The 243892-nt window shown below is 39.2% G+C and overlaps 6 protein-coding genes across 13 annotated transcripts; 2 read left to right on the forward strand and 4 right to left on the reverse strand.

Moving 5' to 3' along the window:
• Positions 1–22659: 22659 nt before the first annotated feature.
• LOC119135698 (zinc finger protein 516-like) lies at positions 22660–58515 on the reverse strand. Of its 3 annotated transcripts, XM_037273474.1 has the most exons (6): positions 58242–58515; positions 37972–40159; positions 34348–35589; positions 31375–31479; positions 28835–28905; positions 25859–26057 (listed from the first exon to the last, which is right to left on the reverse strand). In XM_037273474.1, exons 2-6 carry the CDS (start codon positions 39686–39688, stop codon positions 25998–26000), a joined length of 3195 nt encoding a protein of 1064 aa, XP_037129369.1. In that variant the 5' UTR covers positions 39689–40159; positions 58242–58515; the 3' UTR covers positions 25859–25997. The 3 variants fall into 3 exon arrangements, with proteins under 3 accessions (XP_037129367.1, XP_037129368.1, XP_037129369.1); XM_037273472.1 differs by lacking the exon at positions 28835–28905 and having other exon boundaries at positions 22660–26057; XM_037273473.1 differs by lacking the exons at positions 28835–28905; positions 58242–58515 and adding an exon at positions 57999–58215 and having other exon boundaries at positions 22660–26057.
• Positions 58516–73994: 15479 nt separating this feature from the next.
• LOC119135906 (zinc finger protein 236-like) lies at positions 73995–97609 on the forward strand. 3 transcript variants are annotated; one of them, XM_037273908.1, is made up of 33 exons: positions 75839–75900; positions 76276–76410; positions 76491–76535; positions 76806–76970; positions 77049–77227; positions 77426–77556; positions 77632–77804; positions 79319–79441; positions 81126–81293; positions 81430–81610; positions 81737–82009; positions 82213–82416; positions 82568–82700; positions 82812–83072; positions 83214–83446; positions 84309–84410; positions 84715–84857; positions 85717–85820; positions 86089–86240; positions 86449–86625; positions 87147–87447; positions 87850–87953; positions 88653–89087; positions 89966–90105; positions 90975–91206; positions 91292–91477; positions 91677–91829; positions 92243–92400; positions 92515–92646; positions 92860–93054; positions 94378–94507; positions 95810–95983; positions 96668–97609. In XM_037273908.1, exons 3-33 carry the CDS (start codon positions 76515–76517, stop codon positions 96787–96789), a joined length of 5385 nt encoding a protein of 1794 aa, XP_037129803.1. In that variant the 5' UTR covers positions 75839–75900; positions 76276–76410; positions 76491–76514; the 3' UTR covers positions 96790–97609. The 3 variants fall into 3 exon arrangements, with proteins under 3 accessions (XP_037129802.1, XP_037129804.1, XP_037129803.1); XM_037273907.1 differs by lacking the exons at positions 76276–76410; positions 76491–76535 and adding an exon at positions 73995–74125 and having other exon boundaries at positions 75767–75900; XM_037273909.1 differs by lacking the exons at positions 75839–75900; positions 76276–76410; positions 76491–76535 and adding an exon at positions 74031–74125.
• A 4800-nt stretch (positions 97610–102409) lies between these two features.
• LOC119135492 (myelin basic protein-like) lies at positions 102410–114163 on the reverse strand. 4 transcript variants are annotated; one of them, XM_037273100.1, is made up of 7 exons: positions 114010–114163; positions 107597–107701; positions 107455–107481; positions 106962–106991; positions 105326–105403; positions 105222–105237; positions 102410–103569 (listed from the first exon to the last, which is right to left on the reverse strand). In XM_037273100.1, exons 1-6 carry the CDS (start codon positions 114127–114129, stop codon positions 105235–105237), a joined length of 363 nt encoding a protein of 120 aa, XP_037128995.1. In that variant the 5' UTR covers positions 114130–114163; the 3' UTR covers positions 102410–103569; positions 105222–105234. The 4 variants fall into 4 exon arrangements, with proteins under 4 accessions (XP_037128995.1, XP_037128997.1, XP_037128994.1 ...); XM_037273102.1 differs by lacking the exon at positions 106962–106991; XM_037273099.1 differs by lacking the exon at positions 105222–105237.
• Positions 114164–114191: 28 nt separating this feature from the next.
• LOC119135491 (myelin basic protein-like) lies at positions 114192–139307 on the reverse strand. Its single transcript, XM_037273098.1, has 4 exons — positions 139095–139307; positions 130157–130215; positions 124869–124968; positions 114192–114547 (listed from the first exon to the last, which is right to left on the reverse strand). The coding sequence occupies exons 2-4, from the start codon at positions 130199–130201 to the stop codon at positions 114249–114251; spliced, it is 444 nt and encodes a 147-aa protein (XP_037128993.1). The 5' UTR covers positions 130202–130215; positions 139095–139307; the 3' UTR covers positions 114192–114248.
• Positions 139308–146150: 6843 nt separating this feature from the next.
• On the forward strand, positions 146151–151936 carry galr1a (galanin receptor 1a). The gene is made up of 3 exons (XM_037273982.1): positions 146151–147125; positions 147199–147264; positions 150524–151936. Exons 1-3 carry the CDS (start codon positions 146469–146471, stop codon positions 150842–150844), a joined length of 1044 nt encoding a protein of 347 aa, XP_037129877.1. The 5' UTR covers positions 146151–146468; the 3' UTR covers positions 150845–151936.
• A 4287-nt stretch (positions 151937–156223) lies between these two features.
• On the reverse strand, positions 156224–163614 carry LOC119135952 (DEP domain-containing protein 1B-like). Its single transcript, XM_037273981.1, has 11 exons — positions 163434–163614; positions 161877–162142; positions 161202–161346; positions 160600–160727; positions 160389–160519; positions 160268–160315; positions 159292–159432; positions 159041–159207; positions 158364–158540; positions 157946–158128; positions 156224–157849 (listed from the first exon to the last, which is right to left on the reverse strand). The coding sequence occupies exons 1-11, from the start codon at positions 163479–163481 to the stop codon at positions 157694–157696; spliced, it is 1590 nt and encodes a 529-aa protein (XP_037129876.1). The 5' UTR covers positions 163482–163614; the 3' UTR covers positions 156224–157693.
• Between the last annotated feature and the right edge of the window lie 80278 nt (positions 163615–243892).

Consider the following 243892-nt stretch of genomic DNA (forward strand, 5'->3'; position numbering starts at 1 on the left):
TCATCTTTGTCATGATCTGGCAGTTGATTCAGGTTTGATTTAAGAAATACATTTCATTTTTTCCTAGTATTCCTTGTGTCTCGTTACGATATTGTGTTTAGTGTCCACCTGGGCTTGTGAACCCGGGCCCTTGTCTTACCATATGAGCTCCTTCCAAACCTTTGTGTCTTGTCTAGTTGTCCCATGAGTTTTTATTTTGGACCTTTCAGTCCTTGTTGGTTCATTGTCATTGTTGCGTTTTGTTTCAAATCAGATTGCTCTTCATATCCAATTATAGGGTTGATTGTTCGCACTGTTTTTAGTAAGTGTCTAAATTGGATTTGGCACTATTCAGAGTGGACCACATTATTGACCCATCTGACAGGTTGCTGTGGCAACAGGGTCAGAGCAGAGGAGTCATATGTGACATCATATAATTTCGACAGCGTAAACACACAAAATACTTTCATTAATAGACTTGTATACATGCTGTCACACTTTACTTGTATCTCCTCACGGACCAATAGGGCAATCTGTTTCCTCCTCTGTCTAGGGACTGCTGGTTTGAATATCTTCATTGTTTTTCTTTTCCTTACAGCTCTGTACTTTGATTGGCGCTCTCTGGATGGCGCTCTGGCGAATTGGATCTTGTGCCATGATGAGTGACATCACAGACATTCAAATTAGATTAATGTGTTTGGAGCTGTTCAGACTGACACGCATCCTGTCCGAATCACATATGAAACTAATATAGTTTCGATCCATCTTGCAAAAATAATTTCATGTGCTTTTTGACTATTCAGATTACAAAAGAGCTATCCAGTTTCATTTTGGATGGTCTAAAAATCATGTTTTGACTGGCAGTCTGAACAAGACCTCAGACAATCTTGACAAATTTCAGCTTCATGCACTACGCCCTCGAGCCTAAAGACAAAGCATAGTTGGAAATGTTTGGTAAGAACCTGAGAGCCTCAATCCCATCAAACACTTTTGGAATGAACTTCAGTATTTGACCAATGCCTTCACAAATGTTCTTGTAGAAAGAATGGAAGCTGCAAAGAGCTTGCGTAGTTCACATTTTCTCCAGGTTCTGTAGACATAATGAGCACACCTCATGACTTTTGTCCATATGGTGTTCAGCAAAGATATTCCGTTTCGCCAGAAAGCACCAAGAAACGTTTTATTTTTCTTGTGAGAGTTGACCCCTCATTCAACCACAAGCGAAACATTTGGATTCCTTGTGTTCTGATCAATGCGTCTTTATGTTGCACTGCCCTTTACGATATTGTACTACCAAGCTCTTTATTACATTAATGCCTTTCCAGTGATGTCATCCTGAGGTCATCCTCAGAAAGAGGCCCTGTCAAGTGGCGTTTTGATTGGCAGAGACCTCATTGAGGTTTGGCCAATGGCGACCCGGCGTGGCAGCTGGTTGTCAGGAGGAGCAGACAGGCAGGGAAGGGTCTTCGTTAGCACCTCGGTCTGAGCAACAAAATCGATAAGTATACCCCACAAGGCGTGTACCCTTGGCCAGTCCGGAGAGAGGAAGACAGCAGTGCTCACACTCACTCAACGGCTCCAATGCTACAGCTCACAGCCGATAAATGAGAGTGAGAGAGAGAAGGGGGACGAGGTGGTGGGGATCTGAGGAGAGAAGACAGAGCAGTCAAACATTTCAGGGCCCTCCATTCCAGCGTAATGAAGCATAGCAAGAGAATATACCCTTGCAACATTTGATAAAGATGGGCTGACACACGAGTCCAAATAGGTTCCTCTGTACGCCAGCACGTCTATCCATCAATGCTCAGTTTTACAGGAAGGAAAGGAAGGGAAGGTGAGGCCAGTGAAGGGGAAGGGTGCAAATATAAAGTAAAAAGAGAACAAATTGATTGACAGTGAGGAAGTGGATGGGGAGGCCAGGATAGAAAGAGAGATGGAGTGAGAGGGTACAGAGTGAAGTGAGTGTGCCTTGGCAGCTGGTTCTGGATCCTATCAAGGCCGATTGGTTGGTGAATGAGGCTCAGGAGGCCCGTGTCCTTGTAGCCACCCGTTTGTTTTCCACCCGCTCGCTCGCTCGCTCACTTCACTCCTGCAGTGAAAGACAATAAAGAAGCGAATGAGTAAACGTTGCACATTTTACGTTCTCATCATCCTCGTGCTCTGTCTCTCCATCTGTTACTCCCTCACCAACACCGTAAAAAGAAACGGTGTAAGGAAAAAAGAGCTAACTGCGTGTGCCTGCAGCCACCCACCTATTGGTCATGTTTGTCATGGACTCTATGACAAACATTCAAACACTTGTGCCTCGTCCGCTGCAGAACTGAAGCCAATAATTTTACAACTAAAACCACCAACCTGAAATCATTGCATAAGTGGTTATGAAATTCGAAGATAGTATTGTCCCCGATGATCTCAGTTGGTTGAATAGATAATATTTATAATCCTGCTCATCATTGATTTTGCAGGTAATAAATGTTTAAGCTTTGTGCACTCTGTCGTTATTCCTTACCACCACCACCACCATGCCATCTGTTTAACTAATTAAGTGAAAACAATAACACCGGGTCGCCACCATTACCTACTTTGGCACCAACATTTATGGAAGACTTGTCCCATGACCCACCTCTCCACAAAGTTTTACCTAAATTGGTTCAATTGTCATCTTTCTTCTATATATGCAAGCCCATCGCGACATTAATAATACTGAAATATTAACGAGAACTATTATTTTTGCTGCTTCAAGCAAATTCATAATCTTTAAGCTAAAGAGTAAAGAAAAGGGAAATCTGGAGAAGCAACACAACAAATAAGTCTTTGTCCATAAAACAACAAGGCTGCGAGTCATCCCCTGGAGGTTGTATGCTGGGCCTAGTGCCTGCTGGCCGACCAGGTACGCCACTTTCCTCTCAAGTTGTGGCTTGATTAATGAAATCTTAACGGCAGGCCAGACACAAATATTCATCACCTGGCTGCCCCTATTGTAATGCATGTGGAGAAGTCGGAGCGTGACAGAGGAGAGGGGAGACGAGAGACGGCCCACAGACAAAACACAACATGGGGCACGGGGATTATTACCAGGCCTACGGAAACAGCGCTTTTTGTTCTCCACAACAAAATGGAGGCATGTGATTTATGGACAGCCAGCATCTGTTTGGAGCTAAGGGAGACACAGATTCATGTCTGCTATTATGGGCTGTCCATGTTACCAGGGTGAGAATTTGAAAAGGGGTGGGGTGAGGGTGGGTGGGGGGCGCACTGTCGTAAAGAGCAAGACCTTTTGGGAAACTACACTGTGCCAATCCCTTGTCGTACTGTGAATCTGTGACACTGTGGAGTGTGGGTAAGTCTTGTATTACATTGTATATCACAAACAGATGTAGCCCTACAAGGCACCCGGGGGTGTACTGTTGGAGAGAGCGCGTGTGTGTGCGTGCGCGTGTGTGCGTCACTGAAAATGAGGCTTGCACATATTAAAGTTTTAATCCTCAACTGATAATGTGCTATCAGGCAGAGAGGATGAACTCTATTGTAACGTCACTCCTTGCAATAAATAAAACGCTGCAGTCGAGATTGATAAGATCATTTTGATTTATGATGTGCATAAATGCATGCAAGACTTTCAGGATTTTCCGAGATTGTTTTGAGGGGAAAAAGAGGGACAAAGAGACACATTACAGAGACGGCGAATGAAATCGGCAAGCGGCGGAAGTGAGACAGAGTGCAGTCGACAGTGAGGGAGATTGTGTGTCGCTGTGTGCAGTGTACCATTGACTCCTGCATGCTCTCAGTGATAAATAGTGTCAGGTTAGGCTGCTCTCAGTGGCAGGTTTCACACTGTCAATGCTATGGCTGTGCGGAGCGCAAGGCCCTGAAATGTTTTAACACCCATCACTGATCCCTGTCAACCTACATACACGAACACACATGACATTAGGCGCCACAACTGCTATGTGTTGCGCACATGTGTGTAGACGCACGTGTGCGCTTGTGAGTATGGTTGTGCTTCTGCACCAACGTGCCCTTACTTTCTTTTTGTGCAGAGCATCATCTTGCCGTATGCTGACTGCCGGAATTTTTTCTGACTATCTTTACCACAGCTTTAGCACACAATTATACCAATGTTCTCCTTTTCTTTTATTTCTTGCAAGCAAGCAGCAACAAAAGTAAAACGTGCTTCATTATTCACATTGTTGTTCTTTGTCTTAGAAGAATGTTGCACATTTAGAAACGGAACGGTGCTCACATAAAAATGAGCTCTTCCACTAAATGAGGACGACAGTAAGGCTTTGCAAATTTGCAATTCACGTTTTGCTGTTTACCAAGCCTACGAAACCAGCCACTTCGGCTAAGACAGAAACAATGGCAATCTAGAAATGTCATTACACCTACATTAATTCTATTGCGCAAGAAATTGATATATGTTTAATGATATTGAGTAATTTATTGTACAATATGCAGTATGATAAACGGCCCTTATTGTCAGCTCATGAAAATGCAGGTATGCGGCACAGAACAACATTTTAGAGGAATGTACGTGTCAAATGAACAATGGAAGTTCTGGCAAAAACACCACCTCAGCTGCTGTATATGTGGGGAAACACAACCTGATGCAAGAATAAGCCCATGTGATTTAGAGCTGGTAAATTCCTGGTTCTTTATTTTTAAAAAAAATCTGTGAATCATAAGTCTGAGATCTCTAACAATAATAATAATAATAATAAGAAGAAGAAGAATTGTAATCACTGTAATGAGAAACAGATCTTCATATTGCATATGGAATAAATATGGTTAAACAGGTGTTCGTCATGTAACATACATAACTATGTACATTCTATGATGATGATGATGACGATGATGATTATTATTATTAAGCAGTCACCAGTGAAATCAAATTCCTGCTCTCATCACCTACCTACAAAATCAGACAAGTTCAGCTGCTAATGACAAATTATGTTAATTATAACTCGGCCGCATGGTGGACAGGTGAGAACATCCGTCACACAGTTCAGAGATCATAAGTTTAAAGCCGCAGGACAGGCTTCCAAAGTGGCTTTTGAATGTTTTCCTGTGCCTTCGTTGGGTTTCTCTGGGTACTGTGGGTGCCTCCCACATGACCAAAAGATGCATGATAGGTTAATTGAAGACTCCATAGGTGTGTTAGTGGTTGTTTGTCAATGTGTGCGCTGCGATTGGCTGGAGACCACTCGATTAAAAGTTGGCTTGAATGCCAGCGACCCTGGTGAAGATATAGACAATTGACGGTTGGATGACTAGTTAAGCTGTACTATATTCAAATCTGTAAGACCAGACTGGTGTGTATTGAGTGTTGAATGTTTTATTAATTCTTTCTTGTGACCTTCTATTCTCAGGATTTTGATTTGTTGACAAGAACAAAACAATTTGGGTTTTGTGTCTTACGTGGTTAGGTGCGGAGACAGGATTTTAAGAGGTTTGTGATTTTCTTTTAAAGATTTGCTACAGCAATGTATTTGTGTTACCTGTGTTTGAAAAGATGACTGAATCAGGGTGTAGCACACATGGTTGAATGATAACAGAACCATTTATCCATTTTCAATTTAGTTTCGGCTTGATTGAGTTTGAGTTTTTTTCATGTCCATCCCTTCCGCAACAATAGTGGGAATCGGTTCAATAGCTTTTGCATAATCCTGCCTAACAATCGAATGGTGTTGAATAGAAAACAAACCTGCATGCATTTTAAAATAAATCTATGTTTTTATTCTCAATAAATGGTCGGATATCTTAATTTGCCGCTTTGTCATGAGACGTACGGTGGTCACCTGATATGCGACGAGGAGAAAAATTGTAAGTTGTCTGTCTGAATCGCCAAACAGTGTGAAGAAACTACTTTCTAGTGCCATACACAGTGTGGGACTATATATTGAATGAAGGGTTAGGGAAAATGGTTAGAGAAGGGTGGACATTCCGACACAGTTTGAGAATGAAGGGCTCTCTTGTGTCAGACAAAATCAATATGTCACTCGAGCAAATTTCCTTTCCCCGAGTTTTCCCCCTGTCCAGCTATTTGTTTTTAATGCTGGCATAGACGTATAGGTTGGGGAAGGCAGGTATGCCAAACAGTATAAACTACACCTCCTGACAAACATTCGAAATTGAACTTTCATTCATTTTTTGGTTGTCAGCCTCAACTTTCCTGGGCTTTGTTATGAAGAGGTAGTGCTGTGAAACCCTCCATTCTTCAAATATAGTGCACACCTTTTTGAATGTGCACACATCTATCTATGTCTTTCTAAGCTTACATTTATCACCAAGAGCTTTGTATTTGAATGATCCCCTAGATGAATTACCCAGACCAGTACATGCACAGCATTTAGAATAGATGGATGTTTTTTTTTATCCTTTGGGAAATTAGAGTCCCTGACTCAGAACCCAGTATCCCAGTAAAATCATAAATAATCCCACATTTACCAATGTACACTTAACCCAAAGTATTACCACAAGTGTTTTTACTGATGCTGGTCAGTCAGTAGCAGAATATGCATGCTGTATCAGCACCTATTTTACAACAGCAAAATGCTTATCATGTAACGTTAAAATTAATGTGTTTTGATGTATATTTCCACTCTTCCTACTTCAATTTGTGTTGTTATAGTTGTGACTGGCACATGACAAATCTATTTATGAGGTATGGATTTGAAATAGCGACAGTTTAAAGCGCTGCCAAAAGAAGGAGGCCATTGCACAAAGCACAAACCTCTTTTTGATGACATAAAAAAAATCCCTTGTGAGCAATCATCTTTGTGTGTTTGGCCAGAGTCGGTTTCACACGGTATTCGGCTCCTCCTCCTCTGCTCTCTCTGCATCGACCCGGGGTGATTTCCATGAGAATCAACGTGGTGATTAATCACAGTGTTCCTCCACTCCCAGATGTCATTCAGGACCTTTTAAAGACATCAGTGTTCTGTGATGTTTATGGGAGAAGAGAGATATGAGCTTGGAAGCCCAGCCCAAAGACCCTCGTGCAAGCTCCCTCCGGGACACTCATACAGTCAGTCAACGTACTACTGTCCTGGATCACCCTGGAAACAGTCGCACCCCATCCTCTCGGGACCGTGACTATCAAAGCTGGATCTGACTGACAGCCGCACTCAAGATTGACGATGTCTATAAAATATTTGAAAGACGAGTTCCACATACATCCTCTCTGGTGCTCTGGACTTTTCATTGTCTCTCAGGGAATGAGCTTGACCGCCTGCTGTGATTCTAAGCTTTTAAAAGATCATTTATACCACTTACAAAGTATGAAAGTACGCAAAAATGCACCCCCCCCCCTGAGATGTTATATGTCTTAAAACAAGATATCAGTTAAAAAGGGGACTCGAGGAGAGGCTGTGAGCAGCATGGTGGGTATTTTGGGTGGTCATTTACTTGCCATATCAATGGGGAATTAACACAACCCGGATACATGTTACAGATGTATCTACAGATTTCAAACACAAGGAAACGTCTCAGCTATTCCAAGACCAATGCCGATTAGCCAGAAGCTGGAGAACAATCCTGATTATTTGATTCAGGAGTGTTGCAGCAGGGAGAAAGCGTGCAAGACACTGGTCCCCGAGAACCAGGATTGAAGACCCCTGATGTAGAATATTGTTTTCTCACAGAAAATAGTGAAAGTGGAATTCATCAATTCCTATGTCAAACTTCCAAGCATGAAAGATTAAGTTAATGTTCTGGCAATGTTTCAAGTATTATTTAGTATAGAAGATAATTATTATTAAACATTGTATTGGATTCAGTTAATCATCTTGACATGCTTTTGGAATGTAACAAAATCTTTGGCACAGTCTCCAAGTAATTAGTCATTATGTAGGCATATTCAAACCTCATGGTTAGTATATGAGGTGTGTCACAAAAGTTGTAGGACTGGTATCAGCAAGGATATATTCCAAGTCTATGCATGTAATCATACAAGTAATTCCTTTGGACTTCATGACTGTGACGTCATCTCTCTGCCATTGTATGTTTATCAAACAATGTATTACCTTTTTTTTTGGAGGCTTGGTTGGGGAAAACCTTGGATTGGCTAGTAAAAACCTTCTTGGTTTTTGAAAGTTTTGAACATAGGCACAAATACACATAAGGGATATTGAAGATACACACAAGGGACTCAGAAATATCAAACACAAGCTAAACGCATGTGCAGTTAAAAGTTGAAAAACCCAAAGCTGTAAAGGGTCGCAGCTAATGAAAGGGAAAGCACAGGTTTCCAGCGACATCTGAGCGAAGGTGGTGGGTGGAGGGGTAAGCGCCATTTAAAGAGTTTAGTGAAGTCACAGACGTGTTAATAAACAGTTATTGCCATCCTGGGTGGTGAAGTTCATGAAGGATGGAATGAAACGAAAGGGCTGACGGGGGCTTCGGGTGGTGCAGAAGATGTTGCCGAATGCGGTGCATTGCGATGTGGGGGAAGGGGTCGGGATCATGGTAGTCAAACTGCTGTTTCCTTCTGGTTAGAAGAAAGGAGTTAATGACACCCTAGAGCTTCCAACCCCCACCCGCCGTTCCTCCCTCTCTTTTATAGAGGGGGAGCGACATGCACAGCCCTTTCAGAGGTGCTAAGGCCAGAGAGACAGCCATGCCATCCCACCACCCGGCGAGCGGCAGGTTCAGACAAAAAGGAAGGAGGATGAGGAGGTGTGATAACTGTGATTATTTTTACTAAATATAATATAAACCAGGCCTTCACGGAGAAAGTGATCCACCCATTCAACCATATGCTCATGAGAAAAAAACTGATGAAAGAGGGGAGGTTTGAAGACAGTGCCTTTTCAATGCCAGGAGGAAGAGGAGAGGTTAATGAAGGGCCGGATGAAGGAGCTCATGGTGGAGTGAAGGGTCGGGAGAGGGGTAGAGAGGAGGGGTGCCTGGCTGACACAACCTCAGTAGAGGGAAGGCAAGCAGGCCGAGAGAGCTTCGAGATGTAGCGGTGGCAAGGCGACAGTGAATGTGGCTTCGCTCACAAATAAGGTACAATCATATACAAACATGTCACCCTGTTATGAGCTGTAATTGTAGCTTGCTTTTTGGCCAGGAAGTATCATTTTGTTGAAATGGTGAGATGCATCATTTCTCTGGTTCTTGTCAAAACCAGAAGCAGCGGTGTCTGAGACGTCTTGTGATGGAAACACTAACAAAGTAGCTTTTTGTACCCGCTGTGCCATTTTGGAGACACCGTATTGCTGTCGATGTGGGATGATATGTTACAGTTGTTTTTTTGTTGTTTTGTTTTGTTTTGTTTTCAGTTTTGATATGTCATCAACTCATCATTTGAAAAAGGTTCTGGTAAATACAAAGAGTTTGTGATGCTGACAAACCAGAGGACACAGGGAACAATTTAACTCTACAGTCCAATAGTATTCGGACATAGTGATAATAATCGTATTATAAATGAGAGGGCATCCCAAAGGTATTTGAGAGTCAGGGCTCTTAACGTACCTCCCAACCAAGTTCATTCCAATACAATAATTTTATTGGTCTCGTTTGTGCACTGGAGCACTTTTTCACGTTTTTCTTTGCAAAAAAAAAAATATATATATGGTTACCCTAGGAAAGTCAAATGGAGAAACTATGTACCTCTGTCAAGGTCACAGGAAATCAGGATAAAAACAGTCACTAAGTGGTGATGTGCTGTGGCAGCAGCCTTGAGCAAAGGGGCACTAAGTATGGGACAGTCCGGGCTGGAGTCCCAGGATTATAAATCCCTTTTCTCACTGTCCAAAACTCATTAATGGCCACACAAAGTGGCTACTGAAACCAGATGGAAAGAGAAATGAGAAAGAAAAGTGTATGTGTGTGCATGTGTTGTATTCGAGGGGGGCGGGGGAGGGGGGCGGGCTAGTGGTTATTATAAGGATACTGCGAGTCGAGGGATAACTGGTTCCACACCAGTGCGATGTGAAATTATAAAGCGCTACCTGCTTTAATTTTCCAAATACAAATTAAATCCTCAGTAAACTGACTTTAAATCAATAGTTTCATTTAGGGGGCCGCATGATTTAACAAAAATGAAAACTAGCTGCTCTGGTCAATGGAGCCAGGTCATAAATCACAGAGCTTTGGGAGGCAAAAAGCCGATTTGACTTGTATATGGAGCAGCCAGGGCGGGGCGGAGCGGGGAAATGAACTCATGCTTTATTAGGAGTCATATTGACCAACATCTCCTGCATCAACTCCACTCACTGACATCATGGTGTCACGCTGCATTGCATTTCCACGGGAGGTTCACTTGTAAAGTTAGTTACACACTACCCCACATATAGTTTTATCTTTATTGCCTTATGTGAGGTCAATAAGTGTTGTTATGATCCCCGTTTGCTAGTTGTTGTTTTTTTAGCAGGATTACAAAAAAAAAGTCCACAAGCATTTTTTTATAAAACCTTAAAAAAGGTTCATCAATTTACCAAAGAAGAACCCATTGACTTTTAATTAGGGTCCCAAGAGTGGCGTAAATACAGGAATTATACCCCGTTTCCATTTTACCAGTTGTATTCCAGAACAGCCTGGTTCTGCTGTGTGTGGTCGCTTTTCCAATACACTTTTTCCAGGTCGGGCAGTGACAATGGCATTGTTTGTCCATCCTGGTTCTGGAATGCGAGCCAAAAAAGGCTGCCACGACCAACTGTAAAGGATGGTAACTTGGGGGAAAAAAAATCAACATTGGCAGATAGTAGAAACAAACATCCTGATCCTTATGGGATTATAGAGTGTCAGGAAGATGTTAGAAACCTCTGATCTTTATTGAGTGGAGAAACCTACACGAGGGAGAAAACCGCAGCCCTGCTTGGGCCATCGTCAAAAGAAAGGGGGCAGCAGCATGTGGAACTGCACCTGCTCGCCCAAGTGCAACAGATTTGCATTGATTGTTTTTTCGACCAAACCAGTAAACCAGACATGTTTCAGGATTGACATTGCACTTGATTGCAATGACTGGGTATCAAGCACTATCCAGATATTTTGGGTGGACTATGTAACAAGTACCAAAATCATTAATGGGGAACTGAAGAATTTTTATTTTTTTCCATTTTGGAGTGGATCTAGGAACTTTCACATTTGCCTTAATTTGCAATGGCAACATTCAAATATGTAAAAGTGAAGATCCCAATTAGGATAGTTTGACCTGAGTGGGTGCAAGTATACCTAAGTCATCCGGCTCATCCCCCTACAACTCCATAGTGGGGACTTTCTAGTTCAAAAACGTGGAAATCAACTCAAACTTTTAAAAGAAGGGGGAAAAGGTAAAGTTGAATAGAATGAGAAAAGAATAAAAAAACAACAATAGATTGTGAGATTACAGAAAAAACAAACCCCCATGTCTCACTGGTAAGGTTTTTATTTGTACATCAGTTGCGCATGCCAACATCAAACATTTAATGTCAGCATTCTTCAGAGACTCAGACAAAAGGAAGCGAGATGTGAGCCTCACATTGTCATCAAACAATCAAGGAGTCATCCGCTCCTCCAAGCAGCTCGCAACTCAGCTCAGCTGGCACCACATTACAATAAACATCTCTTGTAACGTTGTGCATACACCACGCCACGCGTACACAGCCACAATGCACACGGAACATAAAAAAATAATACACTCTTTAATAGGTCGGGCTGACAGCTGGAAAAAGAAGTGGAAACAAGCCACATACATGAAGCACAGAAGCCGTATGTGACAATTATACTGGCTGATGCTCAACATAAGCCATGCTTATGAATTGATGCTTCAGTGGACCACATTAAATCCATTATCAAGTTGTTATGTTCTACTTTCATTCATACCTGAAGTGTTCCCCTACATCTTGTCAATGGTTCATTAGCCTTTTGGGCAGGTGAAGCTGCTTGAGTTGGGCACACAGCTGACCCCACATTCTGCCTCTGTGCTTCACTTGAAAACATTCCCTGCCCGGCATCCATCAATCCAACACATGGGATTGCCGGGGAAATAGTTTAAAAGGTTAGGAATCACACTTACAACAGCTTTCTGACTGGAAATAGATTAGCCAGGCATTAGCAGTGTTTCATTAACCTTGCGTTTAGTGACATCCTTGCATGATTAATGGGCTTTATTAACAAAAGGGAGATTGTATTTGGGAAATGGACCTTTAGTGAAATGTCTGCTCCATCCTTAGTAGCTTTGTTTATTAATTATTCACGACGGGCCTTCATTTCTGAGGAAGATGGACAAGGACACAAACAGCAGTTATATCCAAGACTAAAATCGGGAGAGTCAAATATAATAGACCCCCGTATACTCATGGTTCGTCACCCACGGATTTTATTCATGGATTTCATGGTGTTTTTTTAAGGGGGGGATTGGCTTTTTGATTGTTTTTGGGAGCCAAACCCATTTTTTTCGTGGAAAATATTGCGCATTCTGTTAATCTAGCTGTTTGCATATCCAAGTTTTCCACTGAATGCTATGTACGCTACACATTGTTATACTATTATGTACTTTCTCAAAAGAGTCACATTTTTGCGACATTCTTTTGACGCTTCTGAGGAAGGCTACAGGAAATAGCCAAAACATGTCAAGTAGGTAAAAACCTTTCCCTGTCTGACTAAAAGAACTTTTTAAAATAGTAAATTAAAGAAGACAGTATGAACCGTCACAAATGATACACGTTGGTATTGTTCGGCCTTGGGTCATGAGTTGTCCCCTGAAAAGAGTTATACATTTCAAAATCAAATACAAGAACTGAGGGTTTGGATAGCCTAATCAACCAAGAAACTGGATTAGATTTCTTCAACAATATGCATTTAAAGGAACTACTAAGGATAAGAAATGACAACATTGTACACAGACAACAAATGAGTAGAACACAAAACGTTTTGACGACTGCCACTTCAACTGTTTTTCCTCCTCCTGTTGTGTTTATGTCATTGGGAGGTGTCTGTCCATACAGTTTGTGTGTCTCAAGCCTGAGAGGACGAGTTGCTTGTACCAAAGTCTGCCTTGTCCATCATCTCTCATTCTTCTGGCTCTTTCGGGGGTTGCTGTCCTCAAAGGTGTGAGGCAGTGAGTGAAGCTTGGAGGTGGGGATGAGGAGACGCTGGTGTTGCCGATGTCAGAGCGTCCCGTCCTGCTGTCTGGAAACTGTTTGTGCCACATGGGAGCTCACAGGGCTGACGGCTCTGTCGGATGTCCTGTGAAAAGCAGACCTCACATCTACATGTCATGGGCTGTATAAAATGTCCACTTTATTGGAGTGCCCACCTGTGTTTTTTTTTTGTATGTGTCCTTGACTGGAATCAATTCATTCTTCCATCTGTAGTCTTTATGCTCTAACATATTATAACCACCCATAGCATAAGCAAAAAATGCAGAAAATATAAATATATGAATGTTTATTCTGTTTCATGCTCCCTTTTTTTTCAATTATTGTCAATATTAGAGTGGGCCATTTTTTTTTCCTCAGCTTGTGTCTATTTCCTCCTCTGTGTCCTGTAGCATGCTGTTGGGGTAGAGGATGAGTGACACTGTCATAACGTCTGGCAGTCAAACAGACCCACTCCTGACGGGTGGCGGCAAACGCAATGTGACACAGCCGGCAGTATCTGGTTTCTCCTGCACTACATTTCATATAGCTCAAAGGGGCTTAGAGCGGCCATGGGGAGCGTTTCTCAATGTGTGTGTGCGTGTGTGCGTGTGTGTATGTGTGTGTGTGTGCAGGCGTCCGAGCGTGCGACTTGGGGGGTAATCGAGCAGATGTCAGCAGAGAGTCTGAAAGGGGATGTGGATACAGAGGGACGAGTGAAACCTGTCACACTGATTTTCAGTGGTCCTGTAGTGCGTGTGCGCGCCGCTATGTGTGTTATCAAATGGGAGCATGTTCAAGAATGATGTTAAGTACCAAACCAAATGTGATCACAGAAGGAACAGACTGTACAGACGGTTGTTCACACCTGAGAGTTTGTAGAAGTAAAATAAAATAGGTACGAATTATTTAAAAATGCCCATTTGTGAAAATGTGGGAATTTGTAAACAAAGTTTGGTTACATTTAATTTGGTTTGCATGATTTAATTTGGAATTTGTTGCCATTTTATGCATGTAGTTTTATTGACCAGCATTTCAAGTGGCTTTTTTTTTAGTCAATCAAAACGTGTAGTCCCCCTTTTTTTTTTTTTTTTTTACACCAGACAATGGTCTCTGAACATATGTGAGAATATGTGTGAATATCAACAGCTTCAAAAAATTTTTTAGGGTTTATTCAGCACGCTTAAGCATATTTCTTTAGAGTGTAGTATACAAATGCATTTAAAAAATAGACAATATATTATTCTTTAGAGCCCAAAGATGCCCCTGATTAAGCCAAGATTTTTTGTATAACGTAGCTAAGCAGAACATTAGACTCCGATTGCACTTAACTGAACTTGTCCTGCAGACAGTGCTCCCGGATGAAATGCTATATATCCTCAGGCTCATTTTAGTGTTAAAGCAGCCACATTCTGCCTTGTAGAGCAGCATTAGCAGAAGCATGACATCCGTATGATCCATGCACCTAGCTTCTTCTTCTCCCTCCTCCTCTTTGAATCCTGCAAGCAGAAGATTCCCAGCAGAGCAAACACAGACGCTCTCTGGGTTCCAGGTTAAATACAGACACCACTGAGTTGCTACAAGGCTCCCAAATATTCACAGCCCTCCTCCTGCCATACATAGTGTGCCATCTTTTGGATGCTGTGAGAACTACCTCGCCTTATTTGCTTCTTTCTCTCCTGCAAGATCATAAAATAAGTGAAATGAAGTCAATTGATGGTCTGGGGATGGATATGTCCTTGGTAACGTGAAGTGGAACTTAATAGCAGTATACTCTTGCATCTTTGTCAAGGAATATTGCTCCATTGCTGCCTCACCCCCCCTCAAACCTTTTAAATCAACACAGCCATAAAAACACACGTCTGACGAGAGAAGTGGCTGAATGCGAGAGTCAAGAGCTGCACGTAATTATGGCAGTTAAAACAAATTAGACATAAGTACAACTTTGCATAAAACCAGTTGTGCGCACACTCGAGAGGAAGGCTGGCATGCACATTTTGTTTGGGAACTGCAAAACAGAGCGATAGAGATATTCACCTTCCAAGGGTCACTCTCCTCTTCCTGCCTCATTAAAAACAGCCCCATTAGCAGTGTTCCTTCAGAGCCTGACTGCCGACAGACATGTGAGTGTGCGTGCGTGTGTGTGTCGGTGTGTGTGTGTGTATGTGAGTGAGTGTGATGCTAAAGACATACAGCGTTTTGGAGGCCTCTGGGCTGCCGAAGAATACATTAAACAGCTAAGAGCCTCTCTCCTCTTCCTGACTGACTCCTGCTGGGACTACTTAGCATTTCTGGGGTGAAAACTTCTTCAGCAAGGTTGTCAAACACTATATACTAATTACACTGGAGCTAAATTGCTCCTGTGTATGGCTATTTAACTTCTTTTGGGTGGCTCTTGAATTTTTTGTCTGTTTGTCTTCCCTTGATGAAGAGCACTCCGAGGGGAAGTGCGGCAAGATTTGTAAAATAGCGAAAGAACGTTCAAAGCTACAAATCATTCCAGATGTGAAAATTCAATTTCTTTTAATGTGTTTGTAGGTCACAGGAGGTAAAGGAAATGGATACAAGCCTCATAAATTTAGAGCTGAAGAAGACTGGTTACTAAAATGAAATGTTAACAAAATATAATTTATCTGTCAGCGTGTTAAAAAAATATTTAGGTCATAGAAGATAGACAGTATTAAAGACTTAACGCTGTAAATAATGGCAAAAGTGCCAAAAGGTGATAATGGAAGGGAGGTGCCCTACAAAATGACAGAAAGTTATGTTCACCCTAAACTGGTCACCAGCCAATCATTTAACTATGTATGGTTTTGGAATGGGGGAGGGAACCGGACCTGGAAAAACCCACACAGACATAATGAGTAAATTCAAACGCCACCCTCAAAACAATGTATTTGGTCAAAATGTCAAATTCGGAAAGATACACTATTTTCAGGATCATTGTTAAGTAAAGGGAGGAACAAATTTCACAAAAACATAAATTGCATATACTGTAGTATTCCATTATTTTGGGGAGGAAATCCTAAAGACACTTGTGGGAACAAACTCTTGAACTAGTATATGTAGCAGAAGGCACGTTATTTTCTTAAATCGGCCCTATCAATAGTTTATTCTTGGCTTACATCCAGTGCAAATATTTAATTACATTCAAATTTGAGCTTAAATTAATATTTTGAGTGAAAAGGGGAAAAAAAATCACAAATTGCTCTATAAGTGACTAAGTAATTCATACAGCATAAAAGCTTTAAGTGTAATGCAATTTTTTACATCATACATTAGGCAAGCACACTAAAATAAACAATGTTATTGTAAGTGATCCATAGTAATGGATAGACATTTGAAAATAAAAACTAAAATGCGAGAATCAATACGGTATAGATTTTCTACTAGAATTTGGACTTCCTCGTTGGAGATTTACATTGGTGAGCACTATGCACTGAGCAATGAATAGTCCGCAAAGGACAGCGTGTGCATGTAGACACGGTCTTGTACAAGTGATGAGATATCAGCCCACTGGTCATCTATTTAACCTGAACTAGGATTCAAATACTGCACTCATCACAGGTGCCAATAACAAGGAGTGCCACAGAAAATTACAAGGGGAATTCAGGTCTGCCGGCTAATAGCATTGGCACGACACTTTGCCAATACACATTTAGCACAGGGGTTGTGCAGCTGGCCCGAGGTACTGGTGGAGACAGACACGTCTCTCTTGAGTCTGTCTCGGCGCGAGATTGGCCTGTCCCTCAGAAGTGAGGGTCCTGCCATTATCCATGATCACCTTAGCGCTTCACAATGCCACTAAAATACCGCTACTCCCTTTGCCTACAACATTTGTTGCAATGGCTAGATAAAGTTTGGATTGGGGGCTGTTGCCCGACTGTTTTCCTTGCCGTGTGTTAATTGGTACTACTCCCTGGTTTTCAATTCTATTTTGGCTCCTTGCCATTTAGTTGCGTGTAAGTATTTCCCCCTTGTGTTTTTTGCCAGTGCCTTTTGTTAGTAGTCATCCTTGAGTGTATTATTATTCCGTGTAGTTTTTGGGGAATATTTTTTTGCCTTTTTTGTGGGTGACTTTTGTTTATTTTTCACTCCTTGCATTTTGGCAAGCACATTTTGTTGTACCGGTGTTTTTTTCTTTGTAGTATTAATAAACCCGGGTACAGATTTTATCTGTCTACATTTTCCACGATTTGCTTTTATGGTTTACCGTAACTAAACAAATTCATGTAAATGTAAGGTTGGTGGCCTCTTTCACATGCATGACAGGGACATGTGACCTCACAACAACTCTTAAAATAACACTAGGCCACGTGTCCTTGACCAAGGTTGGGGATTATTACAAAGAGCTAGAGTGTCCTCTGGTTGCAACACAATGCTCATTTTGTCTTCCATGCTCTGATCCAAGCATGGAAAGGATAATAGAAAGCAATTCTTCAGGTCGTGTTATCCCCAATGATATGCCTCTTCTGAGGAAAGGTTCTGTAGTTACTGGGGGAGAAGATGAGATGAAGCGTTCTGGACAGCATTTTTTCGAGCGAGAAATCTTGAAGGAAAAAAAAAAGTAATGTGCTTGCTCCCCCCCTTTTTTTTTTTTTTTGGGGATCTTCAGTGACATGTATTTCAATTGATAAACAGGATATGACCGATAGATTAAATTCTCAATTTAAAAGCTTTATGACGCCCCTAAAGCAGCCCCATTTTTTTTAATATATCTTCCTTGTTCCGTTCTTGAAAGGAGCAGAAAAAAAGTGTGGGGGCAAAGCCCAAGATTTAGGAAACAACATTAACTTCTCGCTAGCAGCAGTGAGAGCTAATGAATGAAAAAGGGGAGACATATGAAATGTCATTAATGTTAATTCTAATCACTTTTTGGCTATTAAGCACAAATTAGTGAAGGCGATGTTAAATGTCATGGTCTGTCCTGGGATTCATATAAAGAGAGGGCGGGGGCCAAGGAATAGGTTCTCATTTACATACTTAAGATCCAACTTAATTCTCACAAGGGCTGATGGGAAATGAAGCTGAGCCGTAACGCAATGACGATGACACGCAGGCTTGTGAAAACACAAACGTTTTCTGGCGGCTGATTCCTCATTGTTCTCGCTCAAGGTTATGTTCTTGAGCTTGTCGTCCAACGTCATTCCCTTGAATAATTCCACTGAGCCTTTTCCTCCCTCTGGCTTTGAGGTTTGTGCTATTTAAGACCAATCATGTCAATGTGAAGAAGAATTAATCCTGCTTAAAATATATTACATGACTAGAGTGTGCGCTAGCATCCTCTTGATTCTGTCTCCGGATATGAGCTTTTGTTTGGCAGATACTACTTGAAGTAAATAGATAGTAAGAGCAGTTCATTGTCAAGCTCACATATACTTGCAGGCACGAACATTTAACCATGGAACGATGCAGTGTTTAAAAAAAAGAGACTCGAGCTAAAAAAAAAAAAAGCCCCACAAACTATTGCATGTAATTCATTGCGATAGATACATTAACCTCAGTGCTCCAATGAGGCCTTTGCATTCTGGTACATATTGTTCTAATGGCAGCCCCACGGTCTTTGGGAATATCCTGCCTTTTGTGCCATCCTCGTTCTTTCCTCTGTGGCTACACTTGACTGTGGGAGAGTAAATAACATTTGATATGCATAAACAGCCCCTTCCTGTTCATTACTGTCAGAACGTTGGAGTGCAGGCGGCGGAGGTCAGCAAGTGAAGGTCCTCCTCAGGCAGGAGAAATGCCTGTGGTAGCTGTCACTCCTCTGCACCTCCCCACACAGCCCATCCTCCTCTTCCTCCAACCACCCACACTACAACAACTCAACCCGCCAGCCCTCCCTCCACATCTCATATCCTCTCCCCCTCCCTTGCTCCCCTATTAGCACAGGCTCCGGGTCATAACCTTTCTGTGGCATTTTGCGATACCGCAACCCTTTGATTAGTGCAATATTTACATATTCCACTGCAGAGAGGGCGTTTTTGTGTCGCGCATACTTGAAGTGTTGTAAATGTGTTTGGCCTTTTGCCTGGGAAATGTAGAGGAGCCCGTACATCTCTCGGTGAGAGCTGCATTGTCAAGGCTGTTGCGCCGATACACACTGTAGTGTTTTTAAATGTATTTGCCCCTCCGGAAGCAGTGGCGCTGTAGCAATTGTACATGTACAAGTGCCATTTGGTCTCTGATGTTACCCTTGTCTGCCGAGGAAAGCTATTCGGTCGGCACCAGAGAGACATAGTGCTCCCTGGTGGCAGATACAGATCAATGTTTGCTCATTCCTCCACTTTATATTAGGAGAGATTTTACAGGAATATTTTAAACGGATAAGGAAACACAATAAACTACTTGCTTCAAGAGATGTCTAGGATAAATAGTTTGAATTAGAAATAGATGATGGTGGGAGGAGAAACACATTCCATTTTGGAAACTTCAATTTGTTTCATATTATTTTCCTATTGGAAATACAGTGATCCCTTGTTTATCGCGGGAGATGCGTTCCAGAACCACCCACGAAAAGCGTAAATCTGAAAAGAATTTGAAATAATCCATTACAGGAGCAAACTGTTGCCATTACAAAAGTTTAATATTATGAACTACTAATACTACATACGTATTATATTAAAGGGGCAACACAGTGACGCACAGTGCAGAGGTTCGATTCCGAGTGCAGCCTTCCTGTGTGGAGTGTGCATGTTCTCCCCTTGCCTGCGTGGGTTTTCTTTGGGTACTACGGTTTCCTTCCACATTCCAAAAACATGCATGTTAGGCTGATTGAGCACTCCAAATTGCCCGTAGGTGTGAGTGGGGATGGTTGTCCGTCTATATTTGACCGACGAGACGATTGGCTGGCCCCTCCTCTACTGCCTGAAGTCAGCAGGCATAGGCTCCAGCATGCCCACAGCTCTCGTGAGGAGAAGCAGTTCAGAAAATGGATGAATGGATATTATGTTAATATATATGGGCATGATTCACTATGATCCCGAAAAATTCATTTGATCAGATTGTGTGCGGTTTGTCAGTGGGCATGCTGAGCGTGATCTACTGTTGAAAGATGATGAAACAAATGGTGTAAAAGTGGTGGAGTCATAATTTTGGCACTTTTGGTAGCTCTCACGGGTTTTAACCGTGAAAACTCTGATCTGGGTGATGGCGCAAGATGAATGAGCTACATGTGCCACCTATCACTGATTATTTCGGGGAAGCCGGAAACAGCATAAAAGTCATGTGTTGTGCTCAATTTTTGTTTCTGGCCTTTGAAGACTACTTTAGTGGCTGTCAGTATTTTGTTCGTATGTTGTAAGCTGCGGTCATTTAATGTGCCTTATTTGTTTGATGCCCGCTGATGCACTCTCATTTTTGTGTGACTGTTGTTGGTCGAATCTCAAATGTATACTCTAGGGGACTTTCGATTTTGGAGGTGCTTCTGCATATGTCAGTCCAAACGTCTAAAAATGAAATATAGCTTCAATAGATGTTTGTGGTGATCGCTTTATCAACATTTGAAGCATTGTTTTCTCCATCACATCTACCTGTCGCATTCATATCTGACTGACATTTTGCATATTTTCCATGTCACTCACTCTATTTGACTGTGCTGTGACAAAGAAAAGAGATGTCAGCCAACAGGTTTCAGGGAGCTCAGGGCCGTCACAGTGACTGATGAGCTTGGAAAGGGTGACGGGCAGCTGCAGTCTTTTCTCAGCCCGCGGGCCTGCCTGGCATTAGCGTTATGTGCCATGCTCTCAGAGGGAACCCGTCACTCTGCCGTCACTCAAGCTGACAGACAAACGGTGCACATTGACACAGCACATGAAAGAGACTGGCAAAGTAGCAACAAATCCCAACGTGGTCCTTCAAAGTTGAAGGATATGGGTTTCTCATCACTGCTGCATGGCAGATCCCCTTCAAGCGTATGGCCACACGTGGACATCAAGGTGCCAACAGCCCAGGCGGCCCCACCATCAAAGTCCACATCCATCAGATGTGTCATATGCTATGAAAGGGAACAGCTTGAAGTATAGCTTTAGTCTCATGTGTTTTCACCTCATCTACACTAGTCAGGACCGCATTTACTCAATTTTGCACGTAGACTTGACTCGTCCAAACATCATAATTTTATGGACTTCTATCAGACTGCTAACTTGTGAGATTTATTTTCTCATGAATATAGTCATACTATTGTCAACTCAAAACCTCTATGAACAAAGGTTTGCGGCGCCACATATTGTCATGGACCACAGAGCCCCCCTTCTCCTCCTCAAAATAAAAACACGATATCTGATTAGAGTCTGTAATGGGTTAAGGTAGATTACAGGTTCAGGATTTTGTCATATTGTTTTCCAGATACTCAGTATGGTTCACCAACCAGGTAGCCCCCAAGAGCTACATGAGTAGCCTGCAGGCCTGTTCTAACAATAGCTCACCAGTACATTGTGATTTTTTTTAGGAATGTGGTAAAAGTGAAACACTGGCAGAGATGAATAGAAATAAAGTATTGCATATTTATATGGATTTGTTTGCTAATTATCATAAAATGAATTAACATCCTCATATAAATGAACATCTAACATGATTCAGGGTAATTTGAGCAAATTTGTCATTTCAGAAGTGTGTATGAAACTGGTAACATTTTGCACTGATTAGCAGCAAGGAAGTAGTTCTCGGTTTCAAAAAGTTTGATGACCCCTGCAAAGATAGGAATTAAATTAAACTGTATGGAGTTGAACTATTCCTAATATTGGGTCATTTTCCATGAACAAGAAAGTAGCCTAATATAACAAACACAGGATGCACAACAAAACATTTCACTCCAAATCTAAAATGAATATATTAACGGGTGAACATTCACAGGACAGAGTGCAAGCTGCTAATTGCAGAAAGAAACTGATGGAAATTGACACATCTCACATTGGGATCAGATAACCACAAATACGTGGCTAGCCATGTTTCACCACACTTCTGTTAACAGTCTGCAGGGTTTTTACTGTTTAGCTCATCCATCATTTGCTCCCCAATTACAATACATATCTTGTGTCTAGTAATACATACATTATATTCCACCGACTATCCTTTTTGCTTGATAGATTCATGTCTGAGGATTCATTGTCACTTACTCATCTAGGTAGAGGAGCTGGGTATTCATTGAATGGTGAGCTTTTATAAAACTTAGTGCCCTCCACTCCGTGTTCTCCCGAGAGGCAATGTTTGATGTGGAGCATCTGTAAAACAGGAACTCCAAAGTGGCAAGACTGACTTTTTAAATGTCATAATAATGGGGTTGACTGCTCACTGGTTTAATCATTATGGTGGCAACAGATGAATCTAGTTGTCTATGAAATCTGTTGATGTGCGAAGAAATGTTTGATGATGTGTGCCCAGATCCTGACAGTGAGTTTTAATTGTACCAGTAGGTCCTGTGAGCAGCAAAGCAGTGTAGAATACATGCCAAGTCATTTATGATTTTTAGAGGCGATGCACTGACGGGTTCATGGTAAAGTTCAAATGAGAAAAGGTGAGTATGAATAAAAAATTAATTATGAACCTTGTCTCATCTAAATATGGATGTGTTCCATCACAAGTGGCTAAGGAACAATTAAATCAAGTGAGGACAACCAGATGAAAGGCTGGCAAAAGTTATCATTTTATGTGTCTTTATTTTGGACATGACATTATATGTTTTTGAAATTTACAAAAGTATAACAGAACTGAGAATGGCTCAGACGAGGTAGAGCTTTCACGTCGCTTTGCTGGCTTGAAAATGACAACACAAACAAACTAACTAAACACAAAATAATGACCTAGAAAATCAAATTTACCAAACACCTGTCCTGCTACTGCCCTCCTGTCCTTTTTGAAGTGATAATAAATACAATTTTCAACCAAACCACTTGGAATAACAAGGTCTTGATAGGTACATTAATCACGAGGTTCAATACAAATAAAAAGTTCAGACACAAAAACACAATTTAAAATATGTAATAAAGCCGCAACCAAAGGGGGGAAAAAACAACCCCCGTGGAAGGCCAGACAGGGCGAGCTAATGACAAAAGTCCTACGATTTAGCAGAGTGACTAAAAACAAGCTCTTACATCTTCATGAAAAATAAGCAATGCTGAACCTCGACTTGTCAAACTTTCCATCAGAAAAAAAAATAAGTAAACTGGTGTGACACAGAGTCATTACAAAAAAAGATCTGTCATTAAAATCTATGCAAAAAGCCCCTAAACCCCAATTTACAAGTGTATTAGCTATAATAACATTCTTAAAGTAACCTTGACTAGATTAGAACAGAATGAAAGGTTAAAGCTGTAAACTAGTCTAAGTGCACTAATAATGCCATTTGGTTTCTACTGCTGTATATAAAGAGTTTGGTAAGAGTGGATTACAGATAAAACAGTTTATATTACAGTCACTCCAGCTTCACACTTTCACTAAGTCACACTTCGGAGTACAAATTTCTAACTGAGGAGTTAATCTTAAAGGGAATTCTGTACAATGTGGGCATTATTAGTACTATTCTACATTACAAGGCTAGAATATTTGTTTTCAAGTATTTTCACTACCCACAGCTTCAAAACACACTTTTTAGGTGTATCATTAGACATATTAAGGTACACAACATAGTATGCATATCTCAGCTGGTATTACATCTATTTTTTTGTTGTTGTAAAAACTACTGAGGTTTTAAAATAGACTAATAGTTTCGTACTCGGTATGCGAACTCGTTTGAATAGTCTATGCGTGCAAAAATGTACCTCACAATTACATTCCCTGACAAGTGACAATCTGCTTATATCCAATATGTCAAGGCATGGCTTACTCAATTTGGGGGTTGCTGAAGACAAGCCCAAGTAGAGAATATGAAGAAAAAAAAAACTGTAAAGACCAACCCCTCCTTCATATTAACATGCAATTTGGAAGGAGGTAGGCACAACACAAGGATGGATGTTAATCATCCTTTTCAGTAGATTGGAAAATAATGCACAAAGACATGCAACCTCATCTGTGCTAAGGCTGCTCTACAATCCAGTAGAGTTCAACATCACAATTTGGTAGCATATGACGGAATGGCCTTTCGTCATGAGACAAGTTGGACGTAACCTCATGGAAGATACCAAAGCCCATTTGTGACTCTTCCCACTGTTGGACAAAGAAGGAATATTTTGTAACACTTCACTTTGGCCCACCAATATACCAGTTGACGAATCATACAAAATAAAACACTCTGGGCTGAGAATTTCACGTAGTTTCTATCAATAATAAAACCCAAATTGATCAATAGTTTTGTCCGGTGTCAAAAAGCAGTGCAAATAACGATTAACACAAAGCAGATGACCAAATTACGATATTGTAACTCAAAACAGATCACGACAGGTATCTTGACGTGGCCGTGTATTGCAGTGATTACATGTCATAAGATCAAACAGAACATTTTTTCAAGTAGAAACGTTCGGTGAAAAAATAAAGTCTGATGTGGTGATCCACAATTTGCATCCTGCTGTCTCAACCATGAGTCAGTTGGGGGGGGGGTTTGAACATCGGCCTTCAGCTAAATGTAACTGAAATTAAAATAACACTAACTCCAGTTACCATATGCATTTTTCACAACGCAATCACACTGGCTAGCATTAGCAGATTCATATTTGCCTCCAAACGTGTACCAGCTGCCCTTTACTTTATGTAATTTCAATCTGAGTCTTCAAGCTGCTCCCACTGCAGGTTTGCAGTGTAAATCAAAGTCAAAGTGTCAGTGTGAGAAAGGCTCAGTAATATAAAGGAGTTATATAGATGGAAAGTGCCAGCACTCAGCCCCTTCCTCTTCAATTGACAATAATTGTATGGCCATAAAAGTGGTACACTCATTTATAATGGCTATTAAAAAGCAACTCTTTTTAATGAGCATTAGAGCAGTCACTCTCTCTGTCTTTCTCCCTCTCTCTCACTCTCCACCCCCCAGTCTCTCTAATCATCTCCCTCGGAGTGGTCACTCTTAAGAATTCACTAAGGAGTGGAGTGAAGTGACTTCAACCCATTTGCACATGCTGGATCACACAAGACACTGTAATGGCTTTTAGCCCAGAAGAAGTCTTTATGGCTGTGATGATTAGTCGATTAATCAGTTATACAATGCAGATAGCATTTATTGGCCACTATATTGCAAATCATGTAATTACCTCAGTCAATTTTAAGATGGTTTACCACTGTGAGTGCTCCAATATTTTTCTTTTTTGTGCCCAAATATTTGAAGGGAGAACTCATTCATTTGATAATCAGTTATTAAATTCATTAAAATATAAAGTAATTAAAGAAGTGAATAAAAAAAGGTTACTTGCAGCAGATTATGGACAATAGCGTGCTGCTATAAGTGATGCATCAAGTACGATAAGAAAAGGGAGAAACAAGTTGTCCACTAAAGTAGCGTGCCACGGCAGTTAGTTAAAATATATTTTCATATGCAATGAGTTCAGTATTGTCCTCAGAAAGTATATATCATTCAACACATTGTGATCCTTATTTTCAACCTTCAATTGCAAGAAGCGGAGCAAAATAGGTTTGTGCCTTAATCTGACTTTACCCATTGTATTATTTTTGGGTCGTGAAAAGCAGCCATTCATTCATTACAAAACGTCACTGTTGAACTACAAGAAATATAGAAAGCCCTCGTTAAAGGGGGTTGGTTGAAGCGCGAAAACATTTTCACATTGTCAACCATAAAATCCAACGCTGATCAAATCCTTCTATTATTCAATGTGATGATGGCATTTTTCAGTTGATGTGAGTTCCTGACTAGCCTGGACTGAAATTCAGAAGTCCATAAGAAGCGCTAAGGCTGATTTTGTGGGGTTGGTGTTTGTCCGAACTCTCTGCGCTCCTCAGGGCTCAGCAACAAGTTTCTGGAATCTGGATACTTGCTGTTGTCAAAAGGCATGTTGTGGACACTCTGGACATGTGTCTTCAGGTTCCCTTTCTGAGAGGCTCTGTATGGGCAGAGCTGGCAGCGGAAAGGCCTCTCTCCTGAACAACAAAACACAACATTTGCAAAGGTCATGTGGTGGCGACAAAAGATTGGTCACAAATATGACATCCACCATGTAAACAACAGATGAGTGTTAAAATAGAATGGGGAGGAAAAGACATGCATAAGCCACATATTGCATACACAATATGGATACAAATATTAGGAGACGTGGCTAATACATCAACAGAAACTAAAAATGTAATACGCCATGGACCAAGCAACCCCAATACTATGAGATCCAGCCAGCCAAATTGTACATGCTGAAGCAAGATTCAAACCCCAACCCTCGGAAATGTGAGGCAGCTGTGCTAACCACGAGACTGTCATGCCGTCCATTACGCTAATTTCTAAGCCCATTAAAAAGTGTCACGATACTTTTTGTCCATTCAGTGTAGGTTTTATTTCAATACATTACAACATGCCAGCCCAACTCCTTCAGGAGAAGCCACACAAACATGAACAGATATTTTATCTCCATGTACTTCACTCCATCAAGCCAGCTGCCTGACAAACCCCCTGCCCCCCCAACACATGCCCATCCCATCTTCTAATTAGACTGACCTACAATGGGACAGACATCAGACCTCAGCAACAAATAGAAAGAATAATAAAAAATAAGCAACTCACACCTGAAGAAAACAAATGAGATTGCCATTTAATTGCACCTAATTATCATTTTGATAAATGGATGAATATCACAGCGGGAAAACAAATGACTCCCCGTGCCCCTCCCCCCTGTATTTTCCCCGAAGAAGACATAGGAAAATATAGCAGTTATCATACATCATCAGAAGCACAACAGAGAGAAAGAAAGAGGGGTGTTTGAAGAAGAGAGCGATAACAACAAAATAGGTATAATTAATCATAAAGGAAAATAATAAAACAGCTGGAAAAAGAAGGTGAGGGTTAGACGTGAGAGGAAAGCAAGAACCTGGGCGACATCGTCCTGTGAGGAAACACGGCTGACGGGACCGCTGCACTACATTATACTAAAGGTTATCGTCACCGTAAAGCAGCGTCAACACTGCATCTAATTGGACCCCTCCGCCAGACGCCTGCTCCCATCACTCATATACTGTGCGGTAAATCTCAGTCATGTGGGGCAAGCTTGTGTGTGTGTGTGTGTGATGTGTGTGATTAATAAAGTTGAAGGTGCAGCGTGTACAAGGGAATGTCAAAGCCGAGCAGATTTACTTGTTTCTCACTCGGCCTCAATTCTTGTCTCCGTGACTGACTCTGAAAACGAAGAGAAGGCAGTAACGGATGGAAAGCTGCTATTTCGCAATATGTTTGCTCTGATAGTGACATTGTTTTTTACTTACTTATTGTCTCCACCTTTAACTTTTGGCCCTCTCAGTTAACTAAATATGGCAATATATAGCTTGTATTGCTATAGTATATTGGAACATGATTCACTGTAATTCTACATCACCAAATATGCGTAATTTGCGTAATTACATTGACGCCTAACATTAGTTATAGCTTTGTCACATTCTCAGGTGAAAGGGTACCGTGTGCATGCATAGCCATTTTCCTATATGTATGTATGTATCTATGTATGTATGTATGTATGTATGCATTTATTTATTTAGCAATATTTTTTTAAATCTATTTATTGATTAATTTATGTACAGTAGTTGACCAGAATGGTCTTGTTTTCAAACGCACGTCCCACAAACCAGAACCGGCCTGTCAAGGGGTCTTATCCACAATGTGGGGATTGATATGCCTGTCAGATAACTTCTAGTTCATTTTAACATTGACTTTTATTTTAACGCAAGCATCGAAAAGCTGTTTGGGTTTGTGTGACACATGAACAACCATTTTTCAAAGTTGAAAAAAGGAGATAAATTCCATTTCAATTGTGCAGAAAAAGATCACAATGTATCATTTTGTTTGTTAAGTGATATTACATGCAAGTGTGAAGTTACAAACAAGATTGCGAAGTTACTTGGTCCACATTTATTAAAAACATTTAGTGGTATGTACTAATTGCAAATAGTTGTAGATGCGCTGCTAATTGTCAAGGATTGCTTATCGCAAACACCGTAGATTCATTGCTGATGTTTTCTGCTAAATATTGCCATGATGCCATTTTTTGTTCTGAAATTTCAGATTACTTACATGATTTGAAAGAAGATTCACAAGAAGATAATAATTAATAAATGTAAATATATAATATATACTGGACCAGGCCACCTAAGATTAAATTTGGCTTAATGTATTTACTAAAACAAAATGAGTTTGACAGCCCTGATAATTTATGCTGAAGGTTAGGAGTAAAAATGTTCAAATGTAAAAAATGTTAAGAACGTAAAAGCAATAAATAAATTTATCCAATGGCAAATATTTTGCAATAATATCTCCTGTATAACTTATTGAGGCTTTTTTAACCACTTGCATCCATTTTTTGAATTGCTTTTGCATGTAATTTCCAGCTTAATACAGTAACGCTCATTCATCAAATAAAATGCTCACACTAAAAATTGGGCCAGGTTAGAAATACTTTGGGGCCTTATAAGTATAGCAAAACAATTGCTGCATTTGATTTTGACATAAATTGCACAAATGTACAATTTGCGCAAATATGATTCCTCATGACAAAAATCTTTTTTAAGGACACCAGGTAAAATAAATAAGAAAATAGACAAAATAGAGCAGGACTGGGGGAAGAGGTTGACAACATTACAACGCATGCCGACAGGTGCAACAAAAAGACGACACAATGCAAAGGTGATGGTGGAGCCGGGTGATTAGCCGTTGTGCCACATACTTGTTTGGGAGCTTCAGAAGCGGTGCTGTGAGCGTCAGTACCTCTGTGGAGTCCGTTAAAATCAAACCCAACTGTGGGGTGAGAAGGAAGAGGAGGGTGGGGGAAGGAGGTGGAAGAGGAGGAGGAGGAAGGGGGCATCCGGTTAAAAGCTCTATCAAGACCCACACAAGCATTTGCTTTTCTCCTTGTGCCACCAGTCGCACAATAAAGTGCAGCGTTCGCCACCAGTGCCCATGCTAATGGAGAGGAGCTAGCGGTAATGATGATGGCAGCGATGAAGGTGATGATGATGGCGATGGAACTTGGTTGATCCAAGTCAGTGATTTAATATGACGCATGTTAATAGAGGCCTCGGGGTGGATGGCCTTTTCTATGTGCGTACGTCCATGCTGAGGACAATCGTCGGTGACAACATTAATTACAGTCTTGGCTAGTGTTTACACAGTCTGTGTACGGGCGTGAGTGTGTTAATTTGCTGTGTGTGTGTGCGTGCTTGTGTGTTTACAATAGGGCTTAGGGGAAGCAGAGCTTTGCATCACTTACCATTTGGCCTCTGTCACTTAGAATCACTGGCGATGCCACATATCATTCACACTCTCCATAAAGAAGCTACTTATCTGACTGTCTGCTGTGATCACTGCATGCTCACATGATGGACGTGACACGACAGGAGAGGGAATAGATAGAGGAGCCCGAGACAAGTGAGGTAGGAGGCAGAGGGAGCAAAAGAACACAAGTGTGGGAATCCAGAGGGAGTAAAAGAAAATATAGAAGTTAAGAGGAAAAGGGACGGGTGGGTTGGTTGGAATTGAGACAGGCAAAAAAGGATGAGATGGAGAGGAATGGGAAGGAAAAGAAGAGAAACAAATGGCGAAGTACAGAAAATAGGGAAAATATAAAACAATATCCACACAAACACATATGAACAAGTGAAAAGAAAAGAAACTAACACTATATATAAAGAAAGTCCAAATAATATGGGAATTAAGTAGTAAAATCACAAGTTAGTTGTTTTCAGTAACAAACACGTTTTGGGGCACATTCGCATCATCAACACTTTAAGGTCGCCTTGAGAATGAAAAATCAGCTCTTAAAATTTGTTCAACCATCTAACCACAAAATATCCGTCTATTTTCGATACTACTTCATTCTTATGTCAGGTCACCAGCAGGCCACAAAGAGAAAAACAAACATTCACATTAAAATCTATGAAAAATTTAGTGTCTTCAGTGAACCCACTATGAATGTTTTGGGAATGTGGGTGGAAGAGTACCCAGAGTGTGTAAAGATTTTTTTTATTCATTTCTGATTAATATTTTATGGTTCTAACAAATTAACATATGGAATTTTGTCATATAGAAATAGCCGTGGCTTTATTCTCATAATATTGGGACTTTCATGTAAAATGAACATTTTATCCTCATTACTTTTTTATCTGTATTGTTTGTTGACTATATATCCTGGTCTTAAATGAAAGCACAACTTCAACCATGAATACTTGATTGCGATTTATTGTCAGGCCTCTGACAGGGAAAAAAAAAAAAAATCATGCCACCTGTTGCTTTGGCATAGATTTGACAGCCTACAAATTTGGCAAAGGTTCCTTGGGAGATTTTGTTGTTCTTAAACACCAGTGGAATGTACATGTTTTTTTTAACTCTACAATGATATATCATGAAAAAAAAACATGCACGTGGCTATAGCTTCAGTCAAGTTGTTTAACAAATGGCACGAAAGCACATGCAAATGGACTCATGAGACTGGTGTGAATAAATGATGGTCTGCTTCATTGGAATGCAAAATTGCACTTCTCTAATTGACATGTGATTAATAATGTATACAATTTGTCACAGGTCAGTATCCAGAGAAAACATGTTTCAGTTTAAAAAATAGCGACAGCTGCCCAGCCCAGGGCAAGGAAGGACTCACAGACTGGCTGTCACACTCAACTGAACAAAAAGATCCGGTTTGATTTATATGGGTACATGTAGGAATGGCTGACAATGAAATATTGTTCAGTGTGAATCCTTCCATGCATATATTCTCTATAACTCATGTTGGAGTCTCTGAGTGGATAAATGGCTGAGAAGGCGATGATGTGTGTGCACAGGTGTCATAACTGGTGAATGACTGAAAATGTGCTATAAGATGAATACTTAGATGCTGGGGGGAGAGGGGAGGGGCTATGTCACAAACTAAAGGACCAAAACTATTGGCTGTTTCCTCACATGTTGAATCAACTTCCTTTGCTGTTCCTTTTGTTACTTTTGTTGCCTAACTACACTATCAGCCTCAAGATGCGACTCTCGTGATTTCCAGATGTGTGTTACAGTGCTACAGTAAATATTGAAGATTCATACTGAAGATGTTGCCACTGTCCTCTAACTAAATAAGGCAACCAAAAGTTGAAGTGTAAACTATTGTTCACCAATCTTTCTGTTAAATATGTTTCAACCACAGTGGATCACATGCAGGTAGAACTACACTTTTGACTGGAGAGTATATAATCTTTGTTGTGAATGGTGTGAAGTGTTATTTACCTGTATGGGACCTCATGTGAGTGCGGAGGTGGCTGGGCTGACCAAAACTCTTCCCACACTCATGGCAGAAATGCTGTCCCTGTCGCATGACAGACCTCAGCATCCCTGATGATAGACACAAACATTTGTGGGACCAGCATGAATGGCTTATATTCAGGTGCGGCTTAGAGTCCAGAAATTCCAGTACACAAATTATTTCACCAATGATCTGAGGACAAAAGGACATTGTCATCCTTATAGATTCGTGCGAGAGCGATAATAGGTATGGGTTTTTCATTAGTTAATTTTAATTTCGTTTTGACTTTCTTTTGTATTCCCTTCTTTTTTTCTTCATTTGTAGTTTTTATTAGCTTTTTGAGCAGGTTTGTTAGTTTAGATTTTTTTAAATTCTTCATATTAATTTTTAGAATTCATTTTTAATATATGGAGTATTTGCCACATACAAAATAAAAAATAAATTCAATAAGTATTCTGTTTTAAAGTAAACTACAATTCTCAAACGACTGTTTCATTCACTTCTCTCAGAACATACTGCAATAAACAAATAAAAGTTGTTGCAACGTTGCAAGTACCCTATTGTTTCTGTAGAAATTCGTATTGATCTTCTCCGTAAAGATATTTTTGAAGAACTAACAAAAACTCCCCAAATTTTGTACAGACGTCATGCCTGACAAAAAATGCGATATTTTAGTCGCCAAACATGAGTAAAAAAATGTATGTGTAGCGACCCCAAGAGTGGTTAATCAGATTTATCGATTAATATATTTTCTAAATTTTATTTCATGAACAAAATGTCATTTTAATTTTACTTTTAGCTTTTTCATGAATCTCCGTTCGCTATAATACCCTTGGTTCATTCCAAAATCGTGCTGTGTTTGAGGCCAAATAAAGTCATAGAGGTCAGTACTGTGCACACACTGATCATGTGTACATTCACACAGAAGCATGGCTGCGGCAATGGAGGTAGGCGGCATGAGTAGTGGACAAGTGCAGGCATCATTAGTATGTCTAATGTGTCATTATGAGCGGCTAGCTCCAGGGGCTGGACTGCTGCTGTCACACAGCATCATCTCACAGGCTGACAGCCAGACACACACACCGCATAAATTACAGGCAATTAAAACGCCCCGGCTGTGATGTGCCCGCTCCGCTGCCCGTGTGTCACATGTCAGGTGTGTGTGCCTGTATATGTTTTAACAGTTATATATACAGTATGTGTGCCTTTGCTCCAGCTCAGGACAGCACAGGCCTAAAGTTGATCAACTTTACCCATTTAATACAAATTGAGGATAACAACTGTCACTTGTTGAATATCAATTGCTTCCAAAGCCATTCCTTATGTAACATGACTGAGCTTAGTTACAGATAGAGTTTATACGTATATTTTCCTGCATCATTCCTCATGTTTTGCTAACTGGATGATGACCTATATGCTGAATGACAATCATTATTATCACTTTTGTTCTTCATATTATTAACGCATTGGAAGCTACATGGACACGGCACGGTGAAATAACTGCTTGTCAACACAGTACCCAAGACATGAAACTCACTCTACTTTTGGGGAGCATGCTGGTGAGTCTACAGTCACACAAAGCTTCAGCAGAGTTTTGCGTATTTCTTCATGTTTATATGAAGAAAGCGGGTGGAAACAGGACAAGAAAGTCAGGGCGGGGGAGAGAGGTGACAGAGAGCATCTCTGGCACCCCGACTGCTGGCTGGCCTCTGGTTACTTCACTTCTAGTCTGAGCTGCCAGCCCTTCTCATTGATGCACTAATGAAAGACAAGACAGAGCTGGATGGGAAACACAGGCACCCAAACATGCATGTACACACACACAAATTGCAGAGTAAAAGGGAGAAAGACGTAGCTGCTCAAAAAAGGTCACTTTATAGCATGTGACTCAAAGGGCTAAGGCGGATGGTGACGATATGCGCCTGGACGGGTGACAGTGATGTCATGCGTCTGCTCTGGGGCTGTTGTCTTTGACCCCTAGCACCACACAGCCCCACTTGACCTTAGAGACACAACTAAAAATGGGAAAATAATGTTGATGTTCAGTAATGACCATTTCCGAAGCAGCTGGTGGGGTAATTATTCTGTCTCATCTCGCTCGCTTGCTCTCTCTCTTTGCCTCTTATGTTTCCGCATGCCCATGTTTTGCCTCCCCCATTTGCATCTGTGCGAGTCTCTCATCAGGCACAGTCGTGACCTAAACAGTTTGTGACAGCTTTCTGGGAGAAGTGGAGCTGGACACGAGGCATGCCTCACAGACCTGAGCGCACCAGAGGTTCTCTCACGTCTTTCACAGACAAATAGATTATTATTTTTTTAAAGCAAAACAACAGAATACAAATACTGATAAACATGATTATTTTGGAGCAAAAACCAAACTTGCTGACCCAAATGCAACCTATTATCATCTCACAAACACACAATGTGGTAATTCTAAGACCTCATTTTGCAAAATGTTCAAGATATTTTTTTTTTTTGGCCGATAGTGATGGTGGACTTGGAATTCGTCAATATAGTTAAGGCTGTGTGTGGTGACAGTTTTATTGTGCTTACAGTTTAGTTCCTCTGAGGAAACTAAATACGAATATTTACATCTTGTAGAATGGCAGTACTGTCCCATAACAACAATAACGAGATTAATTTTTAATTAAAAACTGAAAAAAACATTATTTACTTTTGATGGAATCATTTTAGAAACAGCTCTTTGTTGGACATACAGTGTACCTAAATGTTTGGCCGGTGAGTGTATTTTTTGATACAGAAATGCATTTGCACACATGAATACAACCACTGCCAAATCCAAAGATATTACGACTCATAGAAAAAGATTCGTTTATGATGCTTAAATTTGTTGTGAATCTGATATGAGTGTAACACGTAAAATGTAATTTATATACCACATAGCTTTGCGAGCCTGAATGATCAGAATAAAAAAGAAAACAAATGTAGTTCCTTACCAGTGGGATCCAAAAGTGAATTTGTGGCACCCCAGCGGTGGTACAGTGCAGCCAGTTCATGGGGGTTGTAATTTTTGAGGAAGCTGAGGATGTTGTTTGGCATTTCTGGGATTTCTGATGTTTGTTCCTGCTTCACATTCCCATAAGCCTCTGAGGGCAAGGAGGATGATGAAGTCTGAAGAATGCCTCCATATGACTGCGTCGCTCCATAGTGCCCCGCTGTGGAGTTGTGGATGATGCTACTAGGCCTGGTAGCATTAGTCTGTCGCTGGCCATGGGAGTTGGTGAGTGATTGATAAGAAGAGCCTCTAGCTTGGTCGAACTCTGCTTGGCTACCGTACTTGTTGGAAAGCATGAAGCCGAGTCCCTCCTGAGGCATCTTATAACATTCTGCCCTTTTGGTAGCAGTAGCAGAGTTGAGGCTTGGGGCTGAAGAACGGGAAGGTGTGCTGAAGCTCTTCTCCTTAGAGGTGGAGGATGACAGCGAGCTCCTTCGAGAGGAAACATCACTTTTGGGTCTGGAGTGCAAAGGTTGACTCTGAGGGACTCTTGCAGCGTGAAATCCTGAGGTGGATGTGGATGGTCGTGACAATGAAGATGAAGAGTGAGGGGATGATCTTGATGCTGCTGTGTCTGCATGAGAAATTGTTTTGCTTTTTTGTCGTACTTTGTTGGACTGGGTTGGGGGTCGTGTGCGATGGACACGCACAACTGCTGGCAGGGGTGGACAGTCTTTACCCTCCAAGACTGGTGGGGGGGCAGTTCGTCTCCTGGAGGACAAGTCTTTTGGCCCCTTGGTGTTGTTTTTCAGGGCCCATTTAGGCACCAGATTGGAGCTACTACTGGTCATGCGGTGGGCAACAGTCTGATGCATCCACAGAACCTCGGGATAGAGGGTTGAATGGGAGCAGAAGGAGCATTTATGGTTCGGGAGGATTTTCCTGTCAAGGGTTATGGGGGCTTGGCCCCTTTGACCTTCGGGCCTCATACATAAATCCATAGGGGCCAAAACAGACTCATGGAGAGGAGAGCAAGTTGAAAGATCAGAAAGAGAGGATGGAATATTTTCCAGACCTTGCAGGAGCGCTTTCTTTAATTTGGGGTATCCATTGGGGGTGACTCTAGGTGTGGGGTTGGCTCTGTCTTCAGAGGAAGCTGAATGCTGAACACGGACATGAGCCAGGTATGCATGTGACTCAGTGGTGACAAAGTCACACAGGCTGCAGATGTACGGCCTCTCATCTGCAACAGAGCAATGACAAATCAAAGGTTTGTGGGGAAAAAAAGGATCAGACTTTATTTTCCCACCGTATATTTTAAATATATCATAAAATCGGCAAATATGTCCCTCATTAGTCATTACAACAATAACCCAGAATTATACTCACTAAAAACATTCCAATTATATAAATATCAATTGAAATACTATTATGAAACTCATACAGCACTGGAGTAAATTTAGCCTGTTTAAATTATATAAATATAAATTGAAATACTATTATGAAACTAATAGTACACTGTAGTAAATTTAGCCAGTTTAGGTGTTCTACATTGAGGCAATAGAATGCAGTAATTTAGTTTTTTGTGCAGTTTTTAAGCCTATCCACTTGATGGCGGCAACACCCTATCTTTCTGAGAAATAAAACTCTACCATAGTCGTTGACTACCACCATTTTATCTTAGATTTATATGCAAAAAAAAAAAAAAACCTGAAACACACACACCTGGTAACAAGGCAGAGTATTGTCTCTTGCAATATTCAGTAGCAATTTCCTTAACCAACCCTTTCGTTTGTACACGGAACTTGGCATCTGTTTTTCATTTGACTTGTTGGAGGCAATGACCAATACACACTGTGCCAAGCTTACGTGTATCAAACTATCAGGCCACTTTTTTTCCCCCATACACTTTTACTCAGTAAATAATGGGGAAAAAAGTACACCCATTAACTCTAATTAAATGTCAACAAGTTAGTCTACTGTGCAACACATGAATCATATATGTACATAACAGACAATAAGATCACCACAAATATCCATTAAATATAAAAGGTCAATTAACATAACATTGTATATAATGACTTGATTTGCTATCACTATCATATTACACAGCATCCTGAAAGGAGCAGTGTTTTCTTTTTCAAGTCCCACTGTCATATGCATAAATAAGGTTACTAAATTATGTATACACCTTCAATTATGTAATTTCTACACCACTGTGCATGACATTTGTATGGGGATGTTACTTTTTTTTGTACTTGGGTCCACATATGATGATTACAAAACACACTTTATAACTAAATAACACTGTTATTTTTGCAACCCTCGACAACAACATCTATTTCATCACCATCTCAGAGTGGACACTAAAGAACATTCAACTAAACCACAGCCAAAGTCATTTAAGTTAAAGCTGTTAAAATGGATGTTTCCTGGATGTCGCAAAATAAACTAAATCGGCGGTCACGATTGTAAAACAGTGCATAAAGACAGTTAAAAGAGAGAAAACCGGGCCCATAAAAAAATTATACTCACTCAGGGGGATAAGAGTGGGGGGGTTTCCTGAGACAGGAAGACCTGAAATAGCTCACAGCTCAATCATGCCTGAAGAAATGTTTCTGCTATTTTTGATCATCACTGAGAGCAGGGAAGATTAGGAACAGCCACTACTAACACCTCTTTCCGCTTTTGAGCATTTACAGCAAATGCATCCCGCTTCTAATACTCACAATGTTTTGAAAGGTTTAGTGAGACAGCTCGCTCATATGCTGCACACGGACAATGTAACATTCCATCATGATTAGTGCCTGCCCTTGTAGGGACAGATAAACTGTATTTGTTTTGTTTTACAATAGAATTTATGTGCTGTGTTTTGTTTTTTTATGTGACAAAAAAAATGTGACCTTTCTCTCACTGTTCAACCATAGAGATCATTTATGGAAACTGTTTTTGACAGTTAAGTCTCAGGGCCTTTGTAGTTCTTATATTGGGCCACGTGGTGGCATCTGTTCCCACTTCACACAAACTAAAGAGCTGAGGGGAAATTTACCTCAGTCCAGTTTATGAACAGACATAGTGGACTCATGAGACTGGAGTGGGTGGTTTGAAATGAGCCACTACGTTTTAATTTCAGTGCATGGTTATTATGCTATGCCAGAAAAATAACTCAGCATCTCAAGAAACGATAATGTCGTTAATGCAGGCATCAATAAATCTAAATGAATGAATAACTGTATTATAATGACATTGTAGATGATAATAGCTCCCAATTTGTGGGAATATATTGTAGATGATAATAGCTCCCAATTTGTGGGAATAGTTTGGGATTCTTTCTGCTATCGATTTGGTGTTCTCAAGCCTTGCTAAAAGAAACTAAAAGATTTTGGCTATACCCACTTTGGCTATACCCACTTTATAACCTCACCATTTGCAAAGCCAGAAAAAGACACTGTGTTACGAGTTCAGATAAAACACACACGTGCACACACACACGCACACATACACACACTTGAGCATACACACAAAACAAACTGAGGCTACAAAGCTATGGTAAGCATAAATTTGTTTTTTTTTTATGACATTTTGTGAAGGCAGCATTTGCATTTTGTAATGAGTTGTGACTAACCTGGAAACTCTCCTGAGTTAGCAGTGCCCATCTCAGATGCCTGGTCTCTGAAAGTGGAGGCTGGTGGAGAATCTCCATACCCCGGGGTTAAAGGTCGGTTTGGGGAGCCTGATTCAGGGTCACTCATGGAGCTCCACTGGTCTTTCCTTCTACTTTTTTCCTTGTCGCTCACTGATGTCCTGCTACCATCCTTTCTATGGAGTCGCTGGTGGACGATCATCTGGTGACGACTACGGAACATCTTCCCACATTCAAAGCACTCAAGGGATTTAGAGGGACCTTGAGACTGGGATGACCGTCTCCGTTCCTGGCGAGATGATGGCCGGTACTCCGAATCGCTGAGATTCTCTGGTGTCTGGTCTCCAGATGATGCTTGGTTTCCCAAACCAGAGCTGCTGCGGCGCTCTGTGTTGCGCTTTTCTTGAACTTGAAGGGCATAACCGTTGTTCTCTTTCTTGTAAACGACAGTGGCTGTAGCAATGTCTTCTTCTCCAATATTTCCTCCATCACTGGAAACCTTCATATTTTCAACTGGTTCTACAATTTTTCCTTTTGTAGCTAAATGCCATGCTTGGTAACTGCAAACTGGATCAAGCTCTGGGATTCTTCGACCCAGTATGGCATCACTTTCAACCTCCGCAGCCTTTACTGCAACAGACTGTAGGCCTAAGCAGTCAAGTAAACGTCTCTTTGAGGCTGGTGAATCTTCACCATCACTGGGTTGTGACTGGTTCTGAGGTTGATCTCCATAACTGAGACCATGGACTTTATCATGAGCCCTCAGGCTCTCTTTGCTATGAAACAGATTCCCACATTTAGAGCACATTTGGTAAACCGACTCAACAGAGCAAACAATTTCAGGATCTTGTGCTACATCATTGATAGTGGCAGGATGCTCAGCAGAATCAGATTTTGCACGAGACCGTGATCTGGTGTTGTGTGTTTTCATGTGGGATTTAAGAAACCAAGCTTCGCGGAAGCCCCGTCCACATATTTGACAGCAATGGTCTAGGATCCCAGCATGTTTCTTCATGTGTGACTTTAAGAACCAGGCTTGGGTGAACACCTGGCCGCAGGTTTCACAGGTAAAGGTCCCATCACACTTAGATTCATCTGGTTCAGCCACAGCTTCTTCCTTAACACTTGTCTGCTCCCCTGTGTCTACAGTAATGTGGACCTTCTCAATATGGCTCAGGAGCTGGTCCTCCCGCTGGGCCTCGTAGCCACAAAGACGGCAGCAGTAAGGCAGCTGATCACTTATAGTTTTCTCTCTTTTCACGCTCCTCACTGGCACTTTCCTGCGGCTATCTTCTGCACTATGACCACTGATCATCCGATTACAGGCTGAGCTGCTCTTGGTTGGACTTGTGCCTCCATCAAGACCTTCTGAAACAGTCATCTCCTCTTCCTCTGCGCCCCCTTCTTCCTCCTCATTGGAGTGGTGGCGAGAGAGCGTACCCAGTTTGTGACTGCGTATATGAACTTTGAGGTTGCCCTTCTGAGAGGCCCTGTGGTCACAGTAGGGGCATTTATAAGGGCGTGCGCCAGTATGGCGTCTCATATGCTGTGACAAAGAGCTCAGGAAAGGGAAGCTGCGGCCACAAACATTGCAGTCAAAAGTCTCTGGTATTTTGTCATCCTCACCCTCCGTATCATGTTTGGAATTCACCTTGATGGGAGTCAACTTTTCCCTCAGATTTCTAGCCTGAGTATCCATCGTGCCCACAGTGGGATTTGATCTACCCTGTTTATTGTACCTCTTTTAGGCAAAAAAAAAAGGATCAATCTACTGCTATCTGCCGTTGCACATCTAGGGATGTCAAGTAGGCCTTTGTTAGTCAATTGAAATGTTATCAGTCTGCAGTCATCCAGAGATGATGTATCAATGAGATCATATCAATTCATTTAACACTGTCTCGGTACAGGAAATAATGCCATCTTCATCTATCACTGTCACTAATTCAGTCAGTCTGAGTTATTCTGTATGTCCTAAATTGCAAAAATAATAATACATTTAAAATAGATATCTGACGTTTCACTATCTGCGAATGAAAATTGAGTTTTCAACTCTCCAGGTACCAAAAGGTTTTGATATTACGATTATTAGAACGCTTCTTTTCTTCATTCATTTCACTGGCATTTTTCCTCCATCTTTGTAGACAGATCAGCAATCGTTGACATAATCCACCTGAGAATGAAAAGGAAAGTGGGATATTGAGGTGGAAAGAAGTGGGACGAGAGGGGAATGAGACAAAAAGAGAAATAAAGTTCGTATAATTGTTTTCAGACATTCACTAAGTAGTAGGTTACATGTGATCATTCATTTTCTATAAAAATGAGTATAGAGTCACGCGTAAGGGGATTTTATCCGCTCCTGACTTTGGGCGAGAAGTGGATACACCCTCGCTTGTTTTAATTAACTAAACTAACTCGCTTGTGACAGTAACAATTAATTAAAAACCGAAACAGGAAATATGTTTCAAATTTTTTCGTAATGAGTCAACGAGTCTTTTTTTTCCCATTGAGATAGACATTCAAAATGGTGAAAATTGCTCACACTATCCTAAAAAAAATGTATACTTGACCCACGCATCATTAGAAATACAGTACACAACATTGCTTATTGTGCACTAAAAACTGAGCTGATGAATTATTCACTCATTTTCTACCGAGTATCCCTTTCAATCTAGCCAAGCTGACTTTGGACAAGAGGCAGAAAGATAACTTGTATTAGTTTCAAGTCAATCACAGGGCGGATACGATATTGACAAATAACAAATTTCCCTATACCCAACAAAATACCTACCAATAGAGGGTTAAATTAACCTAATATGAATGGGTTTTTTTTAGAGGAAGCCAGAGTACGCAAACCTCACACAGGAAGGAAGAGATTCAAACCCCAAATCTCTTGACTGTGAGGATGACCTGCTGACCTTGTTTAATGCTCAAACTTTGATACACGTTATGATAACATTAATTGCAAAGTTGTACTTATATATTTTGGTTACTGAGTGTAGATTGAATTCAGCGGTGTGCCCCCTCTCCTTTAAATGTATTTATGTACAACATCCATCTGAATGATTGTGCAATGATTTGTGGAGGGGTTGGGGGCTCTGACGCCACACCAGCTGAGTTGACACTTTACACAATCATGGTGGGGGAAGAGGAGGGTGGATGTTCCGTGTTCACATCAGCAAGATCAGCAATGCCACCATATTCCCTCCCCATAATGGCCTCACAAACCTGCCTCTGCTCACATGACAAGGTTCTTAAGTACACAAAAGGAAGTGGCTCTTAAGACAAATTGCCTTCCATTCTCAAACTGGAACGAAATGCTGTCGCAGTGAGGCTCAAAATGAAAGGGAAAGAATAATGATGGTATTTTGAAACGGGACAGATTTGAGACCATATACTGTATATTTACATTAGGCATGGACACTGAGCTTTTGCAGTTATTGTTCAGATTACTTTGTTTTTGAGATAAAAAGGACGTCTGTTTTACTTTATATGTCCATCATATTTACAATAAGAATAACCTTCACTTAGCTTGATAAACTGTTGCTAGAGTACCCCAATTTAAAAATACATACTTTCCTTATGAACAAGGTTTCACCAAGTGTCTCTGTCACAATTCAGAAACTTTTGAAAGATGAAAATTGCCTTTTATTAATTTGAGAGATCCTTGAAACTCAAATGGTGGACAATAAGAAATTAGACAAATGCAATTGTTAAAGACCATAATAGAACCAGTGATAGGCTCTAATTATAAGAGGATAATTGATCATTACCACATGAGGATTTTAGCACATGAACATGAACAATTGTACGTCTTTATAACTTGCACTGAAATTAATACCCAGTACCGGAGCCACCTATTTATGGAGACTCTTTCTTTTATTGAAATCAGTAAATGGCTCACGATGTTTCCTGCTCAAGTCCTCAAGACTTCTACTTACAAACCTACAAAGTAGACTAAATGAGTCAGAGGTAGATTAAAAGTTTGATGTATATATTATAGCCATTCATCCATATCTATCCATCCATTATCTGTACAGTGTATCTGGAATTAATAATGTAATATATTATAATTATAATATAATATAATATATAATATATTAATTAATATAATATAACATTATATATATATATATATATATATATATCCATATACAACACAACATTATATATGACATATGTATATAATATACATATAATCTAAGAGATTCCTTAGCAACCAAAGAGACTTCTGATTTGAATCTGGGGACAAACAGACACAGTAAAAAAAAATCAAGAGTGAACCTTCTGTTTGAATGCTGACAAACACACACCCGCACACAAGCAATTCAACTGTGCAAGGAGCAAAACAGAGGGCCTTTTAAATTTGCCCACACATCTTTTGGAAACCACAGTGTTCCACACAAGGCAGCATTGCAAGTTTAACCGTTTGTACAGAGGGTTACTCACAAACTCATACAGACACTACTTTGCAGAGGACAACATACAGTGAGGGCTTTGCAGAGAAAAAAAATCTTGCCAGCCTCCGCACAGTTAATCATGAAGTGGAGACACTAGCTGCTCAGAGTGGGACAAGGAAAGTGGCACTATGCCTAAAATGCAGTGACACACATGCATAGTGTGTATTCTTAGTCCAATCAATAATCCATTATGAACACACTGCTCTTCATCCCCCGCCCCATCCCTGCTTTAAACTCCCAGACAAGGGGGTCTGCTGTAGCGAGTATGAGTGAGAGGAATGGAGCTCAGCTGGATGTATGCATACAGCACACACATGCACACAAACACACACACACTTACTGCCCATTCAAAACACACACACAGAAGACTGATGGTTTCCAGGTCAGCTGTAATGAAAAAACGATTTTTTTAAGGGGAAAAAAAAGTTATAATAGTATAACATTTTATGCCTGAAAAGTTTTGTCTGCAGGGGAAAGCGGAATTTATCTTTACTTTAGAAATGTAATATAAATATAAAAGGAATATTAAATGTCTTGGAAAAAAAGTTATTTTAATAAAGTCTGTGGATGAGGCATAGAATATATTGCCATGTGAGCAGTTTAACAATGTTGATTTTAAGGTTGGTAGTTCACATGGTTTCTGCTTTTCATTCATTGTGAGTCAAATTTAGAGTACCAGCTGTTGGGTAGGTGATGTCAAATAAAAGGATTATTAAAAAAAAAAACACCTTTACAACGATATCAAAGTTCAGTTGACTTAAAAGTGATGGTATATGTAAAGGAATGCCAACGTAGTTCCACTTGTTGCTTTGCAAGTATCGCAACTGATGTAATTTATATTTCAATAAAAATTAAATATACCAAATCATAAAGTGAATGAGTGTGCCTGTTATATAGTAGTTTGTGCCTCAAAATTGTGATTACTTCTGATTTTCCACAATTTAGTTGTCTTATGTCCCGGACTGTCACAGCAGGTCATGCTCATAAGCAGGAAGAGCACTGGGAGGGGGTGGGGGGGGCAGCATTGTTGGGCTCCTCAGTTCCCATACTATCCCTGGTTCTATCAGTAAACCCCCCAAGCATTAAACTAAACCAGGACAATGGGGGGAGGGGGGGGGCTGCCTCTGTCCGTCCCTTCTCAACGCCCATCCCAACCTATTTGCGTGAGAAGGGCCATTAGATTAAGAATCCACTGGGTCTGTGTGTATGCATCTGCAGGAAGTAGCAGGTGTTTAGGTCAATACTGTCATTTTACATTTTGGTGACCGCTCCATGCTAGAGGGATTACCGAATAGTCCACAAGGGAAAAGGATAGTCAGTCTCAGGTCATTTTGTCAGTACAAATGTGATACGTGTAGTTTTCTGTTGGCTAAATGTTATTCACATTTACTGATAATCACCTGCAAATCAAACTAGAGTATCAAATTAAGAGAATCAGAATCTAAAACATGTAAATAATTATCCACGCTTACACAATGTCCTTGCAATCTAGTAATCACAACAAAATGCTGTATTTTTAAAGGACATCTTCCACTCTGTGTTCTTTGATAGTGTACGTGTTAGTGTACTTTATATGTACGTTAGTGTGTGTATCAATGTTGAGTATGGATGCTTCCCTCCCCCTCTGTCTCAAACTCTGCCTGTTTTTCTCACACTACTCGTTAACCCCTGGGTTCTCCAGTCTGTAGAACCCCCACCATCATCATGTCCCCCTGTAGCACAGCAGCATTCTTCTTAACCCCCCACCTCGCTCTCTTTCTCACACACACACACATGCACATGCACACGCACGCACACACACACACTTAAACTTCACTTCATTTCTATAACTAGGTCCACTTGATTGTTTAAGAAAATGACATGTTCTTTACTGTGTATTTATTTCATCATCAACAATATTTACTTTTCAGGATAGTATTAGGACAGGAAAGGAGTAAACATGAGCACTGCCTCAAGCTGTATATTCCAAACGTGTGTCGTCCATTTCTCTAGCTCAAGATACAGCGTAGCGCACCATAGTACCTCATGTAATTGCTGGTTTACAAAGTAACTAACTGTACATGTTCTGTTACGTGAAAAAACACAAATTGTGTGTCCAAGAAGGTCTTATAAGGGCAGAGTGTATATTGTAGAGTTTTCTAAAAGCAAACTATAAATTGAAACCTGATCAGAAATAAATCAAACTTCTGTGCGGAATACTGGATGAGTGACACTGGGAAGCTACAAATGCACCTTGCAAAGCTGAACATCAGAAAATAAGATTTGTTTTGTATTTGCTTTATAGCTAATGTCGTTCTTTTTTAGTCTAGTATACCTCACTTGAAATTCTGTGTCTGATACAACAAAACCACAGGGGTCGGGTTGTTTGTGACATTCATCGGTAAAATATATCCACCCACAAATTGTCATTGTGTTTTTTTCAACGTCTTTTTTTATTCATTTGAGTATGTGTCATTTGGCATTGACATAAAACTATACTCTATGATTATATTTAATTACTTTCAATTATGTGCACCACTTTCAAATGTTTAGTCATTACAGGGGATTTAATTGTACACGTGGGTGTAGCCAGTGACAGCCTTCCGGCATGCTAAAGAATTCACTGTTCTCCTTGAATTGTTCAGTCGAACTCAGCATGTGACTAAACCCACCTGCAGTAGAAAGCGTTCCCTTGATATGTTACTTACTCTTACTTCAAATGTAAGTGTCAGTGATCATGTTTTCTTTGACTAGTCTGTTACACCAAAACAACCAGTGGGCGGTCTGCAGTTCTTTTGGCATTGGCAATTTTTTTTATTTTTCTGACAAACTCAGAAACAACTCATGTTAACATTATACTAACGCTCCAGTTTAACTGCAGGGACTTTTCAACGTATTTCCGGTGGCTCTGATGTTGAAATGATATTGGGCGCAACTTCCTGTGATGACTTAAACCAATGGGAGAATCTAGGCAGGCAGTAAAGTGCAAAACTGCACACAAGAGAACATTGCCCTAAATGATATTCACACTTTCCAAATGCAAAAGGACCTTGTTAATTTCATGATGAGGACATACTGTAAATTAAAGACTAAAATTTCATGTTCTGTACACTAGCACATATGGTGCAAAACATTCAGAAATGCACCACGACAAGTAAACATGATGATAACAGTATCACTAATGTCTGAAGTGTTTTCATCAAAACATTTGCAAAATAAATAGTGTGGTTAAACAAATATGTTTAAAAAAAATCTGCAAACAAATGCTAAAATATCTGTGGAAATTGATAGAATACTTCAGTGCTTGATTTCAATCTAAATTGAAATTCCTCTTGATGTTTTTACTCAATGTCAGAATGTCCGCTCCTCTCAGAACTCTCGTGACTATCTCCCTCCTGTTGCCTACTCTTCTCTGCTGTCCTCCATCCATCTGCAGCCCCAAACAACCTCTGCAAGACCTAAATCAGTCTCTGTGAAGTGTAATTAAACTGGTGACCTCAACACTACCCACCAGTCTTTCACACTGATGTAACCGTTTTATTTTACTCATCATTGCGCCAAGAAAGCCCGGCCATCAGAGAAGCGAGGATTTTACTCACGTGTACAATACATAGGCACATCCGTCCTTTACAACATCAGAAAACAGTTTCAATGCCGGGAGCTGCGCAGAGTTTCTTTTAGTGGGAGACTGTTCCCTCTGATATTCCTGTTTTCAAGATAATCAAATTGGAGTGGGGCTATTCTGACCATTCAGTTTGGAAGGGAAAGAAGATAATATCCGAAAACATACTCGGCAGATTCATACCACACAAACACGTCTACACTGACAATGATAGTTTTGCACAGAAATCTATAGAAAATGTTTGGCCTCAAACAGAAAACAACATTGTTTGGTATCTTACCTCGTTCAATCATATCAAAAATTGTGATACTAATGTACAATGTTGGACAATCATAATCCATCCATCCATGTTCTGTACCACAACTGATGACCTTGAGGCAGAGACGAGGCAAACCAAATGCTATTGTTTCTTTACTTGCCGGGAGTTGTTCTCTCCTGAAACTCAAATCACTAAAATAATAAAATAAATGACGTGGACTAAAAACAAAAAAACTAACGGGATGGACCAAGCAGAAGAGTGTAATTTGCAGTGATTGTTTCGATGATTTTGACTTCAAAGATCAAATGTAAGTGGACAGTGGTGAGGGATGCTGTCAAGCTGAAAGAGGAACTCTATTGGGCTTATTTGGAACGTAGGACTCCGGAGGCAGCTGAAGGGTAATGACTGGCCAAGCGGAAGGCAGCCTTGCCAGTCATCGAGGCAAAAATTCAGATTTAGGAGGAGTTTTAGGAGTCCAAGGTGAGCAACTTCCAAACAGTCTTAAATTCTAATTCTTAAAACTCTGATCCACCACCAATTATCTCATGAGGGGGAAGCCTCAACAACAACAATTAGTTGGCATGGGGCATTGCTGACCTTATGTTGTGAATTGGCAGAAAGGAATGTCTCCACATGAGGAAGCAGAGACTTCTCTAGGGTTGAGGTCACTGAGAAGGTTAACAAGCTCCTCCATGGCAAGGTCCCTGGGGTGAATTATATGCCCTCAAAGTTCCTAAAGGGCCTGGATGTTGTGGGGCTGTGCTGGTTGACACACTTCCACAACATCGCATGGACATCAGAGCTAGTGCCTCTGGATGAGTGGACTAGAGTGATGGTTGCCCCGAGGTTGTGTTCCAACTACTGGGGTATCACACTCCTCAGCCACCTTCGTAAGGTCTTTTCAGACGTGTTGGGGAGGAAGGTTCATCGGGGAGTTGAATATCATTTTCAGAAGCAGCAATCTGGCCATGGAGCAGCTCTGCACACTCAACAGGGTACTGGAGGGTGCCTGGAGGTTCACTCTACTACTCTACAAGTGCTTTGTGGACTTACATAGACAGGCATTCGATCGTCTACCCTGTACTCTTGTGTGGTCTGGGAGTAGAGGGTATTGGACTCAATAATTACGGGCTGTTCGATCCCCATGACTGGTTTCAGTTTAGTCTGCATATCGAGTAGTAAGTTGGATTTGATTCCTGTGAGGGTTGGACTCTGCTAAGGCTCCCCTTTTTCACAAGGAGTTCAAGTATCTTGGGGTCTTGTTCTTGAGTGAGGGGGTAATGGGGCGTAAGTTCGACAGACGAATCGGTACAGTATCTGCAGTGACACGTTCTGTATCAGCCTGTCGTAGAAGGAGCTAAGCCGGAAGGCGACACTCTTGATTTACTGGTCACGCTACATTTTGACCCTCACCTATGATCATGAGCTGCAGGTGATGACTGAAAGAATAAGATGCCGCATACAAGCAACCAGGAGGGAGATGAGATGGCTTGGGCATCTTGTTAGGATTACACCGAGATGCCTCCAGAAGTGGTGGTTTGTAGGTGTTCAGGGCCCAAAGGACGATCCAGGACAGGCTCGATAGACTATGTCTCCAGAACAGATGAAAAGAGGAAAGGCAGCAAAGGTAAGATAAGTGTTAAGTTGTGATGTAAATTCACGGCAGGAGATAGAGTGCTAGAGGAAGAGCTGATGGAGTGCGATCAAGAGGGAGAGATAATGTAGCAACAAGGACAGAGAGGCTGTTCTATGTTGAATATGTAAACCTTTAGAGTAAAATGATTAAATAACTATTGTCAAGCTGTTTATGTATTTTTTTGCTCAGGAAAATAAAACTAGCGATTTCTTTCTTTTTTTTTTTTTTTTTTAAAAAGATCAGAACATAGTTTCCTTATCCAACACACCAGATTCAACTAATCAAGATTGTTATAAGACTTCTTTATTGGTTGGGTATGAGATGATCATTTAATTGTGTTGAAAGAGGGAAAGAAACAAACAGAACAGCTCCCCTCGAGGACCATAGGGTTCTCCCACTATACAGCACTTGTTCATTGGCTGCAGAAAAGCCTCTATTCACACTCCACACTGCTTCTTCACCCACCACAGTCATGATGACATTGCGCACCATGAAGCACCAGCTCGGAGTTGCGACGTCAGCCATACATCGTTGAATGGGGGAATGCAGGGACCATTGTCTCTGCCGTGGGTCAGTTTACTGCTGCTGAGTAAGTCTAAAAAAGCTTAACACCACTGAATGTCTGCAAACTATGACCAATGGTCACCAAAATCAATTCTTATCTTAAAATAGGCAATTTCATTTGGTCTTGTCTCGGTGTCGGAAAGGGCGGACTCTGAAATTTTTATTAAGGCTGGGTCGAGACCATGCCAGTACGTACAACTGTGATCAGTGAGAAACGTGAACAGTAAGAAACAGAAAAAGCAGCTGCTGCGCTAGCTTCCCAGTGTTGCCTGGAGTGCCACGCCCCCCTGCACACAGTTGCAGTCTAGGAAGAGTCTCTTGAAAAAATAATTAAAAAAATGTTGACAAACTTGTCAGTAATTAAGTTTAATTTCCAAAACCAGACGGATATAATTTTCCAAGTGAAATGTAAGCAAAAACACTCTGCAGCATGCAAATTCTGTGGTTCACTGTTACTGAAACTGCTGGCTCATCTAATGAGAGGAAGACAGATAAAGTAACCACACTGGCAGTTAAAATCAGAATACACCATTCTAAGACAATGAGCAAACATAAGCTCTTTGTACCGGCAATTTTTTGCAACATTCAGAGCTAACAGCGACTTAATATTATAGCCAAGTTAATTTGCATAGCATTGTCAAAAGCAAACAAACACAAAAGCAAACAATGAACACGTCAAGTATTAGTCAAGCCCAGGGCGTTGCTTGGGAGGTTCCCATGCAATGGAAACGTTATCCATTATACCAGTAAATGTGATGAGCTTTAGACACAACCAACCGGACATGTTTCTTATCTACAGAAAGTTGTTTTAGTTTTCTCTCTTTTCTCTCCCTCTCTGTGTGGCTCTCTCTGTCTCTCTCCCCTACTACTATTACTACTACTACTACTACTTTAATTACTTTACTTTAATTGTTGGAAAATTCCATTTGTGAAAGAAAAATAACAAGACATTGCTACAATATTACCAAGACAAACAAACTCAGCACTGAACTTCAGATCGTTTCGTTGTTAGGAAAGGAAGAAGAAAAATAATACATTTTAATCATTTAGATGTGATTATAGACAAAAATTATGGGGAAATATAAGAAAATATTGATGCAAAAAAGTGATGGTCATAACAAACAGGCCTTGCCTACGGCATTCGCTCCCCAGCGATCATCCTCACATCTGGATACAATGTGGGAACAGCTAGGGCATTGAGGCCAAGGGGATAGCTGAAGGGAGGGTGTGCTGGGGAATTCTTTTTTTTTCTTAAAGATTTAGGAGCCAGCGTAGAAGGTGGTGATGATGATGGTGGATGTGGGGTTGTGTGTATTGCAGTGGAGGTGAGGTGGGAGGGGGTTCTACTAAAAGGCTCCCTGTCTTTTGTCTCTTCTTTCCTGTGTAGTTGACTGCAAGGCCTCCAAGCTACAGACAGGCAGACAGCTGGGAGGTGAGGTGAGCAGCAAAAAGCAGCCCCCAAAACACAATCCGGGGGCTAAACTACAAACTACTATCTTATAGTATGGCAGGAAACAACATCAGATACAACAGCCAGCTGATTATCTTTGTACATGCTTGATTTGATGGGAAAATGAAGCTTCAGATATTCTTCATTTCTTCAACTAATTGTACTTTTTGACTACTCAGTTGGTTAAAAGAAAGGGATTTAAGAAATGGCGAGTCAGTGTGTTTTCGGCCAATCAAAACCTACATCTGGTTCATGAAAAAAAATTTAAGCTTCATTTTGTCATCACTACAAAATTGTACATCAAGGGCTGTTACTCTGTTCTTAGACATTAAAGTCTCAAGTGTAAAAAAACCAAATTTACTTATTCAGATTTGTTTAAAATATAAAACAATTCATAATATCTTGCAACACCAAAACACGAGTGGTCAAAAAACTGATTTAAGAGACCAATGACAAGACACAGGTTAAAAGTCTACCTTGAGTATAAACTATTTTTGGCACGTGTATTGTCTTATTCATACAATTAAACAGTCAAGCATCTCTAAATTATTCAATAATCGGCAATATCTGGGGTTTTCTTTTGTTTCCTATACAATGGAATGGCTGGATGAGGTCCAGTTTTTGTTCACATGCTCTCCCATATACAGATGCAATCATGCATTCACACATTCACTAAAAAGCATGGCAAGGTTAGACTGACATCGAGGGCTAACGATTAGTTCTTCTGTGGACTGAATGATTAGCTGCAGTAGCCTGGAGACATTTCCAGCTTGTTTCCCTAAGTTAGTCAGACAGGCAAAATCATTGGCCTTCAATCTGCACTGCAGCCACCTTCTTACTTGCCCAAAAAAAAAGACAGTTGAACAGTTGAAGGATTTGGGGAAGGGAGTGTGTGTGTGTGTGTTTTGTTGATTCAAAGTGATTTTTGTATTTAAGTAATAATTACATGTATAGTGGTAGTAGATGTAGTTGTTGTCGAAGTTTGTGAGCATGCAGCACACATATATATATATATGAATAGGTACTACCAAGACATTCTTTAACTATAATGCAATAATAATATCTCGTCTGGAAAACTTCCCAACAAGGTTTGAACACATACTGTAAAGCACACTCTGGCTTGTGTCCTCAAATAATATAGTTGGGTTTTCATTTTGTAGTGACTACTTTTAGTCAGGTTGTAGCTAGAAGGGAAGCATGATGCATATTGTTCCCTTAAGTTGTCCAAAATATGGCCCGGGGGCCAGTTGCGGTCCGCCATCCATTTTTCAGTAAAAGGCTAGTTTAAAAAAGTCTAGAGGTGGGCAGAGCAAGAAAGGAGGGTGTAAAAACATAGATGCCAATACTACTAATAATAAATTGATAGATAGATATAGACTAATAGACTAATAGATAGATATATTGTAGTTTTACAAGATATACAAGGAAAAAACTATTTACAACTAAAATAATTATAAAAATTAAGTTGATAAAAATGATTCAATTTTAGAAACAAAAATGGTTCCTTCCACTCTTCTCTGTAGCAAGGTCCGATTTATGAACATTGATAATTATCAAGTAACGGTTTTAAAGATGATCCGCTTGCAACAATTTTCTGGCGTTGTGGTTCTGAATGTTGAGATAGGATTTAGTCGCATACAGGCCTGAGACCACACCGTAATCTTGAAAATCTAAACTATTTGCCTTACCCGCTGTAACAGAAAATTGCTACGTAGCTGTGTGTTTAATTAATAGATTTAAAAAAAAAATCTGTATGCGGCCCTCAAATAAAAAACAACATATTTTTGGACGAGAACATCAGCGTCTATGTGTGAGTGTGTTATTCAAGAGCAATGTCACAACTTTTTCTAATTTACAGTATTACTACTTCCTCTGTTGGCCAACATTGTCATCATCTGAACTGTATGCATCTATGAAGTTTATAGTAAACAGTGAAGCATAAAAGCAATGCAAACTCTCTAAAACTGCTATGAAATGGGCAGTGACAACTTCATAAATATTTAATGCATATTCATCTCATACAATACGCTATTTATAGAATAAAAACAATATAGGGGAACCCTTGTTTGTTTATCTTCACTATAGACAATTATTGGCTGTTTAAAACATGTGGAGTGTGTTTATCAACTGCAACAAAGCAGCAGATGCTCACAAGAGGGAGGCTCTCTGCTTAAGAATCTGTTCCTCCAACCCCCACTCACCCTTAATGCCCTCCAGGCTGCTGTGTGTTTGGATTAAGTTTAGGTCCCATGTCACATCCCGAAGAAGACCCACTGTCACTCCTTCTAAATATATGGACTCATTTGCCCCCACTTATAAAATATATAATGGCAAAATATGTCATTTATCTGTCTGACCACAGGTTCTAAAGATATAGTGATTATAACTTTAATGTTGATTTAGTGGCCATAATTTTGAATATAATAAATTTGATAAAGGAAGAATATACTTACTAACTGATTTTACCGAAAACATTGTGTGAGTGAGTTTTAATGGAAATATATGCATACATACTTACGAACATACTTGCGTTCAGATTTATTTTCCTAAGGTAACCAATACAGGATTTAAATATAATTCTAATGAGTGAATCAGTCCGTCCATCCCTCCCTCCCTCCCTCCCTCCCTCCTTCCTCTCTCTCTCTCTCTCTCTCTCTCTCTCTCTCTCTCTCTCTCTCTCTCATTCAATCCCTGACCACAGCCTCGTGGTTCTCGCCCAGCTAAGCTTATTTCTCTTCTTTAATCCTGCAGCAATCACCACCAACAATGACATGCGCTGGTCATAGATGCAGGCAGAACTATGATCTCTATGTTAACTAAAACTGATTAGTACATTTAATTGATCCTTAACATTCAAACGGCTGCACTGTGGTCACATTTGCTATTTTACTGGATGTTTACGAACACGTATGCAGACTGGATAATACTAAAAGCTTGATGACTTAATTTGGCATGTAATATTGTTCTCTTTTTAAAACGTCATTTTATACGACCCAGCAAGAAAAGGTATTAGTCTTCACAGAGCTCTAAATCTGATTGCAACACAATGAAAGCTCATCCTTTGTAGCAGTCCGAACACTGATAAATGGGGTTTATACTTGGCAATTATCAAAAGATTATTAGCCGCTTATTAAGATACAGCTTCTGTTTGATAAGGGTCTCTGCCACTGCAAGTTAAAGACATGGGCAGTGTTATGTGACCTTAATCATAGCCATTATCATAGGAGTGGAAATAGTGCGCTAGCCGGGCAAGTTATTCCAGTGCGGTTATTTGTAGAGTGGAGAAGTATTCAAAAAGCAAATATGTCAAATTCACACCCACGCGAAGGTGCAGATGACTGTGGAAAACATCAGCATGTCAAATGAGCATTACTCACATTAAACACCTCGGTCATCAGACACACTGATAAAAGTATCGCCATGAAGTAATCTAATAGCAAATTGCTGCTACATATGTTGCATAATTATTTTGCACTGGTTGAAACTAAAATTGGATCAATGGAGTTATCAACAGTAATAGGCCAGATTCATTGATTTTATTCTAGGTAATTAATGCTCTGCTCGTACTCAATAAAAATCAACAATGAGTGGTTTTGTCAAAATCATGCATGCATATGCTATTTTTTTGCCCTCAACCATTTAACAGTCACACATTGACTACAACCACACTTTGAGAATGTGGCCCTATATTGTGATGCTGTGGTTCATTGTTTTGCATGCAATTAATAAGGTTACACAACTGAGAATGTGGACAACGCTGATAGGATAATGGAGCCTTTTAAACAAAGGACAGAAATATAATTGCCAAAACACATTTGGTAATGAATAAAGAACACTGCTATTATTTTTTTCCTTTGATTTATTGAGTCATCTCTGTGAACCAATAGTAATTGCATCAAAAACTGGTTCCTTCCCTTTAAAATAAAACAAACAAAAAATAGTATGCAGTAGAAACCTCTCCAGTTGCATTATTATTGTGACTTCTTAGAGGATACTACAACCCTGAACTACAATTAGGTTCGCCCAAATCCATTGATTACAACCTTAGACCTCTAATCTGTTTTGTAATTAGACACTTTCAAAAAAAGCAACATTGTTTTCCATATGCATTGTTGTTCTATCTGTATAGGAAATGCTATTATTCTCTCACATGTAGCTGTTTTTGTTGACCATCAACCCCTTTGGGAAGTCTCCTGTTATACCTTCTAAAGCCTACATTAATTTCCCCAGATAATTGTTATAATTCAAAGAAACAATGCTGGGAATATGACCAGGCAGTGTGACTAAATTGAGCCAACTCATTGGTTCATATCAGTGGATTCCTTGCCCAACTATTTAAGATAATTCCAGACTTCTGGCTGCACTGACTAAACAATACTAGTATTATCAACAGTTGAGACCAACACAACACATTCCTCTCTCCCTTCCCTGCCAGCAAGGGCGAAGATTAAAATGTGCTTGTGCCTGAATCCCCACAGTGGCACCTCCCCTGCCACCCAACAACTCCAAACCCTCTGCTATAATAAGCCTCTGATCACTACATTAATGTCTTGGACTCTAATTTAGACAGCAAAGAGGCTTTACAGTGTACTACCTGAATAACTTTGACTGCATTGATCCTTATGAGAAGAGGGGGATACAGATGTGACCCAAATAAAGAGATTAACTGTCCACCTGTTACTGCAGTATCCAAAATCTGCCAACTCGGAATGATGTAGTAAAACACTACAGTATACAGTACATATATCACAAGTTGAAAGATAGATGCATAAAAATTTCATTCCATGAGATTAAGCAGTGTTTCCCACGGAGGGCTCTTTTATTATTTAATCCAGAGTCTTAGCGTTTCTAGGCTAACACAGTGAGATTGCCCTTTAAGAATGAAAAACCCCACCAAGCGGCAAAGGATCAATGCCATCACTGCAAAATAGACAGCAGACCTTGTATCAATACTGAGTTGAGAGAGCTGTGCAGTGTATATTCTCCGAGCGTTGGTGATGATACTGAAGTGTCGCAAAGTGAATTTCAATTGAGAAAATGATCAATGGAGAAAATCAGAAGCAGGGCCAACCAGATAAAGGTTGTAGTTTTTTTTTTTTTATCAAATACATTGATGTGTCAGTTCGAAACCACCCAACATTTACACATTGGTTTTGTGTATAAGTTAGATGGGATATGCAAGCATTGTATAAGATATTACACAATATTATTTGATTGTATTCTTCGAGCACATTTATTAACTACTTTTAACTACTATTTTTCACCTTTTTTCTGATCAACAAAGCATGGCAGTGTTGGCTGACAAGTTTATATGTCTGGCATCTTTTATTCCACTATATGGCCTAAATAAAAAATATACTATTATGTAAAGTATGTATACAAAATTATATATTTTATTCCATCACATTTATCATAATCTTAGTTACTCGATACTTCATAATAACACATGAAGAAATTCTTTGTTGTTATAACGCCTAAAAAGAGGACCACGAAGCGGAATAGTCCTGCCTTTACTGATGTGGTGGTGATACCTTAAAAAGGAGGTTGTGAAAATGAGACGCAGGTAATCAGAAAGTCTTTAAAATGTGTACTACTACTCGCTTAAAAAAAGGAGCATTTTAGTTATATATAACATAATAACACGACTGATACTAAACTTACTTAAGACTTGATACTAATACTTTTGATACTTAAGCACATTACTTAAGTTATATTCCACAAGGTCAAAAAAATATTTTTCAGTTAAAATACCTGTACTTTTATCAAGTATCACTTTTAGGTCCTTTATGCAAGACTGCATACAAGTCGATGAAGTGGGGAGGCGGGGTTGCATGTGATTGGGTATGTGTGAGGAGTAAAATGCAATGGGTACCAGGCACAGGTTGTTGGGGGGTTTTTTGGGCAGGGGGGGTAATTATACTAATATTACCATATACAGCTATTTTGATGTCTTGATAGGGTCAAGATCTTCAAAGGTAAATTACTGTGTCCTTACTGATGAAGGCAGGGGGTAGTAATGAGTAATGAAAACAGCAGTTTGTGCTGCCATTCAGCAAAGGGGCTGCTGCTGTGGAATGTGAGGCTTCATTCATTCACATGGGTTAAACATGCATTTCTACCATCACAAAGCCCTGCCTTGTCCTCATTGTTTCTTGACACATGAGTAAAACACTTTCTTGCACAAGAATATATATTAACTTCTGTATGTAAGAAACTTTCCGCAAAATAAATACAGAGACAAAATGTGTAGTTTGTGAGTGGGTGGGGTGAGAGTATTAGGGGGAACTTTACAAAAATCAATTGGAAAACTTAGTCATAACAGAGTTTGAAAGTTAATGATACACACATGGGATGCGAAGCACATAAGCTACTAACAAAAGCCAAACAGTTACATGGACAAAACGGAATATGACACAAATTAATTAATTTGACCAATTAATCCTTTTGCCAATTAAATCTGCTGATTATAGCGCTTTTAAAGAAAAATCAACATTGTCTTAAATTTGTCCAAATATTCTATTAGTCTCTCAAAAAACAGTACATGCATACATTTGCCAAAGGTTTAATGCTTTTATTTGCATTTGGTTTGCAATTTTTTGTCGCTAAATTTCTCTGTTTAAAAAACAAACAAATACTGAAGGGCAATGTATTGTAAAATAGTCAAATGTCTTTAATTCATATATTTGCTGGAAGTGACAAAAAAATAAGTTAATATATTCTGTACATATTCTTAAAATTAATAGGCCGATTAATCAGTAATTTGTTTTTTTTTTCCATATATCAGACTCAGCCCTACTTAAAACATCAAACCAAAAAGAATTCAATACAAAAAGCTACAGTGGTATATATTCATTAGTCATTACTCAATTTGTAACTATATTATATAGAGCATGTGTGGTGTTCCTTTCTTTTATTATACGGCGTGATCTTTAACTGGCAGCCCTTGGGCCGGATCCGGACTGTCCAATCCCGCCCCACCGGACCATCCAATATATATAATAAATGTCAAATAATGTTTTTCCAAAAATTTTATTTTTATTTCATTTTTATTTGCGGCTCAAGCCCCTAACGTGACTGTCCATGAAGATTAGTTGGTGAATCCCACTCGACTGTCTCTCATCCGCACAATGCTTCACAAGCACTGTTATGGAGACACCTAGTGAAACCTCATTGCAGGAAGACACTGTTGTTGTTGTTGTTTTTTGTTGGCATGTTTTCTCTTTTAACTGAATCGCATGTAAGGATCTAAAATATTTCAATCTAGACCTTCTTCACATTTTCCATAAAGCTTTGGTGACTAACCATGACCACTGTCATGACTGTCATTGACTCAGTCACCTTGGCTACGATAAATCATAAATTACTGGTGTGTCGTGCGGCTGGTTTTTATGTGAGAACAGCTGGCTGTCGATGGAAGGAAAAAAAAGATTATCCTATCTACAGTCTCCGTCCTCCTTTTCTCTCTTTCTCTTTCTCTTTCCAGTGAAGGAAATAAATAGGCCTACTTCTATCACGTCAAGTGCAGATAAAGGAGATCACAAATAAACACAGACATGTAGGAGGTTGTTTGAATTGTTCGGCATACCAGAGCCGATTGTAAATAAATATGCTTAAACCTGAGATAAGTGACAGTATGCAGCTTTGGTTTTGAGTGCGTGTAAATGTGTGCGTGCGTGCGCGCGCAAGTACGTGCGTGTGTCATAAAGACTACTATTCAACAAAAACTCCAGCAACATGAAAATTGGACACGCCTTGATTCTTGATAATTTCTGTTAGATAAATTGTAAAACATCCAGTGAGCCTGCTTTGGCATGCATGCACGCGCACAAGCCCATCCGTGCGCACGCTCTCTCGCGCACTCCCTTACTAACAATGTTTTACATAACTATTGTGATAAGTCTGGCCCCAGGGGAGGATGGCTGGATAAAGATTATGTTTAATCGTTAAATATCAGTTATTAAGACCTTTGGATTTATTTTTAACTTGACCTAATGTGTCTGCTCTCTGTTAGTCGGTCCCAAAATATAGTAACTTAATCTTACCAATCTTGTACATACGTCAAACGGATTGTTCGCTCTAGTCCGGAGGGGTTCCAGTTTTCTGCCGTTCAAGCATTCCTCAGAATGACCCTTTATCTGTATTATAGTAAATGGACTTTTCTTTCTCACTCTGAAGGGAAATGACTTGTTATAAGGAGGCTTGCTCATCCATGCTACTCTAACGGCAGCAGAGAGCAAACACACCACATCAAAATAACAAATAAATGTCTGCATTCACTTCCTTACCAGTTGAAACACCGTTGAAGCCCCAACACGCACACACAAAAAGACCGGTGCACCGCTCCAAAAAAGCATAGGCTGTCAAGAGTCCGGATCCAGCCAAGGTGAAACAAGGATCGGAGTATTATGTGTCTTCTCTTGAAGGCATTGACAGTCCACTTTGCAGAAATCGAGCAAAAAATAATTAATATCTCTTGTGTATTCCCGTCTCCTTATGTTGTGGAAGAGTACAGGTTCCTCTCTCACTCTACTCAGTGTGTGTCTCTGGTCTCTGTAGTTTCACCGGTGCTGCCTTCACTGACACTGTGGAAAGTTTACTTTCTTTAAGAACAGTAGACGTATGTGCAGCGCAAGTGTCGATGATTATCACGGTTGTTTGTAGCTGTCCGCAATGAATTGCAAACTTAGCAATTGGACCACAATTGGATCACAATGTGCTCGACATTATTTTCGGCAAGATTTGTGTTTCATCCGTTCTCTCTGTGCTCAGGATCACACCGTGGGAGACTTGTACCATGACTGATATCCATGTTCTTGGCCATCCATGATCCATCTCCGTATGCATACAGCGGTCTAGCCGGTTTTTAGATAGTAAATTTGCAACTATACTTGGCCTTGTAATAAATCGTTTGCCGTGCATGATCCGTTGTTAGTGAAGTAGGAAATTTCGGAGCTTGGAGTTTGTCCATGAATGTATCACATGCGGCAGAAAGGAGTCCTGAGCGAGACTTGACGCTATAATGGAGAACACCACAAAGTTTGTCCCCAAAGTAAACAGTCGTGGACAATGACACAATAAAAGCTGTCAAGTAATTAGTTATGTTTAATTATAACATTAAACTTTCATATTAAGGAGAGGGCCACAAACTATTGTAGCCCGCGGGCTGAGTTTCAGATGGGTGTTCTATGTCTTACATTAGTGGGACGCTTCCTGTTTATTAAAATTTCTTCTATAAATTGCACAATCGATGTTCCAACATCGTTAAAGTCTGTAACTGTCATAGAATGTGGACCCGCACAGTTATGATTAACATGAACAAAAAGCTGGTTTCAGTTTAGCGGAAATTGCATAGCTAATTCATGCAAAGGCTCATTGAGTCCATCATACCTTCAACCACTACGATCTTCAATTTAACAGCTCTATTCATTTCAATTACCGTAATTTCTGGACTATAAGCCGCTACTTTTTGCTCAAGTTTTGAACCCTGTGGCTTGTCGTCCGGTGCAGCGTATCTATGGATTTTTCGTGATTTTTGTGATGACTTGATGACTTTTATACACTCGTAAAAAGGCTGTGGACTGCTGTTGTGGAAAACAAAACTTATATAACAACTAGTCTGTTTTTTACAGTAAGCCTCTTGTTGCAGGTCTGATATACTTGGTATAACATTTCCAAGGGATCACCTTGGAAATGTTTTGTAAGATAACCTACCAAAAATAACTAAAGTGAGGTGATTAATTAGGTCATGTTTCCCTCGAGGCTCGTGAGAAACAGGCAGAAAAGGGGTTAACTTTCTTGGAAGACTGGAATTTCTGGAGAAACAAGGAAGATAACTGTGACAAATGTGGAAACAGATTCATCTCATTGAGAAAAAAAAAACGCATTCCCACGCATTCAAACAGGTATTGTATTCTCCAGTGTGTCTGTGCTATGGTCATAGGTAATAACTGCCACTCCACAATGTTAGGGCCATTCTGCACAAAGCCCTGTTGACTCAGCATTTGTGCAATGAACGTTAGAGAGCAAGAGCTAGAAAAAGGGAGTGAGAGAGAGAACTTAGTGACTTTGGAGACACACGACTTAAACTACCGTTCAAAACACTTAAAAATGTCCTTATTTTTAAAAGAAAATAGCTATTGTTTCAATGAGGATAACATAAAACCAATCAGGCATACTCTATAAATTGTTAATGTGGTAAAGGACTATTCTAGCTGCAAATGTCTGGTTTTCAATGCAATGTCTACAGAAGTGTATAAGAGCCCATTTCCAGCAACCATCCCTCCAGTGTTCTAATGGTCCATTGTGTTTGCTGAGATATATATATATATATATATATATATATATATATATATATATATATATATATATATATATATATATATATCATAGTCATCAAATAGGGATGTGTGTGTGTGTGTGTGTGTGTGTGCGTGTGTGTTTGTGTGTTTGAGTGAGTGCACACACACAGTTATGATGTGCTAACACAAGTACACACCCACACACGTATGTATGGAATGTCCTTCCATTTACACGCATTCTACAATATTGGTTAACATTGTCCTATTGTTAATGATCAACAATGACTCAGAGGAGGGAACAACCACACATCACAGTCAATAGTCACTAGCTCTTTCTCTCTCCTTGCAGTGTGCTTCATGATTCTGATACCGTACTTCCTAACTCCTGAGCCCTCTCGCTCTCTCTCTCATGCTTCCCAGTCCGTATGAATGTCAGGCACATTATACACAGAGGTGTCCTCTCTCTGGTTCCTTTGGAACCAATCAGCAAAAAAACTTCTCTGTCGTTAGCACATGCCCTTTTGTCTGCTGGTCGCTCGTAGTGTTTTAGGAAACATACACCAGTGACCCCTCACCTTTATAGAAGGAGGATAGAAGTTTGAAAATCCTCCCCGAGCACTTGCCACTGCAATGGAAGCACATATTTAAAATATATCCATGCATTTCATCCTGATAGTGCACCAAGCTGCTTTTGCATACATTGCAGACACAAGCACATGGTCAGGGCAAATCTTTGGAAATCTCCCTGCGCAATCCAGCGTAATAATGTACGCTGCCGCATTAACCCGCGGTAAAGGATTTTTGAGTGTCTAGAAAAGTGCTATATAAATTATTATTATTATTATTATTAACAACGAGTGCACATTTGAATAACAAAATGCACTCAGAGCAAAGCACAGCTCTTTATGCTAGGTCACAGCTATCAAACTCAAGGCCCGGGGGCCAGATACGGCCCGCCACATCATTGTATGTGGCCCGCGAAGACAAATTGCGCATCAAATTCGTGTCATTACTAGAATTGCAAATTGTCTTCACTTTTAATAATGTCTTTTTTTTTTAAATATTTGACCAGTTTTTACTCGTCTGATTTGAAAACGAGTTATTTGTCAGTTTGTTTTGTAGCTTTTACTGTATATAATATGAGGTGCTCATACATTTATTTGGGTTGACAGTCATAATGGCGGTGATGCAGCGGAATCAGGCTCACATACAATACATCTTTATTAATGACACACACATTTTTAGTCAGTTTGAAAATTTCCAAATGGTTTCACCAATATCATCCTTTGTAAGTTCGTGATAAGATACGCCGCTGTGACAAGCATTTAACGGTGACTGACACCTTCAGCCCCTTGTGTTCAATTAGCTTGTAGTGCATTAGAAATTACAGGCTAATTGTCAGCTGGCATAGGAGTGCAAGACAAGCCCTCATGTTGATACCTCAGGGAGATGATAAGATTGTGGAAACTGGGGGGGGGGGGGGGGACGTGCACTTTGCTGCTAACGCAGACCATGAGCACATGCATGCAGTATGTTTGCTCTGTATAGTGTTTAGGACAGCCCACATCACGGCATACTGCATTCAATATTTATAGGATATCACATTACCTTTGAACACGAAAAATCAGAACACCTCCTTTTGGACTCTGCTGCCGTGTGTCATTTTAGTGTGGTTGATCTGGACAGAATCAATTTGAAAAAAAATAAAATGAGACTTGCATAAAGTGTTAATTCAGTGAAATTCAGTTTTTTGTTGTACTTTTTTTTTATCCTTGAGAATTCCAATATGTCTTCAAATTGTTGCCCTCTTTCTTTATCATATTGATATCATGATTTTCAAAGCTTCAGATATTTGTCCATTTCTTGGCCCTCATGTTTTTGAAATGCTCACATTCCTCTTATTTTTAGCCTCTTCCCATCTCCAGTCTTTGTCCACCTTTCCTTTTCCATCTTATCACATTCCATTGGGTGGGGAGGGGAAGTGAGGGCGTATCCACCCACACGAGCGATCATCAGTCTATTCATGCTATTTTAGCTGTGCCAAGCTCTCGGATGGGCCACAGCCTCCACCTGCAGAAAAACATCTGATCCGCCAGAAAAGTTATTGTAGCACTGAATCTTCACCAAGTCAGATGCATACATGCATCACTGTGCAAACATAATCACACCACTGATAATAACTAATTCACCAGCAGCAGGGAGGACAAAGGTGAATTGTTTAATTCTGGTATTATTCCAGGGTGTGTACAATGTGTGAAGCAGGGAGGGGTTGATGAAAAGTCTTCGAGGTTTAAAGGGAAGGTGAATGATTGAAATGTCCCAGGTTGTGCTCTGTTGTTAATATAGTTAGGTGGCGTCATCGTGCAATAATAACATCATAATCCCATCTGGAATGAAAAACTGGGGCTGTGTTCTACAGTGATTGAGGCCATTTCCTGTCTGTCCGTGTGTGTGTGCGTGCGTGTCTGTCTGTGTACATGAGGGAGGGGGGGAGAGAGAGAGAGAGAGAGAGAGAGAGAGAGAGAGAGAGAGAGAGAGAGAGAGAGAGAGAGAGAGAGAGAGAGAGAGAGAGAGAGAGAGAGAGAGAGAGAGAGAGAGAGAGAGAGAGAGAGAGAGAGAGAGAGTATCTATGGTAGTGCATTTTAAATAGCTGTGACTGCAGGAGGCAGATACAGGATCATACTGCAGCGCTGACACCGTCTTCAGTCCTCCTCTTCCTCCTTCACCCTCTCCAACCCCTCCCCTACTCTCTGTCTGCATCTCAGCAGAATTATCACCACAAACACACACAGACAGACAGTGTGACACGCGCATACACACGCATGCACGCACACACATACACTCTATCGAGAGATGTCGTATTAAGTGTGATAATATGCAGCCACAAATCATATTCAATACACAGGATGTGGAAACAACACAGACAATCCTCTTTCATCTTTAAAAAAAAATGCAAACGCAATATGGGTGTCAAGGAGGAGGCAACAACAGCCACTTGAAACACACGCGCACACTATCACAAGTGGAATTTTCTAATCAAATGTCATTCCATGGGTGTATTATACCTTTTCAGTTCAAATAAGAATGTGATGTTTATTATTAGAAAAACAGGAAATTAGCTGTAATTTAACCTTGACAGACGTGATTTGTTTTACTGGTGACAATGACCCTTTCACATACAGCTGTCACAAGGCAAGTAAAAAATACACCCTAGGTGAAGCTTGGTACTGTACATCACATACAGGAAAGACTTTGTGTGTCCTCACATTTCAAAGAGAGTGTGTGTATATGATGAAGGGCAAAAAAGCTAGAGTAATTATTGTGTACATTCATGGGCCACAAATATAGGGTTACACTAAGAGGCCTTGGAAACCTTTGAAATTAAAAACAAGGGTTAGGGTTACAACAAAACAGACCAAACATTACACAAGAGAATATTAAATGTAATTCCATATTGAATGTCATAACTGTATTTAATCTTCTTATGTGAGGCAAGGGCATGCAATGATTCTTTGCGTTGATGGTCCCATATTAGAGGAGCGTGTTTTCCGTCATGAATGATGGTGTCATAATTAACTCTGTGCCCTGAACATGTTGCCTGTCTGACATTGTGTCTGACATTGAATTTGCTGATGGACAACTGCTCAGAGGCATGTGATGAGAATGCTGGGGAAGCTACTGAGGCCATGCACCATGTGATATTGATTATCTTTTGTTGGCCTATCTGTGCAGCTCCTTGCCCAAAAGGAATTACCTCGTATTATTGTTTAAAGTGAAGTGCTATTACTCAAATTGGTTGAAGTGAAGCATAGCATTTCCTCACTGGGTTTGACCACATCATGTGGGGCAAACTGAATGAGATGATCTGTTTCTATCATGACCTTTTGAATGGAGTTTAAATTAAAATTATAATCTGATGCATTGTTTTTATGGCCACTTAAAATATTGATCCGTAACTCTTTTGGGCAGAACTAATTATTCTGACATGCAGAGCGACCAAATATACTGGAAATACAGTAGTAGTAGAAGAAGCTATAGCGACTTCTGTATCAACAAAACATTGCTCCATCAATTTCTACTTTAAACGTTGGCACTAACAAGTTCATCAAAATCTTCACCAATCACAACTTTCTGCCTGAGGAGCTCTGAACCGCTTAGTCTAGCTCTATCTTGAATTCTTCTTTCGCTTCTAATTCATATCCTGCCCGAGGGTCATAGCATCACCACTAATTACATTAAAAATAAATACAAGGCTGATTTCAAGATTAAGTCTCATCACTTTACTGTCATACACCTTTTTTGAATTTGTCTACACTGTTTGTACTGTGTCCTCTCTGCATCCATTGCAGCCTGGTCATCCTGGATTAGGGACCTTCCCATCTGTGGTCTCTTCTCAAGGTTTCTCATTTCCCCTAGCTGGAGTTTTGAGTTTTTCCTTGCCCTCTTGGGAGTTTAAGATCAGCGGATGTTTGAGAATATTTGCCATTTTTCACATGTCCTGAGTGTTGTTAGTCACCTAAATGTTGAACAGAGGCTGTGATTTACCGAAGTCAAATTCCTTGTTTGGCACGCTCAAACATGGCAAATAAAAAACTCTTGAATCTTGAATACTTAACTCACTCTTCCTTTCAGATAACTCCTATTTATTTCTCTCAGCATCAACACTATAGTAAAAAAATTTGAACCATCATAAGCTTTAAGCCTTACTGCTTGTCCACCTGCTCTACTGAACGCGCAGTATAGCTACTTTTGTCCAAATCATCATTTCCTGTTATAGTCCCAACATTAAAAATCCCTTCATTCAGTTTAAGGTTCTGTGTTCTTTATTTTTTTGAACCTATGAACCCACTTTCTTTCTTTCCTTTGTCTTTGACACACAGTAGCTGAATTTCCACTGACACCTTGTAAGGTATTGGCGCTGTTTTTAACCTGAGGCACAACCGATCTGGTACGAAATTCTTTGGATGAAATCTCAGAATTGTTTGTGAATACACACACACCTCAAGATAATATATTTCATTCTACTTTCAAATTCTACTACTAGAAATGCTTTTTTTCCCCCCAGTTCACAGTCAAACAAAAGACAACACATAAATCGTGTGTGTCAATCTTATAATCAGGGTGTGTTGTGTTCATTCTACCGTGTGTTTGACTTTCCTACTCATGCCATAGACAGCTGTTGTTTGCAATGTTCCAAGCGCTCAAACCCACTTTGTAATTAGACTGTCTTAACTGTTAAGAGGTGGGGGGGAACAGCACTACCAGCATAATCAGATTCTACCCACCCCCAACCATTTTTAAACACGCATGCACGCACGCACACATACACACACACACACACACACACACACACGCACAATACCCTCAATCGAGAAGGCATCAAAACAGCTGACATTAAAATGTGCTCTTTTGAAAGTAGACCTAAGCAGTGTGTCTGTGTGTACGTTCATAATTAGTCAGTTGTCAAACATATGTACATATCAGTTCATAAATGAAACCTGTTGCCTCAAGAAAAAAAATGTCAACAACACACAATCAAACCACAATTCATAAAATCAATGTTACTAATTAAGATGGTCTCAGCTATTATGAGGAAATTCAATCTGTCATTTTAATTCAAAGGCAAGGTCTTTGAAGGAAGCAATAATAGATGGCAAGGCTGCATATTTCCCCACATAGCGAGGGGGATGGGTGTTTTTGAACTCCTCCTTCTTCCTCTGTCTTTTTGCACTGTCTTTCCCCACATCTTTGTTCAGTGGCTGCCCAACTAAAATAAGCCACCTCTCTCTGAATGAAAGTATAAAAGAATTTTTTGAAAGTGGCTGGAAAGTAGTCAATGTGCTTTTTTTCACCGGTTCTAATTTGCAGTAGGGCCTACAGCTTTATTTATTTATTTATTTATTTATGGTAATGTGGGTGTGCTTCTGACAGTAAATTGTTGTTTGTGAGAGGGTGAATAAGTGAATGAAGAAATAGCTTGTTCTTTTTATTTTAAATTAGAAAACCTCAGAATTGAAGCATAAAGTATGTATTTGATATAGGCCCCTGTTATCCTCATGAGTTTCACACTTTCTATTTTAAATCTGTTTTATAATGCATCTGTTATTGCTACAAACAACTTTTTTACAAGAATTAAGATCATCACGGGCCTTACGTTTTGCACTCTCGTCTATCACTGGAATAATGCAAGTGGCTGTGGTACATCTCTTAATTTAAAACCAATGATGACACACAACAGTATATTTCTTTATCTATATGCAATGGTTGGGCAGGGACATAGGCAGCCATTCAACACCCCACCTTTGTCCCAGCTCCCTCACAATGCATCCATTCCTCTCACTTTTAAATCACTTAAAAGCATGACAAATGTGCATTGGAAATTCCAGAGCGTCCCCACTGAAAGCATTTGAAAATCTCACACTCTTCTCTTGTTCAAAATTGCGTTGTGCTAACTGGACACACATCTTGGTGAAAATTTGTTGTTTAATTTGCGGACACCCTCAATCTGTAGATAAAATATTTACTGTAACAAAGAACCAGTGACAAGGGTGTCTCTGTAGAATGGTGTTATCTGTTTCAGTTGGGGGAGTTGTTGCATTGTGATATGGCTGATGACATTCACTGTGTCTGTTTACTGGTAAGAAAGGAGTTCTGTGGTTGCAAAGTGATTCCAGAACACTGAAGCGGTTAGACTGAAACCCAAAACAAAGGACTCTTGTCCACAACACTAATCAGATAGAAACTTTTCTTCACAGACTGGGAATTATTGTGTATTTCAACCATGTGATAAGCCATCAGGCATGGTTGCACACTGTTTACTTGTTTTGGATTTTGGTGACAAAGAAGATATAGGTATGTTTTATGCTTAGTATTTAGCTGGAAACATATTTCACTATGCACAGAGTTTACATTTACAGCATTCCACTTTAAGGTATACTTCATGACTCCTACAACAATTCTGAATGTTTTGCATTCCACAATAATTCATGATGTGAAGTAATTTATCATGTTTACCACCACATGAAAAGTAGATTTATTTTTTGGGTGGAACTTATTTGGGTCACTCACAGTTTGTTCTCCCCACTTCATTCCCTGTAACATTTACATAACATGTAACTCACATTTTTGTTATAATCCACTAAGTGCAAGTCAGTCATTGGCCAAATGTCTGCCTCTGCAACGTGACGATACTCCTTCAACTCAGGGTTCTCAACTTTACATTCAATAAGGAAGAGTGTTTTTTTATACTTGCCACTTGATAACATATACTCGGTACAAGCAGATTACTGACATTCTTTTGAAATGCATACCTTCCTTTATACTGTAACAACATTCTTGCGCATTACAGCTTCTTTTGTTCTTGCCCTAATTATAGTCTTCTTTGGAGGCTTAACAGAGAGCAAAACATTCACTTTCTCTGCCGCCCTCCTCCAGAACTCACAACTATCTGACTGACGCAACACATTCTCCATAAATTTTAGAAAAATTTGTATTTGTCATGCACACGCGCACACACACACACACACACACACACACACGCACGCACACACTGCATTTGCATTGCGTTTGCATCTGCATTTGATGAATAACAGTAGTGGACAGAGAAAACATTTTTATTTACATGTTAATGCTACATTCATTTTCCATGCAGCTGTTTTAAAATAATACATTGGCGGACAATAAATTCCTCTTTTTGTGTATTCAAACTTGCATTACTCACAGCCAGTAGCACTTTAATAGATTCTGACAGTTGGGGAGAAAAATTCAAAGTGTCATCTTTAAAAAGAGACTAAAATGCAGATACCCCAAATGGTTCAAGAACACCTTCAAATTTACTCTGGGTGTACCGTTTTAGGCGTTTTAGGGTAAAAATGACAGGAATCATACTGCTGTTTGCTTTCACTCAACTTGCAGCCCAACTGAAAGCATAGTTGCCCGACCAGTATAACTTATCTCAGTTGGCACAAATTCAACTTCTCACATGAGTAGTATATCAACAAGTGGCTACTATCACTACATGCAACAAACTAGTAAATTGGCCAGCATAAGTTTGTGGTCTGTTAAACATTCCTGTTGGAAAATTGTAGCTGTTATTTTAACGTTATGTTATGTTATGTTATGTTATGTTATGTTATGTTATGTTATGTTATAAATAACCACCACCAAACTCTGGTGTTGACTTGCCACTAAGTCTTTGTGGTGAACTGTGCGTATCGCTTAAGGTTTGTTGTTTTTCACCAGCTACCTTGTGCTCTCACGTGCCTTCCCTTCCACTGAACTCAAGTATAAGCTTTTTCTCTTCATTTCACTGTCGCGAAAATGCATAATATCTACTAAAATGCTTTGATATCAACTAGAAATTGCTCTTTCTAACTTTCCCATTGAGCAAACACCCCAGCGAGGGAAGACGTGATGGTGTTTTCAATTGGAATTTAGAGCTTGTGACACTGTACCACGAGAGTTGCGTGCACTCAGCGTTTCTCAGCCTTTTAAATGTGGAACAAAACACGTCGTGTTGACATGATTGGCAGATAGCATTAATTTCCTCTGGCTTGTAAGATGCGTCTGCCTTGCTGAGTTGGCAATCTGGTTTCAGGAAGAAAAATGATGAAAATTACAACTCAGAAGTGCAATTTATTTTTTGTATAATGTAAATGCAACATTACGCCTCTGTTTTACCAGAGATTTTTGTCTTGTTACTTTTATGCCTTTATGAAACGGAAGGAGACATGTCCGCTCCATCCCCAGTGCCATCTGCACATATTTCTGGCACACAACGCAGAGGTAAACGATAATAGCAAAACATTTGCAGCTAGGGGTAAACCGTCTGCTTTATTCCTGTGATGAGTGACATGAATATAATGTTTTATTGATGCTAGAGGGTATTACGTCTATTTGTGTCACAGTGTCTGTGCGTCACTGTTTACATTGAGGTATTCAAATCCAGGAGCAACTCCGTCTGCTCACGCATGAAAACAGGTTATTCGGAATGTTTCAGGAATAGGATTTTTGACTTAACCCAAATATTGACTGCATGTAAATGTAGTCTGTGAGGAAACCATGGCAATTTTCTCTTGAGTTTAATGGCATTAGAAAGTGAGAGATAATTTAATGTCTGAAGTGGTAAATTTTAAGTTATTTACCTGTCATTTTAAACATAAACAGCTATAGAAATATGCTGCTATAAAGACTCTAAAGACTTAAGACTCTGGTCACCCCCTGCTGAAGTATGTAGACTTGAGCTCTCATTTTCTCCCTCGCCACATCTTTAAATTGAAAGCATTACACAGAAATTTGATTTTGGCTTCCCTCAGCATTTCTTTCTTCTTATTTACTAATTACTTGCTTTGTACTTGCTTATTTACCGTATTTTTGTCACGCCCCCAGCAACACACAGAGAAGACATCTGCACAACCTCCACTTCTGCAGACCAAACACACTTGTGTCTTTGTTTGGCCTTATCCCCATTGTCATGTTAATTGCCCGTTTGCTCTGTTTGTGAGTCCCTGCTCACCATCCATCAAAGCGTCTCCCAGTTTTTCGTCTCAAACTGCACATCTCTACCTGTAATTAGTTTTGCGTGGGAAAAATATGGATTTACAAAGGAGAAAAAAATATTAGGAAGTCACTGTGGCAGTTCTGTGATTAGCCTTCAACGGTATCTAATTGATCCGGGCAATCATGGGGATGTGGGTTTATGTGGTAGGTGGAAAATGACTACATCCTTGTGCATCATACTTGCAGAAGTTGTCGTGCTTTTACAGCATGCACATACAGATATGTACTGCAGATGCATATAGTACCAGACACAAACATAAGAAAGTTATTTTTCTTGCATCTGTGTCTGTAAAAATGAGTGGATGAGGTATCTGGTGCTTGTTTTTGTAGTATGTGCATTACGGAACTCACAGAAAAATATCGCTGGTGTTGGGCTAAAACCTTGTACCTGCAAAATAGTCACCTTTCAGGAGCCCCCCCCGCCCCCCCCAAAATGGCAAGTTTGATAAATCATAAAAGAGAGCACTTCAGCTTGATCAATAATTTGAAATATTAATAATAATAATAATAATGATAATTCAAACCATCTGTAGTGACCTATTGATGTAGCAATTACATTATAAGATACAGACTTCAGTATCACCAATTATACTAATTATACTTCACTTAGTATGTCTTATGTGTCCTTTCATGACTGCAAATGTGCACAATCCTTCAAATGTATAAAATGTATATATTTTTTTCTCAGTTGTGTGTGTGAAGAGTACAGTATAGATGTGAATGCACTGACCTTTAGTAGCATAAAATGAAAAGAGTCCTCATGCCTTTGGGATTTGGACGGGCTTTTCCTTCGCTGAAGATGGACAGTCATGCATTATTGATTATAAAACACTGCTGCATTGCTATTTCATCTGTCAAGCCCACAGCTATTGTGCTTTATGTTACAGCACCTCACCTTTGCATTAATGTGTGTGACTTGGCTGTAAAGTTTTGTTTGTGTAATGCATATTATCTATTCTCTCTGCCCGCAGTAACACCTGATGGGGAGCTAATGGTACCTATTATCTATCCCAGTGATTCCCAACCTTTATTGATGAAAGCCATACATTCTAAGGTTGAAAACTCTCACAGCACACCACCAGACAAAAATGTCACAAAAAGTAGATACAAGTCAATTATATACGTTTCACCATCTATTAGAAAACCATTCATTTGTTCTGTCTCCCTCTAAGTAACTGGCATAGGTAGATTAGCAAAAATACATACATTGTTATGAATTATTTCTGGGCCATTGAAGTGAAATTCTATAATTTGCCACGGAACACCTTAAGAACTCTCACGGGACACTAATGTGCCTGAGCACACTCGTTGACAATCACTGATCATCAACCCATTAATCCCCATTTCTATCTACCTACCAACTCACCTAAATACAGTTCAGTTCTGTGGTTTGTATATTACCGTAATCTAATCTATTTTATGTTATTGATTTTCTGTTGGAAATGGCTTACAGTCCATTGTGTTCACACACCCCAGCAGCACAGAGAATGTTGCCATGCACGTTACCTTAGTGCTCCTCCCCTGTGGGGATGGTCACAGGGGGAACTGCCCATGGTGACCGCGGCTGTCACATGCTGTTTTCGTGATGCCAAGGAATGATTGGTTTTGTGGAGCTGGAGTGTGGACTCTTGACAACGCAATGGTAAATCATGCCACACCTGGGAGAGGAAACATTGGCAGAATGTGAAATCTTGGTGAACAAGGTCACTCCAGAGGTCATGATGAGATGCCACCTGTCTCTTTGTCATTGCATTTCACAGAGCGGTTGAGTACTGATTAAATTGAGAATGTTACGGCTGAATTTGTTCTTTGTTTGAGAAGAGCATGACTGTCTGTTTGGCTCTATCATCAATATTGCAATAAACTATCCAAACAAAGAAAGAATATAATGCAAGTGAGTAACATTGAGGAATTATTGAAATCCATCAGCCACTCATACAGCAGATATCATCCTGTCAAACATTTTTTTACAGTCTGACCTATGTGTAGTCATGTGTGGAAAAAAAGCTGGCAAGGATGAGTCTGCCTGACATACCGCATGTTTCCAATGCATGAATTTTGCATGTTGTTTGACAAAACTTTAATGTAGGTTTTCTGGCAAACACATTTGTGACAGTTTCATTGATTGATTATTCTTATTCTGAATATGTCAAACGGGAAGAGGCAGTTTAACAGGGAAGGACAATAATTTACAGTTGAGGAAGAGGAAAGGATGATGTCATCAATCTTGTTATTCTACAAAATGTAATCAAATTTTTTTATTTTCAGAGATGAGATTTGAGGCCTTTGCTGCGTAGCACTGAGGGGACAGGCAAGAACACATAATAAACTGCACATAGCAACTAACTTGTTCCCAGAAAACCAAGCCACAAACTTCCCCTTGTTAGCTACAAAAAAGGAAACTGTGTAATGTTTTGTCCAAGCAGTTGGTTAATATCTCATCAAAACCAAATTTGTATTTAATTTCCCAACAGGGCTGATTGAAAGGTCTTCAATAAGCAAACAAACATGGGAATTTGGCTAAAACACACCATGTCAGTGAAATAGAATAACCCAGAGGTTATTATTGTTTTTGCTTGTTATAATTACTCTGAATACATGTTATATTTGTGAATACCAGATTTTAATCAATTTATTCAAGTTATACTGTATATCTTCTATCTCAAGTCCCCACTCAACAAGCAATGTAAACAACATCCGTTTTGTCAGTCAATTTGCTTTTGACAGTGGATTAAAGATTACTCAATGGCTCTCTCTGCTGGTAAATATGGGAAATAAACCACAACGTTAAACGTGCCAACAGGAACAGTAATCTTCTTCTGAGCACCCAATCCAATAAAACCCTGTTTTGTTTTGTTTTGTTTTGTTTTGTTTTGTTTTGTTTTGTTTTGTTTTGTTTTGTTTTGTTTTGTTTTGTTTTGTTTTGTTTTGAAGTCACCTTGTATGAGAGCATTTTATTGGAGTCTATTTTTGCATATAGTAGCTTTCTTGTGAAGTGTGTAGCCTCACTAGACCAAATACAGTAGTAGTAATAATAATAATTGTATTCATATACTGCATCACTTTTAAAAATGTGTTTTTGAAGTGAAGTGCTTTGATAGAGCAGAAAAACAACCAAAACTTCTAACAAGTGTAGAAACCTAAACAAATAAAAATAACACAGAACTGAAAAAAATAACTGTCTGAAAAGTTTTTTTTTTAAATTGATGAGGGAGTGATTGAGATGCCTTAAATTTTTATTGTCTTATATCTTCAGCCAGGTTGCTTCAAAGTCAATGTGCCATGATGCAGAATGCTCTCGGGTCATTTTAGTTGACCCTTGACTTAGTAACAGGCCCTCACCTGAGGATCTGAGGCTGTGGACTTGCTCATTGACAGGAGGCAGGCTGTTGAAGATGATCAACACATACTTTGTTGGTGTTCTAAATGTTTTGACACCATCGCACCTGTTATAAATATAAAATGTCTAAAAATCAGCAGGATCGGTCAGGGCACAGAAAAGGGAGTGTTCAGTCTTATTTTGTACACAAGGGACAGCTTCTTTTTTTTTTCGTGACAAGTCTTGTTTCCTTTTTGCCACAGTTAACACTGTAACAATCACTGTAATAAACGAGCACAATTGCCTTTGGAATTTGTTTCCACATCTATGTGAGTGGATGAGAGATGGAGCAGAGGAACATGACACGCAAAACAACTTGATATATTTGAGGGGGCAAGCAAGACATTGGGAAGTGGAGCGGAGGAAAGAGGCATGAGATAATAAAAATATATGGAATATAATATATTTTGGGGGATTTAGTCAGAGGGGGCACAACATTTATTTGAGGGGGCCAGGCCCCCTCTTGCCCCTGCCTAGACCCGGCTCTGGTGATTATTATTATTATTTTATTGATTTTTAGGTTCACTGTAATCTTTGCTTTTTAAAGTCTTTATTTTGATACACCCCCATCCTTCAGATCCATACACCGAAGTCTTGCACCCTGCACCCTGATTAAAACATTACTTCTCTGTAACCTATTCACATTCAGTTACTTTTGTTTGTGCAATTGTTTTGCCTCTTTGTAGTTTCCACGCTCGTTATGTTTGTAGCGTTGGCGTTTAGAAGAGGAGCACCCGTAGAAGCATTACAGGAGGTCAAACAGTAGATGTCTCCCTCGTCGCGCAACTGCGCGTCTTCACTGCAACTCCGCACTACAGATGACAGAAACGCCATTTTGAAAGGCAAATTGTTCATAGCACACCCGCTCAGAGAACTGGAACTATGCCGCGGGGCCGGCCTCGCAAACTGAGAGTTAAAAGCAACGACGGAACAGGTAACAAGTGCCAAAATGTAGCGAATAAAAAATATAGATGTTAGTCTGTCCAAAGAAGCCGGTGGTTTTTTAATAAACACTTCTAGATCGTATCTAATAACACTTAAATGTAGTGTATATAGTCCCCGGATATAGTATTGCGGGTGGGCTTTGCTTTGTGCGGCGAAGGAGTGATTGAGGCGGAATGATATTAATAGTATCTCGGTGGCTCTTCTCACTGGCTTCCAGACTGAATTGGTGGCGGAAAGAAGAAGTGCTCTTCTCCAGACGATCGAATTCTACCTGGGTGTTTTATATTGCACCAGTGTTTGTTAGCTATTTGCCATTAGCACGTTTGTGCTAACTCGTCGTTGCTGCCACAGCTAGCTTAGACGCTAACTTGCTCGAATGGTGGCTGTAGTTGTTTAGGTGTTGTGAAACAGTCCTACGAGCCCCGGCGAGCCGTAGGTTGTGTGGGAGAGGTTTCACCAAGCATGCATACGTTTCTTTACCATTTTGTCTGTATTTCAAAGGTCGCATCATAAAAAATGCCAAAATCTTGCACTGGCGAAATAACTGAAATGGTGACTAAACGTGGCAATCGTCGACATTTAGGACGTAAGTTTTTTGACGACTGAAATCTAGACGTGTTTGGTTGCGTGGAGATGCAATTTATTAACGACTATACCTGCTGGATGAACACATGATGCTGCTTTCAGGTGTCAGAAGTTACGCCAGCTACATTTCAAAGGATATTTGTTGAGAATCTAAATGCACGTCACGAAGTGCCCATGCTTGTTTTTGTCTGTTGAGCTGGGATTTGGTCTTCCTACAAAACAACCCAGTACAGTTTATTCCACTCCACTGTTTTTGAATGGGCTATACATTATCTACAGTAGAAAAGAGCAACCGAATAATAATTCCAACACAAATATAATACCAGTGCATAAACTGCTTTCAGTATTCACTTTCATGCCCCTAATGATGCTTTGTAAATTGACAGAATTACCAAACCATTTGGTAAGACAGAATTTGTTTTACATGTGTTTCATCACAAATTTGCTTGCTTTAATGGGCCACGTTATGAGCGTCATGGCAACTGAAGTTCACTGACTTGGCTCAACCGATCAAGTTCAAATGTCATTTGATCAAATCAACAGAATTTAAGTTTATCTACTTTAACTGATCAGTCATCATTGAGCTCTTTCCTGCGCTGCATACATTTTTTTGCATGTTACATTGAATCCTTCCATAAGAAACGCCTTGAACACAATGAAGTCAAGAAAGGGTCAAATGTTAAATATTCTGTTAGATTTTATACTTCACAAAACACGTGCACAAATAACTACACAGAAGTAATGTTTGAAAGGTTTAAATAAAACCATTATAAAGATGCTAAATATGACTTAATCATTGAAACTTATTGTATTACTGGCAGGGCTACCACTACTCATTTATTGTAGGACCTGGAACAATTTGGTCGTTTGGCCTATCCAGGGAAGTCGACATTTTAATACACAGAGTACTAATGAAAAAAAAAATTACTCACACGTGAACACAACACAGAGCTATTGCATCATCGCGTCCAGTTTCTTATAGGTTTACGGTCGTAAGGATTGAACTGAGCAAAATGTTTTGTTTTGCCCTTTATTTTTGATGCAGATGCTAATGAAAATAAGGCAGAAGGTTTCAATGATGGTGAATTCAAGGATAAGAAGTGCACAATATGTTCACAAATATTTACCACAGAGAGCCAGCTGCAGAGGCATCTTCGTGAGCATGAGGTCAATGACAAGGTAAGAGGTTAAGATCTAATGTATTGTAACGCACTATGGAGGTGATCAATACCTGTCGGAATATTAGCATAGATGGTTAGAGTTTTAGGTCTAGGTTTTTTACTTCAGTAAAATGGACGACATTAAAAACGTCAGTTTTTGGTTAATTGCAATTATGCACGGGGTAATTGGGCAATTTTGACTAAACTATTTTTATATCATGCTGTATTAAAAGCCATGTATTTCATACCGTGGAAGTCGACCCCAAATCACTTGATCTGCGATATATCAAGTGTAATAATGTACAGCCTGATTATCATAATAAATAATGATTATAATTCATTAGTATGTCTGCTACTAAGGATGATATACTGAAAAGAAATATAAATGCCACAGAAGTCACAATTTATGAGGGAGCATGCTATTGGCATGCTGACGTCTCCAAAGAAATTTCAGAGAAATTTGCAATTCATCCAACCGGCCTCACAACTGCACTGTACCTCCTCCACATCCAGTATCTTTACCTCAAAGGTCATCTGAGACCAGTCCCCAAACGGCTATCCTGTACAAACAATTTAACATAACCAACAAATTTCTGCACCGACTTTTAGATCGTCTGAGGGAAGTTCATCTGCATGCTTGCCGTCCCCATCAAGGTCTGAGCCTGACTGCAGTTTGTTGTGTGCAAATGCCCACATTCAGACAGCATGTAGTGTGTCGTGTGGGTGAGGGGTTTACTGATATCAAAGTGGGTTGAGTGGCCCATGATGGCGGTTGGGTTAAGTTATGGACAGGAATGATCAATATCAAGTTCCTGTATTGAGCAGCTTTAACCTTAAAGCCGCAACAGCATGAGATGGGTGCATTGCAGGGACTAAACTTGTGAAATATTACGCAACATTATGTCTCTCTGCTCTTCTTCCCAGCCTCATCGATGTGACCAGTGTCCACAGACATTTAATGTGGAGTTCAACCTCACACTCCACAAGTCCACACACACAACCTCTAACTTCACCTGTCCTGTATGCAATAAAAAGTTCTCCCGCATTGCCAGTCTCAAATCCCATACTATGCTCCACGAGAGAGAAGAGGTAGGTCCAACAACGCAGCAAATTGGTGAATATAAACCCAGTTATAACAAATCTTATCTCCACTTTCCTACGTTACAGAACCTGATCTGTGCAGAATGTGGGGATGAGTTTGTTCTTCAGAGTCAACTCTCTCTTCACTCAGAGGACCATCGCAAGGAGTTGTCCGGCATTAATGTCTATACCTGCAAGAACTGCGGGAAAGAGCTCAAGACATCTGCACACCTTAAGGAGCACATGAAGTGTCACATTAAAATGAGGTTAGGACGCTTCAATAAATAAATAAAAAGTAATGTTAAAAGTCAAAGGACTTTAGCCTTCTTCCAAAATAATAGAAACTGTCAACACTGCTGTTTTATCATAGTAACACATTGTTTTAACAATTGTTAAGTTCATGAAAAAAAATATTCCACAGGCTCTCCAAATTTTAACGCATTTTTTATTACCTTTTATTATAGGCCGCTGTCATCTAGCTCCAGAAATTACAAAAAAAACATTGATCGCAGTGGGTTCACCAACAGTTGCCATCACTGTGGAAAGGCATTCAAAAAGCCCAGCCAGCTTGTCAGACACATACGCATACACACAGGTAAGCGGTACATGCAGAAAAATATTCTCCTGTTGCCTGCTACAGCTTAATGTGTCTCACCTCGTCTTTACTCAGGTGAAAGGCCCTTCAAGTGCACACATTGCAGCAAGGCTTTCAACCAGAAGGTGGTACTGCAAACTCACATGGTGAGACATACTGGGGAAAAGCCTCATCTCTGTATTTTCTGCCCAGCATCTTTCTCTCAAAAGGGGAACCTACATTCCCATGTACAGAGGGTTCATTCAGAGGTAAGAGAGTAGCCTCGTAAGTTTGGCATGTTTTCGCTGATAAAAGTAATTGGTGAATGTTTAGCAGTTGCATTTTTAGATGCAAATGTCGCTTAATCAAGAAGTCTTTACCAACTTGTTCTATATTACAATTCAGAGGGCTATATATCTATTGCATGCATGAAAGTTCAGAGAACCTGCATCCATCCATCCATCCATCCATCCATCCATCCATCCATCCATCCATCCATCCATCCATCCATCCATCCATCCATCCATCCATCCATCCATCCATCCATCCATCCATCCATCCATCCATGCATGCATGCATGCATGCATGCATCCATCCATCCATCCATCCATCCATCCATCCATCCATCCATCCATCCATCCATCCATCCATCCATCCATCCATCCATCCATCCATCCATCCATCCATCCATCCACCCACCCACCCACCCACCCATCCATCCACCCACCCATCCACCCATAGATAGCAGCTCTGCTAAAGTCCAATTTTAAAGGGGCAAATATATAAGGCCAACAGTCTTAGCTGTGACGGTCACAAAATTCCAATCTGAGTTTAGTGAATAATGACACTCAGATACAGCCTTATTTGTTTCACATTTATTTTCAGTATAGTACTTATAGAGATTTCATTGTTCTTTTCCTACTCCACATTTTACTCAGGGTCTTTTCATCACCTATGGATTTTCTGATCTTCTACTTTATACAGCTTTCATATTTGACATCTATTTCCTCACAGCTCTTATCGTTCGTTGATCCAACGTCATGATTGCCACTACTTTGTCCTTCACAAAGATGCTTTCATTGTCATCTGTCAAGGGGGTACTTGGCTGGCCATCTTGCCAGTATATCTTTCACCCAGTTGCCACATCCGCATGTTCTGACTTATAAGCATCGTCATACCTCACTCCCTGACATTGAAATTAAAATGGTACAATCAGTATTTGGCAATTTAGGAACAAATATCTTGTGAATATGGTGTTTTGTAACTGCATAGCGTGTACAATACGTGTACCGTATTTTCCGGACTATAAGGCGCACCTAAAAACCTAAAATTTTCTCAAAAGCCGACAGTGCGCCTTATAGTCCGGTGCGCCTTATATATGGACCAAATTCCTAAATTTAAACTGGCCCGAAGCATTGTGTCATGAAATCAATCATAAGTGGCCCGCTGAAGACTATGAATCATCAATCAAAAAGACTATGGATCATTATTTTGTGATTATAAAGTAACTTGTTGCGTCTGAAGTTGAAATAAAAAAGATAAAATGGAGAATGATTTGATTTGGATTAAAAATCTGACATGATGCATTAATGGTGCGCCTTATAGTCCGGTGCGCCTTATATAAGGACAACGTTTTAAAATGGGCCATTCATTGAAGGTGCGCCTTATAGTCCGGTGCGCCTTATAGTCCGGAAAATACGGTATAAATCAAATCAGCCACAAAATGCGACCCACTGTCATAGAGCTGTCATATAATGTATGTATGTAATGTATTCTTTTGTAGGTGAAAGGTGTGCCATTGTTTCCCTGTATGGACTGCAGCTGTGTTTTTAAGAAGCTGGGCAGTTTGAATGCACACATCGGCAAAATGCACATTTCTGTCATGGATGTACCTTCCAGCACTTTGGTAATAAAGCACAGTTTATAGGCACAGTATGTTGGGCGGTGGTACTTTAAGCCTACTGGTTGTTACTACCAATTAACAAATAATTTCTTGAAAACAGACACCTTTTCTAACGTTTGGGCTGTCATTTTGTTAGATGCCTTTCGTGGCATAAAAAGCAATAAAACCATTCCGATTCTTCTCCACTGTTTTGGAATCCAACCTAGTACACACATAGACAATATCGTTGGTTCTTCTCTGTTAATGAAAGGAAAACCCACAGTAGTCAAACAAATCTGACAAAGCAATCAATAAAAAATGTAGGAAAATAAACAAATGAAAATCAGACACTCGTTTTTAATTGTGGTTCAACAGAAGTAAAAAGTGTGAGTCCTGGACATAAATGATTGTACCCTTAACCATATATTTTGTTGCACAAACTTTAGAATCAATCACTGCGCATACATATTTTGTAACGTTCAGTGAGATTCGGCACATTTCAGTCGGTTTACTTACTATTTTGGCCCACTCTTCATAAGCAAACTGCTCCAGCTGTCTCACCTGCAACGTTTCAGCTCCTTCTGCAAACATTCATTAAGATTTAGATTGAACCTAGTTGCTAGCACTTAAAGCCCTGCAATATTTCTTCAGCCATTTCTTATTGCTGCGCTACATTGATCTGTCACTTTGACCTTGCTCAATACACTACGTATTGTGAAGCCAGAAAAAGCTTTCTAAAAAGTCAATAAAATAGCATCATCTTACCCCATCTAGTACCAGACAAAAAAAAAAAAAACTAAAAATGACATATTATTGCACAGCTTTCTGTCAAATCTCTAATGTGTTCTGCCTGCTGCACTGTGGCGCTATCTTCTGAGCAAAAAATCATTTGAAATGTTTGCTCACCAGAGAGCTTGCTGTGTGCTCTTAATTCTCAGTTTTCTACACCACAAACCCTTGGGACGAATCTCTAATGTAGTTACTTTTCACCGTGGTAAAAAAAGTCATCACTGTGCGCACTACTTCCCCACTTCCTTTTCCTGCACTTATTGAAACACAGAAGAATGCAAACACTTTATACATAAAATAATCTATACCAATGATATTGCTGTCCATTGAAAAGCCTATTACCACAAATTGTATTGTGTTGTATCTGGCCAAAAAAGGCCTCTGTTTTCCAAGAGTATTGATATGTTACAAATGGTATTTTTGTGCTTCTACCTCGAGTACCAAAGGTTTTAATGAACTAATTTCTCTAGTTTGGCAGTGGGATGTTTTTATGTAAAAAATAGTCAGGTGTAATGGCTTCCATTTCTGCAACACTGACAATTGTGTGCCTGAATGAAATCGAATCCTGCCTTTAAAAAGTGACTGTTGCTCAGGTTGTTGTCAGACGTATTGATCTAAAAATGTAGTTATTATTGTGTAGATGTAGTCAGCAGTGGTGCAGATGTGCACGGGATTATACTAAGAGACATTTTCCCTTTCCCCGGTAGCTCAATAAAGAACCAAAAATATAGACTTCTCAATTTGCTGCAATTCAGTTCTATCTCTACCGCTAGAACACACTGCAACTACAATATTAATTAACAATGATCTTGACTTGCATTGCATGTAATAGTGTACTCATTAGATCTTTAAAAAATCACCTTGCCCTAATTGCCAATTGTCACATCTCTCATTCCCCTTATCCCTGCTTGTCCCTCAGGAGACAGACACTGCGGGTCCTTCAGGGTCGGATGGCGGAGAGGCAGTAACAGATGTCATCCAGCAGCTACTAGAACTCTCTGAGCAAGTCAATGGAGAGACAGCCCAGCCCCAAGCCCCAGAGCCAGCTGTTGCCATGGAAAGCGCCATTAACCAAGACATCCTACAGGTGAGTCAAGGACATTCACATAATGCACACCCCAGACTTAGTCACGCGCTTTAGCGCTTTAATATTAGAGGCATATAATGTATCCGACTATATTCTAATGTTGTTGTTTGAGCTAATGAAGATTCTGTTTTTATAGCAAGCTCTAGAAAACAGCGGGCTCAGTGTAGCCCCAACTCAGAATGTTGATGCCAATGCCAGGGAGCCTCCAAACCAGACATCGGAGGGCACTAATGTGGATTTGAAAAAAACACCGCTGATAGACAAACCTGTGCGAGAAAGAAAAAGAAGCATTTTCAAGAAACCTATCCAAATGCCAGGTATGGAAGCATAATGGTTCAATTTTGGATAAGGGTATTATTTAGCTGAAAAAACACGCCTTTGTTCTTTGTACTGCTGAAACAGCTTATTGAAATTCTGACTCCATTGTCCACTTCCATTCCTAGGCTCCATCAGGGAGGAAAATGGCATCCGCTGGCATGGATGCCCTTACTGCTCCAAGGAATTTAAGAAGCCCAGCGACCTTGTCCGCCACATCCGCATTCATACTCACGAGAAACCTTTCAAGTGCAAGCAGTGCTTCCGAGCATTTGCTGTCAAGAGTACACTCACAGCCCATATGAAAACTCACACAGGCATCAAGGCGTTTGAGTGTCAGTACTGCCAGAAGTGCTTCTCCACTTCTGGCAGCATGAAGGTACACGTGCGACTGCATACCGGTAAGTATGTCCACTTTATTGAAGGATTATTGTATAGCACACCATAGGAAACACATAAGAAAATGATTTTTTTAAACGATATTCTTGACAGGAAACAACAAATAGCTCAAATCCGCCTGTAATTGGTGCCTATTGAAATGCTTTAAAAATGAAAAATATCAAAATATTTGTCAAAGGTTTCCAAATTGAATTTTTCTTTTTAGGTGTTCGGCCTTTCTCCTGCCCTCACTGTGACAAGATCTTTCGTACATCAGGACACAGGAAAACACATATAGCATCTCATTTCAAAAGCTTACAGCAGAAGAAACACAGGTTTCCACGAAAAACTAACAAAGCCAAGGTGTCTAAGAGTAATTTACCGTTACCTGACATCCCACTGCAGGAGCCCATTCTCATTACGGACTTTGGTAAGAGAATGTCCACAATGTCGAAATAAGACTAGTGTTACTTGTGTTAGTACAACACTTTACTCCTCCTCCTCATTCATTTGAGCATCATGTCGTTGTATATAATACAATTGCATCACACGTTAAAAATCATGTGTTGGTCACTCAACAGGCCTCATCCCATCTCAGAATCCTCGCCTGGCATTCCAACAGTACCTGGAGGTGGAAGGCAGCGATCGTCCATACAAGTGCCAGTTCTGCAATAAGGCCTATAAGAAATCAAGTCATCTGAAACAGCACGTTAGGTGAGACAAATCTTCTAATGATTGTTTTGATCATTTCAATAAATGCTAGCTCAAAACTGTAAAAACAGAAAATAGATCTCCCGGAACTAATGGTCATTTTGTTTACTCAAGGTCTCACACAGGTGAAAGGCCATACAAGTGTGTGCAGTGTAGTCGGGGTTTCGCCTCCTCGGGGGTCCTCAAGGCTCACATTAGGACCCACTTAGGACTGAAGGCATACAAGTGTGTCATGTGTGACACAACGTTCACCACTAGTGGTAGCCTACGACGTCACATGACGACCCATAGTGACCTACGACCTTACATGTGCCCCTACTGCCAGAAGACCTTCAAGTCATCTCCAAACTGTCGGAAACACATGAAGACACACAGGTTTGAGTGTTTTTTTCGCTCGTGTGTAAAAATGGGCGCTTCTATTGTAATTTTTTCTTTGCAGTGATTAGTTTGATGAAAAATAGTTTTGAGTCAAAGCTTTTAATGTACTGTTTCCCCTCATATTTGCCCCCGAACTAGATATGAGCTGGCTCAACAATTGCAGCCGAACTCAGCTGATGACCCGCTAGAAGCTGGCACGGTGCCCCACGATATGCAGGTGGAAATGGAGGGAAATTCCCTTCAGCAACCACCCGCCACTTCGAGTGAGCAAGAAAATATGCTGGCACTTGGTCAAGCAGAGGCTGTCAATGGAGGCCAGCCAGTGACATTAGAAGCACAACTGAGAGACCAAGCACTGGTGCAAAGCGAAGGTAACACAAATGGTCACATTCTCATCAAGAGTATTTGCAGTTTGCATCATCATTGACTTACTGCCAGATGTGTATAATGACTAGGGCTGTTGCGTAGCATTAGGTATGCTCTGCATGGTACCTTATGAACCTTATGGTTTTGGTTTTACACAGACGAGTGGCTTTTATGTGGTTGCTGGTTTCCTTCAAAAATTTGGAAAGATCGTGATTATTTTCTCTACCTCAGTAATGTTTGCGTGCCCATTCCACTCAGCGCAAAATCCTCTTTTTAAAACTCAATACAATGCATAAAGATTCAGATTTCTTTGATATAAGTGACAGTGAAAGACTGTTTTTAGTATTTAAGAGGAATTTTCTGCCCAAAACATATTGTAGTTAGTCATGTCTCATGTTGCAGCAAGAATCCCACCTACCTTTACCCTCAGACTGTCACATTGACAAGACAACTGTGAGACTGCCTTGTTCTTTCAATATTAAGATGACTATATATTTTTTTAACGGTTAGCATATACTGAATGGAACGTAACTGACTTGGAAACAACGAAACCGTGATGTGATCTGAACTGTGAATCTTCACCTCTAATACTGACCCATATTTTGTTACTTATTTGATGCCCATTTGAACAAGTGTCGCTACAGTAGTACTTTTGTTCTGCAACCACACACAACTCTTTGAGGCTATTATGCAAGTTTTGCAACATCTGAAAAAGTTCATTTTAATTTGATATTAAATGCTTCCCACATTGTATGTATTTTCAAGTCTTGAATATTCCCATTTAATACATTATCCACAGCCCCAGATTTTTATTGAAGACTAGATTCTGAGCATCGTATTTATGTGTTTTCCTATATATCATTACAGACTCCTATGTGACTACCCAACATACTTTACCACAGAACATCACCCAATTCGAGACGCGAACACTCCCTCAGACCACGTTTGACCAGCAAGCTTTAACGCAAGGTACATTCTGACAGATTTTTTTTTAACTGTGTGAATTGAAAATGCTTTTTTTGTTTTACTGGATTGAACATTGGCAATCTCTATTAGATTGGATCTTACACATTTGAAGTATGTAATAGCATTTGAATAGTCATTGACAGTATGCAGAGTGATGACAACAAATAGCTTTTGTAGAATATTTTACACTTTTTAGCATACATTAATTTTTAATCTGTGAAATCTATGTTGCCTTAAATGTTGTCAAACCTTTTGCTGCCATACATATATTTAACTCATAATATTTCGTTCTATGTGGGCTTCCCAGGCTTTACCATGACAGAATCAAGTTACAATCAAAGCCAGTTCTCTACTGTCCAGCAGCTACAGGACTCCAGTACTCTGGAGTCTCAGGCCCTGTCATCCAGCTTTCCTCCTCCGAGTTTACTTCATGTTCCAAATGCTGAAGTGGTGAGTCCCGGCCTCAAAACATGTACAACAGTTCTGGCCTCGATTGAACTTAGTTACTTACAGAGGTTCATGCATTGCATTTATTTTAACTAAGACATGTGGCTCATACGGAACAGTCCGAAGACAAAATGAAATTTCTGATTACTATAAAAATTTGCTTGATTAATAGCCTCTTCTAATCAGGATTCAACATGAGCGTGTCCGTTAGTTTAGATGGCAGTGGGCATGTCACTACATACTTCATCAGAATAGAAAACACTTGTATATAGAAAAAGGAAAATTATGAAAGGCTGAACTTTTTTGAAAGCATATCATCACTGTCTGGCAGAATCAGAGCGTTGCTACAAGTCTGAAAACTACAACCAATCGCCACCCAAATTCATATGCACATTTCTACTATTGTTCAGTTCAACCTGTAAAAATAATTGTAAACAATATTTTTTATTTTTGAGGAGGTGATAGTGGGTTTTGCTCACATTTGAGTTTAAATCCAGAATATTGTGCAGAAGAATTTCATATTTTCACAGGTTGAAGAGAACAAGAGTAGCAATTTGCATATGAATTTTGGGGGCAATGAATCACCATTTTAGACACTAGTTGACAACAGAATGTGATAAGCCAAGCAAAGAAACAATACACATTATAACACTTGCCTGCCTCCCTCCTGTGTTGTAGACTGGCTGAAGTGAGCTCCAAAATTAAGCGGGCCAGTTTGTCATCAACCTCATCCCCCATAAGCCATTAAATCACTACCGATTCTTTTAATGGCGCAAATCTTTGTGCTGACATCATTTTTACGACTAGACCTATACTATAAGTGCCAATGTGAGTCTGTATGTAGTTGTTCTTTTCCATGTAGACAAATGGGCTTCTCCAGCAGAACAGCCAGGAAGACCTACACCTGGATACTGAGCCACACGACTACCAGGAGGACAGTGAAGACAACAGCAAAAGATCGTACAGGTTAATTTCAGATTCTGACCAATATGGTATATTTGGGGCTGATGACAAGATGAAGATTGGGAGCTAAAAAAAAAAAAAAGCTGATGTCTGTTATATCCGCCTGTTTTCAACAGTCTTGCAGACATTTGCCTCTGAAACATACTTAATGTACACAGCTTCTTTGGTAGATGTTTGGAATGTTTGAACAGCAAAGTACATGAAGAAGTTGGGTTTTGTGAACGTTTTCTAGCTGAAGGGACTAAATGGGTCCTCACCCCCAAATCTTTAGGTGCAGTTGGTGTAATAAAGGCTTCAAAAAGTCAAGTCATCTGAAACAGCATTTGCGCTCCCACACTGGAGAAAAGCCTTTCAGATGTCACCTCTGTGGAAGAGCTTTTGTATCCGGCGGGGTGCTTAAATCCCATCTGAACACACACACAGGTACAGAATGTTGAGAAATCTCAAACTCTCTCCCCAAATTACTGTGATTTTTTTTAAAAATGAAAATGTCTTTAAATTGGATTATTTTAATGTTTTATTTCCATTTAAGTTCAACCTTTTTGGGTCTTCATTACCATGCAAATTCGAAAGGTTCTGTTGGCATATTTTCATTTCGACACGCCCTTATGTACTAACTTCCCATTGACAGGAGTGAAACCCTTCAAGTGTAATGTTTGTGATGCCTCCTTCACGACTAATGGCAGTCTGAACCGCCACATGATTATCCATGTTAAGTCATTCAAATGCAACACATGTGATGAGAGCTTCAGGACAAGCCTGCTTTGTAAGAAGCATATAGAAAAGGAGCATGCGATTGTGAGTCGAGGTAAGTAATCTGGGTCCACAACATGGTCACTTAACGTTGGATTGAAAAAGACAAACAATTATTAGTTAAGTATGCTGTACTTGGTTGAATTGAGGTACACTGGTACTCCGATAGTATCTGTTATGTACATTCTGGTGCCTTTCGTGCAGACGAAGTGCTTTGACTTCTTGCCATTTACCCAATACAAAGATACTACTGTCCAAAATCTGGATTAAAAAAAAAAAAAAAAGGATTTGTTAAATTAGGAAGGGAATCCAGCATCAAAAAGCTAAAAAAAATGCTGTGGCAACTCTTGATGAATTGAAGTACTATGTATTGTTGTAAATGTTAATGCTGAGATGTTGGTTACCTTACTTAGCTACACTATTTGACAAAGACAAAGCTATTTTGCTGTCAATCAAAATCCAGCATACTATTTAAATTCTAGATTTTTCTGATTAGATTGTGTCACTCAAAATAATATGCCCAGTATATGTATAAATTTGTGCTGGAACTCAAAGCTTTGCCTTCTGTTGCCTCAGTTATTGGTTTCGAAAGTCAAGATGTTGAAGAGGATGAAGATGAAGAAGAAGGGGATCAAAAAACATCTAAGAGACGGGGAATGGAAATCATCACTTTCACAGAGGAGCAAGCGGCAGAACTGGCCAAGGACCCTGGTGAGGAGGCATCTGTGTCAGAGAGAATCCTTTCCCAGTCTGCTGCCGAGAGGGATCGTATCAGTGAGATCAAGGACAAGGCGGTGGTGTCGGAGACAGAACCCAAGTTTGCAAATTGTTGCACGTTTTGCCCCAAAAGCTTCAAGAAACCCAGTGACCTCGTCAGGTATTGTGAGCCCCATTTTAATATCATGACACTAATACTAAAACCAACATGTGACACTGTGCCCCACAACACATCTCCAACGTAATTTTTTTTTAAAATTTTGTTTGTTTTGGCAAGTGCGACACACTTATTGCCACTTCATTTCACATTTTGTCTTACATGACTTGTCCAAAATGGAAGCGGGTTGAAGCAGTTTTTCTTATCTAGTTCTGTCCCGATTTGCTAAAAAGAAAAGGCGATGCCAGCTTTTATTTTTTTGCATATTCATTAACTTCTTTATTTTTTTCCCCATTGTTAGTTTCCAACTGTTTACCACTGTCAATCTTAAAGTACATTCCTCTTCACAACTGAAGGGAGAACCCAAAAGCACAACTCTCAAACTTCCACCTATATTGTATTTAGGCACATTCGAATCCACACAGGAGAAAGACCATACAAATGTGATGAATGTGGGAAGAGTTTTACGGTGAAATCTACTCTGGATTGCCATGTGAAGACACACACAGGTTAGTCTTGATGTTGTTGAATAAATTCTTTGTATTGATTTTTGGGCGTGGAGTCACTGTGTAAGTTAACAACATGGCTGCATACATATTTTTATTCTAATAGCATAATTGTTTAAGTCATTTTTACTCTTGCACTATCAATAAAAAATACTATTGCACTTGCTAAACATTGTTTTCTCAGTCATACAGGTAAGGGCATGGTAATTTTCAAAAGTTGAATCAAGGCAACTGGATTTTTCTTGTTTGCTGAATAAATGTATTTATTGATTTTCCAAAAACTAACTTAGGTAATTATGCTATGTTCTTGAAACAAGTCAGGTTGAGAACGGTTTCAATGTGAATTCCTCCACATAAAACAATTCTAGATACGATTTTTGATACAATGTTATTCAAGCACGTAACAATTTTAAAATGAAATGATTTTATACACTTTGATTTAGTGTTTTTTTTTTTTAAGTTTATCACGCTAAATTCTAAGAAACAACACACCAGCAACATCAAAACAATTTCTATTTGCTGTACATCTCTCATAAGAGGAAGATACGATTCAAGGATGCGACGATTTTATACAGGAATGGTTCCATTTTGTTCGTCAAATTACCAAACCGACCATTTTTTCGACTGGAATTGTTTTTAGTTGGTGCCCTAATAAGTTCAGTACTTCCCATTCACTTCTTAAATTTGTTCTAATTTTTGCAGGTCAGAAACTGGTCAACTGCCACATGTGCAACACATCCTTCTCTACAAAGGGGAGCTTAAAGGTGCACATGCGGCTCCACACTGGCTCCAAGCCTTTCAAATGCCCCTTTTGTGACCTTCGCTTTCGAACTTCTGGGCATCGCAAAACCCACATCCAGTGCCACTTCCGAACTAATGGAGAGAGCCGCAAGTCCAAACGGCCTTCCTCGTCTTCTGCTCAGAACAGTCATAGTGAAGACGCAGGGAATACCGGGGCCTCAGTACAAGCCCAGCATACAACAGTATCAGAGGCACTTCAGACTGTTGGCCTGCTACAAAACCCCAACTCTGACAACATCTACCTCCCAGCAAACCAAGTGCTGACTGGGCAGTTTGACCAGAATCTTTTACAGTCGGGCCTGGTGGGACAGGCAATACTGCCAGCCTCAATGTCAGGTATGGATCAGTTTTCACACCATATGAACTTTTGTTAGGGTAATATTATAGTCATGAATTGAACCGTTGGATTTGATACTCGTCGTTTTAAGAGACATTTTACCGTTACTTTCTTGATTAATTTGAGTTTAATGTGACTACATCGAGGTTAAACATTATAATTGATAAGTTTGAATCACATGTTTAGACACAACTTAGGTAGGTACAACAGCTGAAGATCTTTTGTTCCATTTCCAAATAATGTGAGCGAGAGATGTACATTCTAAGTTTATTTTAATACACCCTTCAAGTGACAACTTGGGTCATTCAAGATGTTAAATGAAGTCTTGTTTGTAAAGCTGACATTCTATAAGTTTCATTGATTCTTGATACTTGAGCATAACCTGGTACCATCTTTGCTGAACAGCGACAAGCCAAATGTCTGTGTCTTATCAGGATGTGAAAGGAGGTGGTTTATTGCCACAAATTCAACTCTATTCCCTTTCTTCTCCAGCAATCAGCATTTGATTGTTGGATGGATTAGCTTTTTTTTTGGATACAATATCCTCTAAAGCAGGGATGGGCAAGTTAAGTGCAGGAGGGGGCAGTTTTTCCATCATTGCTTCTTAGAGGCAACACACTTCCTGACCAGATGACTAAAATTATTACTATTTTAAATATGGACAAAATGTTTGCGCTTATATTATATTTTTTAATGTTTTTTAATTTAAAAACAAAAAACGACTACCCAGACCTAAAAACAAAGGATTTGAACAAAATAACCACAGACTGTATTTTTTTTCACATTTTCATATTCATAATTCAGATTCCACCAATTTTTCTTGGGAAACATTTATTGACTATTTATCAACTGCATTTGTTTTTGTTTGCGGTGGCAGGAGATGTGAATGTGTCTCTATCAGATGGGCTGACCACATTTGAAGGGATTCACCTCCAGTTGACTCCCACCAACTTGGTGTGCCCTAATGTTCAGATCTCTGGCATCGACGCGAGCAACTTAAACAACATCACTCTTCAGGTTAGGCATGTCGCCTAGTCATCCTTTATTGTTTTGTTTTGTTTTGTTTTGTTTGTTTCTTGCTGCTGCAGCCTTGCTCACAATCCATAACTACTCACCCATGAAACATGAAGGCCACCTTAGATTTATCCATCGATCTTCAACACCGTAGGTCCTGTTCAGGGTCGCGAAGGTTGCTGGAGCCTCTCCAAGCTGGTTTATTTTTTAAAATCATCATAATCTTGAGACAAGAATATGAATCATTGTAAACCAAATATCTGTTTGTACTGGGGTATAACTAATTAAAGGCATACTAATTTCTACTAGATAGTATATATTTTTAACTAATTGGAAAAAAAAACATAACCAACTACATCATTAGATACAATCTCAACAACAAGGCCTAATTTTGAGAGGTATTCAGAGAGGTATTAATTTGAAAATGTTATAGGTCGATGTGAATTTACTGCACTGCAGCATTGAAAGCCGTCTTTCTTTTTCTGTTTTGCAATGCTGCGAACTACAAAAACAGTAATACATTATTGACTGATTGCCTCTTAGTCGTTAAAAACTGAGTTTTTTGTTATTTGTTCATTCATCGTTCAAGGCAAACCTTTATGCAGGAATTGTACCTGATCTCATTAGAATACCTATTTGGTTGTGGTTGGTTAATCAACATCGTCAATTATATATTTTAATTTAATCTACTATATCCTCATACCATGCATACTGTCTTTAATTACGATTTTAATTTAATTCTCAATATTAGAATTAGGCCACACTCATGTGGTCATGCATAGGTTGTTAAAATGTAACAGATGTTAAGCAAACTATGTCTTCAAAAGAGATTTAATTCCTAATGTCATGCAACGCCTTGTTTCTTCGTGCAGATCGACCATGCCCTTCTCCAACAGACTCTACAGCAGGGCGGCCTTCTCTCACAGCCTCTGAGTGTGGACACTGGGCTTGTCCTCCACTCTGGCAGTCAGCTCATGTCTACTAATGACCCATCTGTGTCAGCGAATGTTGTCCTCCACCCCCTGACCAGCCTGGGCTTGCAGCCCTCCACCATCACACCTGCCCAAGTCACAATGGCTGGGCTCTCGGAGCAGGACACTGCGGGTATGTTCCTTACTTGTAGAAATTGTTAACAATACTCGTTGAGCTGAATAATGAGTGGTGAATTTAACTATCACGAATCATTCAGGCTCTCAGGACCTGAGCCATGTTATGAGCAGCACTGGGTTGGTGAGTGCAGGCACGGGCAGTCAAGAGATTACACTCACTATCAACGATTCCAGCCTCACACATGCTCTAGCACAAGTACAGGCAACAGCTTCTGGTTCCAACACCTCATCGGGAAACCCTCAAGAGATCACTCTCACCATATCAGGTATTATATAGCATCAGAGCCTGTGTACACTCAATCATGGATATAGTACTATGTACTAGTACTAGTATAGTACTAGTAGTATACACACAGCTACTGCATAATGAAACAATGGTAATTAATGACATGTCTTCATCAAAAGTAAGAGGTTGTGTTGCATATCCTTAACCTATAATTTCCCATTAATTACATATATTTGCAGGTCAAGATCTACTCCCCCAGCACAGCAACAATGCAGAGATGAACAGTGGCCTCAGACTGGCATCACCACTCACAGGCCAGCCCACCAATGCCACCCTGACCATCACCAACGACCATCTTCTACCTCAAAATCCCACCGACACTGGAATGGCTGGTAAGACTTTGCAAATAAAGAATATGCCTATTTAAGTTTGTAATTCATATCAACTATATATAGAATTTGCTTTCTGTAATGATGATCAAAATTATAGTACCTTGCCCTCCTCGATACTTTTACCAAACAGTTCCATAAAATATTTCTGGCTAAAATAGATTCATATTGTTGTTTATTGTATAATTTTAGAAATAAATGTGAAAAGCATGCATCTATTGCAATTTTCTTAACTTGTACTATTAAGTAAAACATTGGACAGAGTGAATATCATCATTCTCACATTATGATATCAGAAGATGTTTCATTTCATGACAAAACTACAATAAAATCTTGCCAGAAAGCCTTACTTGCACCTTATGGTTTATCAGGGACACAAAAATGAAAATCCTAAAATACAACAATTTTTCCTACAGTCACCAGTCTTCCATCAAACACCTCTCTATCACACATCGCTTCATCTCAAAGCCTAGTATTGTCACCAGGAGGTGTGGCCAGTGATGGTAGCGTTACACTAACCCTAGCAGATGACCAGGGTATGCTGGATGGCGTCACTGTAAACCTCAATACACAGGTAAAAAATGTTTTACATGCACCGTTTGTTAATTATTAATGTTCTGTTGTAACTGTCCTCAAGATTATTACATTCTTTAGCATTCCAGTTCTTGTAATTTATTTTGATCCTTAGGGTCAGACATTCCCTGCAGTGTTGAATGACTCGAATCTACAACCTGGGCAACCATCCATTGCAGGCCATCCAGTCATACTAGTCAGCCATCATTCCCAATCTGTGATGGGAACATCTGACAATGGATATAACGTAAGTACCTAAATCAGCCAGGGAGACCAAAGTGGATGATAGATTAGATTATGGGAGGCTGCGGCTCATTTAATCTAATACCGTCCACTTCAATACTTAAATACATTTAAAAAAATGCATGCATTACATTATGTTTGCCTACAATTATGTATTTCTGTTTTCATGAGGCATAAATAATTCACTGACACTATTTGTTTTGGGTTTATGTTCCAGATTGGAAATGATAGCCGTAAGGGTAGGAAGGGACTCCCCTCAGATGCTGATAATCAGTATAAATGTTTCTACTGTAATTTTGTATGCCCAAATGCCAACTCATTACGCCGACACTGTAGACAAGCTCATGGTAAAGACCGATGCCATGTCTGCACTATCTGCAACAAAGCCTTTAAGCGAGCGATGCATCTTAAGGTAAGTGTGTAGCAGAGCAGAAGCTCTTACTCCACACCCACCATTACCGTTCCCACGGATCCTTAAAAGCAAAGCAAAGTGTTGGTTTAGGAGATTAGAAGGAAAATTGTAGGCTAGCACAATTATGTTAACAGCTAGAATGCCATCTCCAAGCTTCTTGCTGATGTTGCTGTGACTACAGTTGCACTTATTCAGAAGTGCAGGATCCACAGGATTGTAGCTAACCTGCCTGGATGTGGCTGCAGAAAAAAGAATTATGACAAATTGAAGATACAAATAATAAGAAAAGAGGCGGGAACATCCGCCAAATTAATTAAAGCTTGTGTCCAAGGTCAAGCTAAATTAGTGCCATATCACTTCGAGAAGAATGTTCTATTCAGACAGGACAAAGCTGAATTTAAAAAAAATAAATAAAAGAATACAAGGCACATAAACTTTGTTCACAGGCACAAAAATGAAGCAAAGAGTGGTAATTTGTGCAGATAATAGGGATTCTCGCAGACCGTGGCGATGGTGTGACATTGCCATGAAATGAGATTGAAAAGCCTCGCCTCATTTCCTCAAAATACAGTATTTATACCTCCTCCTGAATCGCTCCGCTGGGAAGATAGGATTATAAAAATATGAGCCCCTACACGCTAGACCACGTTTACTTCTGTAAACGCTACGTTTTAAATGATGTCGTCTCTTATCCTGTGGCTTCGGGGCACTTTGGAAGATGCATTTGGTTCACACACGAGACAGACTAAGGTCACATTTAACATGTTATGTGAATGCTTACAGCAAATTTCACCAAAAAGTATAAAATGAGCAATAAGACCTGCAATGCTGCTCAGTTATGAAAAAAATATTAATCATGATTATTTTGGTAATAGCTAAATGAAATCACAATTATTCGAGCTTTTTTTTTTTGTACAACACAAGAAAGTGTTAAAACCTAAAAAATATCAAGACAAATACATTTCTTTAAAACACTAATTATGGGATTTCCTTTTGGGCTAAACAAAATTTATAAAGTAATTTATTTTAAAATAAAATAGGTGCAAATGTAAAGTATGGTTTATTTGTATCAACAAATAGTACATTGGATATTAATAGTTTTTTTTTTTACACTTATGCCAATTTTTGTCACTGTGGCGTGAAATAATCGTTAAAAAAGTTCATGGTAAATTTATAGTACATGTCCAGGCCTGTTTCATGTGTTTTCTTTTTATTTAAATACAATTCAAAAGCAATGTCTGATTTTCATTGGGAAAATGTCTTGTTTTAATATATACATACTCTGCCCTGTTATTAAATTTGGATACATTTATCTCTCAATAGGAGCATGAACGAGTGCACCAGCCAGGCCCATCGCCCAGCTCCCTCAAACCTAGAGACTTTAGCTGCTCCTCGTGCGGGAAGGCCTTCCCTAAGCGCAGTCAGCTGGAGAGACACAACCGCACACACACAGGTGATTTGGAATAAATGTGTACCGTATACAATTTTCACATTAACCAGATGGCTTCCGCTTCCCTCTCTCTAACCATAGAGACATTCAGGTAATTATCATTTGAATAGACTCATGAGTGTATGTGGATGCCACCATAGTCATCCTTTAAACACATATGGCCTCTTATCCTCTTATGTAGAGATTGTGCAATAGCGCCAACATCACGCTGCTTTTCTTGTCATCAAGGCTACTGAGACCGCCACCACAGCCTGTAACGTTTTGTAGAAAGCTGTCATTAGCACGGTGCCAACGACATTAGCATTTTGAATTTGCTGCTGTCCTATTTCCACATACTGTGCTCAACATAATTGAGTAAAACCCGTTTCATTCAAATGTTTTTCTTGGTGAACACAACGATTTTAAGATGATTAAACTCAACAGTGGTACTCATTTTTGAAAAAGTGCAATGGGAAATGATTTTTTTAGGAAATACGGCTTTCTGTATAACGGTGTACCATACGAAACATTTAACATGAGGGCCTGCTCATGTACAGTTAACGGGCATGACATTGTGTGAAGCTTTTCCATCGCTTTGTTGTCATGGGAAAGCAGCTTTGGCATAGATCTGACATAAATTTGTGAGCGTGTGCAGTTTTGGCAAATGGTGAAGGCTTTGAATCGCTTCAAACAGGTTCAGTAGAGGATATCGGTATTCGCAGATCATTCCCAGTCCAATTGAAATGCACAGCATATTTCAGTCAGGGTTTTGAGTAGATCCACATGCTTTCATGGAAAGCCCCTTTCAAGCATTTTATTTTGTTATTCTTGATACCCAGCTTAAGGTCCATGTACCAGGGATGCTTTTAGTTGTCACAAGTAAAATAATTCAGGACACCATAGTAGGATATCAAATTATTAATTCTTTTTTTATTAGATATCATATCCTCTATTTGTGTGTGCGTGCATGTGTGTGTGTGTGTGTATGTGTGTGTGTGTGTGCGTGTGTGTAGATGTAGCTAAAGTATACATACTGTGTAAATATGTTTTTAGAACTCTTATTATTACTAACTATTTTTTTTATAAAAAGGTACAAGTGTACGTACTACAATTGTGTGGACACTCCCTGCCTTCTGGTGGCGTGTGGGCAACTTTTTTATTTATTTTTTTAATTTGGGAAAAAAATCTGAGATGTACTGACGCCGCGATAAACGAGCCGCGATGTAGCGAGGGATCACTGTAGATATGTGTGTATACAACTTTGTATATAGCAGAGCCTGTGAAAAGCCAACCGCCAAGTCTTACTCTGGTCTCGTTGTCCTACAGGTGAGCGTCCCTTCAAGTGTCTTCAGTGTGATAAAGCCTTTAACCAAAAGAGTTCTTTACAAGTGCATATGGTCAAACACACGGGAAAAAAGCCCTTCAAGTGTGAGATATGCAGTATTCGATTCACTCAGAAGAGCAACATGAGACATCACATGAAGAGAGCCCACGGCTACGGTGAGCATCTCGACACATGTTGTCAAGACCTTTACGTTCCAATTTCAACAATGATGGAAGTTCCTTACAGAATTGCAGTACATGCCATTCAATGGAGACCCCACCTAGTTACAAGATTGAAGCACCATGGTTACAGACCTTAGTGGAACATCTTAGTGCTTCACCATACAAAACTTGCTTCTCCTTGAAATCAGTGATTACCGTATTTTCCGCACCATAAGGCGCTGTGGGTTAAAAGCGACAGAGAATGGCGGCGGAGGGACGTACTCTACGTATTACGTACAGTGCTCTGATTGGTTTACCGCCCCGATCTACGTATAATGTAACGTCCTCTGTTTGGTTCATATTATGCCTACATATTACATCCAACATTGATAGATTTTTTTGGAATTCAGTTCACACAAAAGCCACACCTTAATAAAGAAAATCAAAGGCTTTTAAGTGCGTTTTATGGCGCAGAAAATATGGTACATGGCATACCCACACAGGTCATGCTTGGAACCAAATTTAAAAGTTTGAATTGGGTGCATCATTGGTGTTAAGTCATCAAGGCCCCAAACAAACAAAATCTGAACCGTGGTTAAATCTGAATCGTGGTTGACTTATCTCTCTCATGTTACATTGTTGTTTTACATTGTGTTTTCGTTCATTCACTTTTATTTTTGCCCTTTTTCATCTTCACAGGTCAAATTCAGGATGTGACCCTGCGCCAAGAAGAACCCACTACTCAAGTCACTGTAACTTCTGAACTTGATCTGGAAGTGGTTCCTGAGTCATCTGGAGATTGGCAAAATGATTTCCCATGACTCAACCCAAATCACATAAATCCTAAACAGGTTATAACTACACAGTTGAGAGTTTGACAGCAGTTCAGCTGAAGTTTGCCAAACATCTTGCCTTTGAAATTATTTCTTTGAAAAAAAAATTGCCTTCCTAACTCAAGACTTTCTATTTTCTGTCACTTTTTTTCATCACGTAAAGCTTTGAACAATGTGATTCCCCCACAACAATGATATCTCAGAGAATTTCTTGATTATGGCATTAGAATAAACATAATAGTAAATGTTTTCTGTATTGTAAGTCTTAAATGTTAACTTTGCCAGTATTACAGTGGAAGGGTTAATTAATGGACATCTTTGAGTCTTGTTTTCATAAGTACGGATATCAGTTAGGAGACAAGATTGCTCTTTCAAATGAGAAAAAAAGGGGAAGAAACGAGACTTTTTTGTATTACTATTTTTTAATAGTCACTGGTCACTGGGACGAATGCAGCCAACGGTACTGCTGGTATGGTTTCCAAAGTAGCATTGCAAGAGCTCATCCCCCACTTAACTGTTTTTTTTTATTTTTATTACTTGCTTTACTATATTTATGTTAACAATACATATGTATATTGTATTTTTTTTTTCATTTCTGTAGCTCCCTTTGTATATGATGAATTGTTTTTGTTTATATATTGTACTTTTTTAATTTCTGTAACTCCTTTTGTATATAGCAATATTTGTTTATAGTTGATCTTCCGCAGAATGGTCATCCTGTTATATTACTGTGCTTATTGTAAAGCAGATGTATTTTTTTCTGTTGTTTTCTATTATATAAAGATGAACAAAAGTAATTTTTATACTATCTGAATCTGTCCTGTGTTTTCATTCATTTGAAAGACAGTTTGGTCGGTTTGGTAAAAACAAAAAAAAGGTGTTTCAGACAATCTTGTATTCCACTGGGCGGCTTGATCTTTTCTCATGCCACATTAAGTTCCATTTGTGGAATTGAGACTTTTTTGTCGTCTTCACATGTACCTCAGCGCTGGCATAAAAAAATAACAATGGACAAAAAAAAGTATTCACAGTGGTTGACCTTTTCCACGTGATCTAACCACATTCCTCAAAATTGTGCATATATATATATATATATATATATATATATATATATATATATATATATATATATATATTAACCAAATGTCTGATTTTTATGTTTTGATTGGCGAATATAAATACAAGGGTTAGGGTTAGTGAAGTGATTCGTTCTTTTTTCAGTTCAGATGACTTCAACCAGTAGGTGTCAGTAATGCGCATTGAAGCTGGTGCCACCACGCCGTAAATCAAAACGAAGAAGAAAATGACGTAACTTCCCGTTCACGAACGAGTTGTGAATTGCATTTCACGTTCTCCAACTGAACGGATCTGTGAGTGCACGAGTCAGTGAGTGAGTGATTTGCATTTCCAGTTCATCGCGTGAACGGATCAGTGAGGGAACGAATCCTGACTTTCCCGTTCGTGAACGAGTTAATGGGTGAACTGCCTTCCCGTGCAGCAACGGATCAGTCAGTGAATGTGTTGCGTCTCCCTCCTGGCGTGAACGATGTAAGCCAGAATGTAGCTTTACGATTTGCCAAGGAAAGAAAGAACCACTCACTGAAACACCACTTCTTTTATGCACGTTTTCTCCAAGCTAACGGCTAACTTTATTGCATGAAGGGATGCGCCGTTATGCAACAACGGGGAGATTACGCTTCTCTTTGGGTCATCTTGATTTTATAACCCTTGTAGTCGTTTTTAAATAACGTGTATGCCTATATACGCCTAAATATTGTTATCCAATATATCTACTGCAATTTCACATTAGATTGCTGGTTTGAAATTTACTTTTAATATTATTTTCAAATAAACATTTATGTTAAAACTTGTCTGGTGTTTTATTCCTTGTTTTTTTATTCGCCAATTAAAACATAAAAATCTGACATTTGGTTAACTGTTTTATATGACAATATGTGTAGGTACACCTCATGGACACTTCAATAGGTACACTACACGAGGTAAAAAATAAATAAATAAAAGAATAAATAAATAAAGGGTTAATTGCACAATAAAAGCACGTTTATGTATTTTCGCACGCCTGGGATCGAACCAAGTTCTTACCGAGCAAGAGCCCGTGTCTATATCCGGTCGGCTATTTCGACCTGCAAGCCCGTTGTCGTGTGCACTGTTTTGTACTAGTGATGTGCATTCCAGTTAACTGAATCTTTAGAATCGGTTCACTCAAACTATTTGTTCAAAAGAATCGTTCACCGAATCGTTCACTACACTTTCTTATTTATTTATTCTTTCTTTTTTTTACCTCGTGTAGTGTACCTATTGTAGTGTCCATGAGGTGTACCTAATCACAGGCCACTTCAATAGGGAAAAAGCTTAAGTGAAAGTGAAAAGTGCCACACCCGCCCTCACCCCCACCTGATTGGCTGTTTGATCTGTGACGTCACTCGGACACTCCATTAGGTACACCGCCATTTTCAAGTGTACCTAATAACGGCCACTTTATTAGGGAAATATCATGGTCAAAGGTCACAAGTGTCAAGCTCTAGTCCTCGGGGCCGCGTTCCAACATGTTTTCCAAGTGACCCTCGTTAAGCGCACCTGCGTGAAAAGTTTTAGCTCCTTTCACGTTCCGCAGGAGCTAAAACTTTTCACGCAGGTGCACTTAACGAGGGAATCACACGGACACTCCATTAGGTACACCGCCATTTTCAAGTGTACCTAATAACAGGCCACTTTATTAGGGAAATATCATGGTCAAAGGTCACAAGTGTCAAGCTCTAGTCCTCGGGGCCGCGTTCCAACATGTTTTCCAAGTGACCCTCGTTAAGCGCACCTGCGTGAAAAGTTTTAGCTCCTTTCACGTTCCGCAGGAGCTAAAACTTTTCACGCAGGTGCACTTAACGAGGGAATCACACGGACACTCCATTAGGTACACCGCCATTTTCAAGTGTACCTAATAACAGGCCACTTGATTAGGGAAATATCATGGTCAAAGGTCACAAGTGTCAAGCTCTAGTCCTCGGGGGCGCGTTCCAACATGTTTTCCAAGTGACCCTCGTTAAGCGCACCTGCGTGAAAAGTTTTAGCTCCTTTCACGTTCCGCAGGAGCTAAAACTTTTCACGCAGGTGCACTTAACGAGGGAATCACACGGACACTCCATTAGGTACACCGCCATTTTCAAGTGTACCTAATAACAGGCCACTTTATTAGGGAAATATCATGGTCAAAGGTCACAAGTGTCAAGCTCTAGTCCTCGGGGCCGCGTTCCAACATGTTTTCCAAGTGACCCTCGTTAAGCGCACCTGCGTGAAAAGTTTTAGCTCCTTTCACGTTCCGCAGGAGCTAAAACTTTTCACGCAGGTGCACTTAACGAGGGAATCACACGGACACTCCATTAGGTACACCGCCATTTTCAAGTGTACCTAATAACAGGCCACTTTATTAGGGAAATATCATGGTCAAAGGTCACAAGTGTCAATCTCTAGTCTTCGGGGCCGCGTTCCAACATGTTTTCCAAGTGACCCTCGTTAAGCGCACCTGCGTGAAAAGTTTTAGCTCCTTTCACGTTCCGCAGGAGCTAAAACTTTTCACGCAGGTGCACTTAACGACGGAATCACACGGACACTCCATTAGGTACACCGCCATTTTCAAGTGTACCTAATAACAGGCCACTTTATTAGGGAAATATCTTGTCAAAGGTCACAGGTGTCAAGCTCTAGTCCTCGGGGCCGCGTTCCAACATGTTTTCCAAGTGACCCTCGTTAAGCGCACCTGCGTGAAAAGTTTTTGGTCACTTTCACGTTCCGCAGGAGCTAAAACTTTTCACGCAGGTGCACTTAACGAGGGAATCACACGGACACTCCATTAGGTACACCGCCATTTTCAAGTGTACCTAATAACAGGCCACTTTATTAGGGAAATATCATGGTCAAAGGTCAGAGGTGTCAAGCTCTAGTCCTCGGGGCCGCGTTCCAATATGTTTTCCAAGTTACCCTCGTTAAACACACCTGTGTGAAAAGATTTTGGTCATTTTCACGTTCTGCAGGAGCTAATTCGTTTGAACGAATCTTTGAGTGAACCGATTCTAAAGATTCAGTTCACTTAAAAGAATGGAATGCGCATCACTAGTACAAAAGAGTGCAGACGGGCACGGGTTGCCCGGTCGAAATAGCCGACTCGTTGGTGATACGGGTTCTCGCTCGGAAAGAACTTAGTTCGAGCCCAGGTGTGAGCATATACCTGAATGTGCTTTTAGAATTGGACCCTCGCTGCGTACGCATATGCCATCAAAGCAGAGCAGCAGAAATGTTTCTGTACCCTTTCCACATCTGTGCCTGGAGAGGTCTACACATTAATTTTTTGACATCGTCATGCTTGGTTTGTGCTCTGACATGCACTGAGAATTGTGTGATTGTATGTGCCTTTAAGTTGTTTGCAGGCTGATAGTTTGACCTTCTCTCACATACAGTACTATATACTTGTGTGAAAAATAATATTTCAACAAAAATACAGCACTCCTCATTGCCTCTAAAATAGTTTGCTCCAAATCTCTCCTACTACTTCCAGGTTGGATTCTAAGTGTTCTACCTGCACACTGTGCACAAAACAATACGCTGAATGTAGTTTAAACCAGGATATATGGCACATGTCTTAAGTTCACCCACTTGATACCAAAATATAAAATATATAAAATATATTATATATTATATTATATATATATTACATATAAAACCGATCTATTATTATTATTATTATCATTACCAGTTCTCATTTTTGCTGCATTCAATCAAAGGTAATTATTGATGTTATTTGGTGTTTTTTGTGTTTCAGCTACAATTCAGGGTGTTCAGACAGTGTTTGAATTGGAATTATAGAAGGTTGTGTTAAAACTAATGTACTGCTGACTATCCTACTGACTGGAAGCTGTTATTAACCTTGGCCATGGACAGAGAGAGAGGTGCCAAAGTAGTAATTTCACATGCTATTCACAATGTATTCACAGAACCGTTGCTGTGTTATATGGAGCAATTTGTCAACCATAAATCAAGCTTCCCCTTTTTATACTTGGTTGGAAATTACTGAATACATAATAATGAGAGCCGAGACAGAGAAAACAAAAGAGAGAGAGAGAGAGAGAGAGAGAGAGAGAGAGAGAGAGAGAGAAAGAGAGAGAGAGCGAGAGCGAGAGAGAGAGAGAGAGAGAGAACCATTGCAGGTTGTCATTAGATCTACTCTTGATTTCAAAAGCAGTGATTTTCTAATACGACCAATGTGGTGTATTGTTGCTGGGTGCTCTTTTATTAGGTGAAAATGGTTTGCTGCTTCTTTTCAGTAGCATGAATAAAGAAAATAAATGAGTAAACGTGGATGTTTTTTTTATTATTCTTTCCAGTACTCCTTCAATTCAGTGTTTTTCTATGCTCCTCTCACCATAACACCAGAATACACCAGAGGGGCCTATGAAAGAGCTTGGTTTACATAATGCTAGAAATGAGCCATGTTTGTTTTTTTCATATTGTAGGAAAAACATAATCAAATGTTTGTATGCCCAGCTTTAAACACACATCACTTTGGTTTCAATCAGGTTTACATAAAGCACCACACACATTTCAAGGTATATGGCTTCTTTATTTTTATTTTCAGGTAAGTGGCTACTCAATTTATTAAATTGGAGGGTCTTTACATTCATTTAAAAGATGCATTGGAAGTAGATTTACAGACACACATTGTAGATTGATGCCATATTTTATGCACACACACACACGTACACACACACACCTGCATTTTAATTCATCTGGAATAAAGGTGGTCTGCATTTATATGAGCCATTATTTGGTTTCAGACAGAAGCACCATGGAATCTTTCACTAACACTTAGTTAGTGAGGGAGCACCTTTTTGAAATGGTGTTTTTGTTTGTTTCAGTATTCCATAAAAATGAAACAGCAGTATGTTTGAGCAGGCAAGAAGAGAGGCTGAAGACAGAAATGGAGACTAAGAAGAAGCTGACTTTTAACTACACGTTTAAAAACTAGCAAAGTGCACGGAGAGGAAAATTGCAATGTGCTGTTATATTGTATCTGTTATTGGAAAAGACAAATCTATGTGTTGTTTCAGTGCTCATTGCAGAAAATCTTTTAAGTGGTTGAGAATATCAATCAATAACCACAACCATTCAAATGACAAACAAGTAGGTCACATTGAAGACATCACACTTAGCAGACACAGGGAGGTGGAATTAAATCATTAGGTTTGACTATAATGTAAGTGTAGTTAATTGCATCACAAGTTCCTGGAGAGTGTAAGGACATGACAGATCTGGTGACGAGACAAAGAGAGGGTGCGGCCTGGTCCTTAAACACACTTAAAGCAGCAACTACAGACAAGTTAAGATTTTGAACGAGGCCTTTCCTCTCACAATGCAGGTCTGCATTTCTCAGCAACAATTTTTGTTTTAGTGGAATCAAACTCAAGCACATATACAGCCGTGGGAGGTGTCGGGGTCACGAGAGTGGCTTCAGGGTCACGTTCACGAAAAGACATAGGCAGGCAACAGATTGTGTCAGCCAGTGTGGGGGGGAGGGAACAGGGCAGACCATCAGGATTGATACCTTATTACGTGTTATCAGAGGTTATCATAGGTAAGTTTTGAAGGTTACAAAGTTTCGTTTTCCTCCTCTCCTTGCCCGCGTGACTCATTCCTGTTCTTGGCTTCTTCTAAGGGGATGTTGGAACTTCAGCGTCTGGCTGGAGAAGAGCTGCGGCTCCCCTGCAAAACAGACAAGAGTGATGAGTGATATGAAAGGTTTGTGAAAAAGGTCGTGGACAAGCCAATCTACAAACTAACAGTTTCCTCCTTTTAATTGTCCAAACAATCAACCAGCACGTCCACAGGAAGATCACTCACTATTTGATTTGTTCAGTGCATGAGAAGAGATGAGAGTTGTGACTTGACAAATTGTGATTGCTTCAAGATGACAACGTACAATGTTCTGAGCATGTAACAGTTCCTCACCGAGAAGACAATTGCTGTGCTTGACCAGCCTTCCTACAGGCTTGATCTGGTTCTATGTGATCTCCCAAACCTCCCTGCCCAGGCTCAAGGAGGCCAGTTGGCTTCGAATAACAGTGTGTCAGACTCAGAGGGGAATGTTTTGAAAGGGGAAACTTGTAGTATATTTTGTGATGCCCATCTTTGAACTTATCTGATAACCTCCTGACTAAAAAGAAAAACTGTAGTAGGCCACTGCTGTCAGGTGTAATCAGAATTTACTCGCATGTGTGTGCCCACAATTCTTTTCCGCGAGTTTCAAATGACTTTTTTAACACAATTGTACTGTTCCTCCTACTCCATACTACTAGTACTATTCAAGATGGATGAATGGAAAGAAAAGGCTGAGTTCTTAAGAAATAAAGATAATCCATGATTTGAGTGGCAAGGAAGCCCTCATCAATCAAGGCCCTGTTGTACTTCATTATTAACTCATTCTTTCTTCAGAAAGGAAAACAAGTCTTCAGTCAAGCTGGAATATAAATAGAAAGGGGGAATAAACTCAAACATATTTAAAAGGTAATTACTATCATTTCTCCAACTCGTCTACACAAAAGATATCGATAGTGTGATGCGAGTGAGTCGGTGCTAATTAGACACATTATATAAGTTTGTCATTAGTGTTTACACTGATGTAGCTTAATTACAACAATTTAGCATCTGCAGATGAGGGTGCAACCCTCAGGGAAATTGAATTCCACTTTTAGCATGTGCTAAGCCAACAAAGTTATAGTGAGTTAATTCACACATAGACCCCCTCACACACGCACACACACACACATACAAATTTATCCATTTAATAAAAAATGATACTATACGTATATATTCTTTTGTTATCCCATTCATCCTCATTAGGGTCGAGGTGACAACCCAGCCGACTTACATTGAGACAACCTGGAGTGGTCACAAGCCACTCGCTAGACCAATAACCAGCTGCATTCATATTCACACCTCACAACGATTTAGTTTTTGATTAACCAAACAAGCGTTTCTTGATAAGTAGTTTTGTGAAGTAACAACGTTCTAAACATATTTAGATTACACTGTGTATACAATGTTTTGTTCTCGTTGTAATGGGATTAGCAGCTAAGAGTTGTTACACATAAAGCAAAGGTGTAAAATGCTTCTCCAAAACAACTTGATGATAAAGCATAATCATGTAATATTAATGCCCATACTTGTGGGCCCTGCCATGAGAAGTGAGTGGCATCTTCAGCGGGATTAGATAAGCACTTGCACAAAGCTCAGATAATACAGTATATTGTGCATGATGTTCAATCGTGGCTCTTAAAAGTGCAGTGGATTTGATGAGATTAAGATTTTTTTCCTGAGCTTTTCAGCCTTGAACGCAAGCAAATAAAATTACTCACACTTTTGTTGTTATCACTGAGGTAGAAACAAAAGATAGAAATACAATTTTGGACTCTGAGAAAGAGGAGATGTTTTTGGAAACTAAGATTTTCTTTTATAATACCATTTTGAAGATTCTAGTCAGGCTGCCTTTGCCATCTCCTCCACTGGACCTCTTGGCTTTAGCAGACTTCTGGTCACCCTAGAACAAGGATAATAAAATGATTCTGTATGAGAGATCTGGATGAAGACATTTTGTTAGCTTTCATTCAACTGAATTTCTGCACAGCGGCTGATGGGAATATACTATCAAATTCAGAACAGTAGAGTAGGTGAGAAAACAACATTCATGGGATATCAGTCAAGCTTGTTTCTGCTACTAAAGAGAGGTTAAAGTTAAAAGATGACATTGTGAACATTGTGATGTGTTTAACAATGAAACAGTCAGACATCCATCCATTTTACATTTTACTGGGCGAGAGGCAAGTTACACCCTGTGCAGTCAAGGCCTTCAAGAAATCTCTGCTCGCTCAGCACTGTCTTACATTTACCACTGAGATGGATTTGTATTAACTTTTTTTCACGCAGTCTTTATTTCATAGCATATTTCTTGGCTGCGCAGTTTCAAGTACTTTGTTGGGTAATTATTTTCTATCCAATCAGATTGCTCAGGGCCTTCCTAATTCCGGTGCTGGCTCATCCCACACGGACATTGTATTTTATAACATGTATTAAAAGATGATCTTTGTCCGAAATACACTACACGCCACTGGGACATACAGCACATAAAACACATACAACTATTCTCACCCACATTCACAGCTAAGGGCAATTTAAAAAAAAAAAAGGCTTCAACTCATCAAGAAAAAGTACATCAAATGGTATTTTCATTCTATTTTGTGGAATTACTGCTAAAATCTTTGACGTAGCTTCTTGTGATAATAGATACGTTGACCGTTCTCTGACACTGACAGCATGACAGAAAAAGAAAGAAAAACAATACTAATCAGCTCACAAGGAGTCTGTTCACTGTTGTCTTGACGCATGTTTTGTGTTCACCAAAGTGAACTAAGCACAATTGATTCAGTACAGTAATGTATAAGAAGCAAAACAAACGCCCTCCCTAATAAAATTCTTCATCTCATTAAAGGATTTCCAATTAAAATTTGCACAAAGCCACATTATAAGCATCCACACCATTGTTATGGATGTAAATGCTGAGAATCAAGTCTTTCCAAAAGACATGTTATAATGTCATAACTTTGCAAATGCCATAGGATGTAGTGAGGTAGAATTATAAAGTCATTTTGACTCAGTGAACAGCCATGACAGGGCAAAATCTAGCAGAGGTTGCTGTCATGACCTTTGATAGTGCATTACAGCCTCAGATTATTTGGCATGTTTATTAGGCACATCAGCTCCCTCATCACTTCTCTCATTAGCATCCCATTAACATTTAGTTGTAATCCTTTAGTACCGCATCCATCATAAGGAATATACCTTCTCAACTATGTACGATTTACATGAAGCACACACCATACACACACACACACACATACATGCATTCGTTAAGGTGCAGATGGTCAAGCTATTTTTTTTAATGGACAGGCAGTCAGTGAGGCAGAATGGCTGAAGTGGTAGATGTAGACTAAAGGAAAACAGATTTACATCAGACGTGAAAACTTGATAGGGTAACCTCGGCTGACCCCAGTGGTGAAATGAGTCATGACTGTGATTTTTGGCATTGTCAAAGCACCTACCAGGCCTATCTTGGTTGCTAGTCCTCTCCACTGGACATGCCCAGAGACAAGAAACATTGACAGGATAGGAAGTAAAAGGGAGAAGGAACTGTTAGAAAATGCCAGTCTGTCTGAGGGGAAGGAAGATGTCACAGGGTCATGCGTGGTGACAAGGGTGGATGTGAAAAGACAACAGGGGAAGGCTTAGGGAAAAGGAGAGTAAAGTGGGGGCTGACATTAAAACAGATGCACAATAACGGACAAAAAAAGGAAAGCCCCCTCCAACAGTACTATCTGGTTCACTCTATCTAAAATACTTTAAGATTTAATTACTGCAACAAAAAAGTCTATTTTGCTATTCTGAAGCCTAATGTCCATGTTTTGAAACTTTCAAATTTGACATACTATAAACCCGACAAAGCCCTGCCAACGCTATTCTCGTTTTTACATCATAATCAATATTATCCACTTGGTGTAAATGCAGTCATCAGTGTGTCATATTGTGAAAACTCACCCTTGACTTTGGGGGGGCAGGAGAAACCTGAGAGAGATTTCATGGGAGAAAGCGAAGAGTTTGGTCAGTTACAGTGCATTAAGGAGACAAAAGACTCCTCAGATTAGTTCATGTGAGGCCATTAGAGTGGCACTTCACTCACAATGGTGCGGAAGAAGTGGACAACGGCGTTCTCTGGCCCCCGCTTACGAGGGGATGTGGCAGACGCTTTCTGGGGGCCGGGAGAGAGGGCACCACGGAAAGACCCCTGAGAAGAGACAAAAATATTGGACAAACAATGACAAAGTGCTCACATCTTTCTTATTAATCATTGGTCATAAAGGACTTGAGCTGCAGCCGTTTGATTCAATTTATATATTGATACAATATATTCACTTCCCACTTTATCAGGTACAGGTGGTACAAAATAAATGCATAACTATGTTCAGTTTTGACAAATGTGTTAGGATTTTACTTGATTTTTCATCTGATGCTACTCCAATTTTAAAATTGGAAACAACTTCACCTATGCAAAACCACTAGTAGATGGATTTGATTCCCCATTTTAGATATGAGATCAACACAGTGAATCCACTCGGATAAACGGACGTATTTTGTGAAACCGACTTTTGCTCTGCCGCTGATTATCAAAAATTGGTAACTGACAGAATGTCATTTGGCAGATTCAGTGGCTACACAATCATTGAATACAATATCCTGTGGGTTTTGAAAATGTCTAAATGTTCTAAAATGGCTGGCATTTAATGAGTATTGAGATCAAAGTTAAAAAAAAAAGAGCAATATATTAGTAATCCTTTTACAAAACTGCACGTCACCCTAATAATAAGCTATGTCGAGAAATGAGTTGTGGTCATACTTCTCTTGTCTTACTTATCTGGTCAATCAATCATAAATGAAACGACAACATCATGGAAATCCGTTAAGTACATAGAAATTCCTCAACCTTCATGTCCTGGGTTGCCATAGAAACAAACGTTTGTTGGTTAACGTGATGCTTAATTTAAAAGATTCACTCTGTAACCACCGAAAACATAGGTGTCAAAATCAAGGTCTGGGGCCATTTTATGTGGCCCATGAAAGCAAATGTTAATTTCAAATTGTCTTCATGTTAAACAATGCTGAGATAGAATACATTGCAAGCATTTCGGTTACCAATCCCTCCTTTAAAATAAATGTAAAAAATGCAATTATTTACTGGCTTCTCATTTCAAAACTATTATGATACTAACCATAAGGCCATCATACATTTATATGGGTTGACAGTCATAATGGCCCTCCGAAGGACACTATAGCTACAATGTGGTCCACGACAAAATGAGTTGACCTCCTTGACCTAGAAAAATCACAATAGCCTATTTCAAAATCAGCCAAGACGTTTTTCCTTTTTTCCCACACTGTTATTGTCACTAAAGTATATAGTACAGTTTTAGACAGGCTCTATTAAAAATTTCGAGTCTTACAGGTATGTCACGGACTCAATTCAACAGGAATTCGACTATTTTCTATTTCCTTTCAGAATTTGCCTCACTCTAGGCTCCTTATTGAGGTCATATTTAATAGTCTTTAATTTGATGTACTTCATTAAAAAAAAAAAAAATCCAATTCCAATGTGCCAGTACACCAATGTCGCTTGGGCTGCAAGGGTGCTTGATCGCTACCCGCAGTTCGATAATTACATCAACGTAATAAAGGATCTTTGTGAAGAAATTAAAAGTAGAAATGATCATTTTGTATAACATCATTATTGGAGCAGACGCAGGAGGGGAAAATAAACACATTTCCACCCAGGCATTATGTTTGTGAGCCCTTCTTTTCTCTGACCTCATTAATGTAACGATAATGCTTGTAATTAGATGTGGTGTGTGGAACAAAGAGGAGGGAGGTCAGACCACAAATTTGGAGATTATGATGGTTTATAAAAGGCTTTTGATGTGCATTTTCATCATCTATTTGTTTTGAATAGTCTAATAATAGTTGATAGAAACATCTACCTTCTTGTTGAAGCCCTGACAGTGACCTCTTTATGATGTTCTCTTATTACTTGAACCTGATTTTTCTCAAATCTATCAGTCTGAATGTTGCATGTGAGAGGAACTTGTTGAGATCAAAAGGAGGAATAGAAACGCACTAAGAATATCTCAGACTTTGATGTACGACTCTTTCCATCTCATGTAGCTTTCTTAAAAGAATAGCTTGTAGAATTCTGGAAATGTATAGAACTCATTCATTTTCAACTCAAATCATTTTGATAGCATGCCAACAATCTTGTGGGCCCACAATATGAAGTTGTAACTTCCTCCCACCTCAATGAGTAGATACTAAAGTTCTATATTAATCCATACCATAGCAAGTGCAGCAAGAACAAGAGCCAGGTACATCAATGTTTCCTCTTCCCAACAATGTCAGTAAAAGCCCAATTGGCCTCTGTGTTGAGTGTTTTATCCATCTCCATCTGCTCAACTGCAAATGGTCAACACATTCAGCTTTTAAAATCTCAAATCCATACATTTTGTGGCTTGCACCAAGCCCGATTGTGTCGAGAAACAGAAAAAGAGCCAATACAGTATCAACCTTGAGATCAAAATCTTGCAGATGTGCAAATTGTTGTGTTAGTGTTTTAATGTTTTGATGCTGCATAATGCAAAACCTGATTCAAATGATCCGGCTAGTTATCCAGCAACCGTGGCTCCTTAGGTAGTTTGCCACCACCAGAGTGTGAATGTTTGAGTGCATGAATCTGTAAATCATCTCCAGCATGCCCGTGACCCCCGTGGGGACAACAGTATAGAAAATGGATGGATGGGGAAAAAAATCACTATATGAATCTAATTCACTATTATTATTAGACAATTTACATAGACTTTTTTTTTTTTACAGTCACAAGGATGGCCCTCTGAGGGAAACCACAACTAACATGTGGCCCATGGTGACAATTAGCTTGACACTTCTGCCTTAATTAAAGGCTGGTTTGTCTTATCAATTTGCTAAAATAAAAGATCGTCTACCAAGTCCAGACTATAAAAATACCTTCTTCATTTGTTTTTGTGGTCCGTCACACTGTGCAAACAGTGGCAGGACTTCAGTGAAACTGGAATGGCTCCTGCAATAAATCCTCATAATTCAAGTCGAATTACATCAGTGTTTTTTCTTTTTTAATGTAAGCCTGAATTATCTTACAATCAAAGAGAATTCCTGATGTGTTCTGTTGTTAACTAAACTATCCAAAACGTCTTCTGATTGACAGCTGTGATACCCATATCACATAATATCCATATCCAAAATTAATACTTTCCACTTTGTATCTTTTTGAAATAAAGTTAAACTAATGATTAACTAGTTCGCTCTCTTTGTGGGGTACATCACGCAATGTATTCTAAAAAATTCTATAATCTATTTAGCATGCAGGTTAAAGATCAAATACTAGTATATTGTTGCATAGAAGAAAGGGCAGGCTAATGATTACAAGTTCTCCTCTGAGGTTGGAAGCCACCACAAGGTCACATATATCACTTCATAATACATGATACTGAATTCATCACCGAGAGGCAATGAATAACAATTCACAAAACTCATTCATGGGTAACACAATACTGTTCTTATCTATTCCATTCTTTCACTTCAGGCGCACCGTTTGAAGCATGACACATTTGAAAGAGACTGTCAATCATTCTTCTACTTGCTCAAATGATTTTATGCCCCAAGCAGCTTATCTATCCAATTTAATTTTGACCTATTTACATGTGCTGCACATTTCAAATGACATGTAACTGACTAACTAAGTATACATGTTATGCATTGTTTGAACTTTCAAATTCACAAAATGAGCAATTGCAAATTGTCAACACCAGAGCAATTTTTTGTCAGTTGTTAGGACATAAAGTAAAAAGTTAGAATGTTCTTATAAAAACAGAAGAAGCACAACATTGAAGAAAATTGGGCAGCAAAGCAAAACAAAAACACAAAAAGTGTTAAAGATTTTTAATTAAGCAATAATACAAAAAGCTGAGAACGGGATCAGGCTAGGAACAGTTCACTGGTCACAGCAAAGAGTTCACAGCAAACAAATACAGTACAAGTATCCACTGTAAAGTTGACACTTGGAGGTCAAAGACATGAACCTGAGGCTAGCGACTGATGTGAAGGGAGAGTGTGTTCCTGCTCCCTCCTCCATCCAAGACACATGGGTTATAATACATTTTCTCGTTTTCATGTGAATGTCAGCTCTTTTGCTCGAACCAGTAATATTCATGTGGAAAAATGGCTCTTCCACTGGACACATTTTGGCATTAAAATGAAACATTTTCCTGCAGCTGACAAGAGGCCATATTTTCTTAGCTTAGGATGCACGGAACGTGGCCATATAGAGCAGGCGGAAGTTGTAAAACCGTTGAAATAAAAGATAATTTGGACGTATTTTCATACCTGAAAATTCGTCATTAAACACACGGATATTTAAAACTCAAGCAAACACCTAGACAGTCATATATTATGTATACAGGTGTTAAGTCTGATTTAATGTATTTGTGCAGTAGTAATACCTGTATAAAAATATCTTTATGCTGAATTGTTGTGAATGAAAAGCGTCTACAGCAGAAAGTGCTGGTTCCTTTTGGCTTGAGGCAACAAAGGTGGGCCAATTGCATCTTAGATACTTCAGACATGAACATTAAATATATGAAGGCAAACCCTTGGCGTGTACATAAACATCGTACTGTTTTATATTTCTATATACATATATATTTTAACGTAAACGCTTTAAATTATTACAAGCAACTTACACAGAAAAAATGATCAAATCGTATTCCTTGGCAAGCTTATGATTTTATCAATAGAGGGAAAAAAAAGTCTGATCAACAGAAATGAATAAAATAGCTTAATGCAAAACAGTTTGTGGCACAATTTCTTCCTGATAAAGTGTTTAATCAAAAAGTGATGGCGAACAATGCCAAATTACATGGAGCCAACATCTGCGTCCTCTTTCTGGCAAAACTACAAGAGGCTTGCTTTGGATTCAGCTTCAGTGTATCACAGCTGTGGTTTCATAACCACTAAGCCAAACATACTTTTGCTTTTTGCCCAATGATATGCCCCAAAACAATACAACTGAGCTTAGTTAATGGGATTCTGACAACACAAGATTGAAATTATGTCCAACAATACAGTTAGATACAGACGTATGTGGATAATGTTTTTTTTGTTTTACTATTTTTGCCTTTCCATTCTCTGTTTACCGTTTTCAGTACGTACAATATTTCATGGTTATGATCAGCAAAGAAGTAAGAGGGCAAATCAACCACACATGAAAAACAAGTGAGTGGCTGTTTTTCATTCAATTAGTTTGTAATTATGGAAAAAGAGACCCCTAATGGGACAGCCCGAATGGAAAAGGATAGGATTTTACGAAATCAAACAACCACCTGAGGACAATTTACCAAACTTTGTTTTTTTTTTTACGTGGGAGGAGGGCGATCTTCTAACTGAGATTCAAATCCCAAACATCAGAACTGTTGGGCAAAAGTTAATGAGTATAATAAATGATAAACTAACCTGAACCCCCTTATCTGATGTGCTGCTGTGACATGAATCACACAAGTCCCAAATTGGAGGTGAACTGCATAAAATGACTATAATTCTTAAATAGTAAATAGCAAACTTCTTGAATAAAGATAAAATATGAAAATTTATAATTCAATTATGTTTTGACTGGTTTAGTTTCATTGTGTTGGTGCACAAACGCAAATCATTCCAACGCTGCCATTATCCCTTTACTTCTGAATCTAACCGTTTTAGAATAGCACAATTACCGTTTGATAAAAAATGTTTCACCAAATTTTGTGTTTTTTTTTTTTATTACATCCTGAACTCAAAGAAAAGTAATTTCCGTCAACTTCATTTGGTGATGCTGCTAGTATAGGCTCCAGCACGCCCGCGACCCTTGTGAGGATAAGCGGTTTGGAGGATGAATGAATGAATAAATTTGGTGATTTGCTTGTACTGGACTGTAACAATATGCTGCTCAGTTATATGTAATATAGGATTACTATTAGTTCTCACTTCCGCTTTAAATGTTACTAAGGGTCAAAGATAAAATATACAATATTGCAGATTACAAATAATATTGGCAAAAAGTTTAATCTTTCATATCCATTTTGGGGCATCCTAAATAATACGTTTGCGCTTGAATCTAAATCATAAAAAGTTTAAAAAAACAAACGTATTTTAATTATATCACCTGTACAATATTAACTAATACAAATGATAATACTACAAATTTTAGTACCATTCAAACAGAAGCACTAGAACATCAAGATATCTTTAAATGATTCAAAATCACAACCTTTGTGATGATAAAACAGCAAAAGCATTACAACCCCAGCCAAAGTTATTTTTATGAAAATTGACAACCCAAAGACAACAATTGATTCTGAAATTGAACGGAAACACTCAAGCCTGTCCGGAGGATTATCTTTGTACCGATTTGTTAAAGCGGCAGAAAAATGGTAGTTCTGGAAGATAATTGATTGAATAAACTGAAACACTCCCATCCCCCCTCACCTTGCTCTTCTTCTTTTTGTCCGCTCCAAAGAATTTTCCAAGCTGATCCAGAACGGTGGGGTTCTTCTTCCTGCGGCCTAACCCAAAGGTGGCCTGTGCAGCGCTGCTTGCGGATGCCATACTTGGGAGAGTCGTAATTAGTGGTTAAGTTGTCAAAAGTGTGGGTTTACGTCTCTCTTTGGAACGAGAGCGCAAAGAAGATGGAAGTGAGATGGAAGAGGGAAGGAGGAAAGGCTAGCTTAGTCTAGGTCCTGCTCGGGGCTCTCCGACCCGCACTCTGAAGCCGCTCCGCTGTGCTCCTGGATAGTCTGCAGCTCGTCCGATTCAGAGGGTCGCTCTTTGAAGGTGTTGTCCTCTCGGCCCGGGGCATCTCGGGAGAAAAGGCGGGCCAGATGGGGGCGCGGTGTGGCAGCGTCAGGGTCAGCTGTGCTGGCCGAGGTCCAGGCTGAGCGGGGGCCCTCAGCGCCTGTGGAGTCAGTCACCGCCGGCTTCTCCGAGATGCAGCCATTGTTCTTGTTTGTATCTGTGTCACCCATTCCTGCAAAGAAACAACAAGGGTCACTTATGGGCTGAGGCCTGCATGGCACACAGCACACTACAAGAACACAATGGGCCCTTTTGACGACACTGCGCCCTTCCTGCTGCTGGGTTAAGAGGTCCAAAAACATCAGCATCTGAACCAGAATGAACCTTGACTGATCTGCTTGAATATTCAGTCCGTTTTTCCAGCCTTCTCTTTATCGTACAGTGCAGTGGAAAAAGTACCGTATTTTCCACACTATAAGGCGCACTTAAAAACTTAAAATTTACTCAAAAAAAACACAGTGCGCCTTATAATACAGAGCACCTTATATATGGATCAATTGATGAATTTGTTGATCCATACTGGTTGTACACAGCGCTCTGCCAAAATGTTTCAGTACGTTTTAGTACGAATAGTCAATTACAAGGTCGCATTTCAGCATTACGGCAACTGTGGTCAGGGTCGTCACTGAATAAGCTACTACTGGTCGATCGCATGACATTAAAAAAAAAAAAGTTTTTCTATAGACTAGAATCACTTGATTGACATACATGTAAGCCTATCGAGAGGCATTCACAGTGAACCCCCCCCCCCCTCACCGCAGCATTAGGGACCATTAGGCCAGAATGGCCCAAATTCAGTGGCCAGGGGTCATCAGTAGCTGCAGCTAGTAGTTTCAAAATCCTGGTCGTCTGAGTGCTAAACTAGCCTATTGTAAATGTTTATGGGCTGTAGAAATAGGATGTAGAATTCCCACTGAAAGGACTGAAACAATATTTGGCCACCACCCCTTTTTTGTGAGGGTCACTCATGAACAATGTGGGAATCAGTCTAACAGCTGGACAGATGCTAGCTCAGTCTCAGGCTGGTGGCAGCCCCATCATTACGACTCATAATCAGTTGGATCGTGTGTGTGCTTGGAGCCAACCTTAATTTATCCTCATGGATACCTACAGGTAAATTTCACTCAATAATTCTAAAGCAGAGCGCTGCGAGACATCTAGTGCATTGCTGCCAACAAAACAATATACACACTGTACTGTGGAGGAATGGTGTTGGACTACATGAGACAATATGCAATATGACTGAAACAATGGCCCGTTGTCAGAGCTGCATAGTTATTACAAAGGGACAAAGGGTCTCGTGTCACTAAAATAACTCCTATAAGTATGGATTTCAACATGGTGACACCTACCAGATTTGAGACTAAAGGCTACAGGGCTGCCGACACAAGCTGCTCCATTTTAGCTCGCTACTCACACTAGGATTACGTGATTAGGATTCATTAAATTCTTCACTTTAATCTTCCAGCACGTAGTTTATCAATGTTTTTCTTTTCATGTGTGTTCTCAGAGTTAATAGAAGTTCATGCAGATTATTTTAAATGATTTTTGATCCCATGCATTTTGGGAAAAATTGCAAGCATGCCCAAAACACACAGTGATGTACCGTATTTTCCAGACTATAAATTGCTCCAGAGTACAACTTGCACCAGCCATAAATTGCATAAATAAGAAAAAAAAGACATATATAAGTCGCGCTGGAGTATAGAAATTTATTTGATCAAATCTAACACCAAGAACAGACATGTCATCTTGAAAGGCAATTTAAAATAAGAATAGAACAGAGGCAACAACAGGCTGAATAATTTTACGGGTATGAAACTATGAAAAAAAACTGCGATTTACGTATAGTCCCAAAAATACAGTAATTACACCGGGCGGGAACTGCATTGCAAGATTATGTTAACCTCATCGATGACAGATTGCAGACTGATAATATTACAAATATTGTAGTAATATTACAGAATATCCTCATCTGTCAGATGGCACACATCACCACACCCAAGATTGTAAGAAAGTGGTTTTATAATAAAGTATATTAACCCCCTTTTTAATTGTTCCCTTGATCTCAGTGACAGTGTTTAATACAACATGAAAGATAATGACATGGAAACATGGGTTGTATACATAAAAACGGCGCAAATTATTTGCTCGCAGTGACTGGTACAAGCCTGTAACCCAGCGACATCACCATTATTCATCTTTTGATGTTAAGACTCTGTCAAAAATGTTTACAGTCTCCAGCAAAAATGAAGGACTTGCTGCCATAGTTTTCATACTTTATGAGGAGCATGTCCATGCCAAACAATGGCATCAACAAAGTTTGATTACATTTTTGTGCTTCACAGTGTGTACACTGTACAAAGTTTCACAAGATACCGTATTGTCAACAAATTTACTCAACGGTACAAGACGAAGGAAAGGTAAGAACATCATTCTTTCAAGATTTGACTTCAATATAAACTGTATAATAAACTGTATGTATATTATCCCCTCCCCATCTACAACAACTCTTGAGAAAGTGGTAGTAGAACAAACCAACTGGTGAGACTTTTGCCAGAATAATGTGAAAAGATCTAATACATTTTACCTATATTTTAAACTGCTATAGATTATAAAATATTTGGTCTAGGGCAATACAATTTTGCATAATATCCTAAATCTATTTGAATATTTCACAAAAAATAAATCAGGAAAATCCATGACTCAAACTGACCCTTGGTCTAGTTGGCACAGAATGACCTTTCATGAAAGTGGCCAAAATTATGAGCCAAATAACTAAAGACACTCAACAACTCTCCACCTGATGAATAGCTATCATTGTGAGGATACTACAACTGCAGAAGCAGCACTTCATGCAAAACAGGCTAAGGGCTAATTATCCACTAGTCTGGTGGGAGCAGGTGTATTTTGAAAGAGTGCTCCTTCCAGTAATATTGGAAAGATTCATGAGCTGAAATTTGCATGTAATGACAAAGTTATACACCTCTTGGACAGACCACAAATGACCATAGAAAAATACCTCTTGTACAAAATATATTTTAGAAATTGTGTAAATTGAACTTAGATATATGTTTCTAGACATGTTCCAAGATTGAAAAATGTGCAAAAACTGAGAAGTACTAATCTCTACTCAATAGTAGATTTATAGTTTTAAATGTTTTTTAACTGTGATATTTTTTATGATTTTTGGGGAGGGCGTGGGTGAGACAGGAAGCAGTAACACGCTTCAGTCCTGGCATGAGTAACAAGCAGTTAGCGATTTGACTAGGACTAGCAAGATGTGGCTGTTATTTTTAAAGCTCTATTATATATATATATATATATATATATATATATATATATATAATAGAGCTTATATATATATATATATACATACATATGTATTTTTTTTTTTATTCATTTAAATTTGGCAACACTGTTAACAACACTCTTCTTTGTGGTGTGTGCAATTTAAAAGACATTTAATTTTACAGGGACTTTGCTCGTTATTTAATTACTGTAACTTTGCATACCGGTTTTTCAAATCATTTCTAGTCTTTTGGTGCATGCTAAAAAGTATAAGCATAATATTGCTTTTAGTAAGAATCTGCAATTGTATTTACACTGAGAGTGAGGTCAAACTATAAAATGCTTTCATACATCTTATAATGAGACTGAACTTAACATCCTCTTAGTCTTGGTTAACACTTCTTTTATCAGTTCAACTGGAAGGTTTGGTGAACAAAAAGTGAAAGATCCAGATCTGGATGGTTTAATATGCAGAGAGTAGGCCCTAAATCTCACCAGTTTTCCTCCTCTTCTCGGTATGAAGAGGATGTGAAGCCGAGCATCGTGGGATGGTGGAACGGAAAACATTCCAGATAACAAAAAAAAACGGAATTACAGTATGTGGCTTGAGACCAAAACTCCTACCCAGCAGTGAAAACACCTCTGTTGCTACATTCATGCTGGATGTGAAGCACCCACAATGCAAGAAAAGACACTTCACTGTCTCTAAAAGCCCAGGCAGCATTCAAGAGTTCAGATGTTCAGCGATAAGACAGATAATGTAACAACAAGAACATTGTGCTATCCCAGCAAAGCTCCTCTAACGATCTAACCTCCCATTTGGAAAATGATTTCAAATGACAGATGTGGCTCCCAAAAATGCACTTGCGATTCATACAGGCAACATGACTGGGCAATTCATAATATCCCCAAGTCTCGAAGAGATGTTAATTTACTGTACTAATTTAAAACCTCCATAAATACCCAATCTTTGGTAATGTGCTGCTGTATAATTAAGGTGATGAATTCATGTGGTTACACCACAGCACTTCACTTGACAAAATATGACATCATAACTACATTTTTTAACGATTCAGTCATGTATGTGTTTAATCAGTGCAATGGGGAAGTGTCAGTTTTGGTATTTTCGCTACCCACCATTCCCTCATCTTGGACTCAAGTCAAAAACATGCACCACACACTCATACACAAATACAAACACACAGAATTTGGATGATTGTCCTGCCAGCTGGTCAAGGCCAGATGACAAGTTCAAGAGGCCACAAGAACAAGGATGCACTTCGCCTGATAACATGGAGCACCAACACAAAATGCATAGAAACATGGTGCATTTCAATGTAATCTGGAAAGAGGAAAATGAATGCATCTGCATAATCAAGGATCCATCTGGGGCAAAAATAGAAATTGCAGACAATTTCCATGAACTAAAGCTCATCCTTTTGCAAGAATCTGACAGAGAAGCAACGAGATCAGAGGCGAGAGAGAGAGCTGAGAGCAATGTGTGAATGTGAACAATGGTGTGAAAGCAAAGACCACTGTTTCAGTGATGGATGTTTCCCTTTAACAATCAGAGCCTTTGAGAGGGAAGGCGGGGCTTCATGATGGCAGTGATGGGGCAAGTGTCAACCTGTGTCTGACACTGCCATAGAGACGAAATACTGAACCGCAACACTTAACAGGACACAAATGCACGCACACTTCGACACGTCAACACACCAATACATTTGAGATGTGATCATTTTATGCAGCTATTGCTCAGCACTTGGCCGCATATCACAGATTGGACATTTCCTGTCTACCGCTACAAATAAAATCACATTTTATATCCTTAATATCTTAACTTCACACTGGCTTGCCCTGTTCGTTTGCTGTCTCTTAAATTTTCTCCAGCCAATTTGGCAGCCCGAGTACATCAGGTACATTCACAAGCGCTCCCACCGTCGCCACAGTTGTTAGATTGGACACCTTGGATTGGACGAAGGTACTAGGACACAGAGTGAACTGTCAACAATTTATTTCGAAACAAACGAATAGCTGTAATCTTGCCAAAACAAGATTAAACTAGTACTGTACTGCAACTACCAGCCTACAGTTTCTCTGCCAATTACACTTTGTTGCCTTTTCGGGTCTCCCATAAAATTATGGATTTCAGAACTTATGAACAATGCAACTGCAGTTGTGCAAGCGTAACACTTTGACAATCATTACATTAAACCAATACGCAATGTTAAATCAAGAACCATTTTCCGTCTATATAAGGGTAGCCATCGGATGTTGGCAAACAACTCAATGATCAGCAATGCAACACAATTAAAATAGCTCTTCTCCACAAAATCAGAACCTGATCACTTTTCATCACAGTTTGTGGTTTGAATCATAACTTCACATTATTACTAAACCCAATTCCAATGAGGTGAGGCTGTCAATTTAAACAAATAAAAAGAGAACACAATGATTTGCAAATCTTTCTCAACCTATATTAAATCAAATACAAAAACAAGAAATTGATGTTCAAACTGATAAACATTGTTTTATGTTCACCTGTTTGGAAGATTTGACTGGTGAGTGTCATAACTGGGTATATAAAGAACATACCCGAAAGGCTCAATTGCAAAGAAGCGGTGAGGTGCGCTGAACAACCGTGTGAGCAATTAGGATGACAATTTGCACTTGCAAGGCATTTAGGGATTTCATCATCTCGAGTCTATAATTACGTACATCAAAACGTTTAGAGAATATGGAGAAATGTCTTTATGTATAAGTGGCAAGGCAGAAAACCAACATTAAATGCCTGTGACTTTCAATCCCTCGAGTGGTACTGCATTAAAAACCAGCAGCCGAGTGTAAAGGATATTACCACATGGGTTTAGGAAAACTTAAAAAAAAAAACAAAAACATTTTACACTTCACTACATCTTCAGATGCAATTTAAAACTCGACCAAGCAAAGCCAAATGCCACCTGCTTCTCTGGGCTCAAAATTCAGTATGCTGTGGTTCTATGAGGTCTGACCATGGCATAGGTAACTTGTGCAACTGTGAAGGCAACGTGAATGCTAAAAGGTACATAAAGGCTTTGGAGCAAAATATCCTGCATCATCCAGCAACACCTTTTTCAGGGCCGTCCCTGTTTATTTCACCAAGACAATGCCAAGCCAAATACAACATGTGTTTATAACAGCATGGCTTCAAAGTCTGAGTCCCAAACTGGCCTGCCAGCAGTCCAGATATGCGTCTCATTGAAAATGTGCGGTGCATTATCAAGGGCAAAATACGACAACAAAGACAGTGGACTGTTGAGCAATTTAAGCGTTGTATGATGTGAAAACGGGAAAGGACTCCACCTACTGTACCGTGCAAAGCTTTAACAAGAGGTGTCCTAGTTCCCAAACACTTATTGAGTGTTACAATACAAATGCAGCCAGTATTGAATGCAAACTCAATGAGGCCCTTGAGATTTATGGTGAGTGTAAGGGTGTGTGGAAAAACGAAATCCTGATGATAATTTGACTTCCGTAGTTGTATGTCAAATGTTTCCACATACTCGTCGATAGTTCACAACACTTAGATCTGAGGTGTCTAACATTTTCCATCTGTTGATAATCATCTTTTATAAAGTGTACTTTATAAAGTGTACTTTGATGCATGCAATTGTTCATAAAAATCTTGGGCTTCTTGAAAAATGTACAATTTCTCGTGCAACACTTCCTGAAGAAAGTGTCATCTAAAAACTAGCTGCAAAACAACCCCCCCACATGTTCTTGCAATGGAACAAAACATTTGATAGTTCAGTCATTATGCTCTAAAATACTTTAGCAATTTCAGAGTGGCATCCTTCAGAGTTAAACTCTACAGTCGTTTTACTTACCAGAGTCTTTTTGTTGCATTTTACCCGAGGAAAAGTTGCGGTCTCACAATTATGCACCCCAGGATATAGTGTGTTAATCCCGTAAATCACAAATTTTAGCGTTTCTGTATAAATTCTCGTCCATTCATCCAAAAGACCATTTGTGAGCTCAGAAGTCACTGTTGCTGGATGAGTGAGCCTGGCTCACAATCGCTGATCTAGTTGATCTCTAAGATGTTGATAAAATTAACGTCAGTAGCCACATGTACTTTTTGGACCTTGATCCGTACATAGGGCGAGAGTCATGGCAGAAAAGATTGATTTAAGGGATCTCTTCCTAACAGAATGCAGTATGTTCTCATTCTGCAGCTTTTATTTTCCTAGCCATATTGACCTGCTAAAAAATTGGCAAGGCATATAACACATTTAAAATGGATTGCTCATCTAAAATGGATTTTCAGACTGTAAACTTTTAAAACATTCAGTCTATTATAGGACCATATCTATGTTTTGCAATGTTTTACTGATTATTCCTAACTAAAAGAAAATTGTATCAGCTACTTGTTAAATAATAGCACATGCAACTTAGTCTTTGAGTAGAAGTCAAAGGTGAGAGATAAGGGAAATAGTACACCATTTCAGATAGTTTAGAGTGAATGGGGCCAAACAAGACATGCACACTACTCTGCACATGAACAATAGCTGATTGCTTTATTACTTTGTATCAGACCGTTCAAGAAAGACCATTGTACTTTTCTCCTCAATGCTGCTGGGTTTCTGTTTTCCAATGCATTAACCTCTATTCAGGTCACCTCAGCTCTCCATGCCATATTGGAGAAATAGTAACACGGCATGGGTCAGCAGTCGACGGACAGATAGAGGGGGTCTCCTTTGCTTTAGACTGGTCCAGGTAATGGAGCCATTATGGGCTTTTAACAGCCATGCAGCTGAAGGTGGTGTTTGCCTTTCAGTGGTAAAGCAGCATAAACAGGAAGTACAGCAAAGAGGCACCCCCAACACTGAACATCATGGGGCGAGTCATGGCGCCTGCTGCTGTCTGCTGTGCTAAAATAAGAACCAATAAAGTTGAACTAACGTACCTGTCATAAAGTACTGTACTGCACAATGGCGAATTTGAAAAAAATAGTCAGCGTTTTGTTTCTAAATACATTACCACGTTTGAAGATAATAGCTGAAAACATTTGGAAACACAGAACTATGTAGAACAAATTTGTGAAACTGTTTTTCACCATTTCTGAGTTCCTGATTTTGAGTGCGTGATTAAAACAACTGTCCAGATAGATGGATGACATGACATGAGTCAACCCTCCCTAACTATGTATATAAGACCTCAAGTTATCTTACAATATTGAAAAAAATCTGATAAAATTATTTGATAAAGTGAGGACAATGCGTTTGGTTTGTTGATGATAGTTAAACTATTAGTGGCTTTAGGTTATCTACATAAACACACTGCTAACTCATAAATGACTTGCATTCTGCTGCAGACTGAGAGGAGTAAGAGGATTTTTAGATAGGCTAGTGCAGTTAGTGTCAGAAGTTGGAATAGTAGTAGTATTTGATCGATAGTTGACGGTTGAGCTGTGAGTGGTTTTAGCTGCTAAAATTTAGCAGACACGCCCACACAATATTTGCTGCAACATTAGAAGCAAATGGGGCATTTCTCAGTCAATAAAAAAGAGGTTAAGCATCAAAGAGCAAGACAGTATTTCTCTGAAGCGGCAGTAAAACCACCATGTTATAGTTTCAAGACCAACACTGCATACCAACATTTACATTCCAACATCTGCTTTCCCCCTCGTCATAAACCTTTTCAACATTTGACTCACAAGTTGACTGCGAAACTTTATTTTTCACACATCTCTATTGCCTTACAGTATGACATTAATCATTGTAGCACAGCACATTTATCAACTTTCTGTACTGACCAAAAATGTACATTTTGTCAATTTTTATTTTTAAGATTTCTGATTCTTGTCTTCATTTTCCATTTGATGTGTATATAATCTTAACATTAGAAAAAATAGCAAACTAGAATTCTAGAATCACTGCAGTGAAGTCAGTATTCAAACATTATCTGTAGAAGAAAGACACACAATAGTGTGAGTGACAATAGAAAACAAAATATTGGCCAAAGGTCAAAGATTGAGTCATTAAATCCCTGGCACGTTACCACGTCTAGTCACATCTGCAGTACGCGACCACACTGCAGATGACAAATAGCAAAATGCAGGGATGACTGAATCCAAGGTAATTGGGACTGATTTGCAGCATTATGGTACTGGACATGACTATGGATTAAGTCTGCCCCATCTCGGTCAATGCTCTAACTAAACTAACACGAGTGGACTCTTGAGAGTCGGATCAATCAGAGAAGGTCTAACGAGCTGATATCACTGGAAGCACAAGAGACGCTGCCTCTGCAATTAAAGGCTATAACACGTAACATGCTGTCAAAATGTGGACACCAAATATCCAGCAAAGTAAATCACAATATTGACCTGTCTTTAAAATTACAGTTTGCATCACCACTCTGAGCTGCACTCACTGAGTTTATGTTTGCTTTAGAATGAATCAATGCCACACACACCAAACCTCAAATGTCCCCATATTCATTCTCTTTCAAAAGGCATTGGAACATTGAAGCAAATATCTATGTGTCCATCAAATTTGGGTTTGACATCCAAAGTCGAATATTAGGCAGTGACTCCGCTGTTTCATTTCAGCTTTTAGTTCCAGGTACTACATCTGGATCTGAACCACAATTAGCAGAAATAGCACCTTTGAGTTGAAACCAATCATTTTTCATTTGAGCAAAAGTATGACAATATGTGACTGGCAGATGTTTCCTTGGCCAGTACTGTTACATCAATCAGAACCATTGCATAACTGGCTATTGAGTCCAACCATTTGGGATGACCTGAAGGGAAATAAAAACATAAAAACAACACGTGCTAGATTATAGACATAAACAGGTAGACCATAGAAAATGGCAACAGCTGTTGACCAAAACATTGTGAGAGTTGTAAAGATCCCTGGCCCCAAATAAAACTTTCTAGCTCTTCCCTTTACCTGTTTTGAATATACTATAGATACAGCATCAAGTCTGATGCAAGTAATAGAGTGAAAACAGTCCAAGAAGAATCATGTAAGAAGTAACCCTGTGAAGTGGCTGTAATTTTACGCAACTTCCTCCCTTGCCCACACATACTAACCTTATCTGATGATGACACTGACAACTCAAATGTATGTTATAAAATGCAAATATTTTTTTATACGCTGGCCTGGTGCCAGTACGTATCCAAATGCCAACTCAAACATTGATTAACCTCTTACCGAAAACTTCATCTTGTGTTTCTTCTTGTGGCTCTTCTGCTAATGTGGTTGCTGTTGGTGCTGGTGGTCTTGTCTCATCGTTGGTCTCAGGTGATAAGGCCTTTGGCATACAAAAACAGGTTTGCAAGGTGAGTTACCATGGAAACAGCAGTGCTGGATCAATGGTGAGAAACAAAGTCACACCCTAATTGACTTGCTATATATTTAAACAGCTATGCTTTGTACATATCATTGTACAGTAGTGCTCCATGTTATCCTATATACATTTATTGGAGATAGAAATGATTGAGAAATAGTTTGATTCATAATTATTCATACAGATTTATTCATTCTAGGAAGATGGCTGATTGAAGCTGATTTACATATTTCTTTTGCATTTTGACTAATTTAAATGAGCATCCAAATACACATGTCCAAAAACAGAGCATTCATGTAAAAAAAAAAAAAAAAGTATTATTTTTGTTGTTTCTAACTATATTATCACTTATATATATTTTTTGTCCTACCATTTTTTTTTCTACCATGATCATATGGGGGGGAGGACATACGGTATACTGTACATGAGGCCACTTTCTCAGAATATCTGTTAGGTTAATATCTGTTAGTTTTGCACGCAAGAGCAATTGCTTCATTTACGTCTGTCAATGCGGTGTATGAACAGTTGCAGGTCTTTATTATGGCCAATGTCATGCTTTCAATTGGAATCAACAGAGTAAGTGCAAAAGATTCTTGTGGAAAGCTTTCATTATTATTAGTTTTTCCTCATTTAATAACATTGCAATTTGTTATTGAGGGATGTTAGACTAATTTCTTGAACTTTTAATGGTTTATAAGCTATATTATATATATATATGATATATTTATATCATATAAATATATATATATATATATACACACATACACGCACGCACGCGCGCCCACACACACACACATGTATATGCACTGAAATGTATAGGCATTGAGGGAAGGTTGTCTTTGTCAAAAGCTTTTAGCATCATATCACACCAAAAACTGCATACAGCTAGGTGCTATCACATGACCCTGACTCTGGCACGTGTCAAGCAGAGCAGAAAGATTATTCTAGCCATTTTTTCCATTTTATTCTAAGAGCCTTGCATTATGCTTGTGACCTCCAACCTTAGAAATTATGCAAATTTGTACCTGGATCTGAAAAAAGACATAAGTGTACTAATTATGCTTGATCGTTGATAATTTGTATAAGTACCATATTATTTATAATGGAGACCATAGGCAATAACGAGTACTCAAGGTTCATTTATGGTCTATGTCAGATACACATACAGATACATACGTATAATGCTCCCAAGTCAGAATTGGGTAAATTCAACTTTTCTTCACAAATCTATATTATTATTGGTGCGTCTCCACCTGTCGTGTATGCTACGTTTAAGAATAACTGATCAATTTAAGTCTTGAAAATGACTCACCATTTTCTGTACAAGCACTGTCAGGGTGTTTAGTGAATGCGCTGAAACCACAACCCGGATGGATGGATGGATGGGTTAGGGTTATGTAACATAATAATATACATATAAATATGCACACTGGAGCCAAGCTAAAGTCATCTTTGTACAATATGTGGGAAGTTTATTACTGACAACGCCAACACAATTAACCATTCATATTCAAACTAGGCGGCACGTCCGCATCTGGTTCGATTTTGGCTCCAGCCATCCTGTGTGAAGTTCTCCCCATGCCTGCGTGGGTTTCTTCCGGGTACTCCGGTTTCCTCCCATATTCCAAAACCATGCATGGCAATCGAGCACACCAAATTGCCCGTGGGTGTGATTGTGAATGGTTGTTTGTCTAAGTGTGCCCTGCAATTGGCTGGCAACCGGTTCAGGGTGTCTCCCGCCTACTGCCAGAAGTCTAATGGGATAGGCTCCAGCACGCCTGCGACCCTTGCGAGGATAAAGTGGTTCAGAGAATGGATGGATAGACACTCACTCATTAAAGTGCCTCTGATTAACCCCAAGTAAAGTTAGATTTTTTTTAATAGGCTTTTCTAGGCATCTTTGTAGTCACGTAAACTATGGTCCTCAAAGAGCTTTCACAGCATCAAATTGGTCTCATATTCCCTGTTCACTTTCACTGCTGACTGTGCGTAAAATCTGCACATACACTATGTTTTGCTTCATAAAAGCTGCGAGGGCTGGTTAATGACTATGCATGGGCAGAACGTGATCCGCAGGACCGACATTTCTCACATGTGCTTTAAATCATTAAGTTCATCCATTAAATCTGCAAATCAGGAAAAAAAGAATACCAAACAATATCCAGTGCTCATTTGAGAAACAAAATGGTTAATGCACTTTGCATTTTGTGATTCTCTGACTCAGACAAATTCATTTGCATGGGATATGACACACTACGGTCCGACTCGAATAACGAAAGAGTACAATTGCGTGCATTAAAAACTACGATGAACATAATGTGATCTAATCTTGATTCAAACATCAGTGTAGTTAGAGCAGATTGATTCAGGGGAAACCCTAAGAACTCTGACTAAGAAAAAGCTACAGTGTTAACAGTACAGTTATTTTTGAGACACCAGTCTGACAACACAGCCCACTGAGAGACAGGGACAAGCTAAGTGGGTTGGTCACGAAGCCCAAATTGGAAACAATAGTGGTGTGTCAAGCTGGGCCTGAGGCTCCCTCATCTGGAGAGTTCATTTGGCATTTTTAGACAGTTTTTTTCATTTTGTTTTAATTTTGTTTCCCACTAATATTTAATATTTGGATTATATTTTACAATTAACATTTACATGTTAACATATTATATATATATATATATATATATATATATATAATATATATGCTGTTTAACTTGTAAATGTATAATATTAGTTATTAAATATATACACGCACATTGAAATGCAGACTGCTTTTTCACCATGCCAAAGTATTCTTTTTGTAAAATGTGGCGGTCAATCTGACACTGTGGCCTTGTCTTCTTACAGAATGACCACTTGAGAAACTGGTAACGAGTGAAATACACTGCTTTTACCGCAGTACATATTTCTGCTTAGCATTACAAGCAGTCTGAATGCAGAGTGGCCCCCAAAGCCTCGCACCACATCCTCAAGTGCATGCTGATGCTGAGACCGCAGAAAACCAAATGCTTTTTACAGCAACTCAGCAGGAACTATCTTAAAGTGATGTGTCACAATAAGGCACGTGTGCAATGCACTATGCCTCCTCTGGAGAAATAGAGTTTGGGAGCATCTATTCTTTAATACATTCCACTGGCGCCAATCATTCAGAAAGCTAGAAACTAACAATAGAACAAAGCCACGTTTGAGGTGCGATAAGAGAGTGATATCACACCCTTCCCAATTGAAAGGGGTATACAAATAAGACCTGACTAGCACAAAAAGACAACCTGTGCCATTCTGTCATGTTCTGGTTGTGTCTAATAGTTGCTATGACTACCAGCCGTTTTGCAAGACAGCTATTAACTTTGATGTTACTATAGTGAAATCAAAAGGCAACAAATGAGAAAATTAGATATACACTGACCAGGTATAGCCACTTGCACAATATACTAAGTTCCAATTCAAGAACTATAGCAAACATTCTACTTTTACAAAGAAAATCATGTTCGGTTTACAAAGATGCTGTAAGAGAGATGCTTAAAAATATAATCTCTATATGCTGTAGTTTGCTCTATTTGACATAAAGCCTTCCCTTGAAGGTTTGCACTTGATACAATCTGCATTTAACAGATTTCCATCCATCCATCCATCCATCCATCCATCCATCCATCCATCCATCCATCCATCCATCCATCCATCCATCCATCGGCTCTCAGGTAGGTAGAGTTTATCTTCGGTGAGAAATCGCCGGGCTCTAATAATGACAGGCAATTTAAAGGTTTCAATTATAACCTACCTTACATATTTTTGGAATGTACATGGAGAAAACCTACACAGGCACGAGAATAACATGCAAAGTTCAGACAGGGAGTGTGGATTTGAACCCATAAGTTCAGAATTGTGAGTCGGATGTGCTAACCTGTCATTCAGGTATTTTCAGACAGAGGAAAGGATGATGAGTCAAGCCTTCCACCTTGTTTGAACTCTCCTTTTCCCAATACACTGACACAACCCATTTGTTGCCTTAGCCTGGCAGCCAAGTATAAGCAAAGATAAAAGGTCAGGAACATAGGAACATGCTTTTTTCCTTTTTCATTACTCTCCGTAACTAAGCACAAAACATTTGCAAAGCTGATAGACACCTCTCTGGTAATGGCCTACACTCATTATAGCCTCTCAAATTTTGAAAGACTGACAATCACAACTTAAGCAAGGCTCTGGTTAATTATATAATGTCATTAAATTGCATGTGTTCCAATGTTCCTCTTTCAATCTGACCAGCACACTCAGAAGGAAACAGAAAGATTTTGCTAAGCTGTTTCTGCCAAACACCAGAGGCACACAAGAGCACCTTCACTGGTAAAGCAAAAATGCCTACTGTAAGGTGTTTAATACAAAAAATAAAGTATTTAATCAGGCTGCTGACAAATACTCTTCATACGTATATTCTTCATCAACTTGCCACAAAACATGAACAACTTTTGTATGCAAACCCTTTGTTTACACCCCCAGGTCACAGCATCAACTGATCCATACTGGGCCCTTAATGTATAATTAGTATTCCAACAGTTCTTGCTGACCACCCACAGACACAAGTCTTCTGAAAGAATATAAACCATCACAAATTGTAACTACTTACCGATACTTACACAATTAACCCAACCTACTGATTTTGCAAAACACTAACTGAAATCAAGAAGGAAAAAAAAAATCACCTTCCAAATTGAGTTACAGTAATTCTATGGTAAATAGACACTACACAGACAAAATGCTTGAGAGAAACCTTGAAAGAAATCAGGCTCGAAGCTAATGAATACTACAAAGTATGTAATATTTTCTGTTGTACCGTTATCTTACGTTTTTGTGCTTTGTTACGGTGAAAAACATTGTGAAAGCGCTACATAAAGATGTATGGTATATTTAAAATAGGATGGTCTAATAAATATGATTACTTTTATCAAAAATTAGTCAAGTGCAAATATATCAAATGTCAAAAGTAAAGATACATTTTATACACTATGCTGTGTTATTTGAAGGGACTTGAACATCTGACTACAGTAACTTAATGAGAATAAAGGAGCGTAACTGCTTGTCTACAATCAGTCCAAACTCCAACTAATAAAAGCTAATGTTCACACTGAACATACAGGCAACTTGGGGGGATTCATACCTTGGTGTCTGTTGGTGACTCTCGCTTTCCATGACGTTGCCCCATGATGCTGACAGAGGCTGCACAAAGGGGGAAAAAAATGAAAGTTAAAAAACAGGGATTTATAAAAAGTGTGTTGGACTAGTTTTAATATAAGCAAGACGAGTAATTACTAAAGTATGAATAAAAATACATAAATAAAAATATGGATGAATGACACGATTATAATGCATTTAATTTATGGCAGAGAATACCCAGCAGACATTATGTCTATTTGTGTCATGACGTCAATGTGCGTCACAGGTTCAGTCGGGGAATTTAAATGAGCGTGTAGCTCTGTCCGTCCAGACGTGAACGAGTTATTGGAAATGTATTAGAAACCGGAATTTTGACCTTAACCTAAATATTGAGGAATGTAAACGTGACTGGGACCGAGAGGCAAATAACAACAGAGCCAGCTTTCTTAACCGGCTAGGAGTATCTTGCAAAACATTTTGACTTGTTTTTCCCCTATTTTTTATTTTATTTTAAATTAAGTCCTCCCTTCTCTGTCCAGAAAATGAGTGTCCATCCTGGATGGACGGACCGTTCCGTCTCTGGACGGAATGCTCATGACTGCTAAACAGTATTTATAATGCCACATCCACCAGAGTACAAAATAGATAGGCGCGTCAAAATGCATCAAGCGGGTTGCACCGCGCTTTCTTGAGTGAGGGAGCTTGAGGTACACACACAGACTGACAGTGGCGCTTCCTCACAATTTTTCTCCATCAATTACATTATTTTTTTAATGTCTCTGGACAATGCTTTTTATTGCTATTTAAGGCCTTACTTTGCACAAAATCAATTGAATTACTTAATGTAACTCTGTAAGTAACTGCTAATTATGCAAGGGGAGAACATTACAATTGCCTAAGCCTGTGTTCAGTTTAGAACCATACTCAAACTTACTGCAAACCACAATATCTTGGCCAGGCATAGAAAGATGTCACATAGACAACAGTAAACACACGGCCAGTTTCACGATACAACGTTACACAATCAGAGCTGTGATCCTGCAAGGACTTGCAAGAAAAGACTGTTGCATAATATAGCGCAAAAAAGCAGAAAAGGATGTTGAAGGGGGAGGTAAACAATTACAATTCAGCAGCATTATTTCTCAAAAGACAAAACAGGCAAATGCAATCCGCTGGCAAACATGCAGCAAGGATTTAGTATATTACCAGTCTAAACTTTTCTAGTATACTCTGCATCATCGCAGTTCAACTTTCACAAACATATCCACCTTATTCCTGCGCCCCATTAGCCTTTGCGTGAACTATGGATGGTATGGTGAAAGCAGCGTTTTGTTTTTATCGAAACTGCTGGTGCAAGTTCACTTTCTTTAACCGTTACAGACTTAATGTGGGAACGCCAGCTTATGAGAGAAAACATTTCAATGTCGCTTCCTGCCAACGTGGTGGGGTCGGACGATGACATAAAAGAGACCAGCAACAAGGTACAACTCTGGAAAGGCTCGGCAGTGTAGCAGTATCTGCACATTAATAAAGTTGGTCACGTTTTGCTAAAGCTTTCCACTATAGGCATATATGTATATGATTGTATATTAACTTTGGCACAATGATCTCCTATGAAATATGTTCAGCCTGCAAGGGGCTACGTAGAAACATTTTATAATGTATTTGATGCACCAATCAGAACAGCCACATGTCAACGCAGCGACAATTGCTCTGATAAACTGGGCATGTGTTTAGTCTGCAGGGGTGATGTGACGTCACAAAGTGAGGACCCGGTTATTTTCTTCGATCAGGCGGGGCTGGTGCTTAGAAAGGACGAATGATCAGTAATGGCCCAAGATGAGTGAATGGAGGAAAAGACCACTTAGGGGTTTTTGGTAAGGACTTAGCATTTCAACATAGCCAAAATCTCAAAAGAGGTGATTTAGAATTAACATGAAATGTACTATCATGAAATACTTACATGCCTAGTACATATACTCATCTTCTGTCCCTGTCATTGACTTGGCAGCACTTGTGCACAACAGTCATCGCTTAAGTGGTATATTGTGAGTTATAGGCTGATATTTTCTCGAAAAAGTAAATTGGGTTTTCTCAAATGAAGACCTTGACAACCGTAATCTCTCTATTTGATGAACATTGCCTATTAAGAACAGCGACTAAGAAAAGTCGTGGCATAAAGAAACCATGAATGAACACTGGGGATCGAGAAGGACAAATTTATCCAATCTGAGCCAAGTCAAATTTATTTTACTCTTAACTGTATGTGACGGTGCAATGCATGATATTACTAGTGCTAGAAGTGTAGCTATGGTTGAAGATGAAGACAATCTGCATGTGGCTACATACACACACTGTAAATTATATATATATGTATAGCCCATAATGTCATGAGAAGCTCATAAACATGTTGGTAGTCCCTAAGACAACACCGACTGGGGAGACAGAAAGATATTTATGAAAACCATGGTCCGTCCCCTCCACTTTCACCCTGTAAAGTGACAAAAATCTCAAACAAAAGAGAAGACAGCTGATCATAACTGATTATGGTGTCATTGTTGCATGCCAGAAAACAATGCGGGTTAATAAATGAGGATGACTATAAATGCAACCAAGAGAAGAGAACAACAAGTACATGTCAGAACAGTGATCAGTCAGCTGTAAATATCTGGTGAGGAGTACAGCTCCTCCACTAAGAAAAGCCTGAGGGTTCCCACTGTTGCTCTGAAATATCAGGGCCACTGCCTGCTGTCCTCCTCGCTTTGTTAACAAGGGCAAAACACATTGCAATGTCAACTACGAACCTGTTCTAATATTAACAATAACTCTTGTTTTTTTGTCCGTTTAGTTTTCAGCTGGTCCCACGCCACACTAAGGCCTCTATGCATGAAAGAGGAATAGGGGCAGAATAAATTATACTGGTCTATGGCTTTACCACTGTTGGTAAGCATGAACGTGATATAAGGGCAAACTGTGGTATTACTTTAATCCTTAAATAGCCGCAAGCACAAAGATTGAGTAGCTTATTCTGTGGTGTGAATGTGGCAGATTTCCCGGTGTACCTACATTCTCACCACAGGTTATAATGCTTCATTCAGCTTTTCGGTGAAATCCGATTGTTTTTGTGTAAGCGTTCACATTCCACATTAAATCAGTATTTGTGGAGGTAAATGTATTCTAGCGAGTAGGCGCCACAGGCTTATGTTTTTCTTATATCCACAGAGAAGCAATTTGGGAAGAGGTTGGTTGAATCCAGGAAATGTCTTAGAACCGTAGCTTCCGTTTGGGGGATAACAGGATAAAATGATGAAGTTGAAAATCAAGCAAAATTATGTTGAAAAGTTTTTTTGTCCATTACACTGGAGTTCCTCGTCAAACATCAATTGCACCCTGCATGAATGATAAGCATAAACTTCACCCCAACTACTTCCCGGGACAATCAAGTAATTGGTGTTTATTAGAAGCAAACACTGATATAACACATAATTAAGCATATTTATCTTAGACACACGCGCGCACGCATACACACACTTACACACTGTTACGAGTGGAGGCACAAAACCACTGAAGAATGGCTTGTTCACATACATTTTGATACGTAGGTAAAAGATTTACTTAAGAGTTCTTTCAATATTTTTTCCAGACAGTATTTTCCAGTCTTCTTGGCCAAATCGGACATATGTACATCAGGGTTATTGCCCATCAAGGTGTTCAATTCTCATGGATTATTGGAAGATTTGCAGGCGTGAATCGATGTACACCGGCGGACGGTTGCCTCCGCATAGTCTGCAAAATCCATTAATCCTCGATAACCTTGTAGGGCATTAACCCACTTATACCATAGTCATTTGCCAACTATAACAATTAATGAAACAATTCACACGTGAACTGAACGTAGCGCATATTTGCTCCGTGAACTTTTTTTGTGTATGCGCTCATTTTGGGTTCAATGAATGGTTTTGAATGGAAGTTTACTTTCGTTCAAGGATGCCAGGTTCTCTCTTCTCAGACCTTAAAATAAAACCTCGATAAACACACTGTAAACAAGGCGGGAGACGAAGGATTTGGCAATGCTGGTCACAAACTGTCGATTTTTATCCATAATTGAGCAGCCCTAGTACACATAATCAGCCTATGTATATGTGTGATGGTTGATGGAAGCTCTGAAGCTGGCAATGCTGCACTCTGTCGGTCTTTGTTGACGGACAGTGACTTAAAAGTCTTTGTATTTGTCTGTTTTGGGGCCAAATAGCGTTTTGATTGCCTATCTTGTTGTTTAAATTAAAAGCGACAATGCATACTGATATAATTTTCAGAGCCTTACCGTGTGCTCTCTGTAGTTGTGCTTCAAGTGCCTTGAAAAAACATGGATCCAAAATTATTTAGATCATTCTTTGGAAATTTAGAAAATAGATCCATTGTAACAGTCTTGGAAACATAGAATTTCCCATACAATAGTTTTAATTTTCTATACTTTTCCGGACCTGGCAATGTATGAATTCTAAATCCATACTTTTCTATACTTTCCATACTTGCACAGGAACCCTGTAAGTTTAATTTCTATTCTTATTCAACTATATACCCATTAAAATCCAACCTACTAGTACACAACATAACAAAGCAAAATGTTAATTTAACATTAGATAAAATTTACTCGCTTTTAAATGCATCTGTTCTGTCCATGCCTTGTCAAAAGAATGTATCGCAGGAAAGATGTTGGAAAATAACAGACTTCAGTTTAAAATGAAAGCAGTTGTGAGGCTGATAGCTACCACATGTCACTTTATGAGCACAAGTGTGCATAAATTATGTGTTGTTGCATTTATTTGTTTTTTCATTATGCATGGGCCACTTCCATGCCTCAGGAGTGTTTTTGTGATATAAGTATGATGTTTTAAAACTGAAATGGAGAAGACAGTAAGCAAAGTGGGATTTAATGTCTAAAAAGCCAAATTACAAACTCGTCACATGGATCTGGAGTGAAAATATTGAACGATAGCAAGAATGCAAGCTGAGCTCTTGTTGCAGAGGACAGAATATGTGGTCAGTCTCGTCCTTATTCTGACTGACAGCACCTTGCCATTATGGTCAAACAACAACAACAGTATTGCAGCTTTGGTGCTCTTCATAATGCAGATAATGTGACTCAACCTGTTGACCGAGAAGCGGCACAAATGAGGAGGAAGAGAGAACGGAAGTTGACTCATTTCAGTATACTGAATCACCTTCAACAAATTTGTTCAGTGCATTCACATACACTCACAATCTGGGGAATTTGCATAAAAGTAATCCAAATGTATTATATTTTGTGCCAACTGTGCTAAAGATAATCCTAAGAAATTCAGAGGAATGCATTCCTGCGGCTTTCCCAGCCAAATAGTCACAGGCAACAGAGCCTTGGCCTTAAACTATGTGAAGCGTAAATTGCGGTTCCTGGCATCCTTTCTTGTATGCCAGTAATCTAATCCAATTACTCCAAATTTGTCTGTAGAAATGAATATAGAATACAATAGAATGAAAATAAAAAATTAACTTGAAGATATGAATGTCTAAAATTGCTGTGAATGTGTTCATCTGGTTTCATGCAGCCTGGAATTTGATGGTTTCAAAACACAAAATCCCTCATCAACTAAAACGGTGAGGATTACATCATGCACATACGGTTGGTTGTATGAAAGCCAAATTTCAGCTCAACATTCCCTGGGGACAGGAAATTCGGAACCACAGCCAAACAGACATTATTTTTGGAACATGCACAATGAATAAATGTAAATAATCAAAATTGACCAAAAGCAATATATTTTAGTGTCTTCTAATTCAGAAAATTCACAGAAAATTTATCCATAGAAGATTTTTGGCTGCAAAGTGCCCAAAGGTGCATTTTCGGATTCGGTCCAAAAGTCTTTTGTCACAAACGCAACACGGACGAAAAAGGATGTTGTGATGATGCAACCATGCGCTAATGAATTCAAGTGAGTAGGTGGTGACTGAGAGGGCTTCTAGGGAACCGAGGACTACGTCTCCACTGCTCATCAAAGCATGTGCATCACTCGGAAGAACCGGAGAGCTTGCATTTAGGCTACATTCACCCTGCAGATCATGATGACCTTTTGGGATTTTTTTTGTACATCATGTCCTTTTATGTATTGGTTCACATTAGAAAAGCAAATATGACTGCCAATGTGAACAGAATGAGTCTATGAAATGGCAACCCAAACAATTTCGTTACAATAATATGTTGTATGTGCCCCCACTAGTTCAAACACGGCTTTCTGAATAATATTGAATTTGTGAAATATGGATGAAACAGGTAAAGTCCTACTGTTTTCATCAATCTCAGGGGGCGGGCATTTTGCCACTTGCCGTCGGCTGAAAATGACATCAGAGTTGCCAGATCTCAAGTCACAACTAATCACGGCATGTGACATCACGATTGGTCGTGACCTTTAACCTGGGAACTGTGATACCATTTTCAGTCACAGTAAGTGGCAAAATGGCCGTGTCCTGAGATGGATAAAAACAGGTTGATTTTGCCTTTTTAATTCATATTCCACAAAAGAAACATTAATCTGAACACTGTGTTTTGTCTAGTTGGGCTGCTCGGAACATATTTTTCCAAAGCACATATCTGGGTTGACTTACTCTTTAATGGTGCTCACCAGTATTTGATTTAAAGACCTATAAGAAAAAGAAGGTTGCTTCCTGATCCCTGGCCAAGACAACACTACATTTATGCCAAAGTTCACAAGAAATCACAAGACTGACTCACATACAGGAAAATGTGAAGCTTTTAAATGTAACCTCCTCTTAATGCTGAGTGCCAGGCAGGCCTCTTTGTATTTTTGTTTCATTCATTTCATGTGTGTAACAAAAGTTACCAGCTATCGTCAACTTTGAACTTGCTGTGATCATTTGTTTAAATTCTGGCAAGATTTGACAAACTCTGCGCTTTTATACATAGCATATCACTTTTTTTAGGTTCCTATTTATGTATCAAAATTGTCTATGCACTGTATCTTTAACTGTTCAGATTGAGTTTTATCATTTTTGTGAAAACTAAATTTAGACTAGTGACGTATTGTGGCAGATTAGCGTGGTATTAGAATTTGCTTATAGATATTTCAGTATCACTCATTGGAATTACAAAGTAAACTAAACAGACAACACTAATAGGTATTTATCTTACATAGACAAAACATTGCACACTGGAGGACTTGGAAACACAGATTCAGGAGATTCTCAAGGAGATCCCTGACGACGTCCCTCAGAAGGTTGTTTATTTCATTCTTGGCCGTTTATGGAACAGGTTGATCCCACTGGTGCTTGTGTTGAAATATAAAGATTTAGTACTTTCAATTTCCCACATACCGTAATTTTCGGACTATAAGTTGCGGTTTTTTTCATAGTTTGGGTGGGGGGGGGCGACTTATACTCAGGAGCGACTTATATACATATATGTTTTTTTTCACTTTTTTGGGCATTTTATGGCTGGTGCGACTTATACTCCGGTGCGACTTATAGTCCGAAAATTACGGTATATCATTTGTTTCAATAAATGTGTAATAGGATAGACATGGATGCAATTACAAACTTTTAATAGCTGGTTACTTTTCATCCACCCTGCATATCCATATTGGGACAAAACAAGTGTGTATTTTCATATTTCACTCATGACTGTGAGAAATCACACCTTACAGAAATTCTTTCACATGTACTTGAGATGCAACACCAACTTTGTTTTTGAGTCATGTATTATCGATGGTACAGAAAATGGATGTGTGGATGGAAAATATAAATTGCATTCATGGTGTGCTATTTTAAATGCAGTATTAATAACTGCTATTTCCATTTCAAAAATAAATTCAAGATATATTTAACTTTTATCTTGTATTTAAACAAAATAAAAGATGCATAGATTACAATGTTAGTAGTAAATGTTTGTATTGGACTCTGTGTTTTATCACACAAATGGATTTCACATAAATAAATAAAAGAGGGATTGCCCTGCGATACTACGTCACTGATGTGTTAGGTGTTCCTTCCTTATGGCCACAGACATAACAAACCCGAGATGAATATTTTCTAGTTTAGCTGGTTTGGATATTACATCACATGCTGTGACTGACTTTTACAGTACCACGTATTCAATGTGCGACGAGCACCACAATGTGTCAACGTGTTAGTTTTTTATTTATCAATTACTGGTATGTATTAACCGATTCAAAATTGTAGAAGTGATGATGATGATAGAACTTTATTCATTGTAGAAAATTGTAGAAGTGAGCATCCGAAAATGTAAACACTAGCAGAGATTTCCAGTGCTGCTTACTATTTATCTGTGTATATCAATTATAAACAGTCAAATCAAATTATGGGAACCTTTGACATTCACCAGTAATCAATACTCCAAATGTAGCTCTTTGTTTTAAAAAGGTTGATGAACATTTACACTACACTTTTAATTGTCAATACAAACTCGGCTTCTACAAAAACATACTTCAATAAAAAGATTGAATAAACTAATGTAATACCTGAAATTAAGTGTATGACTTTTTTTTAAGGGTAACGTCATATAAGTCGTGTTTTATTATGTATTTATTTGATTTATTTTAGTGTTAAATCATAAGATTTATGAACAGTGGTTTCACGAGGGGCATGTCAGTTGGGAGTGTGAGGACCGTAGTAAGTAAAATTCGTTGCAAAAAGTACATATTTGAGAGACGAAGAAATATCTGAAAACGCCATTCATAAAACATGGTTTGCTGTGAAACACGACTGTACCGATCGTAGTAAATACGCGTGTTTGTCGTCCACAAAGGCACTCGCAGTGCTTTTGCGGTCAAAGCGTGTCAAACACAATCATATATCGAAAATCATATCATCGTCCACTCCACGATATCACAGTTGTTATTGTGGCTATAGCAGCACTGGCGTGCACGTACCCTTCTCTCCGGTTACACTGTCAACAGCATCCACAGCTGAGCCTCGCTGTCAGTACCAGTCCTGTCAGAGGTTGTCAACATGGAATATGTCAGCCCTTTATCTCTTTTTCTAGACGCTGCTCTCATCAAAACGTGTTTTCACACAAGGAGAAAAATAAAACAACGGCGCGTGTCGGCGCTTCCTGATTTCGCTACGCTGGTAGGTATGATGATGATGTTTGCAAGGGGTGGGGCGGAATGCGGCTCCGGGAAAGCTCAAACACGTCCGTGCGTGTTTTATTGCGTGAAAATAGGTCGCTTGCGTGGAAATGGCTGGGAGGGGTTAAATATTTACTCCAACAATTGAAGGACTCGTGCATGCATGAAATCACAGTCTGCTATGCAGGCTCCCTAAATTATCTCCATATAAAACATTACCCGAAAGTTGGCATTTCTTGGAAATGCTGTGCTTTAAATATCATGACATTAATGTCTGTAGTTTAAATGAATAAAGTGATTTTTGGAACTCGCATGTCTCTCCTTCATTGTATTTTGATGGGTATACTAGACTCGTAATTGTGGTGCATTGGCTCAAGTCGGAGGACCAGCCCACTTCCGACTTGCTTGTCAAAGACGCGCCCCGTGACCGCTTCCTCCTAGCGGGTGTGTACCTGAGAAGCAGGTGTGTTGCAACCAGACGAGAGCGCCGCCGTCAGTGCAATCCTTCACTTTCCAGCTACAGCAGGGGATAACACTTGCAACTTTGTTTACTTGCTGTATTTAAGGAGATGGTTAAATTTCACTTTCTTACTGATGACTTTTATTTTGAAAACATTCCTTCCTTCACTCTTTTTTGTCAAACTAGACTTGGGGTTTTATATCAACCTCTGACAATATGATATAGGAAAGACAATAGAGAGTAAAAAACAATCAACCAATATCTTTATTTACTAATTAGCTGAAGTCTCTGAGATTTGGGGAGTGGGAGGTGGGGTGGTGTAAATGAGGAAGCGTTGAAGAAACTAGGAAAAACATGCCTGATAGTCCCGAACTCGGCTTCTTATAATAAATAGTAGAATCAGTAGCTTTACCAGAGTATTTTAACACAAGTACTACTTTTTCCACTTTACATTCTACTATAGTGCAATGTGTACTTTATCCACCTCTGCAGCATCGTACTTTGGGACTGTTCTTCAGCTAGAACTTGGGCCTAATTCAAGGTGGAGAGAATTGCAGTATGAACAGGGTGTGCACACTTGTGAAACCACATTAGTTGGTTGTCTTGTTTGTTTTAACTTTTCATCTCCCAATTTTTTTTAAATTAATTTGTTCATTTATTTATTACTTTGGAAGTCCCACAAATGCTGGGAAAGTTTTATCTTGGTAAAATAATTTAATCACTACAAAAAAATAGTATTTGAATAGGGGTGTGTAGATTTTTTATATCCACTGCATCACATTGGAAATATTGTCATGCAATTTGAATCACCTATGAAGGTTTAGGTGTTTAGGAACCACAGCAATTTAGTTACAAAGTCTCAGATCACATAACATTACAGGGCATAAAAGTCACGCCAATGGTGCCTGAGTGTGTTACCTTTTTTTGTAAATACAAGAGTAGAATCCCTATGCCAAAAATTCCTACTTGTATCAAATTAAACATTTTCACTATTATCATACCCCAAAAATATTTTTTTGTTGACAATCCCTGGGTTAGAGCATGATGCTAATAATGTCAAGGGTTCAAACCCCATACAGGCCACATATTTAATAGAAGGGTCCTAATGTGAAACAAATAAAGCTTTTCAACGGAAGCACTTAGTTGGTGCCTGAAATGGATTAATTCCATTTCAATTGGAAGCATTAAGTACATTTATGAATAGTTTCAGGTTACATTTAGGCTCACAAAGCCAATTAGTTTCTTAATGTGAGGTTCCACTGTATTGTTCTTTATTTCAATGTCAAATAGAATGAGGCGGCAACGTACACAAGTGAAATGGCACTGTATTGAGTTAAAGTACAGAGGGTCCAAGTGATCCTGACTTAAAGATCCTATGAAACTATAGTATTAATGGGACTTTGTTATAGGAAAAAAGATTGGCAATACGATTCAACAATTTTCTGGAGAGCTCAGCTTCTTTCAAAGAAAATGACTCAACATTATCAGTCATAAAATGATACCTCATTAGCTTAGAGCCTGGACAGATTACAAAAGAGATACATGAACTTGTTGCCTTGGCAATAGCCAGACCTTAGTCAAGGTAATGGATTATCCATCACACATCACAGCAAGTGAGTGAGAAAGAGCAGTTGGTTTTATCATCAATATATCATCAGTATACATTTTTGTCTGGAGAAATTGTGCTCACTGATCAGCAAGATAGACGCTGTTGTCTTTTAAAATAGGAATCATTGTCATTATTATTAGGAACAAGGGTTCTTCAACTATATTAATGGACAGATGGGGAATAAAAAAGTTTGAGGACAAACACATCCTGTTTTCATGCTTAAATGTAAACTGGATGCTTTACCTGATTACTAGCTAAAAAAAATATTCCTGTTTTTCCCCTATCTGTACTTGTCACAGATCTAATTAGACTGATTGAAAGTGCTCATACATATTAAAAGACATGTATTTCTGTTATCTAGAAAATAGGTGCCATCCTAGTTATGTATATTTTTCAGAGTCCTTGTTTAACCCCAAACACATGAATACTTTCTGTCAATTTGTTCAAAGAAGCATCTCATTTGCATAACATTTAATTGACGTCAAACTCAAGGCCTATGGACCAGATCTCGCGCTCCTCTTCATTTTCTGCTGAATACCCAGACACGCATTGAGTCATTAAAACGCCCAGCAGTGGCACCGGATGCATTTATTTCCAACCTTAAAGGGTGTTGAGGAGCTGGAGAAAACACAGAACACTTCTGCTGCATGCAGCTCACGCAGACAAACACAAAATGCAACAGTTACCTGGTAATCAAAAGCCCAAAAACGGATGTATCTGTGCTTGCTCTCGGGTTTTGCAGCAAAATCGATGGACACCTGTACTTTGATACGTTCAATGGCAGAAGTCCACGTATTACTGAGATCAATCGGCCACCTTGGGGACGACAAATGCAATGCCCTTGTTTTCTTTTATCCATTCTCTGGATGTGAAACTGTATGTGCTATTATTGGGGTGGGGGAAACCAGATCATACAAAAAGCTTGTTTCCCCATAGACAATACAGTCCATCAGTCTGTTTAGAGAGCTAGGAAAAAGTTTGAGGAGTCTATAGATGTTAACGAGGCAAGACTTACAGTAAGTTGTTCAAGTCTACCTTCAAATAAAGACTTTACACATGCACATCTAGCATGCTGACTAGTAGGCTGCCGTCCACAGAAGTCTTCGGTGTAAACCTGATTTTTCTGCCCTTGAATATCATGGCTGGAAGATTTCTTAGAACTAGACCGGATGACACTTCCAATAGCTCGCAGGGCAATAGATCTGGTACACTGCTCTTGTAAAAAAAACAACTGTGGCAATAGGTAATGTTAAGATGACTAAGGGTTCCAGGGCTCACTCTTATCAATACTGTGTGGAAAAAAACAAACATTGAGCTATGATGGTGAAAACAATGTATATGTATATTAGAGAATGTTTTTGTAGGGTCAGATATTAAATGTTTTAGAGTGGTGGCACTTTAAGATTTAAACCTATGCTAAACAAAATTTCTGATTATGCTCTGTAATTCAGCCTTCTAGTTGATAAAGTAGAGAAGCATGTAGTCTCAGTGGCTACAATGAGTCAATGAATGGGGTCGATCTAAACGGGTAGGAGCAAGGAGCAAAATTGATTGATAATTTTTTTTTGTTCAGTTTGGCTCTAAAGTTCATGTGTAATAATGAACATAAAACCAGACCACTGTTTTGTTTTTGTTTTTTTTGAGGGGTGGGGTCAGAACACTTGATGGGATCTTTTACGTTCATCTAGCATTCTAGGTACTGCACAGGTCATCTCGGGACATTTTACAAGCCTTATCTCTACACATTTCGTAAATGACCTGGAAAGCTTACGGGTATTAAATACTTTTTTGTTTCCTCTTTTTCACTTTCATCGCATGGAAAATGGATTAGGTTGATAACATCTACAAGGCAGAAACAAATGTGGCTACGATGTTATAGTTTGGAAATGGGATAGTTTAAGGATAGATAACTATCCTTAGTGACCCTGCATGTAGGATAAACTGCATAGAAAATGGGAAGATAGATGAACTGATGGATAGTTTTCATAACAATGCTAAAACACCTTAAAGAGCTCTTTTTCAAAACAACATAAAAGCCTAATATGAAAATTGCTCTTGTGTCTGTAAGTGTTCAGACTATTTGGTGAAGGGGATAAAATTATTGTTGATCATTGTTTTAGTGTCACTGCCTGCTGTAGTGATTACTTTTCCTGGGAAGACAGTATGAAAAGCATGTCTTCACTTGTCATGCTCAGTGACAAGGTTGTTTGTCTACAGCAGGGATCTCAAACTCAATTTAAATGGGGACCACTGGCGCTATTGTCTGATTATTATATTGATAGTTTCTTTCAAAATCATTCGAGCATAGTTTGGAGCCACTCGCTATATGCCATGCACTGCAGTTGTGATCGCTCTTCTTCTTGGGCTATCAGCTTTTCAGCTAACAACATAGAGTGACACGGATCAGACATGTAGAAGACAAAAAAACAAGCTTGAAATAAATTAAACATGACAAAATAATACTACTTAAATACAAAACGTACTAGAAGAGCCAAAGTTCTGGAAATAATGAACAAAAGGTGTATCAATGTCAAAAGTGTGGCTATTGTTTACAAATAGTTCTCTATAAGCACAGTTGTTCCAGCGGAAACTCAGCTCTTCCCCATGAACTCCCACGATCATGTGGCAGATTTCGGGACACGCACTGCACACACCAACTTTGCAGCTCCTTATAATGTATGTAGCACCCTTCAATCTCCTACATCAGGGGTGTCAAACTCTTTTTTTTCGCTGGACGCATTGTAGTCATAGCTTCTTTCGGAGGGCCATTATGACTGTCAACCCAAATAAATGTACATATGAGCACCTCATATTTTATACAGTAAAAGCTACAAAACAAACTGTCAAATAACTCGTTTTCAAATCAGACGAGTAAAAACTGGTCAAATATTTTAAAAAAAAGAAGATATTATTAAAAGTGAAGACAATTTGCAATTCTAGTAATAACACGCGAATCTGATGCACAATTTGTCTTTGCGGGCCACATAAAATGATGTGGCGGGCCGTATCTGGCCCCTGGGCCTTGAGTTTGACACCTGTGTCCTACATGGACTGCACTTTCTATTTAATACTATCAAAGACTGTGCACCCCTCCAGTGCCAAATACAAAGGGAACGAGCCGAGCCGCTATCATAGGTCGTGAAGCTAGTCGGCTGTGTAACAGCCCACAACAGTGCAACCTGCCCATTTCTAACTTCACATATGTGAAGTCTTTGCAGACATGTGTCTGCAAAAATACCAAAACAAAGCAAACCCTGCCCATGCGGGCAGTTAGACTTGTGCTGAGCCCTATGTTTCTTGGCAGACTTGGGAACAAAGAGATTCTGCTGGAAGAGCTGGATATAGTGGCCAGGCACAGGGACGTCTGGGCCTGTATTAGGCCATCCAACTATGGGTGAGTGAAAGGAGATTAATGGAAGGATGAAGTCTGAACTATAAAAATCGGCTACCATTCTAAACGGAAGCTTAGTTAGAAACGACAAAGGATATCTACATAAAAGTGGAGAGAGACTGACTGTTTTTAATTACACAAAACAAGTGTTTGTAAAATGTACATTTCACTGGCATCATTTTTGTTTGGTAGTTGGCCTTTCAAGTATAATCTGGTGACCAATTAGAATTTTAATGTAATCATGTTCCACCAGATGGATGTCTGTTGCGTGACTTGCACTCTCCATTCTCCCTGCTCTTTACTACATCATTCCTGCTTGTTGGAACACAAGATTCAACCCAAACTGAAAAATATTGAATCATTGCACCTTCTCTTTTCAGCTGCTGTGCAATTGCTGTTGGTTGAACACAAAGGATATGGTGCTGTTTCGTTTCCGAACACACAAGAGTCTAATGAAACCCTGCCTCGTACAAAGGGTGAAAATTGAAGAGTACAAAACTAAATTCCTGTCATGGCAACCAGTGTCTGCAGTGGAACTATCCTAACCTTGACTTACTATCACTCCAAAACAACTTTCTGAGCATAATTTAAAGAGTGCAATCATGAGACGCAAATTTTCATGAATTGTGTCATCCCCGGGACCTCCTTCCAGTGGGACATGCCCAGAACACCTCACCAGGGAGACGTCCGGGTGGCCTCCTAATAAGATGCCGGAGCCACTTCATCTGGCCCCCAAATAGGTAAGGTAGGTAGGTAGGTAGGTAGGTAGGTAGGTAGGTAGGTAGGTAGGTAGGTAGGTAGGTAGGTAGGTAGGTAGGTAGGTAGGTAGTATGGTTTGGTGAATATAGGTATAGGTTGGTATTTGTGTTGTATAAAGTTCTGTACACCAGCACTGTCTGTGATCACATGTACATGTACAGCACAATACGAGCACATCAATAAACATCTTGTTACATTTATATCTATCAAATCACTGACCATTAATATTATTATTTCAAAGGCAGACTTTTGGATACAAATTTATGATAGATTAGACTGTGTATGTGATGAGGCGGTAATGGATGTTTCTTTGAGATAACTTAATTGACTAATCTTCCGATGATCATGCACAAACTCTAATGTGGGTTTGCTGATTGACGATCTAACCGTAAAAGACAATCAAACCGTAATCCAATCACTTGAGAATTCTTCACAGAGATTTAAAGGCAGACAGTACCAGAATTTGAAACTATAACGTTACATGACATGAACATTTGAAGGACTAACATAACAACAATAATAAATAATAATTAAAACACGAAAGCATGAAAAATATGCTAATTGATGACGCGTGTGTTCAGACCAGCGCCTGATATAATGCGAGGATGGGAAAATTGCAGGCGGGCGCATTGAAGAAGATCCTGGCGTGGTTGCGCGCGTTTGGTGCGCACGCATCAGGTGTGCACTTAGAGACTCACATTCAGATGGCTTATTAAGAATATCTAGTATGTTTTAATATAATAAATTTTGTGATGCAACTTGAAGAGAACACCGTGGGATTTCTTAAAGCTCGGTTGGCTCGACTCCCGAGTGTGTTCATGCGGGAGCTCCCGTGACGCACGTAGGCTACTGGACAGCTGACATCTTTTCGAACAGAATACGAGGCACAAAGAAGCAGAGGCGCAGAAAGAGCTCTGATCGATTCGTCTGGCAACCTTCCAAGTTCAGAAGTAAATCATGAATCTCACAGAGTCGGCGTGGCTCACGGAAGAGCCGTGGAACCCTAACCGGACGCAGGAAGAGAAACTTTTATTCGGGATCGGAACGGAGAATCTCATTACGCTGGTGGTTTTTTGTCTCATCTTCGTGCTCGGTGTGCTGGGTAACTCCATGGTTATCACTGTCTTGGCAAGGAGCAAGCCAGGAAAACCACGCAGCACAACGAACATCTTCATCCTCAACCTGAGCATCGCGGACCTATCCTACCTGCTTTTTTGCATCCCCTTCCAATCTACCATCTACACAATGCCCACTTGGGTCCTGGGTGCGTTCATTTGCAAATTCATCCACTATTTCTTCACAGTGTCCATGCTGGTCAGCATCTTCACCCTCTCGGCCATGTCTGTGGACAGATACGTGGCTATTGTACACTCCAGAAAGTCCTCCACCATCAGGGTGGCCAAACATGCCCTCATCGGCGTGGTGATCATTTGGATACTCTCTCTGGCCATGGCAGCGCCGATCATGTATTACCAGAACATCCACTCGCTAGGAAATCAAACATTTTGCTGGGAAGTGTGGCCAAACCACAACCAGAAAAAGGTATACGTGGTTTGTACCTTTGTTTTTGGCTACGTTTTGCCACTGCTGCTGATCTCTTTTTGCTATTCAAAGGTAAGTGATTTGATTCTGACCATTGGTTCACACGCACAATGATTTGACGCTACCTTTATGTCGTTATTTACAGGTTTTAAAACATCTGCACAAAAAGCTGAGAAATGCATCCAAAAAGTCTGAGGCAGCAAAGAAAAAGGTATGTTTGAAGAGACATTTACGTTTTCTTCAAATGAGATGGCACAATCAATATTTTATAATATGCTTGTTATATTTAGAATGATGCCATTGCTCACTCAAGGATACTGCAATTAAATAGCTCAGAAGGGGCACATCCCATCTATGTTCATACAAAGTACATATCTATGGTTGCTGGGAGGAATGCTTTTATTGAGTTATTGTTACCTCACTTTTGGTCTTTTTATTTCATCAACATGGTTATGGTGTTAATTATATACATTTCAAGCCAGACAGCAGTTGCCACAATAATCACAAGTTGAGGAAAAGCACCTCTTCACCTTTGAACTCAAATCTCACTAGAATGTGTTTGTGGCTATCACAGAATATACTATGCAAAATTATCTGGCAAAAGTTTGTGGGGGGGTCATACTAGTGAGGTCATCATGAGAGGCATTGTCACACCCCATCTCCTGTGCCAGCTGTTTCCACGTGTCTTTCCATATCCTGTGTGCTTGTGTCCTTTGGTCAGTCCTACGACACAACCTGATAACGACTTTGCGATAATCACTGAGGTGTGTGTGTGTGTGTGTCACATTCTAAAAGGAACAAATTCTACCACATGCAACACTTGTTTTTTTTATAAATCTATGCAAGTGGTGACATTTTTCAATTTAGAACTACACCATTCCTAGAAAATCACAATGTCCCATTGCTGATGAGCTAGTTTTGAAATGATCCAGGCTAGGAAAGATATCCTTTGGGGCGATCTGGTGCTCACTGGCAGTTGATAACCCCTGACTTACATGCATATTCCAAATCTAGGCATCAACAATCTACCAACTGCCGTTAAGGTTGTGGTAGCAATCGCTGTAAGAAATAGTTGTTAAAACTCCAAGGATCCCCCTCGAGTTGTGAACTGTGAAATATTTTTAATCTAAAATGGTATATGCAAAAAAGTAGGTTTTTTTTTTACAAATGGCAATTTCATGGTTAAAAGTCCATTAAATGTGATCAGTTAGTTTTGTTGTTTTAATTATGTTTGAATGTGCTTATGATTACACTCAGATATCAGTTTTAAAAATGCATTTGTTGACTTTGTCTGAACAGATGGATGGCGCAAGGTTACTCCCACTGTTGTTGCAAAATGCTGTTTGCTTTGTGAATTCATGGATCTTAAAAAGGCACTGTGGAATAGCCACTGCTCTCAAAAGCCAAAACGAACAGAAAAGAAACCCTTTCTTAGTCTTCCCTGTAATGTGACAATTATTCCCATCTTCTCTAATTATGAATCATTTCCAGATAAACAATTTGAAAAATCACAGAGTTTTGCTTGTCAAGATTTATTAGAGCCACTTCTTAATGGGTCCAGCTTGATTTTACTTGGCAAGCAACAATGTTTTTGAATGGATTTTCGGCATCCAGAGTTGCACAGATACACCATTATAAAATTGAATGTGTCCATGTTGTTAAGCATTCTATAAGCAGAACAGTGGCGGTGAATGCTTCAGACATGACAGTTCATCCAAAAAGGCACCTGTGCTCACTGTTCATGACATATACCTACCCATACTATAACCCCAGCGTAACCATTGGTCATTGGATCGACGACGTAGACGTTCACTAACAGATGCCTTAAGACATAGGTGTCAAACTCAAGGCCCGCCACATCATTTGATGTGGTCCCCCAAGACAAATTGTGCATCGACTTCATGTGTCAATACAAATTTTCTTCACTTTTAAAGAAATAGATATTGCTAGAAATGTTTGTTACCATTCATCTTTTAAATATATTTGAACAGTTGTAGTCTCCAGTTTCAAACCTAGTTATTCATCAGTTTGTTGTGTAGCCTATACTGTATATAATAAAAGGTCTTGACAGTCATAATGGCCCTCTGAAGAAAACTATGACTACGATGCGGCCCGCGACAAAAATGAGTTTGACACCCCTGTCTTAAGATATCATACATCCAGTCTGCCATCTTCTCTGTACAGTAAAAAATAGGATTCATCCATGAATAGAAGACCTCTCCAACGTGGAGCCTGCCATTAAATGTGAGGATTTGCCTACTCAATTAAATTGCAAGGACAAACTGCAGTCAGGTCAAGCACCAATTGGGGAAAAACAAGTATGCAGATGAGCTTCCCCGAGATGGTTTCTTGTATTTTGTGCAAAAATTATTTTGTTTTGCAAACCAGTTGTTGCAGCAGCTGTTTTAGCTGGCTTTATATGAAGATGTTAAAATGTTTAACAGATCATCAAGAGACCTTAACCCTATTGGATGAACTTGACCTGAGTTAGCCTCTCACCTCACACCACTGACCCCTGACCATGTTCTACCTATATTTTCTTCCTTGTTCATTTTTTGTGGACATACGTACTTGCCTGGTGTGCCAATCATTTTGCCCACTTTCTGTGCATTGTTGCATACTGTGAATTATTGTTTACTTTAATTTCCATTTTGGATGTGATTTGGCTGCAACTCTGAGCCTCGCAAACAAAAGCAGAGGAAAAGTGCCACATTTTTCCAGGCTCTTTAATCGCATTGTGTTTGCCACAATTAGCTCTGGAATTATGCTAGTGGCTGGTTCACATGGGAATGCAATGCGTGAGTGTTATTATGACATGTTTATTTAATTTTTGACACATTCCAGCTGCCTGAATGTCAGTCTTGCATAAAAGTGATTGCTTTTATATTATACGTTCAATTGTCATTACAATTTGCTTTGAAACGGCACACCTACAAATATGTTTGTCTGATGGGCAAAGCATGATGTCAGGTTATTCTTGCCGACATTGATGGATTTCTGCCCACTTTTAATTTTTGACCTTTGAGTGATTTGAATCCTTAATTCAAACCTATGATAAAAGGTAATTGGGGTCTGACTGCAAAGCCAAACATGTAACCTTTCTCTTGTACACCTTTGACATACACTTTTGAATTTTATCAAGCCTGAGATGACTTTCATGAACTTTAAATTACATTTTCTGCTGACGGTGCCATCCCAATTACAGAATAGGGTTCTCATTCTCAACACCTCAGTATTCACGAGCCACAGTCAAATACTAATAGAAAGTGAGTCATTATGCAAGTGATCCTCTGGCGTTTCTTGTAATGAAATACACACTCCACCAATTTGATGAAGAGACTGCTGTGAGACAAAGTGAAGCCAGAAGTTCAATTTATCATGCAAATTCACTTCACTGTTACTTTTGACCTGGAGAGCACTATACACTAACACCATTCTGTGTTCTTTCCTTCTCATGTGGTGGATCTCAGACAGCGCAGACAGTGCTGGTTGTGGTGGTGGTGTTCTGTCTGTCTTGGCTTCCTCATCATGTGATTCACCTCTGGGTAGAGTTTGGGAGATTCCCGCTGAACCCGGCTTCCTTTTTGCTGCGGATCGCCGCCCACTGCTTGGCGTACAGCAACTCATCTGTCAACCCAGTCATCTATGCCTTCCTGTCGGAAAACTTCAGGAAAGCTTATAAGCAGGTGTTCAAATGCCAGCTTGGTACAGAAGATGTGTTGTTTAATGAGATCAAGGAGACCCGCAGTAGGGCAGATGCGCCGCCTTCAACAAACTGCACCAATGTTTGACTTTGTGCACAGAAGTGTACAAATAATTCATGGTAACTGTCAAATGAAAACTGAATTTAAGGATGCATTGACAGGCCAAAATTGTAGATATTTCGTGGATGTTGCCACGACCGTTCCACATAAGCGCTGAAAGGTTTAAATTATTTGTACAATGTTTGTATATGATACATACTGCTTTTAAATGTAATCTGTTCGTGTTTAATCTTTCACATTTTGGGGAATAAAATTCAAGTATGCACTCTTACAAATCAAAATAATGTTATGTTAGCGAAGATAGCCTTTTGAATGTTCATCCTCTATGAAGAACTGTGTTGGGTATTGACGCTATGTAACAATGAAAACTCCAATTTTACTGTTACAACCAGAGTTTCATCCAGAAGTACTTGGACAACTATTTCTCTTCATGGAAATGCTTTTCCAGGTCTTTACTGGAGCCACCATCACTTGCTGCTTGTTTGTGCGTCTTGCTACTCATCTTCAATAAGTGAATATTACGCTCTATTAGATTTTTGGCAAAATTTCCAGGGTAGAATATTCAGCTTTTTCCACATTAAATATTTGTGGCCTTGTGGTTAGGACAGCTGCCTCAAGGTTCTTGATTTGCATTTTTGCTATCTGGCTAACCTGGGGTACTGATTAATGCAAAGTTTGATACACACTTCTGAAATAACAGATATTGCTCAAATTCCCGTTACGTACGATGTTATTATGAGTTATTCATTTACAGGCGGCCATGGATCAGTGGTTGAGAAGTCGTCCAGCAACCGGGGGGTCGGCTGTTCGATTCCCGCTCTGTCCAAGTCCTGTCCTGTATTGGAGAAGAAACTTCACCCACCTTGCGTGCAGTGCCACTCACACTGGTGTAATGAATGTTTGGTGGTGGTCAGCGGGCACTGGCAGCCAGGCTTCTGTCAGTCTGCCCCAGGGCAGCTGTTGTTACTTATGTAGTTTACCACCACCAGAGTGTGAATGGGTGAGTGTATGAATAATGCATCTGCTGTGAGTGCTTCGAGTATTGGTTTCTATAGAAAAGTTATAGATCTAAATCCAAGGACCTATTATAATTATTTTGTCATATTCATCCATCTAATTTTCATCCATCCATCCATTTTCTGTACCACTTTGTCCCCACGGGGTTCGCAGGCGTGCTGGAGCCTATCCCAGCCGTCTCGGGGCATTAGGCGGGGGACACCCTCAACTGGTTGCACTCGCACCTAGGGACAATTTGGAGTGCTCAATCGGCCTACCAAGCATATTTTTGGGATGTGGGAGGAAACCGGAGTGCCCGGAGAAAACCCACGCGGACACGGGGAGAACATGCAAACTCCACACAGGGAGGTGGAATCGAACCTGCACCCTCCTAACTGTGAGGCGGACGTGCGAACCAGTGCGCCACCGAGCCGCCATCTAATTTTCATGATTTGTCAAACTATTTATCAAGGATGATTTTATACGAAGGGTGGCACAGTGAAGCACGGGTTAGCACGGCGCCTCACAATTCAGAGATGGTGAGTTCGATTCTGGCTCCTGTATTCCTGTATTGAGTTTGCGTGTTCTCCCCATGCCTGTGTGGGTTTCTTCCGGGTACTCCGGTTTCATCCCATATTCCAAAACCATGCATGGTAGGGCGATTGAGCACACCAAATTGCCCGTGCGTGTGATTGTGGATGGTTGTTTGTCAATATGTGCCCTGTGACTGGTTGGCAACCAGTTCAGGGTGTACCCCGCCTACTGCCCAAAGTCAGCTGGGATAGGATCTAGCAAGCAAGCGACCCTCGTGAGGATAAGGGGTTCAGATAATGGATGAGTGGATTAAACAAGTCTGGATAAGGATACATGTTAATATACAACAAATACATCTAATACATACTCTAATGACGTTGATTAACCAATAATGAAGATTTCTCTCACCACATAAATAATGCTCTGCGACTACTGCTCATTATGATACCAGTATTCTGTAAAATTAATGATTATTTTATTGATAAACCACGTGTTATTACAATTGTTTTAATTTCATGAAAACAAAATGTTTGATGTTGATTTCTTTTGAGAAAAAATGTGTAGTGTGCTGCAACAGAACAATTTTTATAATTTGTTGTTGTAGCATGAATACTCCAACAGCATGTGCACTGGTATGTGAAATACTGTATTGCTTAACTTTGTGTGTGCTATTTCCTTGTGAGTCTCGTGAGATCTTACAGCAGGTTGGAGTGTCTTGGGGTGTCTAGTTATCTGTGTAGAAAATATTTGTTTCTTAAATAGGGTCTATTGTACATATTAAAAACAGATAATTTTTTAATCACCCCAACTATTCCTCCCACACACAAAAATGACTGTGCTGCAGTTGAGTGTAGCTCCAGTGGTCCAAATCTGATGTTTTTGTGACATTCAAAATTAATTGTGTACGTATTGAACTTTGTGGTAGTTCCACATATTTTATTATTGCAGTTTCATTCTGTGGTTTTCATGTTTAAAAATCTCTTGTGTACACTGTGAATTGAAATTTTGTTTGCTCATTCCATTTAACTTCATTGCCATAAAAGGAGCTTTGTCTTCATTCCCAGTGAAAGCATGAACTGATGATTTAGACTTCCTTTGCTCCCACAATGAGTTGATGAAAAATAACAAAGAAGGTTCCCATCAGTGGGGTCCCATCAACAGTCTGCTTTGTTGATCACAGACAAGTGGAGGGCATTTGCTGACATTGTAATATAAGGTCTTGACCTGATTTCAACAATTATTGTGCAAGGCCTATTTGATTTAAGATTGTGAACATTTCTGGAAGGAAAAGTGTTCTTTAATAAATTGTAGTTAAAAAAACACACGGTCATAGTAGGCTCTGTGTCTATGGCAAGTTGCAAATGGTTGATTGTTATTCGAGAAGTATACGACAGACATCGGCCACAGAAATTAAAAAGGGATAGTGTTTAAACTCCCCTCCAAATGCATCGGAAAAATATAATATTTGGGTGTGACATCACAAGATTATTTCAACACAAGAGCTCAACATTTGATCTTTTTGGTGTTTTCACCTGGATACACAACTTTGACAGATCATCACATTTATAGGAGAACAAAATATTGGAACTGAATTGAAAGAGTAAAGTGAAGAAGAATTGCAAATGCTTTGCATGGGAAAGCCGCATCGTTTTGCACTGAACGGGTGCTGGTAGACATATTTACATACTCACAATAACCATTCAAAAAGAAATGCAATGTATGCACATCATTCGATATAGAAACTATAAAAAGGGGCAATCAAATGTTAGCAGAAAACACATTTGAAGACCTCTTCTGAAATTGTGCAGTTTTGGCTCAACAACATAAACATTGCCCATAGCAGCTTCAGATCATTTTCAAAAAAATCATAAAACAATGGCTTGGGCTACATCCTTTTTTGTTATCTTTTTTAGTGACAGTTGACCATTCATAGCTATGTTTCACTTCAAACTAAAATGTAGTTTGCAAACACCCAATGATACTTGCTAGCATTGCAAGCAAGGACAATCTGGCTCTGTACTTTTGGAAAGTGAAAGAGAGGTATGTGACGTTTGTTCACCAATATACCCTACTTACTGTACATGGACCGCTGGGATAGGCTCGAGCACGTCCGCAACCCTTGGAGGATGAAGCAGTTCGAACAATTAATGGTTGTTAAAGCCAATGAACCGCACGGTGCTGCTTTCATCACTTTGCAATTCAGGGGCTGCATCACTAAACTTTTTCAATATCCCCCCTTCCTCCCTAAATCAGTGTATTCATTTTCCTCTAGGAATTGACATGCAGGGAACTCTGTTTTGTATTTTATTTATTTATTTTTTCTCCCTACAAAAAGCCAAAATTCACAAATTTCTTCAAATATTGTTTTCTGCGAAATATTGTTTTCTGTCAATCATTTTTTTTTGCCTCAAGGACCTGCATCATCCTAAGGAGATAAGCACCCCATGCAGCAAACGTATCGGGAATTGCTTTGTCACATTCAACTCATGAATGACAACACGTAACAATGTTTGAAACAAGACAATTTAACTGCTTCGCTTTCTTCACATCATGTACTGTTTCTTTCAAAATACGTCTGATATAGTATTAATGCACTTCTGTATGTCAGTACAAAATAGCACACAGAGGATATCTTTTTCTCTTTTGATTTGCTTTAAGGTCAATGTGATTGTGCAATATATGGGAAGCGCAAACCTTTCAAAAGACACAGCTGCAAGTCTATTCTCAGAAGCCTATTATTATAAAGAAACAGCGTGGACCCTTACTGCAGTAGAGTTCAATTTAGTCGACAGTGCCTCACTCGAACACATAACACCCTGTGTAATAAGCAAATAGCAATTGCCTCAGTCGCCTCAATAGGTGAATGACGCAATTGCCTTTTATCCCAAACAAAACAAAAATAAAACTTGTTCTGACAATCAATGCTACATGTGTTGACTGAATGCAGCCCAAGAAACTCAACATTATACAGGGTGCTAGAAGGATATTGAAAACTACACATGCATTCAGCTCGGAACACCAATCATTTTGGAATTGTAAATTATCTTAAAATATAAAAGGAAAAAAGATTTTTATTGAAAAATTGTGAAGATTCAACTCACTTGGAGCTAAAGACCACAAATGAGAAAAAAAAATCCCATAATGCCACAGGGTATTGACTTGTGCATGTGTGAGTAAAATAAAAAAAAAGTTTCAAAAATTTGACCTACATTCACTTTCTGTTTAAAAATTAAGTAAAATTGTTTATTCGTATTTTTATGGTTATATTGTTGCTGCAGTGCATGATTAACATCCAGCATTTTCTTTCCATCATGCAATGGGCTATTTGCTTCTGCATTTGCATATCCCGCGGCATGACATGAACAGGGTTGCGGCTCCTCGGGTTTTCTCAGAATTCAGAAACTAGTATTCTTAATTACATTGAAACACTTCATTGTGTAAGCTATCATTTCATTATCCTACATATTGTAAATACATATCTGAATTTTACATACTGAATCATTTCTTTTTATACAATGTTAGATAGACATTAAATATTGTACTGGAATGTACTAAGTATGCCTTCTTCCTTTTTTTTCAAACTCTAGGTACTGGTAGACGTCTATAAAATGTGACATTCTGTCATCTTTATCACCCCTTGTACAATTGACAGTTACGTAAAAGGGTCTGCAGTTGACATTTTGGTGCCAAATATCACAACTTATCTTTCTGGATCTTGAGGAGTTCATATATAAAAGGCTGACCTATACAGTCTAATACCATTTGGATGCAATCCCTACAAAATATGGTATGTTCAAAAACATATTCTTGATATAATTGAATTATTGTACATACAATCTAAACACGGTACACATACACAGCAAGAGACATTAGAACTGTATTTGTTTTGATCTTGCAGTGCAATTTATTTTATTTTTAAAGAAATCTGGTCATAATCATGCTCTGATCATACAGCGGAAAATAATGCCCCCAATCTCAAATTTGGGATATCAGAGGACTAATAACATGTAAGATTTGTAGAATAAATCTACATCAAATACACACTGAATGTTTCACTTTCCAGCAAAGTCAAAGTTCAAGTATAACAATTGTTTCCAGTATTATTTCAATGATTTGAGGGTATTAACCAAGAATAATAGCATTTATAAAAATAAAACATCTCTTCAAACTTTAAGTGACCATGACTAACTACACAGCAGTGTTAAAAATACTTTACAGAAACATTGAAATATCTATGTACCAATTAAGAAAGTCTGCACAGTATGTCCCGTATGTATTTATGTATGTGTATAAAAAAAGAAAAACACAATTGAGAGTGCGCATTAAATACGATTTTAAGTTTGTTTTAGGGGAAAGGGTGAACATTTGTGATATTCAACTGTAATTTCTGGAATGTATGAATGTCATTATTTCTACTAACATTTATCATCCGAAACACACTTTCACAGCAAACGCTAGCAGCTAAAAAAATAATTTGCAAGACAAATTAAACATACAAAATTATATCAGCGAATGTCAGTGAAACAAATTCATACAGTATAGTTTGCTAACTGAATGTAACTGTAATTTAACATTTTGATTTTGACATTCAATGGTGTTTAGATCCAGTAACACTGATATTTTTGAAATGCTTACAACTCATTTGAGTACAATTTTAATTTACATTACAGTACATCTTAACAGGTACTCAACTATTTGAATTCATAGGAACAAACAGCAGTGGTTCTTTTAGTGCTATTGAATTGTAAACGTATAATATTTTGTCACTATTATTTGCTATTTTCAGGATGGTTAGTAGTTTCATCAGTCTTTATTCCGTTTAATTTGGATCCTCTCTAAACCACTACAGTTAAACTGTATTCTGTTTAGTTATTACAACCTAACTATATTTCAAGTACAAGCAAAAAGAAAAAAAAGTTTGAAGGTCAAATCTATTCCTCCTTGGGCAGTTTTGCCCCTCTACACCTAGTAGCTGCTCCTCAAGCTAGCACAAAGTATTTGAATCTTTTGCACCAGCACTTGCCGATTTGTTGATCCGACTGGCTCATAATAAATTCAATTGACATAACATAATGAACAAATTGTTTTTGGAAAGTGTAACTTTTTTCAAACTTTTTGTCAACCTTTCTTTGAAGGTTTGTGAAACCTACTATTTTGTTTAACGAGCATTCTGTGGTGTCAAGAATGTAACATACACTTCACATCATGCTTAACAAAACCAGGGCCAGTGGTGGTCGTTTATGTTAAGTTTGTTTGCTAATCTGTTGTGTTTGCGGTAAAGATGGGAGTTCGTAGTGATGACGTGAGTGGGGAGGACTGGGTGTTCCATTATTGAAGATTAACAGTTTATGCCCTAAAACTCCAGCTCCTCTGAAAAGGGTTTGATGTTTTTTTGAGGTTGAAAAACATGAGGGGAGGTTTGAAGCGAGAGTTTTTCTCAACAGCTCTACTTTCTTCCGCGGGGAATCGATTGCGATAGATTTCGGGATAAGACTTTTGGAACTGAAATAAAAGCAGGTGTATTAGTCAAATACGTAGAAGGATGTAGCGTGATCTAAACTGGCATATTTGATGCTTTTCATTCACATGAAGACATACCTGTTTTAGTCTTCTCTTCTTGTCCTTGGCGGGAAGATCTTTGTCAGAGATCAGGCCTTCCAGTAATTCCTGCAGGGGAGTCTGGGTACCAATCAACTTTGGCTGATCTGAATCCACCCTGGCAATCTGTTTATAAAATGCTGGAGATGTGCTGAAGTCTGTATCAGAACCTGCATATTTGATCTGGTGGGAAAAAAACAAAAGCGAATAGAAATCATGCCTGTGTATGTTATGAACTTCACAAAATGTTTGCCTTTGATGGTCAAATCTTGTATGCAAAATCATATATTTATCCCTTGAATTGAAATAACACCTTGATCATGGGTATGTGTAAACACTAAAAGAAGGCATATTTTGTTAGTGTTTGAGTCATCACGTTACCAAAACAGTCTCACGGTGTCTCAGTGTGAAAGCAGACCTGAACTCTTCGGAAGTGGGAAAGATGATCCTCAACTTGGTGGCGCAGCTTGTCAGGGACTTGGAAGATGGTGTTGTGGTGCTCCATCATGAAAGTAACCAATTTGGAGGCAAGCAGCTCATCCAAGTCCATCTCATCCGGGGAGCCCAAAACGCATTGCGAGAACATTTGTACCATCTAGGCAGGGGCGAGCACAGGAAATGAATTAGCTGCACTAGTGCTTGCATTACGTCTATGAGGGATCTCAACATCAAATGTAACATCATTAAAATAAATCAAATTGAGCCAGCAACTGATAGCCAGTCAGCTAGAAAGTGAAAAGAAATGTGACAGAAGATTGCAGTCAAGGTCCAACACGTAGCTGAAGTTCCTAACAGAAATAACACTGATGAGACAAGACGTTTGTCAGATGAGCGGGGCGGGAAAAATGTTTGCAGAAATGAGATGATCGTCCCTTGTTGGCATCATTTCCTGAAGGTTGCATCTAGGGATATCGCGCAATTGCTTCGTGTCACAAACCAAGAATTATAATTTCAGTGTTTCACCATTCATTTTCTAATTTTCGGTTTTAATCTTAGTGCATCTCTATTATATAATTTATATAATAATAATTGATTACGCATATATACATTGATTAGTCAAACACATGAAATAAATAACTGCTAACAAATCCATACCAGTGTGCGGGTGGCAATAGTGTCATTGAGTAGTGGCAGATGAGGGTTCTGGGATACCCGTGCCATGAGTCTCAGCAATAGCTGAAGATGCCGTCGATTGGGTGGCGGAAGCAAAAGAGTGCTGAGTTGAAGAGCCTCGGTGGCCATGTCTTGCTCCTGTAGCAGACCTGGGCAGGTAAGAAAGATAAAATGTATCAAAGTTTTCAGTGTGGAGGTACACACAAAAACGACTCAGGATTTAAAAAGCTCACTGAGAATGTTGACAAACACTTCATAAAGATGGAAAGTCAGAAGTGGTTCTTTGAGTCGCTGATAGTAGTCGGCTACTGTTTTCAGGATATCCCTCTCAAATCCTGGGTAAACTGGTTGTTTGGCGTCATTGCCATTAGGCCCTGTAACAGAAAAAGACAATTGTTTTTGAAATTCTCGACACACTGAATTGACCGGTGTAAAATACAGTACATAAAAGTACTAATGTATTAAAAACATCAACTGTTTGTCACATCAGTAACTTTGACATTATAAACCTATAGGCCACAAATGGCAGGATAACAAAAAAACAAAAACAAATACATTTTCAAAACGTAGACACAAATTTTCAAATTGTGGTATACTGATGGTAGGCAGGGTTCTCTCTGGTGGTATGTGAAATAGTAACTGAATATTGTTTCAAGATGGCAGTTGTGTTGAACAGATTGGTCATGAGTTCTGTAATCTTGTGTCTGGGAGGTCATGAAGGTCACGGAGTGTGATTTGGGATTAGTCGAGGGAGTCGCAGGTGAATAGAAAGGAAGCAGAAGGTAGAGTGTATATTTTTAATGAACACTTAAGCCAACTGTTCTTGGACATGGTGTAAAGATTTGAGAGGCTCTGTTGTGAAGGAAGGGTACATGGGCCGTGGAGAAACATATCCAATTTTAGTAAGGATTGGGATTGCGGTGCAGACAGATGTTTGAGTACACAAGTAATAGTTATCAGTCAGGTTCGTCCACACCAAACTCATTCAACGATGCTTTCAGGGACGTCACATTTTGCATTGGTGCGTAAATGTTGTGAAATCGAAGGGTCTCAGTCTCTCAGCGCATGAAAGTAAAATGCAGAAATGTCTGTCTCATAATAGTCGATTTTCTATACATCACTCACACAAATGTACTTGGGGTGTCAATTTAGTAACCCGTTTTTTTTTTTCTTTTTTAACAGTAAAACATTGCATACGAGATTACTTACAGTTGGCCAAACATTTCATTGCTGACACCACCCAGTAGGGCATGTCGTCTGCAAAGAGAAAATAAGATAGCAGTCAGATATTTTACCAGAAACAGACTATGTGTAAGTATCGTGCCATTACCTTCGTTGTTCTCCAACACAACTATGCCCGACTTATTGATGTTGAAGACGTTGTGAACTATATATTTGCCTTTCACGTGTGCTGGATTTAATACACCATCCAACGTCGTTAAACCCAGCACTCGCTGCAAACTGGAAGTTAAATAATACTTAGACTACATCAAACAATATAACAGCACGGAACACCAACATTGGAGAGATTTTGTACATACTGTGAAGCTGTCATTGATTTCCAGGTGTTGTCTACTTGCTTCGGAGTAATATCTTTTCTGCGAATGAGTTTGCATTCATGCACATCACCAATTGCTACGCTGTGCCTTTTGTTCCAAAAGTCAGAAGTCTGTCAAGCAGGACAAATATGTAAACACTTTTTTCAAGTTCGAACACATTGCTACATTCACTTAATGTAGTTAATACAGATTATTCAACATTGCTCTGCAAAAAAAAATGAGTAAATGAAGTGTTCCATGAATAAATGAAGGAATAAATAAATCCTATACTTTTTTATTTCTTAATTTATTTATGGGACACAACCACAGCTGGAACAAAATGCTATAGATAACAAATATGACATAACATTATAAAAAAATAAATAATTTAATAACAATTTAAAACATTATTTTATGTTTAGTTGAGTTATCTTTGATATTTCCATTTGAAGATCTGAAGTGTGGAAACTACAAAAAAAAAAAAGAATTCGACAGGAGGGAAAAATCTTTTTTTTACACCACTGTATATTGATCTTTGACCTATGATGTCCCATACACATCCAGAAATAACTTTAATTGAGTGTGCACAATAGTTACTGTCTCACCATAATAGTGGACTTCACAGGGGGCACGTTCTCCTGCTGTGGTAATTCCTCATAGTCATCCCAGCGGATGAGTCTTGGCAAGTCAGTTCTGTTTCGAGACAGAGATCTCGATGGCAAAGACTTAAGGGGAGATAAAGCGGGGAATCTAAAACAAAGGGAGACATCAGTGAGCTCAGTGACGTGGTATCACACACACAAAATTGTGTAGTTTAATCATCCATCACAAAGTTTCCATCAATTGAACAGCCTCAATGCATGTGATCGAGAAATAATTTATACACTTCACCAAACAATGACACATTTTTTCCTTCTAATGATCATAATGGTCCATGATTGACAATAAAATTACGATATTCACACTGTAGCTAGGGCATCACTAGCAAAAGTTTGGATAAATATTGTAAGAAAAAGATAAGGGAAAAAGACAAACATTTGAAAGAAAGGAGACTATTTTCTTTCCACTTTGTATGAATTTTCGTCATACCAGTGAGCTTAGAAATAATTGAACATTTTTGATGCAATATGCACACAAAACTGCACAGACGTTGCACCCATGACTCGATGCCTTGCTCAAGGCTAATTCAGGGTCCTTACGAAGCCAACCACTGTCTCTCTACTTCAGTAACCAGTCCATCCTCGCACATTGCCTTAGCTGTGAAAAATATATATATTTACCTGTACAAATGACCGTTATCTTGAAAATCCTCAGTACCATGGCGTCCCTTAATATCTTCAATGACATGGGCCTTGAGGAACTTCTTGAGCAGCTGTAAAGTCTGGTAGCGAGTCACCTCTGGCCCAAAGTTGCAGTTGTGCCGGAGAAGCTGATGGAGATAATCCACAGCCTCGGATCCTGAGAAAGTGCAATCATAGTAGCGGAAATGTATCCAGTGTCTTCTTAACGGCATGCCTCCACGGAAGAGTTGAATAGTTTCATTCCACTGTAAAACAGGAAGTACCACACGAATGAGGAATTTCTTTATTTTAAAAATACAAATAAGTCAAACTATGACCATAAAGACACCCATAAACTTTGAGGACAGCCAGCACAGGAAAGTTGAAGCTAGATCTGCAAAGGTGGACCAAGACTGGGATGTCACTTAAATTTATATGCAAGTCAAGGCAGGTGACCGTATACTTTCAGCAATATAATGTATTTTTTAAAATTTTGTGAACAGCCGCAATGTCAAAATTTGCCAATCCGCGAATTGAGACACAACAAATGTAGTGTTGCCCACAAACACATTCATTGTTGGCAGACTACTATAAATGAATTTTGGCCCCCCCATTGATAGATTGTGGCAGTACCTGTCATTATGTAACCCTTGTATAACTTAATTTTGCTGCAGAGATTGTGTAGCTGTGCAACTTGTGTGGTCCATGTGTAAGTATGCTGATTTTGATACCTGCACTGCTTTCTTTTGTGGTACGATACTGCAAATACAGTGCACTATAGGAAATGTTCTTTATATTGCCTAGCCCCATGAAGCACCCTCCACAGAACTGATTCAGAAGGTCTTGGGAAGATGAGATGGACTTGGTAGCACACGGATGAAAGTCTGTTCAAATCTGATTGGGAAAAAAATCTAACAGCCACATAAATGTAAGGAAGCAGGGTTACAACAATAAATACTACAGAGTGATGTACACTACACTGTATGGGGTGACAAATGCCTTTCAGAAGAAATTTGGAGAAATCAACAAATTTTGCAGCCTTTCCCTTATTTATGCAACTTGATGCAAACGTGCCTCAACTTGTTTAAGAAAAGAGTGGCAAAATTGTAACTAACAACGTTTAAGTGGGTTTCAGATTAATTTAGTTTTGGCAAACCAGTGCATTCCAAACTCTTTAAATTGGCTATAAACAAAAATAATAGGTCCTTTGGTTACTAACGCAAGTAAACACATTACAATAATTTCGTTACCCAATTATTTCACATGTAATGTTAAGTGTATATTATTGCGTGAGGCGATCTAAATCCCTCATAAGCAGAAGTGCTTCATCCCGTTTCCCATATTAGCAAGTCGTGTTAGCAGTGCATGCAATGAACTTGTATGGTGACAATGTAAAAAGCCGAAATAAACCAACCAACCTATGAATTACATTTAAATAGGGAGTGCGTTATCTCGTTGTTTAATATCCACATTTAAAACAACTACATCGGACTCGAAAGTTAATAACACTTAAACACACTAAACTATCTCTTCTTTGGATTTCATAACATTACTCACCAGCTTCGTCGCCCTGTACGGCCCTGGCCCGATAACTCTTCCCTCCATCCCACGAAACAGATATAAACTTTATTGGTCCAAAAACATTAGAATAAATTACTTTTAGACGATTAACATGACTGATAAGACTCCGAAGTCCGGACGAGGACAGAAACGTTGTTGCCAAGTTGCCAAGTTTGAATCTCTTACGTCACACAAAATGAAGAACGTGATTGGATGTGGACTAGAGCATGTGACCAACAGACGCGCTGTCGATGTTGCCTTGACTACAAACGAACAGAACCACAATGATCCCTCGCTACTTCGCGTTTCGTTTATCGCGGCTTCACTACATCGCGGATTTTTTTTTCCAAATTGAAAAAAACATTTAAAAATCAAAATAAAACTTCTAAATTGAGGAAACGTGTCTAACCTTTAGGACAATGTCCTATTGCTCCAAATGTTTGTTTACATTCCTTTAGAAGTCCATTTACGCGTGTTAGCACGATCGGGAATAAGCATCTTTCCGCTAACTCGTTAGCCTGCCCAGTACTTCTTGTTGGTGATCGTACTTTGCAGATTTCACTTATCGCGGGAGGTTTTTGGAACCAATTATCCGCGATAAACGAGGGATTACTGTATCTACTTAAGTGTCCATCCAAGATTTAGTTAGCGTGGCAGTCTATACTAAATGACGTCGGGAAATGCTATAATTATTCAGCGCTCTACACCAAAATGTGTAAAACTGATTATGTTTCACTTTCACAACTCATCCAGGATCTTGTTCTTTCGATCATGACCCACAGCTCATGACCAAAGGTGAGGGAACGTTGACTGACCTGCTCCTCTTGAGTCTAAGATGCAACTTCCTGACAGACCCTTCTCTCTAATACCCCTAAATAGACCTTACCAGAACCCACGAGCCCCCCTTGTTAAAAAGGGGGACGGACCACCATCCCAGTCTGCCAATCCAGAGGCACTGTCCCCAATGTTGTAGAGGTGTGTCAACACAGATAGTCCTGCAACATTCAGAGCCTTTAGAAACTCCAGGTGAGTCTCATCCACCACCTTGACCTTGCCACAGAGGATGTTTTTAATCACCTCGATCAGTGTCCTCTCACCCAGAGCTAGGAGGGCCCTCATTCAGCAAAAACTTTTAATGTTAGCATTGATTTGCAACCCTGTTATTCACAACGCTGCTACTGTAATCTGAGTAGTAATCCTACAATTAGATTAGTTTGCAAATAAAATATATTCATAATTATACAATTTAGTATTTTTTAAAAAAAATCGTAATTGCCTGAATAACAGCCACAGCAAAATATGCACTAACAAATAAAATATTAAAAATCTATTTGGTGGCTTCAAATCAAATTATATGATAGTTTATTCCCTATTTTCTTGAGGAATAAAAAAAAAATTAAATAAGAGGTCTGTTTTGAATAAATGTTGGTGACAAAATGGTACCGCAATTCTGGAATGACCTCAATATATATGAATTTGCTGTTTCCCAATAGAGGAGGTGACACAATGGTCACTGGTATTATTTCAGTTCAATGAAACATTGTTCTGCTTCTGATATTTTATGTATGCCTGACCAAAACCAGAAGCATCTGATTGTTGTTTTCAAACACAACAGTACCCTAACCCTCACAGTACAGAAATGGAAAACAAAACCAGATGTTAACTTCCTTTGGTGCTACATGCTGACATCTAAATATTTCCACATCAAATCTCTACTAGTGAGTACTTCCCGCAGTCTTGTCTTGGTTAGTGACTGCAAGTAGGATGGAGGTGAAGTGCAAAGTCTGGTCAGATTTCACCTTTACAGAAAAACACACTCGCCATATTGTTCTGCACAAGTTTGATTTGTGTGTGTACATGCTCCATCCTTGGTTGGACCTTTGGTTGTGATGGTCCTGTGATCAGATTCAATCAGGTTTGTTCAAGCTAATGATTGGGGGGAAAACATGTTTCTAGTTTGCGATTTTTTCAAAACCTAATGCTTTTCATGAGACTCTGGCACACAATTTAGTCAACAGACACCAGGGAGGTCGCTTTTGTTCAATTCTGGCTGAGGTGCGTTTTTATGTTTTGTTTTGTGTACGTTATGTGTTAGGTTTCTTTAAACACTTAAAACAGTATATAAAAAATCTTGACATAACTCTGTTCAAGGTTTTTTTGAAGAATACACTCATTTGAGCTGCACTTGATATCCGTGTTTCTTTTCATCACTTTATGACCCATACAACACATTTTTGAGAGAAAAGGTGACCTCTGCTGTCGAAGTAGGCACTCTCAAAGGATTTTAAACATAGGTTAACAATTTTTCTTCTAAACATACACCAATTTTTATTTTGTGCTGCGAAATATAGCGCAAGGATGGGAAAGCTATCATCGATGAAGGGGACATAATTTTTCATCAGCACCACTGTAGAGCTATAGGTACATAGGACCACAGACTTCCCAACATTAGATTGACATATTGTTCTATTGCTTCCTGGTGTCTACTGTATACAAGTTATTGTCATTAATTTGTATTTAAATTAACTTTTCATTGTCTTCGTTGTTGTATCATTGTTATCCTACTGTTGTAAAATGCTCAATATAAGTAATATATTTCATAATATTTGCTTCTTCCTTTTCATTTTTAACCCATGCACATAATTCTATTTATGTTGTGTTTGAAAGAAGGGCCAAAGAGAAAGAGAGAGAAAGAGACAGAAACAGCAAGAGAGATAGAAAGTATTATAGAGGTATTAGTTTATCAAAAACTGATAAGAGGTTGGACAGACGGACGGACGGGCAGATGGATGGATGGATAGATGGATGGACGGACGGATGGACGGATGGATGGATCATGAGTCACCAGCACTGTCCATGATTCACAAATTTTGAAACTTACATGCATTACAGCTATTTTTTTTAGTGTGAAGAGGCACCCACTAGATGGCAGCATTGTAACTGAAATTAAATTACATTGTTCCACAACTGAGTTGAAAAACTGACTGCTATTGGAATTACATTTGGGTAGGTTTCAAAAGAAATCTTTGAAAACATAAAACATTCACATTTCAGTGTCTCATTAATGTACATATTGCATGCATGCTCTGCACTACATTATTAATCCATAACCTAAAACTGTTTTAAAAAATATTATTAAGTTATTTGAAAAAATATACCCATACCTTTTCGTGACAAATAACCAATTTAAAAGAATACACTGGAATGGCAGCATAATAGCCAACTGCACCTCACAGTTCAGAGGTCATGGCATAAAATTGGGGCTCTGGCCTTCCTGTATGGAATTTGCATATTCTCCCAATGCCTGTGTGGGATCTTCTCTTGGTACGGCGTCCACATTTGAAAAACATGCATAACGGGTAATTAAAGTCAGATGACACCCTGGACTGGTAACCAGTTACATGTCGTGAAAGACAACCATTACCATCACTGAGTTGGAGCTGAACCCATGCTGCCTTCTTGCAAGTCTTATGTCCCACAACACCACATACACCTATAAAATACACTAACCCTAAAAATATAATTGTAGTCTATTCTTATTCGGGTCTTGTCAGCCAGTTAGTATTTAGAGTTTGTTTAGATATTATATATTAAACACAATTACTTAGCCATGGGAAAATTGACATAAAATAAATATAGCAGTTGAATTTTTTTAAGCAGAGCTAGCCAAAGTCCTTTAAAGAAAGTAGTCTTTAATCCTTAAGGAGTGCTCATTTAGTTATTTCTTGTTGACTTGCTTTTGAAGAGGGGCTTTGTTTTTTTTTAGATTAAAATTCAATGAGAAACAAAACCAATGGAGTGTAATAAGAAAAGCAAAATGGCCTTGCAAAGTACGCCAGAAGGTATAGAATGTCATTTGTGTTTCATTATTTATGGTGGAACCATATATTTTTTTCCAACACCCTTTTTCCAACTCATATCCTTTCGCTCTATGTGCATGGAATTATGCATTGCCTGTAGTGGAGTTGTCAGGCTTCACTGCTCACTAAATCGGCAATTCTCCCCCAGCTGGGCATTGCACTCAACCACATCATGCCAAGGCCTATTTTGATGACCTCATCCTTGTTGTCACTCTTATTCTGGATGGACCCCTGCGGGTAAAAGGGTGTCATGGACTGCTGCACTTCCCTATCTGGTTGTCCATTGGCCAAGACAGCAGTATCCCCTTTGCAGTGTTGCAGTGCAACAGATTATACTTGATGACTCCATTCTAATCACATTTTGCTTCATTCTCTTTAATCAGTATTCCAAATTTGGCAGTGAAAACTTCCACAAGTATATGAGCATTTCAGCAGTCATTGTAATGCAACAGGCACACTCCAACTGACACACACAAGCACACGTCCACACACACAGCCAATTCCGAATCTATTCACTCTGAAGGGTGACATACTGTATAAATGCTCCATAGTAGTATCATACAATTAGATTTGTATTTCAAGTCATAATGTAACTTGATTGTCATTGTACCAACAAATATACTCCTTAAGAGTAAAAAGAGTAAAAATATCTGAGTTAAAATATGATTTATGATACAACGACTTAGAAGATTAGTGGCTAAAACATTATTTGGGACACTTAATTGGGTCAGCAGGCTCCTTCAAACAAGATTCAAGCAATGTATTGAAAAAACAAATGGTGAAGATTTTTTTTCTAAATTAATAATTAAATAATCAGCGATGCATTTATTCTACAAATCCATATAAACAACCAATATAGCAACATTTTGAAGAAAAATAAACAGACTTTTGGATCGTACAGGATAGAGGGGCCAATGTGGAGTAAAAATGTTTTGACTGGCATATACGCTCGAATGCACCCGTAAAACCGTTCAGATTTCCTTCATTTGCAGTGGTGTTTGTAGTTCTTGTATTGGCCCTGATTAAATGTCGTGCAGGTGCACCTAACATTGTGGCCAGTGAGTGCACCAAAATGGGTTCCTGCCGTCATAGTCAGCTGGGTCTCTTCACTGGTCCTTTAAGCTTTTGACCTTGCTCTCTGACTCTAGACACATGCTGAGTTGAAACACTGTTTTCTCGGACATGGAAGCAAGCCAAAATAAATAACCTGCCCTCAGAGTGTCAGCGGAACCACAAGAAATCTAAAACCACGTCTCGGCCCAACGGCACTCACTCACAGGCTATCAGCGAAAGACTTGCTGAAATTTTAATTGTCTGAATGCATCATGTGGTTTGGAAAGAAAATCAAATCAGGATGGCTCATCCTTCCTCTTTGACACCAATCCAAAGGAGAGCAGCATTTTTGATTAGGGTTTCATTTATTCAGTTTAGGTGGCTCTGATTTCAAGGTTGGGTTACACTATCTTGGGGGACAAATAAATGACATTGTATAGGCAGGTAATTCAAGAGTCTGCATGCTTCGATCCTGACAGATAAGAAGGAGATAAGAGACAGGTGTCTGGTGGAAATGAGGCTTCCATCTCAAAAGTCAATCAAGGAAACTCTGTGAAAAACATTTTAGAGAAAATGAGGGCAGACATCCATTCCTTTAGTTCGACTCGTGTTTTATAAAAGTATAAATGAATCTTACTACATCGTATCTGAGCACAGAGAAAATGAACTTTAGTGACCAAAATTGGTGGACCTCTCTCCATGGGTGGGAGTAGGGGAAGTGTATGTCAATGTTATTATAGTCAACAGTTAACCAAATAACTAAACTTTAAAAAAATATGAACAAAAAATGTAGTGCTTATAAGAAAAATGATAATTAATTGAAACAACATATTATGTTTATAAAACTAACTCTAACATGCAGTGGTCGGAAATTAATAATTTCTATAATATTAATATAAAAAATATAATATTTTTCAAGTATTGTAGAAAAAGAAAACCGCTGCACTGGATTTCCAAATCCCTAATAAAATAATAAAAAATAATAAATAATGATAATAAAAGATAATAAAAGACAAAAAGTGAAACAGTGTTATCGTACGCATAGTCAACAGTTCTGTGCACCGACGGAAAATATTGACATTGGACCTCTCGATGGAGAAGATAATCGAAGTATCCATCTATTGTGAATAAAAACAGTAATGAGTATATATCAAGGTATAAAACAAAATATGGCTGCATAAAATGTGTTTAATGTGGCTGTGTGATGGCGTCTTTTGAAGGTATTACTGACTGTCCATGCTATTAATAATTGGATAGTAGGTATTCATTCAAATGGCTCTATGTCATGGCATAAAGGCAATGTCTATAGTCAATTAAAAATGCATAAGGAGTAATGGGGCTTTATGAATTACTCAGCAGCTGCCTCTCAAATGTAAGAGTAATGGAAAGCAACAGTACAATACAATGCATGGCAGCTTTAAATATCTTAACACACAAAGTGGATACATTTTGATACTTTGGCATAAGGGGACCTATTCAATGTGTTGGCTTAAACAAAATGAACACTACAATATCACAGCTAAATTCCTTTCGGTGCATTTCCAATGTCAAATATAAGATGGGAGGCTAAAACAGTTTTAGTTTGATTGTATTTTCTGCGTGAAATTATTTTTTGGGGTAGTGGAGGGGCACTTTTTGTATACTCGCTATACCGTGTCTGGCCAGTAGATGTCAGCTTTGTATCATGAAATGCTTTAGTCACAGATACCCTACCGTCCATGAGTCTTTTGTACATGGTGACTAGACAAAATAATAATAATAATAATAATAATAATAATAATTTATCGTATCCACATATATGGCAAATTTATACACCATATTTTTAGAATGTAAGAGGGAGCCTGAGTACCAGGTCAGACTTGAAACACTCAGTGGTGGCACATTATTGTGGTACCCCTCAGAAGTGTAGGGGTGCTTTTGGGTGGAATATACTATACCCCGCTAACTGCCCAAAGTCAGCTGGGATAGGGTCTAGCAAGCTCGTGACCCTCGTGAAGATAAACGATTCGAGTGATGAATGGATGGATGGATGGATACTTTGAAAACATTATTAGAGGTATCTCATGGTACCTAATGGAAGCTCACTGATTGTGTGAATAATGACATATTTTTAGTGTGAATTCATTTAGAGCGTTAAAAGAAAGAGCATGAAGTTGTTTTCTTTCCGGTTCTAGTTGAGATAATTACAAAATTTTCTTGGTGCACTTATCTTAGAAAACCTTCTGACAAACATGTTTTATTTTGCCAAGGGATAATGTGTTTCCAGAACATTCAATTCTTAGAAACACAAATCCCACATCCCCAGAAGTTGTTCTCTTGACTATAAAGTGGTGCTGTGAATACATCAACTTCAGATAGACAAAGAGAAGTGGCGGCTTAAAGACGAGAACTAATTTACTTTTGTTTTCAGTCACTCTATGAAAATAGTAGAAAATGTTTTTGAGAGCTTGACACTAATTGGAAACTCTGACAGGCAGGCATTTTCCAACAGCATCGGATGAATTGGTTCCTAGTAGGAAAGTTACCTTTTATGGAATTTGAATGTAAAACATTTTCAAAGATGTGACGCGGTCTAATCACAGTTTTGCCAGTTACACTGATTTTTGTTGTTGCTCTTGTCCTTTCTCAGCTATTTCCCAACTGTTCATTTGAATAAATATATGTTCAATACCGAACACTTTCAGTTTTCTATATGTAATTTCTTCTGCAAATTAAGGCTAGTGTCATGCCATCATCATGTAATTCGTTGGCACTCAACTGTGGCTTCAGGCTGTGCTTTTCATAAAGACATACATACATTGCAAAGGGGTGAATTGGGATGTACACAATTGGCTTCTCTCAACAACCCCACCATCTTCTCCGCAGTTGAAATTCTTTTTACTTTTGCCACTCATTGGTTATTGTTTTGTTAACTGACATAATATTGTGACTACACCCGAAGACTGATATAGTGAGAACCTGAAGAAGTCAAGCCATGACAAATGTAAATTAATAGATGGCTTTAAATCCTCTCCGTACAATAAATGGGCAAAGCCTGTTTTTTTGTCTTTCAAACAAGCCCATGGATCTACTTATCTGAACAACTTGTTTTGTTTGGACGCAGGAAATAAACATTGACTGATCCTGAAACTTATTATCAGTATCCATCCATTTCTTGACTGCTTTGTTACAATTGAACACAACTCGTCTATAATTGGCGTTTCTCATTATTCCTTTCACTCGGAGCTTTCTTTCTTTGCCAGCTATTGCCAGGCCTCCAAAGGGGAGATGTTAGCTGCGCCACACTCTGTGGACAGCCATTGAGCCCCGGAGCAAACGAGCAGACATATATATCACTTGACTCTGTGTCAGGACGATTACTGGATAAAGATCACAATATGACACTTTTCCTTTTCAGTGCTGGCTCAGTGAACAGAGGAAAAGCTCATGCAGCTCAGCATGCTCCTGTCCGGGATATTGATCACAGATCTCAGTCCTAAGACTTCTCAAGTGTGTTAGAGGAAAAAAAAAAAAAAAATCCATGTGCCTTTTTTCATTTTTAAAATGTCACAGCGATACTCAGAAATAGTTTAGTCTAGTGGGTGCACACTTCAACAATTATTGGGTATACCTCCTTTTTGATTGCATGTTGTGTCAATTGGTGTTGTACAATATTGACAATGTATGACCATCCGAACATCCTGTGCAATCATGCTTTTGCAGATCATCAGCACATTTTCCAGAAGACCTCTTTGCTTTTTATTACATTAATGTTACTTGTAAGACCCATTATACACATCGCCCCTAAAATTGTTATGGTCGCTCAAATAAAACACAAACATTGCACATACCTACAGTATGTGTTTTTAAAGCCCTAAAGGCATTAACAGAGCTCCGGACGTTGATGTTACGCATCCCACAATGCACCACGCCAAACGGAAACAAAGTGGTTGTGAAGATAAAAGTCAGGAGATAATGCCGATGTAATGCCGATTCGGCCGGGGCCTTCTCTCGATCTGCCGTCATTGTTGAAAAAAGTATTGCTGGCGCTTAATTGATCCGTAATATTCAATATCCTGCCCAGCTTGTGAATGTATCTCATTAGGTCTTTTCCATCAAAGTGAGATGTGAATTCACTTGGACAGAATGTTGACGGACAAACGCTAGATGTATCGCAAGGCTCCATTGTTAGTCATTGGCGTACTGGTGCTACATTACTGCCAATGTGACTGTGTAAAAGGGAATAGTCACATGACAGATGTCCTGAGCTCTATTGAAAATTAATAGAGAATACTTAGAGTAGAATACTTACTGTTATTCTCTGTTCATGGAAATTGAAACTGGTGTTACTGATGCGACCTATTACTTTTAGTTGAATGGTCAGCATATCATGACAGTTTTATTCATAGGCTTAAGATGAAAATTAGTGTCTCGTGAATTACAGTACAACACACTGCATTTAGAATCAAAAGCCATAGGATACCAAACTCTGATAATGTCATATTATTGTAGATAATGATTTCTTTTTATGTTTGTCTTATCGATTGTCTTATAATGGGGAAAACAAACATTTACTTTTTCTTTCCCTTTTCTTTGAGGGCTAAAGGGCAGTGAAGCAATAATCCTCAATCATCGCTATTATTTTATGGAATGGCCAGAAATAAGTCAATAAATGAATCCCAATAATATTAATATATCATATATTGAGCCACAAGATACAGTAGGCCACATTTCATTTGAGCAACAGCTGAGGCCTCCAGCCGGGCCAGCTTTCAAGCAGCCTTGTCCCCGCTGGGATATTATGAGAATCATAAATAATACGTGCTAATGGGATATGAATTGATTACGTGCAGAGGGGAGCTGGACGGTCTCAATCCATCACCCTAAATGGTGTTTAACAATAGATTACCAGCCGATAATTCCTCCAATATGAGATTAAATAAAATAGCGGGGCAATTTTCAGCAGTCTACCACTGCCCCACTTTCCTTCTATTTTCTAGAGGGTGGAAATAAATCTGCTCAATTACTGTACCGGCAATTCGTTTTTCACCGCAAAGGACATTATTATTTCATTTAGAGCTTGTTCATGCATCATAGATTATTTCATTTCACTCAGTCAATACAGAGGAGTGCAGTATTTTATTTGATCCGCCTGGATTTACGGGGAAGTGGGCTTTATATACTTGGAAGAGGGGCTTTCTGTAAATGGAGAGAAGCGTACAATCTTCTTTGTGTATTTACAAAAACTCATTCTTGTGCTCATATTCTGCAAAATGTATACTATATTTATACATTTAGTCCATGCTGTCCTCAGGCACCGAGCAGACAATGAGAAAAATGGTCCTTCTTCAAACCTGTGATCAATTGAAACTGCATTAGTTGTGCCCATAAGATGATTTGGAACATCACTTCAATCCCAAAGAACACTGAAAATTGGATAACACACATGCACACCGGGCTCTAACTTAGCTGCAAATCATGTTAAGGTTTTCAGTGAAGCCCAAGTTGTGATTGGTTATTTCTCCTTTAACTGCATCATGTTGTACCTCTGAGGGTTCACGTGTGATGATCAATGTTAATGTTTCTTCTTATCGCTTTTCTTTGGCTCAATAAAACAATGACCAGTAAACCAACATTTCACAATATGGGAGTAAATTACAATCAAATGGACCAGAATGGTTTGTTTGGTATCTTGATACGAGATTACCAGTTGCGCTAGTTTGATGTGCCAGGCGACTCATGTTGTGTTTGTGACAAAAGGGAGTATTTTCAAGGGAGGAGCTGCACTGGAACAGCACTTAATCATTACATACAATAATTATTTGTGTAAAAGCACACTTTGATACACCATGTGCACTCCCCTCAAATTTTGATTTACTTTTCTATTCAACTCACCACAAATTCTGGCTCGTGTTGAACTTTGATCTCTTCTTCTATCCAAATGGAACTCCCAAAATTGGTGCCAATTACATACCTTTTGGCTGTTCCAGAAGAAATATTTCCATTGAATCAGTAGCTAAGAGTCGTGATTACGGGACCCAGGTGGTAACATCCAACCACTGTTTAATGGCAACAAGCCAGGGAACTGTATTTGCAGTCTTTGTAAATGAGGCCAAACTGGTCTTTAGAGGTGTTGAGAAGTTTTACCATACTGAGCATTGGCACTAACATCAATACCAAACCTGCACTGGCACGAACTCAGAGTGAAAAGAGTAAGTGATAGTGATGTCCGTTACGCAACAAACGGCTCTTAAAAGTGAACGACAGGCGCTGGCTCCTTTTTAGGATCCGCTCCCCTGTGGTACAAACTTCACTTTGAGAAAGGTACGCACGCATGCACGCACGCTTTTCAAATATATTGACAATATAACAGCAGAGTGAAAAGTCTGTGAGGAAAAAACAAGTTCTTATGGAGCTGGCTCCACAACCAAACGTACTGTCAGATACAGGAACATGGATGAAAAAAAGACAAGAATTTCAACCTGACTGTATTATTGAAGGTGCCAGTGTGCAAGTGCACTGCATTGAGAAAACCTTTACCAAAACAAGGGAGATCATTTCCATACAGACAGAAAGGAACCGGATCAGTTCCTCATAGGTGGGTTGTTTTTGAACAAAAAAAGGGAACACTGTATTTATTAGTGGTAGGAATGTAATGACTTTCTGTCATAAATGTTCTTCACTTAACCACAATCCAGCTTTGAGTTTGGTAGTGTGGAGTAGAGCAGCAGTCTGTGAAGGAAAAACTCAATCAAACCCACCAGAATGTGTCATGTGTTATCATCTGAGCAAAACTTCCTCCAACGTGTCCAAATATATTATGGATTGGACATTAAACAATGTAATAAAGGTGTTGAATATGGAAAAATGCTGTCATCCTGTTGATGTTGAAAAGTAGTTAAATATGTATAACGGAAAAACTAGTGTGTTTTCTTAGTTTGACTGTCTGAACATAAAGCAAAATGCAACTGTTTGCAGAGTTGTTGTTTTTGTGTGAAAGTTACTCAATTTATCATTGAAACGGATTTTACTGACTCAATAAACGTATTGCACCCATGGCTTGGATTACTTTGTTCATGTTAGATTTCTGATGAGCTGGTTAAACTGACCTGCTCAGATTCAAACCACCACAGTGTATCTTCCACAGCATCAATGATTATTACATATCTCATCAGTAAATCCTTCTCATGTTTACTTCCTCTCTTTACACCCTGGCTTGGAAGTGTCCCCCCTCATCGCTTTCAATCCTGTCCTCCCAATCCTCATTCAATCCTCTTCCACCCGTCTCTCTCTGCTGTTCGTTGAATGGCCTCCTGTGGGGAAGGAGTTGAGTGGGCTTGTCTGGGGTCTGAAGTTGGGCTTGGATTGGGGAAGAGGTGGCTGTCACAGTGTTTGATTAATGACCCGTCTGTGGCATGTCCAGCTACATTAGGACTCCATGTATCTACCCGCGTCCACATGGGGCGAGGGGGCTTTGTTCTGGGAGGAAATGGTGTCAGTGGCCCACAGCCGTTTGCCTATAAAAAGATAAAGATTTACTGTCATCAAAGGGCAGATTAAAGCCAACAATAGTGACATTGATTTTTTTTTTTCCCCCCCAAACCAAAAAATTCGCATTTTGGAAGGGCCATTCCAGGAATAGAGAGCGATATGATCATCTTATTTGGAAAGGATAATATGGAATCGTCTCCTAGAATGAACTTTGAAAGAAGTAAATTGTAAATATTGATTTCTGAAATAAAGTGTCAATCTCGGTTGGGCCAAGATTATTCTCATCATGTGGCTCAACCTCCAGCACCAATAAATTCAAAACTGCTGACAAAGTGGAGTGTATAGGATTTCTGTTAGGAGCAGTCGGCAGCGCCTTACCGCTTGGCCGGCCTGAGCCCCTGCCGGTAATGGCTGTTCAATTTTATCAGATAACAAAGGAGATCTCATCAGAGCCGAAAAATGAAATGAACTGTGACTCTGAATCAGGATCCCTGCTCTTATCCCAGTAAAAATCATCTGTGTGGGGCCCAGGGCTTTCCATTATTTCAGGTCACTTCATTACGGCCCTGCACACAGGACCCAATTGCTACAAACAAAGCAGGCCCTTCCTGTCTCACCCAGGGGTCGAATGTGAGGGGCAGTTTGATAGGCTCTTGACGTGTCCAGGGTTATCCCATTACCACTTAAGAGGGTTGCTGAAAGGCAGCAAATCTCACCCACTTGTTTGTTATCCTTTCTCACCCTTATGTATCATGAGAGGTTTTATTGCTCACCTTTTGTCTCATGCCAGAAAATAATTAATTTTTTCCAATTGTGGTTCGGACTAGATTTTCTTGTCAGAGTGACCTTTGTCTCATTTTCCATATACTAGATGTCAATGATGGTGAAGGTCAGGTGAAAAGAGGACAAATACAGCTGAAGGACACACCATACAAAGTTGTTTTGCTGCTGAAATACTTGTTTTACAGTATTTAAAAAAAAGATGTATAGCAGTATGAAATTATTTTAAATAACTTTATTTTTTTGCCAGAAAATATCTAAGTTTCCCCCTGTATGTCTATACCTTTATTCTTGCACTAGTGAATGAAATAGGTTGTTATTGCCAAGGAATTTGTAGCATTGTGAGTAATTACAGTTTTTGTTCCAGCCTCAGAAGGCTCACTATTGATCTCCAGGAAGAGGGTGATCGATACACATGGGGGTAGGGGGATTTGATAGCTACACAGAAGAAAAATGATGTAGATCAGGCAGAGAGATTTGTAATAAAGGACTTAAAAGAAGGAAAACAGATAGTACCTTCTTATTCTTCGATGTTCTCTGCATAGAACTTTGCTCAATATCTTTCCAATTGAAAACAACATAGTCATCTTATCATGGTATGTGATGGCACCTTTAAGCGCTGCGGAATGTTTTCCTTCACAATCCAATTATGATTTCACAAGGTTCCTTTCTCTCAAGGGGTTTTTATCTTTCCATCTCCATCATTTCACAAGAGCTTGGAGAAAGTGCTCAACCAGTTGAAATTTATCTGATATCCTATGAGCTCCAAGCCACTGGATTGACCCATGCAGTCTTGGGTTGGCAACAGTTTGAGAACCTCAGTGACCAGATCATCATCCTGGTCATGTGTGACTTTGGATGAAAACAGTCTCAGTTACTTTTACACTTGTGATCTTGGATTTTTGTTTAGTATTTGTGTTTTGGATTTACTTTAGTAAAATTAGGTCACTTTCACTTTGACTATTTGTGGGGATCATGCCATTGTCCAAATGGCACATAGATTGTTTTTAATTGGAACGTTGCTCATGAATACCATGACAAAAAGACTTCCCGAAGAGGTAGGCTTTCAGCTTTTGAAAGTTTGACGAGTTGAAAGGTTTTCTATGGCCTGTGATGCTCGAGTGCAATGACAAGGAAGACAAAATTACACCTTAATTCATTCCAAGTTAAAGCAAAAGAGGGAAAAAAGAGTCTAAAAACAAAGTTGGCCCCTTTGGTTAAATTTCAGAGCAGAGGGCAATTTGCAAAGATTGAAATGTGGAATTAGAGTGGATTTGATGCATTTCAATTTGAACAAAAGGGGACACCATGCACCTTCAGGCATTATTTAAGTAATGTCTTTTGGCATGTTTGAGGCATTGGAAAGAAGGGCTCAGAAATGAGGGATTTACCCAGATGACATTGCTGTGGTCGGGTGTTATCACTCTTTGTACTCACTCCACTGAGTGAAAAAACAAGCAGGCATACAAGAAGATTCACATCATACATCCTTTGCACGCGGGCAATGTGGATATTCACTTTAAACAACATCTAAATCAAGGTGTTCTCAACGGACCTCGTCCACTTCTTATCGAAACACAGGCACTGCCAGATAACTTGATTTGCTTAAGGAAAGGAGGAGATATTAACAGCACTTGACTACGGCAGCGGCCCCTTCTGTTGTTCGTATTAAACTTATCCACCACTTCATTATACCTTCACTCTCTGGAGAGTCTCGCTGTACAGTCCCTCTTTATCTCCTCTTTTCTCCTGTTTTCCCTCCTTCTCTTGCTCTGGCTCTCTCTCTCAACCTCATGATACCAGCAGACAAGACCATCATCAACATGCGCGGTGCGCCCGTGTCATGCAGATAGCCTCTGTGTTAGTAATGGAGGGAACAGCGATCGATAGGGAGAAGGAGATGGCTGCATCTAAGCGGTCTCTGTTTGGCTAGGCCTAATCATGGTGACGAATGTTGTTGTCATATTAGAAGGGATAATTTAATGCTGACACTTTACCCGTGATGAATGTGGCATCGCTGACGTCGGCTTAAGTCAGGCTTGACAAACTTTTTTAAATTTTAATGTCACACTTGTTTTTGTGACATCCCAGCCTAGGTGAACAAAGACTGGACTATATATTGGATTGTCAACCAGTGGTCCACGGCTTTCTAGTGGTCTGTGGCGGTATTGTAGGTGGTCCTCGAAAGTACCGTATTTTCCGGACGACAAGGCGCACCGGACTATAAGGCGCACCTTCAATGAATGGCCCATCTTAAAACGTCCTTATATAAGGCGCATCGGACTGTAAGGCGCACCATTAATGCATCATGTCAGATTTTTTTATCCAAATCAAATCATTCTCCATTTTATCTTTTTTATTTCAACTTCAGACACAACAAATTACTTTATAATCACAAAATAATTATCCATAGTCTTTTTGATTCATGATTCATAGTCTTCAGCGGGTCACTTATGATTGACTTCATGACACAATGCTTCGGGCCAGTTTAAATTTAGGAATTTGGTCCATATGTAAGGCGCACCGGACTATAAGGCGCACTGTCGGCTTTTGAGAAAATTTTAAGTTTCTAGGTGCGCCTTATAGTCCGGGAAATACGGTAATAATGTAAGATGAAATGCAAAATGAAATTGATTTATTGTTTGGACTTGATTTATTTTCCAACTAATTTTGTGAACAATCAACCGACCTTTTCTGTGTCTTCCTGGGAGTGTTTTCACCAAGTGTAGCAAATTTTAACACGTACCCCCCTCCCCAAGCAAAGTTACAAGGGGCGTTTAGTCACTCGCTGTCGACTAACATTACATTTGCCAGGTCCCAGGTCAAAACCATTCACAGCTCAGAACCTGGTCAGAGCACATACAACATATTATTGTTTTTTTTTTCTGCTGAGATGAGTTCCATCACTCAGACTGTAGTTGTATGAGGATGCCATCTCCCATGTCTCAAAACTCATCCATTTCTCCATTTACGGTACCTGCAGATTGAGATTGTTTGATACTCACCAGTCTGCAGGTCACACTGGGGACCTTGTGTACAGCAAGTAAATTTATTTTGATTCCTAACGCCCTTATCTGAGATGTTCAGGAACAGAGTATATTTTTATGATTTATCACTTCAAAGCCGTAAAGTCTTTTGTTGACACATGACGACACTTTGTATCTTCGGCAGCATCTGTGTGACTGACTAGCCCTGTTGTTGCACTTACTTCATTCACAAAAATGACATTTTGATTTTGTTGACAGAGGCTGTTTGTAGATAAAATAGGGAAGATAAAAACTCCAATTATGATTTTTTTTTTTTTATGAATTCCATCCGTTGGAGGGAGAGACAGTTGCCGAAGATGTGATGAATTGATGAGCCACAAAAGGTTAACTTGACCTTTTTGTAGAGATGCAATTGTTTTATTCCATGGTGACATACTCCTTCTTTTGGATGGAGATTAAATAAAATAAAGGGGCGAGGGACGCTTAAATCTTCTCCGTCATAAGTTTTACCATTTTATTCAATATGTGACATCTCATTCAGTCGTCTGTTTTTTAAATCATAAATTGATTCACAAAACTGTCCCCTGTTCTTATTTTGATTCGTGTATTTATGTATTGTTTTGATTCTGCTGAAAATGCACAGACTATTATAGCTAAACCTGCAACGGACCAACACAGCCATTTGACCTTGGCAGGTCTATTTGCACTAGAGAGACTAAATATTTACCTGTCATTGTTGATGATACTCCAGGCCTCAATGCCCTTAACGGTTTTGATGGAGAAGCAGGGCTTTGCAGCAGCGGGGAGGTGGAATTACAAATTTAAGAGCAGTGAATTGGACTATATCTTTAGGACGATGTGGTCTTAATTCTGCACCTTACAACACAACTACCTTAATCTGTAAAAGGATGGAGCAAGATTGAGAGGAGTTGCGGGGAATTGTAATGAAAACACGATACTACAAACTGCTGGTGTCTTGATCTTGAAAATACTACATAACACTAGCATTGGAAAACATTTTTATCACTTGTACTTTGTGACCAGCTAGTGTTTATACTATTCAAGCATAGTATGACTATGCCTTAATGTTTTGATGCTTTTTGTGTACATTCTAAAAATATGTACACTAAAAATAAAAACTAACAAATAACTTTCATAGCTTCTTGCCCCTGCGTGAAAAAAATGCTTTCTCTCTTGGTAAATTGTGAATTGACTGTGGCTCATCACATTTTTCAATTAATTTTCATTGGCCAGACCTTATTATTGCCTGATTACCTCCAGACCTATTCAATCAAGAAATAACCTAAATAGAACCTGTCTGACAAAATTGAGTTGGCCAAAAAATCTCAAAAAGCTGCAAAAAAATGCCACAATCCTAAGAAACTCAAGAACAGATGAGAACTAAAGTAATTGATGTCTATCCATCTGGGAAGGGATACAAAGTCATTCCACCCGCTCTGCTGGCGTTTGAGCCTCCCTTTTCCCTTTTTCGCATTCCCTAAATAAACAGTCGGTGTTGCACATGGTTGTCCTGCCTTGTTTGTGACAGGCTGGCCGCCACGCTTCCCACGCTTGTCTTATTCAGAGGCACGCGCTATCAGCCTGTATTTAAACGCCGTTCTCCCGTCACATATGAATCCGCGTAGTAGCGCATTCATGAAAGGTGAAGCGCGAAGTGGCGAGGGATCACTTCACAAAAGAAGGAATGGAGGATGCAGTAGTCAATACAGGTGTGGTCCATTATAATTTTACAATTACTCTGTACGCATGCACGCACAAAGCAGAAGTATTATTTTTGATCGGCACTCAAATTCAAGGATTCCATTGTTAACATAATTTAGCTGTAGCAAATTTGAGTCATTTTATTGATTTACCGTAATTTTCGGACTATAAGTCGCGGTTTTTTTCATAGTTTGGGTGGGGGGGCGACTTATACTCAGGAGCGACTTATATACATATATATGGTTTTTTTCACTTTTTTGGGCATTTTATGGCTGGTGCGCCTTATACTCCGGTGCGACTTATAGTCCGAAAATTACGGTACTTATTTAATTGAGCAATGTATGGCTTTTTCCAGTGCAGACTGCCCCAAAAGGTTCACCAAAAATTGTAAACATTAGATTCAGAAGGAATTGTGAGATCTACCTGACTTTTGGATCCATTAATTTAATGATTGATCCAATCAGTTTACATTTAATGCCTGCTTTGGAGTCCAACAGATGGCCACCTGGTGAAAGCAATGGCCTCAAGGTGCAAGATAGTGTTTCTCTACTTCTTCATCCGAACTGTGCGTGCTCTGAAGTCGGCTGCTTTGAGTCTTGTAGCCATGGACCGTGGGGATTGCTGATCCCCATTTCAGATAGGCGCCCTCAATCGCTTATCATTTACAGCTGTCCACCAGTAAACAATAAAACAAAACAAACAAAAGAAGAAAAAAAATGTTAGAAACAAATGAAAAGGGGGAGCTAAGAACACAAAGTCCTTTAATCCCTCTGAGGTTTGACACTCTCAGCTCCACTCTTGGCCTCCTTATTATGATAGCCATCAAAATCATAACTGTTTACACTGCTGTCACTTTGTTATCCTTTCACCAGAAGTTTTCAATTCCGAGATTGATTTGCTCCATCCACTTATCTTTCCCAACAAAGAAAAAGAAGAAAGCCTTTTTTCATTAAACTTTGGATTGTTCCTAAAGCTAAGTCTTTTTAAAGAAGGGCACTGAGGTAAAAATGTGAGGTCTAAACTGCCCTCCATGGTTGCTATCGCTTCATGTAAAAATCTTCGCCATACACACTGTCCTTTTGCAGACAGAATGGAGTATTCAACATCAAATCCAGATAACATTATTCAATAGTAATGTTTTTCAACTCCTCTCTAATGGCCTAAATCATTTCTTTATTATAAATATTAGGTATCTGTAATAGGAAACACTAATTCCTTTGACTCGATGCGGGATTCCCACCTTCAAATAAGCATGCTAATCTAATTAGAAAGGTGGTAGAGCTGAACGACTACATTTTCTCGTACTTAGCGTTGGAGGACCGTGGCTTTGTGGAGCAGATGTGCTGTGAAATTCATTTCCTCTGGTGTAAACGGAGATGCTCCTCTCAATGTCTCTGTTATGAAATTTCCATTTCACAGATGATAACCTATTATCACTTTATTCAAGGCAAATGTGTTAATAGCCACAAGGAAATTTGAATTATTCATATTTGCTCATTTTTATTCTGCAGCGCGGCGCTGGCAGGGCCGCCCTGCTCTTTTCATGCACTGAGAAAGGGCTAATGTAAACATGACCGGAATCCTTGTAAATTGGCTTGTAGAGAAGGCTGTTAGCATAGTGCCTGGGGACTGATGCTAGACGGGATAACAGCTGATATCTGTAAAGTACAGGCTGTGCATGTCTGCTATTAAAAAAAGGGCACTGGATGTGTGTCAGATTGGGCAAGACTGAAAACGTGTTCATGTGAACTTGTTTGTCAACCATGATCCTGTTAGCAGCTGCTAATGGAAGCTAATTGGACCAGGATGCAGTTTGTTATACCACTAGGATTTTTTTTTATATTTACATTGCATACACAAATCACCAATACTTCAGTGTTATTTAAAAAAAACATATCTCCACAAACAGTTTTGCTAAGCCATTAAGAGTCTTAGAATGGCTACAATCTATTTCAACTTGTTGGTTTTGGCGGGCAGTAGGAGGTCAGGGGTTATTTTGCATCTCGCTGGTGTCGGTCGAAATCCTTGTATGTTCAAAATGATTACTTTTGGGGAAACCCAAAAATGGAAATTAAACCATAAGAAAACCATTTTCAACACTTTAGGTTTGTCAATTATTTGTAAAAATAACATCCACATATTAGTACAGATTTTAACAAAATATGAAATTCAACAAAATGTGATTTATGTGTTTCAGCCTGATGCCAATGCTAAAAATAAACTAAGGTTAAATATCTATTTGTATTGTATGTCATTGATTTGCATCACATAGGCAATACTCTCTGATGAATAATATCTTTATGAAGACAACTAGATATTTCCGTGTGATTCCATGATTGCAAATTAATTGTCTTTCAACCATGCTTAGGACAAAATGTCATCATTTCATGAGGTGCACTTTTTGGAATTGTACATGGAGAATAATATCATGTACAGCAAAGACAATTTCTAATGCTACAATGAACAAAAATAATTTAACATTTTAAAAAGACATGAAATAAAAAAGGAATATATGGGAGTTCATGTCGCAAGACATGAAATAAAAAAGGAATATATGGGAGTTCATGTTGCCTTCATCCAAACGTGCTCAAAATATCACAGAAAACAAAATATATCATTTTGAAAAATGACAACTATGTCATGTCTCTAATCAAATTTAGAATGTAATCATAATTTAACAACAGTTGTGAGGTAATGTTTGAATCCAGTATTCACATATTCAGTGATCACTAGGTGGCACTATAGCACACACGTTGCATAATGTGAAGATGCCCATTTGAAGGATACACATTGCAAACGTATATGAAGTGACCTGGTTTTGATATTTTCACTTGACTTTACCAAAAATAATGTTAAACTTAGTTTTGTTTCATAGTTACCAAATTCATTTACAAGCATTTGCACTAAACATGTTTGAAGAAAAGACTCAATCATACTGTTATGATAAGAGACGGACACAATCTTCTTGAGGAGTCCTCTATTATACTCCTTGCGTAAAACAATCCATAGCAATCTAAATCCTTATCAATATCAATTTACTCATATCAATAAAGATCAGGCTCCCTCTGGATCGGTCCTCACACTGGCATCTGTCTGACATTGCAGGTCTAACATCACGCCCAGACGACTCCCCCACCACACACACACACACACACGCACACACACACGCACGCACACACACACGCACACACACACACACACACTTGACTTTGGCGTCAATCAGACTGACTGTCTTTGTGAGTGTATTGACAGTTATCAAAAAAAATGCCCTTGATGTAATTTCATGCCTGTCGACACACGCAGACCATATGCTAAGGATTATGGGATGCCTGTGGACCACATAAGTGTAAGAAACTGCAGAGCCACATGCCACCAGGGCTTTGGTCACTTTATAGGACCATTTAATGGCCTTGAGTGTTAGTGGCACAGTGGCCAAATACAGCCAAGTGTCCACTGGGGGCTGCCGGTGTTGTCAGCTGTAGACCAACCAGGGATCTCCCTCCCCTCCCACGCGTGACACTCACCGCATTGTCACAGCATATGCTGATCCTCAATGACCGAGGCTTTAATGTCGCACAACGATAATTTACATTCTCACAAATGCACAGTGGAACAGAGTGAAGCTTTTTATGACTCTTTGCATCTTTGAAAGTGTCATTGCAGCAAGAAATGGAACTCCACAAAACTGACAGTGCCGAAAGGGCTCAGTTATGTGCCATTAGTCTTTGTGTATGGAGTAGTGACCACTGCAGCCAGGTTGTAGCGTGTTCTTATAAATGCAAATTGATAACTATTAAAATATTATTTAACCTATTCTTTATTACCTTATCCGCAGCCTGTTTGAGGTGGTTAGAGAGGGAAGAACCTATTGGATTATTGAAAATTTAAAAAAAGCAACAAACAGTTGTTAGTTCCTGTGGAAAACTTGACTTTCCGGAAATATGTTGCACTAAATCCTAAAACCTTTGAGGCACAACTGATGTTTATTTCCCTTTTAAAACCAGTTTAAATTCGACAAATGGTGCATGGAGGAATTTGAGCATACCCACAGGCTGTATTGCTACCGAAAGACAGACTTTGGAAGACTTGTGTGTGTTTTACAAGACAAACAAATGGCTTCGACAACGCTTGATTTTTGTATCTTTGCATCCTTTTGTTACCCGGAATTCAATCAGTGCTCCTCCCTCCTTGTCTCTCTTTTTTGCTTTGTTTTTCTGCTGCAGGCAGTATCGCTGAAACGCCGCTGCTGTTTTGTAAGCATGTGCACATCCTGATCTCTCATAATATTAGTTAAAATCAATGCGCTGCTTTTTTAATTATTGCTCATGGTACAAAGCGGGGAAGGCTCATTTAAGGGGGGATCGATATGGGAGAGCGATTGGTAGACGGAGGAGCTGTACATCAGGCTCCTTGATGTGAAAATCATTGGGGCCTGTGCAGGCTGTGGCTCGCGCTGATCATCCTGGTTAGCCCCCCAGCTGGCTGCAGGGCCTGGGTAATGGGTGAACCCTCCGTGAACCAGCATCCTTAGCCTCCACAACAACACTTGACCACAGCAACGTCTGACTGGAGGCTCGCGTTACTCTGCTCTGTGGGTTTTAAAGAGGTTAATAACTTGGGCCTGTGGGCATTATTTCAGCATGACCAGAGAAACGTAGCATTCCCATTTCTTTTGCTATAGATCTACCTTTGACCCCTGCGTCGTCCGTCCCTTCCGCACTCCCTGCCCTGATGACACACACAAGTTTGCATCCTCTCACTTTCTTCTCATCTTTACAGTTGTCTTCAGTTTCTGCTGGCTCTCTTGTCCTTCAGCATGCAGTTTGGTCCCTCTGCTGGTAAACTGATACAAATTACGGCAATCTGGGAAAGTGTGAACGGCAGCGTTTCACAGACTTTTGCTCTTATTTGTCACTATTTCAGCTTCCATCATGGCCCTGTTGTATAGACATAGTAGTAAGTGTGCAGTGTAATTGCTTTTTCATCAAACTGTCGCACTGTATTTATCATATAGCCGTCTACCTACCTGGCTAGTTGTCTGTCTGCCTACTCTCTCTCTCTCTCTCTCTCTCTCTCTCTCTCTCTCTCTCTCTCTCTCTAGCAAAATACTTTTGTGCAAACAATGCGGTGTTCAAATGTTCGTTGTTTATGTGTCATGTAACGTTGGCATATCGTACAATTATTCAACCTGTTGTTGCCTCTATTCTATTTTTATTTTAAATTGCCTTTCAAGATGACATGTCTGTTCTTGGTGTTGGATTTTATCAAATAAATGTTCCCCCAAAATGCTACTTATACTCCAGTGCGACATATATATGTATTTTTCTCCTTTATAATGCATTTTATGGCTGGTGCGACTTGTACTCCGGCACGACTTATAGTCCGGAAAATACGGTAATATTATAACTCTAATACATGGTCCGGCAAAATGATCTGACACATTTGTAGGTTTAATAAAATGCAAATAAATTAAAGAAACAAAAAAGTTTTCTTTTTATTTTCGAAAAGTACATATAATGCCATTTGATTTTGTTTTGTTTCGTTTAATTTCATTTTCGGGATGGTTTTCATTTTTGGGAAACAATGTAATTCCAGTTCTATATGTATGCAGTTTCCAAAGGGCCCTGTGCAACCACTGAACCCCAATGGCATCATTTTGACAAGTTACCAGTATGTAATATGTCCAATTAGGATTTAATAATGGTTAGATGGAATGACCCTTCCATCTCTACTGCGTTCGAAAACACTAATGTAATGGTTGTTTTTCATTTGGCTGATAACGGTCATACATCATCTGCAATGTTCTTATGCTAACATACACATAAAGCACTGGCACTTATTCACTCACATTGATGGGAGACATATCAATCATCTGTCTATAAGAGAGGTTCATTTACTAATTAAAATCTTGAAAACAGACAGAAATTGACAAAGCACTAAATTCCTAATCACAAGTTTTGACCAGGGACTGACGATACAATCTATGGTGAGACATTAATCAGAGCCATGCAAATAGCTTTTATGAACCGGCGTTTTTGTCTAATCACCCTGGTCATTTATTTAGCCCCCAATTCACTTCTCTGAGCAAAATACTCAATCATTTAGATTGTCTTGTGAAGCTTACGTGTCCTTTTCCCATGTGATGATGCTGTATATTACATATACGTATGCTTACAGTAAATTTCCCGGCTTGTCAGTGCGGATGTCTGTCAAATTAGAGTGGTCCATGTGCTTTATTCTAATGAAAGAGGCGGCGTTGCAACACTTTTTCATTCTGTGAAAATCTTTTCTTTAGACAGATTTAAGATGAAATAAGGCATTTGGTTATTTACGGTGCAAATGTCAAGGGCATCTGAAAAAATATGATCTGCTTCCAGCTCCACTGTACTAACATCACGCGTCGACAATTGTCATCCTCCAGTCATCAATAGCGGGGGAGAAGTTACGGAAATTCAAGAAACTATATTTTCCATTTGATTCATGTAAGCTAAATTTACACTTGGTTGGTGTCGTCGTAAACAAGGATTAAAATACTGAGTTATGCACAGACTATTGTATTTTGTACAGCATTCTATCTTGAGAGTGAAGTTGGATTTATTACAAAATGTAATGCACTGTCATTTCTTTTTTTTCTGTTTGATAAAACTGGCTTGTTTTTGTCATTGTTTTGTCAGATTTGCTCATAAGAAAATTAGCACCATTATGTATTATACTTTCAAAAAACAGGCAGCATTTTTTATGTTGAGAATTAACCAGTTCGTGCATCGTGATAATTTAAGGGGCATTGTGCTGCTCCTTCTGGTGTTGTGGTGCATTGGCCACCATCAGTCAGCATTACACTTAATAACAAAATACACAGAGAAGACAATGTACTAATGATAGTTGCTATCCACAGTGGATAAAGAGGACATGAGTATTTATATTGTGGGTCGTCATGTGTCACTGCACCAGTTGTGTTCAAATATCCATTGCTGTTATTGCCATTTTACATTGTGTGTAGGTATTAAATTAGTGAACCTTTAAGTCAGGTATATAGTTTTGTTAAATATGAGTACAGGCTTGCTTTTGAGTTTCAGTTTTTGCGTTGCTGTAAACTTCAAATGTTAGTGGCAATGAACACATTAAGCTAACAAACATACTATTTTTGTAAAATTTGTTCTCCATTTGCTAAACTGCAGCATGTTTTAAAGTTCACAGCAACCAACTGACTCAAATTTATGGCTGCAACTGAAGGCCAAGAAAAATATTCCCCTTCACAAGAATTAAATCTGTATTCTCATATGGTGATGTGATGTAGATGCTTCTAGGTGTCATATATTTTTAGTTATATTTGCAAGTGGTTGTTTGAACTTTTTTCTTTCATCACTAATTTTGTTCATTTTCAAGCTCATCCATGTGTGCAAAAGAGATTCTTACGTTTGTTTTCTCTAAATTCTGCTCTCTTCATTCAATGATTTTAGATGAAATTTGATTTTTAAAAAGGTTAGAAGAATCACAAGAACGACGTATAATTGATTGGACTCAGAAAAAAAAAATCCCACGAGATTACAATTTTTCTTAAAAACACGATTTGTACGATTACGAATTAATCTCGTAGTTTTTGCTTTTTCACTATTTAAGTGTGGCCCTAAAAGTGTTGCATACAACATAAATTGTACATTTTGGAAAATCAATACTACAATACAAATAATATTAGTTCAAAACATTTTGTATTAGGGGATAATATTTTAACGTGGATTTCTTAGTAACCCCCCCAGAAATTGTGTACTTCTTTGTACGACATTCTTCTGAATTTAAATGCGAACCGACTCCCATATGTATTTGTCCGCTAAATTGTTTTTGACCCTGCACAAAAGACTGAGAAAACTGAGATCCATGGCTGCTTTCATCCAGACTGAGACAGGTTTGTCTTTGATGGGAGAATGTAAATGTGTCATTTATACCTGTCTTGTCTTTTATCATGATAAAGCAGTTCATACTCTGGGAAAAAGGGGAAAAAGAAATGTAAGTAGGAGCTTCATTCATCGCCTGTCCTGTTTCATTCACACGCTTGTGAGTCTCCATCATGCTCCTCTCAGTAGCCGTCAAGAGGCCGGCTTGCATTGAAACAAATTTCTCATATTCTGCTTTTTGATTTCATTCTTCCCCCTTGTCGTCTCTCCTATTAGCTTATTCATTCTTCACATGTGACTGCTGGCCTGTTAAGGTCATATTAAACCAAAGCAATCCACTTTAAATGGTTATCTACGACGTGCATTAAAAAGCTCTTTGCTGCCCTTTAAATATTGTGATTGGGTTAGAGGGAGGGGAGGGGGGTTGCTGTTTCGGAGCGCTGATCGCTCTCCCCGGAGCCTGCTTCAGAATATAAATTGAGTAATATTATAAAGGCGGCACTCCAGAAGGAGTGGGTAATGAATAGGATTCATGATCTGAGAAGGAATAGGAGGTCATGCAACGAAGTGAAATACACTAATAACTCCAATCCAAACCCACTCAGATGATGATACATTAACTGAGAGAACCTTGTGTTTCTGGTTTTTTTTCTTCTTTTTTTTGTCACACACTAGAAGTACCACATCTATGATGCAGTCATTCCAAAAGTCTGAGTTGAAGTGCTAATAATTATTATCAACCAGGCCCAAGTACTGATTTTGACTTTGAGGTCGCCCACAAACAGTAGGGGGTCAGGTCAGATCACAGCAAATCTTATAATCTCCTCGCAAGTAATGAATACATAAAAAACAAGATTTGTATTATATGACGCATGCAATATCAAATGTATCAAGAAGTGTACCGGGCAGATCAGTAAAACAGATTACTCCCGCCGGAGGCCTAAATACAAGATTTTAGATGTAATCCCCTGCGATTATGATTTATTGTTCCCTGCAAGGAATTACATTTATCATCTTACATACTATGATGTGTTTCTCTGAGTTGGCCCATGCATAGTTTTGCGTGTCATCCCTTCACATCAAGACAAATCTGGTTGAATTTATTGATGGCCCTGTGCATCTCTGACTGACCACGCTGAGCAGAAGCTCTAGGAAAACTGATTTCATGTCATTCAATTTAACTGTGCCAAACTCGTATTAATAGTAAGCTCCTTTGTCATAACGTATCAAATCATGCCATTACTTTTATGACTGGCTGCCATTCCAGGTGACTGAGAAACACTGCGAGACAAAATAAAAACCAACCGTCTTCTAAATATTTCAAAACAATTCAAACTTGTTGGTATGCACCAACAATATCAATTAAATCTATCTATCTATGATGCTGGTTAACCAAAAACAGTGTTTTCATTCCTTTCCAAACATATCCCAGACTAAACTGTCACCTGGTGAAAACAGATTTGGGTATGTGAAAAGTCTTGTTTAGAAGCTTTGGGCTGAGGAAAGTAATGCCACCCCATCTAAATGTGTCCTGCCAAAACCTTTACTGCTAAATCATACTTTAAATCATGTTTTAATAGAGCTGGGTACACTTTTTCTGTCATTGGACTGCGATGGAGTGTGCGAGTGGTGGAATGAGGCTGGCCTCTTGCAATCAGACGCAGGGAAAATGGTTAATTCCACTTGTGATGACACCGGCACAGCAAGCACAACAGTTTTCAAGTGCTGACACTGACCAGTAATGACTCAACGAATGGATGGGGAATAGAGAAAGTGTGTATGTGTGCGTTGAGGGGGGCGGACGAAAAAGGATGAAGGAGTCAAGAAAAGGAGACAGTGTGAAAGTATGAGGGCGAGGAAATGGAGGACTAAGAGAGACACAGCTGCTTTTGCACAATCGCTTTTCAGCATCTACAGTCTCAAACCAAAATACCATTTATACAGGTGTCAAGGGAGTGAGCGGAATCGGCCGCAGTGTGATGGCATTGGGTGGCTTGAGAAGAAAATGCTCAGGTTCCTTCAGAAACAAGACACATCCAGCGCAACCATTGATTCCTCTGGCTCTTTTGTGGAGATGCCTTCTTGTCCATCCTCCTTTTATTTTGTGTGAAGATTAAATTGCACACAAGCTCTATATATCTGCTTGTCGTAGGTTGCCGACCTCCGTGTGGCTTACATAATAGATACATCCTCTGTTCGTCTTGTGTTGCAATGCAGGCCTGCCACAGTCCAGTGACTTCCCATTGTGGCACCGTCTGAGGCAATTAAGTAAAATGGTGGCTCATTCCTCAATGTATACTTTCAATATTAACAAAACTGGGATAACCTATTTCGTCAAAAATGATCACTTTTGCAAAGCAGTATTTAATGGACAGCTTAGGTATAATATTCACTCCACTGAGAAAGCAGCGGAGGTTTCAATTATTTTATGAATTATCTGGTTGTTACCACCATTATACAACAGTGCCATTAAAAGAGGCAGATTATGTTATTGCAATTATCCCCCCTGTATTTAGAAGTGTTATATTAATCAAGCGGCAAGTAAAGAAGCCACATCCTGAGAACTCGTTTACCTCCCAGCTCAGTTGATTCCAAGCACCTGATTAAAGTCAAACTGTGGCAGGGAGTTTTACTTTCTGGACCTGAATTTGACCTCTCTGCTGGTATGCATACTTACACTGAACAATATGTCCTGTATGCATGTATAAAATATTGTTGCACATTAAAACTAGAATGTCAAACAAAGCTAGGCTGTTTGATTGAACTTATATTATACAGTAAGACTACAGAAACTGTCCACCAAGAGGGGACAGCTTTATATGAAACATTTTTCCACTGCATACTGGAAGGAGGGGAACCAAGGTGAAGGACACATTGAAGTGAATATTCCATCGTCCAAGTACTCATACATTGATTCTTCTGTGTCTTTGTCTAGCTTGGTTTCTCAAACCAACTTCCTCCAGTGAGAACCCATCCGCTGACAGTTTGGTGCCGTCCAACCGCTCCACCACCACTACCCCCCCCCCCCCCCCTTGTCTCACTCTCTCATTCTCTCATTGACTTCCCAGTCGGATAACACATGCCTGTCTGTTTGGAGCCGGGCTGTCTCAGTGATGCTCAGAGGAATGCACCTCTTCAATAGCAGATCAATTAGTCTATTAAGATAACTGGGGACATAGGTCCTCTTCCATACTCTTCCTCAAAAAGCTCCAGATTTTCAGGGACCTCTCTCCAGAAAGTATTCAATTAGATACTCATAGTAATCATAACAGCATTATAATATCAATATCTTGAATTCACTGCGTGGCATGTAAGAACTCAGAGATAAATGTATAGATACACATAAAAGGGATCAAGACATTATCAGAATTTTCTGCCTGTTATTGCGATCAGTTTCAATTTGATATAACTGACTGAGAAAATATTCAGAATTGTCATTAAATGGTGTAGAATTGCATAGTATCATACTACAATAGAATTATTATTATCATTATGTAGCTTATTGTAAGTTGCCTCATGTAACAGCTTTCATTAAAATGCAGTGTTGTTCGAAACCAACCTCAATGATAACATACTGTATTGTCAAAGTCCTCATTAAAGTAGATTTCCTTGGGGATACAGCTGTTGGATCTTGTATTGGACAAATAATGGATATTAAAAGTTATAGTTTTAGGGTATCAGCGTCTCATGAAAACATTGCATTCCCCCCCCCCCCCAAGTGGTATCTATGCCCCTAATTGTGTATTAATGTTATGCGACACTGACAGATGGCCTGCCCCATATCATTTTGTATGCAAGTGATTCATCTTGATCCAAAGCAGGTGGCTCAAATATCATTTCGATGATTCCTTAGATTACTCCCAAGCAATGGCAATTCTGCATGATCCCTGTAAGGTTTTTACATAAACATACACGACTGTTCAAAGGTTTGGGGTCACCCAGATAATTAAGTGTTTTCCATGAAAACTAACAAAACTGCACAAGGATTTTCAAAGGTTTTCAAGGGCTTTCTAATCATCCATTAGCCTTCTAACACAATTAACAAACAATGGACCTTTAGATTACTGGATGGGTGTTTGCTGAAAATGGGCCTTTATACGTACACCTATGTCAGGGGTAGGCAACCCGCGGCTCCAGAGCCGCATGCGGCTCTTTAGCACGCCCCTAGCGGCTCCCTAGAGTTTTTGCAAAGATGCGTGAAAATTGAAAAATGTGGGTTTTTTTTGGTTGTTGTTGGTTTTTTTAAATATGTTTTTTAGATGGTAATCACGACACAACCATACTTGTGCTGTAAAAATGTATGTCATTGTAAATATATTAAAAATACCGAATTTAAGAATGACGCCAAATAGCAAAATTGCGTCATAGCCTGTGACAGCACAGGTGAGTTGTAAACAGGTGTATGAGTGGGCCATGGAGCCAAAAGGCAAAAAGAGAAAGATTGCTGCTGAGAACAGAGGGTTTAAGAAAGAATGGACTGAACTATTTGCTTTCATTGCCAATGCTGAAGCATTGCCTGCATGTTTGATTTGCAATGAGAAGTTGTCAAATAACAAGAAAAGGAATTTGGAGCGACATTTTCAGCTAAAGCATGCTAAATTTGCTGCCGATCACCCAGTTGCAACTGAGAGGAAAAGTGCAATTGCAGTGCTGGTGGAGAAATTTGAGGACCGAAAAAAACAGTTTCAAGAAGTGCATTGCATCTCCAAACTCTACTACTGCTGCAAGTTTTGTTGCAGCCCCGGAGATAATAAATCGCGGAAAACCATTCACCGATGAAGGATTCATTCATTAAAATATCAGAGTGCCTTATCGGACTTCAAAAACAAAACCGAGATCATTCAGAAAATGAAAGACATGCCTCTCCGCACAAACAATATCACCGAACAGCAAATCAAGGACATCAATTCAGCTCCAGCTTTTTCTCAATTGCCTTTGATGGATGAGTCGTGTGACGTGACCGATATCAAACAGCCTGCTCTGCTGTGCAGGTACGTGAACTCTAATGGGCCGCAAGAAGAAATGATCAAATTGATTCCACTATTTTTTTTAAATTATTTTAATAGTAGGCATACAACTTATTGACAGTCTATGTTGCATTATAAAAGGCTTTTAGATTTTTGCGGCTCCAGACAGCTATGTTTTTTGTATTTTTGGGCCAATATTGCTCTTTGAACATTTTGGGTCGTCGAACCCTGACCTATGTAGATATTGCATTAAAAAAACAAACGTTTGCAGCTAGACTAGTCATTTGCCACATTAACAATGTATTCCTGATTACTTTAATAATTTCTTCATTGAAAAAAAAGAGATATTTAAAGATAAGGACATTTTTAGGTGACCCCAAACTTTTAGTGTATCTAAGTCTTATCTGCTGTACAATTGAAAACAGAGAACGTGTTTGCAAAGGGGACCAAGTAGGTAACTTTAATGTATTTCTGATGTCAGCATGATGACTGCCATGTGATCCCTCTGCTATGTAAATATGTGCACTGCAGCGGATGATGAGCAACCTTTTCTGCTAGTTTTGTCACGGTGCCAACAAACTGTTGATACAAGAACAGGGCTGTGGCATAAAAATGTAAGCACGCTGTGAGCTAAGGTCTATACAATGACCTCGGCAAATAAAGGATAAGATGACGACGGCACATCATTTCATCAGCGCCACATCAGGCAGGGTTTCTCACCTCTGCTCACTGAAGTACATCTAACAATTGGGTCTTCTTTCTTGAGTCACTTGTACAACGGGTCATAGAAAGCATCCAAGCCCAGAGGTCAGGGGCCAATGTGCTGATGGCTTATAGGGTTTCACCGTGCCTGATGCTGCTGACAGGCTTTATTGTTTGGGAGGATGAGCTCGTATCCCGTTATATAATTATTGTATTAAGGCCAGGATGCCCCTGACTTACCGGCTCTTGTCCCTGGATCAATGTGGAGATAATTTCAGAAATGAATAGTTTGTATCGATCAGCCCTCAATGATGGACAGATCATCGTAGATCATTGTTGCATGGTCATTTATTTCCTCTGTCATACACATGTATTTATACCTCTGCTATATTGGCTGAAGTTATATTATAACAGCCGAAAAGAGAAGTGCGTCAACATTTAAACACATCCGGGCATTGTGACAGATTCGATTTAGACAAACATCCGGACCTTCGAGTCTTGCATAGAGGCGGTAACTTTGTTTTGTAATGATCTTGGGATCGTGTGGCTCAAACAAACCGACAGTTGTTGGGGATTGGTCAGAGAATAATGATTAAAGAATGCCAATTGTCACAAGGTGCATTTTGTGCTGGTAGCAGTATTTTGGTTTCAATAAGTGAATCCCCTCTTGTGTCATGTTTCTACTTTCGCTTCTTGTCTTTTAAACTGTGAATGACAAGATGTATCCATCAGAGGGCTAGAGCTCAATTTCAATAGCAGCTAACGGAGGCTCATTCAGACAAAAGTAATTTACTCACTTTTGGTCAGTTTGACCTCTGACCGCAATCACTTGACACGGTTTCCATAGAAACTACTGGAAAAAGGAGATATATCAGACACAGAGGCGTAGCCAGGAATTTTTCCAGTAGGGGCGCACGCCCACAGGAAAAAAAATCGAACATCATCCACGCCGTTCGCTGATCGCTAAAACAACATCCGGGTCCGGGAGGCAAACGGTGAATGGATAACATCGCGCACATAGAATAGCGCAAGCACATTCGCGCAAGACCGAAAAAGAAAAAAACGGCATGAAAATGAAGAATCGAAAAAGCTCGATTTTTTTCAACCGGGGCGCAGGGAGTCCTAACCGGGGCGCCGCCCCGGCTCGCCCCGGCTTGGCTACGCCTCTGATCAGACATATCTTCTGCATATCCAAAACTTCCACACTTATGCACACACAAACACACACACACACGCATGCACACACACACATACACACTTGTCAACACAGCTATTTGTCATAACTGTCAGAGGAATAATTTTCTCCCTTTACTGACAGTTTAATTACAGGCAATTATTTGAGTGTTGATGCAGTAATTAGACATACAGCCATACAATGTAAATACCGCGAGGATCAACGAAAACAAATGACTATCATACATCATTTCAATTAACCAGCAAGATGAATTAATTAACACGCTGTCATTTTTATGCTCTGCGTAGTTTAATATGATGAGGCATACTCAGAGGAGGATTATTATTTCAGTGATTGTAAACCAAGAGCAGTGATGCCAGTAGTGCGTTACCCCGGTATGATGACTTCTTGGGGGGTAACCAAGAATCTAATTCCTTATTATTTCTAGACCAGCATTCTGAGCGGAGTTACTTATCCAAGTCAGTCTTAATGACTATAAATAAATTCTTCTGTGAAAGTTCATTAATAAGGTTGCTTCAAAAGTAATAGTATTCAATAATACATAGAACCACGTTGAAAAATACAAAATGGTACGTTCCACTTGGTGGGACTGAAACTAACTAGGAGGCAAGTCATTCATAATAGTTGGACAGTCTGGGAGTATACATGGCTGCCAGAAGAGAAAGGAGAGACAAGAGTGGGAAACAAAGCTAAGATTAGGCAGCCAAGTGGTTACTTATGATTGATTAAATACCACGGTTTCAATTGGGAACAGGCGATCTGGCCGAAAATTTATATTAACTGCACCCCTTCACGCTAATGGTATTCATCATGATGTAAGATTATGGAGGAAAATACTTTAATTTATGAATAATTTACTGAATTAATAATTTTTAATAGGTTCTGAAAAATACACAACTCAAAGTGATTTACATAGTTAAAATCATATTGTTCCGGATATAGTCACCAATGAGGAAGCCCCATCAAACAAACCGTCTGTACAAGAGGCAGGCAACAGACACGGAGCCATGGGGCGAGACCATGGCTCCTGTCAATCACAACTCCCTGGACAGAGAAAGTAATTCCCCAGAGGAAACACTGAATGAGAGTAATATAAGCCTTAAAAATATTTTAACAATAAAACCTCCAACTAAAAAAAAATAAAAAACAATGACACATAATAAAATATTGATATTTAAATTAAAAATCGTTGACCTTTCAAATAAAACTGACACTGATTATTGATATTGTTGTGTTATATCGTAGAGCCCAAAGTTTGTTCCTCATTTACATTGTTCGAAGCTACAGGCAACAGTTTTCTACTGGCTAAGCCAACTCAATATGGCAGCCAAACTCACTCTTCATTTAAACAAACAAAAGCAGCACATAATGATCAGCACTGCCATTATGGCCGATTGATTTGATCTGGTCCAGGACCCTGTGAATTTATTTTCTTTTATGCCTGTATAGATGTGTGTCACAGCCTCAATATGCATCACAAGAGTGTGTGCGTGTGCGTGCGTGCGTGCGTGCGTGCGTGTGTGTGTGTGTATGTGTGAACACGTGCACATGTTTGTCCCTATCCAAACAAATGGAGGCGGTTAGGCCTAAAGAGCCTGGAGCATTGCCCGTCCTTTAATTGCCATTTACATACTGGCGGAATCATTAATTTCTAATTCCCCTATTATTTGTCACCTCCATGTCCCTCCTCCTCCTTTTTATCTGACACTTGTGTCAATGTCAGGGTGTGTCAGTGTCATTGGGCTTACACTCTCTGCTCTGCCTCCCTTGTTGTTGTCTTTTCCATTACCGCTCCTGACTTAAAGCACTAGTTTGTGAACAATCTGAAAACACTGTCCAAATTTTGTCTCATAGTATTCATTTATACAGACGACATAACAGGCTCTCATTAAATCTTACTCTTCCTTGAGGTGTGCATGTCAAAAACGGGTGAGCTACCATTCATGAGAGAAAAGCGAGACGAAGACCACTGGGCCGTTTTTGCTCCTCAGTGGACAGACTATTAACTTTTTGATTGTCAGCTCGGCTGACACTGCTTGTTCATCAGCGAACCCTGTCGATTGATTCCACACGATGGTGAAACAACCCATAATTCAAAGGCCATAGTACAGTATGACCACTATGTCTCAGCATCCTAGAAAAAAAGTCAGCATCTCACTGACAGTGATTTTCTTGCTGGCAAAAATAAATGAGTTGGAACACTGCAGTAAGGGATAACGATTGCTGACAGTCCTTCTTAAGTTTGTTTTGGCAATTTTTTTGCTTTATTTCTAAATCTATCAGCTGTTGATAGGAAATAAAACTTCATCTAAAAACAGGATGATTTTAGCAACTACTTTAGAAAAATGGTGACGCCTCACCTACAGTGGGGATATTTAAGAGATAGAAACTTTCCGAACCTCACTTCAGCCCTCACTTTAATTACTTGTTAGTCTTTTTATTGTGGAAGGAAAATATGGCTGTCGAGCTTTATGGTGGGGCAGAAAAAAAAGGGCTGACCTGTTTTATCTGCCCTTGCACACACGCACCAGCGTAATGATGACAAAACGGGATGTTAACTAATGATTAGTAGAAATGGTTGCAGTTAATTAGTTGGCCCTTCGTTTATCGTTCCATTTGCACATTTTGGGGAGCAATCGTTATTAATTAGAGCCATCATGCCGAAAGGGTTGAGGTGGAACCCTACAGCCAAGTTAATCAGGCTGCAATGAAAGCTCCATTATCCTGCTCCGTCCTGTTGGCCTGTGATCTATTAGCATTATCTAAAAGCTCCAACGGGATCAGCGACAAGCTTGGAAAAAAAAAAAATCAAAGGGACGTAAAAAGGCTGGCTTTGATTGGCCCAGTTCTGGGGTCACTGATTATATGGGAGAATCTCACATATTGTGCGGCTTGTTGTGTCATTGCATAAATCCAGGCTATGGTATTGAGTGCACTTAAAGTGGTGTTTAGTATGCTCAGTAAGTGTGACCGTGGCTGTGATACAGCTGAGCTGGAGTGGCAGAGTTTAGTTTGGATAGGTTTTAGAGTGTATGTAAAGTGATGTTTTAAGGGCATCGATCTGATCCGATGTGCTGTATGCTACAGTATTTGATTTACAAGTACTTATTTAAGGTGACATTATTTCATGGCAACTTCATTTAAAGGGTGACAGTATTAGAAATCAAACCCTAAAAATGTATTTAAAAAAAAGAACATCGACTAAACCTTACTTTAATTGAATTTATTCTTTTTCTGAATACTCCAGTTTCCTCCCAGTTTCCCAAAACATGCATGTAGGCTGTAAATTCAGTGAAAACTGTAAATTGTCACATGTGAATGTGAGTGTAAACGTGCCCTGCAACTGAATGCTGACTAATCAACTGAGGTAGTCGCGGGTTCACCTTCCGACACTACTAAGAAGAAGCAGTACAGAAGATGGATGGGTAGATTATATCTCACACAACATTAAAAACTAGAGAGAACATGACTAAGTCAGTAAAGCTTTTTAAAGTTTTCTTAAAAATCTAAATTGACATCTCAAATACCTTCTAAAGCCTCCAAAACAAATTCACAAAATTAATTACTAAATTAACTCACCTATCCGACTGCTAACATTGCTCTTCTCACATATACTATTCCATTTGCACAATTTAATTGAGTTTTTTAGGGAAACTAACACCGTTTGAAATTTAATAATTTAATTTAATAAGTTTGATGTAGGCGACACAAAATGTTCTCCAAAAAAAGCTAATTCTTTTCCTAATACACACACCCACAAACAAAAAATCCTCTCGAACTCACCATCAGATTGAGTCTCCATTACAGCCAGACTTAGAATTCTGTCATTTATGGGAAATCTTGTCTTGTACTGAAATTACATACAAGACGTGGTAGCATAAGCATGGTGTTGATTTGTTTGAAGAAAAAAGGCAGGACTAATGAGATACAGGCATGAGTAAAATGGAAATAAACAGGATGTATAATTTTACCCTGGTTAAATAAAGACTAACGAAGGAAAAAATAAGTAAAAACCATTGACGAGCCTATCAGCTTTGAAGAAAAAATTCTATATACAGTGAATGTTTGTATGATTAAAGGTAATGTGAGCAAATGTGTTATTTCAAAAGTGTGTATCAAACCATTAGCGCCTCGCACAAGCAGAAGCCAAGAAGTAGCTCGGTTTCAAAAAGGTCGATGACCCTTGCTATAGAGCATGTTTCTTTGAAGAGCGTTGTATTTTCCTTTTTTAAAATGCAAATTAACGCTGAAAGAAACCGATATGGTTGAGACAAGGTTACAGAAAAAAGAGAGGATGGCTGGTGTCCTAAGAAATCAATAGAATAAACTTGAAAATGATTTAGATAGAGCAGATATGAACAATGAAATAAACAAATGAGCTTAAAGGAAATCAATCATATAATTTAAAGAGTAAAAGGCCTGAACCAAGGTGATCTCCCTCTTGGTTTGGACAAATGGAGGATTTTTAATTTCATCATTGATATAATGCCAGACTGGGAGATTTTGCAGATGGCTGCAACTCGGAGGAGGGGAGAAAAATCAATTGAGTCTAGTTCTGTGGTCTTAAGAGATGTTAGATATTTACAGCAAGGAGGTATGTGGAGCTTTGTATAAATTTACATTTTAAGGGATAAAGGACCTCTGTATTTTATCTTGTTATTGATAATAGAAACTGTCGACTTTTATCCTGTCCCATCTCTGGAAAGCCTTGCGTCTGGTGAATGTGTTGGTGTACGTGATGGAGACAGGGGATGAGCGGGCGTTCACTTGTGAGGAAGGAGAGAAGACGAGAGACAGAGCAGTGGTCTGAGGCAATTTCAAGCCTTTATTTTCTTGATACACAAAAGCTGCGCTTTGTGTGCTTTTTATCCTGCTTCCACGTCAAGGCAATTGAGGTGGCATAATTGCATCAGAGGTCCAGAAATATAGGCTTGCAATTTAGAAGGAAGGTGAGAACAAGAAGACCAGAATGAGAAAAGAGCATGTGTGTGTGTGTGTGCGCCCGTGTGTGTGTGTGTTCACGTCTGTGTGAGGATTGCAGGAAAGGCAACTCAGACAGGTTCATTTATGGCCGAAACAGGGACAGAGAGGTTAAGACATTGTGACAAGAGACAAAGTAAGTGTATATGTAAATGCGAGAGGTTGTTATCACTCCTAAAGTACGATGCAGCTTTTCCACTCTTTGGAGACCGAGATTATATTTAGGCCACGTAAAAGCCAATTGTCCAACTGTGACCCACTGCTATGCAAATAGTTCAGGTAATTCCTAAAACACTGCACCGGTGGCCAAACGGTCAGAGCAAATAACAACAAAGTGTTTACATCATTTGAATGATTTAGGACTGCTTGCTGCAATCACTTTAATAGACTCTTGTGTGCTGGCACAGACTTTTTGCTCACAGCTTTTCCCATTTCTTTCTGCTGCACTTCCACCTACCATGATGGAAAGAAAACTGGATGTGGATTTGGACTTTGTGAGCTCACCTTCTATCATTTTATGATGATGATGATAAAAACAATTTTATCATGCAACAGGTAGCCGGTTCGATTCATTTTATTACGCTTTACCATATTCCAATATACATCGCCTTCAAACAGCGACATACTTCTACGCTACAATTTTGCAGTTCACAATAAATATTATCAATAGAAAAACTTTGAACGTAATACATCATACGCACCAGAGATGCTGATGTATCTGCTGCAGACTTCCTTTCTTTGCTTCTGGTTGTCTATGTAAGCTAACTATCCCACTCTTTTATGCTCCTCAGGAAGTGACAAAAAAATAATTTCCAAAAAGAAAGAAAGAAAGAAAGAAAGAAAGAAAGAAAATTCAATTTCAACAAACCACAACCACAGTAATAAACAAGTCTGTGTCAATAAAGAATATTATACCATTCATTTCTTTCATTACACTATGCAGAATTCAGATACAGCTTTTGAATCTCATCCAATTTTTGCAGTTCTTTATAACGTTTTGGTGGTGTGTCCTGACATTAACTTTTGCATGATATCACCACCACATATTCTTAATACGCAAGTAATTCTTTTTTCTTTTTTACTTTAAGTGACAACTGTATACGTGTGTGTCGGTTTTTGATAAAGTGGCAGACAAGAGTCAATGACAGCGTAAACTAAAGACAAACTGAAAGAAACACATATTCAACACAGATAGCATAATCATAGGGCAAGTCAGCCATCAGAATTATTGGATTAAATCAGCATGACTATATAGACTAATCATTAAAAAATGGGACAAAAGGCAGGCTATGTGCTGATTGGTTGGTGATGAGAGGAAGTGGGTTAGGCTGACACAACCAGACAAAAGCAATTGGGGGCAAATACTAATGGATCCACAAAAAAAAAAAAAAGACAAAGCAAGAATTCTAAAACTTGAACCAAAACTATCCAAAGAAGCACCTTATACAAATGTTAATTGTAAATAATCAAAAAAACAGAAATCATGTTAATTGCGGTGGTCATTTGGGTTGCTCCCTATTGTGCTTTTCCTTTTCCACCCCTGTTGAACTGTTGTTAAGAGAGGTTATTTATCCAGCCACCTCATGTCTGCTTTAATTTTTAATTACCATCTTCTGCTCACCTTTGTTGTAGTCATGGCATGCTTGCGTTAGAATGTGTACAGCATTCAAGCAGATTGCAGGGCAGCGGGGTGCAGTGGGGGGCAGGCTTGTTCCTCTCAACAGAGTGGCTGCATTATGCGGACAGACACGCGTGTGGGTTGAACTCTGGTACCAACACGTGCCCTCTACATGGGATCGCAACCTGTACGACAGCAGACTGGCGCAAATTAAGAAGGGATGAACAAAGCAAAGGCGTATTAAACTGGATAAACATTGTCATGTCTCTGTTTTCTCTGTAGTTTTGTATTTCAATGCCTGGGCGGATGCCAGTGGGCGGGGACTCCTGCAGCACACTTGTCATAATTGACGATTAGCTGGTTTTAGGGGAAACTGTGGCAGCTGCCGAGTGTCTAACTTTGCACTTGCTCACCCTCATTTGAAAATTTGAAACTTGTTGCATCATCTTATTTTGGCAAATAGTTATCATTGTCAACGAACTGTGTTTCGTTTTCAGCCGTCGCAATTAACAGTGTTCTAGATTTTGTATTGTTTTTTTTTGTTTGGGTTTCTCTTCCGTGGTGCCTATTTAGTAGGTTTGTAATGGTTGTTAAAATATGCAGTAGTGTAGAACTGAACTGCATTCATATTTGCCATCTTTGTTCTCACAAAATAACACCTTTCAGGTTGATGCAGTGTAGCGCTACCCCACGTAATTGAACATGCGGATGAGCACATCTTGCTAAGCATGTATAATTGATATGAATTGATCTTTGCGTGCACTGCAGCAGCAGCTGCTGACAATTGTGTGTGTTTGCATAACAAATATACACACACAGGAAAGTTTGGAAGCGAGAGACATTGCAGTAAACTGCCGGTAGTGCCTGCTAGTTTGATGGAGATGATAGTTGATGGGTCAGCATGTTTTAGAGCGGCTGCTAAAGCTCCACTAATTGTCATAAGAAGTTCAAATTGATTGGCCTGCTGCATTAGTGCATTCAAGATTGATTAATGTTTTGCTCGAAAATGAATGTGTGTAGTGGATGGGTTGGTGTGTCACTTCGTTTATTGCATTCATTAATGCAAGCCTCAGGACAAGAGTGATGCCACTGTCCAGGAGTGTGTGTGTTTGTGTGTGTGCGTGTATGAGTGCGTGTACGTATATGTGTGTAGATACGTAACTGTTTCGCTAAAAGAGATTTAAGAGGGGACATGAGTTTTTTCTAGCCACTAAAGTCATAATATAGATATTGTTGTGAGCTACCTACATTTGTCAGAAAAATATGTGTGTAGACATGCCATTCGCTTTTGGACTGAATGTTAGGTCACACTACGTAATTTAGATCTCGCCACCCCATATTTGTACAGCCATGACTTTGGAGCTTGACTGAATAATGATTCATCCTTTTCCTATCTTGAAAGCAATGGCTATAATAATCAGTGCTACTATCGTTTATTTATTGGGCGATGCATCCCCTACATTCGTCACATGCACACATATGTACAATAATTGATATAATGCAGTTTAGTGTTGAAGTCATTGGGTGGATGAATCAGTGAAAAACATTGCGAACGATAAATACTAAGTATAACTATGGACCAGTAGTGGGCTCAAGGCCCACATTTTTTTAATTTTTTTTAATGGACAGATGGACCAGGTCACTTGTACAATAGATTAAAAAATAAGTAAAAAGTGTATGCCATCATGAAGTTTATTTTAATAACATTATTTCACGTTTATCTGTATTGTCCATGATTTAATAATAGTGAACAAAAATGTTGAATGTACGTACATGCCCACTTTTAACCTCAGTTCGGCTTTTGGACAAACTACTTAAATCCTTCTGCTTATTTTAAATAACCTCTTGCAATAATATAAAATTTTGGCTATATTTGAAGTATTGCTCTTCTCCTTTCAGAAGACTGTCAAAATGCTTTTGAGCAAGGTGCTGACAACTCTCTTTGCATATACGTGTAGGTGTGTGATCTGATTATTTTTACGGAGTGCAACAAAAAGTATGCAGCAGATTGTGAATTCAATTTCCCCTTGAGCGAATAAAACCAGTACAAAAAAACATACATATGATTAACAGTACTATCTCACTTTTAGTCTTGCACTTCAATCATTAATTATTGCCCAACTATTATATCTTCTTTAAAAAAAAATATTTCGAACATATAAAATGAAATATATATTATACTGTTTATAAATGTAGTTTCACTTGTGAGAACAAAAAAAAAATACAACACAAACAAACCACACGCTATAAACATTTTGTGTGTTTTAAAACAGATGAAATGCATCCTCTTGTAGAGCCTAAAAACTTAAAACTTAGAGGGTTGTATGGTTAGGTGATCAATTAATGCGGTGTGTGTGGATTTACTTTTTGTCTCACTTGGACCACCAGCAATGAGCCCAGTGATGGAGATTAAGTGCTTTAATATAGTATAAACACAAGGGTCACTTAACGGGAGATGGACACAATTGTCAATGAATGTCAGGTTAGTTTTAATTCAAGTCATTATTAAATCTTGCATAATTTATTTCTCAGTCAAGATTAAGAAGAAAACAATTCGAATGCGCTTCTTTGTTTAAATGTAGCATCAAATTCAAGCCCAAAGGAAATAATAACTAAGAGTTAACTTGCTGGTAAGGTGATTTTAGTTCATGGAAGTAATTTCAAACACAAGCCAGTTTGTTTTTTCAATTCGATTTTAAATCTGTGATGACAATGTTGTATGTACTGACTGACAAACTGTACAGCTTTTACATTGATAAGAGGTTTCTCATGCTGTGCTCATGAAGCTGAATTAGGGAGTCAGAAATATTACAAACCAATATTGGTCCAATTTGATGTCGAGCAGTTACAACCTGCTCCAACAATTATGATCATAATTGCAACTTTTATTGACTAACAGTGTCAATTAATCAACATGCATTATAATCATTGTTAGAGCCAAAACATTGATATCACTGATTTCGTCAGCATTTCGTGCAGGTGAAACTTGGTTGCGTGACAGATTTTAACATTATTTAAATATCTTGGCACTGAGCTGACAAATGGGCTCTCACTGGCGCTCTGACAACAATTGCATCAAGTATAAGGCAGGTTGGAAACACTTGACAGTAGCATGGTGACAAATTGCAACAAAAAGAACCCAATAAATAAAAACAGTCTCGTAACTGATATTTGTTTGTGTGGCCCTATCAATTAGGCATCAGAATTATGGGCCCCTGTGAGGTGCTCCGCCTATTGCATCTGCATCTAAGACTGTAAGGGAAGCTCAGCTTAACTATCATGAAGCTCAGAGTGGGTTGTTCCAATGGCTGAAATTGGACAGTTGTTCGATAAATGCTGGGTCGTATTCACCATTTATAGAAAAAGTTTAAACACCCCTGCTGTACTGCAATATGTGCGGTGTGGCAGGCTTCTATAATTTTCTGCTTCAAAGTACTTTTTTCCTATGCACCGAATACTGTGTGTATTATGCCATTGTCTGGAACATGGCATGTCCTAATAAACTAAATAAAACTAAACTAATCATGTCAGATAATAATTGTCGACTACATCATTTTCGTAATTTTCATATCAATATATAGATAAACACATTTATGATGTAGGGCGGAAAAAGAAAATAACTTCCCCTCTGTGAATGACCAGCAGCCACCACTGATCTGCAGTGTAACGCCATAATAACTCCCTCTTGCCTTTGAGCAGGGAACCTATTTGTATGCATCTGTGTTTCCTCTCTACACAGAAGCATGGTCGGACGCTCTATTAATCTTTCTATATGAACAGTTACTGGCGGTGATGAAATTGGGCCCAATGAGGCGAGCCTCTAGTGGCCGGGATAGGCCCCATTCATCTTGATTTGATTCGCATGCTGACACAGGAGCACTCTGATGACAGAGGTTAAGTCAGTGAGTGGCCGTCGCCTTCTTGTTTGCTCTTTCAGCTCGCCACCTTTAACAACCCGCTGCCCTGTAGCACTGAGAGGTGGGACAAGCTGAGGGTGTCTGATGTCAATTTTATGGGGGCACAAACTGGAACATCCGATAACTCCTACATGGCTGATTTCACCCCCTGTCACCAGCCCGCACATCTCCAACATATATATAAATACAGCAGTGACAGATCTCCTTGATGGTGTGTGACTAGGACAGATCGCACAGAAACGGCAATAGAATCAACTGCCTGACAAGGGGCACCTTCTCCCATCCACCAATTTCACATGTCATTTTGGGATTATTTCATTACTCGCCATGATCCATGACTGAAACTCATTTTGGCCCTGACTGCTTTGAGAAAGTGTGTGACATGGAGCTGAGATGAACTGTGGGAAGGTAGCACGAAGCAGAAAAAGAAGTGGGGAAAGAACCTCTTTCAATTGAACAATTTGAATAATTACATCTAAATTTCTGGTCGTATTCAAAGGAGAACTTTTGGGAGTCACTATATACTCTTTGCACAAAGATGCTTGCCGTGCACGGCCATTTAAAAGTCACATGTTGCAAGACTATTATAACTCAACTGAGAGCCCAGTAAAGCAGTACTTCTAAGACATTACTGAAAGATGAAAAAAATCATATTGCATTTGAACTGGACATTATTTGCCTGTTCATTGTTATTTGAAATTTAGGTTAGTAAGATTTGTATTGGAATTTTGGCTCTATTTTGGCTGCATATGTGTATGCCTGTTTATTGGAGGTTTAAGTTAATTTGTATTTATGTCTCTATTGCACAGAATGATGAACATTTGCATAGCTAGAGAATGATGTGTCGTGGTTTCTTCAAGGTCGCAAACGTTCGCCAGACATGTTCAAACTTTCCTTGCAGCAAGAAAAGTACAGATGAACCTTTGGTGAATATTAGCGACGAATAATAATGTGACCATTAACAGTCACTACCTCTACAATCACTCATCCCTCAGTCAAATTGGAGCTTGAGGGAAGGGTTTAGATTTTAACAAAAAAATTACTTTACTGGTATATTTTTGTGTTTTGGGGAATTGTTTATGTTCTTGCATTGTTCTCTAAAGACTCACTTTATGGTGAAGACGGATAATAGTTTTTCCATAGAAAGTAAAACATAATTATGAAAAATGTACGGTATATTCCGCTTCCCTAAGGACATAAGGTACATAAACAGCATTCCCTTGAAATTTACTGTGTTCACCTCTTGAAATGAAACATTGTGCAGAGGATTGTGCTTTTTTTTTTTATCTGTAATTTATTTCAACGTGATTAAAAGTATAGCTGAAGCCAGGTCGTGTAAGCAAATTGTCTTAGGCCATGCTTGATCGGCCCTAGACCATCCATTCAGCTAGTCCAATGATGTCAGAAAGATCAGTTCCAAAATCCTGAGGGTATGTGTAACACTTCACTTTTACAGGTTCATCTCAAGTTACTGAAGAATTCCAGGCAGAGGATCCCAGACAGGAAGTGTTGGTACATTAGCCCCATTAGATTAATTAAGAATGTTTGATTTCTAAAATGGACCATGAAATAGAGACATGACTCACAGCCATGCTGCCAGCCAATCTTTGAATAAAAACATTTAATGATTCAGCATTTAGAGTAGGAACATGATCCCTTTATTCTCAGTGCATACTACTTAATGACACTGTATATAAAATATAAAAGTAGCTGCTCATGTCCTGGAGCATGAATGATGGGACGACACCATGAACATGCATACCAAAATTGACTGACAAGTCCATGATTTGCATTATGATTTGCAAATCACCCATGCTGCACAGATTATTTACGTTTTCGTTCAAGCACAACCATTCCATGTCTCATGGTTTAAATGTACATCAATGGTGTAATTATGCTGTTAAAATTATCACCATACAAAACCCCAAAATAAGAATTGCTTGTTGTGTATTATACTGCTTTTGTATGTTTTTGAACAGAAGACACTCCTCCCAAAAGATTACCAACATAGGCACTGCAGTTACCTTGTTTTCTGTCACACGCACGCACACAAACACACAAACACACACTTATGCACACACTGGCATTGTTACCTTCTAGTTAGAATGGGGCCATTGTAAATGATGTAGACATGGAGAGCATTACCGCCCTTTCAGCCTCACTTACGCTGAATTAGAACAGGAAAATAAAATCTCTCTTCAAAACAAATAATCGCTTCTCTTTAAAATCAGATTGGACAGTCAATACTGTGCTATGACCTTTTCATTTTAAAGTATATTTTTCATTCATTCCTAAATGTTGTGTGATTATGCTGGTGGAGATTTATGCAAGGGCATGTTGTATCTGCAAGGCAATTATTTGTGTGTTGGTGAAATTCATCAGTGTTTCGTGATGTGACATCTGGGCCAGGAAAGGAGTGAATGCTGGCCCTTTGAGGTTTTGCTGTTCTGACTGCACTGGGCCAGATGGGGATAATGGAATGTCATTCTGTCAGCTCCTCGGCTGATTAGGGAGTGTTTGTTATTTATTGATTGTCTTTCATGGCAAATTATCTATGCACAGGTCAGCACTAGCGTTTTATTCTCAGAGCTCTGATTCCCGTCCACACACAAAATCAATGAGTACAAATAAAATGGAATTTAAAAAAAAAATACAAGGGGAATTAGCAAACATCCCAGCATGGCTGCTGTCATGCATATGTTAGTGGTGATCCCATGCTGCCTGACACCATGTCTTTGGTTTCCATCAAAGTACGCTCTCACCAAGTATGTAATTATAACAGCAGTCATGTCTCATTCTTTTTGTTTTGAACATCCAGTTGTTGTGCAAGATTTCATGTCACAAACTCATCCTGTCAAAGATTAATTACAACAGTTAGACTTGGATCAACTGGTAATCTATAATATTATTTTGTCCTGGTGTCCCTAAAAGCTCACAAAGGACCCCGTCAGAGTCCAGTTTATTTATTTATTTTAAATACCTTCGCCTCAGTGAATGGCCTCATGTAATTGCACTTCATCTGTGATCCTCTAGTTCTTATTTGGTTCATTTCTCATTGACATTGTACAGTGACTATTTCTGGTACTCAAGTCAACAATTGTCACACCCCTGGCCCGCATTCAAACATAATTTTCTTTTTTTCTTCTGTCTTGCATTGTTGCTGATGTTTGTGGGCTTGACGTAGATTCGGTCCTTTTTATTAGATAGCATCAGTCTTTTGTCAGGCCACTAGAATTGCACAGTGGAGGCTGTCTGCACCGCCGCAATGGATTTCACTTCAGCTTCTGAGGCCGATTGCTCGGAGGGTTTTTTGTTTAACCTGGCGGCCATGTGATAGGCCCACTTTGCGTCGTCATCCCAAACATAAAAGACGTCGGTGCCGGACCATCTTCTCCGAGCAAACGGCTGTCCAAGCTGCATTGACTTTCTGTCAGAGCTTCCTTGCTTATTGTTTGCGAGTTTGATTAAAAAATAAAAAGCAAAGAGAAATTACTCATGTTGAAGGAAACTGAATGCAGACCTCATAGAGATAATCACAGACTAATGTGACATTCCTCCATCACCACAGCAACCAGAGAACAGCCGACAAGCAGCACAAAACTAGTGCTGGGAGGGGGTGGCGGCGTTGTGGTGATGCAGACACAGATTCTCTGTGAAGTGGTTTTGCATGTCCTTCGCTGTTGCAGAAGTGTAATGGCTTGTAGTGAACAAATGGATCTTTATGAAGCATCACAGTTACATCTGTTTCATTTTGCATCAATTAAGTTGGAGCTACAATGTTGTGAGCCACATCTGGATACTAAGAAGTATTTCCACTTCATGACTGGAGATGCAATAAAATGAGAATCATAGATTTCTCTTGTCAGCATGCATATGAACTTAACAGTAAAAGTAAGTACGGCAATTAAAGGGGAAAAAGAAAGAAACACGTGTTTCTTACTCATACCCATACTCTCTTATTCCGGTGACTGTGTGTGGTATATCTGTGCATGGTGGATCTCTTAATTTCTGCCGAGTAAACAGCTTCCAGATGTACGTTTTCTGATGGCTCCACCCCATCCAGATGCCCATGCTGCCAGCTAGACCTGCCTCAAATTGAGCACGTTTAAGCAATCATTTATTTCCTATCTTCCTGAAGGGCAACTTTTATTAATAAACCCTTTTCATCTCTCCATGTTTGATTGAAGTGAATGGTGCTGGGGCTTGGATAGAAATGGATAATGGTTTATCCCTGCGGGAGGGAGGGGTCACTGAGGGGGGTGTTGTTTTATAATGTGTGCCATAGTGGAAGGAAACTGACGATAAGAAAGAAACAGGACATCCTCTGTTGTAAGTGGTTCCAGGTTATCCAGCCCACATACTTGAGCATATTGCCCACAGCCACAAACTCAAGGAACTCCTATGACCACTGCCTCCTATCATAGATAGATAGATCAAGATAGATAGATCACAGAATCTTCTGTAAAATTTGTCAACGCAGACGTTTGACACATTTTTTGTATTGGTGCTTAATAGATTGTGAAATTAGCCATATGATAGTCAACAATGACACACGTGAAGATTTGAGCATTTTAATAGATTGATGCTGTATAAACAACAGGTTGGCCATACATACAGTTTGTGTTGTGGTCAACAATTCCAAATCCGCCATTATTGTCCTACAATTTGCCAACCATACATTCATTTCCATTTTGAATATCTGAAACGGTACGTTCAAAGAGGGTATGGTAATATTTTCAATAAAAATATGATCAAATGAAATGCAGCCCTGCAATCGATGCAAACTAATGTTAGCTCACTGTAAGAACTTTCTCAAGCCATTGGAATATTTGATGCGACTGCTATTGACTTAACCTGCAGTGCCTTTTATATAGCTGGTGAAAGCTTTGCTGACCAAAATTCTGGCACTGTAAATCAAACTGATTACATTTCAATTTCCTTTTGAGGGGTTATTAATAAATAATTAAAATGATATGTGTATGACTTACAAAGATCATAATTACTCTGCTCCAGGGAAAGAGGCTTTACACAGATTACATCCATCATGTTTTGTTTTTCCCCTTGCAGGCCACAGCATGGCAGAGGGGGACAATGATTAAGATGTGCTTAGTGGATTATAAAATGCTGTTCCTTAGGCAAGTCATAAAGAATAAAAAACAATCTTTGACCTTTCTGCTAAAGCCTCCTACAGTTTTGAAATCTCTGGATTCATAAGAGGGTCAATGGATCTTGACTCACATTTAGCATTACATTAATTGTGGAGGACTATATATTGCATGTAAAATAATATGTGATTCAATACAGTTGCTATTGTACCCTTTAAATTCATACAGTCAAACCCAAAACAATTTGTTAAGTAAAACGTTTGAAAACAGATGGGATTGTGCAACACAATGCAAATATTGCAGACTCCAAATGCTTCATAGATTTAAGAAGTACTGTGAAATGGTAAGTTGACAAGAGGAAAGCACATCAGCAGTTACCAGTCAAACAGAAAAATGGGAAGTGTCAAGCAGTACACCAAATCAAGACAGATCCCGCAGTGAAATGTGTTTGGGCATTATACCAATTTCAGTTTACCCGTCTCACTTCTTTTTCTGCTCCCTGGGCCAAGAGGGGAGGAATTAGCCATTATGATGGCTTCAGTTTGCCATCTCCACTGATGGGCAGGGAGTTCTGGCCCTGTTTTCGTCACCTGTCTCAGCTTCTGGGATTTAACACGGGTTGGTGTCTGGCAGCAAACAAGGCGAAGCGGAGGACTTGAGCAAGGGGTAGAAAAAAAACAAACAAACAAAAAAGAAATTCAACATGCTCATGAACAAAGTAATTAGACGTGTAAGCGTGGTGAGATTGCTTTGCTCTCTGGGACACGTTTTGACAAGCAGCATTTTACTTGGTATATATTTATATTTGTGAGCACAGGCAGCTGCCTGAATGGGTGTGAAACTTCAGTATGCTTGTTTTAGTGGGCCAGAATTAATGTTCCAAGATTTGGAATTTACCCCCCCGCCACCACCTCTACTATTCAGCATGTAAAGGTCACTTGATCAATTCTGCAAAACCGAGACTGTATAAGGATCATATTGGATCACTTTACAGTTTAATGGTGAAATATTAAATATTGGTAACCTAAGATTGCACTCGTTAGTGAGCTCTTTCATATAAAGGCATTTAATTATTTGAACCTGAGCCCTGCTCCGATACTTTTGAGTGTGCTGACTTAAAAGCACTCTGAAGAAACCACAAGCTCTTTTTTCACAAGCCAATTGGATCCACTTACCAAACACACACCTCGCTTTGTTAATGGCCACGAGAGAATACTATTTGCACTTTAGTAAATAATATACCTCTAATAATAGGGCACTGGAAACAAGGTAAATGTTAATGATGATGATGAACTGTATCTTTTGTAGCGGTTTTTCTTTAACACAGAATAAAGGAAATATGCTTTGAAAGGTTTATACAAAGTTATACATTTAGCCAGTTCCATTAGTTGGAGTCACTTTTTGCACTGTCACTATGTAGGATTTATTTGCAATTTCAGTGAGAAGCCAGACAAGTTAATGATAAAACCATAAAATTACATACTTAAATTGAATTTGACTCCATATTGCCTCCGGACTCTCATTTAGCTATTTCCCTCTCTTCATTATTAGCCATGATTGGACATAAAGACAATATGTGAGGAGTCATGCCGTTGTGTAGATGAGTGCTCTTCCTGTAAATGACCAGCAGCGGGCTGCTAAAAGAGTGTGAGTGCTTCGGTGCAAAGGGAGGACAGTAGGACAGTCGGACGACTAAAAGCACTTTAATGACATGGCTGGACTCGTGTTTCCTAATGATGCACACAAGATTAATTAGGCTCTGCGTATGGGTCATAATTATACGAGCACTGATCCTCTCTACCGGCTATGGTCAAGCACTTTCTAATCATGCCTTGAGTTTCAGATAATCTATCCGTGCATTAACATATTCCTTTCATTATATGTGTTATATATATCGTGGTTATCTATTCATGTTTGTCATATAAAGAGAAAAGGCGATATACGATCCTGTACAGCATTACATTAACATCACTCACTATGATGACTCAATACATTGCAATTCTTTAGTTCTCTGGTACTCAGATGTCATTAGGTTTGTTTCCGCTCAATGTCAGTAAAGGTATAATTGAGTTCCAAAATAACCACGAAATGTGCGCATAGTACTCTAGCTTGTAATGAGGAAAATGGTATCTCTGTCATTACCATGGCATACGTGCTTGATACTTAGAAGTTGTTATTTGAGAGGACCAACCCCTCACAAAATAATAACAAATGCAAACGGGCATAAATTACATGTTTTTTTTGGGTTTTTTGCATTTTCATTAAATTTGCTTAAAAATTTGGAAACACTTGAATGGAAACCCCTTTACTCACTTAAGTCAAGTCTTTTTGTTGTGAATATCTGTTGTTGACTGTAGAACAAACTTAGTGCACATATTAAACACATTCATTTTTTAAACTATGTCAGCAAATTACATTCAATTATTTTTCCCAAACCTGCAGTCAGGAAAAGGTCAAGTGATATGCACATGAAAGCAGCAGAAAATCTTGTTAATTTAAGATTTTCTACCATGCTGGTCTAAGTAACCTAGAAATGACCTTGTGGCTTGCAATAACAAATGCAACTTTTACAATTGTAGCAGATGGATTTGGATTGTCATATAAAAGCAGTGCTCTAAGTGGGCCGGTACGCAGCGGTGCGGAGTACCACTATATTTTAGCTTTAGCCTCAAGTGTACTGGGACTTTTTACTTCAAATTAGCCCCGTGCCATTTAGACATTATAAAGAAGCTCCAAACATACCCATGGTGGCTATTGCATTGCTTTGCTTCCTTTATTTTCTTCTTTTTCAAAGATTTGCATATTGGCTACTTTTTTTATAATTCACTCTTCATGACTAAAAGAAGAGGATTTGCCTTTAATTGCATTTTGAGGTAATTTTTTCATTCATGCATAAAATAAGATGGTATTCTTATATCAACATTTAAGTTGTGTTCATGAAATCTAAACAGCTATATTTGACATTTTTAGTTGAATGTTTATTTATTTATTTATTCATTTGAAATGAAAATGAAATCTTAGCAGACATATTTGACATTTTTAGTTTAATGTGTGTTTATTTATTTGTTTATTTATTTATATTTTATTAATTATTAGTTTTTTTGCTTGTTTTGCCTATCGTCTAATTTGGTAACTGTGGAATAAGGGGAGTACCGACACTTTTTGTTTCCCACTTAAAACGCAGCATGAGAGATTATTATTTCCTAGGAATTAAGTTCATCAGATCCAATGTAAATTTTCTTGTATTAGTCATAATGCTGATGCAGGGTGTTTTTGCTGAAGAAGTCATCTTTAAATTTAAGTAGGGACTTAAGAGGATGTACTGAAGACAGGAGGCAATTTTCTCTGAGGTAAGTAGAGACAGTACTTGATTTAATATACCTCTATGAGATGCTCCCAACTAGAATCCTGTGATAACAGAACTGGGGCTGGTGAAGAAGCGAGTGATGAGTGTGTGTGTGGAATGGGATGACGGTTTAACCGGGATGTCTTAATACCTTGACATAAACATACACACAGATTAATGAAGCCTTGGGAGATTGTGCGGAAAGGGATAAGATTGCTTATCGATCCATATCAAAATTTTCATGCTAATCCCTGCCAGGAGACAGCGTGTCTTGTATCAGAGTTAATAATCTGATTTCTAGGCTGTCCAGGACAATTCCAGCCAACGTGAGGCCCTAATCACAGCGCCGTCTTCCCATTTGAAAGCGGCTCTGCCTTTGGTCCTGCAGAACGCCCCCTCTCTTACACGCCCCACCATTCCACTCGCTTGGCCCTCTGGCTCCTGCCACCAATTCGGACAGTGATGGAGCATATGATAGAAACATGTTGACAAATTAAATTTTTTAAATTTCAGAGGAGATTTGCAGCTGTGAGATTGGTTGGGGATGGCGGTTATTTCGGAGGTGCTGATAGAGGCATTGCTGACCTTAGTCCACGAGTATATTCAGAGGATTTTCTGTGCATTTCCACCTTCTGGTATTTGATTTCCAGAGCAGTTGTTGGTCGCAAACTGCAATTACAAAGTCCTTCCAAGATCTAATGAACTTTGATAGTTAGTTTCTTATGAGAATAAATTTTTGTCAAAAACAAAATTGAGAACATTTGCCACAATTCAGTTATAAAACTATTTCTCAGTCGGAGGAGAGTTTTGAGTCCCACTACATACAAAGGAAAGTTGTTGGTGAGACGCTAGTAAGCTTGCTGGCTACTGTCAAGGTGCCCTTGAGCAAGGCATCATCCTCACCACCCGAACTCAAGTGACGCAGGAGAGGAGCATGCAAAGCAGACGAATAACGGACTCGCTGGATTTAGAAAGCAGAGAAAGAAGACCACAAAATTATTTTTGGATGTGATTCATTGTAATCTACACTTAGTGTCAATAACACTGGAAACCAGAACAGTTTGAACTCAAAAAGCTAATTAGCATAATAATTATGAACACAGTCCCCATTCACATGCAGAGAAGTATCTGAAAAGATCATATACACGCAATCATTCCTGCTTGATTAGTATTTCAGTTAGTTCGCACTGGTCATAATGGTCTCCTGCTGCAACACTGCACATGAGGAGAGATGGGGTGGAGCACCCTGAGGGGCGGTCACTGATAGCTAATATCCTTGTCTCACATTTTTCTCTATTAAATCTTAATCAAGGACTTGTCGAGTGTCACTTGACATTTGCATTTTCCCGAGCAGAGCCGTGATGCACAGTGTTGGTTGGACAGCTTGCTTTCATTAGGTGTTTTATTTGAGCACCAGCTCTCCTCCTACCAGAGACATGGTGCATGTTGGGAAATCATATAAACATTTCTACTGTTCTTCTAACCTTAACATACACATGGAGAAACCTCTCAGATAGGGAACCTGCAGCACATGAAATCGTGAACGCTATTAAGTCCAGCATGACAAAAATGTGAAAAGAACCAGTCAACACTGTTTGAACTTTTCTCAATAATCAATTTCCTTGTCTTGATGTTAACAAAAAAAAGTCAATAAGTAACGTGAGCTTTGTGATTGGCTTTGATTTCTACCTACAGGCCAAATCAGACATGATTGTCTATTGAGGGTTATCTTCCTTTCTGTATGACATTGATGGCAGCTAACATTACAAGGACTGTCCACATTGATCTAACAGTCAAAGGTATTGCTGAATTATGTCAATCACTTATGTACTGGAAAGAAAAATGCTTACAACCTCACCCTTCCTCCAAAAAAAGAAGGCAAGAACACGGTAAAAATTAGACCACCTGGGGCTTCACGTACAAAGGGGTTTCATATTAAAATATGACATATGACCAAATCCTATGACAGGAATCTGTACGTATGCATGAATCCAAGCACGTTCCTTTCGTACACATCAATCATCGCAGAAATGTTGGGGTACCAGACCCCCTCCTTTATGCCCCTACATGAATATGCATATTAGTTTAAACAGGTTTTCCTGTTCAGAATTATCACGCTGCATGACCAGCAACTTCACAAAATGTGAGCTGGCTATGCTGGTAAACGAAGACGTGTCACGAAAACCTGTTAAAATTGCATTGGTGATTGTGAAGGCTTAAACATGCTAAATACGGTGCAATGCGGTAGCAGCAGCCCAAAAATTTTGCTCAGTGGTCAGCGTTTTCTCCCATACCGCGGACATGGGAGAAGTTAGAGGCTGACATTTTTCAGGAATCCCCCAGGAATCAGTCGACTTTACCTTTAATCATGGGATTGTGTTGGTACAGGATAATAATGGGAGCAGAAAGAAGTATCCAGTTGTAATATGAAAATATCTGGGCAAGGCTATGGGGAAGAGGGTGAGACAAAAGTTTTTTTTTGGGGGGGGGTTGTATTAGTAAATGTAGCTCACTGCTACAATGTGAGTGGTATGGGGGTGTGTCAATTTCACCAAGCTTGGATAAAACAGGATTTATTTATTTTTTTAACTATGATCCTGGATGGGACAAGATTTATGTGGGAAAATCCACTGCCATGTCACATTCTAGTGGCGGTGCGGGGTTCGATCCCTAAGTTGTATGGGCACTGCAAGAGTAAACCCCACTCATCGACAAAAAATAAATAAATTGTGGCATGCCCCTGGCCAATAATGTTAATTACCGGACCTTAATTCACAAATTTAACATCAGAAACTCATTTTGACCTGTTATTGCAGCATGGCTGCCCCCTACTGCAAAAAAAACATCGCTGGCTGAGTTTAGTATGGGAGGACTTTGTGGACCTTTTACTTCGTGGACAGGTTCATACAAGTGAATAACTTTTGCATCCTCGGAATAGTGGCTGGGGTGGGATTAATATGCTTTAAATTAAATCCAATGTGGCCTGTGGATCATTAGGAACCACTGACATGACAGTGTGTTTCTGGGGACTGCAATTTAGGCCAAAAAGATTGAATAAAAATTCTGAACCCATTAGAGAGTATATATTACTGTGATTTTGTGCCCTTTCTCACAGCCAACAAAGGATAAGCGTTCAAGCTTTCAGCATTCTGTAATAAGATTCATGACCATTTCAGCGTCAGTGTCTGACTTGACAAATGAAATGTTTCACAACAGGTCTGGAGTTGTGACTGTCAGGTAGAAAACTTGACACTCCCATTCCGGGTTTCTGCTATTCAGTTTCACATGGATGCTGCTTCTGTTACGCCTCTACCCTCCAAAGACGGGAAATTGAAAGGTTTCTTTTGTCGCCCCCCCCATTCCATGATGCTACCTTTCACGCAGAGCAATGAGGGACATGTAAAAGAGCTTTGACAAATAATGATGTGAAAGGGAAAATGTGTGATGATCATCCACAATGAGTAAGCTCACATAAAATGTGGTCAAATCAGATACATGACAGTGATATTGACCTCGTTATTAGGTGTGCAAGAATTGGTTATACCAAATAGTGCTAAAGTAGTTCCAATGGCTACTCTTGTAGTACGAACAACGCTACATTTCAATTGTGATGGTTCAGAAACATCAAAGTATAAATCAATAAATCAATTTGTAGCTTTTATTATATGAAAGTTTTTTTTTTTGCATGAAAGCATTTCCTCCAGATGTTTATTTATTATTCTGTAAATGTTGGGCTCCATGAGTGTGTGTCTGCATATCTGTGTGAGTGTGCGATGTATTTGTGTGTAAATAGCTTCCCTGCAGTGTCTGTCAGTATGAATATAATTTGACAGTAATGTTGCCAATAAACAAACAAAACCCAGATTCACTCATAATCTGTATCTGTTTGGGAAAGCATAATGATGTGTTAGCATGGCCTGGTTTTTCTATTGTGCTACGGCCTTGTCATGGTGGCTCAGGGGAAGACTTATCCATATGAGAGGCTTAGCGAAGCCTGTTCAGATCCGCCAGGATTAGGCCCAGGCTAATACACTGGGTCAACAACATGGTTCTCCTAATGAAACAGGTGTACAGTACTTATGAATGTCTCTCCACATAGAGGAGGCTCAAACAAAAGCTGATATCATCCCTCTCGGCTTAGACCGACTCGTATGATATCCCATAGTAGTAAATTCAGTGGCTCTATCAACCTTGGTGCAGACATCCAAGGGGTGTTCTGGGCTGCGCGCTGCAAAAGGGGATGAGGCATAAAACAGGAAGAGAGGCATTTAGCTTTTGTCTATTTCAAAGTGGGCTGTGCATTAGCACCCCATTACAGGCACAACGGGGAAGAAGTGTAGTGTCTGTGATCAAAGCCAAAATGAATTTCATTCAAAACAAATTGTCTTCTACCCATGTCAGGATTTTGACTTCTTAATGTGATGTCAATGGCAGTTCTCACATGACAACTAATGAGGTTTTATGTTGTCAGTTTTGCAGCATAAAAGCTATTTTTTTTCCATATGCTGATGTTGGAAATCGAAAATAAGACACTTCTGCTCTTTAAGGTCAAATTGACCAGTTCACATAAGAGTGAACCAAATGTGGCAACACAATGCGATGCTGGCTTGTTTGTTTCATTTGAACATTGTGACAACACAGAGTTCAAATGCAAATCTCTTGTCCTCCAGCCATAAAGCTTGATAAACACATCATTCCAAATATTCAGTGGCATTCATTTAAAAAAAAAAAAGAGAGATTCAATACCAGTGAGTTGTATCACCCACTTTTCATTGCCTTCCCCTTTTTGTTCTTTAACACCTCCCCCTTAACCTCCACCACCCTCATCTCCACTCCTCTCGGCGTGTCAAAACATTTGCAAATCCTATTTTCCTTTAATAAGTATTGATGTGTCCTGTGGACAAATGTTTGGATAACATGTCATACTCTGTCCTTGTTGAGAATGGCGCTCCACTGATGTTTTTAGGCAGTAAGAAAATTGCCTTATTGAAACACGTTGCATGGAGTGAATATAATGCCATGCTGAGGGCCAGCATTATGCACATGACATATGCAGGACCTTGCAGTGGAAAAACTATGAATATAAAGTAATCACTGAAGGCACCTACATGTTCTCAGCCATGATAGGTTTGCGTTTCTCTCTAACCTTTGTCAAAAATGATGATTTCATGATTTCACACAAAGCAAGCTGTCTACTCTTGAGCACACAAACACATTCACACAAAGGTTTAAAAATCTCCATTATTAGATATAAGTTTAAACCTGTCTAATTGTGGTTATTTTAAATTTCCTAAAATTATATTGTGTGCATGTGCCGCAGATAATGTTGCTATATCCCACTCAGTCCAAACACTTTGAGTTTAATGGGCCAGGCAGTGTGTGTGTTTATATGTGTGTTTCGGCGTGCATGTGTGGAAGAGAGCGAATGTTCTGGGGAGCTGTGTAAACAGAAAGCACTAAGCTACCCCAAGAGTCCACTTTCTCTGTGAAGTTAAGAGTGAGTGCACATGTTTATTACAATTTCAAACAAAATGCAAATGCCATTAAACAAATGGGTTTGTGGTAAATTACCCAGGAATTTAATATTCTCCAAGTCTATGATATAGGACATGTTACGAGACAGTGGGCTGAAGTATCTGTCATGAGCTGAGCTTTTCATCCAGCCTGCTCTCTGGAGGATATTTGTAATTAGCATCATTTGCCTAATACTTCAGGTTAATTAGAATATTTAATTGAATAGCTCTAATCTTCGGAGATGACTATATTATAATCAAATTAGCACCGCCACTAGGCTGGCTATTGAACGTGGCAGACTGCCTGGCTCCTGCTCTCTTATCTGCTCCATCTCCATAGAGCATTCTCACATACTTAATGGTCCATTTGAACCATGCTATCAACATTTGATTATTCCTGAACAACAAAGCCAGCCACAACCAGTAGGCATAAAAGAAAGGATGATAAAGAAAAGCGCTATGGCTCCCATATGGCAGGTTGGGGAGCGCTCGCTCTGTGTGAAGCAGCAGCCGAGCCAGGCGGCAGGGCCTGCGAGGCCATCAGGGAAGGGAGTCGAGTCAACTCTTACTTCCCTCCATCCGCCCCTCATCTACTCTGCCAAGTGTTTTCCAAGACAAGCAGATGAGGAGACATATGCTTGAGAGGCTTCTGGAGAACTATTGAGAGACTTTTAGTAGTTAAACCAGATGAAAGGCGGTCTGGAAGGCTGCGCTATTCACGCTACTGCGTACAGTAACTGTGCATTTCAGGCGGAGATTGTGGTTGAATTCCAGACTACGGAACCAGAAATGACTTTTTTAATGGATTCAAAGCAAACTGCATTAAGAGCCGTTAAAGGCTTGGTGCATGTGATGATTGTAAATCAGTCATCCACAATTTTCATCAAACTCCAAGTAGCAGGCTGGCACACAGCAATCTCTCTCACTTAGCGAAAAGCAAACTAATGAAAAGCTAAATATTACAGTGTGCTCAATTGCAACAAACAGATGGCGGCTAAATTAAAAGAAATCACGTATACATTGTCTTCCCTTTATTGCTTTGCTTTAATTGAGACAATTATAACTCCTACCTTTCCACTCTATAATGAAGTGAATGAATTCATTTCAAGTAGAACGTGTTGAAATTGTATTTGCCAGTATTTTGTATTGGGTGTCTAAGGTGATCATTTTGACAGTGCCATATGTTCCATCTGCAATATTTCTTATTGGTTGAGTTTTATTACATAATTTTATTTGTCCCTGTGCTGATTTCTTTATATATCTGCAAATGAACTCTTGTTGCAAATAGGAAGCCATATGCCATGAGGATACAGAGAAGAGGATAAAACATATTCCTTAGGCCTTCTGCTAATTTGTTTTTTGTCTTGCTGTATTACATCTGAATCTGCATATTGGCTATATAAAATTATAATGAATAGATGTATCATTAATTCAACCCCACCTTCAGTAGAGGCACTGAACAATCGCCACAAGGAGGAATGAAAATAAAATTGTGTAGCAAGCTTTTTCACACACTGGTGGATTCAAGTGACAAAAAACGAACGTCACACCTTTTTACAGGGCATACGTTTTCATTCATTTCCCACTAATACTTATGACATTTCCAAGTTTATTTTGTTGTTGAAATTTACTCTCCTATTCTACAGCTTGCATGTATTCATCAGACATAACATGCACAGTCCACTGAGTTCCAGCATTTTTTCTATTTCTCACTTAAAGGGATAAAATTACTTTAGTACTATTTATGAAAGAACTTATAAGTAATTTTGGTCATATTAAAAAAAAAAAAAACTTTTTGAAAATGCCTTGATCGGCTCTTAAATGTAACTATCATGAGCCATTGTTACAGTAGTCCAAACAAATGTACCTTTAGCAATACAATACTTTTAAAATGAAAATTAACCTGAAGAATCAAGGGCAGTTTCTTCATTTTTTTCGTGGCTGTAAATAACAAAAACTACAATGGAAAAACCATTTTTTTGGTAAAGAAAAAAAACACATTCTTTTACATTTACAAAACTAAAACTGACTATACTATACTTTTGTGAAAACATCCTTTTTTTTGTCTTTGACAATTTAACACATGATCCTTTGGGGTTGATTTTAAATGTATCTATTTTGATAGTCGACAGAAGAAGGACGTTAGAACAGTTATCTCGGTGTTATCCTGTTGTTGTGTGTCATCTAGCAGCAGCCAATTAAAAAAGTTGATGTCACTACTGAAATGTAACTAAAACTAAATATTTTTGAAAAGAATAAAACTAATGAGAAATAATTAAAACTGACTACATTTAAAAAAAACAAATCTCAAGACTGAATAAAAACTAACAGAAACAAAAAACGAGAAACTATAATAACCTGAGTGTACTGTATGGCGATAGACACATGCATACACGTACACACATGCTATTTATAAGATTTTGTCTACGATCATACGTAATGCTGTTAAAAAAACATAATATAATACAATACAACACAATACCGAACCTCTAAAACCAGTTACATATGTTAAATGACCAAACTGCTGTCATGTATGACAGCACGCGAGGCTTCAGCAAGTCTCACTGAGCATCTGAATGATTAATTAACCATATAGTCATTAATTGAACATAATATTTTTTTGTGACAGAAGCAGTCTAACCCTTTCCATTGTATTCCACAAGGGAACTTAATTCTAAGTTTGAACAAATTTAAGGTGGAAGAGCTTGTGTTTGATCTTAGTGGTCCTTCAGAATGATGAGGTCGGCAAGTGCTTGTTTCTCCAGCTTTGGCATGCATATCAATCAGCACAAATTCTGTTTGATATTGAAAGTGATTGTCGTCATGAAAATCTGATTATGGCAAAGGTTAAAATTGTGTGCAAGGTACTCATTCTGATCCCCGAAGTGGTAGGATGAGGGAAAGATCCCTGTCAAAATGTGCAAAAGAGCATAACTGCTACACTTGTCTAAATATTTTCTCAGTTGCACATTTATTTATTTATGTACTTACTTACTTACTTCCGTATTTATTTATTTGTTTATTTATTTCCTCCTGGTCGCAGTGGCTTATAGAATGAATTGGCAAAACTACCCAGCATGGTAAAGGACAGTGTATCTTAAAGTTAACTCTGTCATTCATTTATAATGACTATGAGACGTGTATGTAATCTGAAGTTTGATCACCTAAATTGCACTGTATGTCTCACAAGTAGGTTGCGTAAAAAGGTGGCTGATGGCTTGACTGTATACTCTTTCTAACCATTTTTCCTGTTGACATTATAAACTCTTTCATTCTCGCACCTTTTATATTCTTCCCTCCGGGTGGAAATGACTAAAACATACACATGAGCTTAGTGTGCTTCCTTAATTATTCTGCATAATTACAGTGTTGGTTGCAGAGTGGTGATCTGTCCCACAAAAATGCCATATTCTCGCATACATTTCAATTTTACAATAGCTGTGGGTGATTAAAGTTGATTAAAGTGAGCGCCAATATTTAACTACCAACAGTTTTATGTGGAAATATGGTATTTTAAGTTGAGAGGTTGAGATCAAAAACTCTTTAAGCCCAGAAAACCTTGATGCCACATGTTTTTACATTAAAACACTGAATTGTGTGGCAACTTCGAAGCTACAGGAGTGCCGTTATGTGCTTGAACATTCAGGAACTTGTGTTGGTGGAAGTCAGCACTCATGCCTCTTATTGTGTGCAAGCTTTTTAAAATAAATAACCCAATGAAAAAGACGTCTTTGTTGTTTATATACATATATATATATATATATATATGTGTGTATAAAAAATCACTACTCTACTTTGTGATGTCCGAAGGAGTCAGACCCCAGTGTATGGTCAGAGACTCTCTGATGCTGGGTTTGATGGAGTATGTCAGTCCAATCAGCCCGGCTTCCAGAGTCTGATTGTGTCTGCCAGCCACAGAGGCGGCCTCGATATTAGCTTTACAGCCAACTGACAGCCTGCATAGAGCGCAGCGATACGACACACAACAAAAAAGCCGACACACTGAGGGAATGCGCTTTGTCTGGGCCAGTGTAAAAGATAGAGGACTTAGAAATAGGTGAAAGTGGTTTTCAAGAGCTGAATGTAAGATGGAGTGAAATAAAAAAAAAAAACACAATTTTCCTCTTTGTCCATTCTCTGTACTTCAATATGCTCCGTTACGGTTTCAATTTACTACCACAATAAAAGACATTATACAGTTTCATGCATATCATAAACTGTGTGGGGGTTAATGTGTTGCAACACCATTATCAGTCCATATAACTTAAACATAAGTTTTTTGTTTTTTTGTTTTTTGGGTGGAAGCATCTCTCTTGTGGTAGGTGGTGATTCGGAGGCTTGGAAAAGTTCTGGGGGAAATTTTCTCCAAGGTTTATGAGCCATAGCTGATGAGTAGATGACCCAAGTTAATTATTATTGAATTTGTTTTCCCTGCTTCACTGATACTTACCTATACTCCGTGCTCTCATTAAAGCAAAGGATGTGGCTTTTATTGGGAGAAAAGCTTTATTTATGTACATGGAAACATATAAACAGCTTCTATATTGTATTATACATTTATATTTAAAAAATAGAACTTTTCTCTGTGATTAAACATGTTATGGCCTTTGAAAACTACACTTCAAGATGCAATTAATTAAACACATGTTTTTATATACTGTACAGTTGAATATGAAACAATACCATAATTTACTCCTTGGAAGCACATGGTTTTTTTATGACTATATATTTGTCAAGTGTTTTCCAATTGAATAAAACCACCGGTCAAAAACAAAAAGAGATCCAGCTACTGTAGCTTCAAAATGTCCTTTTATCGCAAATCTTTCAAATCATAATTTAATCCTTTGTATACCCTTATTTAAATTGAAATGGTTTAAATGCTTCTACTTTATCAACTTTACAGAAATAAAAACAGAGATATATTTTTAATTTTATTTTTAATTAATGCAAATTGGACTGAACGTTTTTCTTGTATTCATTGAACATATACAAAAGAAATCAACACAAGAATTATAAAAATTAAGAGCCAAACTCATGTACAGTTTTAAGTACTGTTGGTCCAGGTCCAGCTTTCAAAAAAAAAAACTCATGATCTTGGAAATCACTTAATGGTAATGTTTTATCTAAGGACTATTCATTGTTGGAGGTCTCACACATGCGGATGAATGGATTTGCGGGATGAATGTATTTATTGTAAGTCTCAAAATGTGGACTTAGACGTGGTTATCACAAACTGCAATAAAATGTGCCTCAGACTTAAGGGGGCACTTGAATTGCATGATGGCACACAATTATTATTACCCCGTGCTCCATATTTATAAAGATCCAATATTCTAGGCTACACTTCCAGACAGTAGTCTTTGGGAATAAGTTATATTCTTACATGTCACCTTTGCAAAACCAAATCTTCAAAATGCTATATAATATTAAAGACCAATAGAGAAAACATGAATTAGTTGACAATTAGGACTTCATATACCCACCCGTGCTATTGCATACGTATTGGCCAGAACAATTACAGTGCAGTATTCTGTCTTAAAAAAAAAAAAAGAACTGGGTTTAACACTCTACTCGCCACCTGCTTCCGTGTCTCCTCCAAACATCTTGTCCCATGTTCTTCTCACATCTAAACATCATTCCTCTACAACCGCCTTTGCTCTGAGACAATATGTGGGTTCGTTTGTCACGGGTTATCAGGAGGATGATGTATTGTCTAGCCTGCAGAGAAACATGTGTTGTGCTTTAATCTCAAGTGCATAGGCCAGTATTCATGGCCAGCAGCTGGAGAAAATCACAGGAGACGAAGAGTCCATCGTAGAAAGAGGAGACATACAGCCTGCCTGCCTGGCAGATGCTGGTCCTTGTTATCAGCCCTACCGATGCCTTATTTATGTGGCACTTACAACCATACAGCAGCCAACATACACACACACCTCTCATTTCCCCACACAGACACATTTTCATATGACTAGATACCTGGTTTCTTGTTCATGGTCAAAGGTTACCTTAGTAATACTTCATAAAATTTTATGTTGTTGCAAAACCTTTGCACTATAACTGAGGTTAAAGTGTACCTCCAGAGCTCCTACGTTGAGATTTTGATGGGTAAAGAGGGCAATATTTCAACATTGGATAAATATCTGATGTACACATTGGACAGTCCCTTGCACCCACCACTTGCTATTGAGCAATATGGCTGGCAGGCTGTGTTTACTTATTTTTTTCTAATCATGAGGTGACCTTAATAAGCCACCGTAGAGGAGGAAGGGAAATATAAAAAGCAAGTTGAAAGCAGCGCGTCAGCCCCGCCAGCTTCCTCATTTGACATTGAGAGTCAGATATAATTATTTATTTACCTTCCGTCAGTACTGAGTCTGACACTGGAAAATTGCCAGAGTGAATCTCAATTGTGGGTGTGATTCTTGGCCCTTTGTGTCGTTCATGGGCAACAATTTATTCAACAGATTAAACCATATCAATTTAAATAGTTTTGACTGATACAAAAAAAGGAAAGCCACTACTTCTGAGATTTACAATTTTTTTAGATTTCCACACAATCTGACAATGGACAATCTACCCACAAATGACATTTGGGGACACTGACTAGTATTTGTTTATGAGCATTTCATGATGAAATTATGCCAAGTGAGGGAAAATGTCATCTGATTGGATTTCAGCAATCGTCACATCAGCATGGATACAATGAAATTGTTTGATTACATTTAAATCAAGTCAATTCAAGCAAGACAATAATAAGCCTGAAGTGTAATTGTAAAAGTGCATTCCAGACCAGGTGTTTAGCAAAACTAATACTAATGATGACACTACACCATAAATAGAAACTTGATGCACAACATAATGAACACAATCACCACAATGTATTGTATTGACAGCTAATAGTTAATCTCTATCGAAAAGTCATCATTTACAAAAGGATAACAATCTCCATTTTGATTTTTAATTTGCAGTGGCATCCAATAGTAATGCATCACACTCAGGGAAGTTCATAATATTTTTCCCCTTTTTTGACATTTTTGATACAATGCCTTCGTTGGATCTCATTGTATACAAATTTGTAAATAATAAAGTAAATGAACTGCAATAATACCGGTTAGATACAGGTAATCTGTATTTTGGTGTTCAGGGAAGCTTTAACAGTATTATCCACACTCTCTTGTGGCTTCTTGTCTCTGAAGGAGAAAAACATCTGCTCTCATTTCAGCTTGACCCATGCATAGTTTGTTTTACACCCTTGTTTTATGCTGGTGCTATCTTATTGACAACCACCTACTGTGATATTTATGTCACATATTTAATATGGACATGGGAATGATTATCAAATCCATAGATGCCAAGAGAGTCCAATCGTCTTTAAATAATGGATGAGCAAAGATGCGACTCAATTTGCGAGCCGGCACAGAAAGACAGGGCAAGCACCGCCATCGACCCCCTCAACTACCCCATCACTTTCTCTCTCTCTCCGGAACGTCATTATCCTGGTCGATTTTTTTTTGGTCCTCGCTTGACATTATTCAATGTAATCATCCTTCAATAAAAAAAGAAAAAAACCCTGCTTGTAATAAAAGGAACAACCCAGGTCAATACACGGAATATGGAGAAGGATGACCCTGTGCTTGGAGACCGCGTATAAATGGGCCGCTTCATCAAAGCAGATAGCCAACCGGTGCTTTAACAAGAGTTCAACCGTGGCTAGAATTATCATTACTGTTACTTTTTGTATCACCGCTGTTTGTTCTGTGCGAATATGAGAAAGAATAATCGCTGCATTAATGAATCAATAGGCTAATGAACCAGCCCTTGTGTTAGTAGTTTATTGAAATACCCGAACGTAAATTGAAGACTTCCTACACTCACCTACACCACCATTAGATGACAAAATATAATTAACATTCTTTATAAACATACTTGGATATAAAACACCTGAATAAAGTTCCAGTCGTAATTTAGTAGGATGCTCGTTCATGTAGTTTCATGACAAGGGAGAATAAAAACACATTGTCGCCTCTTCAGCGACATACAAACTAATCTAAAGGCGCTATGTGTGGACTAAGGATGGTGCGAGGGTCAAATTAGCTGTCAGGGTAATTTTGTAAGGACGACATGCAGAGCTGCTGATTATCCCTGAGCTGGCATCATTTTTGTTTATCAAAAAATGTTAATTGCCTGTTTTTACGAGTGGGAAGATTAAAAGTTAATAGAAGAGACTAAATAAACACAATGCAATTGCACAAGGCTGTAGAAGATGGTAATTAATTTGTGGCCACCCCTGAGCTAATTAGCTAATATAAAGCAGGAAAAAAGAAGTTAATGAGGCTTAATGTAACTGATACCCTGAAAAGTTTAGACTAATGGATTTATGAATGCATGAGAAATCAACTGCAGGCTCGTGCCAACTTTCACGTTGTGCAGCCCCGCTCTGTGATGGGAATCGTTGTTGGGGTTCTTCAACTTGATCACCTTGAATGTGCAAGTTTAAGAGTACTATAGTCTTGTTGTTGTTGTTGTTGTTGTTTTTTATGTCATAGCTCTGTTTGATTCAGAAGTACTGCCTCCATGCCGAGTCAGAGATGGTGGACCATAGGAGGGCTCTTACCCTTCCAGCAGTGAGTTGTTGTTGTTTTTAATCTTTAGGGTGTAGCTGGTTTGAGGCAACATAGGGAGTCTATAAATTGAGGGGTCCAAGGAGGTCATTCTCCCTCAGATATAAGGAGCATGAAACATAACATACTGCTAGTCACATGCGGCGGTACTTATGGTGAAGATGTTCCAGTGGGGCTTTGAGAGACACCTTATTATTGCACTTATTACTGTGACAATGCAGATGAAATTACTTACACTCAATCGGATCACAATGACATTTACTGTTGACACTATGGCCACAGGTTCATGGGCAATTTGAATAAAATTATAGGGTCGTGATGAATCCAGTGGGAGCCGGCGTGGCTAGGTAATCAGGTAATTGCAGCTTTCATAAATGTAATTTATCAGGAGGGCAAAGACCAGCAATGATAGTTGGCTATTATGCACACTCTCTGCCTCCTAAGATTGACCTGGAGAGCTTTCACCTGGTGACATATGACTTTATGAGCTCTAGGGACGGATAAGCAGTGCTAAGGCAGAAATAGCTCTTCCAAAATTACTGTCACATCTTATAAATCAACACCAGTGTTTTTTTTTTAAATAATCGCTTTCTTGTTCACAGTATACAGATGATTTATCACTTTTGCAATTAATGACTATAAATTTACTTGTAGGATAAAGGGTATTTTGCGCCACTGTGGGCATGAATACAGCCGATTTGATTCGCCAGTTCCTCTCATTCCTTTTAACATTGGAGGCACAATCCTTGACATGTCGGAAGAAGAAACTGATTTGCTGGAGTCCAAGCAGGAGGTGAAAGTGCGCAAGGTACTCGAAACTGAGTTGAAGCTGAATATAGCAGCACATGGCAATATTGGATGGAGAAGCAACTTCCTCATGATATATGATCTATTTTCATAATCATATTGCAGACGTCCCTGAATTTGTTGTCCACCCTGTCTTGTCCTTTAACGTGCCCACTGATGTTGTCAGCGACATTATGACCAGCATTATGTCTTTATTGAAAGAAGGCTGAAATAATGAATAGTACCCGCCAAGTTGAGTTCACAAGTGACTGCTCTGATTTTAGTGTGTCAAATACATTATAAAATGTTTCCAGTAAATTCTGCAAAGTGCTCAAGTTATAGTCATTGCTGTTTGGTGCGATAAATGAGCATTTCTCTACATAATTTTGAAATGTCCTATTTTTTGAGCAGTTACTTCCAAGTTAGAATAGTCACCAAAGTAACTCATATGACATAAGAAATCACATCACCATTCTGCCCAGTTATGATGTAACTGCCTATAATTAACTGTGGAAAGCTTAAAATAGCATAATAGCCATTGAAGAGCTATCAAGGAGTCAATTTCAAGCAAAATAATATGCATCATATGGACAAAATGAAACAAATGGCTCAGTGGGCAAATAAATTGAAGAATTTCTATCCTCAGTAACAGTCAGTGGTGGACAGTGAGAGCATCGCAAAGGCTTTTATTATATGTCACTTTCTGATTTCATAGAGGCTCCCTACACAAGACTGAAACATGATAGGTCAAACACAGGTCTAAATGCCTTTTCCAGTTTTCTTATTTTTCCATTTCAACATATCCGCCTGGTGTCCACGCTCTCTCGCTTCTGTAATGGAACACTATTCCAGAAGCATTTCTCTGTCAGACGGTGTCAAGAGGTCATCACTGATGTCACTGTCAAAGTAACCAGTGGCAAATAGGTCCTGACATGCACTCTCCAATGAGAGAATGAGAGTGGACAGCTCTTCTGGCTCGGCCAACTGATAAGCTGTAGAAGCGAATATGTGAGGTTTGAAGTATTGTGGTCACTGCTGGTGCCTTACAAAGTGTTGGATTAAGGTTTTAAGAACTACACTCTGGACTACACTCTGACTACGTGTGTCTGTTTTTTGGGGGGAAAATGGCATTAAATTTTGAATCTTTTACCATTCAAGTCGTTTTGAATCTTTTACAATTCAAGTCGTCCATTGTGCACATGCATTTTCACGCCATATAACCCCCTGGTCACTCTTTTAACCCCTCCTCATGTAAGGAGTGCAGTGCTTGAGCGAGACAAATTCCTCTTGTTTAAAGTCAGTTGCATGTCATGTAATGTGGTGCTTGCAATGCATGTCGACTCCTAATTTCTACGCCTATTTGTTTTGTACAACCTCACAGCATGACAGCGTCATGCTTGTCTGTCTCTTGTCAGGGCAGAATTTAAATAAAGATTGGCATGATATAGAAGAGAAGAAACATTAAAACATAAAACCTTACCACTCATATCAGTTTGACCTTTTACTGAGAGCCCCAATTATTGTTCTTCCACAATCCCCCCATCCATGTCTCTACTTGACTTCCTCTCCCTCTTTCTTCCGCTACACACCAGTAAGTCTGACAAAGGATGACTGAATGAGCAGGAGACTGGCGTTTTCTGATAGAGTTACACCCCACAAATGGAGTCAATCAAGGACTGGGTGGGGGAAAAAAATCATTTTCTGCCAGTGGTGTCAGTATGATTGTCAGGCCTCCATGACAACAAATCCATAGCACCAAAAAGAAAAAAATATGTTGCGGAAGGATGGGATTTCACTATAAAAAATAAAAAAAATGATGGAGGAGTTAAGAAGAAGTGAGAGGCCAGGCACAGAGTGAAACAGAAATCCTTGGAGTGTATTCACAGTCTATCAGAGCACTTACCTTTCAGCTGTACATAACACTATTTCATAGCAATTATTACCCCCAGTGAGCAGGTGACAGCGCCGTGCAAATGTCTCGTAATCCTGAAATGACGGATAGGGAGGGAAATCTTGCAGTGAATTGTGACAAAGTAACCCAACGTGGACTTTTGTACTTAGAAACGTGAGAGTAGTTTGTCTTCATGCTTATGATAGCACTCTAAGTTGATTTGAAACTGGCGTTTTAGTCCATCAGTGCCAACATTCTGACTTAGGCTGTTCAGTACCATTCAAGTTCTAAATTGAAAAACCACTCTAGTGTGTCAACTGACCATTTGCAGTATATGCATATATGTATGTGCATATATATGTAAGAAACAACAATGATGGATTTTTGTCCTGTTTTATTTTTCTCCTGTTTTGAATGAATGAATATGAGTTTCATATTTAAAACTGAATTCCTGAAATTAATTTTCACTTGTTGATATTGTGACACCTCCCTTGTCAAATCTCAATAAAAGTAAATATATATGCTGGAAGGTGGTAGATCCGATTTAATGTTGCTCTAAATCAGGATGATTTGTTGCTGGAAAATACATCTCTGAGTATTATTCTAGTTGGATCTTGTTTCATTAAAATTCTTCACATACTGATAAAGCAGAGGCATATACAGATGGATACTTTCCTTGATTGTTTTCCCATAAAACCTCAAACTGATTCTTTTAAAATGTCTCTTTTAATCCTAAAGTTTCTTCTTATAACATTTTCTCTATGTTAATATGCCAGTTGTTCCAATTCTCCTGGAGCAGGATGTCAACTTAATTCAACTCCAGGGTTAAGAAAACAGCATCTTTGTGCTGATTGATAGCCTGTCACCGCTCACACAAAAAGTTTAGAAATTTGATCCACCTGTCATCTCACCAGTGATTATGAAGTCCTTCCTCTAGCAACTAGGCGGCCCATTCAAATGCACTCGAGCCTGGCCTCTCTCAGCATTTGTTACATGGATGAGAAAGCAAACGTTAAATCTCTCCAAATGAGGGAGCAAAAGAATCCGGCTCATCTTAATGTAAACAACTGGCCCAAGGAGTGAGCACACAAAATAGACTGCATGGTCTCACTTGTTTTAGAGTAGGAGTAAAATATTTATTTTACTTAGAAAAGTCATACATATAGCAGGAATTGGATTATGGTGATGACTCTAAAGAATATTTTAGCATTACATTTTACAAAGTATAATAAAAAGAATCAAAGACATGAGCTAAAGAAGAAAAAAGTGTTTGTTTGTTTTACTCCTCCTTTCATCTCCGGAGGATGAGAAGACAAACAAAAAGAGTGTTTCTTTCTCTTTAACCTCACAGCGAACTATAGATGACCTTCAGAGTCAAATGTATTAGCTTTGGGGTGGTCAGACTAAAGATCTGTTCGTGTGTGCGTGTGTGTGTGTGTGTGTGTGTGTGTGTGTGTGTGTGTGTGTGCTGGGGGGTGCAAGAAGAGAGACGAGAGTTAGAGAAGGGGGATTTTTTCATGTTCTCCATCACAGTTGTTTGGGTTAGAGGGGTCAACTCAATGAGGCTAAATAAGTTTAAACTATGAATCACAGCAACAGTCTTGTGCATTTATTTATACAAATCTATGCTGCATGACTTTTTCTACCTAAAGTTCTATCCAAATGTTACCCATTGTACTTTCCCTCTACTTCTGTTCCCAGATAAAAAAAAACAAAAAAAAATATATATATATATAATAGATACTTTTTCTTTGTTTTGATTGTGTTGTGAGGGAACGATGGGTCTTCAGCTGATCAAAATGTTTGTGCGTTCCGTGAGTTTTGGCCTGCTTGCCCTCCTGGCTGGTTCATCCAAGCGGGCATGCGCTATGAGGGCCGCATCAGGGGATTGATGGGGCTGAAGGGACTGGGCAAGAGAGGCCAGTTACCTTCCAAGGCTTGGCTAGGGAAAGGGATATGTGAGCTGGCCTGCAAGTAAATTATACATTTGTTTCTTAATGTGATGTAGTTCATTTTGTTCTTTGGGTGAGACATAAACACGACTGTTGTTAAAAAAAAAAGAAGAAAAATAATAATTTTGGCCTTTGTCCACACCAAGCAAATGTTTTATGGTTAAACACTGAGCTTTCTAAAACTTATGGAGAAACTTTCCGGAACTCTGTTTTTAGCCCTTTTCTGTACACCAGGAAAGCAGAGTTATTTGGTTTGCGGTATGTATGACACTATCATGTGTACCTAAACTTAAACTAAAATTGATGAGTGGGAAAAATAATGACATGTATCAAATTCTGACATGTCGTTCTCGTCCGACGCCAGCGATTTATTATAGTCTGTATTTTCTTGTATTAAAAGTCTGATCTACTTGAAAAGGTAAAACAATTACCGTACATTACAGCCATAAAATGCATAATAAAGAAGGAAAAGACCTATATAAATGGCACTGGAGTATAAGTCGCATTTTTGGGGGAACTTTATTTGATGAAAACCAACACATAGAACAGACAAGTCATCCTGAAAGGCAATTTAAAATAAAGATAGAATAGAGGCAACAACGGGCTGAATAATTGTACGGTATGCTAACATTACATGACACATAAGCAATGAACTGAGAATGTGCCTGGTATAATAACATAACATATTAAGAGTTCTTCCGATAACTATAGCATAAATAACATGCTAACCAACCGTATCACTCCAAATCACTAAATCATCATCCTCTGTGTCACTTTTAAACAACTCCGCTAACACCAATGGTAGGAGACGCGGTGCCTTCTTTTCTACATCGATTATGTCAGACTCATCAACACAATTATCAACACAGACCTAGAGCGCCCTCTTGCGGTTTAGTTTGAAAATAACATTTGAAATTATATAATAATGTGTTAATAATCTCACACATAAATCGCTCCTGAGTATAAGTCGCAGCCCCAGCCAAACTATGAAAAATACTGCGATTTATAGTCCGGAAAATATGGTACTCAGAGGAGAGACAATTTCAATTGAATTGACATGTCTATAAATGAATGGATTCATTCACATGATGGCACTGCTTCTCCTAATCATCTTGAACTATCAATACATTTGACAGTTTTGTTTTTTATTTTTAAAGATGAATGAGAAATGAATTCTTTGGCAAATAGCAAAAGAGTCTGTTCCACCCCTCTTTGACATTCTGCATGCTCCTGTATAACAGTGCTCAAGCAAAGCAGTTCCCACTGGGAAAAGGTAAAATGTAAGAGTTCAGGTAGGACCCGCGGAGAAGGTGGTATAAAATGCCAAACTAGTCCCTTTTAACTTTTTAAAGACTTTTTCAGCATTTGTTCTGCACACTTACCTACGCAAACTCCAAGGGGGCTCAGTGACTGGGGTCCCATTTCAAGCCCAGCGTGGAGCCGGAGAGCTCCTCAGCTGTAAAATGAGAGCGCCGGAGCGCAGTGTGAAAATGGATTAGCCTTGCTGAGATAAGGGGAGCCCTCAGCGAGCACTGCGCACTTTCGATGGGGAAAAAGAACTGCTGTACAAATTGTTTTTGGTACATTAAGTACCTGTTACTTTATTTCACAGATGGAAAACAATAACACAGGCTCTGGGGTTGGAACCACCACTCTATTGAGGAATGTGAAAGGTTCATCCACCCCCACCTCACTTGAGTTTGCCCCTTTTTCTATTATGCAAAGTGATTTTTGTGAGCGCTTCTGAGAGAATTCAACAGATTGACAAACATAACGTATGATGATAAATGACAGACAGCCAAGTTGGCTGCCAACAGGCTACTGAGGGAAATCATACCAAATATCCATGTTAATAGAAATAAAGCAAAAAAAAAAGCTTCAGCGGTCCCACTCAGCAAACTGCAGGGATTTTTCATTAATAGCAGCGCTGTTGCGCCAAGCCCCCTAAATTAAATGAGTGTGTCAGATCCTGGATGATTTATACATTTGGACTGATCTAACAGCTTTGTGGAACAGCTATGACACCCTGACACGTCAACAATGGATATGAAAAATGAGCCAATACCACACCAGTAAATCTCCAACTTTCAAAGCCAAATGCACGCATAGTATCTAAAAGTCAAACACAGCTACAACCATAATGAAAATAAAGTGGGAAAATGTTTGTATGAAAGGAGTGATAGAGACAGATTGGTCCAAGTGCACAGTACTTTTTTTTTTTTGTCATTGCATGAATAGAATGTCACATTTCTGCTTTATGAGAGACTTGGGTTCAGGCCTTCAGCTAGTAGGCATTTGAAGTCGGTGGTTTAAACACCTCGTGTATGTGTCGAATAAAATAGATATTAGTATGTGCAGCGTAGCTGTTTTTGTTATGGTTTATAACACACACAGTAGCTTTGTAGTGCTGGAAACTAAAGTCAGCATTTCTTCTGTGAACATGTGACACAAGTTAATAATAATGTTGTGTGGAAGGCAATCTTGCTTGTTTGGTGAAGTGATAAAAACCAACACTTGTGGACTATAGCATTTTTTTGCTTTTCTTCGTATTGTCCTCTTTGCTTCTCATTCTCTGTCTGATGAAAAACTGCACTCTGTGTTCCTCAGAGCTCAGCAGATTTAGAGGAAACAATTACCAGTCCGGTGATCTCTGCTTCTCCAGCCCCACCGATAAATGCCGAGTGCCCTAAGGTATGGTCAGAAAATGATACAGTTTTAAACGGGTCAAATTTCATTGCTTCCCCCCCCCCCCCCCACTCATTCTCCCCATTCCCCTCTACACCCTCTGAGGTTTTATTTCACAAAAGTGTGGATACATTTTTTGTCGATGAAAGCAAAAAAAGAGAGCGAGAGACAATAAAGAATATTAAAAGCCCATTTTCACAGAACATTAGACATCACAAAACAACCCAAAGCGATGATTGGATATATCAAAACTGACAAGTAAAAGTTGATCGCTAGGTGGCCGCTGATTGAGCTATATTTCATTGGAAGAGCACAGCATCAGTGTAGACTTCACATTGTAGGAGACCTACTGCAGAGCATGTTTTAATACAGGCATCAAGTAAATAGAGAAGGAAGGAACAATCCAATTTGCTTTAGAGCAGAACTTTTATTTGTACATAAGATTGCATGCACGTTTTCACAGCTAATATAGATTATAAATACATGTTTTGCTACATAAAGCCTTTGAGGTCAGGCTTTGAGCTATTAGTCAAACATTAGTTTATATCCTTCATTACATGACGGCTAAGTGTACGATATGTGTGTGAGTTAAGCCTGCCCATGTGGGCTACCAACCCTTTTATTATTGACAATGTACATTTTTACTTGAAGCTTTACGTGCATCCCTCCGATTGGCGGTACTGTTGTGAATAGTTGAAACAAAAAAGTGGGTTGGATGGAAAGGTGCCCTCTGAAGATTTTCTAGTTTCTATTTGGATGTGTCACATTTACTTATGATGGACACCCAGTGATATGATCATTTGTTATTTGTGTCTTTATCCCCCACAAGTGAGCGGGAGAGACAGGGAAAAGAAAGGGGATGAAAAATAGGAGAGATGCTGACAAGGAATGAAACGCTTGAGCTGTAGAGAAGGCCAAGTGGAGCGAAAGCAGCGCAGGCCGGGAGTGATTGAATGATCCCATTCTGGGTTCTTTGTTAGACACTAGGCAGCGATGTATGAAGATTGATACACAAGTGCTCCACTCGCTTTGTTGGATCATCAAACGGATTGATATTATACTCCAGCCAAGGATGAAGACAAAGTAAGTGTTATCATACTCAATACTGGAGCTTGTCAGAGGCGGGAAATCATCCCATGTCACTGGTTATGGGAGCATTTTGCAGACTGTCATGTGAATTTATCTACGAGATGAGGAGCTCTGGTGGCAGCGTGCAACTGATGACGGAGGACCCGGCTGGCCTGTAAAGATCTTAGCTAAAGATTGAATTACAACATCATGTTATGAACTACATTTATTTCATCACTATCATGTTTGTCCCTGGTAGACAGTAAACCTTGGATTTTATCAGGTTTCCATTTATTGTTCCTCAAATTCACATTGATATCATTATTTAGATAACAGATGACAGAAGATGAACTGTCTATACTAGTACAACAGCCTTCTACGCAACCCCTGAGGTTGCTTTTGGCTGTGCAGCAACTGCAAAGTGGTTGGATTAATGACCAGTTCTCTTAGGTGTTTGAGATTTCCTTCAGAGCTGTTTAGCAAGAGAACATTACAAAACGGATGCTTACTTATTCAGACAGACAAAAAGAACTCAAAATGATTTTTGGTCAATGATCCCAAATGTTTCCAAAAGCATTATCCATATGGATGACATCGGTAGTTCATGCAACAGGAACATATGACATGACACAAGGTTGTACCACGGACAGAACAAAACCAGGAGAGTAAATAGATCCAGATTAATCACAAAACACATTGGAGCTTTTTTTTGTAAGTGCATGAAAAAAGAGTGGTTGCTGTACTGGAAAAATAATGGATGAAAAATTCTCATGTAAAAAGTATCTGCATCAGATCTTATGTTTGTTAGAAGTCTGTTATTCGTTGGAGAGACTCTTCTGTATGCCATGTCATTGTGGCTTGTTATCATCATTGGTTTTACTATCTAGTATATGCACACAAGCTTACACAAACGGATATGCACCAACATCACTTCAACAAAAAGGATACTTGAGCCACAAGGTGTTTGCTGTAATTTGGCCTTGTTAAGCTGTTAACCCAGAACATAGAGGATTGCTTCTTTTGCAACGCTCGCGTGTGTGTGTCGGTGCGCGTGTGTGTGCGCGCATCTGTGTGTGTGTGTGTGTGTGTGTGTGTGTGTGTGCATGTGTAATTGTGTGTGTGTGTGTGTGTGTGTTTGTGTAGGTGATGGGAAAAAGAGGAGGGGTGTCCTATAGATTTGAGTTAAGGGGTCTATCAAGGGACAAACTTCTCTGGCACCAGAAAGCCACATGATCCATCTCCCTTTTTAGATGGTGTCAAGACCAGTTTATGTGATGATGATTTGATGCTTAGACACCAGGTCTACTTCTCCTCATCTTAGACTGAGCTATGATAGAAAGCGTTGGGACCACTGTGCTTTACACAGAAGTGCTCACTTCCTAACACTAAACTATAAATGTAATAATATTACTGGAATAATAAACGAATAAAGGCCGACAATTGACTGATTAGTTGATTGAACATATAAACAATTTACAAGACCCAATCCCCCACTAATAGTGGGGGTCCACTGTAAAGAAAATATAAATTAACAAGGAACATTATACGTATATATTATAGTCTCCCTCTGCATAACATACTGATGATTATCAGTCATTAGAGTCATATGTAGTCCTGTCCAAGTATGTGTGGCTTATAAACAGCCTGTTTGTCTGGCCATGCAATTGTGTAATAACTCTGTCCCCCCATACAAGAGAGAGGGAGGGCAGGGCGTGTGTTTAAATCAGAGGGTTCTGCTACATTAGCTTCATAACACTATAATCCCTTCTCCATAAAACATTACATGCACTGCAACATTTCTGATTTATGAGGGGTAGAGAATCAATGGGGAAAAAATTAATGCTCGCAAAAAGGTCCCTGGGACAACATTGAGCAGCTTATAATTGTGATTTCTTTCAAGTGGCTGTTAGCCAGATGATGAATAGGAGCCAACCTTCCACTCTGCTGAGCACTGGAGAGAGTCTTTAATATGACAATTAAGTGTCTCTCTCACATAGTTTATTGTATCATTCTCTCAATATCTTATATATTATTTCTTGTCGCTGTCCTATCATACCTATCAAGTTGCTTTTGCCTTTGGCTATCTTTTTTCATATCTCTCTAGATACATGCAGCTTTTGCACAGATTAAATGGGACTTCAGTGTACTCTAGCTCACAGCTTTTACTTCTGTTTTATGACACGCAATAAATCAGTTTTATGCTGTTATTGATTCCCCTTCCTGTTATTATCCTCTTGTTTAGATCGACACAAGCCATTTTGCCTTTTGCTCTCTAATTCCCACCACGCTTGTCTTGTCGTGCCCTTGTGTAGATGACCAAGACACCAAAAGTACTAAAAGGGGGGGGGGGGGGTATATATACTGGAGAAGTAAATACATTTTTGTGTGTATGTATGTGTGCGTGCGTGCGTCTGTGTGTGCGCGATGGTTCGATAAACGATGACTTTGTGGCCATGCGCACCTTTTTTGCAAGATTAACCTGGCGCTTGTGAAAAGTACAGAAGTGGTGATTTAAACCATAAGGCAGTTTATATAACTTACTTTATTTTCAAGCTCAATCCAAGTCGAGCACAGTGTGGTCTAACTGGAACTTTCCTTCCTTTGGTATTTTTGCAGAGGAGAGCAGTTAGAAACACAAGTTTGCGAGGTTGTGGACGTTAACACAACCCACGGCCATGGAAAGTAGCTCCTCTCGTTCCCTGTAAAATCAGTGTGCAAGAGTTGCACAGTCTTTGATAATGAAGAAGCAGAAATACACTTGCTGGGGTCCATGCAGTTAATTGAAACACAAATGATTTTCATCAGGACGTCCATAGAAGGATGATGTAGAGTTGGACAGGATGATTGCAGATCACTGCTGTCAAGTGGGCAGTTGGATACCACCTTACAGTCCAGTTGTTTGTATCTGTTTGTGATGACTCAACCACAATAGCTGCGCCATGGGCAAAGAAGGCGATTTTTAAAAGTAAACAAACAAACAAATAAATAAATAAATAAATAAATACGCAGGCTTATGGCATGGCCAAAAAACATGGGAGCCACAAAAATATTAAAATTTGTAACTACAGGCCTGCAAAATGTCATCTAGTGGATCGAAAATTGCCCTTGGGCCGTGAGTTTAAGACCCCTGGTCTTGGCCGGTGATTGGCTGGCAACCAGTCCTGGCTCCCTCGAACCCTAAACAGAACAGGTGGCAGGAAATGGATGGATTTTGTTTCATAATTTGACCCTTCTTTATGCTTTTACATTACTTTTCCTTTTTACAGTAAACAAAAATGTTGCTTTCCTCATGTATTTTTCTGTTGGATCCATGACTTGTGCTTGAAATAATAATTGGTTTATTTTTAGTTGTTTTTAATAAATTATTCAAGTAAAAGAAAACATACTTTGGAGGTATTTGTGGTCTGCCTTCATCATTCTAAACGACACTACTCCTGTTATGTGCATTTATTCACAAGAGTGTCTGTAAACTGTGCCAACATGACTGAAGGCCAAAATGATCCTTTATTGTGTTACAGGATGCATCTGCGATTGATTGAAACAAGTGCAAATAATCAACACGCGTGAGATACTGAACAAACAGTTATGGCTATGTTTGCTGTGTGTCTAACAAAACCAGTGATACCGTAATTTTCGGACTATAAGTCGCGTTTTTTTTCATAGTTTGGGTGGGGGGGCGACTTATACTCAGGAGCGATTTATATACATATATATGGTTTTTTTTTCACTTTTTTGGGCATTTTATGGCTGGTGCGACTTATAGTCCGAAAATTACGGTAATTAGTTTTAAAAAAGATGAACATCAATGGACAGGAATCCTACCAAGGCCTGCTTCACAGATGACTGATACACCAACACCACAATGCTGTATGGAAAACAACATAAGTGGTAAGCGTAGGGGTTAAATGCAAACTGAGCTGGCTTGATCGCAATCAATTTGTTTCACCGTCTGTTGGCAGGTGCCCAGGCTTTGAGTCCCATTGCCCAGAGTTGGCTCCAACAGGGCTGTCGGCAACAAGCAGCATCAATGTGACCATTTAGAGAGAGATGTGTGCAGATGCAGAGGGAAGGTCAGGCCATTGTGTGGCCCTCTTCCCTCTCGCCTCTCTCCTCAAGCTTCTAAGACGCCAACCACATCAAAGTTGTATTTGAGGCCCCCCAATCGGAAATCCCGGTTTGGCAAGGAGTTAAAGATCTGAAGAAAAGAACGAGGTCCTTGAACCATCCTAGGGACTTGTGAGCACTTAAGAAGATTAATTATTGCAGGTCTCAACAATAATATAGAAATATTACATGAGAACATTACAAAAAACAGTATTACTTTATTTATTACTTTATAATATTATTTTGTTATATTGTGTTACATTTTATTTTCATGTATTTAATATTACTTAAAGTTAAAAAATATTATTGGCCTCGTGTGGGTTGTCAGCAAGTGTGGGTGACCTATGATCTGTGCACTCTCTCCATCCACCAGTCCAGACAGTGAACTATTTCTACCATGTGCAACTGTCTGGAAAGGCGGTAGTGTGACAAAACACATCAGTGTTGTCACTTTAAGCTTGTTTGTGGCAATGCGTATCACTCTGACAATTTACAAACAGACAGACACACATGCAGACACATATACAACTGAATGTAAAGTAAATGGGCCCTATTTTGTTAGACTTACACCCACGCGCTCAGCAAAAAAACTAATGTAACTTTATTTTTATACGAGTCTTTGGGTATTGTTGTGGCCATCAGCGCACAATGCTGCCTCACATCTGACAATTGGTAACGGAAGGTACAAATTGGCCTGTATCAAAACAATTTGATTCCAAAGTTAGGTCGTTTTCTGTTTCCCCATTGCCAGGAACGGCATACACAGGTTTGCGCTACGACCGCCCTGAATTTGATGCAAATGAAGGATGCCATGAGGATTGGCTGGAAAAAGTCCACATCCATCCCACAATGGCACACAAAGGTGCAAACACCCAGTTATGACCAATTCTACTGCTGAGAAGTCTAGTAAAAATAGAAAAAGAAAGAAAACTCCAACATGCAGTTAGTTAGCTTTGCACTAAATTTGAGCCCGGCATGCAAATTGGACCCACTGTGTTTGTGCTTATATACTGCAGCTTTTGTATTCAATTAGATGCATATGTATTTGTATGCAATATATGCGACTTATTGTTTTTAATTTTCTCTATCTACTTACCAACAAAAATCTGATGTACTTGTATCTCACATAGTTTTGGGCAATAGATTTAAAAGCCATTGTTCAAATAACAGAATGCAGGGTAGACCTGAGCCTGCCTTCTCCTCCCTCTGGGATGTTTGTATAAAACCCAGTCAGTTCTCTGGGGTAGAGGTTGACAGGAGAAGACATCGCCCCGGTCCCCAGGAGATTGGCGAACACAACACATATATTAATGCATTAAATGTGTTGACTGTGTTCAGCCCAGGGACGTGTTGGAGCGGGGGGGGGGGAAGAAAGAGAGATACAGACAGAGAGCAAGACAGAGAGTGAGAGAGAGCAAGAGAGAGAGAGAGAGAGAGGTTAGAAACGAGGGGAAAAAACTGTTGTAATGTATGGTGTTGTCTTGTGTAGCGTGTCTGGCAGCAGTGTTGGGGTAGGGGGTGGGGTTGGAGGAGTGTCAACCAGATTATAAGGCCTGTGGTGAGAGATGAGGGATGGCCGACTTGTAAACAAGTGACAAACGTCCTGGATGACAATTCCTAATCCATCATAGTCCTGTCAACGGTGACCGGTGAGGTGACGGACAGGACCCAGGAGAGGGGACAGCTGCTGCACGTCAATCTACATCATAATTTCAAATGCTTTTCCACATGAGCCCAAAAAAAAAAAGCCAAACAGAAAAGGAATTGAACCATTTGCAGGCACCCTTTCAATTGGCTTTGCTTTACTATCCTGCCACAAATGTTAGCAATGCATGTTTAAAAATGTGCACATGGTCTTTAAAGAATAAGCTCCCTTCTTTATTTCTTTTTACAAATTGGGAGCAAAAGTCCTGATCGTTCGAAAAATAAAACCTGGTATGACGCTAAGGATGTACAATTATCAATGATTTGTGTATTTGCTGGCTGTGGAGATTTATCATGCTGTCTCACATATTATTACCAAAACCAAATGTAATAAAAATATCAATAACAAAATAACAGCACCGGTATTTCTGTATTTCTGTAAGTGTCAGGTGATCAATATGTTGTGTTCAAGGCCATTGCCAGTTTAACTCATTTTGACAGAAAATGTCAATATGTCAACTGTTTCCTGTCATGATGGAGAGAGGAGTCTTCACAGCAAACTAATAGAAGTGCAATGCTTCGGATTAACTTTTTTTTT

The sequence above is a fragment of the Syngnathus acus genome, chromosome 16, assembly GCF_901709675.1.
Source record: "Syngnathus acus chromosome 16, fSynAcu1.2, whole genome shotgun sequence".
NCBI lineage: Eukaryota > Metazoa > Chordata > Actinopteri > Syngnathiformes > Syngnathidae > Syngnathus > Syngnathus acus.

What these genes read in the sequence shown, in the direction of transcription:
- LOC119135698 (XM_037273472.1), bottom strand. Translation starts at nt 39,688, where the DNA reads ATGGATACTCAGGCTAGAAATCTGAGGGAAAAGTTGACTCCCATCAAG. An exon ending in TAACTCAGGAGAGTTTCCAG is followed by an intron (nt 35,590 to 37,971) that starts GTTAGTCACAAC and finishes GCTCTGTTGCAG; the next exon opens with ATGAGAGGCCGTACATCTGC. An exon ending in TCACATGAGGTCCCATACAG is followed by an intron (nt 26,058 to 31,374) that starts GTAAATAACACT and finishes TTTGTTGTTCAG; the next exon opens with GAGAGAGGCCTTTCCGCTGC.
- LOC119135906 (XM_037273907.1), top strand. Translation starts at nt 74,074, where the DNA reads ATGCCGCGGGGCCGGCCTCGCAAACTGAGAGTTAAAAGCAACGACGGA. An exon ending in ACACATACGCATACACACAG is followed by an intron (nt 77,557 to 77,631) that starts GTAAGCGGTACA and finishes GTCTTTACTCAG; the next exon opens with GTGAAAGGCCCTTCAAGTGC. An exon ending in TTAACCAAGACATCCTACAG is followed by an intron (nt 81,294 to 81,429) that starts GTGAGTCAAGGA and finishes CTGTTTTTATAG; the next exon opens with CAAGCTCTAGAAAACAGCGG.
- LOC119135492 (XM_037273099.1), bottom strand. Translation starts at nt 114,129, where the DNA reads ATGGCATCCGCAAGCAGCGCTGCACAGGCCACCTTTGGGTTAGGCCGC. An exon ending in TCCACTTCTTCCGCACCATT is followed by an intron (nt 107,482 to 107,596) that starts GTGAGTGAAGTG and finishes AATCTCTCTCAG; the next exon opens with GTTTCTCCTGCCCCCCCAAA. An exon ending in TAGCAACCAAGATAGGCCTG is followed by an intron (nt 105,404 to 106,961) that starts GTAGGTGCTTTG and finishes TCCTTGTTCTAG; the next exon opens with GGTGACCAGAAGTCTGCTAA.
- LOC119135491 (XM_037273098.1), bottom strand. Translation starts at nt 130,201, where the DNA reads ATGGGGCAACGTCATGGAAAGCGAGAGTCACCAACAGACACCAAG. An exon ending in AGTCACCAACAGACACCAAG is followed by an intron (nt 124,969 to 130,156) that starts GTATGAATCCCC and finishes TGTATGCCAAAG; the next exon opens with GCCTTATCACCTGAGACCAA. An exon ending in AACACAAGATGAAGTTTTCG is followed by an intron (nt 114,548 to 124,868) that starts GTAAGAGGTTAA and finishes GTTTCTTTGCAG; the next exon opens with GAATGGGTGACACAGATACA.
- galr1a (XM_037273982.1), top strand. Translation starts at nt 146,469, where the DNA reads ATGAATCTCACAGAGTCGGCGTGGCTCACGGAAGAGCCGTGGAACCCT. An exon ending in TCTCTTTTTGCTATTCAAAG is followed by an intron (nt 147,126 to 147,198) that starts GTAAGTGATTTG and finishes CGTTATTTACAG; the next exon opens with GTTTTAAAACATCTGCACAA. An exon ending in CTGAGGCAGCAAAGAAAAAG is followed by an intron (nt 147,265 to 150,523) that starts GTATGTTTGAAG and finishes GGTGGATCTCAG; the next exon opens with ACAGCGCAGACAGTGCTGGT.
- LOC119135952 (XM_037273981.1), bottom strand. Translation starts at nt 163,481, where the DNA reads ATGGAGGGAAGAGTTATCGGGCCAGGGCCGTACAGGGCGACGAAGCTG. An exon ending in TGTGTTGGAGAACAACGAAG is followed by an intron (nt 160,316 to 160,388) that starts GTAATGGCACGA and finishes TTCTCTTTGCAG; the next exon opens with ACGACATGCCCTACTGGGTG. An exon ending in CTATTGCCACCCGCACACTG is followed by an intron (nt 158,541 to 159,040) that starts GTATGGATTTGT and finishes GCCCCTGCCTAG; the next exon opens with ATGGTACAAATGTTCTCGCA.